Raw genomic sequence first — 288,358 nt, forward strand, 5'->3', positions numbered from 1 at the left:
GTCCGGGCTGAAGGCACGTGACTGTGTCATATTCAATTCAATTTTATTTATATAGCGCTTTTCACAATTGGTGATTGTTTCAAAGCAGCTTTACATTAATAGAAGCAGTGGAAAGCACAGAAAATCGACAGATAGCACAACATAATACACAATGCGTATTATGCTGCGGCTATGAATCAACATTATAAGCGTGCGTATTACTAATGTATTGGTGCTAAGTTAAGCCCAAGAAGGCTGGCTCTCCGGGTTGAAAAACCCCCTAGGAGAAAAAAAACCCCAGGCTTTTAGCCGGGGAAGTAAAAAAAGTCCTAGGAGGGAAAAACCCTTGGGAGATATATATATGTATACATTGAAACGGATTAGGAGATTAAGCGGAGGTTAAGCGGGTTCTGCCGGTGGTCGTTGGTCAGGCATCAGCTGGGAGTCTCCTATAAGGTCAGCCAGTAGATCAGATGTGTGCCGACTTTAAATGGTTTTAAAGTACCGCGAGAGTGTTTCGAGAGTAGCTGGCTAGCTCAGCCAGCGCAGCCTCTCCAGAGAGGCTGCACGGAGTTCTGATGACAACGCAGCTCTTCGTGATTGGTTGCCTCACTGATGACAATGAACACATGGTTTCATGTTTAATCCAATCTTCAGTTCAACGAATAAACATTAGAAATTCATGTTTTTATAACAGGAAAAAACACGCTAATATGCATAAATATGTTATATTGTGTTGTGTAATAAAATAAAAAGTAGCAAAATACCAAACTTTATTGATGTAGGCTTGTTTCCGTTATTTTTGGGCATACAGTATAAGCAGCAATTAAAATATTTGATATAAAATTTGCAACTTTTTATTAAAAGGTTTGTTTTATCCAATTCAGGTAATAATTTAGTATTAAGTAAAGGGGGTATATGCCGAACTTCACGTGACCAAACCGGAAAACTGGGTTGATCTCTTCAGGTTGCCATCATGTGTAATCGTAGCTTGTTATTGTTATTCGTAGTATTATTTTTTTGTTGAGAGCTGACGTATCATCGCGGTTGTAACTCCCAGAATTTGTACCAGATTTCACATGGTTTGGTTATATGCAAGTTACGTTAGTTATGATGGCATAATATTATAAATGGTTTTTAAAAATTGCGATATATCCCCTGTAACAACAGGTAATTTATTGGGAAGCGATCTAACTTTAAGCAGTCCAAATTTTATCATCATTTGGTATATTATTTCCTAATGTTATATTAATCAGATTTTCAGATAATCAGGACAGGAAATGAAGTGGTGTTGAATAAAATAAAGATGATTTATTGAATAATCTTCGTCTGAGTAGAAGCAGATTTAAGGGGACATCAAAACATTCTCATGACATTAATAAAAACCTTGAGATTAAGACCATTGGAAACTCAAATCAGCATTAAACGATAATACAGCGCCAACATAAGATTTAAACAATATTAAGAAAAATAAAGCAATATCACTCAAGAAGGAGTGTGATGTAGCTATAAGTGTATTTTACTCGTCCACACTATGAGACACAATTTCACAAAGGTTTACACATCAGTAGCTCTGATCTGAAGAGGGAATAGGACACAGGGATGATTCATTCATCCATGAATTTACGACCTAGGGAGTTAGGGAACTGATTAAGACATAAAAAAGTCTTTAAAACAGCGTTTGTACAACTGAATGTGTGACCATCCGCTCTGTTTGCAACTTTTTCCAGGCACAGATGTGTGAGTGAGGAAGATTTTATTAATGAAAATATAAAGGAATCAAGTATAATCTATATGAATAGAACCATCAAGTTATTTTACCATTATGTTTTGTGGAGACACATATCTGGTTTTGATAAAGGTCACGGATTGCGTGCGATGCAAGGCTTAATAACTGCTGATATGGTTCTGCAAAACTACCTTGGCTTTTATGTCTGACAATTAAGTCAATTCTGTTTGAAAATAAAACATTTTTCTTACAGAACCAAAAAGAAAACCACAACAATCAGTGACCATACGGCTGGACTGGTTCACACCTCCCACACTCAATCTAAAATCAACAGTGGCTGAATTAAAGGACTAATACTAATGGAATATCTCACGGCTATCAGCCAATCAGATTCAAGTACCAGAAAGAACTGTTGTATAATGTAGAATGAAATGAATATAATAGAAAAATAATAAAACATGAATGATAAAATTAATTAATGATGAATGAAATAAAGAAATCACAAATGTATGTTTCTACTCAGATCTATTAAATGAAATATTTGGTCTTTTTATTATATGTAGATATTGGGCAGATGCTTTTATTTATAGTGGCTTACATTGCATTTGAGGTATACATGTTATCAGTGTGTGTGTTCTTAGAAGCCAAAACCTTTGATCTCCCAACACGACGACTTCCATAAAGAAGACAGAAATATCATCAGAAATCACTTCACTTCAACACTAAACCACATGAAAACTCAATAAAACACTGGGTTTGACTGACTCTCAAACAGTCATTATGATGATTTCAGTGTAGTTTGTTCTTCAGTATGTTTCTTCTGATGATTGTGAAAACCTCCAAAATAAGCATATCTCTTTCCACAGATCGAGCAGACGTAAGGTTTCTCACCCGTATGAACTCTCTGGTGTGACAATAAATGGGCATGTCGACTGAAAGTCTTCCCACAAACATCACAGTGATGAGGTTTCTCTCCAGTGTGAACTCTCTGATGAACTCTGAAATGAGATGACTGAGTAAATTTCTTCCCACATTGAGAGCAGACGTAAGGTTTCTCTCCAGTGTGAACTCTCTGGTGGGTTTTTAAGTGAACTGACTGAGCAAACGTCTTCTCACACTGAGAGCATTTGTAAGGTTTTTCACCTGTATGATTTCTCTGGTGCTTTATTAAGTTACCCTGTTGCCTAAAACTCTTCCCACAAACACTACAGTGATGAGGTTTCTCTCCAGTATGAACTCTCTGATGAAGTCTAACATAACTTTGAGTAGAGAAGCTCTTACCACATTGAGGGCAGAAGTAAGGTTTCTCTCCTGTGTGAATTCTCTCATGGTCTATCAGCTGAGCTTTCTTACAGAAACGTTTATCACAGTGTGAACATTGAAAGAGTTTCTCTTCAGAGTGAATTTTCTGGTGTGATTTTAATGAACTTGCATGCCTAAAGGCTTTGTCACATTCACTGCACTGATACGGTCTCTCATTGGTGTGTATACGCACATGACTCTTTAGATAATGTTTGTGGCTGAATGTCTTCTCACAGTGAGGACACTCGTATGGTTTTTCTCCTGTGTGAATTCTCTGATGAGAATCAAGATGTCCTTTTGTGCTGAAGTAATGGCCACATTCAGTGCAGTAGAAAGACTTTTCATCACTGTGTGATTTAATGTGAACTTTCAGCTGAGATAAGACGACAAAATTCTTCCCACACTGCTGACAGTGAAACTGCCTCTTCTTCTTCTTCTTCTCTTTGTGATCTTCTGAATGAAGTTTCTTCTCTTGTAAGGTAGTAAAGCTGATCTCAGATCTCCTGCAGGTGAAGAGTTTCTGTTCTGTGTGTTTTCTCTCATGTCTCTCTAAATGTCTTTCTTTTGATGTGGAGGACAGTATTTCTCCATTCAAACATAATTCACTCTTCACATCTGAAAGAAAAATGAAATAATTCCATTATTTTATTTAATAATAATTATAATTTGTTACATTTATTTAGCGCTTTTCTGCAGCATGTGTTTGCATGTCGACGCGGACGACGACACAACAGTACAAATGAAAACCGACGCACTACTATAACGAGTTCTTAAGATCTAAGAGCGCGGGAACTCGCCTGAATAGGGATAACGGTGCTGTACTTCTCCCACAGCGTACACAGAATAAAAGCACATAAAATAACATTTATTTATAAAACACAAATTTTACTTGGCGGCTGCAATTTCATTTTTTTATGCAGGAAACGTCTGCTGTGTAATCAGATGATGTCTGCACTGTTTCACTTTGACTGTAACAAACTGCTATTAAAATCTTGATTCCCCGATTTAAATACAATTAAAATCGCGTCAAAACGTAAATTCAAATTAATTGAAAGAAAAAACAAAAAAGGGAAAATCACCCAGCCATATTACCAGCCCTGTTCGTACTAAAGCAAATACAAGCACTAAAAAAATAATTAACTTAGTGAAAGTGAAGAGTCAAGAGCCCAACTGAAACAAATACTGATCACCATAATAATGGTTTGTTGAAATTTTACATTTAATTACAAAATTTAATGGAGGGTGCAAACATGACATTGACAAAGTAACAGTTTTTAGCATTGATTCGTTGGTTTTGGTCTTGTCCTTTGCTATCTGGGAGGGCATTGCACATAAAAAAAGCACAATTTAGAAACGTACGTAGCAGCTAAAAGTATAATTTTTGTCAATATATATATATATATATATATATATATATATATATATATATATATATATATATATATATATATATATATATATACACATACCTGACGTAAGAAAATCGTCATCGTCCGTGTGATTTTCCTCTTCTGTCTTTATCTCGGTTTGGTTTCCACAGTCGATGAGTTTGACTGAACACATGTTGAGTTTGGTCTGCAGGATCTGCTGCTGTTCTCCAGCGTTACAGACAGATTCCAGAGACTCTGTGGAGGTTTGATCAGTAGATTCATCATCCTGTAAGTCCTGATCAGTTCCTGATTTACAGCACATCACATCCATCTCATCAAAAACACTAAAATACACAGCGACAAGATTCTGTTTACACTCAATAAAACACTCAAGAGAAAAAAACACTGAGGATACACATGACACGTGAGCTCTTTCTTTCTTTTCTTTCTTTAGTGGGTTTATTGGCGGACTAAAGAGCTGCAGAGCGCCTCCTGCTGTACTGGAGAGAAAAGACGCGAATCCCTTGCGTGTGTTTGAGCACAAGAAGCCTGCATAATGTTTGCTGTGACAGCGAATAAATTTGATATTTGGCATCTATGAACAATAATGTATTTATATACAGAATATAATTACGGTGTTGACATGCAGATTATTAGTTGCTTCAGTTTAATTCAGAGTATTCATTTGATTTGGTGTATGTTTAGTGTGTCAGTCCCTCTGTCTATTCGACCAATCAATCACAAATCATCACTTTATGCTTCTCTCTCAGTGGATGAGCTGAATCAAATCTGCTGTCATCTACAGTTAGATACATTTTACAGAGACCAGTCATTAGACTTTTAAGAACTTTTGGGATACTTTTATCAAGAGAAAAAGTACCAGGCAGATATAGAAGTTTGAACAAAAGGGTGAGTAGTAAGGAGTTGCGCACTGAGGTCGAAGTGCTGCAAAGTGCTCTTCCGCCATACCATATAGATCTCATTTTTTTTATCTGCTTAAAAAATCTTTTTATCTGCTTTATCTGTTTAATATCTCCAGAAGATGGCAGTCAAACCGCCACTAAAACCAACGAAGAGACACAAACATCAACCGCTGCGAGTTTACAAATTAACTTGTTATTACTCTGGTACATCAAATATCACAAAAAAAAACGATTATAAATAACAGCAGATAATAACAGGAGTTAAACAATCTCGTAAACGGTGTAACCGCAACAGTCGATCCTCACTGCTTTACGGACACAAACACCAGGTGCAAAGAACGTAATCCATAACAAAATAAAAGTCCCGCATTTATAAAAGAAATTGGACAGACTTTATACATCTTTAAAAAGTTATGAATATTAACATGTACATTTATACAAAACCCCCAAAAAAATTGTGTATCGTAGCTGCACATTATAAAGACAAATCTATAGAGCGACATTGCTTAAATCTTCCACTAGATGTCGAAAAATAGATGTTGAGAAATTTGGCTTTCCTTATGATGTCATAAGGATATCTAATTAGAATAATACAGCCCCCTTAAAGGGGACATATTATGAAAATCTGACTTTTTCCATGTTCAACTGCTATAATTGTGTTCCCAGTGCTTCTACCAACCTAGAAAATGTGAAAAAGATCAACCCAGTAACTTAGTTTTGGTAAACTATTCTCTGCAACTATGTGAAAAAATAGGTAATTGTAATTTGGCCCTTATTGTGATGTCAGAATATGGTAATACCGCCCCCTTTATATCTGCACTATCCAACCACAGCACAGCTATTTAGTACAGAGAGAAAGAGAGAGAGAGAATAATTCATAGCACAATAGAGTTTCAATTGCAACAAACCACCATCATTGTGATCTTTTGTTGCACTTCATCCGCCCATTTGCATTTTAAAGGACACACCCAAAACGACACAGTTTTGCTCAGACCCTAGATTTAGATTAAGTTTACATCTTAAAAAAATCTCAAAATATGTCCCCTTTAATGTACACTATCCAACCACAGCACTGCCATTTAGTGCAGAGAGAAAGAAAGAAAGAGAAAATAATTGACAGCACAATTGAGTTTGAATTGCATCAAACCACCATATTTGTGATCAGTGTTTGCACTCCATCAGCTCATTTGCATTTTAAAGGACACACCCAAAACGACTCATTTTTGCTCAAACCTACAAAGTGGCAATGCTAACATTTTCACGCAATGGCCCCTTTAAGAGACAGCTGTGAGTTCAGCACCACAGACAGCAGCAGTCAATCTGAACTCTTACTAATATTCACCACTAGATGGAGACAAAAGATTCAATCACACATAAACTCTGTGCATTTACTGTCTGTGCTGTACTGTCTATTCAAGATCCTACCTTAGATCCTCACGTGCAGAAAGCTTTTATTATTGTGTTTTTTAGTTATTTCCTAATCCTTTATTTACATAATCATCATAATCCTTTTATAATTATTAGTTATCCATATGATTGTTTATTTGATTATTTATTAGTATTTTCAATTTCATTATTTGATCATTTTTATCATTATATTATAATTATTGTTTATTAATTTATTCATTCATTATATTTTTTAATTTTATATGTCTTATTAATTTCATTGGAGTTCAATCTCATATTTGTGAAGTTTCATGAGCTATCCTGTCTGCGTAAGCAGAGATAGATAAGGGAAAGTTTATGCAAGCCCAAGGTGAAATGGGATGTTGCTGTTAAGCAGTATAACGGTGCATGAATTTATGCTCTGCAGATGACGTTTGAAAATTGAGACATTTGCAACTGAAATTGTTCAATAAAAACTCTGTTGCTATGTGCTCTTCTCTAGCTTTAATCAATCAACGTCTTGACTGACAGAAGTCTGTTTAACACCAATTTGGTATTTACGGCTCGGCTGAGTAATTTATATTTTCTGGCGGGATCTGGCATCCAGGGCTGGATCCTAAATATTTTGTCTGGCGCAGAGACCACTGGCCGGTTGCATAAACATAGCCGTGACTTTAAGACTGCATCTTAAGGATGATTCTGACTAACTAGCAATTAGTTAGGGCTAATTAGTCTTATTATTTGGACTTAAATTAGACCAATTTACCCTTCAATGTAACATACTTAAAAGAGTTTTGATCAGTCTTGAAGAAAAAAAAATCATACTTTTAAGACTAGTCTTTTTAAGACTAGTCTTAAAGGTTTATGCAACTGGCCACTGTGATCTAACAAGATTCAACACTAATTATTATAAGTACAAATCATAAATGAGACATCACAAATTTTAACTCAATGATAATCATGTAGATGCAGTCTGAAGCAGAAATGAATATGACCAGTAAGCAGCTCGTACGGAGTGAGATGAGGGTCCTAAAGCCTTTGTGCTTACTTTTGCTAAAGAAACCATTTCCTGTTTTTACTTCACACCTCCATCTGACTCACACCATTGTTTATCACAAGAAAACACAAAGTCACCTCTGGTTACTATAAACATCAAACAAAGTACAGCCACAAAATTGGTTCATCTCTCATTTTACTGTAATTATTTCCATTGGTTTGAAACAGACTGGAAAGTTGAATGGTCAGGTGCCATTTTTAAACCAGTACTTAATATAATGAATAATGATAAGATTTAAACGGCCAGCAGTAGTAGTAAAATTAAACAATTTCAGTTTTTAAAAACTCTTCGGTTAAGCACTTCTGAGTTTTTAATGTGATAAAAAATATACTGTGCCAATATTTACTTTAAGGGGTTTTATTTATTATATGAAATATAATGAAAACCTATAATTGTCACTTTGATCTTTTATACAAAAGTTAATTTTGTCTTGCGTGTCGACTGACAGTAGTGTAGTCGGTTAAAATCTCCTCCTTTTCTGAACGTGTCTGTAACTTCACTGACTGAATCTTCATACTTGTGGAAACTGACAGCAGCGTACAGAAGATCATCAGAGGGGATTGTGGGTTGTGCTGATCCAAGAACTGAAAATATATAATACAAAAATGTAAGAAATAACTAATATTTGTGTGTGTGTGTGTGTGTGTGTGTTTGTGTGTGTGTGTGTGTTATCACCTGGAGTCTTGTTGCATCTTAATTTATAAACAATCGGAGTGATTCCTCCAGTCAGCAGCAGAATCACACAAACACACACAATAATGATCATAGAGAAATCTGAAATTAAACAAACAAAACAGAAAAATATATTCACATGAGTGATATTTACACAAATATACACATGCACTGTACATATTAAACATGCATACACAATACAATCTAACATCTAATCGTTAGCATAACAATTTTCATTATAACATTTGTGGACTCATTTATATTTGTATGTTATTAAAACATGATCTGTTAACCTGTTAAAAACATTTTAATATGCAATTTCTACATACAAAAATGTTAACACTAAATTATAAGTTATAAGTACAGTGATATATTGTAAAACATTTAGCCTGATGCGTTCTGCAGACTGATCATAACCTTTGTTCTCATCTGGTATCATAGTTTGGTTTCCTGAATGTGTCTGTAAAATCTTCACAGCTAAATTTAGACCCTAAACCTTTAAAGTTTTTCCATGGTGAAAAAAAAAAACATTTGTTCATCACACACACAAAAAAACCACAGCGTTTCTGAGGCAACATTTATCATTTTTTATTATTACATATGTTTAACACTTCATGATTATAAATACTAAAAAACGGATTGTTGGTCAATTGTTGATATAAAACCATTTGCAATATTACATTTGTGTTGAGGTTTCACAGATCAGACAGATACAAATACATAAATTATCAACATAAAAATGTCTTCTAGTGTGTTCAACCTAAATAATGCTACACTACAAATGTTTACTCTCTTCAGATTAATTTACTGTGTAAAATATAGACCAAAATAATTTAAATTTATTTTAAATAAATTACAATAACCGTGAAAACAAAGCAGCTGTGTTCACTTCATCATTATTGTTTAATAGTAACTTTTTCTGCAGGACTGCGCCTCATAAACATCATGTCCTGTGGAAGTCACTGATGTTTTTGGTTTCAAAACCCATAACAAACTGTGCATCTTCACTAACCACTAACACAAAAAAACTTCACTAACCCCATGTTCATTTAGACTCATCAAATCTTTCTGCAATCACTAAAATATATATTTACTTTCATATCTGTAAGCTTTCGAATAAAGAAAAAAAATAATATAATCAATAAGACAGTGAATGAAATGACTGTTGTTTTATAAATGATGCAGACTGAATGCCTTCCAGATAGCAAGCAACCATTGAGTCAATGTTAGAAAGTGTTGATTTTTGGCTATGTTCATTGCATAAAATCATGTTTGCACCCTCCATTAATGTTGAAAAAAATAAACATCTATTATGGTGATCGGCGTTTGCTTTAGTTGGGCCCTTTGCGCTTGTGTTTTAATGTCACGTTTTCTTTGGCTGTTATAACAGTGTTTTAAAATACATCAAATAAGATCTTTGGAGATCTGGTCAATTTAATCACCGTAGGTTTGCCAAAAAAAAGAGTGCGTTGTGTTAGTAACGTGTCAAAAAATGTAACTACCAAATCAGTCTCTGACATCATTAATAAGTGTATGGAACTCAATAATGGTGACAGTCAACAAAAGTAAGCTTCATGCAGTTGATCCCAGCTGCAATGCAGTTGATTGTCACCATTGTTGAGGATAAATGAAGATATCTAAGCTTGTCAGCATTCTCTCTGCTTTGTCTCAATGTATTTGTAAAGCAGAACTTTTATAACAGCCAATAAACGAGAAACTAGGACAGCATAATGTTGTTTCATCATGAAAAGCAACCAACCACACATTACCCTTGAACAATATTTATTTTTAAACTGTGCAGATGAAGAAGAAAAAAATTAACTTGGTGAAAGTCAAGGGCCCAATTCAAGCAAACACACAGGATGCTGAAGTGATATTGAATATTAACATTGACAAATCAACAGTTTCTAACATTGATTCAAAAGTCTTGTTTTTTGCTATCTGTGTTAGCAGCTCTCTAACATTTCATACAGTAAAAATATTTTACATTTGCTAAGTGGGGTGACAAATATAATAGAAGGAAATAAAATTCTCTCACCTCTTGTGACGTTTAACTTGACTTTAGTGATGATGTGAGATCCACACCAGTATATCCCAGAATCCTCTTCTCTCAGATGGCTGATGTTTACAGTAAAGACTCCAGCAGATGTTTCATCATCTCTCATTGACTGTAATGAAAGTCCATCATTTATACACATTGAGGGTTCATGTGCCTTACAGAAGAGTTTCTGATATTCAGCATGATGTTTACACTGAATTGACATGTCGTCTCCTTCACGTTTATTCAAGATCATCTCTAAAAAACCATCAGTTTTAATATCAGCACAGAAGTTTCAGTCACATGTGATATTCATATTCAGTGAAAATGTTGCTCACCCTCGTTCATGATAATAATCAGATGGGTGTAAAGATAAATCACATCTGTTTCTAATCTCACTGTACAGCAGTATTTCCCAGCATCCTCTGCTGTCAATCCAGTGATGTTCACAGTAAACACACTTGCTGTCATGTCATCATTCACAGTCAATCTGTTCATCTTCATCTCATCTCTCACAGTCTCAATGAGAGGATTTCTATCTGTAGTGGAGCTCTTACACAGATACTTTGACTTTGATTTATAGATGGGATCATAAGGACAGATGATCAGAGCAGATCCTCCTTCATCTCCAAACACTGGAGGCACTGCAAACACAAACAGATACATGATTAAACTGTGACCATACATGTATATGATAAAACATATTGAGATTTTACTCACTGATCAGATTGAGTTGAACTTTAGTGGTCAGAGAGATGAAAGTTAAATCTCTCTCAGTGGTTTCTGCTCCACACCAGTAAACTCCAGCATCTCTCACAGTCACATTACTGATGGTCACAGTAAAAACACTTTTAGGAGATAAATCGTTCAGTTTAACTTTAGATGTGTTGATGTTTTGGCAGATGTGATTTTCATCCTCTTTACAGAAGAGTTTTGAGACGTGATGTTCCTCTGGGATCTGACAGCTAATATTGACTTCATCACCAACATAAACAGATTTATTCACCCACCAGTGTGTCAGCGCTGGAAACCAAATTACACACACATTGAAATCTTGTTTAAATTTATATGAATGAAATAAATGATGTCAAATTCATCCTCACCCTGTTTAATGTCCATCTGTATTTCAGTGAAGCTCTCAGTATATTGAGATAATTTCACTCCACACCTGTATGTACCAGCATCTCCAGCATTCAGATCTCTAAAATACACCATCAAGACTCCTGCTGTGGTGTCATCATATAGAGAAACATCTCCATTCTTCATCCATTGATCCTGAACTGATGGAGATTTTCTCTCAGAACATCCATCTGATTCTTTACACAGATATTTTGGGTTATTTTTGTATTGAGGGTGATGACACTTGAAGATGATTTGACCTGCTGAGTATCCGCTCACTTTGACCACACCCATTTTACCTGTCAATCACAAATATCACATCTGCATTTTATTACATCTGAATGAATCAAATATTACAGCAGCAAATTGACATGAGATGTTATTGAAAGTTTGTTTTACTCACTTATAATGTTGAGATGAACAGCAGTAATAATGAAGTAACTGTAAGAGTCTCTGTAACGCTGAACTCCACATAAATAAACTCCTGAATCTTCTGATCTCACATCAGTAATTGTTATGATTATTTGTCCTTTATCTGTGTAATCATTTACACTGAATCTTCCTTTATTTTTCCCCATATTGGTTTTAGTTTTGTAAATCATTTCAATGGAATTTTTGTTCTCTTTGAATACAGCCTTGACATCTCCAAAATGATTCTGTGAATATTCACATTTAATAACAGCAGTTCGTTTCATTTTTGCTTCCAACATGGACATGAAACAACAGGAATCTGTCATTCACAAAGAACATATACATTATAAAATGTGAGTTTGATGTATTTTGTTTTGTGGGGAAATAAGGATGTTGAGCTAAACAGCAGATTACCAGTACAATTACAAAAAACCCATCTGAATATAAATACATTTACATCAGACTTTGCTAAATATTCTGTATATACTGCATTTTTGTCACAATAACTCACCTTTATTCACATCCAGATTCATTTCAAAAACATCTGAGCCATCAACACCAATCCGGTATCTTCCAGAATCCTCTGTGTTCAGATCTTTGATGTAGATCATAAGTTTTCCGTTTTTGTTAGAATACAGAGTGAATTTTCCTTCATTAATCCACTGAACATGTTTTTTATAGTTTATTATGTTTCTGTGTGGATTTAGTTTAGTCACATATGTAAAACAGTCTCTACACCAAGGTTTCTGTGAATCCACTAGAACACTTCCTCCAGAATATCCAATCACATCAAAGCATCTAACGGCACCTGTCAATCAGATTCATACTGTGAGAAAGCTCATCTAGTCCTTTCATTTGTCTGTAGAGTTATATAAATGAGTCAGATGAAATAAGTGTATGATGACATTAGTAAGCAGATGACATAATGAGTGCTCAGGACAGAAAGAGAAAAGTTGTGACCTGAGATGATGAAGAAAGTGAAGATGAGGAGGATCTTCATTGTGAGTTGAGGATGTTGATCTTCTTGATGCTAAATGTTCTCTGTGTGTCTCTACACATCTGACTGCTCTTCAGTTTCTTCCTCTTTATTCAGATCTTATCAGTGTCAATCATCTTTACTGGCCCCGCCCACAATCAGTAGTGACTGAATGCTGCATTCATCACAGTCAAACAGCGCCTCTAGTGAACAACACTCTTACTGCACTACACTCAACTCAACTCAATGCTGTTTAATACACATTTACAAATTGTAAGAGCCATATGTCATAGTTTTATTTGTTAATTCAGTAAAAAACTGTGATTAATGAGCAAATGTGTAATTTGATATATTGGAACACTTTTATTTTGAAGCTCCAATAAGATAATTTGTCGGATTGACCTAGTTTTGAGAGAAAGAAAGATTGAAGCATCACAGTTTTTTGACCTGTAACATTAGTTATTTTTTCAGTATTTTTGTTAATAAATACATTTAAAGAGGCACTCCACAATGTGCTCATTTTCCAGCTCTCCTAGAGTTAAAAATTTGATTTTTACTGTTTTGAAATCCATTCAGCTGATCTCTGGGTCTTAAAACATTGGCACAGTGTTCAAAGTTAAAATAACAGTTTGATTTGTTGTCTGAGATGAAAGAACATTTTAATTTTTATTACATTAAAACTGTTTAACTGAGGAGTTATTGAAAACTGATTTTTTTAAAAAGCCAGATGGCATGAAATTCACCATTGTACACACATATAAATCACTAGAAATCTGAAATCGCTGTACACACACACACACACACACACACACACACACACACACACACACACACACACACACACACACACACACACACAAATTCCTGTTTAATTCTAAAAGCATTTTGTTCAGGAACAGACTCATGCACACTTTCTGTTAGCTGCCTTGACATGTCAAGATCACATATATCCCAGCACATAGAGCCTTTTTTAACAGAGTACCAACACATCTCGACTGTGTCTGTTCCTCGAACAAATAAATACAGAGCACCGTTTACCTCGTCTCGTACAAATCTTATTAACATAAAATTAGAACACAATACATTAACAGATGAAACTCAAATGTTAAAATTCGGCCTTCTTAACATCAGATCACTTACCAACAAAGAACCAATTATCAATGAAATAATTACTGACCAAAACTTAGATGCACTCTGTTTAACAGAAACCTGGCTTAAAGCAGACGATTACACCAGTTTAAACGAATCCACCCCACAAGACTATTATTATAAACATGTTCCTCGTCTAAAAGGGAGAGGGGGTGGTGTAGCTACAATATATAATAAAATATTCAAAGTAAACCATAAATCCAACCTAAAATTTAATTCGTTTGAAATAATACTGTTAAATATGGAAATAACTGATCGCAACAACAAACGTCTTTCGTTCATTTTAGCTACCATATATAGGCCTCTGGGCCACCACACAGATTTTCTTAAAGAAATAGCAGACTTCCTATCTGAGCTTACAGTCACTGTAGATAAAGCTCTTATCGTTGGTGATTTTAATATCCATGTGGATAATCCAAAAGATGCATTAGGACGTGCGTTTATGGATGTTCTAAATTCTCTCGGCATTAAACAAAACGTGTCAGGGCCCACGCATTCTCGTAATCACACACTAGACTTAATTCTGTCACTCGGACTCAATACTAATGACATGGAAATATCACCCCAGAGCGATGCCGTTTCAGACCATTGCCTTCTGTCATACACAATACTTCTAGATAGGACCGCTCAGTCTACAACATGCTACAGATTAGCCAGAACAATACTTTCCACCACTAAAGATAGCTTTATTAGCACTCTTCCAGACCTGTCTCAAATGAAACATGTAGCAGATAATCAGGAAGATCTAGATATTATAATAGAAAACCTGAAAAACGTCTGCTCTAGCACGTTGGATGCCGTTGCTCCCATACGAAAAAAGAGAATCAAAGAAAAACCGCCAGCTCCATGGTATGACCATCATACTGCAGCCCTAAAAAAAGTAGCTAGAAAAATGGAAAGAAACTACCGAAAGCACAAAGTTAGAGGTATGGCGTTCAGCATGGAAAGAGAGTGTTCAACACTACAGACAGGCTATTAAAACTGCCAGATCTACCTATCTCAGTACGCTTATTAAAGAAAATCATAACAACCCTCGTTTTCTATTTAGCACAGTTGCGAAACTGACTAGAAACAAAGAACAAACAGAAACCAATAGTAAACTCCAACACAATAGTGATGACTTCATGAACTTCTTTACTAACAAAATTATGTTTATTAGGGAAAACATAGAAACTACGCAAGCAGCCACCACTCTACCCAATAGTACATTTTCCACTAGATTACCAAACGAACATCTTGAGTCATTTAATCCTACTACAATAGAAAAGCTCTCTAAACTAATAACGTCATCCAAATCATCGTCCTGTATACTAGACCCCGTTCCCACAAAATTACTAAAAGAGGTATTTCATGTAGTGTCAGACACGGTACTTAATAACTTTAACTCATCTCTAGAATTAGGATACGTTCCAACAGCTTTCAAACTAGCAGTTATTAAACCGCTCATTAAAAAGCAAAACCTTGACCAGGGAGATCTTAATAACTTTAGACCAATCTCAAATCTACCTTTTCTTTCTAAAATATTAGAAAAAATAGTGGCAAGCCAGCTACACACATTCGTAGAAAATAATAATACATATGAAAAGTTCCAATCAGGATTCAGGCCCCACCATAGCACAGAGACAGCGCTGCTTAGAGTTACAAATGACCTCCTATTAACATCCGATCGTGGTGAAATCTCAATCCTTATATTACTAGACCTTAGTGCAGCCTTTGACACAATAGATCACACAATCTTACTCAATAGACTAGAAAACTATGTTGGCATCAGTGGTCAGGCGTTAGCCTGGTTCAGATCGTATCTAACCAATCGATATCACTTTGTTTATGTAAATGAGGAAGAGTCATATCACTCCCCCGTTAAATACGGCATACCTCAGGGATCAGTTCTAGGCCCTATCCTATTCTCGTTATATATGTTACCTCTAGGAGACATTATCAGGAAACATAACATAAGTTTTCACTGCTATGCGGATGATACCCAGCTTTACATCTCGTCGCATCCTAACGAAACCCACCAGTTTTCTAAGCTAACAGACTGCATTAGTGATATTAGGGACTGGATGGCACAAAACTTTCTTATGCTAAACTCCAATAAGACAGAGATACTTATTATTGAACCGAATCGCTACAAACCTAATATGTCAGATTACAAGTTCCCCATAGAAGGCTGCACGGTGGTGCCATCTTCCACGGTTAAGAATTTAGGCGTAATGTTCGACAGCAATCTATCTTTCGATATCGCCAACATCTGCCGCACAGCATTCTTCCATCTTAGAAATATCTCAAAATACGCCATATGCTGTCTGCATCAGACGCAGAAAAGCTTATCCATGCTTTTATGACCTCTAGAATAGACTATTGTAACTCGTTACTCGGGGGATGCCATGCAAATCAGGTAAACAAGCTACAGCTGGTTCAAAACGCCGCCGCAAGAGTGCTTACTCGATCTAAAAAGTATGACCACATCAGTCCAATTCTGGCATCTTTACACTGGCTACCAGTTCAATATCGCATACAATTTAAAATATTACTAATCACCTACAAAGCCTTAAATGGCCTGGCGCCCTCGTATATTAAAGAACTACTATCAGAATACAATCCATCACGTAAACTGCGCTCACAAAATTCTGGTCACTTAATTATCCCTAGAATATCAAAAGTGTCCAAAGGTGGTAGATCCTTTTCCTGCTTGGCCCCTGGGCTCTGGAGTGATTTGCCAGGTAGTGTTCGAGTGTCAGACACAGTCGATCAATTTAAATCTAAACTTAAGACATTCTTCTTTAACAAAGCATTCACATAAAATGTCCAGTAAATGTACTTTTCCCGCAGTAGTTAGTTTGTCTAAAACAAAGCACTCACATACCTCATATGGGTAATATACTATTGCCGCAATAGTTAGCCTGTCTGGAACCGAGCTGACTTGAACCACTATAATGTTTGACACTTGCAATGCATGCGAATGGCCCCTACGCTAATAGAATTCTGTTTATCTCTCCCTGTCTCGTCCTCGACCACGAGGACCATGAGACAAACAGACCCAGTTCCGGTTGCTGTGAAGATCATTGCATCACTGATCCACTGGCTGTCCTTCAACGTGATGACCAGCCGATGCCCGACCAACGACCACCGGCTAAACCAGTTTAATTCGCTTACCCGCCTCCTATCCCTACCGTTTCTATATATATATATAAATATATATTAATTCCTCCCAAGGGTTTTTGTCCTTCTAGGACTTTTTCCCATTGGGTTTTTTCCTAGAGGGTTTTTAGTCCCAGGGAGAGTCAGCCAACTTTGGCTTAACTTAGCACTTTACTATATACGTTACATTATTAATATGCTCGCTTGTACGGTTTAACCGCTTTCTCTACTTCTTAGATTATCTATTGATTTTCTGTGTTCTCCTCTACATCTTCTCATGTAAAGCTGCTTTGCAACAATTAACACTTGTGAAAAGCGCTATATAAATAAAATTGAATTGAATTGAATTGAACTTTACACATACAAACCTTTTAGGCCTTTACAATTGATTTTTATAAATGACTGGATTGCACATAGAACGCTTAACGTAACAGTGTGAGGTGAAGCGTTGCAGAGTTCGAGTGGCCATCTTGTTATCATGATCTAAATTCACCCGGTTTACAACGTATCAGTTAATTTTTAGGATATGTGTCCATAAATTATTATTTCTTCTGATGTTATTTGCAATGTTTATGTTAAAATCAGGCAGAATAAGAGATTTATAGAAAACGTGGGTGTCTGCTGCATTCTGTTGTAATGACACAGGTGTAAATAGAATTTTATGACATTGAAAGCCTGCAAGCAAGCCTATGATGGCCCTTTGCGTGCCCACTAACGGCTAGCCTTAGGGCCCTGCACAGGTTTGCTCATTGGCAAAATGTTGGCCCCGCATGGGCAACCCTCACTTAGCCCCCAGGAAGCCTTCACACAGAAAAATCCCAGGTGTTAAAGGGACAGTATGTAAGACATGTATATCAATAATCATAAAATGGCCCTGATATGTCACTAGACATTAAGAAATCATTTTCATTTCAAATACTTAAATCACTCACAACAGTGGTCTGGCCAGGATATTGCCATTTAAAAATTGGAGTTGCAGCCCTCAACTGAAGTTTATGTTGTCATTTTGTCTATTGGCCACCAGTTGTGTGATTGCAGTACCAGTTTTGGGCACAATCCTACATACTGTTCCTTTAAATGAACACTGTTGGATGTATATATTGTCCCAGTCTTACAGCGTGTTAAAAAGTAACACTGAAGCAGAATTAAAAGCTCTGTTATCCTCTCTTTTACCATCTCTGTCTGAAACCTAAAATTGCATTTTACATCTTTGTAGAGGCATTTTCTTAACTTAGGTTTAGACGTTGGCTTTTTCATTTAAAGTCACTATTATGGTGATCAGTCAACGACCTTAGTGGGTTGGACTCATGAGAGGTCAAAAGGACCTCTCCCCCGGCAGTTCACAGTTCGACACGCAGCCGCGGCACCCAGCCAAGCTCGCTGTGGGCCCTCTCCCCAGGGCCGCATTAATGCGTGGGCTTACCCGGGCTTAAGCCCAGGGCCTCGGGCTGGGAGGGGCCCCGAGATCCCGGAAAAAAAATAACAACCGCATTTTATAAAAAGTTGATACTCCCTTTAAAATTATGCTTAATCGCTTTGCTGTGAATGTCCGTACGTGAATGCAGTTCCTGTGCAAGAAAATCTCTCACTTACTGTAGGAATTATTGCATTTCTGAAGGCAAAACACAGACAGCTTTCTGATAAAGTGACCACAAGTGCCTTTCAAGTGATGAACAAAGACTACCCAGCTAGAAATAAAAAGTTCTACCAGAAAGACTTGAAGATAGGTTAAGAATTGATATGTTTTTATTTAACAGTAGTTATCAGCCAAGGCTGATATATAACACAGTATAGTTCTTTGGCGTAGGCCCCGACCATAGTTAGAATCGGGGGGTTCACGGATTCCTGCGGTTCCTGCCTGCAGATGGATGCAGGCCAGAATCTAATCCCCCCCGAGTATGGACAGGACCGACCTGGTGATGGTGGTAGGGAGGGTGGGTTGTAAAGCTGACATCAGTATCTTCGAACGCAAAGACAGGTGAGTGGGAGGCTTATATACTCTCAGTATTAGGAGTGATTGATTACACCTTGTGCAATGATTGACGTAACATTCGAGTTTCCTGGTAGAACTTACGCTACGCTTTGCTAAGCTACCATTTCTACCAGAAAGACTCGAAGATAGGTTAAGAATTGATATGTTTTTATTTAACAGTAGTTATCAGCCAAGGCTGATATATAACACAGTATAGTTCTTTGGCGTAGGCCCCGACCATAGTTAGAATCGGGGGGTTCACGGATTCCTGCGGTTCCTGCCTGCAGATGGATGCAGGCCAGAATCTAATCCCCCCCGAGTATGGACAGGACCGACCTGGTGATGGTGGTAGGGAGGGTGGGTTGTAAAGCTGACATCAGTATCTTCGAACGCAAAGACAGGTGAGTGGGAGGCTTATATACTCTCAGTATTAGGAGTGATTGATTACACCTTGTGCAATGATTGACGTAACATTCGAGTTTCCTGGTAGAACTTACGCTACGCTTTGCTAAGCTACCATTTCTACCAGAAAGACTCGAAGATAGGTTAAGAATTGATATGTTTTTATTTAACAGTAGTTATCAGCCAAGGCTGATATATAACACAGTATAGTTCTTTGGCGTAGGCCCCGACCATAGTTAGAATCGGGGGGTTCACGGATTCCTGCGGTTCCTGCCTGCAGATGGATGCAGGCCAGAATCTAATCCCCCCCGAGTATGGACAGGACCGACCTGGTGATGGTGGTAGGGAGGGTGGGTTGTAAAGCTGACATCAGTATCTGCGAACGCAAAGACAGGTGAGTGGGAGGCTTATATACTCTCAGTATTAGGAGTGATTGATTACACCTTGTGCAATGAATGACGTAACATTCGAGTTTCCTGGTAGAACTTACGCTACGCTTTGCTAAGCTACCATTTCTACCAGAAAGACTCGAAGATTGGTTAAGAATTGATATGTTTTTATTTAACAGTAGTTATCAGCCAAGGCTGATATATAACACAGTATAGTTCTTTGGCGTAGGCCCCGACCATAGTTAGAATTCGGGGGTCCACGGATTCCTGCGGTTCCTGCCTGCAGATGGATGCAGGCCAGAATCTAATCCCCAAAAATAGATAACAATGATCGGTTACCCACCAGTGTTTCTTAGAGGTTCCTGAAACAGATAAGAGAAGAATTATTATCGACATTTCTGTAATTATCGAATAACATGCCAAATGCCATAGAGGCTGTGTGATAAGCCGTTAGGCTATAGAAGGCAGGATTGCCAGTGAAAGAGATAGGCTGTGGAGATAGCTGAGAGCGAGGGGCCCGTGGGCCGTAGAAGCAATGATGAGCTCAGTAGGAAAAGGGCTGTGTAGGCTTTAGAAGGCAACGGTATGCTAGATAGAGATTGGCCGCGTAGGCCATGGAAGGCAACGATATGCCTAGTAGGAACAAGGCCGTGTGGCCTTTAGAAGGCAACGATATGCCAGAGAAATAGGCCGCGTAGGCCCTAGAAGGCAACGATATGCCAGAGAAATGGCCACGTAGGCCACAGAAGGCAATGATATGCCAGAGAAATGGCCGCGTAGGCCATAGAAGGCAACGATATGCCGAGTGGGAGAATAGCTGCAAAGCCATAGAAGGCAACGATATGCCAGATAGAGATAGGCCATGTAGGCCGTAGAAGGCAACGATATGCCGAGTGGGAAAGCTGCATAACCATAGAAGGCAACGATATGCCAGATAGAGATAGGCCACGTAAGCCGTAGAAGGCAAAGATATGCCAGGTTAAATAGACCATGTAGGCCGTAGAAGGCAACAATATGCCGAGCAGGAAAAGCCAAATAGCTATAGAATTCGAATATAAGCCACAGTGAGGGGAGCCGCGTATTGTACATATATGCAACTTAGATTGCAATAACATTCACCACCACCAGTATTTAACAAAAGGTACATACCTTATTAGACTTTAGAGAGGACACGCTGAGCGTTTAGGATGGTATTCGAGTCACTCCTTATATAGGTTTCGAACGCTGAAGATGACCATCTGCCCAGCATCTTGATGGAAGAGGAGGGAACTCCTTGTTCAGCTGCTGTCGTGGCAGCGCCGATACGGAAAGAGTGTCCAGTGTAGCGAGAGGGAGATAATCCGCAGATTTTTGCAACCGATGCTAGATGATTCCGAAACCAGTCTTTGGTTATGGGAAGACCATTAGGTAATATAAATAAAGGGGAATCTTTGGAGATCCTGGGACGGATTTTTAGGTATTGAATCATGGAGTAGAAGGGGCAAAATTGGTCATTGATTTTTTATATAGTTATGGTGACACCTGACCCTGTAGTGTCTGTCTTAGATCGTTTAATAAACATGGTAAAATGATTGGGTGAAAAACGTATGTCAGATAGAGTTACCTTGGGTAGGGTCGAAGCATCTGGAATCCGAGGTGAATTCTCCAGGCCGCATAAAGCCATAGAAAGCTGTGAGGAAAACAGCTTCTAGGAGAAAGTTTATGTATGTGTTAAAAGGGGCTTTCCTCAGACTAAGAACTAGCCTTTGTAGAATGGTAAAAGTTATAGGCAGCCGTTTGTCGGGGTCTTTGCAGGAGGATTTTTTCATACCTTTGAGAAGGAGGCGTATAGTTGGAGCTGAGAATAGGCTGGGAAAATTAGGATCATTATACCTAGCATAAAATTGTATGCCAGCGAGTAATTTACGAATCGTGTTGATTTTTAGATTCCTTGATTCGAAGTGATGCACTAGAAATGAACAAACAGTAGTTATGAGGATAGGAAATAGGTTAATCTGAAAAGAACAACAAAACCTAGTAAATGACAACCAAGCAGAGTCATAGGCTTTTAGCGTGGAGGTCGCTACGCCTTTGGTGATGTAATGTCTGGCTGTATTAAATAGGTTGTGAAGGGAACCGGTTAATCGAGAATTATTTCTGGTAGGGGCGGGCAAGGAGTTGGATCCGCGTTGGCCGCTGGGCAGAGACGTCGGAATTCCTGTAGACGAAGACGAGAGAGTGAATCGGCCATTGCATTAAAATTACCGGGTATATGTACTGCTTTGATCAAGAAGTTATGATTAACGAACTGCCAGATTAGACGTCTCAGTATAGACATAATCGCCGATAAAAAGACGATCGTCCTTTGTTAATGATAGCAACCACTGCTTCATTATCACAGAACATGATTATGCGTTTGCGTGACCAATGTGGCCCCCAAAGGACGCTGGCTACTGCAATGGGATAGATTTCGTGTAGCGCAGATGAATTTGAACCTGCGGCTAAGGCACGAAACTCTTTTGTCCATTTTTCGGCGAACCACTGCCCTTGAAAGAAACCCCCAAAACCTACGGAAGGAGCGGCGTCCGTGTAAAGTTCCAGCGCAGCGGACGATTCTGTACTGTCATTATAAAAAAAAGAGATGCCATTCCAACTTTTAAGTAATTTAGACCAGAACATAAGGTCTGAAACACATCCTTCGTCCAGATCAACAGTGTCGGTTAGGTTAACAATGGAGTGCGCTAGGGTTAACAGCCGGGAAATAAAAGTCCTACCTTGGGGAATGATACTCATTGCGAAATTAAGGTGACCTAGCAGAGAGAGCATGTCGCGTTTAGAAACGGCTCGAGAGGAGCTTACCGAGTCCAAAAAGGACGTGATCCTAATTAGTTTCTCATTAGGTAGGGAAGCTTGCATTTTAACAGAGTCCAGTAAAATACCGAGGAACTCGAGGGAAGTAGACGGACCTACAGTTTTTTCCTTAGACAAAGGAACACCAACATCGTTGAACACTTGTTTAAGTGTGTCAAGAATGAAGGTTTGAGAAGACGGAAAGTCAACAAGCAGGAAATCATCGAGCAAATGTAAAACAAATGGAATTTTGCAAACGTTCAGCAGGATGCAACACAATGCTTCTGATAAACAATTGAAAATGTGGGGACTGCTCTTACACCCAAATGTAAGTCTTACTGCGAAATAGAATTTGGATTTCCATTTAGCGCCGAAAAGTGCCCATTCGGACGGGTGAATTGGAATTATTTTGAAGGCGTCAGTAATATCAGCTTTAGCAAGCCATGCTCCGTGCCCAGTCAACTTAATTAGCTGAATAGCGTTGTCAACCGACGCGTAGTGGAGAGAAAACGGTTCTGAGGGAATACACTCATTAACACTGGCTACAGTATCAGAATGAGAAGACATGTCAAAAACCAATCGCTTTTTGCCGGAATATTTCCGGGTGGCGATGCCAAGAGAATTAACTCTGAAGGGGGAAAAGGGGGGAGAGCTGAATGGGCCAATAAGGTACCCTTTATTAAGTTCTTTGTCAAGTAGTGCGGACGTGACATCAGATTCGTTTAAAGCTGACTGTAAATTTTTAGCTACATATGTGGACATTAAAGGGGAGAGAACTCCAACTCGAAAACCTTGTGAAAGCCCTGTGATTAAATATTCAAAGAAACATGGGTCAGGGTGGGCCGCTAAATAGCGAGATAGTACTGAAACATTGACAGGGGTAGAAGGGTATCTGTTCAGAATTTCTTCGTAGTGTGAGCCTTTTTCTTTGTTGAGGGTCTGAATCGGCGTGGGCAGACGAATTTCGGGTGAGGCTCCTTGCAGGAACTACAAACATGGGCAAATTTACATTTTAAAAAATAACAGACAGATTCATTAAAATTGTTACACAGAGGAATACCATTAAAATCAGAAATAGGACGGCCTTTTACATCATATTGAGTGCTTGAGTTTACAGGACCATGGCTAGCACCCTTAATGCCGTGACCGGCGTCTGCGCTGTCTCTGGTATGTGTGTCACAGGTCGGGGTGGACCCAGATGTTAATAAGGTCACGCCCCTTCTTCCACCTCAAGGAGGTTCCCAAAGCCACCCCAATGACCAGACACACAAGGTAAGAATAATATTAAAATACACTTTATTTAATTTATTTAAAAAAATAAATAGGGGAGGGAGAAAGGGGAACTTAAAATATCTGCCTCTTCAGATTCACTTTCTTTTCCTCTCTCTGCAGGCATGCTGGCTGGGACACACAAGGTCAGTTAGATGCACAACTGGGGTTTTTCCTCTCACCTCTCCAGCGTGAGACGTCATACAGTAAGTAGGGTATAGGTAAGGTTTCATTTTCTCTTCCTCTCTTCGCAGGCTGCTGGCTGGGACACACAAGGTCAGTTAGATGCACAACTGGGGTTTTTCTCTCACCTCTCCAGCGTGAGACGTCATACAGTAAGTATGGTATAGGTATGGTTTCACTTTCTCTTCCTCTCTTCCTCCACACAGGCTGCTGGCTGGGACACACAGAATTGTTAAGCACACAGCCACGCCAGCTTCAGCCTGAGAGGAAAAACAGCACACAACAAGCGCGACAAAACAGCGCTAAAAACGACCTCTTCGGGGTGCTCCTTTTTATGATCCACTGCATGCCTTTCTTTCGCCTCCTGTGGCTCTGTCCTCTTTCCGCCCGCTTCCAGCGATGCCCGGATCAACAGAGCCTTCGGGCTCTTCAAAAGGTGCGTGTCTGTGATCTGCCCTAGGCAAAGGAGCTTTCCCCGTGTCGATCGCCCTCTCGTGTCAATCGCTTTTTATACGTCTCATCCTTACCCAGCCTCCAATCCCAATTCGCTTCTTAATGTTTTACACATGTGGCTCGTAAAGCCCTGATTGCGTTGCCCTGGAAACCAGGAAGTGAGAGAGTGTGGCGTCGAATGCGGCCTGGGCGGAAACCATCTTCGGGCGGAACCAAGTTTCGCCAATTTCGGTTCCGCCCTATAAAAGTCACCCTGTGACATGTGCTTTCGGGCAGAATGGGGCAGAGTGCCCATGTGAACTACAGACTGTACACGCCAGAATTTTCTGTCCTCCGAAATGTCAAACAAGGAGATCAGTATCCGTGATAGACCAGTCTATAAGTGTATTGTGTAGCGTTATAAAAGAGGCAGATTTGGCTGATAGTGACTTATGGTACTCGTAGAAGAGTGTACCCCCGTACCGTTGGTTAAAGTCTGCCAACATAGCCAGGTATAGATCTAATTCTTCCCTCCTATCAGGAAAAGCTTGGCATAAAATGTCTCGATAAATTCCGAATGCGATGACAAATTCCGAAAACGACAGGTTGCGTTGCAGTCTGGGATCTGAGGTTTTCAGAAATACTGTTACGTCACCGCATTCTACCATTTGTCGATCTGCTGCCAGCGTGGGTAGCAATAGTGAGGTTAAATTAATATCCTTACCTTGGCAAATATTCAATCTTAACTTTGGGGAAACAGTAGCGGCGGAGGATGAAACAAATCGCCTACCGAAGGCTTGTGCTGGTACAGCGGTGGAGAGATTGTATGGTGATGTCGTTGTCAGAGCCGATGCGTCTTGCATTTGGGTTAAATCCGTAGGACGGGTAGATGATGCTGGACGAGCCGATGAAGATGAAGTAGAGGGCAGAGTGTGGCTAAAACCGGAGATCGAATTGAAAGCCGGGCAGGGAAGCTGAGAAAGTACTGGCATGCGTAGTCCCGGAGCTGCGGTTGGAGTACATATTTTCCATGACTCCTAGTCTGGATTCAAGTATTTTTACAGTCTTTGAGAGGCCTTGAACCGCTTGGAGAAGCAGAGCGTTAGTATCCGTAGATGAGTGACAAGAAGGAGAAAGCGGCGGCTGTGTTGAAGCTTTGGGTTGTTTAGCTGGCCTAGGAGAGGATGATTTATTTGTCCGTTTTTTACCTGCTTGTTTAGTTGGAGCAGGTGGGTCGAGTTTGTCTGGATTAACATCCGCGGATGTAGGACGGGGGCTGCCCAGTGAACTGTGAGCGAGTTGGAGCAAATCGTCCTTCGACAGCTCTGTATTGACTGGAATGCCTGCCTCTTCGAGTGTTGTGATTATGAGCTCCGGAGGCCAGTGATACCATGGATTCTCTCGACCTAATAAACGAGAACTACGTCGCACTGCCTGTGGAGAAGGTGGTGCGGGTCCGTCGTCCGATTCGGTAGAATCACTATCGACAATAGCTTTCCGAGACATGATTTGGGTTTGCGACTGAAGCACGCTTGTGAAGCTGACATCAGTATCTGCGAACGCAAAGACAGTTGAGTGGGAGGCTTATATACTCTCAGTATTAGGAGTGATTGATTACACCTTGTGCAATGAATGACGTAACATTCGAGTTTCCTGGTAGAACTTACGCTACGCTTTGCTAAGCTACCATTTCCAAGAACGTTCCCTGAAAGTTCCCAATGCTCCCAAAAACATTCTGCCAACGTTAAAAGTGTCCAGTTTTTTTTAAGTTCTAGGAACGTTTCTGTTGTCTGAACGTTAGAGGAATGTTACATTTTACCATTTTTAAACGTTATGACAATGTCATGTTTTAATGTTCACACAATGTTTAAAACAACAACTGTTTATTATATTGACTTGTTTAATTGTTAGGTAAATGATAGAGAAACATTGCATTTTATTATTTTATAAAACATTATTTCTGAATGTTCAGTAAATATATTGCTGTAGAAAACACAATTCACTTATTAGGTTTAGATGTTGATGTTTTGAGTCATTTAAAGTCACCATTATTCTGATTAGTGTTTGTTTTAGTTTGACTCTTGACACTTGACTTTTTGCTCGCTAGTTTTTTCCCTGGTTGTGTTAACCTTGTGGTAATGCACCACATTTGTTATGAAAAGTTAATAGTGTAGTTCTGTGGCGCCTGGCACACAATGGTAAAGATCATCACCTAATTCATTTACTAATCGAAAGTTTATTTTCTGCCAATAATGTATATTAGATTGAAGGATTTTGTGTATATTTCTTTCATGTGTAATCAATGTCTGATGCGTAACATTGAAACTGTGCCCCGATGTAATCAACATGTCTGCAGTGAAGGTGTGAACCAAATGGCCTATAGAAACTAATCAGTGTGAATAACAAAGAATCACCATTCCTCAGTGTAGACTGCTTGATAGACCAATCTCCTGTAGGAGGTCCTAACAGGTTTCTATTGTTTGTAGGCCTTTTGTTATCATGTATAAGTTCTGTCCCACAGACAGAACTTTGGGTTAAGAATGTAGAAGGTAGACACGACAACATCGCTCCTGAAGAACTATGCTACATAAGAGCCTTCATTAAATCTCTTTTCCCCACATGCACTTGGTCCTGCTTATTATTTTACGTATTAGATACATTCTAATACGTTGGCGAGCCATGAAAGACTGAGCAGCCAAATTCAAGAAAATCTAACAAGATCCAGTGCTTTCACAGCAGTTTGTCATTAAGGAGTTTTAGAAACTTTGGACAAAAAATATCTGCTGTATAATTGGGATGCACAAACATCAAGAATCAGACTATGAATCTCAACCATAGTGACAAATAAAATTGTTAAAAAAATCCTTATTTATCCATGCTGCAGTGCATGCTGGGAGTCCTGAATGAGATTTGTAATTTGTTAATACCCAGCATGCATTGCAGCATGAAGTTTTTCATCTGTGGACCCTGTACCGGGTCCAGAATTAGCTTATTTTGACTTAATATAAAATATTCCTTTAATTTTTAATGGTCTGTCATGGACCCAGTACCACATATGAGATACTGTTTGAAAGCTTAGAGTCTCTACTTTCTGCAGATATGCGTCACTTTGAGATATCTTTTACTGTAAGAAAGTTATTTACACTTAATTTACACTATCACCCCCCCGACAATTTTTTATATGATTTAATATTCACATATTTCATATTTTTCAAGTATGACAAACATGGGCAAGTCTTATATCAAATGAAAGCTCTCACTCTCAGGATTAAGGCTACATTGTTATTTTGTTCTATTTTCATCACATATCCAACAATCGTTGAATGAATAATAATGTAAAAAATGGTCTTTTGTAAATTTATGGGAAACTTGAGTGTGAACTGCCTCAGATAGCACAGATAGCCACAAATGATACACCATATTTTATCTGAGGTCCTAATCTAAACAATGAGTCCATTCACAGCATTTTCTTTGGTTGTGTGTATAATTAATCCCTTGCTATTTATTATATGTGCAAAACAAAAAAATTATATTTATATGAAAAATGTATTTTCCTTCAGTAAAATGAGAATAACTTTTGAATGCGACATGCTAAAGAGTTCATTCTTTTTTTGGGTGTTTACTGTCTGCTGCTGTTAACAACCAGAACTGTTTGCAGTCTGCTAGAGCACACAGAACCAGAGTTATACACTTTCAAAGACAGTGTTTACAACATAAAAAAGACAATTTTGTGTTTTATCATATGAAAACAACATAAATAACAACATTTGTCACAAACAGCAGCTTTTATGTAACTTCAAAGGGTTTTCTGCAAAATGATATAAAGATATTGCATTTATTCCACTGTATGTGGTTATGGGAGCACTTCAAATATTTTTAGGCGGAAATTAAATACAAAAAGGGTATTATTCCTCCCATCAGTTGGAGTAGAATAACTTTTGCATTTATTATGATAGAGAAAAAATTCCTTTTTCCTCTGTAAGCTGGCAATTGCTGGAATCAAACAAAACTGTCTGCAGGTTTCGTTACCACTCAGGGCCAGAGTTATACACTTTTAAATACAGACTTTAGAAAAAAAACATCAAAAAGCGCCTATTTATTTTTGTGTTTATTAGAGGACTAACAACACATTCAACCATGTTGAGCACTTTTAACAGTGTTTTATGTAATGTCAAAGGGTTTCCTGTAAAATGATAGGCTACCAAACTTTTGTATGTAAACCTCTGCATGTGGGTATGGGAAGCTTTTGGAAATTGGGTAGGCCAAATCCAGGCGAAAATCCCCAAAATAGCCTCAGAGTGTAAGAGGTTAATTGTCACCATGATTGAGATTCATACTCTGATTCTTGATGTTTGTGTATCCCAATTATACAGCGGACATTTTTTGTCCAAAGTTTCTAAAACTCGTCAATGACAAACTGCTGTGAAAGCACTGGATCTCATTTACATTTTTGACAGAAAATAAACTTTTGATTAGTAAATTAATTAGGTGATGATCTTAACCATTATGTACCAAGCACCACAGAATTACACTATTAACACAAAGTTAACACAACCAGGAAAAAACAGCAAGCAAAAGGTCAAGTGTCAAGAGACCAACTACAACAAACACTAATCACAATAAGGGTGACTTAAAATGAAACAAAACATCAACATCTAAACCTAATAAGTGAATTGTGTTTTCTACAGCAATATATTTACTGAACATTCAGAAATAATGTTTTATAAAATAATAAAATGCAATGTTTCTCTATCATTTACATAACAATCAAACAAGTCAATATAAAAACAGTTGTTGTTTTAAACATTGTGTGAACATTAAAACATGACATTGTCATAACATTTAAACATGGTCAAATGTAACATTACTCTAACTTTCAGACAACAGAAACGTTCTTAGAACTTAAAAAAACGTGGACGCTTTTGGCGTTGGCAGAGTGTTTTTGGGAACATTGGGAACTTTCAGGGAACGAACTTTTTATTTCTAGCTGGGTTAACGTTGTTTAATGAAGTCTAGCTTTTTCTGGTATGGTTATGTGGAAACGCCAAATCTGTTTCAGAAACCTGAAAAACATCAACCCGGAGACTTTGGCATCCGACCTTCAGCATTATCTTTCTGTAAACTGTTTACCAGCTATGGCAGGAGTGGGGAGCCCTGGGTCCTGGAGGGCCGCTGTCCTGCAGAGTTTGGTTCCAACCCTTATCGAACACACCTGAATTTCATTTCCAAGTGATCGTGAAGACTTGAATTAGATTTTTCAGGTGTGTTTAATTAGGGTTGGAACAAAACTCTGCAGGACAATGGCCCTCCGGGACCAGGGTTCCCCACCCCTGAGCTATGGATTCAGTGGACTACTATAATAACACACTCAGAAGCATTTTGGACTTCCACGCCCCAGTCTAAACCAAAACTGTCACTTTCTCCCGATCAGCCCCCTGGTTAACTGGTGAGCTGCGTAAAATGAAGACAGCTGGGCGTGCCATTGAGAGGAGATACAAAGCCACAGGTCTCACTGTACACAAGCTCGCCTTTCGGGAACACCAAAAAGGCTATTCTTCTTCTTCTTCCTTTATTTCTTAACGCCATTCCAGCATCTACGGCTATATTCATGGCGAGAACCAGTTAATCCATACACAAGTTTATTCAGACAAGTTGATTTTATACACAAGTTGGGGGAGGGACAATTTGGTATCTCCAATTTGCATGTTTTTGGCCTGTGGGAGGAAATTGGAGTACCCAGAGTAAACCCACGCTGACACAGGGAGAACATGCAGAAACTCCACACAGAAAGGCCACCTGCCCTAGCCGGGGCTCGAACCGGGAACCTTCTTGCTGTGAGGCAACAGTGCTACCCACTGAGCCACTGTGCCGCCCGAAAGGCTATTCAAAGTCACTTACAGAGGCGCGATCACACTTCTACTCAAACAATATCAGAAACAATCCTGGAAACTCCAAAAAACTGTTCTCCACCATAAATCATCTTCTCAAACCACAAACCTCATCAAATCACAGAAACTACAGAAGAGCACTGTAATAACTTTCTCAATTTATTCTACTTTTCCTGGACCCACTACCCTGACTACCCACCCACAGCTTGCAATATCTGAGCCACTCCATCATTTCCCAGAAATATCACAAGTGGTTGAGATGTTAATAAAAAGGTCGAATCTCACCACCTGTGCCCTCGATCCCTTTCCTACAGCTCTAGTAAAAGCAAACCTCTCTGCAATAAGCCCTTTGATTACCAATGTAATAAACCACTCTCTTCAGTCTGGCAATGTTCCATCTGCCCTTTAAACTGCCATAATCAGACCACTTCTCAAAAAACCCACCCTTGATCCAGATGTTTTTGCAAATTACAGACCCATCTCAAATCTCCCATTTCTCTCCAAAGTATTGAAAAAAGTTATTGCTATCTACCTCCAGGAACATCTCAAACACAACAACCTTTTCGAAAAATTCCAGTTTGGTTTCCGTTCTGCTCATAACACGGAAACAGCCCTGTTGAGAGTCACAAATGACCTACGATGGCAGCTGATACTGGTTCACCATCCCTTCTTATACTCCTCGATCTGTCTGCGGCTTTCGACACTGTTGACCATGGAATACTTCTAAACCGGTTACACCAAACCATTGGACTCACTGACACTGCTCTAAACTGGTTTAAATCGTACCTCACTGGCAGAACAGAGTACATTTCACTTGGAAGTACAAGGTCCCGACAACATATAGTCACCTGCGGTGTCCCTCAGGGGTCAGTCCTTGGCCCCCTACTTTTCATCACTTACATCCTCCCCCTCGGCCATATCATCAGCCGCTATGGAGTCTCATTTCACTGCTATGCCGATGACATACAATTGTACATGAAATCAGGAACACACAACTCTGCAGCTTCATCTCTATCATCTCCGTCTTCTGCACTTACTGCCTGTCTGGAGGAGATAAAAGCGTGGATGAATCTCAACTTCCTCCAGTTAAATAGTTCCAAAACTGAGGCAATTCTTGTTGGCACCTCACACCAGACCAAGTCCTCCTCCATAACCGGTATAACTATCTCTGGTCATGTCATTCCCCTCGCCACAACTGTCACCAATCTTAGTGTAAGATTTGACCCACAACTCACCTTCGAAGCACACATCAAAAACCTCTGCAATATTTCCTTCTACCATCTCAGAAATATTGCAAATCTCTGTTCCACACTCACCTTAGCAGATGCTGAAAAGCTGGTCCATGCCTTTATCTCCTCCAGACTGGATTACTGTAATGCACTTCTCATCGGGATCTCTAATAAAAACCTGCAGAGACTGCAATATATCCAAAATAGCGCTGCAAGGATCCCGATGAAACATGTTTTTAACACATGCAATTATAACAGCCAAAAAAAGTTGAAAAGCTAAGACCAAGACTCAAGAGTCCAACTAAAACAACCACTGATCACAATAATGGTGACTTTAAATGAAACAGCCAACATCTAAAGCTAAGTTAAGAAAATAACTCTACAAGTAAGATGTAAAATGCAATTTTAGGTTTCAAACAGAGATGGTGATAGAGAGGATAAAGTCACAGATTGTAGCTTTTAACTCTCTCCGGTGTTACTTTTTTAACACTCTGGAGAGTGGACCTATATAAACACTGAGCAGTGTTAATTTAACTCCCGGGATTTTGCAGTGTAACTGAAATAACTAGTCACCATACAAACCACAACCCGATCTCTCCATTAAACAACTCACCGACTCCCCCCCCAGGACTAAAACATTTCGGTTCAGCAGAACCTATGAATTTTAATTAACCGTTTTAAACATTACAAAATATTTGTGCAGTGTTTATTGATGTTTTACCAGTTTTTTATGATATTTTTATGACATTTACTGTAGCACTTTGAGATTAGCCATACATGTTTACAAATAAAATCTATTATTATTATTATTATTATTATTATAAAATAAAGATGCTTTATTGAATAATGCACTGTCAATGCTCGGACCAACTTTGTCTGACTAGAAGCAGATTTAGGAGGTGTTATTATATCAGAAACAGAGAGTGGACACTTATTGTTTTACAACATTATCATGATTTTAATAAAAACTTTGCAATGTAGTCCATCGAAGGCTCAAATCAGCATTTAAAGACAATACAGTGGCAACATAAGATTTTAATAATATAAAAAAAAATAATGTAGAATAGAATAACTAGATAGAATAAAATGCATATAATATGTAAGGGATAATGTATAGGCAGCAGGTTGTTATGGCAGAAACCCCCGATACTCTGATCATGTATCACACTGAAGGGGTTCCTTGAAATAACGTGAACAAGCATTGTCTGCTATGGGGGATGCATTGATGCTATGGGGGAAACGCCTGTTCACTCCGCGATTGAAGCCCACTGGTCAACATCTGCAAAAACCACAGACAAATGGCGTTTGAGCCCGCGAAAGGGCCGGGGTCTACGCCCTTCACAAGTCCGGGTCGAACGCAGAAACTCACCACCATTCGACTGAAGTGCGCAGTCAAATAACTCTGGCTCTGTGACGTTTTAAGCATGGCCAGCTAAGCAATGCTCGTTCCTGTTATTTCAGGGAACCAGGGTTACGTGAGTAACCTTATCGTTCCCTTTCAATACGGTTCTCCTCCCACTGCATCAGTATACAGATAAACATAAATAGTGAGCATACAGGTGGTTTATCCGAGCACACCGTGAATGCATACATATGTAATCAGGCCAATAGAACCTGCGATTGCAAGGCCGGGACTTCTAAGTTGTTAAATCTGACAAATGTGGACGGCGAGGACCAGCCGGCTGCGTCCCAAATGTCTAAAATATAAATCCCTGTAGACCTTGCCCACCATGAAGCCATTCCACGCATAGAGTGAGCCTTAATGCAGAGCGGCGTGCCCACCCGTTTGACCAACGCCAACGCAAGGAGAAGGGTCTCGAAGGGAGGACTGCATAGCGCTTTCAGGACCGTGGATAAATCCCATAATGGAACAGTGCACGGTCGCGGTAGGTTAAGTCTACGCACACCTCTATTGGAAAGCATGATCTTGTCATTAAATTCCTTAGAGTGACCGGCTATAGAAGCGTGTTACGACCGCACTAAAACGTGATGTTGGAGTTTCGGTCGAAAATATCGTAGCGCTAGAATCACCGCCCACATCTGGAGGTGGTTGATGTGTAGCCGAGATAATCGGCTGTTCCACGCACCAAAGGCAGGCTCGCCGTCGCAGTGCACACCCCAGTCCGTCATAGACGCATCCGTCGTCACCACTTTTCTCCTGCACTGAGACCCAGCATTTTTTGAAATCATTTGAGGGGGAAGCGTGCGCCCGCTCTGAACGATATCGCTGCGCGTCTGACCGCAAGTGCCCGCTTCGGCATCAGCCACGCTTGCGCTCTGATAGAGGCGATTCTGAACCCTAAATTATCCAAATGCTGGAGTATAACGGATCTGTGCACAAGAATTTCCCTCTCTGACTGGGCTAAGATGAGCAAATCGTCAAGGTAATTCAATATGCGGATGCTGCACTGTCTCAGCAGAGCGAGAGCAGCATCCACACATTTGGTAAATGTGTGTGGTGCCAAAGATAATCCAAAAAACAGCACTTTGTATTGGTATGCTGTCCCGTCGAATGCGAATCTCAGGAGCGGTCTGTGGTGAGGGGCTATAAACCCCTTCAAGGTTTGTAAACATTGAATGACGATCAGGTGCGCGTGCAGCATGGGGTCAAACTGTTCATACCATTTAGGCTTTATAATTTAATCTAACATGGCTGAAAAATGATGATTTACCTCAAATGAAGTGAGCACAACAAACACAAGCCTCTTTGATATTTGCATTGTCCCAGTCTGCACGTTAATTGCTTGCAGACGTAGATGTTGTATTTTTTTGTTTTTGAGATTGTGCATGAATCGCGAAAACTTAACGGAAGACCTGATGCGATTTTCACAGCCCACAACGTAAGTAGGCATTTTTGACGATACCGGATAATACGCAACTCAATCTGCTGTAATGATTTTTCTGACCCCGACATGCGCAGTGGGAACCGCCTGTGACGTGAACCGTGAAGGGGTCTATTGGGATATGAAAATAAGCGTCTTTTAGATCCACTGATATAAACCAGTCGCCTGGCTGAATTAATGCCATAATTCGTTTGGTTGTTAACAATTTGAAAGGCCATCTGACGACAGCGCGGTTCAAAATGCGTAGGTCTAATATCAGTCTGAGGCTGCCGTCTTTCTTTGGAACAAGAACATAACGGCTGTAAAAGCCTGACTCGCTTTGCGCTGCCGGGACCATCTCTATAAGCGTCCTAATAGTAAAGAGCGCACCTCGTCTCTGAGGATCTGTATGCGATCGTCTGAGACTGTGGTGTGGGGAATGCCATGAAACCTGGGTAGTCTGCGAGCAAATTGAAGCGAGCAACCATTTTAAATTAGGTTTAGAATCCAGCCCGGCATACCGGGGATGGATTGCGAAACGTGAAGTTTTACGGCGAGCGTCGATGTGATTATGGCCGGTGAGCCATGTGTGTGTGCATGGAGGAGGAAATTTGTTCTTTTTGTGAAAAGGTAAAAAAATTTGTTTCGCTATTGCAGCGAGGGTGTGTCCAGCGCCCCAGGAGACTGAAGCATGCAGAACTTTCGAGGGTGGGCCGGCCAAAGCGCTTTACGTGTTCCGAGGATTCTGTGTTTTCTTTTGTTGTTTTTCCTTTTACTTTCTCCGCTATTTTCTCTCAGGGGGGTGCTGCTGGCTGTCTACCATCATTACAATGTACACCTGGATAAGCGTCACTACTATAAAGGTCGGACGTAGACCTGGAAGCTCGGGAGAGAGAGAAAGAGCTTTGTTTGCTTTCGTTTTGGGGTCACGCTGGGTTGTTGGCGTGCCTTGTCCGCTACTGATGAGTTGGAGCCTGAACACAGCCGGCGCCTCCTCAAGCTCGGAGGCGGATGCTGTGAGCTCCACCATGTTGTCAAATCCGCCGGACAAGACCATACCACTGGTGCGCGGCATGAGGCGCTGGTACTCGTGGGTTAACTTAACATGTTGACGGCGAGGAGAGTGAGCACGCTGAGCCGGCGTGAGCTCGTCATCCAGACATCTTTCAGGTTCACAGCTCCGCTGCTTTTTAGGCGGGGGAGCACGGGAAGCGGTGCCTCTAAAGGCTGTGACGCGAGCGCGCAGCACAGCGAGAGGGAAATGCTCGCAGTGGTACAGTCGGCCTTGATGACCGCTGTCTTAGCGTGGGTGGAACCCAGGCAGGTGATGCACTCAGAGTGGATCTACTCCATTGGCAAAGGAGCTCTGCAGGAGCCACAATGCCGAAGCGACATTATAACAACACGCTTCTGCTCTTTTAGAGGACATTTGCTCTAGGAAACTCAGCTCTTTTAGATCCGGAAAGTGGCAGGGGAAGACACCGGGGCATGGATCCGGGGCGAGATGTTCGCGCTGAAGGAGAAAAATGGTGAGTTTCTGCGTTCGACCTGGACTTATAAAGGGCACAAACCCCGCCACCCCCGCCGGCTCAAACGCCATTTGTCTGCAACTCCCTACAGACGCTAACCAAAAGGCCTCAATCGCCGAGCAAACAGGAGTTTCCCCCATAGCGTCAGCTACTGACGCAATGCGAAGTGAACCGTATTGAAAGGGAACATGTTTTTTCGTCGCAAATAACTGAGGTCAATGTACAAATCATTAATAATAAAAGCTATTGTTTTTATAGCATGTTATAACGTTGAACATTCATGCAGAAAAGGACCACACTGTCATTTTGGAAAGACTTTTAGATGCTATGATGATTTCAGTGTATTTGTTCATCAGTATGTTCCTTCTGATGACTTTGAAGACTTTTGGCATGAGTGAATTTCTTCTCACAGATCAAGCAGACGTAAGGTTTCTCTCCAGTGTGAACTCTCTGATGGGTTTTTAAGGAACCTGATTGAGCAAACGTCTTCTCACACCGAGCGCATTTGTAAGGTTTTTCACCTGTATGAATTATCTGGTGTGACACTAAATTGTCATGTCGACTGAAACTCTTTCCACAGACACTACAGTGATGAGGTTTAACTCCAGTATGAAGTTTTTGATGGGCTTTAAAGTGAGATGAATGAGCAAACGTCTTCTCACACTGAGAGCATTTGTAAGGTTTTTCACCTGTATGAGTTCTCTGGTGTCTCACTAAATGTTCACGTTGACTGAAACTCTTCTCACAGACTTCACAGTAATGAGGTTTCTCTCCAGTGTGAACTCTTTGATGGGCTGTAAGATTAGTTTTATGATTGAAACGTTTATCGCAGTGTAAACATTGAAAGAGTTTCTCTTCAGAGTGAATATTCTGGTGTGATTTTAAATGACCTGAATTCCTAAAGGTTTTTCCACATTCACTGCACTGATACGGTTTCTCATTGGTGTGATACGGTTTCTCATTGGTGTGTGTAAACACATGTGTCCTTAAATTAGATTTTTGGCTGAATCTCTTCTCACAGTGAGGACACTTGTATGGTTTTTCTCCTGTGTGAATTCTTTTATGAACATTAAGGGATCCTTTGGTTCTGAAGTAATGGCCACATTCAGTGCAGTAGAAAGGCTTTTCAGCATTGTGTGTCCTCATGTGAAGTCTCAAATGAGATAAGGAGCCAAAATCCTCCCCACACTGCTCACAGTCAAACCTCAGCTGCTTCTTCTCGCTGTGCCCTCCTGTATGAAGTCTCTGATGGGCTTTTAAGGAACATGACTGAGAAAACGTCTCCTCACACTGAGAGCATTTGTAAGGTTTCTCTCCAGTGTGAAGTCTCTGATGGGCTTTTAAGGAACCTGACTGAGTAAACGTCTTCTCACAATGAGAGCATTTGTAAGGTTTTTCACCTGTATGAATTCTCTGGTGTCTCACTAAATGTTGACGTTGACTGAAACTCTTCTCACAGACACTACAGTAATGAGGTTTCTCTCCAGTGTGAACTCTCTGATGGTCTGTAAGAGTAGTTTTATGATTGAAACGTTTATCGCAGTGTAAACATTGAAAGGGCTTCTCTTCAGAGTGAATATTCTGGTGTGATTTTAAATTACCTGAATTCCTAAAGGTTTTTCCACATTCACTGCACTGATACGGACTGTCACTGGTGTGTGTAAACACATGTTTCCTTAAATTCGATTTTTGGCTGAATCTCTTCTCACAGTGAGGACACTCGTATGGTTTTTCTCCTGTGTGAATTCTCTGATGAACATCAAGATTTCCTTTGGTGCTGAAGTAACAGCCACATTCAGTGCAGTAGAAAGGCCTTTTAGCATTGTGTGTCCTCATGTGAAGTCTCAGATGAGATAAGGAGCCAAAACCCTTCCCACACTGCTCACAGTGAAACTGCCTCTTCTCTCTGTGCTCTTGTGAATGAAGTTTCTTCTCTTGTAAGGTAGTAAAGCTGATCTCAGATCTGGTGTAGGTGAAGAGTTTCTCTTCTGTGTGTTTTCTCTTTAAATGTCTCTGTGAGCTCAATGTCTCTCCACCAGGGATGCAGGAAAGAGTCAAGGACGTTATTTCTTCATCCAAACATAATTCACTCTTTACATCTGAAAGAAACACGAAACAATTAAATGATTTTTTATTTACACAAAGAAAGATGAATTGAGATGCTGTATCTTTTTCTATATTCACACAGAGACAGAAGACAGCTCTGGGTCATTGCACATCAAATAAACCAAATTATGGTAACATACACAGCTAAAAAGATAACAATTTTGTAGTTGTACATCTTTCACAATCCGTATTGCATTAAATATGATATGAGGGGCCGTGCGGCTAAAAAAACATACTTCACTTATGAATACATATGTAAAAGCATGCATACACATATATAAACACTCGCATATACATGCATACTGTTGGATGTTTAAGCAAATACCTATGAAATACATGTGCATACTAATGTGAAATTCATACCAATACATCTTAAGTTAGTAATGCATACATATACACTTGTGAATAACTTGAATATACATGTAAACTTAATGCACGCATACACCTATAAAAACTGAAATATACATATAAACTCAATACACGCATACACATATAAACACTCGCATATAAATATAAACTTGATGCACGCATACACCTATTAAACACTCGCATATACATACAAACTTTCAGTATAAAAGGAAGTCATTTCAGTATAAAAGGAAGTCATTTCCGTGTAAAAGGAAGTCATTTCCGTGTAAAAGGAAGTCATTTCCGTGTAAAAGGAAGTCATTTCAGTGTAAAAGGAAGTCATTTCAGTGTAAAAGGAAGTCATTTCAGAATAAAAGTCTCGATGGAGAGCAGGAGCCAAGGTGACCGCAGCTACCATGAAGCAAGCGGGTGCACCGCTATATTTGATGTAACTTGCAGTAATTAACAAAAACCCGAGCCTTATTTGACAGCAGCACTAATTGAACTATTTGATCGGATGCATTTGATATACAGACCGTGACCGGAATGCACTCACAAATCGCGCTGTTATTAGAAATCTTTAACTGTTTCCAGACTGAGCATGGACACAAACAAGCAGAAGACGTTTATAAAAGCAGCTGCCTATCAGCGTGTACGGAATCGAATCAAAACTTGACTTTTAGACCCGCAGTCTGCTTGTGCCATTCCACCCGGTCTGCAAATTAAATGTTAATATTATTCTACCCATTACAATAAATATTAACAGCTCACTCCCTGGATACCCGTATCCACCCGCCAGCCCGCGTGCAGGACTCTGACATGGAGTATGCCTAAATAAAAAAATCCCTGCCACCCATCTAGCCGACTCTTGTAACTCTTGTAATAGACTTTTGTGAATCTAGAAGGACCTCGATCATAGTCTATCACATTACGTCCTGTAGGTTCGTTTGGAATGTGTCTGCCGCACAGCTCCAGTCAGGACAGATCAGCCACCAGCGAGATTAAAAGGTGGGCTTTGTTTAATAAAAAAAAATGTAATGCATTTCTTTATATTACAATAAATATGATGAACAAGTCACCCATTTATCAAGTATCGATTAATTATTTTTACTTAATCCCTTTTGCCTTTTACAAAAAAGTAGAATAGGCACGCATATTCTAAATGTAACCAAAATAATGGCTGTGGCGTTGAAGGAACTTTCCTGTTTTAGTGAAAAAGAAATAAGTTCTATTGCTGTTATTATGTAGCATATATTGGTGATTTTTTGATAACAAATATGACAGTTTTAAACAAACTAAGTAGCCTATTTATTTATTTATTTATTTATTGGCAAATACAGAACAAAGAGGAACAAGTAAAAAGGTAGGCGACACGCCTTTCTACCTTACGACAAAAAGATTAATCATAGCCAACTTAGGCTAAATGTAATTTAAAAATTTCTTTAATTGAATATTTTTTCAAACCGAAAGCCCATTGTTTATGCTTGTCAAATTTATGCTGACTCGGTCACAAAATTTCGTCACACAGTATTTGATATACAGTATTTGTTATATATTATTATTTTATATACAGTATACTAGCCCAAACAATTATGATTTTTGCCATAATCGTGCAGCCCTAGGTATTTTAATATTATTTAAGTAAACTTATTCAAAAATACTAAAAGGGAACAAATGTGTTTTCCCCTATATTTCTATAAAAAAAAATGGTAGGTCTTGTAAAAACATATTTGCAATAGTTTGGAACCCCCTGATATACAAAACACAAGTAAGATTTATCAAGTATGCAGGAGAAACAGATGGAAAAATAAAAATCCTTATATTATTTGTTTTACTTATATATATATATATATATATTGCCAAATAACGTAATGTATGCATACCTTGTGTCAAAAAAAGAACAAATATATAATGGACTTTCAAAATTTTGTTTTACTTGAGAAAACATCACCTTCATTCATATAAAACGTACTTTTTTCCAATAAACTGATGATTTTGGGATCAAATAGATTTTTGTTCATCTTGCAATAAAATATGAATAATGACTATTCATAGACGATAAAATACGGTTTGTAGATCATTTTCCTTTTAGAGGCCGCTCGTATCGCGCTTAAGTTCATTTTAAATCTAGACGCGCAGCCAGCGCACTCAAATATAGACGCGTGAGCGCACTGAAAACCAGAAGAAAGCGGCGCGTCCTGCGTTTTCCATTTGTTTTAGATGTTAATGGACCCTAATGCAAGAATTCTTCCAATAAGTGATCGGGACTCGGGACACAATCAACTTGGGCATAAAGCGGTGGGGACATCACCCGCAAATTGGGGGGCTGCTGTGAGTGCTGGCAGCCTAGGGACAGCAACCTTCAACCCGGTGGCATGACAACACCAGCCCTCGAGGCCAGGAATTCTCCCGGTCTTCCCTATGGCCACTCCGGGCCTGCTACAACGAGAGCAAATCGAGAAGACTGCTCCTTTTCTCTGGGATATGCGGACAACGCACCCAACGCAGTATTGCCCGAGCACGAGGGGGAAAAGTCCGCAGGAGAAACTCTATAGCTTTAATGTAAAAAACCTTATAGACGAGTCACAACAAACGGTCTAACGGAAGCCTTTAGTTGAGCAGGATAAAAAGGGGATTAGAAACGTGCCAAGGATACAATGTACAGTATACATGCAACATATGCAGTTATGTCATTCATAACTACTGGAAACTTTTAGAAAAACTTTTAAGTTATTGATTTTGTTCACTTTCAAAGTTTGATTGTGCATCATGACATACGTATTTGGAAAAAGGGATAATTCAACAAAAAATCATAATTTTATATCTTTCATTAATTTTATGAAATACATTAAACTATATTTCAATGGACATTTACAGGCCCTGAACAAGAACAACTCGCGAGGGGAGGACTAGAAATTAATGCTGCAAATTCAGGGTTTAGGGTGGTTTAGACTTTAGTGTTTTGTGAAACACTAGGAAAAACAATAAAAAATAAGAATTCTGTGTGCTTTTTGTTTAAAGTGCTTGTTTTTATTTTATGTATTTATTTATTTACTGGTGGTGGGGTTGGTGGGCACTGAAGGAGGGCAGTTAACATGTCACCTGCAGTCCAGGTTAGGGTGGATTGCAGACTGCGGGTCTAAAAGTCAAGACCGTTTTGACTCGATTTGAGTGTAGCTGGGTGTGCGGTTTTACCGACTTCATTTTTCTTATTTTACACTGTAAAAATTATTTTGTGGCTTAGTAAATTTAACAAAAAAAAGTAAATTCTATAAAAACATTCTTGTTTTGTAACCAAATTTGAGTAAAAAATAACACAGAAATGGTGAGTAATTCTAAATTAACACATTATTTAGTAAATTCAACTAAATATTTATCATGTAATATTTTTAAAAAGGAAATTAAATTAATTTATTTGAATAATTTTAGTAAATATATCACTAACTAGGCAGTGGACTTGTATACTGTTAAAAATAATTAGCTGGATAAGATTTACTTAAATTAAACACACAACTTTTCGGACCTTCAGCCTTTTTATCCTACCACAGTTCCCCATGTAAAGAATCTTGGGGTTATATTTGACACAAATCTATTCTTTGATAAACAGATCAGCTCTGTTGTTAGCTCTAGTTTTTTCCATCTCCGCTCACTTTCTAAAATTACACCATTCTTGTCTGAGCATTCCTTGGAGACTGCTATCCATGCCTTCGTGACATCGCGGCTGGATTATTGTAACTCTCTCTATTATGGCATTGCAAAATCCCAAATTTCCCGACTTCAACTAGTACAAAACGCAGCGGCTAAATTTCTGAAAGGTTACAAGAAATATGATCATGTTACACCCCTTCTTAGATCATTGCACTGGCTACCTGTGGAGTTTCGCATTGAGTTCAAAATTTTACTATTGGTGTATAAATCTCTAAATAATCACGCCCCCCCCCATATCTATCTATATTCTCTCGTTACAGCTCTAATAGGAGCCTTCGTTCCAATGATCAGTTCCTCTTGCAAGTTCCTAAATCTCGCTTAAAGACAAGAGGTCACCGTGCCTTAGCTGTAGCCGGTCCTACCCTTTGGAATAAGTTACCCTTGGCAATTAAAACGGCTTCTACAATATCAGAATTCAAAAAGAGGCTGAAAACTTTTCTTTTTAATTGTGCTTTTACTTGACACCGAAGGGTTTATTTTGATTTTATTTTTTATGTTTTTTTTATTGTATTATTTAACTAGCCATGGACATCCTGCCTGTTAATTTGTGTTGTCGTGTGTTTTAAGTTTTATGCCTTACTATTATGTTTTTACTGTATGCCTGATTATGTACAGCACTTTGGTATGGTTTCAACCTTTTTTAAAGCGCTTAACAAATAAAATGAACTTGAACTTGAACTTGAACTTAAATTGCATCATTTAAAGTAAGTTTTACATGTAACTTTAAGCAATTGCTTTAAAAAAATGTAAGCTTAAATTGCTTAAAATTCATGTAAAACTTACTTACATGGAAAGTAAATGCAAAAATAATGCACTAGGCCTATATTTAATTTTTTTTATTAATCCCAGTGTATAATTTTTTTCAAAGTACACTGAAAAAATAAAGGTTGGATTTACTTAAAAATATAGTGCATCATTTTTGCATCCGTTTTTTAAAGTAAATATTACATGGAATTTTAAGTATGAAATTGGTTAAAATTTCAAGTAAAAAAAAAATTTGTGGATGCAAAAATGATTAACTATATTTTTAAGTAAATCCAGCGTATTATTTTTTTACAGTGTAGTAAAAAATAAACAAGCTATTTTTATTAAGGAAAAAATTGTTTTTTATAACAAATGTAACAGTTTTAAACAAACTAAGTATTGATTTATTCATTAGCAAATGCAGAACAATGAGGAGAAAGTAAAGGTAGGATACACGCCTTTCTCCCTTTTATGATTTAAGGATTAAATGTCATTTTTAAAACGAGAGCGCATTGTTTATGATTGTCAAATTTATGCTGGCTAGATGAATGCAGAACCAACAATATCTTAAGGCATTTTGTCATGAAATATTAGATTTATTTATTCGTATTTATTGACAATATGTTCCTTTTTTATTCTCTCGTGTTAATTATCACGATTGTCTTTTTCGTGTCACTCAGCGCGAATTTCTATAGCCTATATTGTTTTCCATTAACACAAATAAATACTGTATATCAAATACTGCGTGATGAAATTTTGTGACCGAGTCAGCATAAATTTGACAAGCATAAACAATGGGCTTTCGGTTTACTTTTTTTTTTTAATTAACGAAATTTTAAAATTACATTTAGCCTAAGTTGGCTATGATTAATCTTTTTGTCGCAAGGTAGAAAGGCGTGTCGCCTACCTTTTTTCTACTTGTTCCTCGTTGTTCTGTATTTGCCAATAAATAAATAAATAAATAGGCTACTTAGTTTGTTTAAAACTGTCATATTTGTTATCAAAAAATCACCAATATATGCTATACATAATAACAGCAATAGAACTTATTTCTTTTTCACTAAAACAGGAAAGTTCCTTCAATGCCGCAGCCATTATTTTGGTTAAATTTAGAATATGCGTGCCTATTCTACTTTCTGTAAAAAGCAAAAAGGATTAAGTAAAAATAATTAATCGATAGGCCTACTTGATAAATGGGTGACTTGTTCATCATATTTATTGTAATATAAAGAAATGCATTACATTTTTTTTTATTAAACAAAGCCCACCTTTTAATCTGGCTGGTGGCTGATCTGTCCTGACTGGAGCTGTGCGGCAGACACATTCCAAACGAACCTACAGGACGTAATGTGATTGATCATAGTCTAAGTTCTTCTAGATTCACAAAAATCTATTACAAGAGTTACAAGAGTCGGCTAGATGGGTGGCAGGGATTTTTTTATTTAGGCATACTCCATGTCAGAGTCCTGCACGCGGGCTGGCGGGTGGATACGGGTATCCAGCGAGTGAGCTGTTAATATTTATTGTAATGGGTAGAATAATATTAACATTTAATTTGCAGTCCGGGTTAGGGTGGAATGGCACAGGCAGACTGCGGGTCTAAAAGTCAAGTTTTGATTCGATTCCGTACACGCTGATAGGCAGCTGCTTTTATAAACGTCTTCTGCTTGTTTGTGTCCATGCTCAGTCTGGAAACAGTTAAAGATTTCTAATAACAGCGCGATTTGTGAGTGCATTCCGGTCACGGTCTGTATATCAAATGCATCCGATCAAATAGTTCAATTAGTGCTGCTGTCAAATAAGGCTCATGTTTTTGTTAATTACTGCAAGTTACATCAAATATAGCGGTGCACCCGCTTGCTTCATGGTAGCTGCGGTCACCTTGGCTCCTGCTCTCCATCGAGACTTTTATTCTGAAATGACTTCCTTTTACACTGAAATGACTTCCTTTTACACTGAAATGACTTCCTTTTACACTGAAATGACTTCCTTTTACACTGAAATGACTTCCTTTTACACTGAAATGACTTCCTTTTACACTGAAATGACTTCCTTTTACACTGAAATGACTTCCTTTTACACTGAAATGACTTCCTTTTACACTGAAATGACTTCCTTTTACACTGAAATGACTTCCTTTTACACTGAAATGACTTCCTTTTACACTGAAATGACTTCCTTTTACACTGAAATGACTTCCTTTTACACTGAAATGACTTCCTTTTACACTGAAATGACTTCCTTTTACACTGAAATGACTTCCTTTTACACTGAAATGACTTCCTTTTACACTGAAATGACTTCCTTTTATACTGAAAGTTTGTATGTATATGCGAGTGTTTAATAGGTGTATGCGTGCATCAAGTTTATATGTATGTGCGAGTGTTTTTATATGTATGCATGCATCAAGTTCATAAGTACGTGCGAGTCAAGTTTATATGTACGTGCGAGTGTTTTTATGTGTATGCATGCATCAAGTTTATATGTATGTGCAAGTTTTTTTATATGTATGTGCCAGTATTTTTATGTTTATGCGTGCATCAAGTTTACATATATATGCAAGTGTTTAATGGTTGTATATGCATGGACAAAGTTTATATGTATGTGCGAATGTTTATATATGTTTGCGTGCATCAAGTTTATATTTATATGCGAGTGTTTATATGTGTATGCGTGTATTAAGTTTATATGTATATTTCAGTTTTTATAGGTGTATGCGTGCATTAAGTTTACATGTATATGCAAGTTATTCACAAGTGTATATGTATGCATTACTAACTTAAGATGTATTGGTATGAATTTCACATTAGTATGCACATGTATTTCATAGGTATTTGCTTAAACATCCAACAGTATGCATGTATATGCGAGTGTTTATATATGTGTATGCATGCTTTTACATATGTATTCATAAATGAAGTATGTTTTTTTAGCCGCACGGCCCCTCATAATATGATGCAATCTGGGAATAACCATTGGATGTCATGAAGAAGGATTTATATAAAGAAATCAAGTATAATCTATATGCATATAACCGGTTATGTGTATCAATTAGTTTACCATTATGTATTTAGGTTGTTCTTTTATCAATATGCATTGCAATCATGTGTTGGAGAAGTAAGGCATACATTGTGAAGGTCTACCGCATAGTTTAAGGGCCAATCTCATTTCTCTGTCTTACCCCTTCCCCTTTGTCTTCGTCTTCCCCTTGCCCCTCGAAACCGAGTACCCAGCTAGAAATAAAAAGTTCTAAGAACGTTCCCTGAAAGTTCCCAATGTTCCCAAAAACATTCTGCCAACGTTAAAAGTGTCCAGTTTTCTTTAAGTTCTAGGAACGTTTCTGTGTTGTCTGAACGTTAGAGTAATGTTATATTTACCATTTTTAAACGTTATGACAATGTCATGTTTTAATGTTCACATAATGTTTAAAACAACAACTGTTTATTATATTGACTTGTTTAATTGTTATGTAAATGATAGAGAAACATTGCATTTTATTATTTTATAAAACATTATTTCTGAATGTTCAGTAAATAAATTGCTGTAACACAATTCACTTATTAGGTTAAGATGTTGATGTTTTGTTTCATTTTAAGTCACCATTATTGTGATTAGTGTTTGATTTAGTTGGACTCTTGAGACTTGACTTTTTGCTTGCTATTTTTTTCCTGGTTGTGTTAACTTTGTGTCAATACACCACATTTGTTATGGAAAGTTAATAGTGTAATTCTGTGGTGCTTGGTACATAATGGTAAAGATCATCACCTAATTCATTTACTAATCAAAAGTTTATTTTCTGTCAAAAACGTAAATGAGATCCAGTGCTTTCACAGCAGTTTGTCATTAAGGAGTTTTAGAAACTTTGGACAAAAAATATCCACTGTATAATTGGGATGCACAAACATCAAGAATCAGACTATGAATCTCAGTCATGGTGACAAATAAAATTGTTTAAAAAATCCTTATTTATCCATGCTGCAGTGCATGCTGGGAGTCCTGAATGAGATTTGTAATTTGTTAATACCCAGCATGCATTGCAGCATGAAGTGTTTCAGTTAATTGTCACCATGGTTGAGATTCATGGTCTGATTCTTGATGTTTGTGCGTCCCAGTTATACAGCGGATATTTTTGTCCAAAGTTTCTAAAACTCCTTAATGACAAACTGCTGTGAAAGCACTGGATCTCGTTTACATTTTTGGCAGAAGATGAATTTTTGATTGGTGGATGAATTGGGTGATGATCTTTACCATTATGTACCAAGCACCACAGAATTACACTATTAACTTTAAATAACAAATGTGGTGCATTAACACAAAGTTAACACAACCAGGAAAAAAACTAGCAAGCAAAAAGTCAAGGGTCAAGAGTCCAACTAAAACAAATACTAATCACAATAATGGTGACTTTAAATTAAACAAAACATCAACACCTAAACCTAGTAAGTGAATTGTGTTTTCTACAGCAATGTATTTACTGAACATTCAGAAGTGGTGTTTTGTAAAATGGTAAAATGCAATGTTTCTCTATCATTTGCATGGCAGTTGAACGGGTCAATGTAGTGGACGGTTGTTGTTTTGAACATTGTGTGGGCATTGGAGCGTGACATTGTCGTGGCGTTTAAAAATGGTAAAATGTAACATTACTCTAACGTTCAGACAACAGAAACGTTCCTAGAACTTAAAAAAACTGGACGCTTTTGACGTTGGCAGAATGTTTTTGGGAACATTGGGAACTTTCAGGGAACGTTCTTAGAACTTTTTATTTCTAGCTGGGAAGATGCCGTACCAAGTATGACAATGCTACATTCAACTGCTTTTGAAATACGATGTTTTTTTCACTTCCTGAAAAGTAACCGCTTTGGACATACGTGAGTTTCATCGGGCAGCGACGACATGTATATTGTACATTAAAGGGCCCATGGCAAACAGAGGATAGAATTGCTACTTTGTAAGTTTGAGCAAAAATGTGTCGTTTTGGGTGTGTCATTTAAAATGCAAATGAGCGGATGAAGTGCAAACACTGATTGTTACAAAGGTATGGCTTTGGCGCCCTCTAGCTGTCTTTGACGGACCTGCCAGCACTGATTGTGCACGTGAGAAATCCGCATCTCATTAACTGAGGCACTCTGACAGGAAAGATCGTCGGAAAGTTGCTGTGCAGAGTTTGTGGTGGTTTTTACGAATTGTGTGCGTCCATTTGAGAAAAGTGAGTTTATTATTGTTCCGTTTATGTTTAATGTTGATGACATATGTGTATATCTAGGAACAAATAAGTATTTCATTAGGAAATTCATTTATAGGAAATGTGTATAATGTCATGCATAATCCTGTGGCATTAGTAGATGATTAACGGAATTGCTGACTTCTTATGCCTGCTATTTAGACATGGTTTTATTATTTAAACGGTTATTGGTTATTTGTTTTGTACATTTTGTACTTAAGAGCATTGTATTTACGAGTTATACTTTGTTTATTTGTATTGAGACAGACATAATGCTAAGTTTATATACCTTTATAAGGATCAGTGCTTAGTTAACCTGTAATCTTGTTTGTTGTTTTATAGTACAAGTAAACTGTTGTTTTGTTTATTGCAGCCACACACATTCACGCCTCTAAACTACTGAATGAAAACCTACATTATACTAAGCTGAGCTCCTATTACACTGTACAATTGGAAGTCTAATGTATGTCTGTGCTGTTGAAGGATTTCAGTAAATTAGTCAAATTGATAACTGCCTCCTGTCATGCGTTCTGACCGACGTCCCAGGGCGAGAACTATAGCCTCCTAAGCGCCTGCGGTTCTTTCTCCTAAACACTGATCACAATGATGGTGGTTTGTTGTAATTGAAATTCAATTGTGCTGTCAAGTCCTTCTTTTCTCTCTCTTTCTCTCTGCACTAAATGGCAGTGCTGTGGTTGGATAGTGCACATTAAGGGGGCGGTATTATTCTAATAAGAGCTCCTTATGACATCATAAAGAGGGCCAAATTTCAACGACCTATTTTTGCTCACACCTACAAAGTAGCAATGCTAACCTCTGTTTGCCATAGGCCCTTTAAGTTTATTAAACTAATTATCAGAAGTATGTGGTACATAGGGTTGGGTACCGAAACGCGGTGCCATTATGGCACCGAAGCCTATATGGGCGGTACCTACCGGACCGAATCAGAACACAGATTTCGGTGCCTCATTTCGGTGCCTCTTAATGCATGAACGGTTGACTGAAGTATTTTGCTCTCTGTAGCGCAAAAAGCATAATCACACAAGCACAGCACACTCGCTAGTTAAATTATACTGCACTCATATCTGGTGTAAATAATTTCCTCACTTACAAAATTCACGTGAATGGGAAAGTCGGAAAGATTTGATAATACAGAGGATTCAAGTTTGATTTCTTCGCTTATGTGAGTTTGTTCATATTTTACATTATTGTAGTTTTATATTGGTTTCCATTTTTTTATCAATCATTTGTTTTGAAAAATCTAAGGATCTTAGAAGTATTTATGTTATAGGGCGGATGAAATGTTTTCCGTCTATTCGTTTTTGTTAAACGTTTGGTTTAATATAAGCGAGTCATTTTACATTTTTATTGTTGTTCTGTTTTAATAAAAAAAAAGAACAAATAAGCATTCGTAGTAATGAAAATTATGTCAATTAAATCTTTCATTTATTTGTGTTTTAACGCAGATACCATCCCTCGAATTCGTTTTATTAATAAACAAGCAATATAAGCAAATTTGTCATTGGAGCTACTATTTTATTGGAGTTGAGTTTTTCGTTAAGAGTAATAATGAACAAACATTTTAAAAATTAATTTGATTAATAAATGGAAATATTAAATAATCTAATGTTAAAGATTAAATAGCCAACTTTTAAACTTCTTTGCCAAATATATTTTCATTTAAAATATGCGCTGTGTTTAATAAGTTTAAAATGTGAAAAAATCCTCATCTGCACATCCCTAATAAAACAAATCGAACAAATTTTGTATGAATATATGTCCAGGTTATTTTTATATTCTGACTTAAAAGAACAATTTGGAAAATGAGATCCTCAGAGGAGCGCGTGAATGCCGCAATTGATCTGACGGCAGCTTATTTTATATTTTATATGGTTTATAAAAAAAGGGAATATCCCGCACATTATTAACTTGCATAAAGCATAATTTTGCAACTTAATAGTGTGCGGGATATTCCCTTTTTTATAAATGTTTAGTGGACTTCATTGTCTCTTCATCCAACGCACCTAACCGGAACTAACAGGTGTTAGACATTGTTCTTCTATTAAATATTTTATATGGTAACATTCCTTCAGAGAATTTGCTAAAACGTATTACCTCACTTATGTTTTTATTAGTATGTTTTTTTTATTAGTATTACACGCATATAAGCTGATATTGGCCTGAGATGGCCCGCGGCAGTCACGAGTGTCAAGTTCATCGGAGACAAGCAGAAAGCGTCAAAACGTGAATGGTTTTACAAGCCGAAAAGAAAATATTTTGGGTGAATTCCAAATGCCGTTTTGCGCCATTGAAGGGCACTTCACGAAGAGGATTTCGCATGAGCAGTCAATCCAAATAAAGAGAAAAAGACGCTGTATTTTATTGCTCTATTTGCCAAGTGTGTTTAATTAGCCACACTATGAGACACACAATTGCGCAACTTTCTCTAGAGTTCTCTAGCAGCTGCGCAGGCCTTAACCAATCATTGAACAGATTATTAACAACCAATCTTAGAACATTTTTCTGAGCTCAAAGTGGAGTGTTGAGAAGATTTTATTTAATTCACAAATCAAAAATTTCATAAAAAAGAAATCAAGAATACAGGTCTTAAAAGATGATGGTGCTTTAGGCAAATCATTAATAAACAAATGACAAACAGAGAAGAATTTTCATTGTGTTTTATGCTGTACTTTCATCTACCATCTTTCTGTGACTCTTTTTTTAAAAGTACCGCTTTAGGCACCGTTTAGGCACCGGAACCGTTTTAAAAGTATCGATTTGGCACCGGTATCGAAAAAAACCCAAACAATACCCATCCCTAGTGGTACAACATGTGTTTAGTTTTTTTATTGATATTTCAGAGTTTTCATATGTGAGGTAATCTTACTGGGAGTGAAGGCAGTGCGTATGACCGCTTGATACGAGAGACACATTCTATTTTTAAAGGTGATGTATGCATGTTACTTTCAATCCTGGCATTAAAATAATAATATTTACTGAGCAGGTAATCTTCATATTGTTTTAAATGATATATTTCAGGGACTCTGCTTTAACAATGATTTAGGATAATGATTTGTTATAGTGTTTGTTATAAAGCATATACATGTATATTTTACATTAAGTTTATTAAACTAATTATGAAAAGAATGTGGTACAACATGTGTTTAGTTTTTTTTTATTGATATTTCAGAGTTTTCGTATGTGAGGTAATCTTACTTATGCTGGGAGTGAAGGGAGTGCGTATGACTGCTTGATAGGAAAGACACATCCTGTTTTAAAAGGTGATGTATGCATGTTACTTTCAATGCTGGCATTAAAATAATAGTTATTTACTGTTTAAACATTTTGGAGATTGTGTGTGTGATCTTGTGGCACATTTACTTGTGATAACAGAATTATTTTTGTCTATCTGTTGTAGGTGGATCATGAGTGAAGCTCTGCAGGTCTGCCATTGGCTTGATAACAGTGAATTGAGTGAATTCAAAATATAAATAAATCTTTTACCAAGCATTCACCCATTTACTGACAAAACGGGTATCTTGAGCAGTCTCATATTAAAACTTCTGTCAAATACAGTATGTAAGCAAATTCCAGGCTAATATTAACTTGTTTTGTCTCCATGTCTTATCCTTTCTCCCATCTCCAACAGATCCAAATCTTGTTCAGCCTGATGCTCAACCTTGTATGATGATGACCACTGCAAGGTGATGAAGATCTGTGTTAATCACAGCCTGCGTCTCAAGATCAACATGACAACGGCAGACCATCTCTTATATTACTCTTATCTGACTAAGGGGCGGTTTCCCGGACCAGAATTAGCTTAATCCAGGACTAGGCCTTAGTTTAATTAGGAAATATAACTAGTTTTAACAAACATGCCTTACTAAAAACATTACCTGTGTGCATTTTGAAGTAAAACAAAGGGCCCTGATGTATTTTAAGATGTGTAAGTGCAAGTTGTTTTCAGTTTGGAGAGCTCTTAAAAGTGTTTAAGTCTAGGACTAGTCTAATCCCTGTCCGGGAAACCGCCCCAATATGTTCAACTTCATTGCAACAAAACAAAGAACATTGGATGGAGTATTGGAGTATGCACAATGATCCAGCAAACAAAATAATATGGCCTTTTTTGGTGAGATTCTACAAACATTGACACAATCCTATTGACTTTTATTTTTACAGTTAATTCATTTGTATTCTATGTCATCGATCTGTTTGTGCTAAAATGTATACATCTGAATGTAATGTCAATAATATGTTAATATTCAGGATTTATTATCATTTGCATGTTTTGATGTTGCATGTCATGATTGTATTAATTTCATGTAATTGTTGTCTATTTAAAATGATTTTAATTGCCAAATTCTATTGTTAATTTATTTAATTTTGAAGCTGTTATTTAACATCCATATCTTATTTGTGTAGTGATTTGTTATATTTGCATAATAATTAATATATTTATTCTGATTGTGATTTTAATGCACATATTTATTATTGTATGACACCTCATGTAATGAAAAAGTGAAAATAAAAGTATGTTCTGATGTCTTGCAATTCTGTTTTTAAACTGTTAAACCTTATAAAGTGCTATAAATAAGAAAAAAACAAATAAAAAATAATCCTCCTGACTGCTGATAAATGAAACGGTTCACTGGGCACCACTGAGGTTCTATTTAGCACTTTTTCAAGGCAAGGTTCTATATAGAACCATCTAAAAAAGGGTTCTATATAGTACCAGAAAGGGTGCTGCTATTGTTACAAGCCGAAGAACCCTTATTTGGTACTATATAGAACCATTTTTCTTAAGAGTGAACCCTATATGAAGAGTTTGGTTCCAAAATGCAATAAACACCTTTTTTTTTTTACAAAAAATGAGTTACCACCAAAATCAGTATTGTATCAGGTCAGTAAATTCTTAATTTTACACAAAATCTAATATCCACCGTGTTATTCTGTTACATTTCTCCCTTTTTCCCAAAACGCAATAAATGCCAGTCCTCCTTCTCTGCAGTATGCAATAAAGCCGCTCCACCAATTACAGCGAACCATTCCACGCATTGTAAACAACAATGGCGGCGCTTTGAATACACACGGAATCCTACTGTAGATTTCCAATAAATGAAGCCCTAGCTTGACGCTTTATCCACTCCCTTCGTCCAAAATCCACATCCAATAATCCACAATACCACTCGTAGAAAAAACTATATCCTTTACTTGGTAAGGAACAAAAAACTTCAGCACAGGAATATTACAGTAAATAAAAAATGATTATTTAACGACCAAAGAGAGAGAAAGGTCAAAAACTATGCGGCTCCACTATCCGCTTGCCTGACTTAATTTCAGTAAAACTTCACAACTCTCGTTTATCAATCTCGCGAGAGTATTAGTCATCAAATATCCGTGCATTTCAAAGGTAAAGGTGCAATAACAAGTATTATTCTCAAAATATCCCCAAATAATATAAATGCACTATAAATTATCCACATACATTTTAGATAATTACACAATTAACTCATAACTTTTACACAATTTACATAACTGTAAATATTAACTGCATTAAACTGTAAATACTGTAAATATGCCCCTTCAATATCCTCCACATAAATGAATCATGAAAATTACTATTTAACGCATAAATTAAAATTATTTATCAACTAACTGCATTTAGGCTCCTACACCTACTTTGTACTTCGTGATCAACAAACAAACAAACAAAAATAAAATAGCACTTTTAATGGCTTTGATAATCCTGTGGTGGTTTTCTGTGGCGAGGAAGAAACTTAAGCCACTCTGACACTCGATCGGGCGACGGAGAAATTCTCACAGGACAGCATAGTTTCTGTCATGTTAACACATTGACCCCAGGGGATCTTATGAAAAACGTTACATTATTTTACGCGAAAATCGAGCACGCTAAAACTGATTGCTGTCAAAAAAGTTCAGCAATGACGGTCCAAGGATGACAGCAGCAATGACAGTGTTATTAATATGACAAAGTAAGTGTTTTGATTGATGCCATTAATGTTTATTTTTTTAATCAGTGTATACCACTATAGTCAACTAAATGAATATAACATGGCAAAGATGAAGGCACATTTAAATATTGATTCAATAAATTTATACCATTTTGAAAAAAAAAATCCTCATTGATTTATTGCATTTTGAGGGGGGGGGAAATCAGTTTTTCGTATAAATCTTTGAAAATCAAATTATGGATTTGAACTTTTATGTTTTTATAACCTAAAGATGCTATGTGAAAGTTTGTAACAGAAAATAGTGTTTTTTATCTTGTCACTTTCTTGGTATAGAAAACACGTTTTTACCGAAATTAGTCAAAATGGATTTATTGCGTTTTGGAACGAAACTATTCATATATACCAACCATAGTACAGAGAGAGGCAAGCTGATCTTGCAGGATCTTCTCGGGGCCTCAGTTGGTTCACCAGGAAGGACTCTGCTTTTTTGTCTGGATAATAAAAGTCTATCTTTTGAAAATTAAACTTCCTGCTTTAGTATTTTATTCTTAAAGAACCCAAAAAGAAAACCACAACAAGTGGCACCCCAGATGGGACTGGAAAAGACCACAACAATGTGTTACACTGGAACATTTTCAGGAAAAAATTAATTAAATATCATTTTGTTGTCAAAACTGAGTTTTCATTAAATGATAATAAAAGAACAAAATATCAAAGCAAAATTCACTGTTTAGTGCAGAAAAATTGTTATTTAAAGTGACAAGTTGGAAAGAGCGCATCTTTAAAAGATACCTCGAATATGAATACTTGTATACTTTTGAAGCAATATCGCTCTATATCATCACGACTATGACTAGGCCAGTGGCACAAGAATGCAGGCTTGATATGTAAGGGATAATGTAGAGGCAGCCGGTAGTTATTGGGAAATAAGCCCCGACAGTGTGATCAGGACCCGACGTGAAGCGGAGGGTCTTGTATCACACTGTCGGGGCTTATTTCGCGATAACTACCGGCTGCGTCTACATTATCCCACTTATTACACGGCTACTTGGCACATAAGGGAAAAAAATGGACATGAATATGAATTTGAAACATTTTAGTGGCATATTTGTTTTAAATTTACATTTTTATCCTTCCGCGAAACTTTGCACAAATGCATAAAATGATTGTAATACCTTATTAAGATCCTCTGCTTCTGCTACTTGTCTGTCCCCATTTTTTCTCTTTTAGCAATTTGAGAAGTTTTATTGCCATTCTGTATTTTTTTGTGTGTGTTGGCTTCGTAGCTGTCATGCTCTATTTAGTCAAGTTCAGTCTCAGTAAGCTCTCTGTGTCTTGTCTTTGTTTGTTCTTCGTAGTTCAATGTTCGTTTTTTCGTCTTAATTGGGGAACCATTTGAATCGTCCAAATCTATCCACTCTTTAAATGTTTTTTTTTTTCCGTACATGTTAAAATTAATGTCGAAATTTTCCATTGTTAATTGTGGTTGTCCAGTGTTTGTCACAAGATGGCGCCAAACGGTAATATTTGTTGTCGCGGAGGGATTTTAAGCATACAAGTAGTACCGGCTATGCGTTATTACTTTGGAGCGGATATTATTTGAAAAGAACGAACCTGCAAATGTCTCAACTGACCAATCAGAATCAAGCATTCCAGAGAGCCGTGTAATAAAGAGCAATATCACACGCTTACGATAACGATATTCAGGGGCGTCGGACTGGGGGTAAAACCAGTTCTGATTACCAGGGCCCCAAAGGAAGAGAGGGCCCTTGAAAAGTCTGGAATATATTATGGGGTTGGGACATGGGGGCCCCTCAGGACTGCCTATGTATAGGGCCCGAGATCTTGTGCAACGCCCCTGACGATATTGCTTTTATACAACAGTTTCACTGCACAAATTTGAAAAAGAAAACAACAGAATGTTTTTATAAGCCTCTTTGGTGAGGAACTACTGTCTATGGATTAAACAGAAGCTCCAGATAAAGAGAAAACAGTTTTCATTACCACATTTTACTATGGTAAATACTATAGTTAATTTTCCACACATTCTTACTTCTCTTATCACCTTCATTTTGATCTTTCATTAGCATGATTTCTGTAGTATTCTTCATGTATGTTACTCTCTGTGAAAGTATGCTCTCTGATGCGGTATTTTTTATGAAATTACCTCACTGTAGCGTTAATACAACAGGCTTTATTGCAACCTTTTGACGTCATGTATAGTGATGAAAAACAAAATGGCAGCCTCCGATTAAAAAAATTAGTAAAGTTTATTAAAACCATAGACTGTAAAAAAGATGGACGACGCCTGTTCGCTCTCTTCCATTGGTGAAAAGTGAAGCCGCCAGTGTTCCGATATGGCGCAGACATCTTGGGTCTTGAGTCTGCGCAATAGCGATTTCGGGATCAGTCATGCGCAGCAGTGAGCAGGAAGGGAAGGCGCGAAGTCAAAACCCCGCCCTCGCTCTCGCAGAATGTGCATATCACACGATATCACAGCTGTCAATCATGACATGACATCTCCGTTTTATATTATTAAATAAGTAACTAAAAACAAACTTATTTTAAAAACAAACACTTGAATTTACATCAGCGTGATAAAAACTACAGTTAATGACAGAAACCAGCTTCGGAAAAAAGATAATTGAAGTGTAATTAATTTTTTTAGTTGGTCTCAAGTCCTATTGAATAACATGGTGAGGCGGGCTTTATGACCTATACTGGGACCAGTCACTGGGGGGGCGATCGAAACGTTTTGGCTTGTGCGGCACGCTTGATTAAAACTATGACATTTGTATTTCTTTATTTTTCATATTGTTAATCCCTGTTTAAATCTATTAAACCATACATGTGTTTATAACCAGGGTGCTTTTAAACAATCGCTCACAGCTTTCCCACTATTAACCTACAATTGTTTAAATTTCCCAGATCGCATTAAATATGGTAACATTTCTAGAATGAGATAAACAACCTTTTGGGTCTTTTTTACAAGCCAACATGCCTCAAAAAGATGTCAATCTCTCCTTTAAGATTTTGACCTTCTTTTTTTGGTTTATGACTTTAAACTCCATTTTATCAAACAATGACAGAATAAAAATACAACTATAATTGAGGAGACATACCTGAGAGAATAGAATCATGACCATCATGATGTTTGTCTTCATATTTATCTGCTATGGCTTCTGTTTTAATCTGCATTTGGTTCCCACTGTCCATCTGTTTAACTGAACACATCTTGAGTTTGGTCTGCAGGATCTGCTGCTGTTCTCCAGCGTTACAGACAGAATCCAGAGACTCTGTGGAGGTTTGATCAGTAGATTCATCATCCTGTAAGTCCTGATCAGTTCCTGATTTACAGCACATCACATCCATCTTATCATCAACACTAAAATACACAAAGTTTGAGAGTCTGTTTACACTCAATAAAACATTCAAGAGAGAAAAACACTGAGGATACACAAACACATCACACGCTCGCTCGCTCGCTCTTTCTTTCTTTCTTTCTTCTTCTTCTTCTTCTTTCTTTTCTGGCGGACTGGTGAACTAAGCACATACCGCCACCTACTGTTTCGTACTTCCATTTCCTCATTTCATATACATTATGAAAAAAAAAAAAAGAATTCCGGCATAAGCTGACGCTGCGTCTCCAGCTCCTCCAGCCCATACACAAAACCCTGTCAAATCAAACTGCCCTTAAACAATTTTAAATCCTATAATTTAATCCTATACTATATATAAATTCCATTAGCACCCTATACCCTAAGCTATCTCTATTAAATTCCACACCTAAAATATACCCCAAATCTAAATCCTTTTGTCCATTATTATTAAGATACTCCATTAATTTTGTTCTCTCTCTCTCTTTCTTTCTTTCCTTTTTCTTTCTTTCTTAATTACTTCTTTCTTTCTTTCTTTCTTTCTTTCTTTCTTTCTTTAGTGGGTTTATCGGCGGACTAAAGAGCTGCAGTGCGCCCCCTGCTGTACTGGAGAGAGAAGACACTCAACACTTCATTAATCTCTCATTCATTACACAAGAAGATTGATGTTTCTTCCTGAAAAATAAATGATAAAAGAATGAAAGGGAGAATTAGAATAACACGAACTTCTGGTGTTTAATAAAAACGAGGCATATAAGAATTTTATCTGACTGCGTGCAGGAGTTAAAACATCCCCAGAAGATGGCAGTAGAGTCACACTGTGAATACAAACCGCCGTTAAAACCAAAGAAGAGACACAAACATCAACCGCTGTGAGTTTACTTGAGATTTATTTTAACGTACTTGTTTTTTTCTCCTAAGTGTTTTATTGGGTGTAAACAGAGTCTTGTCTCTGTGTATTTTAGTGTTGATGATGGATGTGATGTGCTGTAAATCAGTAGGAACTGATCTGTCCATGCTGGATATTGATGATTTCATCACAGAAATCTCTCAGCTGAAGAAAGAGGTGGCGTTACTGGAGACAAAGCTGAGGTTAAGAGGAGATGAAGGACTGAAGAGAGAGGTTTGTACAGCTTAAACATCCTTTACCTGAATCAGACAACATCAAATCATTTCTAATCTTACTCTGTGTGGTTTGTTGTGAATCTTCCACACAGGACTCCGAGCTCAGTCTGACTTTACTCTGTTATACTGAGTCAAAGCACACAGACGCTCAGGACACTACAGTGTGTGACAGTAATCAGGACTTACAGGATGAGGAATCTACTGATCAAACCTCCACAGAGTCTCTGGATTCTGTCTGTAACGCTGGAGAACAGCAGCAGATCCTGCAGAACAAACTCAACATGTGTTCAGTCAAACTCATCGACTGCAAGAACCTCATGATGAAGATCAAAACTGAACCCACAGAAATAAAAACTGAACCCACACCTGATGAATATGAAGAAGACAAACACAATGATGGTCATGATTTTATTCTGACAGGTTTGTTTCCTAAATCATTGTAGTATTTGTAAAATTTTTAACTGTCGTGTGAGTACCTGTTTTATAAAGGAGAGTTTAAGTCACAGACTCATTAACCAAATGACAAAAAAATAAGGACTAAAATCTAAGGATATTATGACCTCTTTTGGAACAATAGACATGTAGGCTTTAAAAAAAACCAGAAAATTATTATTTTTCTCATTCTATTTTTTCTCATTTTAGAAGGGTCACCATTTAATGCAGTAAAGATTGTGAAAGTCTTTGTACCAATAAGAAGTGTCCATTTGACTTCCTCCTACAAAATATTGGATAACTCACCCAGTAAATATTCATTACATTTAATGTTTTGTCTTTGATCACTTTTTTGCAGTGAGTGTTGCCAAAATGAGATTTTGTGTGTGTGTGTGCAATTCCAGCTATTATCCAGCCATAACACGCTTGACTGCTGTCTTCTGTCTCTGTGTGAATACAGAAAAAGATACAGAATCTCAATTCATCTTTCTTTGTGTAAATAAAAGTGAATTTAATTGTTTCATGTCTCTTTTTAGATGTTAGGAGTGAATTATGTGTGGATGGAGAATTAACGTCCTCGACTCTTTCCTGCATCACCGGTGGAGAGACATTGAGCTCAGAGAGACATTTAAAGAGAAAACACACAGAAGAGAAACTCTTTACCCGCAGCAGATCTGAGATCAGCTTTACTACCTTACAAGAGAAGAAACTTCATTCAGAAGAACACAGAAAGAAGAAGAAGAGGAAGAAGCTTCATTTTCACTGTCAGCAGTGTGGGAAGGATCTTTTTGCAACAACATTTAATATAAACGTCCACATGAGGCAACACAGTGAAGTAAAGCCTTTCTACTGCACTGAATGTGGCCATTACTTCAGCACCAAACAAAATCTTGATGTTCATCAGAGAATTCACACAGGAGAGAAACCATACGAGTGTCCTCACTGTGAGAAGAGATTTAGATACAAACCTCATCTGAAGAGACACATGCGTTTACACACCAATGAGAGACCGTATCAGTGCAGTCAATGTGGAAAAACCTTTACACGGTCAAGCTATTTAAAAGCACACCAAAAAGTACACAGAGAAACTCTGTCAATGTTCACACTGTGATCAACGTTTCAATCTGAAATCTCATCTGATAGTCCATGAGAGAGTTCATACTGGAGAGAAACATTATGTTTGCTGTCACTGTGGAAAGAGCTTCTCTGATCCAAGTTAAAGTTTGCTCAATGTGAGAAGACATTTGCTCGATCAGATGTCCCGAGGACTCATCAGAGAGTTAGCACTGGAGAGAAACCTCACCACTGCTTGATCTTTGAAGAGAGATTAACTTATTTTAACCGAGGTAATGTTAGACCACAGGTGTAAATTCACAGTATATGGCAGCCACCCCAGCTGCCAGTATTGTTTTGTTTTTTGATTTTACAGCACACTTTTTTTGTTGTGTACGACCTGCATCTGTCCTGTATATTATTTATAAATTCAATAAAATATATAAGAAACTGAAAATAAACAAAAATGTTTTGTATTTTGGTTGCTGTCATGCAGTAATACAACATTAAATAAAAACAACAAAGAGCTTAATAGTACAAACATGCGGATTAAACCCATTAACTATATTACTCTGGCACATCAAATATCTCAAAACACTGATTATAAATGACAGATAATAACAGGTGCTAAACATATCTCGTAAACATTTAAATAGCAAGTTACAATCACTCCTCCCTGCATTACTGACATCATCATATCTGCACAAGAACGTAACGAGTTACAAAATAAAAGTCACCCATTAAGTCAACAGAATCGGACAGACCTTATACATCTTTAAATAGTCATGAATCTTAACATGTATGTTAAAACAAATTATGGGATTGTTTGATTGCTTGATGCAATTGATTCTGAAATATAATGTGTATCGTAGCTGCACATTTTTATTTGAAACAAGGATTAAAGACAAATCTAGAGTGACATTAATTAAATTTTCCACTAGATGGTGATTGTAGATTGTAGATGAGGACCTCAGCAAATGGAAATGTGTCAATCAAGCTGGTTAAAATAAAGATAAAATAATACTTTTATATCAAGTTTTGTTTAGATTAATATTACACACAATAAACTATTAAAACATGATTCAATTTTTTTTAAATCTATAAACAAAACATTCATTTGTCTTGTTTTTCACGCTAAAGTTTAAAATAAAAATTAAAACAACTTGACGTCACCTGCACACCACTGAGTTTTGTAAGTTTATGTGAAAATAAATGTTTCTGAAACATAAATCTTTGTTTATTTGTGAGGTATGTGATGAGCAGCAGGATTGAGAATCACTTTAAAGGGGCCATTCCGTGAAAATGTTAGCATTGCCACTTTGTAGGTTTGAGCAAAAATGTGTTGTTTTGGGTGTGTCTTTTAAAATGCAAATGAGCTGATGGAGTGCAAACACCGATCACAATGATGGTGGTTTGATTCAATTCAAACTCAATTGTGCTGTGAATTATTTTCTTTTTCTTTCTCTCTGCACTAAATGGCAGTGCTGTGGTTGGATAGTGTACATTAAAGGGGACATACTTTGAGATTTTAGGATGTAAACTTAATCTAAATCTAGGGTCTGAGCAAAAGTGTGCCGTTTTGGGTGTGTCATATAAAATGCAAATGAGCGGATGAAGTGCAACCACTGATCACAATGATGGTGGTTTGTTGCAATTGAAACTCAATTGTGCTGTGAAATATTTTATCTCTCTCTTTCTCTCCCTACTAAATAGCTGTGATGTGGTTGGATAGTGCAGATAAAAGGGGCGGTATTACCTTATTCTGACATCACAATAAGGGCCAAATTACAATTACCTATTTTTTCACATAGTTGCAGAGAATAGTTTACCAAAACTAAGTTACTGGGTTGATCTTTTTCACATTTTCTAGGTTGGTAGAAGCACTGGGGACACAATTATAGCAGTTAAACATGGAAAAAGTCAGATTTTCATAATATGTCCCCTTTAAGGGGGCGGTATTATTCTAATTAGATATCCTTATGACATCATAAGGAAAGCCAAATTTCAAATGACCCATTTTTGCTCACACCTACAAAGTGGCAATGCTAACAATTTCACGGAATGGCCCCTTTAAGAGACAGCTGTGAGTTCAGCACCACAGACAGCAGCAGTCAATCTGAACTCTTACTAATATTCACCACTAGATGGAGACAAAAGATTCAATCACACATCAACTCTGTGTGTTTACTATCTGTGTTGTACTGTCTATTCAAGGTTTAATTATTATTCAATCATTACTAATTATTATGAGCACAAATCATAAATGAGAGATCACATATTTTAACTCAATGTAAATCATATAGATGCAGTCTGACACAGAAATGAATATGACCAGTAACCAGTAAGCAGCTTGTGCGGAGTGAGATGAGGGTCATGAAGCCTTTGTGCTTACTTTTGCTAAAGAAACCATTTCCTGTTTTAACTCACACCTTCATCTGATTCACACGATTGTTGATCACAAGAAAACACAAAGTCACGTCAGGTTTCTATAAGCAGCAGAAAGTAAAACCACAAAAGTTCATCTCTCACATTGCGTTTATTATTTCCATTGGTTTAAAGCAGACTGGAAAGGTTTTATTGTCAGGTGCCATTTTGAAACCAGTACTGTATTTAATATAATGAATAATTATAAGATTTAATCAGCAACGGTTAGTAAAATTAAAAGCATATAAAACTATTTTAGTTTTCAGTAACTCTTCAGTCAAGCAGATTTGAGATTTTAATGTGATAAAAAATAAATTCTTCTTCCATCTCAGGAAACAAATCAAGCTGTTATTTTATCTTTTAACACTGTGCCAATGTTGTAAGTCAATCTTAATAAGTCATTGTGAAGGTTTAATCATCTGTTTAAGAGCTGATATTTACTGTAAGAGGTTTTATTGATTATATGAAGGAAAGATACAGTGTCTCATCTAGAGTGAAATCTTAAAGTACATATCTTATTTGTCACTTTGATCTCTTTAATAGTTAATTTAGTCGTGTGTGTCGACTGACAGTAGTGTAGTCGGTTAAAATCTCCTCTTTACTGAACGTGTCTGTAACATCACTGACTGAATCTTCATATTTGTGGAAACTGACAGCAGCGTACAGCAGATCATCAGAGGGGATTGTGGGTTGTGCTGATCCAGGACCTGAGAACATATAATACAAAAAAATTAAATAAATAACTCACTTTATTGTTTGAGTGTGCGTGTGTGTTTAAATGTGTGCGTCTGTGTACCTGGTGTCTTCTTGTGTCTGAATTTACAAACAATAAGAGTGATTCCTCCAAACAGCAGCAGACAAACACAAACACACACAACAATGATCAGAGAGAAATCTGAAAATAAACAAAATATTAACAATAAAAACATGAATGTTATTTATAATCTTCAAATTCATTATATATATTTAACATGAATGTACAACACATGCTGTACAACTAAAGTCTACTTTATTAAATTTCATAGTGTTGCTCTGTTCATTATAACATTTGTGGAGTTTTCAATCAGTTTTTATAATGCTGAGTAAAGTTACAGAAACACACAGATGATCTGTTAAAACATTTTACCAATGTATTTTTTTTTCAAAACAAATGTGTCTTCAAACAGTTAATGAGGTTTTATAAAACAAATGTCTGTCTCCTGCAGACTTCATATAAACTGTGCTCTTTATTTGAGGTTTTAATCTTGGTTTCCTGAATGTGTTTGTTAAACCTTTACACTTAAAATAAAGTTAGACCCTGAACCTTCAACTGTTTTCTGTGGTCGGAAAAAACACGTCAGTTCATCAAACAGAAAATAACACCTTTAGCGTATATAAGGCACTCTGGGACAAAATAATATTACATTGTGTTAAATTATGCATTTATATGATTCTATCACAGCTAATCCTTAAATAATCAGATTATTGGTCTTTGTTATAACAAATTAGTGTTGAGAAAAGTGGAGGTTTCACAGGTCAGACAAAGAAAACATTACAGTAACACACACACACACACACACACACACACACACACACACACACACATATATATATATATATATATATATATATATATATATATATATATATAAATATAAACTGTAAATATATATATATATATATATATATATATATATATATATATTTACAGTGTTCAGGGGCGCTGCTAAGGATTTTGGGCCCCATGAAAAGAATCTTGACAGGGCCCCCAACACAGCTGAGACATTTTTCATATTAATTTACATAAAATCATGCGCTTTTATGGTATTTTGACTACCAATGGGGTGAGAAAATTTTACCTGAATTAAGTGTTTACCCCATTGGCAGATCATTTTGCTTGTTTTAAGGACAATTTCACTTAAATTGTATATTAATTTGTCTTAAAACTAGACTTATTTACTTAGGTCATTTTGCTCATCAAGAAAAAGCACCTTAATTTAAGAATTTTTGATATTTCTCCTGAAAACAAGACAAAAAAACTAAGTAAGAAAGTCATTTTTTGCAGTGTTGAACATTTAACTAAAACTGTGTATTGTTATTTTTTCCAGCGTTTTCTTGACCTAACATGGGGAGAAAATTGAGTTCCCTTATCATGCACTTTTAACACTAGAACGGCCACCAGCAGTCATTTTAACCGCAACATTTAAACTTACGCATTGCGAAAAATGATTTTCAAGAAACAAAATTCTTAGTATTTTTTTCTTGTTTTCAGTAAAAATATCTAAAAATTTTAAATGAAGACTTAAATATTACATTTAAGTGATTTTGTGCATAAAACAAGCAAAAAAATCTGCCAATGGGGTAAGCAAATTTTTCTTGAATTTTTCTTGAACATACTGTTTAAGTTTTTTTTTTTGCTTACCCCATTGGCAGATTTTTTTGCTTGTTTTATGCACAAAATCAATTAAGTTTGATATTTTTGGTCTAAAAACTAGACTTTTTTCTTGGGTCGTTTTGCTCATCAAGAAAAAGCATCTTTATTTAAGAAATTTTAGATATTTTTACTGAAAACAAGACAAAAATACAAAGATTTTTTCCTCTTGAAAATAATTTTTTGCAGTGTGGTAATTATCTTTAACACTAGAACGGACAAGGCGTCATTTTGACCCTTTTGAAATTTGCACAGTCAATAACTTTGTCTAAATAAATCATAAAGCCTTGCTGCTCCCCGACTTTTTGTAAAACTACACGAATTTTCATTAAAACTAGTTTAAATATATATTGTGTGAATAAAAACAGAAATATAATCATTTCTATCTATAACGTCCACAGGCAGTCATTTTGCGCTGTTTAAATTGAGTTTTGCCGATTCGGCACAAAGTTGCCTGGATTATACAATTTGGGAGGACCGAATCATTTTATGATAATTGAGAGGGGGGAAAGGGGCCCACGGACTTTTGTGTTTCCTAAACAAATACCATTTTTTAATACCAGGAAACAGCAAATAGAATAATTTAAAGTTAATAATTTTTACTATTAAATATTTTTTGGCACCACAATTTTGGGGGCTTCTCTGGGCCCCCTCTAACTCGTGGGCCCCGAGAATCGTCATTGTTTACCCCCCCTTTACAGCACCCCTGACAGTGTTTACCAGATCAAACATTATTTAATTAAAATCACAATAAACAACAACACTGTCTGACACTATCTGTTTACATTAATGTTACTGACACTCGTAATTTATTTACATGGTTAAATAAACTTTTAATAGATATTAAATTAAATATTTTAAACCATTAAATAGTTTTACTAATTAAGACAAGACAGCAGTGCATAAACATCACTGATATGATAAATCATATTTATGAAAATGAAAACAAAGCAAAAAAAATATGTCGAAAAAAATATAATGAAACTAAATGTTCTTACCCCTTCTGATGTTTAACTGCTCTGGATGCACTTCAAACACACAAAAGAACATGATCAATTTGTGAACATTTTTGATAAAAACAAACAAAAAAAAGATTTTACTCACTGATCAGATTGAGTTGAACTTTAGTGGTCAGAGAAATGAAAGTTAAATCTCTCTCAGTGGTTTCTGCTCCACACCAGTAAACTCCAGCATCTCTCACTGTCACATTACTGATGGTCACAGTAAAAACACTTTTAGGAGATAAATCATTCAGTTTAACTTTAGATGTGTTGATGTTGGTGTTTTGGCAGATGTGATTTTCATCCTCTTTACAGAAGAGTTTTGAGACTTGATGTTTCTCTGGGATCTGACAGCTAATATTGACTTCATCACCAAGATAAACAGATTTATTCACCCACCCGTGTGTCAGCGCTGGAAACCAAATTACACACATATTAAAATTGTGTTTAAATTTACATGAATGAAATAAATGATGAATCATCCTCACCCTGTTTAATGTCCATCTGTATTTCAGTGAAGCTCTCAGTATATTGAGATAATTTCACTCCACACCTGTATGTCCCAGCATCTCCAGCATTCAGATCTCTAAAATACACCATCAAGACTCCTGCTGTGGTGTCATCATATAGAGAAACATCTCCATTCTTCATCCATTGATCCTGAACTGATAGAGATTTCCTCTCAGAACATCCATCTGATTCTTTACACAGATATTTTGGGTTATTTTTGTATTGAGGGTGATGACACTTGAAGATGATTTGACCTGCTGAGTATCCGCTCACTTTGACCACACCCACTTTACCTGTCAATCACAAATATCACATCTGCATCTCATCACATCTGAATGAATCAAATATTACAGCAACAAATACAGACTGTGTGAATTGACATGAGATGTTATTGAGAGTTTGTTTTACTCACTCATAATGTTGAGATGAACAGCAGTAATAATGAAGTAACTGTAGGAGTCTCTGTGAAGCCAAACTCCACATAAATAAACTCCTGCATCTTCTGATCTCACATCAGTTATTCTCACATTGAAGAGGTTTTTATCTCTGTCATCAGAAATACTGAATCTCTCTTTCTTCTTCCATTTGCTGTAGATCATCACAATGGACACTTTTTCTTTCTTGAATACGACCTTGTCATCAGTCTTATAATCCTGTGAATATTGACATCTGAAGTTTGCAGTTTCTCCAGTATTCACCATCACTGTCTGTGACGCAGCACAACATGAATCTGTCAATCACATATAAAGACATTTATTTCACAATCATCTGTAGTTTTGACATGATCAGCATGATGTTTAAAATAACTCACCTTCTCCCACACTCAGGGTCATATCAACAGACCATTTGTTATCAACCCCAATCCGGTATCTTCCAGAATCTTCTGTTTTCATATCGCTAATCAAGAACATAAATTTTTCATTTTTATCACGAACCAGTGTGAATCTTCCTTTGTTAATCCATGCATTGTGTTTCTCGTTATATAATAAGGTATTCCATTCATCTTGTTGCTTCTTTCGTAGATATTGTTTATAGTCATTGTACCAAGATTTCGATAAATTAACAAGAACACTTCCTCCAGAATATCCAATCACATCAAAGCATCTCACTGCACCTGTGAATCAGATTTATACTGTGAGAAAGCTCATCTAGTCCTTTCATTTGTCTGTAGAGTTATATAAATGAGTCAGAGAGTAAGATGAAATAAGTGTATGATGACATTAGTAAGCAGATGACATGATGAGTGCTGCAGTACAAAAAGAGAAAAGTTGTGACCTGAGATGATGAAGAAAGTGAAGATGAGGAGGATCTTCATTGTGAGTTGAGGATGTTAATCTTCTTGTTGCTGAATGTTCTCTGTGTGTCTCTACACATCTGACGACTATTCAGTTTCTTCCTCTTTATTTAGCTCTTATCAGTGTTAATCATCTTTACTGGCCCCGCCCATTATCAGCAGTCACTGAACGCTGGATTCATCATCACAGTCAAACAGCGCCTCTAGTGGGCAGCACTCTTAATGCACTACACTCAACGTAATGCTGTTTATATACACGATTTACAAATATAGATTCTCACATATTATTGTAACTATAAAACAGAAAGTTTTAGAAAAAAACACATTTTGATAGGATTTATATCACACTGCAGAATTGATAGTTTTCAGTTATTCGTAGATTAATGAGTTCCTGCAGTAATACACAACATTAAATAAACATACCCAGCTAGCAGAAAAAAGTTCTAAGAACGTTCCCTGAAAGTTCCCAAGGTTCCCCAAAACATTCTGCCAGCGTAAAAAGTGTCCAGTTTTCTTTAAGTTCTAAGAACGTTTCTGTGTTGTCTGAATGTTAGAGGAATGTTACATTTTACCATTTTTATACGTTATGGCAATGTTCACACAATGTTTAAAACAACAAATGTTTATTATATTGACTTTTTGTTATGTAAATGATAGAGAAACATTGCATTTTATTATTTTATAAAACATTATTTTTGAATGTTCAGTTAATATATTGCTGTAGAAAACACAATTCACTTAATAGGTTTAGATGTTGATGTTGTTTCATTTATAGTTACCATTATTGTGATTAGTGTTTGTTTTAGTTGGACTCTTGACACTTGACTTTTTGCTTGCTAGTTTTTTTCTCTGGTTGTGTTAACTTTGTTTTAATGCACCACATTTGTTATGAACGTGTAAAGTTAATAGTGTAATTATGTGGTTGTTGGTACATAATGGTAAAGATCATCACCTAATTAATTTATTAATCAAAAGTGTATTTTCCGTCAACAATGCAAATGAGATCCAGCTCTCTGAGATTTGTAATTTGTTAATACCCAGCATGCACTGCAGCATGAAGTTTTTCATTTATTTGTCACCATGATTGAGATTCATAGTCTGATTCTTGATGTTTGTGCATCCCAATTATACAGCAGATATTTTTTGTCCAAAGTTTCTTAAACTCCTTAATGACAAACTGCTGTGAAAGCGCTGGATCTCTTTTACATTTTTGACAGAGAATGGACTTTTGATTGGTGGGTGAGTTGGGTGATGGTCTTTGCCATTGTGTACCAACGGCCACAGAGTTACACTATTGTCTTTTCGTAGGAGATGTGGTGCATTAACACAAAGTTAACACAACCAGGAAAAAAATAGCAAGCAAAACGTCAAGGGTCAAGAGTCCAACTAAAACAAACATTAATCACAATAATTGTGACTATAAATGAAACAAAACATCAACATCTAAACCTAATAAGTGAATTGTGTTTTTTACAGCAATATATTTAGTGAACATTCAGAAATAATGTTTTATAAAATAATAAAATGCAAGCAATGTTTCTCTATCATTTACATAACAATTAAACAAGTCAATATAATAAACAGTTGTTGTTTTAAACATTGTGTGAACATTAAAACATGACATTGTCATAACGTTTAAAAATGGTAAAATGTAACATTTCTCTAACGTTCAGACAACAGAAACGTTCCTAGAACTTAAAGAAAACTGGACACTTTTTACGTTGGCAGAATGTTTTTGGGAACCTTGGGAACTTTCAGGGAACGTTCTTAGAACTTTTTCTTCTAGCTGGGAATACACTGAATAGAAGTTTCAGTAATTATAGTAAATTTAGTAATTATAATAAAGACAAAAGAATAACCTGTCTGTCTGTGCCACAAAAGAATAGACAATACGCTATACAATAAAACCTCGAAATGTCAGCTTTCAAATAAGAACTTCATAAAGACTTCATAAAGTTTATCGATTTAACAGCCCAGTTTCAGAGCGCCCCCTGCTGTATTGGAGGGAAAAGACGCGATTCCCTTGCATGTGCGTGTTTGTGAACACAACAAGCCTGCGTAATGGTTGCTTTACAGGGAGTAAATTTGATATTTGGCATCTATAAACAATAATATATTTATATACAGAATTATATAGTCTCCCCATCAGTGAATCACTCAATCTGTACTCAAATATCAAGAGTTAAAGGGGTCATAGCGTGAAAATCTGACTTTTTCCATATTTAAGTGTTATATTTGGGTCCCCAGTGCTTCTATCAACCTACAAAACGTGAAAATTATCAACCCAGTAATTTTGTTTGGGTAAGCCATTTTCTGCAAGCATGTGAAAATTAGGTCGTTCAGATTACGCCTGTTTTGTGAGGTAGGTAGCAAGGCGAATTACAATAATACCGCCCCCTTTATCTGCACTATCCAACCACAGCACTGCCATTTAGTGCAGAGAGAAAGAGAGAGAAAAGAAGGACTTGACAGCACAATTGATTTTAAATTACAACAAACTACCATCATTGTGATCAGTGTTTGCGTTTCATCGGCTCATTTGCGTTTTGAGGGACACGCCCAAAAGCGGCACAGTTTTGCTCAGACCTTCCATATTGCGATTTTAACATGCTATAATAAATTAACTGTGGAGTATCTGTGAGCTAAAAATTCACATACACACTCTGTGGACATCAAAGATTTATTTTACATCTTAAAAATAAATCATAATATGACCCCTTTAATACTTCAAATCAACCATGAAGCAGATATAGAGATAAAGAGAAAAACAACAGGCAGCAGATGAAGTAATGTTGAATAAAAAAAGATGATTTATTAAATAATCTTAGTTGCGTTCTCAAAGATTGTCGGATTAACTTCATCTCAGTAGAAGCAAATTTAGCAGGTGTTATTATACCAAGCATAGAGTGTGTACATTTACTGTTTCACAACATTCTCAGGACATCAATTAAATCCTTGAAATGGAGACCATTGGAGAATTAAAAGGCAATACAGCACCAACATGAGACTTATTAAGAAGAATAATGTAGAATAGAATAACTAAACTTAATTAAATTAATATTATTAAAATAATAACAAATATAATAATAAATCCTATCAAATGAAACATTTAGGTTTTTTAATTATATTTAAGCAGATGCTTTTATCCATAGCGATCTCATTGGTCGACCCGGGTGAAAGAGGGGAAAATCAACACAGTAGTCGAAAAATTACTTAACAAGTTCAATGTGAAGTCATTCATAAAAATCAATTGTTTTTGTTCTAGCAAGTTATCGCGTTGAGAATTCACGCTGAATTGGCGGTCAGTGTGTAAACACTTTAAGAGACTATGATGATATCAGTGTAGTTTGTGTCAGTATGTTTCTTCTGATGATTCTGAAGACTTCCACAAAAAGCGAACCTCTCTCCACAGATGGAGCACTGGTAAGGTTTCTCTCCAGTGTGAACTCTCTGATGAGTCCTCAGGCCATCTAATCGAGCAAACGTCTTCTCACACTGAAAGCATTTGTAAGGTCTTTCCCCTGAATGAGTTCTCTGGTGTTTCAATAAACTGTAATGTTGACTGAAACCCTTCCCACAAACATTACAGTGATGAGGTTTCTCACTAAGGTGAACTCTCTCATGAACTATTAGCTGATATTTCTGACAGTAACTTTTATCACATTGTGAACATTGATAGTGTTTTTCTTCAGAGTGAATATTCTGGTGTGATCTTAATGAACATGAATCCCTAAAGGCTTTTCCACATTGACTGCATTGATACGGTCTCTCATTGATGTGTATAGACAAATGTTTCTTTAGATTGGCTTTAGATCTGAATCTCTTCTCACAGTGAGGACACTCGTACGGTTTTTCTCCTGTGTGAATTCTCTGATGAACATCAAGATTTTGTTTGGTTCTGAAATATTTGGCACATTCAGTGCAGTAGAAAGAATTTTCATCAGTGTGTGTCCTCATGTGTCGGTTTATATTAGATTTGGTTGTAAAAAAATCCTTCCCACACTGCTGACAGTGAAACTGCCTCTTCTTCTTCTTCTTCTTCTTCTTCTTTCTGTGTTCTTCTGAATGAAGTTTCTTCTCTTGTAAGGTAGTAAAGCTGATCTCAGATCTGGTGCGGGTGAAGAGTTTCTCTTCTGTGTGTTTTCTCTCTAAATGTCTCTGTGAGCTCAATGTCTCTCCACTGGTGATGCAGGAAAGAGTCGAGGACGTTATTTCTCCATCCAAACATAATTCACTCTTCACATCTGAAAGAAACATGAAACAGTTAAATTTATTTTTATTTCACGCAGAAGGATGAATTGAGATTCTGTATCTTTTTTTTAATCACACAAAGACAGATGACAGCGGTCAGTCCTGTTATTATAGCTGCTTGGCTCATTATATATCAAATACTGTATATAGAATATTGAAATCATATGCAGGAGTTTTTGTTTTATATTTTTTGTTATAGAGACAATAACTAGTGAATAAAGACAAAATATTAAATGCAATGTCAAACTCTGAGATATTGAGCATCAAAGTTTTATCTCACCTGTAGATATCAAGGTTAAATTTTCTTTATATTATATAGGTTTATTTTGTGTAGAAAACAGTAAATTACAAAAAAATGACTATAGCTGCTTTTACAATAGGGGTGGGCGCTATAACTAAAATCTTCTATCACGATAGGATTCATTTTATACTATGATAACGATATGCATCACGGTAGGGGTTTTATGTTTTAATAAGGTTTATCTGTTATTAAAAATTTTAATACCATTGAAATGTTCATAATTCACACAAAAAACTTATACAAGCATAAAAAGAAGATAAAAAGATAAAAACAAAACAAAACGCAAGCTCTCTGAAGATAAACAGTCAACGATAAATGAATGATAATAAATAATTATGTATGTATGTATGTATGTATGTATGTATGTATATATATATATATATATATATATATATATATATACACATTTAAGGAAGAAAAGTGATTTAGTCAAGAGCATTGAGAGACGTTTCATAAACACGAGTGAGAAACAGAAGCGAAATTAGGTAACTTCCCCTTTAAGACGAAAGTCGTGAGTTTTCTCTTTTATGCTGCGTTCCAGGCGGGCTTTTAAACTCGTGAGTTACGACTTCAAAACCACGACTCACGACCTTATGCGTTCCAGGCAGCCTGTAACTCGTGTTTTTACAACCTTCTACCGGTGAAAGTGCACTGGAACGGCAGTCAAACCCGTGACTTCCCACCCGTGAACTCGTACTAGATCGATGTACTCCCAGTTCAGAGTCGTGAGTCGTGGTTTTGAACTCGTGAGTTACGGGTTACCGGTTGCCTGGAACGCAGCATTAGTTGTTCACTTTCTCTTAATCCCTAAATGGTCGTGTTTATGAGGATAGGCCTACTTTTGACGCATACATTTCTACCGGTTAATCATGTCTACCGGTTTATCGCCCAGCACACCCCTAGTTTAAAGGCAGGGTCACGTTTTTGGTCTTTTGGTTATTGGCTTAAAAAAACACTCATTGATAAAACAGGAACTCACATGATAGTTAAAAATGCTTAAAAACACTATACAAGGAAACATACCTGACAGAATAAAATCCTCATCTTCACGAGTGTGATATTACGGAGCCCTTCTGGTCACCCCCTGGAAAAAAGAAAACAATCCGTGATCACGGTTTTGTAATTCGTCCCCTCAGTTTATAAACTGTACTCACGGATTATTAAACTGTTCCCTCAGCTTTACAAACCGTGCGCTCGGATTAATAAACCGTACGCACGAGTTGACGGTCCGTGCTCTTGGATTTGTAAACCGTGCCCTCGGTTTTTGCAGTCCGTACCCACGAATTTGTGGACCGTGCGCACGCTTTTGCGGTCTGTTCTCGCAGTTTTGCTGGCTGGATTTGTAGCCCCTCCATCATTTTGGAGGTCGCTGTTCGTTCTTGTTCATTCTTTCCAGGTTTCCTGTTAATGTTTGATATTTTCAGAAATTAATAAAGTTTAAACCGTGTTAAGCTGTTTTATACGTTCCTAACTGGAAACGTGCTTTAATATTTACGAAATATTTTAATCGGATGCTGCAGTGAACAGGTGTCTTTGTGTGGAATTGACATGTTATTTGGATTTGTTCATCAAGTGGAATGGGTATTTAACTAACAGATGGTTTCTACATGTCCTATATATTTTAATCAATAGGCTTGCTATATATTTTCGTTTTTGGTTGCTCATTTCAGGTTCATGTTTTGTGTATTTGACATCAACTTGTTAGGTGGAATTAGAAGATTGTTAAGAGCTGCACAATTATAAACATATAAGTTTTATATACCTATAATTCTTAATTATTGTAAATCAATATTATTTGCATTTAACATCAACTTCATGCCAAACTTTTATTATGATTTACTTAATTTTTTGGTGAAACATTTTTACATTATGTTTATTATCTGAGCTAATGTAAGCAAAAAGTAGTTAGAAATTAAGTAGATCACATGTTAATTTAAGGATCAATGAGAAAATAATCATCAAAGGAAACTTCTGGGATGACAAACATGAGAGAAACTCTTTAAAAAACCCAGATAAGTTTGGAGTTTATTAATATTTAAACTTAAAATTTGTACTTTGTTAATTAAATATTGTCTTTGTCCTTGCGTAAAGTTTTTTTATCTGAATACTTGAAGTTATACTGTTATATTAACTGGGTAACAGCTTTCTGTGCAAATACTGCTAGAATAATCGTGACTATTTGTATTGTACGTATTTATTTAGGTCACAAAGTGTTAAAATAGCTGTGCTCTTTGAAATGTGTGTAAAAGAATCAATTTCTGGTCATATTTTTAATGCACAATGAGTGGGTATATGAGCCACACTCTGTAAAACATTTACTATGATTTATTCAATTTTTGGTAAAACATTTTATACTTACAAATACTGAGTAAATTTGAAAGCTTTAAATCTGGTATTAACAATAATTAAATTGATTTCCTATTAAAAATAAAATTGAGTAAAAATAAGTAATTGCAAATGTTAAGTATATGTAGCTGTTTTTTATGAATTTTATTTAAATAAAAAATGAGTTGAATTTACTTAATGTAAAGTGAATTTATTTCATACCATCCTTTATGAACGATGAACAAAGCAATTGTACACAATTATTTTATTGAACATTTATTTACACATGACATAACTCTACAGTCATCATGAAACTCCAAAAATGCCAAACAGTACATGTTACAAATACAATGAGCTGAATAAACTCTGAGAGGTTGCAGAATCACTTCTTAATTCCAGACAGGTGGATCAGCAGAATCCTGCACCTATATTGTAAATGTAATTACTCATACTCCACACTTACCAGGATTTTTGAGGAGATTCGGAGATGTTTATTGTCTGCAAAAGACGCAATTTCATCTGCTGCTGAATAAAACCCGTGTGCTTTGTTGATTTTTAAATTAACACCTTATCTACTTTGTTTGCCTATATTTACTCAAATAATAGGCTACAATGTAAAAATGTTTGATTGTCGATGTTATGTTGATGTTAAATACATAAAATATTAATTTTAAATGAGCAATTATTATTATAAGTTTTAAAACGTGTAAATATTTAAGTGTGAAATTCTCAAATATATTGATAATCAGATATAATAATATTGATTTACAATAATTAAGAATTATATGTATATAAAACTTATATGTATATAATTGTGCAGCTCTTAATAATCTTTTAATCTTACCTAATAAGCTGATGTTAAATACATAAAATATGAATTTGAAATGAGCAATTAAAAACGAAAATATATAGCAAGCCTAAGTGTGGCATTCTCAAATATATTGATTAAAATATTAAGGATATGTAGAAATCATTTGTTAGTTAAATATTTATTTTATTTGATGAATAAATCTAAATAACATGTTAATTTTACACAAAGATATCTGTTTACTGTAGCATCCGATTAAAATATTTCGTAAATATTAAAGCACGTTTCCAGTTAGGAACGTATAAAACAGCTTAACACGGTTTAAACTTTATTAATTTCCGAAAATATCAAACATTAATAGCAAACTTGGAAAGAATGAATAAGAATGAATAGCGATTTCTAAAATGAGGGAGGGGCTACAAATCCAGTTAGCAAAACTGTGAGAACAGATTTCAAAAGCGTGCGCACGGTTTATAAATTCGTGGGTACGGATTGCAAAAACTGAGGGTACGGTTTACAAATCTAAGAGCACGGATTGTTAACTCGTGCGTACGGATTATTAATCCGAGCGCACGGTTTGTAAAACTGAGGGAACAGTTTAATAATCCGTGAGTACGGTTTATAAACTGAGGGGACGAATTACAAAACCGTGATCACGGATTGTTTTCTTTTTTCCAGGGGGTGACCAGAAGGGCGCCGTACTTTACACTCAATAAAACACTCAAGAGAGAAAAACACTGACGATACACAAACACATCACACGCGAGCTCTTTCTTCTTCTTTTGTGGGTTTACTGGCTGGTTGCAAACCAACTGTAAAGGTGCATACCGCCACCTACTGTCATACTCAAGTTTGACAGAAGACAATTTTTCAAGAAGTCCTCGCTGCAGCTTGCAGCGCAATGACGTGGTGGATTAATCCAGTACGTAGTGGATGTTCAAACACGCATGCGCAGTGAATATAAATCCAAATCCAGTGCTCGGTTGTGTATTTAAACACAAACATTAACACGCTTGCCGTCAAATGCCGATAAACGTGCTGTTGTCCTAGATTAGTTAATAAATTTACGTGGATACCCACGTGCAAAATAAAACCATTTTCGCGTGTTCAGTGCAGTTATTTTCACATAATTTATCCATAAAAGCTGATCGTATTGAATGAGTAGGCTAACGTTACCCCTTACGAAAATTAACCATGGTTTTACTACAGTTAAAAAAAAAAAAAAAAAACATGGTACTGTAGTAAAACCACGGTAATTACAAAATAACAATAGTTTTGATAACCGTGGTTTTCAAAAACAATAGTTGGTGTAGTAAAACCATGGTTTTGCTGATAATCACACCAAAAACCATGGTTACTACACTTTTACCACAATAAAACCATGGTTAATTTTCGTAAGGGACTGTAAACTCATTTTACATTTTTAGCATTGTGTAATGTATTATCTTAACATGTGGTAATGTTAAGATGTATTAAACAATCATCTTTAAACAACAAGATAAGGTATATTAGCAATGATACATGTAACGTTTTAATCAATCATTTATTTGAGTGTTGTATTGAAGTTATTTAAAAAATATTCTATTATATATATATATCTATTCAAGTTACTGTTAAATGGAAACAAAAATAACTTGTCATTTATTTAAGTTGTTTGTTTATTTAACTTTTACCCCACAGCTTGTTCAATTCACTGATGATCAGTGACTGCAAATATTAAAACATTTTAACAATAAACATTAGGCCTAAACATGAACTTAGTGAAAACTCAGCTAGTCATCTTTCTGTGATTTACTGTTTTCTACATTAACTCATTCTACATAATGTAAACAACATTCTGTAAAAAAAACATTGATATCTTTAATATTGAATCAGAATCAGCTTTATTGCCAAGTATGTTTTTGTCACATACAAGGAATTTGTCTTGGTGACATGTTACGGACATAAATAGAATGACTAAGTTAAATTAAAGACAATAACACACTAGTAATATAAAAACAAAAATAATTTAAATAAGCAGCATGGTACAGTAAGTATATATAAGTATATGTATATATATATTCTCCTTTTTTACAATTGTGTGTAGTGATGCCTGTATGGATGTTCAGATGCTGTTGTTGTACAGATAGATAATAGGTGATATTTACAGTAGCATAGTTTAGAATGGTAGTTTCAGATGTACAGTATGTGGTGAATATACAGTTATGACAGGTGTGGAAGTTATGGGTGCTTTAATTGTTTAGGTATATAACCTGAGGAACAAACTGTTGTTTATAGTGTTCAGTGCTTTGTAGCGCCGGCCAAAGGGCAAAAGTTCAAAGAAAAAGTTGGCTGGGTGTGTGGGGTTGACTGAGTAAAATCATGTCAAATGTCAAAATCAATGTGAAAGTAATGAAAATAACACTTTGATGCTCATTATATCATAATTACATTTCAAGACTTATCCTGTTTTTTCACAGGCAGGGTCACATATAACTGACTGCAGTCAGCACAGGTAAAGCTTTTGTCACAGTTTGATCTTAAATAGTTTAAAGTCAGTGCCACGCCACCATTGCTTTACTGATGCAGAATAGATGAACAATTCATCCCTGGGACACCCTTCCTCCAACTCGACCTGGTGGACAGTTTGTAAATAAATCTCTACACCCCGGAGAATGTGTTCCAGTTGACAACACCTATTTTAAGAAAGAGAAGTAAATATTAAAAATTAACAAATGTATAGTCTAAATCTAGGGATACTTTATATGAAATTAGAATAAAAACACTGTTACTATAAGCACACACACACACACACACACACACACACACACACACACACACACACACACACACACACACACACACACACACACACACACACACACACACTTACATTTACACGTTTGGCAGATGCTTTTATCCAAAGTGACTTACAGTGACATGTTTTAATTAGTATGTGTGTTACCTGATGATATTTGCTAATAATGTAATGCTCTAATTGAGCTATGGAATTTTTTTTTAATTAAATAACTTCCTGTCAAGCCAGACTACATGAGCCTTTTCTCTGAAAGATGCTTTACTAACAACATAGTGAAAAAGCTGGCATGTCAACAGTCTGATAAAAGCCACATCTCCATCTTCTTTAATGAGCAAGGGCATCTTGCCAAATCCAGTCAAATCTACAAAAAAACAGTCAAATCTCAGTAAGTTGAACTTTTCAAATAAAAATGCAAAGGATTGTTAACATACAAGTACTAAGTCTCTTTTATAAAAAAATCCAATCCAGATGTATTAATTTAAGATTAAGTGGCACTGGTTACAGTATGTGCACCTATTACTGGGCAACTGTCCTTTAAAAAAACATTCATCTAGAACAATGCAATAGCATTAGTTAGCCTAAAAAAAGCATTAGTTAGCCTAGCAAAATCAGGTTAGTTTTACATTAGACCTACAGTCTGTCCACGCGTGACATTATGTTCTGAAGTAACGTTATGATTAAAATGAGAATCGCTGTTAGCATATTAAGTCACCTTTATACCGCTTCGGACACATAACACTAACGTTACACAAGACTATACATGTTGAAACAACAAATCAGTAAATAAAGATTAATTACCTACCTTTATACAATCACTGTTGTTAAATAATCCTTCGTTTTTCGGCAGATTCTTCTTGAAATACCAAAGCACGTGCGATTGTTCATCAACAACAACATAGCACCGCGCATGCGCGTAATATGATATTCACTGCGCATGCGTGTTTGAACATCCACTACGTATTGGATTAATCCACTACGTTATCGCGCTGCACGCTGCAGCGAGGGGTGTCTCCAATTTTTACCTCATTATTCATTCGACGACTGTTGGATATCTGATGATACTGAAACATCAACTGAAGATCAAACTACACTGAAATCATCATAGTGTCATGAAGTCTTTACACACTGATCATGTATATTCGGTGCAAATGTTTGACGCGATAACACACTAGAACAAAAACAATTGATTTCTATGAATGACTTTACATTGACATCAGTGTAGTTCTCATTGCCAGAAAACATTTTTAAACTCTATCATTGTTTACTATTAAGGGTTTTTGTAGGATTGATCATTTTATTTGCTTGAATTGCTTTGAATTATTTCCTATTATTGTAATTTCTGCTGATTGATTTATGTGTAGTTAAATTGATTTTTGAATTATCATGTCCCACCCAGCACAAAACATGATTTAAGCTGTGTTTTTTGGGCTAAATCAAGTCAGCCCGTCATGGCCTTCATTTAGCACAAAAATAAACATTGAATATTGGTCTTTGTTTTCTCCATCTGGTTTAGTCCAAATTTAGCCTAAAATCGGAGGTCAGTTTCAGACCACATAATGAAACCATAATTCATGTTAATAATGAAACCATAATTAATGTTATTAATGAAACCATAATTAATGTTAATAATGAAACCATAATTAATGTTAATAATGAAACCATGATTAATGTTAATAATGAAACCATGATTAATGTTAATAATGAAACCATGATTAATGTTAATAATGAAACCATAATTAATGTTCATAATGAAACCATAATTAATGTTAATGATGAAACCATAATTAATGTTAATAATGAAACCATAATTAATGTTAATAATGAAACCATAATTAATGTTAATGATGAAACCATAATTCATGTTAATAATGAAACCATAATTCATGTTAATAATGAAACCATAATTAATGTTAATAATGAAACCATAATTCATGTTAATAATGTGACCATAATTCATGTTAATAATGAAACCATAATTCATGTTCAATTAATAACCCATAACCCAGCGGGCAATTGATGTCAAATAGACATCAAATTGACGTCAAACATTGACATCAAAGAATTGGTCAAAAATGCAAATCAAATTGATGTCAAAACTTTGACATTAAATTGACGTCAAGTTTTGACGTTCATTTGATTAGCATTTTTTTGTAAATTTTTTAACACATTGATGTTCTATTCTAGACCACAAGAATAAAGACATAACAGTATTAAATGTAAGCCGTGTTTTATTTTACGGCTACAATTCAAGATTTTAAAAATCTAAGTCAAATATACATTTTAATTGATGCACCTTTTTTATATATGAATGTAATGCAACCAATGTTCAAGTTAAAAAAAAACTAAAGAGCTAAAGATACAAAAACCTGCATTTCATATTTCATCATGTGAGATCATATCACACATGAACAGAAACATTGTAGATGAACAAATAAACAAACATGTAAATCAAACAATAGGTTAAAGGCTATCAGAATCTGAACACACATCAACTGCCGTTTTCCCCTTTTGTCGTCCCATACCCCCACATCTATCAGGAGCAGACCGTAGATAACTCCCCATGTATTTTTATTTCAGCCTCTGACCCTGAAGGTTTGGACCACTGTACAGCACCTAAATGAATATGAAGCCACAATTAGCACTCATTTTAACACATTAAAATACAGCATACATTTTTCAGCAAACATCAATTGTACATGGAAATCCACAAAGTAATTCAAACTTTTTAAATAAACATGGATAACCATCGAGTGGCTCAGTGATCCCCCTGACCATTCTTTTTAACTGAGCTGCAACAGCAGGAAAACAGAAAAACTGAATCCAATTATTGTCCAACTTTTAATTTTTCAGATGAAAAATTAAACTGATGATAAGTGCTACCCATCTTAAAGGTCCCGTCTTTGTGTTTGTTGAAACTTTAAATGTGTTTACAGAGCGCAATATCACACGTGTCCATGTTTCACGTGTAAAAAACGCAGTATTTTTCACACAATTAAATTATCTGTATAGCGCTGTTTTCACTGTCCTCAAAACAGGCTGATGTCTTCCTTGTTCTATGAAGTCCCTCCTTCAGATATACGTATCGAGTTCTGATTGTGTAGTTTGTTTAGTGTGTTGTGATTCAATAGCAGCTAAGCTTGCCTTTAGCTTAGCCGACGACTGACATATTCCTGTGGGCGGAGTTTAGTCAAACAAGACAAACTGGGCATAATAATTGTACAATTAATTACACCCCTACAGTATAGCCACTGTGCATTTGTGATGGATAAAAGTTTGCCGCACAATGGGTAACACTGAATAGAAACAACAGTACATCATCTAATCATACAAAAAAAGTGTAGTACCTATTATAACACGACATAGCCGTGTTTTTCAAAGGCCTTCTTCACCCCTGAATCATACATGTTCATTGTTGCCATCAATCTGTTTGTAAGAACTCTGATAAAAGAAAAAAGACAACCAATTATACATGATCACAGTAATCGTATTTATGTGTTTGGTGAGGGGAAAGATGTGGAACTAGGGCTGTCGTGGTGAAGAAATTTCCTTGCGGTGATTTTGCGTGGTTTTACCGCCTTCATTTACTAAAATAAAATTATTATTTAAATCGAGAACAATGAGGTGCACCGATGTAGAAGCAGGTAGGCTACATGTCTTTCCCTTATGAGAAAAAGATTAACAAGCTATACTATTATATAAATATATTTTTTGAAAAAACAAAATAAATTGAAGAACAATTTCTTAACAAGAAGTTTTTTAAGTGCAAATTTACAGAGCATCGGTAAAAACAAAACAAAGCAGTGCCTTAAAAATAAATTAAAATTAGACCGTATTTATGCACCTGTAAATGTACAAAATGAAGGCAATACAGAAGGCAATGAATATTTATTTATTATATTTATTTAGTAGATAAATTAACCTGTATATTAAGTATGAAAACGAGTAAATCATTATTTTGGGTAAATTAATCTGGATAGATAATTTTTAGTCAGACTGATTTGTCATCATTTCAGATCAAGCTTAAATGCTATCTATAACAACTTACATTATATCCTGAGTGTTACTTGGTCGAAAATATGTAGAAATACAGCCTATGCAAGAACAAATTACAGAACAAAAATGTTTAGCTCACGCGGACTGAACGAAAAGCCGTTAATTAAGCAAACTCTTTGTAAAATAGAGGACGTGCAGAAACAATCGAGTCGGCAGATGATCATCAATGTTTATAATGTTTCACACAGATACTGGTGATTCAAACTTTCATATCTAAATGTCCAGGTAAGAGAGTCAAGTGTTCTGTAGGGATGGGCACCGAACTCGGTACTTTTATAGGCACCGACCGAATTGCGTCGGTACTACCAAGTATAACTAGAGACTTCACACTGGAGAGAACTGTGCTAATTAGCACATCCAGGTGATTGGAACAAAATAATGTGTTTTAAGGTACGAAAATTTGTACCTTTTGCCTATTCTTTCTATTCAGGGTAGGCAAGGACAGTCAAATCTAACAATTACTTTACTAAGTATACCAATCACACATTACCTTAAATAAGGTAGAATTCGACAGATTAGATTATACTCACATAATTGTCAAAAGACTTCCCCGTGGTTAAGTTCACGCAAGCACACTTCTTCTTGTCTTTTATAAAATTTATTAATACAATTTAGCTAGTTGCGATTACAAGTTTTGCCGAATTTAAAAAGAAAAAGAAAAGAAATAAAAATACCAAGTTAACTAAAGGTAGTAATACAAAAATACAAAGTCTAAAAAGTACTAAGTCTAGAGCACACAAGATTTCAGGCTGTCAGACAATGGAGATGCTGGATGGTGCGCGGTGTCCAGATCCGCCTAAGTTCTGCACCAGCATCAATTTATAGGCACGGTCTCAGGTCCGAATTCCAGGAATCATATTCAGGGCCTCATGGCACGCCTTTGATCCTTACGTCTACTGGGAAAGTCCCCTAATATCTTAAATATACGACGAAGTCTCTTTGTCGTTCTTCTCCGAACTCCTCTGCGCTGTCTCCCACGAAGACAGGTCTTTAAATCATGCTTTAAACTGTAATGTATTCCTTAAGTTTTGTTCTATCTAATACATGCATCAATCTCTCTATTCTTAATAAACTAGTAAATACAAAACCATATATGTGTCACTTTGTTAAACATGCAATTTAAGAGCTGTCATGCATATATTCCTATCTCAATGATTATAATACTTTACATCAAAGCAACCCTAGGTGTATTAAGTAACATAAAGAGTTTAACATAGTAAAATGAGTATAAAATAACAAACCACAGGTTTTCATTGCTCAGAAGAAATATATATAAAATTTGGTGTATTATTTGGTTTATAAAGGTTGGATAATTTGCATCTTACACAACAACTGGAGAGGACTTTTACTCATGGCACATGGATTGTCCGCCTCTGCTGGTTTGGTGCTGGTGGCACCAGTATACCAGCACCAAAACACAACATATGCTGGTCTTGCTGTTATGGCAAGCATGGGATGCTGGTGCTGGTATGCTGAAAAAAATGTATAAAAAATTTGAACAAAAGGTTTCTCAGCTGTTCGTTGTTGTTTAAGCATCCTTAATAACATACTAAAAGTTTACACAAGTTTGACTACTAGAAAGGTGTAATATTTAAGATGGCTTTGCTTGCCTTTTTGAAATGTTGTTGGCAGCACAATGTATTCCATTTTGCTCAAATAAAATACATCCTTATACTTAAACCACACCCCCGCCACCCAGACTTGGGATGGAAACTGGTGGACAACCGGTTCCTGACCAGGATGACGCTTTTCCATTCCATAGTACCCCACGGGTCAGATCAGCTCACTTTTCAGAGCTTTTTCACTGGGAACAGTATGTAGAACACAATACTTTTTTAGTACCACCTCGGTTGAGATTTCAAGCAAGCTGAGCTGATGCTAAAAATGTGATATGAAACACTGTAGATCATTGATCTGAGAGAATCTTCACTAAATGCAGGTTAGTTTTACCTTTGTGCGTGTGGGGTCTCGAGTAAACCTTTTGTCATCTGTGCTTTGTTGTAAATTCCCAAACTCTCTTTTAGTAGTAAAAACATCCACAGGATGAGAATCAGAAACTTCCCAGCTAACAGAAAAAAGTTCTAAGAACATTCCCTGAAAGTTCCCAACGTTTCCAAAAATGTTCTGCCAACGTAAAAAGTGTCCAGTTTTCTTGACGTTCTAGGAATGTTTTTGTGTTGTCTCAATGTTAGAGTAATGTTACATTTTACCATTTTTAAACGTTATGACAATGTCATGTTTTAATGTTGACACAATGTTTAAAACAACAACTGTTTTTTATATTGACTTGTTTGATTGTTATGTAATTGATAGAGAAACATTCCATTTTATTATTTTATAAAGCATTTCTGAATGTTCAGTAAATATATTGCTGTAGAAAACACAATTCACTTATTAGGTTTAGATGTTGATGTTTTGTTTAATTTAAAGTCACCCTTATTGTGATTAGTGTTTGTTTTAGTTGGACTCTTGACCCTTGACTCTTTGTTTGCTACTTTTCTCCTGGTTGTGTTAACTTTGTGTTAATGCACCACATTTGTTATGATAAGTTAATAGTGTAATTCTGTGGTGCTTGGTACATAATGGTAAAGATCATCACCTAATTAATTTACTAATCAAAAGTTTATTTTCTGTCAAAAATGTAAATGAGATACAGCACTTTCACAGCAGTTTGTCATTAAGGAGTTTAAGAAACTTTGGACAAAAAATATCCGTTGTATAATTGGGATGTACAAACATCAAGAATCAGACTATGAATCTCAACCATGGTGACAATTAAATGAAAAACTTCATGCTGCAATGCATGCTGGGTATTAACAAATTACAAATCTCATTCAGGACTCCCAGCATGCACTGCAGCATGGATAAATAAGGATTTTTTACAATTTTATTTGTCACCATGGTTGAGATTCATACTCTGATTCTTGATGTTTGTGCATCCCAATTACACAGCGGATATTTTTGTCAAAAGTTTCTAAAACTTTCACTGCTGTGAAAGAGGTGGATCTAATAAACATTATTGACAGAAAATAAACTTTTGATTAGTAAATTAATTAGGTGATGATCTTTACAATTTACCAACTATCACAGAAGTACACTATTAACTTTAAATACTCATAACAAATGTTGTGTATTAACACAAAGTTAACACAACCAGGGAAAAAACTAGCAAGAAAAAGTCAAGGGGTCAAGAGCCCAACTAAAACAAACACGGATCACAATAATTGTGACTTTAAATGAAACAAAACATCAACATCTTAACCTAATAAGTGAATCAAAAACGTTCTTAGAATACGTCAAGAAAACTGGACACTTTTTACGTTGGCAGAACGTTTTTGGGAACGTTGGGAACTTTAAGGGAACGTTCTTAGAACTTTTTTCTGTTAGCTGGGTATCTGGCAACTTTATTTTTGGCCATCTGCTAACGTCTTCTATCCACTCCACTATAGTACACGGATCTGGTAGCTGTGTTAAAAATGTTGATAAAGTTAATTTTTTAAAATAACTTACTGTTTGTGTTGCTTCACTGCTGATTCTTATGATACTTCTATTGCCTAAATGCGCGCGCATACGCACAACCGGCGCAACATCATAGAATGTCTCTGAACAGGTTCATGCCCACTTTTGGGGGAATTCCGACTAGACCTTCCATTGACTTCCATTCAAAATAGCGGAACAAAGCAACGTTTGTACACAGCCGGCAGCAGTAATTAACTTATGAAATCACTCAGATTAAACATGTTGAGTAATTATCTGTCCACCCTGCCAGCCATAGAGCGCGAAAGATACATTAACATACTTAATTTGGTCATAATAAAAACATGTCCCTTGCCCTTTGTCTGTTTTTTATCCCCAAAAAAGGGGCGGTGACGAAATTTACAGTAAAGTTCCCGGATATGCCGGTAGTGCGTATACGCTGCCACGTCATCATTGTGTACAAACAGTAAAAGGGTCTATTGGCGGACTAAAGAGCTGCAGAGCGCCTCCTGTTGTACTGGAGAGAGAAGACACTCAACACTTCATTCATCTGTCATTCATTACACAAGAAAGTTGATGTTCTTTATGGTGTGGTAATGGCTGTCATAATGCTGCTTTTAATCAAATGTAAAGATCCACGGTCAGGGAATACCTGGGCTGGTCTTTACCTCATATGTCATCATAAGGATTTGAAAATAAGATGGGTATACCTTATATAATTTTTTTAATTCTCTTTTACTGATGAAGTACTAATAAGGTGTCACAATGGTAACTTAAAGACTGTTGCTCTTTAGACACCAAACAATTTTACTTATACGTTTTTAAATGCTCTTGTAAATAAAATCTCTTAAACAGATACATTTCACTTATTTTACATCTTTAAAAATATCATAAGATGACCTCTTTAAACAAACACAAACGCACAACTCTGCTTGATACAACTAGTTAAGAGTTTATCAAACCTCATAATTAAAGCCAGTTGATGCACCAAATGCTTAACCCTGTAGTCAAAATAAAGTTGTTTGGCAGACCAAATAAATATAATAAAGAAGGGCAGACAATACACCTACTGGAGTCGTGGAGTTGCGGTAACAAAGGATACATTGAATTATTTATTATTACAAGTAAATTTAGATTAATGCAGAATAAATCCAAGCATAACATAATTTATTAGCCAGGCAAGCAACATGATAATTAAAAAAATAATTTCAACTAATTGAACACATTAATGAATCATAAGAAATGTCTACACAGCAATCATGCGGAAAATCAGTCTACGGATTCCTAGAATTCTCTGCCACCTTCCTCTAAATACCCGTAGCTTTACAGAATGGTGTTTGTTTATTTATTTATTACTTAAAGGAATGAGACCCTTTTACCAGACATACTGAGACCATCACAACGATACCAAATATGTATGGTTTTACACTTGAGAGAGAGAGATTGTGAGGAGATTTAAAACAAGATGAGTAATGTGAGGGGGAGAGAGAGAGATTGTAAGGAGAGAAACACAATAATCAACAATGAACAACTGTGAAAAGCCCTATACAAATAACTCAAATTGACTTGTTTCAATGATGTGTTTACATGTGCTGCACAGTAAAATCCCCAGTGTTAAATTAACACTGCTCGGTGTTTATATAATCCACACCAAGATTGGTGTTAAAAAAACACTAAATCAGTGTTAAAGTTAATAAGATAATGAAGTGATTGAGTCATTAATAGTGAACACCTGCTGGTCATTCCGTGTCAAATCAACTCAATTTTGGAATTGTTCCTGTCTTAAAATGTTTATTTTGTTGACTCTTTTTCTGGAGAAAGTAATACTAAAATGAGGAAGAAAGCCAAATTATTAAATGCAATAGATCAAATCACTATAGTTAAATGAACACTATCATCATCTCTGTTTGAAAACTAAAATTACAACTTGCATCCAGAGTTACATGGATGATAGGTTGAACTTCTAAAGAACTGCTGTAAATCTGGTTAATAAAGTTAGTCACCATTGCTCCGATTAGTGTTTCCTTTAGTTGGGTACTTGGGTCTTGAAGTTTGATGTTAGTTTTCTTCTGCTAATTGTGGCAGTGTGTTTATAAAACACATCTGTTAAAGCAGAGGAAGATGAGAGAAATGAAGTCTATAACTCATACTATGTTAATTAGTATGAAAGTATAAGTCTTGGGATTCAATGATATCATAAAAAAGTAATCACTAAATATAAGTGTTTAATTTATGTTCTGCCAACCCTGTGAGGCTCCCATGAAATCCAACAGTGCTGTGAAAGTCCACATAACCGGAAGAGTTAAATAATGTTTACCCAAATCTAATCTGTGGTGTAAGTCAGACACACTGATACATCAACAATCAGCCTATAAAACACAATCATGGTGACAATCAACAACAAAGCTTCATGCCGCAATGCATGCTGGGTACCAGGATTGTAGAAAACTCATTCATAAATCCCATCATGCATTGCAACATGACAAAAATTTAGCAACTTTCTTACCATTAACTGTCACCATTGTTGAGATTTGTATCAGAAATCATGAAGTCTCTCTTAAGCAAAACAACAACAACAACAACAACAACAACAACAAAAAACACTGAAGCACTACAGCAGTCTCATTCAATACAATGTCATTTGCATGGAGCTTTTCTATATGCCTGTTTCTTCATAATCAATTTGTGATCAAATGTTTCAATGATTTGTAGAGTAGAATATAATAAAAATAAACTGAGTAGGTCTGGAAGGTTTTCCCTCTACATGAAGCAATGAACAAGTGGTTTTACTAAAACATTGTTGCTATTGCTAAAAGAGGAGAGTTTGATCAGTAAAGGTCAAGGGACAAATGCCTAACTAAAAGAAACACTAATCACAGTAATGGTGACTTCAAATGAACTCATAACAAACACAAACTTAAGATTTAATGTGCTACATTTTGTGATAAATGTCTATTTGACTTGTGAGACATCACGTCAGAAAGAAGATTTGTCTACTAAATCACGCGTGTGGATACTGGAATAGTTGAGCACTTGTATTTTGTTCTGACAGCTGTTTAGAAGTTAAACTTATCCAATTAGAAAATAACTCAGCAAGTTAACTTTTTATTTTCAAACAGAGATGCTGATAGAGAGGCAAACGTGAAAGCTTTTGGAGGCATACACCCAACAGTATTCATTTATTGCATTTAATAATTTGGCTTTCTTTATTATTTTAGTATTCTCTCCAGAAAACGAGCCATCAAAACAAAAATTTAGAGACAGGAAAATGTCCAAAATGTAATTGATTTGAATGACCAGCAGGTGTTCACCATTAATGTCTTAATCATCACTTCATTATCTCACTAACTTTAACACTGATTCAGAGTTATATTTTTAACACCAGTCTTTTTTAACACCGATCTTGGTGTGGATTATATAAACACCAAATAGTATTGATTTAACACTGATAGAGTTAATTTAACACTGGAGATTTTCCTGTGTGTCAATAGACCCTTTTTACTGTTTATATACAACGATGACGTGTCAACATATGCGCATACATTTTGGCAATGGAAGTATGGCAAGAATCAGCAGTGAAGCAACACAGACAGAGAAAAGTATTTTAAAAAATTAACTTTATCAACTTTTTCAACACAGCTACCAGAGCCGTGTACTAAAGAGGAGTGGATAGAAGAAGCTAGCAGATGCCCAAATATATAGTGGCCAGACACATATATATGTATATTAGTATATTATATCAGTGCAACCAAAAGCAAGAACCAGACATTTTGATGCTGGAAAACAGTTTTCATAAACTTTCTGAGTTGCTAACATGTTAGAACCAATGAGGAATAACACCACTTCTGTTGCAAAAATGCATGTGAAGGCTATTTGGTCACGTGGGCTGTAAAAGAGTCTATACAGTTTTGTGTGCTGTCTCTTCTTTTTGAGTAATAGCAGCGGCTCCGGGAATGTGACGTAATGTTCAGATCTCATTGGTCGACCTGTTTATTTGTCGGGCAAAATAGTAAAAATTCAATACAGTGGTAAAAACAACCTTTGATTTTTCATTATTTATAGAAATCAATTGTTTTTGTTATAGCACGTTATCGCGTCAAATATTCACACCGAATATACACGATCAGTGTGTAAAGAATTTAAGACACTATGATAATTTTAGTTTAGTTTGTTCTTCAGTATGTTTTTTCTTCTGATGATTGTGAAGACCTCTAGAATAAACAAATCTATTTCCACAGATCGAGCAGATATGAGGTTTCTCTCCAGTGTGAACTCTCTCATGGATTCTAAATTGAGATGGATCAGTGAAGCTCTTTCCACACTGAGAGCAGACGTAAGATTTCTCTTCACTATGAACTCTCTCATGGATTTTTAAGTAACCTGGCTTAGCAAACGACCTCCCACACTGAGAGCATTTGTAAGGTTTGTCACCTGTATGAGTTCTCTGATGTGACACTAAATGTTGATGTTGATGAAAACTCTTCCCACAAACATTGCAGTGAGGAAGTTTCTCTCCAGTATGAATTCTCTCATGGATTGTAAGATAAGATTTATACCCAAAACTGTCATTACAGTGTGAACACTTATAGGGTTTCTCTTCAGAGTGAATATTCTGGTGTTTTTTCAATGAATCAGAATCGCTGAAGGTTTTTCCACATTCACTGCCCTGATATGGTCTCTCATTGGTGTGTTTCATCAAATGATGTTCATGTTCTGTGTGTTTTCTCTCTAAATGTCTCTGTGAGCTCAATGTCTCTCCATCGGTGATGCAGGAAAGAGTCGAGGACGTCATTTCTCCATCCGAACATAATTCACTCTTCACATCTAAAAAAAAACATGAAACAATTAAATTCACTTTTATTTACACAAAGTAGGATAAATTGAGATTCTGTATCTTCTATATTCAGTCCTGTAGTTGGGTCACTGCACATCAAATACATCAAATTTTGAAAACTTACTGATATCTGCCTCCTTTTACTTGTAGGCTTTTAAATGATTTTGAATATTAATCAGACACTAATCAATATTAATCATCCCATAAATTTATGTAATTTGAGTAACTTCTTCATGCTTAAGAAATAAGCTTGTTTCTTAGTGTTAAAATCATAACTAAAACATTTACTTCTTGTTATAGTCCTTAACTCTTTCACCGCCATTGACGAGATATCTCGTCAATTAAGAGAAAACGCTTCCCCGCCAATGACAAGATTTTCAGTCTTTCCGCAATACCGCTATTATCCACCAGGTGGCGCCCTTCTGCAACTTTTTAAACCCGGAAGTATTGCCCTATGGCAAGCTGCTGCATGTCCGTGTCTGTTTTAAAGATCGCTCTGAATGGGATCTCTATGAAAAGTCCGTCACAAAAATGGAATTATCTCTGCTTTTTGCTCAAAATGTGGTGTTTTTGCAGAAACCTACCCATATTCAAAAGCTGATTACAAAAGAACCACTAAAGGTAGGATGAAACGTTTTTTTTTTTGTTTGAAAGCAGAGGGTCTGTTCTTTCATTTGGTATATTGTATGTTTATATATTTAAAGAAGAACATTTTCTGTAAGGCATTCAACTTTGGTTAAAATCATGAAAAACGCTGGCGCTGGCTGGCAACTTTTAAAAAAAAACGCTGGCGGTGAAAGAGTTAAATATAATTGTGCTGTATGTGAGAAAGTACTTTTTATCATAATGTTTTTATTACACTTTACAAACCAGCAGTGCTCTGAGGAAGGTTGGTCTAAAGATCGTATGATCTGTGGCCTTCAAAGGTCATTCTGTGCCTAAACTCAGACTGCTTGCTGTTCCTCAAACTAGATGTGCTCTGAACTGGACGTCCATGTGTGGAAGTTTATCTATAGCTTAACCAGACAGATTCACGAAGTTTGACATGATGTTGTTTAATTATCTCTGTTAGAGTGCAAATCTCTCTGTATTGTAATGTATGAGCAGAGCGGCTGTTGCGGCTGACTTCTGCTGAGTGAACTGCAAAGAATTAACTTCAGTAAAATTTCTTCTGTTAATTTCATCTCTGATCAACGGGTCTCGACTGTAATTCCACAACAGTATGCAGCAAAAAATTAATATTATTTTTATTAATATTTTATTAGAATAAAGGTAAACATGAATAACAATAGAGACAGAGCGCAGCGCGTCATAACCTGAAAACCACGCCCACCGGAGGGGGGGGGGGGGACAATCCAAACTTCTCCATTGACTTTGTATTGCGAGAGGCCGCCTCTTTGTCATTTCTGGCTTATAACAAAAAACAGAATAATGCCTAAAAGCTGATGCGTGACAAGATGTACCGCTAACAAGCCAAAGAACCCAGAAATAAGTTTTTATAAGCTGTCGATCTAAAAAAAATGAGCGTTTAAAGACACAAAAGTGGAAAACAGGCAACTTTTCATAGTACTCCTATTAGTAAAACTGCATCCACTAGGGGGAAATGTAGTCGGCGATCCACTTTTTCCTCTTTAAAGGTTGGGTTTTACTGCTCGACAGCTTATAAAAACTTATTTCTGGGTTTTTTCGCTTGTTAGCTGTATATATTGTCACACAGCAGCTTTTAAGCATTATTCTGTTTTTGTTATAAGCCAGAAATGACAAGGAGGCAGCCTCTCACAATACAAAGTCAATGGAGAAGGTTGGATTCCCCCCCCCCCCCCCCCGGTGGGCGTGTTTTTCAAATTTGCATAACTGCGCTCTATCTCTATTGTCTAGCGTTGTGCTGATATGACGATAGTCAGACATAGGGTTGGAAATCAAATTTCATTTTAAATTCTGGAATCAGATCCATAAGTAAGAAATGGGATCCTTGTTAAAAAATTACAATTTCGATTGACCCGTGTGATCAGATTCGACCAATTGTCTTACTTCTGATATTGTCTGACTATCCAGGGCCCAGGTCTGGAAACAGACAGATCGGCTTACCCATCCGTCTGTTAGCTGCATTGACATGTCAAGATCACATATATCCCAGCACATAGAGCCTTTTATACCAGAACACCAACACATCTCAACTGTGTCTGTTCCTCGAACAAATAAATACAGAACACCGTTTACCTCATCTTGTACAAATCTTATTAACATAAAATTAGACCACAATACATTAACAGATGAAACTCAAATGTTAAAATTCGGCCTTCTTAACATTAGATTGCTTACCAATAAAGAGCCTATTATCAATGAAATAATTACTGACCAAAACTTAGATGCACTCTGTTTAACAGAGACCTGGCTTAAAGCAGACGATTACATCAGTTTAACGAATCCACCCAACAAGACTACCCAGCTAGAAATAAAAAGTTCTAAGAACGTTCCCTGAAAGTTCCCAATGTTCCCAAAAACATTCTGCCAACGTTAAAAGTGACTAGTTTTTTTTAAGTTCTAAGAACGTTTCTGTTGTCTGAACGTTAGAGGAATGTTACATTTTACCATTTTTAAACGTTATGACAATGTCATGTTTTAATGTTCACACAATGTTTAAAACAACAACTGTTTATTATATTGACTGGTTTGACTGTTATGTAAATGATAGAGAAACACTGCATTTTATTATTTTATAAAACATCATTTCTGAATGCTCAGCAAATACACTGCTGTAGAAAACACAATTCACTTGTTGGGTTTGGATGTTGATGTTTTGTTTAATTTGGAGTCGCCCTTGTTGTGATTGGTGTTTGTTTTGGTTGGTCTCTTGACATTTGACTTTTTGCTTGTATTTTCCTGGTTGTGTTGACTTTGTGTTGATGCGCCACATTTGCTATGAAAAGTTAATAGTGTAATTCTGTGGTGTTTGGTACATAATGGTAAAGATAATCACATAATTCATTTACTAATCAAAAGTTTATTTTCTGTCAAAAATGTAAATGAGATCCAGATCTTTCACAGGAGTTTGTCATTAAGGAGTTTTAGAAACTTTGGACAAAAATATCCGCTGTACAATTGGGACGCACAAACATCAAGAATCAGAGTATGAATTAGTGATGGGTCGTTCGCGAACGAGCGGCTCTAAGAGCTGATTCTTTGTAGCGAACGAGCAGAGCCGAATCTTCAGACGCATGCAGGGGAGCCGGCTCTTCTAAGGGAGCCGAGCCAGAAGAGCCGAATCTATGAAAAGAGCCGGACTGCCATCACTAAAATGTAGAGCCAGCGCTTGAGCCGAAAGAGCCGAATCAATGGAAAGAGCCGGACTGCCCATCACTAGTATGAATCTCAACTATTTAAAAGCAAATGAGCGGATGAAGTGCAAACACTGATCACAATGATGGTGGTTTGTTGCAGTTGAAACTCAATTGTGCTGTGAATTATTTTCTCTCTCTCTCTTTCTCTTCGTACTAAATGGTTGTGCTTTGGTTGGATAGTGCAGATAAAGGGGGCGGTATTACCTTATTCTGACATCACAATAAGGGCCAAATTACAATGACCTATTTTTTCACATGCTTGCAGAAAATGTTTTATTAAAACTAAGTTACTGGGTTAATCTTTTTCACATTTTCTATGTTGATAGAAGCACTGGGGACACAATTATAGTCATTAAAGTCAGATTTTCATAATATGTCCCCTTTGAGTTAAATCAACTTTTTATTTTTTACAGTGAGTGAACTAGGGGTGTGTGACGGATCAAAAAACTCACAGTTCGGATCACATTACAGTTTTTCAGGCACAGATCAAATTATTTTTCGGATCTAATAAACAATAAAGAAATTGCAAACATTTATAAAAAAGAACAAAGTTGTACATTAATGAGGTCTGAAATTTGCATTAGGTACAGAAATCAAATTAATTAAATGAATCATAACACAATAAATTAAATATATTATTATTTTTAGAGCTATTTGTCATGGGTTGTTTGATTAACATTAATGAAACAGACTTAAGTAGGTTAATCTGACTGTAATCTATACATACACTTTAGACAAAAACATATGTTTTTATTAGAAAAAGAATACTGTGGAGATAATTTTGTTTATATGTGCCCTATCAATAACAGCGAGATTTTATGTTTGCTTGTTTCTTTTTTAACGCGTCTCTCTCGTATGTGCACTATTAAAGGGCACTTAAACGCGCGAGCACACATAAGGAGGGTGATCTTTGCAGACGCATACAAACGGCTCGACAGTGAGTGAATCCTGCTTGAGCACGAAGGGGAGGGGTGGGTGACGACTGATCACTGTGAGTGAAACCCAAGCGCTAGCGCACAGAGGGGAGGGGCGCGGTTGACATTCATTTTCGGTTGACATTTTCGGCTGGATTTTTTATTTCGGCCCGAAACCGATAATGCCATTTTTGGCCGAAATTTTCGGCGATCGAAATTTCGGTGCACCCCTAGTGTAGCTACAATATACAACAAAATATTTAAAGTAAACCATAAATCCGAACTAAAATTTAATTCATTTGAAATAATACCGTTAAATATGGAAATAAATGATCGTAACAACAAACAGTGTTTGTTCATTTTAGCTACCATATATAGGCCTCTGGGCCACCACACAGATTTTCTTAAAGAAATAGCTGATTTCCTATCTGAACTTACAGTAACTGTAGATAAAGCTCTTATCATTGTGACTTATTTGCTCTACAGCTCTGCCAGTTCTTGTTCACACAAATTAATGTTTATTATATACCATTTTACTAATGTATTTTAAGTGTTTATACATGTAAGAAATACATTTGAAAATGTCTAATTTCTAAATGTTGATTTGCACTATCGTTCAGTTGCACTACAGTCATTGTGACTTTTCTGGATTTGACCAACATTTCTGAATCCTGTTTTATTTGATTTTACTGTCATGTCTCTGATTGTTATTGCAAACTGCAGTTCATTCACAAAAATAAATGTTTGATTAAAAAAACTAATTGTAAATAGCGTGACAGTTTGGCACTATGCATATATTTGTACATCAGTATTGTTGACCTATTATTGTAAACTACATACCTAATTATTGCATCATTATATTTATAGGCAACACTTACCAATTTGCAGAAGTATTAACATTTTTGGGCACCACAAAAATTGTGGTTCCTTGTTCTACCCACCCACCCTCTATAAAACGAGTATATTGGTTAAAATGAGAACTTAAATCTTTAGCCAAATCACAAAATACAATACATTTGGCAGGAAATTTGAGAAAATTGTTAAAGCTATGGTCTACGATTTCAAAGATTGTTCATTATTAATAACCTTGTTTAGATTCTGGTTATGGTTCTACACTAACATCCTAACAATATGAAGAGAAAAAAGAATTTAAAAAATCCATTCAGGCAGACTTTTTGTTGAACAGTTATACATTTATTTATACTTTTATTGTGTGAGGTGTTACATAAATATCTTTTTATGAGTCTGACAACATGCTGTCAGTCGGCATCGGAATGTTAGCCATTTAGCATCGCGTATCAAGGGTCAAAGTAATTATATTTACAAAGATTGTGTGAGGTGTTACATAAATATAGTATTATCAATCTGACAGCATGCTCATGCTGCCGGTCGGCATTGGAATGTTAGTCGTTTAGCATCGCGTATCACGGGTCAAACTAATTATATTTATGAAGTCATTTCTTGAAGCTCAGGAGGGGAAATGTATGCCAAACGTTGTTGTGAAAGTAAATAACGTCAATTACAATCATAATTGTAATTGTTCATTCCTTCAAGGCTTTATGTGTTTACTGCTCGGTAAATCTCTGTTCTGATGTTTACTACCAGTGATCACAGCTTGAATATATGACGTTGTTCAGCTTGTTTCCCGGTGGGAGGGCTCAGGTAGCACAGAGGGGCGGGATGAGTTTTTTAAAACTTACTAACCGTCTCAGGCTTTCTCGACCGATTTTCAACATCGTAGACTACAGCTTTAACAGAGAAAGTGCTTGTAAAAGATTTGTTAAAAGTACACACATCGGATCACCCATTACCTTATATTTTGTGAAATAGTTTTCATTTTGATATAACGTGTTCTATCATAAATAGATAATTTTATGTGGAGAATCTGATATCAACTAATGATAAAAGAATCGAATCAAATAGATTTCATTTAAAAATGTATTCAAGTTCACGGAGATATTGTTTGTACAAAGATTATATATATATATTTAAGAGCCATGTTAGTTTGTTTGCCCGTTAACCAAACATTGTATATGAATGGTTATGACTACACGCGAGTGTAAATACCGGCTCTCTTCTTCTGTGTGACAAGTGAGTGTCAGAACAGATGCATAACGTCTCGCAGCGCCACCCTGTGTACCGGCATATATCTCCTTTGTATTAGGCGCCATCTAATGTCAAGGGAGTGAAATTGCACCTCACTCGGCTCAGAGCCAGTAAAAATCATTTGGATGTGAAAGCAGAAAAACGTGACGTTAAACGTCGACAATAAACGCGCACGAAAAACGTCCCGGTGTGTAAAGACCTTTACTTGATCTAAAAAGTATGACCACATAAGTCCAATTCTGGCATCTTTACACTGGCTACCAGTTAAATATCGCATACAATAAAAAATATTACTAATCACCTACAAAGCCTTAAATGGCCTGGCGCCCTTGTATATTCAGGAATTACTGTCACATGGAACTACACTAACCTTTTTCACTGGTGGAACTTGTGAACTTTCAGTTACTGGCGCAAAACATGATTTGGTCGCACAAATTAGTTATATTATGGATAATAACAAACAATAATGAAACTGTATTGCATACAGATGTGATTTTAATTTTACTTGCCATCTTTTAAACCACATGCCACCTTGTTTTTTTTTAACGTCGCAGTGTTTACCACAGATCTGAAATTTACTTGTGCTGGTAGCTGGTGAAAAGGGCATTCATTACCCACCGACAAAAAAATGGTCTACTATACATGTGACAAAGAACTAATAATGTGTGACACAACACAATACTTTGATTTATTGAAGATTTAATATTAATTTCACATTATAGTTTGTAAATCTAACCACCCCAAACTTTCTTTGTACAAAGCTGACACTGTTTCTCAAAGCACCACAAAAACACTACTGTTTTTGCACTGATATATCAAGCAGTTAGATGACCTCTTTATAATTAAACTCAATACAATACGATGTATACCTATATTAATAGACAGTGCAGGTCTATAGATTATAAATGTGACTGATGTTATAATGGTTATAATTTCTATTAGATAGAGCAGAAGCAGTAAAAGTGGTCAACTTTCTATTTTTCTCTTGCTGATTAAAAAAGCTTAATCCACTCATTATTTCAGATTTAAAAGTCTACTTGCTGTCACGGTGACGATTGACTTTACATTACAGATTTGCGCTTTTATATTCTGAGTTAGCTTGAGCTTTGCTCGTTCAGTGCAATGCTTGACATTAGCAATTGCTTTTTTCTACCATATCTGTGCAAACTTTTTAGAAAAGATATGGTTTATTAATAATAAGATTATAAAAATGGTAGAAAGAAAATGCAGCGCGTGGTAACAAGAGCCAGTTGTGATCGCCTAAGAAACCGGAGGCACGCTGAAACTCGCGCCCGTTCTCCGATCGACTCGGGTTTCACACAAAATATTAATCAGACTTTAGACCCTAAGTAACTAAACTAGGGCCGACCCCGACGTGACTGACCATTTAAAATATATAATCAGTGATACATTTGCGACCCATTAAAAATTAGGGTCGCAATGGCATTTCAAAAGGTCGCATATGCGACCAAAATGTGTAGTTCCCTTTGTCAGAATACAATCCATCACGTACACTGCAATCACACAATTCTGGACACTTAATATCCCTAGAATATCAAAAGTGTCTAAAGGTGGTAGATTCTTCTCATACTTAGCCCCTAAGCTCTGGAATGAATTACCAAATAATGTTCAAGTACAGGGCTCCAGACTAACTTTTTTCATGACCGAAAGGTTACTAAGCACTTTGTTACTAAGCACTTTTTTTATTCTGAATGTATGGTATTTTGTTTACTATTTGTACTGTCATGGCAGTGATGGTGCTGTCAGTTTACCTTGTTGTTGCATCTTCAAAAGTGCAGAATAAAATGTGACACTGAATTTAAAACATCACATTTATAATTTCTGCATCTATTATTAAAGAATTTATTAGTAATACAGTGGAAATTAGTAGATTTGGTTGGCATGTTGGTTTACGTTGTGCGCCCCTAAATTTTCTGGTTGTGCCCCTAAAATTTTCAGTTGGGGGCCACTGTGCTCCTGCACTGCAAAATCCCGGGAGTTAAATTAACACTGCTCAGTGTTTATATAGGTCCACTCTCCAGAGTGTTAAAAAAGTAACACCGGAGAGAGTTAAAAGCTACAATCTGTGACTTTATTCTCTCTATCACCATCTCTGTTTGAAAACTGAAATTGCATTTTAGATCTTACTTGTAGAGTTATTTTCTTAATTTAGGATTAGATGTTGGCTGTTTCATTTAAAGTCACCATTATTGTGATTAGTGGTTGTTTTAATTGGACTCTTGAGTCTTGGTCTTAGCTTTTCAGCTTTATTTGGCTGTTATAATTGCATGTGTTTAAAACATGTTTTTTTGTGGCCAAAGATGAGACATTAGTGCATTTCTATGTTTATAATGGTTGTTAGGATATACTTTCAAATAACACTCTAAAAAAATAATTAATTTCATGACTTCTTACTAGAAGTGTTTATTTCTGTCAATAATATGATACTGTAGTATGAGATCCAGCCATCTCATAGCAGTTTTGATTCTGAACCATTTTTAAACACTGACATTTACAGAGTAACTGCAGTATAACGTAGACACTTAAACATCAAGAATCAGAGTATGAATCACAATGATGGTGACAATAAAATGAAAAGCTTCATGCTGCAATGCATGCTGGGTATTAACAAATTACAAACCTCATCCAGAACTCCCAGAATGCACTGCGGCATGAATAAATAAAGAACTTTTTTACCATATTCTTTGTCACCATTGTTGAGATTCATACTCCGATTCTTGATGTCTTTGTATCTAAATTGTTCAGCGGTTAATGTTTTTGTGCACACTATCAAAATCCTTCAGAATGTCAAACTGCTATGAGAGTTCTGGACCTTGAACTGTAGTAATTTATTATTGTTAGAAAATGATGCTTCTGGTGAGGGGGGAAAACTATATTAATAAATCTGTTCATTAAATGAGTATATATTTGACATTTTGTTTTAATCATCCATATTCAATCACACAATAACCTTTTCTTTGCTATAACTAAGATAGAAAAAACTAACAGGCTAATAGTCAAGAGTCAAGTCCTACTAAAACAACCACTGATCACAATAATGGTGACTTTAAATGAAGCAGCCAACATCTAAACCTAAGTTAAGAAAATAACTCTACAAGTAAGATGTAAAATGCAATTTTAGGTTTCAAACAGAGATGGTGATAGAGAGAATAAAGTCACAGATTGCTGCTTTTAACTCTCTCCGGTGTTACTTTTTTAACACTCTGGAGAGTGGACCTATATAAACACTGAGCAGTGTTAATTTAACTCCCGGGATTTTGCAGTGCACAGCTACAAACAATACTTAAATGTATGTAACTCTGCATCATCATCCGACGGTGACACTGTAGACCAGGCGTCTCCAACCTTTTTTCATTGAAGAGCTACTTTCTAAAAAATAAAAGTGGTCGAGAGCTACTTGTGTCACGTAATACCTAAATCTCTTAGATAATGTATCATACCTCTCAAATTCAGTTTGAGTTTTTGTGTACACGTGTATCAGAAGAATTTATATTAATAGAAAACACTTTGCATATTATCTTTACACATATTAATGAAATGAACAGTGTAACAGTATTTAAATAAGTAGGTTCATTATACCTGCAACTTTAACAACAAGTTAAAATATTTAAATGGGTGACTGAGTTTAACTGGAAAGATTTGAATGCATGTTTGTTTTTTTGTAAACAAAGAACTGTAATACTCAACTTCATAACTATCAAAATATTAAATAGCTACATTTGGGATTTTTAAAATGAATATAACATCCAAATGCGTTAAATGTCATGTCATTTCATTCAAGTGACATTAACAACCAAGTTAAATGGTATTTCAGTTTGTTTTAAATAAGGAGCCAGGCTTGTAAGCATTGTTGGGCGTGTGTGTGTAAAGTTTTAACGCATCATCCGTTTTGGGAGACGCGGATGTGAAGTCTTGCGATGCGGACTTGCGGAGACAGGCGTGAGTATTTAATAAGCATAGAGACACAGGCTGCGCGTGTGCGTCAAGTTTAAACACCTGTCTGTTGAAGACGCGCGCGCAAAGTCTTGCAATGCAGAAACGGGCGCGAGTATTTAACAAGCACTGAGAGAGACAGGCTGCGCGCATGCTTTAAATTGAAACCCCTCGTCAGTTTAGGAGAAGCACTGTTTTTGAATCATACATGTTAAATTACTGATGTCATACGCCAGTCTACACAGCTCAACGCGACGTCAAACACGCACCAAGTCTTTACTACCACAGGCGCTTGTAACACTAACCAGACATCCAAATGCCACCATAACCACAGAAAATAAATAAATAAACCCACGAGCGAGTTCCCTGCAATTAACTTATCGGTAGATCGCGAGCGACGTGTTGGAGCCTCCTGCTGTGTGGGTATTTGCATTCGTTCGCGTCTCATTGATTATTTCATTGCTCATTTCATTGATCATTGACGTGCCCTTCCACGTTTAATGTATAAAAAAATACGGAGGGTGGGGGAGGCAAATTTACTGGTCGCACATGTGCGACTGGATGTAAAATTCAGTCGCACACTCTCAAATTTTGGTCGCAGTCTGGAGCCCTGAAGTATCAGAAACAGTCGATCAATTTAAATCTGATCTTAAGACATTCTACTTTAACAAAACATTCACATAAAATGTCCAGTAAATGTACTTATCCCGCAATAGTTCGTTTGTCTAGAACAAAGCACTCACATAACTCATCAGGGTAATACTGTACTTATGCCGCAATAGTTAGCCTGTCTGAACCGAGTTGACTTTGACCACAATACTGTATGACACTTGCATTACATGTGAACGGTCCCTACGCTAATAGGATTCTGTTTCTCTCTCCCTGTCTTGTCCTCGACCCTGATGACAATGAGACAAACAGACCCAGTTCCTGCATCTGTGAAGGTCAGCACACCACTGATCTACTGACCGTCCTTCAAAGAGATGCCCAGATGATGCCTGACCGGTGACCACCGGCGGAAACAGTTTAATTCGCTTACCGTTTACATACCCCGATAGTATTTATATATATAAATAAATATATATGTCTCTCTCCCAGGAGTTTTTCTCCTCCTAGGAGTTTTCCCTCTGGACAAGCCAGGAGGGTTTTTCTCCTAGGGTTTTTTTTCATCCCCTGGAGAGTCCGCCACCTTTGGCTTAACTTACTACTTTACTGTATACGTTACATTAGTATGTGTTATTACTCGCTTTTCTATGCTTTTCCTACATCTATTAATGTAAAGCTGCTTTGAAACAATTAACAATTGTGAAAAGCGCTTTATAAATAAAATTGAATTGAATTAAACTCCTTCGGGGTCTTAAAAAAACTTACATTCAGAAAGTTAAATTTCTAAGTTAAAAGTCCTAGGATGAAGATCTGGGCGTTTTTAGGGCTTAAATTTAACGTTCTGAAGGTTAGTTTTTAACACCCCGCAAGAACCCTGATAAGTGCAAAAATAGAATTTATCACATGTTTTGCAAAATCCATATGATGGCGTGACACAATACCGGTAATTACTATCATACCGGTTTATCACCCACCCCTAGTATGCAGCTCATCTCGATATGAGTGTATTATGAAGTATATCTAATATATCATTTTGTTGATTGCTATGCAGTTACACAAAGAGCACTAATATTAGTTTTTGCAGATATGGAACCTAATCAATTTAATACTGTGACTTAAAAATAAAAATAAATCAAAACAGAAACAAATTTTTGGTGGCAAAGATGTAGGCTAAAATACTTGAAAGCACTGTTTATATTTTTAAGTATTATTATATGTTAAATAAGGTTCAATAATTTAATTTTATTACATATACTAGAAATGTTGTGTTTTTAAGTTAAAATAGCTCTGCAGCCCTCCGACAAGGTACCCATCTCAGCACAGACCCCTGTCTTAGGTGATATAGTCGTTATTGGATAGGTATTGGCCGATACTGAATCCCAGGTATCAGATGCAAAAAGGTGGATCGGAGCATCCGAGCTGTGTTGCAATTAATCCCGTTAATATTTGATAATGAGGAGACATAACTTACCTGAAGGAATAAAATCATGACCATCCTGATTGTCTTCATATTCTTCTTCTGTAGGTTCAGTTTTTATTTCTGTAGGTTCAGTTTTTATTTCTGTAGGTTCAGTTTTAATCTTCATCGTGAGGTTCGTGCAGTCGACGGGTTTGACTGAACACATCTTGAGTTTGGTCTGCAGGATCTGCTGCTGTTCTCCAGCGTTACAGACAGAATCCAGAGACTCTGTGGAGGTTTGATCAGTAGATTTACAGGACATCTCATCTCTCATCATCAACACTAAAAAAATAAAGAGAAGACTCTGTTTACAATCAAGAGAGAAAACACGGAGGATACACAAACACATCACACGCGAGCTCTTTCTTTCTTTCTTTAGTGGGTTTATCGGCGGACTAAAGCGCTTCAGAGCGCCTCCTGCTGTACTGGAGAGAGAATCCTGCTGAAAAACAATACAATCCATTTCAAAAATTCTAAGGTTCCAATTAAAATACATAAGGAATACAAATAGTTAAATAAAGGTGATTTGCAAACTTATTATTTTGCAAAGAAGTCTATCAGGGTTAGCCAAATTATTTTGACCACATAGTAAAGTGTTTACATTATTTTGTCCAGTGCCTGTATAAAGCGAATTAAACAAAAACATTACTGGTGCATCTTGACACAAAACAATGACACAGATATATTTTAAGATGTCAGTTCAAGGTGTTTTGGGCTAAGGTGTGACCCGTGACCCAGCTAACAATTTTTGGTTCTCAAAACATTCCCCCAACGTTAGTTTTTTGTTCTCAAAACGTTCCCCTAACGTTAGTTTTTTTGGTTCCCATAACGTTATTTTCCAAGGTTTGTTTTTGGTTAGCCAGCAAAGTTTTCTTTACAGAAATAGAAAGTTATTTTTAGGTTATTTTAACGTTTTCCAAACGTTATTCTAACGTGATTCTAACGTTAGGAAAACGCTAGTCTAAGGACCGTTATGTTGTAATTTTAAGTTTCAAACAGAGATGATGATAGAGAGGCAAAAGTTAAAGATGGCAGCTTTTTACTCTGCTTTAGTGTAACCTTTTAAAACTCTGTAAGATAGAATCATATCCGTTTCATATATCTATTGCATTTATTATTTTGACCTTTTTCATCATTTTAGTATTACTTTTTCCAGAAAAAGAAAATAAAAACTTAGAGACAGGAACAATTCTAAAATTAAGTTGATTTGACATGAAATGCCCAGCAGGTGTTTACCATTAATGTCTTAATCATCACTTTATTATCTCATTAACTTTAACACTGCTACAGTGTAAATTTAACACTCTGTAGAGTGGGACCATATATGCTCCCAGCAGTGTTAATTTAACACTGGGAGTTTTACTGTGTTGTAACAATACAAAGTGGGTTGGAAATCTGTAAACTTTCTCTATCATCAAAATTGTCTGTTTAACTGAGCATGACTTGAAACATATGCCTTGAATTATCTTAGAGCTATATGATTGCTATATTAACATCACTTCGTTACTTAATGAGATTAATGCGTATCCCTAGTTTCACAGACAACCCAGCTAACAGAAAAAAGTTCTAAGAACGTTCCCTGAAAGTTCTCAAAAACGTTCTGCCAATGTAAAAAGTACTTTTCTTGACGTTCTAAGAACGTTTTTGTGTTGTCTGAACGTTAGAGGAATGTTACAATTTACCATTTTTAAACGTTATGACAAAGTCATGTTTTAATGTTCACACAATGTTTAAAACAACAACTGTTTATTATATTGACTTGTTTGATGGTTATGTAAATGATAGAGAAATATTGCATTTTATTATTTTATAAAACATTATTTCTGAATCTTCAGTAAATTTATTGCTGTAGAAAACACAATTCACTTATTAGGTTTAGATGTTGGTGTTTGTTTCATTTTAAATCACCATTATCGTGATTAGTGTTTGTTTTAGTTGGACTCTTGACACTTTACATTTTGCTTGCTAGTTTTTTTCCTGGTTGTGTTAACTTTGTGTTAATACACCATGTTTGTTATGAACATGTAAAGTCAACAGTGCAATTCTGTGGTTCTTGATACACAATGGTAAAGTTCATCACGTTATTAATTCACTAATCAAAAGTTTGTTTTCTGTCAATAAAGTTTGAGATCACTTTCACAGCAGTTTGTCATTAAGGAGTTTTAGAAACTTTGGACAAAAAATATCTGCTGTATAACTGGGACGCACAAACATCAAGAATCAGAGCATCAATCTCAACCATGGTGACAATCAAATGAAAAACTTCATGCTGCATTGCATGCTGGGTATCAACGAATTACAAATTCCATTCAGGACTCCCAGCATGCACTGCAGCACGGATAAATAATGATTTTTTTTATTTTTATTTTATTTGTCACCATGGTTGAGATTCATAGTCTGATTCTTGATGTTTGTGCGTCCCAATTTTTCAGCTGATATTTTTTTCCAAAGTTTCTAAAACTCCTTAATGACAAACCGCTGTGAAAGTGCTGGATCCCATTTACATCACTGACAGAAAATAAACTTTTGATTAGTAAATTAACCAGTTGATCTTCTTTACCAATATGTACCAACCACCACAGAACTACACTATTAACTTTAAACATTCATAACAAATCTGGTGTATCAACACAAAGCCAACACAATCAGAGAAAAAACTACCAAATAAAAAGCCAAGAGTCAAGAGTCCAACCAAAACAAACACGAATCACAACAATGGTGACCCAAAATGAAACAAAACATCAACATCCAAACCTAATAAGTGAATTGTGTTTTCTGCAGCAGTTTGTTTACTGAACATTCAGAAATAATGTTTTCTAACAGTTTTAAAATAATAAAATGCAATGTTTCTCTATCATTTGCATGGTAGTCGGGCAGGTCAATATAGTGGACAGTTGTTGTTTTGAGCATTGTGTGGACGTTGAAGCATGACATTGTCATAACGTTTAAAAATTGTAAAATATAACATTCCTCTAACGTTCAGACAACAGAAGCGTTCCTAGAACTTAAAGAAAACTGGACACTTTTTACTTTGGCAGAATGTTTTTTCTTCTATGGGAATACATTGAATAGAAGTTTTAGTAATTATAGTAAATTTAGTAATTATAATAAATTACTAAAGTAATTTCAGAGCGCCCCCTGCTGTACTGGAGAGAGAAGACGCGATTCCCTTGCATGTGCGTGTTTGTGAACACAACAAGCCTGCGTAATGGTTGCTTTACAGGGAGTAAATTTGATATTTGGCATCTATAAACAATAATATATTTATATACAGAATATAATTATATGGTCTCCCCATCAGTGAATCACTCAATCTGTACTCAAATATCAAGAGTTAATACTTCAAATCAACCATGAAGCAGATATAGAGATAAAGAGAAAAACAATAGGCAGCAGATGAAGTTAAGTTTGAATAAAAAAAGATGATTTATTAAATAATTTTAGTTGCGTTCTCAAAGATTTTCGGATTACCGGTAACTTCATCTCACAAGAAGCAGATTTGGGAGGTGTTATTATACCAAACACAGACAGTGGACATTTACTGTTTCACAACATTCTCAGGACATCAATTAAATCCTTGAAATGGAGACCATTGGAGAATTAAAAGGCAATACAGCACCAACATGAGACTTATTAAGAAGAATAATGTAGAATAGAATAACTAAACTTAATTAAATGAATATTATTAAAATAATAACAAATATAAGAATAAACCCTATCAAATGAAACATTCAGTTTTTTAAATTATATTTAAGCAGATGCTTTTATCCATAGCGATCTCATTGGTCGACGCGGGTGAAAGAGGGGAAAATCAACACAGTAGTCTAAAAATTACTTAACAAGTTCAATGTGAAGTCATTCATAAAAATCAATTGTTTTTGTTCTAGCAAGTTATCGCGTTGAGAATTCACGCTGAATCTGCGGTCAGTGTGTAAACACTTTAAGAGACTATGATGATATCAGTGTAGTTTGTGTCAGTATGTTTCTTCTGATGATTCTGAAGACTTCCACAAAAAGTGAATCTCTCTCCACAGATCGAGCACTGGTAAGGTTTCTCTCCAGTGTGAACTCTCTGATGAGTCCTCAGGCCATCTAATCGAGCAAACGTCTTCTCACAATGAGAGCATTTGTGAGGTTTTTCACCTGTATGAGTTCTCTGGTGTTTCAATAAACTGTAATGTTGACTAAAACTCTTCCCACAAACATTACAGTGATGAGGTTTCTCACTAAGGTGAACTCTCTCATGAACTATCAGCTGATATTTCTGACAGTAACTTTTATCACATTGTGAACATTGATAGTGTTTTTCTTCAGAGTGAATATTCTGGTGTGATCTTAATGAACATGAATCCCTAAAGGCTTTTCCACATTGACTGCATTGATACGGTCTCTCATTGATGTGTATAGACAAATGTTTCTTTAGATTGGCTTTAGATCTGAATCTCTTCTCACAGTGAGGACACTCGTATGGTTTTTCTCCTGTGTGAATTCTCTGATGAACATCAAGATTTTGTTTGGTTCTGAAATATTTGGCACATTCAGTGCAGTAGAAAGACTTTTCATCAGTGTGTGTCCTCATGTGTCGGTTTATATGAGATTTGGATGTAAAAAAATCCTTCCCACACTGCTGACAGTGAAACTGCCTCTTCTTCTTCTTCTTCTTCTTCTTTCTGTGTTCTTCTGAATGAAGTTTCTTCTCTTGTAAGGTAGTAAAGCTGATCTCAGATCTGGTGCGGGTGAAGAGTTTCTGTTCTGTGTGTTTTCTCTTTAAATGTCTCTGTGAGCTCAATGTCTCTCCACCGGTGATGCAGGAAAGAGTCGAGGATGTTATTTCTTCATCCAAACATAATTCACTCTTCACATCTGAAAGAAACATGAAACAATTAAATGTATTTATATTTACACACAGAAGGATGAATTGAGATTCTGTATCTTTTTTTTAATCACACAAAGACAGATGACAGCGGTCAGTCCTGTTATTATAGCTGCTCATTATATATCAAATACTGTATAAAGAATTTTGAAATCATAGGCAGGAATTTTTGTTTTATATTTTTTGTTATAGAGACAATAACTAGTGAATAAAGACAAACTAGTGATCAAAGACAAAATATTAAATGCAAAGTCAAACTCTGAGATATTGAGCATCAAAGTTATATCTCACCTGTAGATATCAAGGTTAAATTTTCTTTATATTATATAGGTTTATTTTGTGTAGAAAACAGTAAATTACAAAAAATGACTTTAGCTGGTTTTACAATAGGGGTGGGCGCTATAACTAAAATCTATCACGATAGGATTCATTTTATATCATGATAACGATATGCATCACGGTAGAGTTTTTATGTTTTAATAAGGTTTATCTGTTGTTAAAATTTTTAATACCATAGAAATGTTCATAATCCTCACAAAAACCTTATACAAGCATAAAAAGAAAATAAAAAGATCAAAACAAAACAAAACGCAAGCTCTCTGAAGATAAACAGTCAACGATGAATAATAATAAATAATTATGTATGTATGTATGTGTATATATATATTTATTTAAGGTAGAAAAGTGATTTAGTCAAGAGCAGTGAGAGATGTTTCATAAACACGAGTGAGAGACAGAAGCGAAATTAGGTAACTATTTATAACTATTACTCTTTAAGACGAAAGTCGTGAGTTTTCTCTTTTAGTTGTTCAGTTTCTCTTAATCCCTAAATGGTCGTGTTTATGAGGATAGGCCTACTTTTGACACATATTTTGATAAAACAGGAACTCACATGATAGTTAAAAATGCTAAAAAAAATACTAGACAAGGAAACATACCTGACAGAATAAAATCCTCATCTTCACGAGTGTGATCTTCCTCTGCTGTATGTTCAGTTTTTACTTCTGTGGGTTCAGTTTTTATTTCTATAAGTTCAGTTTTTATTTCTATAGGTTCAATTTTTATTTTTGTAGGTTCAGTTTTGATCTTCATCATGAGGTTCCTGAAGTCGATGAGTTTGACTGAACACATCTTGAGTTTGGTCTGCAGGATCTGCTGCTGTTCTCCAGCGTTACAGACAGAATCCAGAGACTCTGTGGAGGTTTGATCAGTAGATTCATCATCCTGTAAGTCCTGATCAGTTCCTGATTTACAGCACATCACATCCATCTCATCATCAACACTAAAATACACAGAGACAAGACTCTGTTTACACTCAATAAAACACTCAAGAGAGAAAAACACTGAGGATACACAAACACATCACACGCAAGCTCTTTCTTCTTCTTCTTTTGTGGGTTTACTGGCGGATTTCAAACCCACTGTAAAGATGCATACCGCCACCTACTGTCATACTCAATTTGACAGAAGACAATTTTTACCTCATTATTCATTCGACGATTGTTGGATATCTGATGATAATAGAACAAAAATAATTTTGTAACATCATTCCGGGGAGAAAAAAATCTGTTTATCTGCTTTATCTGTTTTCCTTTAACCCCTTAGGTAGTGCAAATACCTTTAGAGTGGGGGGGGGGGGGTGAAATTGTGATATACATCTTCAAATTAATATAACTCTGGTCTAGAAGCCTAATCTTGGTCTTGTTTTAAAGAAGACACTTTGGGGGTTTTCACAGAGGTGAAAGCATGTGAACATATTAAATAATTAAATTGTTATAGCAGTTTACATTTATTTTAATAAATAAAAATAATTCCATAACATATTATTTTTATAAATAAAATTATAAAAATGTAAATGTTTCACAAAAGTAATAATGCAAACATGAAGCCATAAGTCTCAAGTAGTTCTGAACCAAATTTCAAGTTAAAATCACAAAAAATAAGGTGTGTGTCACACTTTTAGTGGTTTTGCCAAACAAAGGCCACTAGGTGTCAACGGTTTGCAGCATACATTTGTCACAAATTATTCAATTACTATCACTGCATTATTATTACTACAAAAATGTTTTGAAATATGAAAACTACATTCTGAGAGCTTTCCAGTGATATATAGTTTGTCATGATTTTTTAGGTTTAGAGTAGGGTTGTAGTGTTATAAATATATAAAAACAAATTAGGCCTACCTATGGCCCCGTGACATTTTAGAACTGACTCTCATTACGTCATAATTCTCCCAATATGGCAATGAAATATGAAAACTACACACCTAGAGCTTTCCAACAATATATAGTTTGTCAAGATTGTTTAGGTTTAGAACAGGGTATTAGTGCTATACATATGCAAAAACAAATTGAGTCCAACTGTGGCAGTGTGACATTTTAGAAACTGACTCTCACTACATCATTATTTTCCCAAAATGGTGATGCAATATGAAAACTACACTCTTAGAGCTTTCCAGTGATATATAGTTTGTCATGATTGTTTAGGTTTGGAACAGGATATTAGTGTTACAAATATAAAACAACAACGTGGGCCCACCTTTATACTTGTGGCATTTTAGAAAATAGCTCTCACTATGTCATTCTTTTACCAAAATAGTGATAATAAATGAAATCTACACTCTTAGAGCTTTCAAATGATATATAGTTTGTCATGATTGGATAAGAATTCACATGCAAAACACTGAAGTAAATGTTGGCGTCCCTCTGGCGGGACAGTGACATTTAGCAGGATATAAATGTTTTGAGGCGCACTCTCTTTAAAATTGAATCAATTTCTCTCCCTACATAATTTATTTTATAAAACACTGTTGATATATGTATTCTAGAGGCTTAGACCTTTCCAACAATATATAGTTTGTTGTGATATACATAAAAGTTATATGGAAAATATTGACCTATACTTAGGTGTCCCGTGACCTGGTTTGATCTGTTTCACATTTTCTAGGTTGATAGAAGCACTGGGGGCACAATTATAGCACTTAAACATGGAAAAAGTCTGATTTTCACGCTATGACCCCTTTCAATTACAACAAACCACCATCATTGTGATCAGTGTTTGCAGTTCATCCGCTCATTTGCATTTTAAATGTCACACCCAAAAACGGCACACTTTTGCTCAGGCCTACAAATTAGCGATTTTAATATGCTGTAATTAATTATCTGTGGAGTATCTGTGAGCTAAAACTTCACATACACACTCTGGGGACATCAAAGAATTATTTTACAACTTAAAAATATATCATAATATGACCCCTTTAAAAGCCCATGAGAGAATTCACACTGGAGAGAAACCTTACAAATGCTCTCATTGTGAGAAGATGTTTGCCCAGTTAAGTCACTTAAAAGTCCATAAGAGAGTTCATACTGGAGAGAAACCTTATATCTGTTCGATCTGTGGAGAGAGATTTGCTCGTTCTGGAAGTCTTCAGCATCATCAGAAGAAACATACTGAAGATCAAACTACACTGAAATCATCATAGTGTCATGAAGTCTTTACACACTGATCATGTATATTCGGTGCAAATGTTTGACGCGATAACACACTGGAACAAAAACAATTGATTTCTGCTAAGAGGTTAACCTCGTGTAGTGAATGAATGAATGACAGTGTTGAGTGTCTTCTCTCTCCAGTACAGCAGGAGGCGCTCTGCAGCTCTTTAGTCCACATATAAACCCACTAAAGAAAGAAAGAAAGAGCTCGCCTGTGATGTGTTTGTGTATCCTCAGTGTTTTTCTCTCTTGAGTGTTTTATTGAGTGTAAACAGAGTCTTGTCTCTGTGTATTTTAGTGTTGATGATGGATGTGATGTGCTGTAAATCAGGAACTGATCAGGACTTACAGGATGAGGAATCTACTGATCAAACCTCCACAGAGTCTCTGGATTCTGTCTGTAACGCTGGAGAACAGCAGCAGATCCTGCAGACCAAACTCAAGAAGTGTTCAGTCAAACTCATCGACTTCAGGAACCTCATGATGAAGATCAAAACTGAAACTACAGAAATAAAAACTGAACCCAAAGAAATAAAAACTGAACCGACAGCAGATGAATATGAAGACAAGCATAATGATGAACATGATTTTATTCTGTCAGGTATGTCTCATCAATTATTGTTGTATTTTTACAACTTTATTTGAAAAGTTTTTTTATGTGTGTTTCAATGCCATTTTGGACCTCTGGTAAGATTTCAGCTTTAAAGCTGTGCCAGAGATTGACCCAAAATATTTTAAAAAGAGCATCTGAACTTTATCTGACACCCTATATGCATTATGCAATGAGTTCTGCTTTGCTTTGTGTTTTTATTCGGGAGGTTTTGCTGTTGTTGAAGGAAGCCAGTGCATAGTAACATTTAAAGTATTGGATGCATTAAAGGGGTCATATGATGAAAATGTTAGCATTGCCACTTTGTAGGTTTGAGCAAAAATGTGTCGTTTTGGGTGTGTTTTTTAAAATGCAAATGAGCGGATGAAGTGCAAACACTGATCACAATGATGGTGGTTTGTTGTAATTCAAACTCAATTGTGCTGTCAAGTCCTTCTTTTCTCTCTCTTTCAGAGTTCAGATTAAGGAGGCGGTATTATTCTAATAAGATATCCTTATGACATCATAATGAAAGCCAAATTTCAATGACCTGTTTTTGCTCACACCTACAAAGTGGCAATGCTAACATTTTCATCATATGACCCCTTTAACAAATAAGACATTTAATTAAAGGGGCCTTGACATGAAAGTCTGGCTTTTTCCATGTTCAAGTGCTATAATTGGGTTCCTAGTGCTCAGGGTGTAGTTTGTTGGGCGGAGGTAACCCCCCAATATTCAAATCTGTCAGTTACAACCCCCCAAAATAACTGTAATATGGAGTCATATACACACGGCAGTGTTCATTTATCTATTGCATTTAATATTGTGACTTTCTTTATCATTTTATTATTACTTTTTCCAGATAAAGAGACATATAAGTCTCTATAAGAAATTAGAGACACAAACATTTTTACCAAAGTAAAAATAATGATTTGGTCTCCATGAAAAACTATATTTTAACTTTGTTTCAATGTTATTTTTCATCTTGGGCTGAAGAAGTATTTTGATTAATATTAAATAAAAATTTTAAGTTTCAAATCAAAAATATAGTTTGAAAAAACGAATAAATTATTTAGCTGTAACAAATAACAGCATTTTTTTTAAGTTGATCCAAAGTATAATTTTTTCAGTGTAATTCATTGAGATGCATAGCAAGCATCATTGGATGATTTATCGGTCCATCCCTTACAGAATCTCAATTCATCCTTCTTTATATAAATAAAAATTAATTTAATTGTTTCATGTTTCTTTCAGATGTAAAGACTGAATCATGTTTAAATGGAGAAATAACGTCCTCAACATCAGAAGAGCGACTGACTGCACAAACGGTTTCCTGCATCACCGGTGGAGAGACATTGAGCTCACAGAGACATTTAGAGAGAAAACACACAGAACAGAAACATCATCTGAAGAAACACACCAATGAGAGACCGTATCAGTGCAGTGAATGTGGAACAACCTTTAGGGATTCATTCTCTCTAACTTCACACCAAACCCTACACACTGAAGAGAAACCCTTTCAATGTTCACACTGTGATGAACGTTTCAGTCATAAATCTCATCTGATAGTTCATGAGAGAGTTCATACTGGAGAGAAACTTTATCACTGTGATGTTTGTGAGAAGAGTTTTATTCAACATGAGAATCTAGTGAGACATCAGAGAACTCATACAGATGAAAAACATTACAAATGCTCTCATTGTGGGAAGACATTTGCTTATTCAGGGTCCTTAAAAGTCCATGAGAGAATTCACACTGGAGAGAAACCTTACGTCTGCTCGATCTGTGGAAGGAGTTTCTCACATCACAATGCCTTTAGAATCCATAAGAGAATTCACACTGGAGAGAAACACTATCACTGTGATGTTTGTGGGACGAGTTTTTATCAACATCAAGATTTAGTGACTCACCAGAGAATTCATACAGGAGAAAGACCTTACAAATGCTCTCAGTGTGAGAAGATGTTTACTCAGTTACAACACTTACAAATCCATGAAAGAGTTCACACTGGAGAGAAACCTTACGTCTGCTCTCATTGTGGAAAGAGCTTCTCTGATCCATCTTATTTTAGAGTTCATGAGAGAATTCACACTGGAGAGAAACCTCATCACTGTAATATTTGTGGGAAGAGTTTTAATCTACGTGATTATTTAGTGAAACATCAGAGAATTCATACAGGTGAAAGACCTTACAAATGCTCTCAGTGTGAGAAGACGTTTGCTCAGTCAGTTCACTTAAAAACCCACCAGAGAGTTCATACTGGAGAGAAACCTTACGTCTGCTCGATCTGTGGAGAGAGATTTGCTCGTTCTGGAAGTCTTCAGAATCATCAGAAGAAACATACCAACACAAACTACATCAAAGTGTCTTAAAGTTTTTACTGCTGTGTCGAATATTACCTCTTCACCAGACAAATAAACAAGTCAACCAATAAGATCTGAGTATTATGTCACGTTCCTGAATCAAAAATGTGAGACGGTGGCGCCACAGCACACAAAACTATATTGACAGAGTGTTTAAACACACCATTGAAACATATCAAATTGATTTCATTTATATAGTGCTTTTCCAACACAGCTCTATATTAATTATTATAAACAAAATAAAAAGAGCTGCAAGTGCACAAAGAAACATTCAGCTATTGTTGGGCAATCATCAATATGGCAGCATGAGGATGTGCATCACATCAAACTGGAAATAAACCTGTCTGTCTCAGATGCCCCCAGAGAGCTAAAGACCGACACCAAATGACTGAACCCACTGAGAACTATTTTCTAGAAGACGCTGAATTCTGATGACAACATCTGAAAACTTTCTCAAAGAGTTCACATCTACCTCAAAGACAACCAGCCCACTTTACAGCCACAGAAGAGTCACCTCACCAAGATTATTGTGTTTCTCTCCTCACAATCTCTCTCTCTCCCCCTCCTCACATGCTGGACTAGAGATGATCAACGCTCACTTAAAGGTTACCTACTACAATCCATACATATTTGGTATCATTGTGATGGTCTCAGTGCATCTGGTAAAAGGGTCTCATTCCTTTAAATTTGGGAAATTCCATCATTGAGATAGAAATTGAGTTAGAAACTGGAGATTAATCATTTAAAGGCCCATCATCAATTATTCCTTATGAATTAAATGTTGAATTAATTTGTCGTTTACTCTCTCCTTTTGTATGATTGATCAAAAAATTGTCATGATCCTGTCAGCCTTGTTTTTTTTACTTGTTTGTTTTGACAGGATCATTGTAGCCCTTATTGTTGTCTTGTTTTTGTGTGGAGAGTCACGTGGCCTGTGTTTTGTGTGCCTCATGCTCTCCTGTGTTTAGTCTTGACCCCTCCCCTTGTTTCCTTGTTAATTATTCATTAATAGTTAACGCCCTAAACCTCATTCCCTAGTTTAGTTTTTCCCTATTTAATGGCCTTGTGTCTGCTGTCTTGTGCTGGATCATTGTTCATCTTCCAATGATATGTGTGTTCCTGTCTCGTCTCAGCCCCACTTAGTTTCACTTCACATTATGTTATATTATTTGGATTTTTGTCATTGTTTGCTCTGTCGAGGGTGTTTTCGTTAATAATAAGTCTTTTTTTAAGAGCTGTCTGCAATTGTGTTCTATCCATTCCTACACAATAGAAAAATTCTTCTAAATTACATTTACATTAAATTTTTTTAATTGTTCAATCACAATAATAAACTATTACTAGCTACATTTTCCAGCTACATTCAATGTTATTTCGACATTGCATAATTAATTTACAACAACAGTTTATTGCTGTACTAACATAGCATCTGCAAAGTTATGTGCATGTTTCCCAGACTAAAGCTGCAAAATAAGTTTGCAAATGACCTCTTATTTAACCCTTTATAGTCTCTAAGCTTTGAATTAGTGCAGTTTAAGTTGTATTTAGCAGGCTCTTGGCTTCTACTACCACTGCTATGCTGATGACACCCAAATCTTCTCATTTCACCCAGATGATACCACTATAGCAGCACGCATTACAGCCAGCTTAGCCGACATCTCGGCTTGATGAAGAAACGCCATCTTCAGATGAACCTTGTGAAGACTAAGCTGCTTGTATTTCCTGAAAACCCAAGATAAAGCACGCTCTATCCATTCAACTGGGCAACACAACAGCTCCTTCCAAAACTGCCAGAACACATAACTGTCCTGCATTCCTACACCCCATCCAGAACCTTACGTTCAGCAAAGGAGCGGCAGGTTGTCTTACAATCACATACGGGCACTAAATCACATTCCTGCTCATTTTCCTTAAATACTCCCTGCTGGTGGAATGATCTTCCTATAGGAGTCAAAAACATTCAAAAACAACTAAAAATACTTAACAAATTCAAATTGATACTGACTGCAGACACACCTTTTCTATCATAAAAATAACTTTTAACTCTCAACGAGTATTGTTTCAGAATTGTGAAAACTTGTAACTTGGTATAAGCACCCTTTTGTATTATTGTCTCCTTATGATAAATCGTTTGATTGCTTTCATATCTTTGTAAGTCGCTTTGGATAAAAGCATCTGGTAAATGCCTAAATGTAAAATGAGTCTGTACGTGTGGTGTCAGTGAAATGTATCTGTTTAAGGGATTCTGTTTCAAGAGCATCTATAAACATAAAAGCAAAATTGTAAAGAGCAACAGTCTTAAGTTGCCATTGTGATACGTGAAAACTCATTAAGATTTAATCAGTGAAACAATTATACAAGGTTTACCCATCATTGTGACAGCCATTACACCATGAAGAAACATCAACTTTCTTGTGTATTGAATGAGACGAATGAAGTTTTGAGCGTCTTCTCTCTCCAGTACAGCAGGAGGCGCTCTGCAGCGCTTTAGTCCACAAATAAACCCACTAAAGAAAGAAAGAAAGAGCTCGCGTGTGATGTGTTTGTGTATCCTCAGTGTTTTTCTCTCTTGAGTGTTTTTAACAGAGTCTTGTCTCTGTGTATTTTAGTGTTGATGATGAGATGGATGTGATGTGCTGTAAATCAGGAACTGATCAGGACTTACAGGATGATGAATCTACTGATCAAACCTCCACAGAGTCTCTGGATTCTGTCTGTAACGCTGGAGAACAGCAGCAGATCCTGCAGACCAAACACAAGATGTGTTCAGTCAAACCCGTCGACTTCATGATGATGAAGATCAAAACTGAACCTACAGAAATACAAATTGATCCTACAGAAATAAAAACTGAACCTACAGAAATAAAAACTGAACCCACAGCAGATGAATATGAAGACAAACACAGTGATGGTCATGATTTTATTCTGTCAGGTATGTCTCCTCAATTATTGTTGTATAATTTAAACAAAGTTTAAACTTTGTCAATTCAACCTCCTATTTAAAGTTTTGGCTTGTTGAAAGTTTACCTAACTTATAAAATCAAGTTGAAGTGGTTTAAGTTAAATATTTAGGGTAAAGTCGTCATTATTGTTATCAGTGTTTGTTTTAGTTGGATCTGACTCTTGACTCTTCGTTTTTATCTAACTGCTATAACTTTGTGTGTTTAAATCATGTTTGTTATAGCAAATAATATACAATAGTAAGTTTTATAGTGGTGGCTAAAACATGAAGTCTAAACATCATTATCTAGAAATTTGATGTATTATGTTTGCCCACTTATCACTGGAAGTGTAATTTTGTGATATTATAGTATTTGATCCAGCTTTATCATAGCAATTTGTCATTCCGAACAAGTTTGAAACTTTGACACTTAAAAATAACCACTGTATAATGTAGACACACAAACATCAAGAATCAGAATATTATTATTCACAATGATGGTGACAATAAAATAAAAAGCTTCATGCTGCAATGCATGCTGGGTATCAACAAGTTACCAATATCATCCAGAACTGCCAGAATGCACTGCAGTATGAATAAATAATGAACTTTCTTACCATTTTCTTTGTCACTATTGTTGCGATTCATACTCCAATTCTTGATGATTGTGTGTACAATTTGCAAAACAGTTTTTTATGTGCAAAGTCTATCTAAATCCTTTAGAATGATAAAAATGCTATGAGTTCTAGACATTATACTGTAGTATCACATGATTTTTTTTGACATTAGTTAATGTATTAACCATTACCATTGATCTACACCAGTGTTTCTCAAAACTTTTTCAGCCCAAGGACCACTTTATCTTCCAATTTTTTTCTGAGGACCACCTAACAGATTCCCACTTTAACACGCCCCCAAAAAACAACAAAATAGTAAGGATAAGCTAAATTTAAGTTTAATATGCAACTAATTTTTAAACACAAATGCAATGCTATGTTCAGAAATTACTATATGAATTTTATTTCATTTGAACAAGTAAATGTGAAATGAGTTGCAGCTTAATATGAACAACAAACTGCACATATGAAAAAACTGCAATTAAACATACTATAACAGCCTAGGTCCCACGTAATCTCATTCCAAAGAGCCCTTAGTTTAAAACTGAGGTGGTGGGTATATGAAGTCTATGGTTGCAACTATGGTAACAATAAAATGTTGAAAAAAAATGTTCCCCTTAATCTCCAAACTCACTGAAATTACAGGGATTTTACACATGAAACAAAAACTAGTACATTACAAAACTAACAGATCTGTGGATTTTAGCTGCTTTCAGTTGACACTTGATCTTTTCTTTTGACTCCTCTTTGGTTTAGCCACCGATACATTTTTACGTTATTAAAACAGAATGGCAAGAACTGATGTCACAGTTTTGCATAAGTGACGATTGTATAAACACTTGCCTAGTTTAGGTCATCTTTTGGCAGACCACTGGGGGGGGTTTGGCGGACACTTTGAGAATTACTGATCTACACGATTGTCTTTTCTTAGCCATAACAAACATGTCTTAAACACAGTTAATTACAGCAGCAAGAAAGGAGCAACAAGCTAAAGCTCAAGAGTCTAGTCCAACTAAAACAAACACTGATAAAAATAATGGTGACTTTAAATTAAACAAAACCAACTTCCAAACCTAAGTTAAAAAAAATATTCTACAGTTTAGCTTCCCGGACAGGGATTAGCTTAAGCCAGGACTAGGCCTTAGTTTAATTAGAAAATATAACTAGTTTTAACAAACATGTCTTACTAAAAACATTACTGGTGTTTATTTAGAGGCAAAACAAAGAGCACTGATGTATTTTAAGATATGTCAGTGTAAGTTTGTTTGGACAGTTCCTACATTAATTTTAGTCTAGGACTAGTCTAACCACTGTCCGGGAAATCTGCCCCTACTAGTAAGATGTAAAATGCAATTTTAGATTTCAAACAGAGATAGAGAGAATAATATTACTGATTGCAGCTTTTAACTCAACTTCAGTGTTACTTTTTAACTCTCTGTAAGATTGGGACAATATGTACACCCAGCTTGATTTAACTCTGGGGGTTTGGTGTGTTACTAGAAACACAACAAGCTAAATTTTATGTTAAGCCTTTTCCATAGTAAACTATTATAAGGAAGATGTGGTTTTATGTATAAACTCAGTAAACAGCGCTGACAGCTGTCCTTTGTTTCTGTGTGAATATAGAAAAAGATACAGAATCTCACTTTATCTTTTGAAAAGTGAATTTAATTGTTTGATGTTTCTTTCAGATGTAAAGACTGAATCATGTTTGAATGGAGAAATAATGTCCTCAACATCAGAAGAGCGGCTGACTGCACAAAAAGTTTCCTGCATCAACGCTGGAGAGACATTGAGCTCACAGAGACATTTAGAGAGAAAACACTCAGATCAGAAACATCATCTGAAGAAACACACGAGTGAGAGGCTGTATCAGTGCAGTGAATGTGGAAAAACCTTCAGGAATTCATGGTTATTAAAATCACACCAGAATATTCACTCTGATGAGAAACCTTTTCAATGTTCACACTGTGATAAACGTTTCCGTCATAAATCTCAGCTGGTAGTCCATGAGAGAATTCACACTGGAGAGAAACCTCATTACTGTAATTTTTGTGAAAAGAGTTTTAATCGACATGACAGTTTAGTGTCACATCAGAGAATTCATACTGGAGAGAAACCTCATCACTGTAATGTTTGTGGGAAGAGTTTTCATCAACTTGTTAATTTAGTTTCACATCAGAGAACTCATACAGGTGAAAAACCTTACAAATGCTCTCAATGTGAGAAGACGTTTACTCAGTCAAGTAACTTAAAAGCCCACCAGAGACTTCATACTGGAGAAAAACCTTACGTCTGCTCGATCTGTGGAGAGAGATTTGCTCATTCTGGAAGTCTTCAGCATCATCAGAAGAAACATACTAAATAACAAACTACATTAAAATCATCATAGTGTCATGTATGGTCATGTATTTTCTGTGAGAATGTTTGATGTGATAACGTGCTAAAACAAAAACAATTGATTTCTATAAATATAAATTCTATAAATTACGTCATGTTCTCAAAAAAGGTGAGACAGTGGCGCTACATCACACAAAACTGTATTGAAAGAACATGTAAACACACAATTAAAACAAATCAAATTGATTTCATTGTATATAACACTTTTCCAAAGCAGCTCTACATTCATTATTAAAGTGCACAGAGAAAGTATTTAAAGGGACATATCATGAAAATCGGACTTTTTCTATGTTTAAGTGCTATAATTGTGTCCCCAGTGCTTCTATCAACCTAGAAAAAGATCAACCAAGTAACTTAGTTTTGGTAAACCATTCTCTGCAAGCATGTGAAAAAATAAGCCATTGTAATTTGGCTCCTATTGTGATGTCCGAATAGGATAATACCGCCCTCTTTATCTGCACTGTCCAACCACAAACACTGCCATTTAGTACAGAGAGAAAGAGAGAGAAAGAAAATAATTCACAGCAACTGAGTTTCAATTGCAACAAACCACCATCATTGTAATCAGTGTTTACACTTCATCCGTTCATTTGCATTTTAAAGGACACACCCCAATATGCCACACTTTTGCTCAGGCCTACAAAGTGGTAATTTTAACATGCTGTAATTAATTATCTGTGGGGTATTTTGAGCTAGAACTTCAATTACGCACTTTGGGGACACCAAAGATTTAGGTAACCCCTTTAAGAATTCTGATAAAACTCAAAACTTGAAAACTGTCTCAAAAAGACTTCACATCTCAAGACAACCACCCCACTTTACAGAGACAGAAGAGTCACCTCACCAAGATTATTGTGTTTCTCTCGTCAGATACTCAAAGCTCACTTGAAGGTTACCTACTTTAATCAAAGTGTACAAGTGTGTAACCATATTTGGTATCGTTGTGATGGTCTCAGTGCATCTGGTAAAATCCACCATTCACATAGAAATTGGGTTAGAAACTGAAGATAAACTCCACCCAGGTCTCCCACACAAATTATCTTCTGTATTTACATGAAATTAATCTTCACATAAAAAGCCACAGCAAACTTACAACCCCCCAAAATGTAATAATAAATAAATAAACACCATTCAGTAAAACAACATATTACCCACACGATCGCTGTGTGTAGTTCTCATGGCCAGGTAACATTTCTAAACTCTTTCGGTTTTGTGTGATTGATCAATGCATTATATTGCTTAAATTGGGCTTTGGATTGTTTCGTATTATTGAATTTCTTATGATTGATTAATGTGTTATATTAGTTGAATTAAATTTTGAATTATCATGTTGCTTACCTAGCTAATAAATTGTTACGCTTGGATTTATTACTTTGAATTATTGAATAAAGTAAATTTAATGTATCCTTTGTTACCACAACTCCATGACCAGGATTAAGTAGACGTATCTTCTGGCTTTTTTCATTGTATTTATTTAATATGACGAACCACTTAATTTAACGTTTCAGGGTGGTTATTTTTTGGTTATTTTTTGGAACCATAAAATAACGTTCTCATAACGTTGCAGGGTGGTTGTTTTTAAATAACCTAAAAATAACTTATACATAACGTTATTTTTCGGTTATTTTCTGGAACCATAAAATAACCTAAAACTAACTTATACAGAAAGTTCTCTAATGGTTATTTTTTTGTTGTTTTTTTTTAGGAAATAAAGTGAAAGCATAATTAAACCCATTATTCCTTTAGTGTGCACGTCTAATTATGAGTGTGCATCTGCACAAGCTTACCCCGCCTTCTTCACGAGTATCCGCTTTCTCTTGTGCTCAGGAAAAATCGTTGGTTTAAAAAATAACGGTCCTTAGACTAACGTTAGAATAACGTTAGGAAAACGTTAAAATAACCTAAAAATAACGTTCTATTTCTGTAAAGAAAACTTTGCTGGCTAACCAAAAACAAACCTTGGAAAATAACGTTATGGGAACCAAAAACTAACGTTAGGGGAACGTTTTGGGAACCAAAAATTGTTAGCTGGGTCACGGGTCACACCTAAAGCTGCGTCTTAGCCCAAAACACCTTGAACTGACTTAAAATATATCTGTGTCATTGTTTTGTGTCAAGATGCACCAGTAATGTTTTTGTAAGGTATGTTTGTGAAATTATTTAAATGCCCTAAGGCCTAATGCTGAGTTTTAATTTGCTTTATACAGGCACTGGACAGAATAATGTAAACACTTTACTATGTGGTCAAAATAATTTGGCTAACCCTGATAGACTACTTTGCAAAATAATAAGTTTGCAAATCACCTTTATTTAACTATTTGTATTCCTTATGTATTTTAATTGGAACCTTAGAATTTTTTAAAAGGATTGTATTGTTTTTCAGCAGGATTCTCTCTCCAGTACAGCAGGAGGCGCTCTGCAGCTCTTTAGTCCGCCGATAAACCCACTAAAGAAAGAAAGAAAGAAAGAGCTCGCGTGTGATGTGTTTGTGTATCCTCCGTGTTTTTCTCTCTTGAGTGTTTTAAACAGAGTCTTGTCTCTGTGTATTTTAGTGTTGATGATGGATGTGATGTGCTGTAAATCAGGAACTGATCAGGGCTTACAGGATGATGAATCTACTGATCAAACCTCCACAGAGTCTCTGGATTCTGTCTGTAACGCTGGAGAACAGCAGCAGATCCTGCAGACCAAACTCAAGATGTGTTCAGTCAAACTCATCGACTGCACGAACCTCATGATGAAGATCAAAACTGAACCTACAGAAGAAAAAACTGAACCTACAGAAATAAAAACTGAATCTACAGAAATAAAAACTGAACCTACAGAAGAAGAATATGAAGACAATCAGGATGGTCATGATTTTATTCCTTCAGGTAAGTTATGTCTCCTCATTATCAAATACTAACGGGATTAATTGTAACACAGCTCGGATGCTCCGATCCACTTTTTTGCATCCGATACCTGGGATTCAGTATCGGCCAATACCTATATCACCTAAGACAGGGGTCTGGGCTGAGATGTGTACCTTGTCGGAGGGCTGCAGAGCTATTTTAACTTAAAAACACAACATTTCTAGTATATGTAATAAAATTAAATTATTGAACCTTATTTAACATATAATAATACTTAAAAATATAAACAGTGCTTTCAAGTATTTTAGCCTAAATTTTTGCCACCAAAAAATGTGTTTCTGTTTTTATTTTATTTTTTAAGTCACAGTATTAAATTGATTAGGTTTCATATCTGCAAAAACTAATATTAGTGCTCTTTGTGTAACTGCATAGCAATCAACAAAATGATATATTAGATATACTTTATTATACACTTATATCAAGATGAGTGAGTTGCATACTAGGGGTGGGTGATAAACCGGTATGATAGTAATTACCGGTATTGTGTCACGCCATCATATGGATTTTGCAAAACATGTGATCAATTCTATTTTTGCACTTATCAGGGTTCCCATGGGGTGTTAAAAACTAACCTTCAGAACGTTATATATAAGTCCTAAAAATGCCCAGATCTTCATCCTAGGACTTAAATTTAACTTTCTGAATGTTAGTTTTTTTAAGACCCCGCAGGAGTTTAATTCAATTCAATTTTATTTATAAAGCGCTTTTCACAATTGTTAATCGTTTCAAAGCAGCTTTACATTAATAGATGTAGGAAAAGCATAGAAAAGCGAGTAATAACACACAATAATGTAACGTATACAGTAAAGTAGTTAGTTAAGCCAAAGGTGGCGGACTCTCTAGTGGATGAAAAAACCCTAGGAGAAAAACCCTCCTGACTTGTCCAGAGGGAAAACTCCTAGGAGGAGAAAAACTATAAAAATATATGTTTCCGCCGGTGGTCAGCGGTCAGGCATCATCTGGGCATCTCTTTGAAGGACGGTCAGTAGATCAGTGGTGTGCTGACCTTCACAGCTGCAGGAACTGGGTCTGTTTTTCTCATTGTCCTCAGGGTCGAGAACAAGACAGGGAGAGAGAAACAGAATCCTATTAGCGTAGGGGTCGTTCACATGTAATGCAAGTGTCATACAGTATTGTGGTCTAAGGCAACTCGGTTCCAGACAGTCTAACTATTGCGGCATAAGTATATTACCCAGATGAGTTATGTGGATGCTTTGTTCTAGACAAACTAACTATTGCAGGATAAGTACATATACTGGACATTTTATGTGAATGCTTTGTTAAAGAAGAATGTCTTAAGTTCAGATTTAAATTGATCGACTGTTTCTGATGCTTGAACATTATTTTGTAAATCATTCCAGAGCTTAGGGGCAAAGTATGAGAAGAATCTACCACCTTTCGACACTTTTGATATTATAGGGATATTAAGTGTCCAGAATTTTGTGATTGCAGTGTACGTGATGGATTGTATTCTGACACAGGGAACTACACTGCGACCATTTTGGTCTCATATGCGGCCTTTTGAAATGTCATTGCGACCCTAATTTTTAATGGGTCGCAAATGTATCACTGATTATATATTTTAAATGGTCAGTCATGTCGGGTCGGCCCTAGTTTAGTTACTTTGGGTCTGTTGAGAAACAGTGTCAGCTTTGTACAAAGAAAATTTGGGGTGGTTAGATTAACAAACTATAATGTGAAATTAATATTAAGTGTTCAATAAATCAAAGTATTGTGTTGTGTCACACATTATTAGTTCTTTGTCACATGTATAGTAGACCATTTTTTGTCGGTGGGTAATGAATGCCCTTTTCACCAGCTACCAGCACAAGTAAATTTCAGATCTGTGGTAAACACTGCGATGTTAAAAAATCTGACATATTATGTTTGGAGCGATTTGGTTCAATAATAAGTATCTCTGTCATATTGGAGTTTAGCATATGAAAGTTATGTGCCATCCAGTCCCTAATATCGCTAATGGAGTCTGTTAGCTTAGAGAACTGGTGTGTTTCGCTAGGATGTGACGAGATGTAAAACTGGGTATCATCCGCATAGCAGTGAAAACGTATGTTTTGTTTCCTGATAATGTCTTCTAGAGGTAACATATATAACGAGAATAGGATAGGGCCTAAAACTGATCCCTGTGGTATGCCGTATTTAACGGGGGAGTGATATGACTCTTCCTCATTTACATAAACAAAGTGATATCAATTGCTTAAATACGATCTAAACCAGGCTAACGCCTGACCACTGATGCCAACATAGTTTTCTATTCTATTGAGTAAGATTCTGTGATTTATTGTGTCAAAGGCTGCACTAAGTAATATAAGGATTGAGATTTCACCACGATCGGATGTTAAAAGGAGGTCATTTGTAACTCAAAGCAGCGCTGTCTCTGTGCTATGGTGGGACCTGAATCCTGGTTGGAACTTTTCATATATACTATTATTCACTAAGAATGTGCGTAGCTGGCTTGCCACTACTTTTTCTAATATTTTAGAAAGAAAAGGTAGATTTGAGATTGGTCTAAAGTTATTAAGATCTCCCTGGTCAAGGTTTGGTTTTTTAATGAGCGGTCTTAAAACTGCTAGTTTGAAAGCTGTTGGAACGTATCCTAATTCTAGCGATGAGTTAAAGATATTTAGTACTGGGTCTGTCACTACAGGAAATACCTCTTTAGCTAATTTTTTGGGAACGGGGTCTAATATACAGGACGATGATTTGGATGATGTTAGTAATTTAGAGAGCTCTTCTATTGTAGTAGGTTTAAATGACTCAAGATGTTCATATGGTAATCCAGTGTTGAATGTACTATTGGGTAGAGTGGTGGCTGCTTGCGTAGCTTTTATGTTTTCCCTAATAAACATAATTTTGTTAGTAAAGAAGTTCATGAAGTCATCACTATTGTGTTGGAGTTTACTATTGGTTTCTGTTTGTTCTTTGGTTCTAGTCAGTTTCGCAACTGTGCTAAAGAGGAAACGAGGGTTGTTATTGTTTTCTTTAATAAGCGTAATGAGATAGGTAGATATGGCGGTTTTGCGGTTTTTATAGCCGGTCTGTAGTGTTGAACATTAAACACAACTTAGTTAGGGTTAAATAATTAGTCTATCCGTGTAACCCGAGGAAATGGTTGAAGCAACTGCCCCATGCAAGCGTGCCCTTCATTATTATTATAAAATACTTACGCAACCCCAGCCAACTATATACAACTTAATACAGAACTCAGAAACTATAATTATAGTAGAGATACTGATCAGAGGTTCTGACTTATCATCTGATAGCCCACATATAGTAAAGTTATGGCTTTACATCTTAGCTCATCGGTATAGACTATTAGCATGAATTTATAACCCGGTCGTAGATTTATGTTGATAAAGGATCTCGTAATACTTATAGTAACTTAGAATAGTTAATGATACAGAGAAGATATAATGAATAATACAAATGTAACAATTTATTTACCAGGTAGGAAAAACATAATTCAGAAGCCAATTTACATTCCAATTCAAAGCGAAAATCAAACGAAAAACCATTGCATACCTGGTAATGGGTTGAAGGTCTGGTTACAGATTCCTCAACATAAAATAAAAATACATGATGCTATGCCAGGACAGCATCATGGGGGTGCATTTCTAGATATAGAAAATCCCACCTGAATCTTCTACACATCTCCTTAAATAACCAGAGAACAAAGCATATAGGAATTTGGTACTGGTTGGTTGTTGTAAAACTAAGGGCTGTCCTTAATTTGTATACAGTGGGTGATTGGTTTATGCTTAGAATGGGAGGTGTCTATCAACATTGAATGAAGTTTCACATATACTTTAACATTGAATTCAATAGAAAACAAATAAGATCAGTTTTAGATTAGAATGTGGCATTTCATATACAGTTTGCTTTGAGAGAATGAGAATACAAATGTATGACGCCCTAAGGTGTGATCTTTGAAAACCAAATGGTCTCTCAGTAGGAAGTCCACTGTGAATCTTGGTGAGTTGCTTTCCCGAGCTCACATGGTGAACTCAAAAAAAAAAAAAAAAAACGAAAACTTTAATAAATGGTAATATTATTGATATTATGAACTAATTCAAATCTTTAATCTTTCTAAATAAATTATAAACGTAAAGTGATGAAAACGCTATAAGAAACACATAGAGGGATCAGACTTCGACAGAACACGGGATATCTTCTCTAATTATTTTCTATTCAAATTATTAAAAGATTTTCAGATGATTTCATCACTCCAGTCTGTCCGGTTGAGGGCTGTTATTGCAACCAAAAACACCTACGTTTATCTTCAAATGGTGTCTTCGACGACGGTATACTATAAAAATGAAGGTCATCTATTTTGGCATTCCTATTCTGACACTCAACAGCACAACAAAAATTTTTTTAGTGAGTTATATTGTTCGTTTCACTCGTGTCTCATTCATTTCCACTGTTTTTCTGCCACCACATATGCGTGTGACGTAACTGTGACGTCGACTCGCAAAAGGTCTAAATGGTGTCGTCATTGGAACCTGTGACTTGACGTGAACTATCCCCGCACCTCCTTCTCGGACTTCTGAGTGACAGCTCTGAGCAAACACTCTAAAGTCCCGAATAGATTAACTGATCGCATGGTGACAATGATATGATTTGACGCGAGGTAAAGATGAGCGATTTAAATACGCATTCCATTTGCTCCTCGTGCGGAGATCGCGGCTCATGGTTGCTTAACTACAAAAGACGCCACGCGTTTTATAGGGAAGTTGCGCCTTGACCCGCGTTTAACATGGGTTTTTACATGTGACACATGAACGGCCACGGGACGGCGTAATGTATATCAAAATATCGGAAATGCATTTAGAAACCTTATCACCGTTATTGAAAAATATTATACGGCGAGATATATTGATATTGAATTATTTTCCAGCCCTAGTTGGTATTCTGGTATAAAAGGCTCTATGTGCTGGGATATATGTGATCTTGACATGTCAAGGCAGCTAACAGACGGATGGGTAAGGTTTCCAGACCTGGGCCCTGGATAGTCAGACAATATCAAAAGTAAGACAATTGGTCAGATCTGATCACACGGGTCAATCGAAATTGTAATTTTTTAACAAGGATCCCATTTCTTACTTATGTATCTGATTCCAGAATTTAAAATGAAATTTGATTTCCAACCCTATGTCTGACTATCGTCATATCAGCACTAGGGTTGTGCCGATAGACGATAGTATCGTGTATCGACGATCTTCAGACATATCGCCAATGGCAGGCTTTCATGGCGATAGTCATGACGATAGTTGGCGAATGGTTATTAATATTATTATTATTATTATTATTATCATCATCATCATCATAGTTTTACATTAACATACACAATGCATGCTTTTTCTTGCATGAGACTTTGTGGGCTTCACTTTACGCGGAGAGCTTGTAAAGAGAGAATTCCTTCTTGCACGTACCTGCACTTAATGCGCGCGTCTTGGACTCCTTCTAGCACTAAATCCAGCTGCGCTTCTCTCTGTCTCACGTGCACACGCGCTCTCGCGTCTGTCCAAAGTCTAAACATAAACTGAAGTAGTAATCCTTATGTATTTGTTCAGTTTAATGCGTTTCATGCGAGCTGAGGCAAACTTTACTTTTTGTTTAAAATATGACCCGCTGCATATTAGCGCATCTCTCTCTCACTCCCGCGAACGTGCAGAGAGCTGCGCTCTGTCCGAAGTCAGATCACTACGTATTAATCCTGTTTATGATATGCTTTTTAATGAGTTGTAGCAACACGTCCCTCGTGTTTAATATATGATTGTGTTTAAAATATGGTCGCGTTCCGCTGGACCGATGCGTTTAAAAAGGCACCTCATGTGAGCACCACTGCTTGACGTGTAGCCCTCTCTAACAGCACTAAACAGATGCATTGAATTGTTTGTATGTGCGCGCGCGCGTGTGTGTGTTTGCATGCCTGTGTGCGTGCGCGCGCAGAAGGATGTTTTTACAGTTATTAATCATTGTTAGGGTTTTAATGACGCGGCCGCATTAATGGCATCAGTTTTAAGAAGGTTGCGGTCATGACGGTGTTGCTCTTGTTCTTTTTTGTCCACCTATCAAGTGACTTGTTATAATGAGTAAAAAAAAAAACAAATAAAAAAATGAGCAAATTACTGCCCCGCCCCCCGATACTATCGTGTATCGCCGATCTCACAGGCTGACGATAGGACGATCTCAAAATAGGGCATATCGGCCAACACTAATCAGCACAACGCTAGACAATAGAGACAGAGCGCAGTTATGCAAATTTGAAAAACACGCCCACCGGGGGGGAAACAATCCAACCGTCTCCATTGACTTTGTATTGTGAGAGGCTGCCTCCTTGTCATTTCTGGCTTATAACAAAAACAGAATAATGCCTAAAAGCTGCTGTGTGACAATATATACAGCTAACAAGCCAAAAAAAACAGAAATAAGTTTTTATAGGCTGTCGAGCAGTAGAGCCCAACCTTTGAGGAGGAAAAAGTGGATCGCCGACTACATTTCCCCCTAGTGGATGCAGTTCTACTAATAGGAGTACTATGAAGGGTTGCCTGTTTTCCACTTTTGTGTCTTTAAACGCTCGGTTTTTGAGGTCGACAGCTTATAAAAACTTATTTCTGGGTTCTTTGGCTTGTTGGCTGTACATCTTGTCACAGCAGCTTTTAGGCATTATTCTGTTTTTTGTTATAAGCCAGAAATGACAAAGAGGCGGCCTCTCGCAATACAAAGTCAATGGAGACGGTTGGATTGTCCCCCCCCCCCCGGTGGGCGTGGTTTTCAGGTTATGACGCGCTGCGCTCTGTCTCTATTGTTATTCATGTTGGTTCACTGTGCATTAAGAAATGTTAACAGCTACAACGCTTGATTTTATAAATGTGTTAGTAAAAGTTCAAATTATTATGAACCAAGATTAATAAATGCTGTAGAAGTAGCTATTCATTGTTAGTTTGTGATAGCTAATGCATTAACAAATTGTTTACAATAGGGTATATGCGCAACTTGCTTCCGCATCCCTTTTGAACATAGTACATCGCTGCCGGTTCTGTATGACCTACGCTGACATGGTGCTGTTTTTATACATGAAGCCTTCAGGAGCTATCAAAGACAAGAATTACCAATGTCCAGTGAATATACTCGTTAACATATTAAATCTAAGTAATAGAAAACCTTTTTATACTTTATAGCTTTTGACAAAGGAATTTTCTTCTCACATACATTGAGATATTAGAATAAAAAAGAACATAACACAATAAATAATACTACAAATAACAATAACAAGCTGCGATAGCACATGCCAGCCACCGGAAGGGATCAACACAGTTTTCCGGTTTGGTCACGTGACGTTCGACAACCATATTGTAAAGTGTTACCTTTTTTGTCTTTTATCACTAGTTTACCTTTATTCTAATAAAATATTAATAAAAATAATATAAATCTTTTGCTGCATACTGTTGTGGAATTACAGTCAAGACCCGTTAATCAGAGATGAAATTAACAAAAGAAATTTTACTGAAGTTAATTCTTTGCAGTTCACTCAGCAGAAGTCAGCCGCAACAGCCGCTCTGCTCATACATTACAATACAGAGAGATTTGCACTCTAACAGAGATAATTAAACAACATCATGTCAAACTTCGTGAATCTGACTGGTTAAGCTATAGATAAACTTCCACACATGTACGTCCAGTTCAGAGCACATCTAGTTTGAGGAACAGTATGACAGCAAGCAGTCTGAGTTTAGGAACAGAATGACATTTGAAGGTCACAGATCATACGATCTTTAGTCCAACCTTCCTCAGAGCACTGCTGGTTTGGAAAGTGTAATAAAAACATTATGATAAAAAGTACTTTCTCACAGACAGCACAATTATATTTAAGGACTATAACAAGAAGTAACTGTTTTAGTTATGATTTTAACACTAAGAAACAAGCTTATTTCTTAAGCATGAAGAATTTACTCAAATTACATAAATTTATGGGATGATTAATATTGATTAGTGTCTGATTAATATTCAAAATCATTTAAAAGCCTACAAGTAAAAGGAGGCAGATATCAGGAATCCACTCCTTCAGTAAGTTTTCAAAATTTGATGTATTTGATGTGCAGTGACCCAACTACAGGACTGAATATAGAAGATACAGAATCTCAATTTATCCTACTTTGTGTAAATAAAAGTGAATTTAATTGTTTCGTGTTTTTTTTTTTTAGATGTGAAGAGTGAATTATGTTTGGATGGAGAAATAACGTCCTCGACTCTTTCCTGCATCACTGGTGTGGAGACATTGAGCTCACAGAGACATTTAGAGAGAAAACACACAGAACATGAACCTCATCTGATGAAACACACCAGTGAAGAGAAACGCTTTAAGTGTTCACACTGTAATGACAGTTTTGGTCATAAATCTGGTCTTATAATCCATGAGAGAATTCATACTGGAGAGAAACTTCCTCACTGCAATGTTTGTGGGAAGAGTTTTCATCAACATCAACATTTAGTGTCACATCAGAGAACTCATACAGGTGAAAAACCTTACAAATGCTCTCAGTGTGGGAAGTTGTTTGCTCAGCCAGGTTACTTAAAAATCCATCAGAGGGTTCATACTGAAGAGAAACCTTACTTCTGCTCTCAGTGTGGAAAGAGCTTTTCTGATCCATCTCAATTCCGAATTCATCAGAGAGTTCATACTGGAGAGAAACCTCATATCTGCTCGATCTGTGGAAAGAGATTTGTTTATTTTAGAAGTCTTCACAATCATCAGAGGAAAAAACATTTCTATAAATGATGAAAAATCAAAGGTTGTTTTTACCACTGTATTGAATTTTCACTATTTTGCCAGACAAATAAACAGGTCAACCAATGAGATCTGAACATTACGTCACATTCCCGGATGGCTGATTCTTGCCATACTTCCATTGCCAAAATGTACGCGCATATGTTGCCACGTCATCGTTGTATATAAACAGTAAAAAGGGTCTATTGACAGCACATGTAAACACATCATTGAAACAAGTCAATTTGAGTTATTTGTATAGGGCTTTTCACAATTGTTCATTGTTGATTATTGTGTTTCTCTCCTTACAATCTCTCTCTCTCCCCCTCACATTACTCATCTTGTTTTAAATCTCCTCACAATCTCTCTCTCTCAAGTGTGAAACCATACATATTTGGTATCGTTGTGATGGTCTCAGTGTGTCTGGTAAAAGGGTCTCATTCCTTTAAGTAATAAATAAATAAACACCATTCTGTAAAGCTACGGGTATTTAGAGGAAGGTGGCAGAGAATTCTAGGAATCTGTAGACTGATTTTCTGCATGATTGCTGTGTAGACATTTCTTATGATTCATTAATGTGTTCAATTAGTTGAATTTTTATTTTAATTATCATGTTGCTTGCCTGGCTAATAAATTATGTTATGCTTGGATTTATTCTGCATTACTCTGAATTATTTATTATTACAAGTAAATTTAATGTATCCTTTGTTACCGCAACTCCACGACTCCAGTAAGTGTATTGTCTGCCCTTCTTTATGATATTTATTTGGTCTGCCAAACAACTTAATTTTGACTACAGGGTTAAGCATTTGGTGCATCAACTGCCTTTAATTATGATGTTTGATAAACTCTTAACTAGTTGTATCAAGCAGAGTTGTGCGTTTGTGTTTGTTTAAAGGGGTCATATTATGATATTTTTAAAGATGTAAAATAAGTGAAATGTATCTGTTTAAGAGATTCTGCTTTCAAGAGCGTTTAAAAACGTATAAGTAAAATTGTTTGGTGTCTAAGAGCAACAGTCTTGAAGTTACCATTGTGACACCTTATTAGTACTTCATCAGTAAAAGATAATTAAAAAAATTATATAAGGTATACCCTTCTTATTTTCAAATCCTTATGATGACATATGAGGTAAAGACCAGCCCAGGTATTCCCTGGCCGTGGATCTTTACATTTGATTAAAAGCAGCATTATGACAGCCATTACCACACCATAAAGAAAAAATCAACCTCCTTGTGTAATGAATGACAGATGAATGAAGTGTTGAGCGTCTTCTCTCTCCAGTACAGCAGGAGGCGCTCTGCAGCTCTTTAGTCCGCCAATAGACCCTTTTACTGTTTGTACACAATGATGACGTGGCAGCAGTAACACCCTGGCTGTTTCTCAATATGCGTTCTTCAGCGATCTTGCGTCCTCGTGTCCTCGCTCTACGTCATCATTAACGGTCGAAGTTCATTCCAATTCTCAAGAACGCAAGGACAGAGGACGCATGAAAATACCCGGATGTGTTCTTGATATCGAGGATGCATCGAGTGCAGACTTGCTGAAATCGCTTTACGCCCCAGAAGTCATTGCGGCAAAACTTCCGAGTTCGTTCTTCCAAGGTCGCCTGGCAAGACCGATCTCCACGAGGACGCAAGTCCGTTCTTTGCGTTCTTGGAATTGAGAAACAGCCCCTCCCTCTCCCATTATGAGAGTGAGAAGGGGAGCGGACTTTTCAGGCTATTCGAAGTACTCCCAAAAGTGCTATAACGCCATAAAATATAGTTCCTCTTTTAAATCCACTTAGAAAAGCGCTACATTTTATTTTGTACCACCAAACTTGCTCGTATAACTACTCGTCTTAAGTAGGAAAAACGTTGATGTGTTTGGTCACTTCTAACTTTATCCCTAAATGGTGCCATTGAATGAATGGGGCTAAGCTAAATGCTATTGAAGCGTCGCAGCGTGCTCCATCGCTTACGTGCACGCACACAGATGATAGAGGGATGTATCAACAATTCTTAGTTAAGGTAATAACATATTTTAATATTGAAAATGAGTAGACTATTCCTTTAACAGATTTAATTTGGTCAATATAAAAACATGTCCCTTTCATTCTCACAGCGTCAAATTTGTGTAACAACGCCATCCAGTGATTGCTGGAAATATCGCTAAGCCAGTTAGTTGTATGACTCAACGAAAAAGTGCACTCATTACTCTAAATATAAAGACATAATACCCACATAGCAATGTTGTTCCGGCCCACACAACCAGTTTTCCTCGGCCCACATACAACGAAGAATGACAGCCCTACAATGGCCCAATTCTGGATTACAGACAACAGCATATAACTGGCCCAGACCTGGGCCAGAACAGGCCCTACAAACAAGCCTACGATGGCCCTTGCATGGGCAGCCCTCACTTAGCCCCCAGGAAGTCCTTATGCAGCAAAATCCCCAGAGTTAAATGAACACTGCTGGATGTATATATTGTCCCAATCTTACAGAGTGTTAGAAAGTAACACTGAAGCAGAATTAAAAGCTCTGTTATCCTCTCTCTCACCATCTCTGTCTGAAACCTAAAACTGCATTTTACATCTTACTTGTAGAGTCATTTTCTTACTTTAGGTTTAGATTTTGTTTCATTTAAAGTCACCCTTATTGTGATCAGTGATTGTTTTAGTTGAACTTGTCTCTTGACTCTTACCTTGCATGCTGGATATCAACAAATTACAAATCTCATCCAGGACTCCCATCACGTACTGCAGCATGGATAAATAATGAACTTCTTACTATTTTCTTTGTCACTATGGTTGAGATTCATACACAGGAAAATCCATAGTGTTAAATTAACTCTACCAGTGTTAAATCAACACTATTTGGTGTTTATATAATCCACACCAAGATCGGTGTTAAAAAAGACTGGTGTTAAAAATATAACTCTGAATCAGTGTTGAAGTTAATGAGATAATGAAGTGATGATTAATACATTAATGGTGAACACCTGCTGGTCATTCAAATCAATTACATTTTGGACATTTTCCTGTCTCTAAATGTTTTATTTTTTTATTTTTTCGTTTTCTGAAAAAAAAATACTAAAATAATAAAGAAAGACAAATTATTAAATGCAATAAATTAATACTGTTGGGTGTATGCCTCCAAAAGCTGCAATCTTTCACGTTTGCCTCTCTATCAGCATCTCTGTTTGAAAAATAAAATGATTACTTGCAGAGTTATTTTCTAAATGGATAAGTTTAACTTCTAAACAGCTGTCAGAACAAAATACAAGTGCTCAACTATTCCAGCATCCACACACGTGATTTAGTAGACAAATCTTCTTTCTGACGTGATTTCTCACAAGCCAAATAGACATTTATCACAAAATGTATCACATTAAATCTTAAGTTTGTGTTTGTTATGAGTTCATTTGAAGTCACCATTATTGTGATTAGTGTTTCCTTTAGTTAGGCATTTGTCCCTTGACCTTCACTGATCTAACTGTCCTCTTTTAGCAATAGTCAGGGGCGTTGCACAAGATCTGGGGCCCTATGCCCCACCCCCATAATATATTTCAGACTTTCAATGGCCCTCTCTTCCTTCGGGGCCCTGGTAATCAGTACTGGTTTTACCCCCAGTCCGACGCCCCTGGCAATAGCAACAATGTTTTAGTAAAACCACTTGTTCATTGCTTCATGTAGAGCAAAGCCCTTCCAGACCTTCTCAGTTTATTTTTATTGTATTCTACTCTACAAATCATTGAAACATTTGATCACAAATTAAATATGAAGAAACAGGCATATAAAAAGCTCTATGTAAATGACATTGTATTGAACAACACTGCCATCATCCTTTAGTGTTTTTGTTGTTGTTTTTTTTGCTTAAGAGAGACTTCATGATTTCTGATACAAATCTCAACAATGGTGACAGTTAATGGTAAGAAAGTTGCAAAATTTTGTAATGTTGCAATGCATGATGGGATTTATGAATGAGTTTTCTACAATCCTGGTACCCAGCATGCATTGCGGCATGACGTTTTGTCATCCATAGATTTTATTAAGGCATCTTTCAGGGCATGCTAATGTTTGGGGAAAAGATTTACAGGTGTCTGTGTTTAACCCATATTGTGTTTAACTACTGCAGGTATGAGAAGCTTTCAGAGTCAAACTAGGATAGAAAATTACTTCTATGTCTTTTTTAAATAAATCTTGTTCAATCACAATAAACTATTGGTAGCTACATTTCCCAGCTACGTTCAATGTTATTTCTACATCACACAATTTACAACAACAGTTTATTACTGTACTAACACAGCATCAGCAAAGGTATTGCTTTAAAATAAAGCAATTTTCATGTGCACGCTTCCTATAGCCCAAAACACCTTGAACTGACATCTTAAAGGGGACATATTATGAAAATCAGACTTTTTCCATGTTTTAGTGCTATAATTGTGTCCCCAGTGCTTCTATCAACCTAGAAAATGTTAAAAAGATCAACCCAATAACTTAGTTTTGGTAAACCATTTTCTGCAAGCATGTGAAAAATAGGTCATTGTAATTTGGCCCTTATTGTGATGTCAGAATAAGGTAATACCGCCCCCTTTATCTGCACTATCCAACCACAGCACAACCATTTAGTAGGGACAGAAAGAGAGAGATAACAAATTTCACAGCACAATAGAGTTTCAATTGCAACAAACCACCATCATTGTGATCAGTGGTTGCACTTCATCCGCTCATTTGCATTTTAAATGACACACCCAAAAGGCACAATTTTGCTCAGACCTATTTTAGACTTAGTTTTCATCTTAAAAAAAATCTCATAATATGTCCCCTTTAAAATATATCTGTGGCATTGTTTTGTGTCGAGATGCACACCAGTAATGTTTTTGTAAGGTGTGTTTGTAAAACTATTTAAATGCCCTAAAGGCTAATGCTGATTTTTAATTTGCTTTAAACAGCCACTGGACAAATAATGTAAACACTTTACTATTGGGTCGAAATAATTTGGCTAACCCCGATAAACTACTTTGCCAAATAATAAGTTTGCAAATTACCTCTTATTTAACTCTTTGAGTTCCTTAAGCTTTGTATTATAGCAGTTTAAGTTGTATTCGGTCAGTACATGGCATGCAAGTTAAATATATCTGTTTAAGGGATTCTGTTTCAAGAGCATTTATAAATATATAAGCAAAATAGTTTGGTGTCTAAAGAGCAACAGTCTTAAGTTACCATTACCCACTCATCAGTGAAAGAAAATACGAAAAATTATACAAGGTGCACCCATCTTATTTTCAAATCCCAATGTTGACATATGAGGTAAAGACTGTATTCCCTGATGCTGGATCTTTACATTTGATTTAATTATCACAGCCATTACCACACCATAAAGAACATCAACTTTCTTGTGTAATGAATGAGAGATGAATAAAGTGTTGAACGTCTTCACTCTCCAGTACAGCAGGAGGCGCTCTGCAGCTCTTTAGTCCGCCAATAAACCAACTAAAGAAAGAAAGAAAGAGCTCGCGTTTGATGTGTTTGTGTATTCTTAGTGTTTTTCTCTCTTGAGTGTAAACAGAGTCTTGTCTTTATTTTTTAGTGTTGATGATGAGAGATGAGATGTCCTGTAAATCTACTGATCAAACCTCCACAGAGTCTCTGGATTCTGTCTGTAACGCTGGAGAACAGCAGCAGATCCTGCAGACCAAACTCAAGATGTGTTCAGTCAAACTCATCGACTGCACGAACCTCATGATGAAGATCAAAACTGAACCTACAGAAGTAAAAACTGAACCTATAGAAATAAAAACTGAACCTACAGAAGAAGAATATGAAGACAATCAGGATGGTCATGATTTTATTCCTTCAGGTAAGTTATGTCTCCTCATTATCAAATATTAACGGGATTAATTGTAACACAGCTCGGATGCTCCGATCCACTTTTTTGCATCCGATACCTGGGATTCAGTATCGGCCAATACCTATATCACCTAAGACAGGGGTCTGGGCTGAGATGGGTACCTTGTCGGAGGGCTGCAGAGCTATTTTAACTTACAAACACAACATTTCTAGTATATGTAATAAAATTAAGTTATTGAACCTTATTGTGTCAAGCAATTAAGTTTTTAAATTCCTCTCCTCAGTGGAAGTTGATAAATAGTCCCCAGACTACATGCTATAATTAGGTTTTTACTATTTATTATTATTCTTTATTTTTTATATATGTGTATGTGTGTGTATACATATATATATGTACATACGTATGCCAATGTGAAAATTGTCAAATGTCTGAGTGAGTGTTTCGCTGCAACTCAAATTTCCCTACGGGGATAAAATAAATACTGAACCTTATTTAATATATAATATACTAAAAAAAATTTAAACAGTGCTTTCAAGTGTTTTAGCCTACATTCCCAGCTAGAAATTAAAAGGTCTAAGAACGTTCTCTGAAAGTTCCCAAGGTTCCCAAAAACATTCTGCCAACGTTAAAAGTGACTAGTTTTTTTTAAGTTCTAAGAACATTTCTGTGTTGTCTGAACGTAAGAGGAATGTTACATTTTACCATTTTTAAACGTTATGACAATGTCATGTTTTAATGTTCACACAATGTTTAAAACAACAACTGTTTATTATATTGACTTGTTTGACTGTTATGTAAATGATAGAGAAACATTGCATTTTATTATTTTAGAAAACATTATTTCTGAATGTTCAGTAAATATATTGCTGTAGAAAACACAATTCACTTATTAGTTTAAATGTTGATGTTTTGTTTCATTTTAAGTCACCCTTATTGTGATTAGTGTTTGTTTTAGTTGGACTCTTGACACTTGACTTTTTGCTTGCTAATTTTTTCCCTGGTTGTGTTAACTTTGTGTTGATGCACCACATTTGTTATGAGTGTAGTTCTGTGGTGCTTGGTGCATAGTGGTGGAGATCATCGCCTGATTCATTTGCAAATCAAGGGTTTATTTTATGCCAATAATGAATATAGATCCAGCTCTTTCACAGCCGTTTGTCGTTAAGGAGTTTTGGAAACTTTGGACAAAGGGTATCCGCTGTGGAGTTGGGATGCACAGACATCAAGAGTCAGACTGTGAATCTCAACCATGGTGACAAATAAAATTGTTAAAAAAATCCTTATTTATCCATGCTGCAGTGCATGCTGGGAGTCCTGAATGAGATTTGTAATTTGTTAATACTCAGCATGCATTGCAGCATGAAGTTTTTCATTTAATTGTAACCATGGTTGAGATTCATACTCTGATTCTTGATGTTTGTGCATCCCAATTATACAGCAGATATTTTTTGTCCAAAGTTTCTAAAACTCCTTAATGACAAACGGCTGTGAAAGAGCTGGATCTCATTTAAATTTTTGACAGAAAATACACTTTTGATTTGTAAATGAATTAGGTGATGATGTTTACCATTATGTACCAACAACCACATAATTACACTATAAACTTTGAATGTTCATAACAAATGTGGTGCATTAACACAAAGTTAACACAACCAGGGAAAAAATTAGCAAGCAAAAAGTCAAGTGTCAAGAGTCCAACTAAAACAAACACTAATCACAATAAGGGTGACTTAAAATGAAACAAAACATCAACATTTAAACTAATAAGTGAATTGTGTTTTCTACAGCAATATATTTACTGAACATTCAGAAATAATGTTTTCTAAAATAATAAAATGCAATGTTTCTCTATCATTTACATAACAGTCAAACAAGTCAATATAATAAACAGTTGTTGTTTTAAACATTGTGTGAACATTAAAACATGACATTGTCATAACGTTTAAAAATGGTAAAATGTAACATTCCTCTAACGTTCAGACAACACAGAAACGTTCTTAGAACTTTAAAAAAACTAGTCACGTTTAACGTTGGCAGAATGTTTTTGGGAACATTGGGAACTTTCAGAGAACGTTCTTAGAACTTTTAATTTCTAGCTGGGTTTTAGCCACCAAAAAATTTGTTTCAGTTTTGATTTATTTTTAAGTCACAGTATTAAATTGATTAGGTTCCATATCTGCAAAAACTAATATTAGTGCTCTTTGTGTAACTGCATAGCAATCAACAAAATGATGATATATTAGATATAGTTCATTATACAATTATATCGAGATGAGTGAGCTGCATACTAGGGGTGGGTGATAAACCGGTATGATAGTAATTACCGGTATTGTGTCACGGCATCATATGGATTTTGCAAAACAGTTGATACCGACATTACAAAATTATAAATTCTATTTTTGCACTTATCAGGGTTCCCGCGGGGTGTTAAAAACTAACCAGAACGTTATATTTAAGTCCTAAAAACGCCCAGATCTTCATCCTAGGACTTAAATGTAACTTTCTGAATGTTAGTTTTTTTTAAGACCCCGCAGGAGTTTAATTCAATTCAATTTTATTTATAAAGCGCTTCTCACAATTGTTAATCGTTTCAAAGCAGCTTTACATTAATAGATGTAGGAAAAGCATAGAAAAGCAAGTAATAACACATAATAATGTAACGTATACAGTAAAGTAGTAAGTTAAAGGGGACATATTATGAAAATCTGACTTTTTCCATGTTTAAGTGCTATAATTGTGTCCCCAGTGCTTCTATCAACCTAGAAAATGTTAAAAAGATCAACCCAATAACTTAGTTTTGGTAAACCATTTTCTGCAAGCATGTGAAAAATAGGTCATTGTAATTTGGCCCTTATTGTGATGTCAGAATAAGGTAATACCGCCCCCTTTATCTGCACTATCCAACCACAGCACAACCATTTGGTATGGAGAGAAAGAGAGAGATAAAATATTTCACAGCACAATTGAGTTTCAATTGCAACAAACCACCATCATTGTGATCAGTGGTTGCACTTCATCCGCTCATTTGCATTTTAAATGACACACCCAAAACAGCACACTTTTGCTCAGACCTATTTCAGACTTAGTTTACATCTTTAAAAAAATCTCATAATATGTCCCCTTTAAGCATGAAGAATTTACTCAAATTACATAAATTTATAGGATGATTAATATTGATTAGTGTCTGATTAATATTCAAAATCATTTAAAAGGCTACAAGTAAAAGGAGGCAGATATCAGGATTCCACTCCTTTGTGTAAATAAAAGTGAATTTAATTGTTTCATGTTTTTTTTTAGATGTGAAGAGTGAATTATGTTTGGATGAAGAAATAACGTCCTCGACTCTTTCCTGCATCAGCGCTGGAGAGACATTGAGCTCACAGAGACATTTAGAGAGAAAACACACAGAACATGAACATCATTTGATGAAACACATCAGTGAAGAGAAAAGCTATAAGTGTTCACACTGTAATGACAGTTTTGGGTATAAATCTCATCTGGTAGTCCATGAGAGAATTCATACTAGAGAGAAACTTCCTCACTGCCTTGTTTCTGGGAAGAGTTTTAATCAACATTACAGTTTAGTGTCACATCAGAGAACTCATACAGGTGAAAACCCTTACAAATGCTCTCAGTGTGAGAAGACGTTTGCTCAGTCAGATTACTTAAAAATCCATCAGAGATTTCACACCGGAGAGAAACCTTATCACTGTAGTGTTTGTGGGAAAAGTTTTTATCAACATCAACATTTAGTGTCACATCAGAGAACTCATACAGGTGAAAAACCTTACAAATGCTCTCAGTGTGGGAAGTCGTTTGGTCAGGCAGGTCACTTAAAAATCCACGAGAGAGTTCACAGTGAAGAGAAACCTTACGTCTGCTCTCAGTGTGGAAAGAGCTTCAATGATACATATCAATTCAGAGTCCATCAGAGAGTTCATACTGGAGAGAAACCTCATATCTGCTCGATCTGTGGAAAGAGATTTGTTTATTATGGAAGTCTTCACAATCATCAGAAGAAACATACTGAAGAACAAACTAAACTGAAATCATCATAGTCTAAATTCTTTACACACTGATCATGTATATTCGGTGTGAATGTTTGACGTGATAACGTGCTATAACAAAAACAATTGATTTCTATAAATGATGAAAAATAAAAGGTTGTTTTTACCACTGTAATGAATTTTCACTATTTTGCCCGACAAATAAACAGGTCGATCAATGAGATCTGAACATTACGTCACATTCCCGGAGCCGCTGCTATTACTCAAAAAGAAGAGACAGCACACAAAACTGTATAGACTCTTTTACAGCCCACGTGACCAAATAGCCTTCACGTGCATTTTGGCAACAGAAGTGGTGTTATTCCCCATTGGTTCTAAAGTGTTATCAACTCAGAAAGTTTATGAAAACTGTTTCCCAGCATCACAATGTCTGGTGCTTGCGTTTGGTTGCACTGATATAATATACTAATATACATATATATGTGTCTGGCCACTTTATATTTGGGCATCTGCTAGCTTCTTCTATCCGCTCCTCTATAGTACACGGATCTGGTCCCAGCTAGAAATAAAAAGTTCTAAGAACGTTCCCTGAAAGTTCCCAAATGTTCCCAAAACATTCTGCCAATGTTAAAAGTGTCCAGTTTTTTTAAGTTCTAAGAACGTTTCTGTTGTCTGAACGTTAGAGTAATGTTACATTTTACCATTTTTAAACGTTATGACAATGTCATGTTTTAATGTTCACACAATGTTTAAAACAACAGCTGTTTATTATATTGACTTTTTTAATTGTTATGTAAATGATAGAGAAACATTGCATTTTATTATTTTAGAAAGCATTGTTTCTGAATGTTCAGTGGATGTGTTGCTGTAGAAAGCACAGTTCACTTGTTGGGTTTGGATGTTGATGTTTTGTTTCATTTTGAGTCGCGGTTGTTGTGGTTGGTGTTTGTTTTGGTTGCGCTCTTTTTGCTTGCTATTTTTTTCCTGGTTGTGTTAACTTTGTGTTAATGCACCACATTTGTAATTAAAAAGTTAAAGTTAATAGTGTAATTCTGTGGTTGTTGGTACATAATGGTAAAGATCATCACCTAATTCATTTACTAATCAAAAGTTTATTTTCTGTCAATAATGTATATGAGATCCAACTCTTTCACAGCAGTTTGTCATTATGGAGTTTTAGAAACTTTGGACAAAAATATCCACTGTATAATTGGGATGCACAAACATCAAGAATCAGAGTATGAATCTCAATCATGGTGACAAATGATAAACTTCATGCTGCAATGCATGCTGGGTATTAACAAATTACAAATCTCATTCAGGATTCCCAACATGCACTGCAGCATGGATAAATAAGGATTTTTTAAACAATTTTGTTTGTCGGCATGGTTGAGATTCGTGGTCTGATTCTTGACGTTTGTGCGTCCCAATTATACAACAGAATTTTTTCCGGCATTTAGCTTAGCACCATTCATTCAATGGTACCATTTAGAGATAAAGCGGATTTAAAAGAGGAACTATATTTTATGGCGTAATAGCACTTTTGGGAGTACTTCGACTCGCCTGAAAAGTCCGCTCCCCTTCTCACTCTCATAATGGGAGAGGGAGAGTGTTACTGCGCTTAGTTGAAGTACTCCCAAAAGTGCTATTACGCCATAAAATATCATTCCTCTTTTAAATCCGCTTAGAAAAGTGCTATGTTTTATTTTGTACCACCAAACTTGCTCGTATAACTACTCGTCTTAAATAGGAAAAACGTTGATGTGTTTGGTCACTTCTAACTTTGTCTCTAAATGGTACCATTGAATGAATGGGGCTAAGCTAAATGCTATCGAAGCGTCGCAGCGCGCTCCAGCGCTTACGTGCACACACACAGATGATAGAGGGATGTATCAACAATTCTTAGTTAAGGTAATAACATATTTTAATATTGAAAATTAGTAGACTATTCCTTTAAACTCCTTGATGACGGGCTGTTGGGGGGGAGCTGGATCTCATATGCGTTGGTGACAGAGAGTAAACTTTTGATTGGTGAATGGGTTGGGTGATGATCTTTGCCATTGTGTGCCGGCAACCACAGAATTACACTATTAACTTTACATTTTCATTGCAGATGTGGTGCATTAACACAAAGTTAACACAACCAGGAAAAAATAGCAAGCAAAAAGAGTGCAACTAAAACAAACACTAATCACAATAACTGTGACTTAAAATGAAACAAAACATCAACATCTAAACCTAATAAGTGAATTGTGTTTTCTACAGCAGTGTATTTGCTGAGCATTCAGAGATAATGTTTTTATAAAATAATAAAATGCAATGTTTCTCTATCATTTACATAACAATTAAACAAGTCAATATAATAAACAGCTGTTGTTTTAAACATTGTGTGAACATTAAAACATGACATTGTCATAACGTTTAAAAATGGTAAAATGTAACATTCCTTTAACGTTCAGACAACACAGAAACATTCTTAGAACTTAAAGAAAACTAGTCACTTTTAACGCTGGCAGAATGGTTTTGGGAACCTTGGGAACTTTCAGGGAACGTTCTTAGAACGTTTTTCTGCTAGCTGGGTAAGAGCTGAAGTTAACTACAATCATTCATATTTAACCCATGAACTATGTTACTCTGGTACATCACATAACACAAAACACTGATTGTAAATGACAGATAATAACAGGTGCTAAACAATCTACTAAACTATTTCAAAGTCAGAAACTCCAAAAATCTGACGAACAAAAAATGACAATAAAAGACAGAAGACATTCAGAAGACACGTGGTATTTCACAATAGATGTACCAATTACATTTTTTACAACTTTAAAAGAGCACTGCTTGTGTAATGAATGACAGATGATTGAAGTCTCTCCAGTAGGCGGCGCTCTGCAGCTCTTAACTTTAGTCCACAGATAAACCCGCTAAAGAAAGAAAGAGCTCGCATGTGATGTGTTTGTGTATCCTCAGTGTTTTTCTCTCTTGAGTGTTTTATTGAGTGCAAACAGAGTCTTTTCTCTGTGTTTTTCGTGTTGATGATGAGAGATATGGATTTTATGTGCTGTAAATCAGGAACTGATCAGGGCTTACAAGATAAGGAATCTACGGATCAAACCTCCACAGAGTCTCTGGATTCTGTCTGTAACGCTGGAGAACAGCAGCAGATCCTGCAGACCAAACTCAACATGTGTTCAGTCAAACTCATAGACTGCAGGAACATCATGATGAAGATCAAAACTGAACCCACAGAAGATAAGGACAGTCATGACGATAATGATTTTATTTCTTCAGGTATGATTCTTTTGTTGTCTTTTCACAATAATTCACTTTCATATACTGGTGGTGTAGCAGCCGATTCCCTTCCCCTCAGAATGTCTGTTCTCCTTCTCGCTTTCTGTAAACACAGTTGTTGTTTCTTATTATTTATTTTATAGTTTTAATTGTTGTGAGGTGCATTAGTTTGTACAAACTCTGTACATATGCTATACCATACTAAAAATAAATTAAAAACACCCAGCTATTTTAAGGTGCCTGTCAGCAGAAACGCTGCTATTGACTGCAACAGGTGTTCAGACATTCCAAGGGGAACATGATCGACTGCCAAGCAGGTGCACCTGTTAACACAGAACAATCCCCTAACGTTTTGGGGATTAGCCTACTGTGTTTTTATGCTTTATTTTTTAACGTTCTCGAGAACTTTGTAGAGTCTTTTTGAATAACCTATAAAAAACTACAGACATTTTATTCCTAGAACCATAAAACGCTCTCTATTTTATCATTAATGTTCATTCATCATGTCATTATTTAAGTGTCACTTTTTAACTCTGTAAAATGGACTCATGTAGACACTGAGCGATTTAATAACTTACCCTGATGTTGTTTTGTATTTGTTTGTATGATACAATCTTTGTGTATGTCCAAAGTCTCTTTTTAAGTTGTTGGCAAATAATTTGAAAACAATCTGTAGTAATTTCACAACAACCTTTGTTTCTTTGTGCAGCTGTCTATTCCATCACCTGGATTATAGTGGTTTTCTGCATATATAAAAATATGAATAAAATAATATTAATTAATGAAATACAAAAGTTGTTTACATGTTCATGTATTTTTAAGGCGGTTTTCTGGCAATCACATCTGCATTTTATCATTAAAAAATAAGAGTTTCTAAACAGTTAATAAATCAAAGAAATTCTGTATACAGGTAAGATTTGTAAAATTTACAAAAGTTGGCTGTAATGCATACAACTGTGGTGTTGTTGTTTTTACGGTTTTAAGTTGTATTTTTTACAGAATTGTTCTGGCAACCACAGCTGCCCGTATTTCACCGTAAAAACTACGGATTTTTTTACAGTGTATTTGATGTGCAATGACCCAGATGTAATAATAACAGAACTCATAGCTGTCTTCTGTGTCCGTGTGATAGAAAAAGATACAAAAGCTCAATTCATCCTTCTTTATTAAAGCCCTATTCGGACAGTAATTGTTTTTCATAGGACGTCTGTAAAAATAGATTTGCTCATGCGTTCAGATGAAGATAAATTTGCAGTGGGCATGTTTATAATTCTAAACCCCTGGAAATGCACTTTTCATGTGAATAATCATTCACATGACCTTGTTACTTGTTTTATGAATATGTACAATTAAATATATTTTAAAATTGTATTTATTACCTGTTGTTATGATAATGGGCCATTGGAAATGTTTAATAATTTTCTCGTTTTTAATGATATCGGTTTCACACTTTATATTGGAGTGATGATGAAAATTTGTTCCCATATATACTTTTCATCATTTTAGTTATGAATGTGTCAATGTTTAAAATCCATGCATAGAAAGCTACTTTACCGATGCTGAGTAATGCAAAGTGCGTGACTATAAGGTACTTCTCAGTGGTCTAAAACCATGTACAGAATGACCACAAAACCTTGGTGTTTTTCAAAAATCAGTAGGTAATTTGGCTGGAAAATTTTAACAGGTGGTTGGAGAAAAACGCAGACATTCTAAATTTGGACGGCAACAAAATCACAGACTACCCGCTGTAAATGTTGAAAAAATACCTTGCGTTCCCACTAGAAACAATTACCGTCTAAATAGGGCTTAAGAGTAAAATTTTTGTTTCATATTTCTTTCAGATGTGAGGAGTGAATTATGTTTGGATGGAGAAATAACGTCCTCGACTCTTTCCTGCATCACCGGTGGAAAGACATTGAGATCACAGAGACATTTAGAGAGAAAACACACAGAACAGAAACTCTTCGCTTGTACCAGATCTGAGAACAGCTTTACTACCTTACAAGAGAAAAAACGTCATTCAGAAGAGCACAGAGACGAGAAGTTTCACTGTCAGCAGTGTGGGAAGGATTTTGACTTCATATCTCAGCTAAAACGTCACATGAGGACCCACAATGGTGAAAAACCTTTCTACTGCACTGAATGTGGCTATTACTTCAGAACCAAAGGAACTCTTAATGCTCATAAGAAAATTCACACAGGAGAAAAACCATACGAGTGTCCTCACTGTGAGATGAAATTTAGCCTCAAACATCAATGGAAGAGACACGTGCGTATACACACCAATGAGAGACCGTATAAGTGCCCTGAATGTGGAATAACCTTTAGGCATTCAGATTCATTAAAATCACACCTGAATATTCACTCTGGGGAGAAACGCTATCAATGTTCACACTGTGATAAACGTTTCAGTCTTAAAACTACCCTTATAGTCCATGAGAGAGTTCACACTGGAGAGAAACCTCATTACTGTATTGTTTGTGGGAAGAGTTTCAGTCGACATGAACGTTTAGTAAATCACCAGAGAATTCATACAGGTGAAAGACCTTACAAATGCTCTCAGTGTGAGAAGACGTTTATGGAGTCAGGTCACTTAAAAGCCCATCTGAGAGTTCACACTGGAGAGAAACCTTACAAATGCTTTCAGTGTGGGAAGACGTTTACTCTGTCAGGTAACTTAAAGGTCCATCAGAGACTTCATACTGGGGAGGGGCCTTATCGCTGTGGTGTCTGTGGAAAGAGTTTCAATCAACATGGCAGTTTACTGAAACACCAGAAAACTCATACAGGTAAAAAACCTTAAAAACCTCTCAGTGTGACAAGCGTTTACATGATCAGGTCACTTAAAATCCCATGAGAGATCTCATACTGGAGAAAACGCGTACGTCTGCTCGATCTGTGGAGAGATATTTGCTCTCTCTAGAATTCTTCAGCATCATCAGAAGAAATTGAAGAACAAACTACACTGAAAACATCATAGTGCCTTAAAGTCTTTACACGCTGACTGCGTATATTCAGCGTGAGTGTTTGAGGCAATACCACGCTAGAATAAAAACAACTGATTTTTATCAATGACTTTACATTGAAGTTATTTGCTGTACGAAAAAACTAACTTTTTTTCTGACCACTGTTTAGAATTTCCACCGTACACAACATTCGGACACGACTGTGGGAGTTCACCCCTAGTGCCAGTCATCATGAAATCTCAGTTTAATCGTAAACCCGTGCCAACATGGGAGAGAAGCTCCTTCTAGCGCAAGAGCCCTCAATCTACAAATATTCACTATAGTGGAATATATAAATGAATACAAATGAGTGAAACACTAAACAGCCATACATATATGACAAAGACCAGCATGATTTTTGGAGAAAACAAATTAAATTTTAAAAATAATATTACATTAAATTAATTTATTACTAATCAGTAATGAATCATTTTGAACACGTTACTGAAATCGTTACTGAAATATATCGCTTCTGGTCGGCATATCGCATGCGGTGTAGTCGCAGAAGTTACAATCTTCTGGGTTATCAGTCGTGGTTTGTTGTGTACAGTGGAAGGGCAAGCTTTAAAGGAACACGCCAACTTTTTTGGACTTTAGCTTTAGGGACTTTATTCACCGTATCCCAGAGATTTAGATAAGTCCATGCATACCTTTTTCATCTCTCTGCGTTCCGTAAAGCCCAGAATACACTGCAGGATTTTTGCCCTCTTATAAGATCATTAACTTATCACACTGTGCGACATGGATTGTTTAAACTCTGGTACGACAGGCATGTAGACTGTACAATGATGACACGGAAGCTCCAAACGCTGCGTCACACGTTGCGCAACGTCAACAGCATGCGCTCGTGGTAAATAAATACCAGTACGCAGGTCGTAGCAGCAAACACACTGTGCAGTGATCATGCCGAATTTCTGACACTGTCAGAAAACTATCGTAGGCTATCTTTGGACGCAAGACCGGAAAAACTGTACGACATAGGATCACCGACGAAGAGCCACGATAACAAAAATCGCTGCAATTGTTTCACGATGGCAATCTTTCATCTGGGACAGCGAATAATCGTGCAGTGTATCCCGGGCTTAACTCTGTCCCGGCTGGAAATGGAGGGTTCTAGGAGCGTTCCCTGAGGGTTCCCGAGTGTTCCCGGGGACATTCTGCCAGCGTTGGAAGCGGCCAGTTTTTTTTAGGTTCTGGGGGCGTTTCTGTTGTCTGAGCGTTGGAGTAATGTTGCATTTTGCCATTTTTGGACGTTGTGGCAATGTCATGTTTTAATGTTCACACAATGTTTAAAACAACAGCTGTTTATTATATTGACTTGTTTAATTATTATGTAAATGATAGAGAAACATTGCTTTTTATTATTTTAGAAAACATTATTTCTGTATGCAGTAAATATATTGATGTAGAAAACTCAGTTCACTTACTAGGTTTAGATGTTGATGTTTGTTTCATTTTTAGTCACCCTTATTGTGATTAGTGTTTGTTTTAGTTGGTCTCTTGATACTTGACTTTTTGCTTGCTAGTTTTTTCCTGGTTGTGTTAACTTTATGTTAATGCACCACATTTGTTATGAAAAGTTATTAGTGTATTTCTGTGGTTGTTGGTAGAGTCAAGAGACCAACTAAAACAAACACAAATCACAATAAGGGTGACTTAAAATGAAACAAAACATCAACATCTAAACCTAGTAAGTGAATTGAGTTTTCTACAGCAATATATTTACTGAACATTCAGAAATAATGTTTTCTAAAATAATAAAATGCAATGTTTCTCTATCATTTACATAACAATTAAACAAGTCAATATAATAAACAGCTGTTGTTTTGAACATTGTGTGAACGTTGAAGCATGACATTGTCATAACGTTTGGAGGTGGTGGAGTGTAACATTCCTCTGGCGTTCGGACAACAGAGACGTTCCTGGAGCTTTGAAAGGACTGGCCGCTTTTGGCGTTGGCGGAATGTTTTTGGGAACGTTGGGAGCTTTCAGGGAACGTTCTGGGAGCTTTTTATTTCTAGCTGGGGTCTCTGTCTGACGCACTCACCGCTAGCCTACCACAAATACTGGAAGTAAATGGCTCCAGCTAGCATACTGCTCCCAATATGTAACAAAATAACGCCAACATTTTCCGCTTTATATGTTGTGATTTGTGTAGTCATAGCGTGTACAACTAACAAGGTCATCTGTACACATATAAATAAGAAAACGCTGGTGTTATAAACCCCTAAAACTCTTGGCAATTACAATAAGGTTACATCACTTTGTGCTTGATCCCCTAATAAAGCAGCAATAATAATGCTTATAAAAATGAATTTATCCCAAGCCATGGAAATCTCATGCCCCACCAGTGTTAGAATCAATCAAATGATATGATAAAACATTTTTTTTGCTTCTTAAACATTATTTAATATAAGCAACCCAGAAAAATATTTCCAAAAAGGGCTACTGAGATTACCACGGGACACATAAAGTTACATAGATGATGCATGTGTCTATTATATTTTTAACTCTACCAATTACAAATTTTATAATTAGTATTTTCATCAGTTTCATAAAATGAGTTTTTACAGCTTTTTACTGAATGATTCACCAATTACATTGTCATAAAAAACTGGTCCACTGGAGTGAACATAAATGATGTGAGACTCTGGCTCTGACCAATCAGAAGACCAATAAGACAGGAGGTTAAACAATCAACTTTGAGTTTGTTTATGAAGAGACATTGTAAAGCAATACAACCTTGGTTGGTGTTGTTAATCTGATTTGACCCTCAGGTGGGGCTGCTAACACACATTTAAACCTCGTTGATCTCTTCACTGCAAATTCTTTCACCCTAAACCTTCCTCCCAGCCTTCAGGCTCACATGATTGAGTATCTGCTGAATATATATGATCTTATGTATAAATGTTGTTTTGACTGAGAGTGCAATTTTATATTCATGTGTGGTGTCATTTTAAAGGCCATGTTGTGATGGGTAAAAATGTCTAATTTCTATATAAGTCTAAAAGAAACTGTACCAAAGTTCAGAATTTATAGCATAAACTGCACTCCTGCGGGAGGTGTGTCCTCCTCCTGAGGAGATCTAGTTTACAGATGGCTAACAATCCCATTTGGTGCCCCTTCAGGTCACGAGAACCTGACCAACCAAATTTGGGACTTTTATGATTCTCTATCTCATGACTCAGTGAGGATTCTGAAATTTGTAAACAACTGTGTGTGTATTAAATCATAATGGATGTACTCTGTAGCCAGTCTCTGCCTGGTATGACTTTGTAACGTTTGCAACTGTTGATACTTTTTAAATATAGAATTTAATCATATTCTGTGTTGTATTCTTTAATTGATGCTTGAAGTTGAAACCTGCCTGGCACAAAAAAATTGTTATTATTGATTCATTTTAATTTTTCAGAAATTGTTATTTCCAGTAGATTAGAATGAGTCTGGTATTGCCGCAAAATAATAATGTCAGGATATAAAGGAAGTTTTAAAGGTGATTGGAGCTTGGGGCACATTCACCAGGGCTCCCTGATTTATGTCTATCACCTTACTTAGCAAGTTGCATGATCATGACTAAAGTAACTATTTTTATGATCTAAACAAAGGTCTAAACAAAGTATTAGTTTTACCCGACAACCTCTGACTAGCTCAGACTGACAATTTTGTGTCCATAATAAGATATGGCCGACGTATGATATCGGGTCCCCAATGGACGAATAACTACGATTACGAGAATTTATAAATAATAACATATCTAAATTATGATCAACAGACAATTGTAATTATTTACTAAATTAATTCATTTAGAGTCATATTGGAACATTCACAGTTCAAAGATATACATTTAAACTAATAAATTGAATGGTTCTTTTAGAAGCGTTAAGGAAGGACAGAACACATAATCCCTTCACCACACCATTTCAAGTCATTTCATTTAGGTTTCGTAAAGGTAGAAAAGTTAACCCATTTTTATCAGTTTATTTTGACTTTACAATAAACATCGAAGTGTCAGCTTTCAAATGAGAACTTTCAAATGAAAAGCATTCATGAACTGTTCTGTCTCTCTTTCTCTTACTAAATCTGTACTGTAACATCAACTCTGAGCTAATACTTAAAATCAATCACAAGATACAGATGCAGAGATGAAAAACTTAACAGCTAACAGTGATGTTGAATAAAATAAAGATCCTTCATTGAATAATCTTATTTGTGTTCTTAATGATTGTCAGATAAACTTCTGACTAGAAGCAGATTTAGGTGTTATTGTACCAAACACAGGGTACATTTACTGTTTTACAACATTCTCATGACGTTAATAAAAACCTTGAGATGGAAACCATTGGAGACTCAAATCAGCATTAAAGGACAATACAGCACCAACATAAGATTTAAATATCAAGAAACGTAATGTAGTATAGAATAACTAGATTGAATAAAATAACTGCAATATAAAAAGAATAATAAAAATAAGTGATAAAATGATTAAAAAATGAGTAATATAACTAACGATAAATGAAATAATGTAATAAAACGCAAATGTATGTTTCCGCTCAGATCTATCATATTTATTTATTGGGCAGACACTTTTATCCATAGTAACTTACATTGCATTTAAAGGGGTCATAGCGTGAAGATTTTTTCCATGTTTAAGTGCTATAATTGGGTCCCCAGTGCTTCTATTAACCTAGAAAATGTAATAAAGATCAACCCGGTAACTTTGGGTAAGCCATTTTCTGCAAGCATGTGAAAAATTAGGTCGTTCAGATTTTGCCTGTTTTGTGAGGTAAGTAGCAAAGTGAATTACCCCACTGAGCAAAGCGTCTTAAAAAGACGTCATTTCGACGTCCCATGAGGAGCCAGAATGAAAGTTTTTATGACGTCTTTTTATGACCTGTTCTGAACATCCAAGATTGATGTCAAGGGGACCTCCACACAAAGTAAAACTATTTAAAATGTGGCCTATTTAGACATTATATGTGTATATATATAATCTTTATATATGAATAAATGTTAAAAAAATTTGCTTATAGATAATTCCCAAATATACCAGTTCCACCTTAACTGTCTGCATCTGCAATCTTGCTCTCTCTCTCTCTCTCTTGTGCTCTCTCTATTTCTTACTCTCTCTCTCTCTCTCTCTCTCTCTCTCTCTCTCTCTATCGTTCAATAATTGAAGTGAAGTGAACAATGTCATCACCATTACAAAGTTGTTTTAACAAAGCATTGTTTTGAAGTAGGACCATACTGACTAAACAAACCAAATTCACTCTATTTTTTGTCATTTCTACATGCTCTTTTGAGAATTTACAAGATTCTGATGTTTTATTGAACATGTTTTGTCACCATCATGGTGATCAGTGTTTCCTTTAGTTGGGTAGTTTGACTCTTTGTTTTTATATTGTAGTGTGTGTGCTTTATGATGGGTTTTTTTAAAAACACATTATTATTGCACCAAGTGTTGGTTACCAATGCAACTTACTTGTGGCTTCACATTAATTACATTGATGGTCAGAAGTGATGATATAATATAACATAACTGAACTAACAACACAGCTAAGGCATCATAAATTTAGTTTAGAAGTAAACCTCTATCTCAGTTTTGTTTGGAGCTGCAATGAACATACTTCGGTGCATACTGCTGCCTACTATAACTGAAAATGAAACCTCGTGGCTGTAATCAAAAATCTAAAGTCTAGACTTTTTGACACAGATGCAGACATCAAGAATCAGCCCATGAATCACAACGATGGTGAGTTTTCTAAATGTTGCAATGCATTGCACCAGCGTATTATAAAACTCATGAGTCCAGAGAGTGTCACCACCGTTGTGATTCATGGGCCGATTCCCGATGTCTGCACATGCGACAACGAAATCCGGACTTCTAATTGTATATAAGTGCTTCCCAGTGGTGGTATGAACCTAAATAATAAGTTGGATGTGACACCTCAAATCAACTGAGAAATTGAGACAATACTACATGGTTTACAAAATGAATTTACAGACTTTACATATGTGGTATTACTCTTGGTAAACTTTGAATGAAGTTGTAAGACCCACATGTGAGTTTTGTTTATAATAAATTTTCTTTCCAGCAAATAACATGCTTTAGCAAACACTCTTACAAAGATCAAACACTACTATAAAGTCAAAGAGTCAAACTAGCCAACTAAAGGAATCACTGATCGTCATTATGGTGACGAAACATTTTCAATAAAACGTCAGCATATACATCTCTGTTAATTAGAGAGAGAGAGAGAGAGAGAGAGAGAGAGAGAGAGAGAGAGAGAGATTTTGATTTTTACAACACTTTATTAACAATTTCTAGGGTTACAGCACTACATTACCATAATTCAATTTAAAATCACATGATGCGCATTCTTACTCCAGAAAAGTAAAAAACAATTCATTATCAACAACAGAGAGAGAGAGAGAGAGAGAGAGAGAGAGAGAGAGAGAGAGAGAGAGAGAGAGAGAGAGAGAGAGAGAGAGAGAGAGAGAGAGAGAGAGAGAGAGCATTTAAGGTGGAACTTTATCTATGAGCAGTGCTATGTTTTTGAACACTCATTCATATATAAAGATTACATTATTTTATCAGCTTAACAAATTTTTTCTACAAAAATACAAGTGATGTTTATGTTTTTTGACTCAGAACTCATAGACCACATTTGTATAAAATGTTTTTGTATTGATTTTCCGAACCCCTTTTGGATGTCTACCTGACGTCTAAGAGGGGTCATAGTCAGACGTCCAGATACTGTACCAGATCTGCACGTTGTATAGACATACAGATAAGGGCCTGGACCAACCGACCTAATATAGACATGATCTGCACGTCGGGGAGACGTCTCATGTTTGGTGGGACAATAATACTGCCCCCTTTATCTGCACTATTCAACGACAACATTGCCATTTAGTGCAGAGAAAAAGAGACAAACAACCTTCATCATTGTGATCAGCGTTTGCATTTCATCACCGCTCATTTGCATTTTAAACAAATTAAAGCAATAGGCCCCGCAAAGCAGTGGGTTACCAGTGCATTTTATAACAGCTAAGGGGCATTGTTAGGCAAGATGCACTGTAACCCCACTGCTTTGCGGGGCCTATTGCTTTTAACGTTTCCTTCATATGCATAGCAGGATTTTATAAAATAAAACACAAATAAGTTGTAATTATATTAGTACAAATATTACTCTTCCACCAAACAAAGAAGTTCCTCAGAATCTAGTGTGGCTGCAACAGAGCGCAGTTCCCAATCAACACAGACGCAGCAAAGACACAATGAAAATATGATTTAAGACTGTGGTGTTTATTTTATAAATCATCTAATTTATACATTAACATTTATATCGTGCAACTGTTTAAGTGATGATCAAATATGATTGGAAGCATGCTTAACTCTTTCCCCGTCAGCGTTTTTTAGTTTAATGCCTTCCAGGACAATTATCTTCTTTAAATAAACATAAAATATATCAAATGAAAGAACAGACCCTCTGCTTTCAAAAAAAAAGTTTTATCCTACCTTCATTTGTTCTCTTATCACCTCTCAATTTTTCAGCTAAAAGCTGAGATAATTACATTTTTGTGAAGAACTTTTGTTAGAGATCAGATTCAGAACTTACGCAGAATTTTTAGTGTTAAGTGAATGTGTCAGTGTTCAAGTTGGGCAAGATCGCCACCTAGTGGATAAAAGCAGAGATATGAATTTGAGGTTGAAACTCCTCAGGGAACTTTTCTCTTTATTGACGAGATGACTCAACATTTATCTGGATGTCGCCATTAATTTTGCAATTGTAGAAAAAATAAAAATATGATTAAAGACTGTTGTGTTTATTTTCATAAATCAGTATGTAGCAACAATGGCGCAATGATACTTATGTAATGCGGACTGAACCGTGGGGTTACCGGGGTATTTTATCACGGCTTTAACCAATCAGAATGAAGAACCAGAACGGGCTGTTTTATAACAGCAATTTTTTAACATGCTATATTAAATTAGCTGTGGAGTATTTTGAGCTAAAACTTTACATACACACTCTGGGGACACCAAAGATTTATTATACATCTTAAATGTAAAATCTCATAATATGACCCCTTTAAGGTCTAGGGGTGAGGCGCGGCATAAACTAATGCGAAGTTAATTGTAACATGGCAACTTTACATATTTATACAGGGTAGAACAATCTGTGCTTTTGGTCTTTTTCCTCTTACTGTTAAAGTTTCTATGTTTTGTCAGTGACTCCTGTCACTTTCGGTGTAATTGTACGTTAACGGTATGTCCCACAAACAAACCTTAAGTCTTCATTTGTAGTAGAGATGTGTGTGTTCATTGTGTAAAAAAATTATTAATCCAACTTAAATATTTTTTGAATGATAGAGCCAAAGCCAAACAGCAACAGTTTGTGCACCACTCTGTGTTTTTAGGAAATCAAAGCCAAATCCTTTGATCTCTTAACACAAAGGCTTCAATAAAAGAATCATCATACATCACTGGCTTCACTCCAACACTAAACCACATGACAACTCAATGTGATGTTGACCTCTAAAGCATTCTGGGTTTGACTCCCAAACATTGAGACACTATGATGATTTCAGTGTAGTTTGTTCTTCAGTATGTTTCTTCTGATGTTTCCGAAAACTTCCAGAATAAGCAAATTTCTCTCCACAGATCGAGCAGACGTAAGGTTTTTCACCTGTATGAGTTTTCTGGTGATTCACTAAATGTTCACGTTGATTAAAACTCCTCCCACAAACACCACATTGATAAGGTTTCTCTCCAGTGTGAAGTCTCTCGTGGACTTTTAAGGAACCTGATCGAGTAAACGTCTTTCCACACTGAGAGCATTTGTAAGGTTTTTCACCGATATGAGTTTTGTGGTGTGACATTAAAATGTAGTTGTGACTGAAACTCTTCCCACAAACATTACAGTGATGAGGTTTCTCTCCAGTGTGAGTTACCTCATGGACTATCAGCTGATATTTATTTCTAAAACCTTTATCACACTGTGAACATTGATAAGGGTTTTCTTCAGAGTGAATTTTCTGGTGTAATTTTAAGGAACATGAATACCTAAAGGTTTTTCCACATTCACTGCACTGATACGGTCTCTCATTGGTGTGTATAAACACATGTTTGTTCAAATCAGGTTTGTGGCTGAATCTCTTCTCACAGTGAGGACACTCGTATGGTTTCTCTTCTGTGTGAATTCTCTGATGAACATCAAGACTGTGTTTGGTTCTGAAATATTTGCCACATTCAGTACAGTGAAAAGGCTTTTTATCACTGTGTGTCTTCATGTGTCTGTTTATATTAGATGTTGTTGTAAAAAAATTCTTCCCACACTGCTGACAGTGAAACTGCCTCTTCTCGTGCCGCTGCTTCCTCTCTCTGTGCTCTTCTGAATGAAGTTTCTTCTCTTGTAAGGTAGTAAAGCTGATCTCAGATCTGGTGCAGGTGAAGAGTTTCTGTTCTGTGTGTTGTCTCTCTAAATGTCTCTGTGAGCTCAATGTCTCTCCACCGGTGATGCAGGAAAGAGTCGAGGACGTTATTTCTTCATCCACACATAAATCACTCTTCACATCTGAAAGAAACATGAAATAATTAAATTCTCTTTTAACTTTTATTTACACAAAAAAGGATGACTTGAGATTCTGTTTATTTTTCTACATATTCATACAGAGACAAAAGACAGTCAGTCCTGTTATTATACAGGTAGCTGCCTGTGTTATAACATATCAAATACTTAAGGTTGCAAAGGGTGGACAGTTTCCGATAAATTTCAGATACGTTCCATGAGAACTTTATCTGGGGAATTTTAAGAATATTCCAAATTGGAAGAATTTACAAAAAATATTTGGAAATTTAGGAAAATGTATATAACTCTATCATAAACAGTGTTAGGGAAAGTTACTTTTAAAAAGTAATGCATAAGAATATTAAGTTACTCCCAAAAAAGTAACTAATTGCGTTACTTAGGTACTTTGTTACTCATGGAAAGTAATGCTTAAATTACTTTTAAGTTACTTTTTTTTACTTGGCTGAGGCTTGAGCTCTTTCAGGCTTTGCCGGTGTTTTTTATGACAGAAAAGTTCTGCACTTGAGAAATTGCATATTTTCGTCGCAAAAATCTCTGGCCTGCCATCTCCGTTTCTGATTTAAACTGTTTCCACTCAGCCGCGACACATAGAGTGCGCAATTCTACGTTAATATATGTAAGACATGATTGACGACGGGCCGTTCAATTATAAGAACTCAAATATTAATGTGTACATTTATAAAGTAATGCGTTACTTTACTCGTTACTTCAGAAAAATATTATTACGTAATGCAAGTTACTTGTAATGCATTACCGCCAACATTGATTATATACAACATTTAGTTTGGTCAAAGGCAGACATGCATACAAGGTAATTTGAAATTTCCTGATACTTTTGCTTATCAAGCTGTGGATTTGTGTGATTTCATTCTAATATGAATGATTTCTGAAGGATTTTTGATCAAATAAATGCAGGCTTGATGAGCATAAGATACTCTTTTAAAAAACATTAAACATAGTAATGTCATGTGTCGAAAGTTTAACTTTTGGGTGGTACAGTAATTTTGTATGATAACTGAAAACAGAATGCAGAAGAAAGAGCATCACAGCTCGGCTACTGCTAGCTTTATGATAGCTAGCCTCATATATTTAAAATGAAATAGTGCTTAGTATTAGTATTTAGATATCTGATTTATTGGCATCAAGAAATTTTCTGTGCATGTTATGGAAGAATGCAAGTACATGCAGGCGGTGTGGCCTCAATGACCCCGAGAAATGTGCAATATAGAAATGAATCTGAAATTGCATTAAATCTTGTTGTTTTGAAAAAATAAATTTAAGTTTGAAAAATACATTTAAGTTTCCTGGTATAGGCAACTCTCCAATTTTTTTCAAATTCAGTTTATTCTCAATAATTCCCATATATTCCTGTGAATTCCCACGGAAAGTTTCCAGCCTTGACAATTCCCGGAATTTTGCAACCCTACAAATAGGGTATAAAACATTTTGGAATCCAGCATTTTTTGTTTTCATAATTTCTGTTAATATTTTATTAGAATAAATATAAACTAATGATTAAAAACAAAATATTAAATTATATGCACGAATATTTACTAAGTGAGTAATCCACTATTTGTCAGTCATCCTGCCTGCCAGTGAAAACCAAGCTAAAGTCTAAGATATTGAACATCAAAGTTTATTTCACCTGACCTGAAGATATCAATGTTACATTTTCACATGTTGGTTTTACATGTTGGTTTATTTCATGTAGAAAACAGAAAATTAGGTGGGTTTACAGGCAGAATCACATTTAGAGAGAGGGACAGTTTTATTTGTACAAAGACTTCACAATCCTTGTTGCATTATATGGCGACACTTCTTCTGAAATAAGAAAAACATGTGTGTGTCCTTTTATAAAGACTACATGTCTGTTGCTCAATAAGTATTAAAGATATCTTAAACAAACTCCTTTTGATTTTAGTCCTTACATTTTTTGGTCTATTGGTTAGTGGCTTAAAAAACACCTTTAATAAAACTCACGTGATAGTTAAAAATGGTACAAAAAATACTACAATGTTTGAGGAAACATACCTGACGAAATAGAATCCTCATTGTGATCTTCCTCTGCTATAGGTTCCGTTTTTATCTCCGTTGGTTCGGTTTTTATTTCCGTTGGTTGGGTTTTTATTTCTGTAGGTTCAGTTTTTATTTCTGTAGGTTCAGTTTTTATTTCTGTAGGTTCAGTTTTTACTTCTGTAGGTTCAGTTATCATTTCTGTAGGTTCAGTTTTGATCTTCATCATGATGTTTGTGCAGTCGATGGGTTTGTCTGAACATACAGGATACACAAACACATCACACGCGAGCTCTTTTCTTCTTCTTCGTCGGTTTTATTGGCGGTTGGCAAACCAACTTAAAGGTGCATTACCGCCACCTACTGGACTGGAGTGTGAGCAGCAGATTAAAAAAAACTAAAAAAAAAACCTTATAGTTTGTCAATTAATCCAGTAGTTTTAAGTAATGTTATTACGCAGTCTACACACTTATAAGTTGATTTCCCCAATAAATACTCCATTGTCATGCACGCGATCTCTTTCTTTCTTTCTTTAGTGAGTTTATGGGCAGAGTAAAGAGCTGCAGAGCGCCTCCTGCTGTACTGGAGAGAGAAGACACTCAACACTTCATTCATCTCATTCATTACACAAGAGGTTCATGTTTCTTCATGGTGTGGTAGTAACAAAAATATAAATAAAAATGAAGGATTCTAGGCGTCCAGTCTTTTTCGGTGCTTATTGATGACGTTTTGTCATATGTAATTTAGGTATAATTATCTGACTCCACAAGATAAAATTAATACAAATCAGGTTGATCATTACTTTTAACGATTACAGAATTTGGGTGGATGTTTGTTTATTCTGATTTCGCCCTACTAAGTTGGGATTACATCCCTTCATTCGGCTACACGTGTCGCTTTGGACTCAAACAGCGGCCATTTAGTAATATTTAATAATCATGCGGGCCCACGATCACAATCGAACCAGGCTTGGCCGCTGCTAGAGTTTGGACCATATGCTCAGAAGGTCGCCCTATTCTTGCTCATCTCTGAACATATTTTATTAGTCTCCTTAGAGGTGCAACTTAATTATTACATAGTTATTTCTATCCAGAATAAATCCAAACACAATTTAATAGCCAGGTAGGAAGATTATAATTCAAAGTCAATTCACAATTCAATTTAAACAGGAAGAAACAAATGAGAATATTGCATATTTCCTGCATCACCGCTGGTGGAGAGACATTGAGCTCACAGAGCCATTTAGAAAGAAAACACACAGAACAGAAACCCTTCACCTGCGGGGGATGTAAGATCAGCTTTACTACCTTACAAGAAAAGAAACTTCAATTGGATTAAAAGCCTTCATGTAAACACCTTAATCAATCAAAAAAAAATATGCGGGTTAAAGATGAAAGGATTTTTTTAAATTAGTAATTGGGTTTGTGAACAGTCATTGGGATGCTTTTGGGCTCGTTTTAAATGTCCATTGGGATGGTTTTGATAAGCAAATTTGGCAACCCTGAGTGTGTGCTTGCGCAGATGTTTGGTTCGGTTTGGAATGTACATGTAAACAAACATTTTAACCGCAATGTGAATGTAAACTGCATTGTCTTACCTTCAATCCGATTAAATTTGGCCAGTGTGAGAAGACGTAACTTAAAAACCCATCAGAGTCTTCATACTTTTTGCATGCCGAAAAAGTTTGAGAACCACTTCTATAGAGGTCAACATCACATTGAGTTTTAATGTGATTTTGTGATTTCTGATGATATTTCTGTTTTCTTTTATTAAGCCTTTGTGTTAAAAGATCAAAGTTTTAGGCGTGCGCGTGTGTGCGAGTGTGTGTGTGTGAGATGGAAAGTTTGTTCCAATTTTATTTATGCTCCAGGACCAGACCTTGGTTTATATGTAGACATTTTCAGATATATAATGGATTTACTTTTATTTTTTTGACAAACAAAATGAACAAAAGTTTTTTTTTCATTTTCCCATTCATTTTCAATGTGAGTCATTTTGACCCCAAACACCTTAAACGGTAATTTCTTTACACACCTTTAGAACAACCAAATCAAGCCTGTTTTTTGTGCATGTTTAGATAGATTATTTGGGAAAAGTCACAGAGTTTCGTGCCCCTGATATGAAGGTATCACATTTAAAAAATGAAGGAAAAGTCCAGTGGGGTCCCAGCTAGAAATAAAAAGTTCTAAGAACGTTCCCTGAAAGTTCCCGAATGTTCCCAAAAACATTCTGCCAACGTTAAAAGCGGATAGTTTTTTTTTAAGTTCTAGGAACGTTTCTGTTGTCTGAACGTTAGAGTAATGTTACATTTTACCATTTTTAAACGTTATGACAATGTCATGTTTCAATGTTCACACAATGTTCAAAACAACAGCTGTTATTATATTAGACTTGTTTAATTGTTATGTAAATGATAGAGAATGATTGCATTTTATTATTTTATAAAACATTATTTCTGAATGTTCAGTAAATATATTGCTGAAGAAAACTCAATTCACTTACTAGGTTTAGATGTTGATGTTTCATTTTAAGTCACCCTTATTGTGATTCGTGTTTGTTTTAGTTGGTCTATTGACACTTGACTTTTTGCCTACTAGTTTTTTCCTGGTTGTGTTAACTTTGTGGTAATGCACCACATTTGTCATGAAAAGTTACTAGTGTATTTCTGTGGCCGTTGGTACATAATGGTAAAGATCATCACCTAATTCATTTACTAATCAAAAGTTTATTTTCTGCCAATATTGTATATTAGATCCAACTTTTTCACAGCAGTTTGTCATTAAGGAGTTTTAGAAACTTTGGACAAAAATATCCGCTGTATAGTTGGGATGCACAAACATCAAGAATCAGACTATGAATCTCAACCATGGTGACAATTAAAATTGTTAAAAAAATCCTTATTTATCCATGCCGCAGTGCATGCTGGGAGTCCTGAATGAGGTTTGTAATTTGTTAATACCCAGCATGCATTGCAGCATGAAGTTTTTCATTTAATTGTCACCATGATTGAGATTCATAGTCTGATTCTTGATGTTTGTGCATCCCAGTTATACAGCAGATATTTTTTGTCCAAAGTTTCTAAAACTCCTTAATGACAAAATGCTGTGAAAGAGCTGGATCTCATTTACATTTTTGACAGAAATTAAAGTTTGGATTAGTAAATGAATTAGGTGATGATCTTTACCATTATGTACCAACAATCACAGAATAACACTATTAACTTGGCATGTTCATAACAAATGTGGTGCATTAACACAAAGTTAACACAACCAGGAAAAAACTAGCAAGCAAAAAGTCAAGTGTCAAGAGACCAACTGAAGCAAACGCTAATCACAATAAGGGTGACTTAAAATGAAACAAACATCGGCATCTGGACCTGGTGAGTGAGTTGAGTTTTCTACAGCAATGTATTTACTGCATACAGAAATAATGTTTTATAAAATAGTGGAATGCAATGTTTCTCTATCCTTTGCATAGCAATTGAACAAGTCAATGTAGTAGACAGTTGTTGTTTTGGACATTGTTTGAACATTAAAACATGACATTGTCATAACGTTTAAAATGGTAAAATGTAACATTACTCTAACGTTCAGACAACAGAAACGTTCCTAGAACTTAAAAAAAACTAGCCGCTTTTAACGTTGGCAGAATGTTTTTGGGAACATTCGGGAACTTTCAGGGAACGTTCTTAGAACTTTTTATTTCTAGCTGGGGTACCCTAGGACCCCAAACACTGATTAAGGGTAAATAAAGGTTTATCTGTCTTTTAAAAGATGATATTTTAAAAAGATTAAATAATACATATGTATAAAGTATGTATTAAATGATGCAGTGTCTGTTTGTGTTTGCAGTTGAAACTTTTAGTGTATTTTATAAGAGTCATTCAAAGGTTTGTTCCTCTTTCATTCACACCATCAGTTAAATTTAAACTCTTCACACATTAAATGTGACACTTGCTGTTTTATAAACATGAAAGAAGATCAGAGTAAAAATGCTTTTTTAAAAAGTTTTTCAGCACTGCTAAACATCTGTATGATCTTTACCAAACTACAGTAAAGAAACACTTTTAAACAGTAAAGAATTATGTATTATACAGTTTTGATCTTCTGTATATGAATCAGTCGAGTCTTGTGTGTCGACTGACAGTGGTGTAGTCGGTTAAAATCTCCTCTTTACTGAAGGTGTCTGTAACATCACTGACTGAATCTTCATACTTGTAGAAACTGACAGCAGCGTACAGCAGATCATCAGAGGGGATTGTGGGTAATTATGCAGTAGAGTAAAGTGGAGCTAAATGAGGATCTGAGAGCGAATGATGTCTACTGTCTGCACAGAACGACTGAAAATAAACACAGAAACATACAGAGACAAACTATTAAAAACAAACTTCAGAAACTCTTGTGTGTATAACAGCAAAAACACAGTTACTCACCAATCTGTTTTCATCTCTCTGTGTGTCGTCTGATCTTGAGCTGTTTCCTATTTAACACAAAACAAGCCAGATGAAGAAGAAATAACTTAAATTAATTTAACTTTATTTATTAAGTTACGGCAACTAGTCAAGATAAAAAATAACAAGTTGAAATTAATTCTAAATTCAAGTTGATTACAATTAAAATTTCAAATGTGTGTGTATGTGTGTGTGTGTGTGTGTGTGTGTGTGTGTGTGTGTGTGTGTGTGTGTGTGTGTGTGTGTGTGTGTGTGTGTGTGTGTGTGTGTGTGTGTGTGTGTGTGTGTGTGTGTGTATGGATTACCAGGGGCCCGTACCATGAAAATGGTTAAACAAACTCAGGGTTACAGGATTAGTTTCAGGTTGACAAAACCAAGCCAATGTTCAGGCCTTGTTGGTACAAGCTATTTTCATGGTACCCAAAACCCAGGATTTGCACAAACTAATCCTAAACAAAGCTGGCTAACCAACTAAACCGACTTCATGGTATAGGCCCCTGGTGTCTTCTTATGATAAAATTTACAAACAATCAGAGTGATTCCTCCAATCAGCAGCAGAATCAAACAAACACACACAATAATGATCATGGAGAAAGCTAGAAAACATACACAAAAATGCATGCTTACAGAAAAAAAACTCATTTGTAAATACTAAACAATAATACAAAATCTTTCAAATCAATCTCCCGACTACAAACCATCTTCTCTCTCCACCTCTCTGTCGTTGTCTCTCTTCAGTGCTTTAAAAGAATGATAAATAAAAACATTAGTAGAAATAGGTTTTGTAGACATGATGATGATTCAACCCTGATGAATTCGTACAGCTGAGCTTTCTCTTTTCTCTGTCATTTATAATTGATGTAAACAGCCACTATCTTCTATCAACTTCTATTGACTCATAAAACATGAAAAATATATTTAGACATTTAATAAAATGATAATATCTCCGATTACATCATGCTGTAGTTAGACGATTTCTCTAATTATAAAAAAGTAAATTAAATTGAATTCTCTTAGAAAGAAAAGTACATATAGATGAATGTATTAGAACAGCATGTGTTTACTTACTGATCAGATTGAGTTGAACTTTAGTGGTCAGAGAGATGAAAGTTAAATCTCTCTCAGTGGTTTCTGCTCCACACCAGTAAACTCCAGCATCTCTCACTGTCACATTACTGATGGTCACAGTAAAAACACTTTTAGGAGATAAATCATTCAGTTTAACTTTAGGGGCTCTATCTTACACCCGGCGCAATGCAGCGCAATGCGCGACGCAAGTGTCTTTCGCTAGTTTCCACCCTAATCTTCACGTTTAGCGCCGCGTTGTTTAAATAGCAAATGCATTTGCGCCCCCTTTTGCGCCCATGGGCGTTCTGGTCTGAAAATGAGGTGTGTTCAGGCGCATTGTTGGCGCGTTGCTATTTTGAGGCAACTAAAATAGACTACGCCATTGACCAACAAAAACCTGGTCTAAAGTCTAAAGTCAATGGCGCAATGTGTTTTATGTTATTTAAAGAGCGCATTAGTAAAATGCGCCTATAAACGGGAGGATAACGCGGGTTTGCTTATGACAAAGTACATGAATGCCCAGCAGCACAAAAATGCTTTTAAATATGAAAGATTAAAGGATTGAATGTAAAATATCATTATTGAGTCTCTTGGACATAATTGAGGACTTATTATGAGACGTTAAGGCGCAAAGAGCAGCTTCACCTGCAGCCTGGTAAGTAAATAAAAGCTTTGCTTTAAACAAATGCATCTGTTTTTAAATGTTTTTTTAATGCTACCTCACGGATTTATTGTATATGATGTACCTGTGGATATGGTGAGATGAAAAACATTTTAAGTAATGCTTAAAAAAAACTCTTTGCTAAAAAAACGCTGTCCAAAGTGCTGAAACGTGCGGAGAGCCGTTTGTAAATTCTTTATCTCCTGTTTGTTACAAATAAAGTATTTTTAGAGTACAAACCTTATCTTAGATACTTGTAAATTATGTTTTGATGATATTGGATAACCATACATTTAAAGCAATTACAAGCCTGCTTTTTACTTCCATGACTAAAAGAAAACGGGTTTTAAAGGTTTTAATAAAAAAAAAAATAACAATTTCAATACAAGTGAAAAACAACACAATTATTTAACATTATTCTTAAACTGGTGATCTTCTTCCTCCGCTTAGTTTTTCAATTTACAAAGTCCGTCATCTAAATAGGGATTAGACATAGCGCCAGCGCAACTTGCTTTTAAAGGGGATGAGAGCTGAGTCTCTCATTGGTTTACTGCACGTTACGCCCAAAATACTCCCATTACAATAGGACCTACCCTTTTCGACCATGCGTTCGGCGCAAAACCCATTTTTCCCGTCGTTAAATTAGCAAAAGTGGATTCGGACACGCCCATTTAGACGTTGCGTTGTGCGCTTTAGACAATGCGCTTAGATCGTTAAAATAGGGCCCTAGATGTGTTGATGTTTTGACAGATGTGATTTTCATCCTCTTTGCAGAAGAGTTTTGGACTGACTTGATGTTCCTCTGGGATCTGACAGCTAATATTGACTTCATCACCAACATAAACAGATTTATTCACCCACCAGTGTGTCAGCGCTGGAAACCAAATTACAAACACATTAAAATCTTGTTTAAATTTATATGAATGAAATAAATGATGTCAAGTTCCTCACCCTGTTTAATGTCCATCTGTATTTCAGTGAAGCTCTCAGTATATTGAGATACATTCACTCCACACCTGTATGTACCAGAATCTCCAGCATTCAGATCTTTAAAATACACCATCAAGACTCCTGCTGTGGTGTCATCATACAGAGAAACATCTCCATTCTTCATCCATTGATCCTGAATTGATGGAGATTTCCTCTCAGAACATCCATCTGATTCTTTACACAGATATTTTGGGTTATTTTTGTATTGAGGGTGATGACACTTGAAGATGATTTGACCCGCTGAGTATCCGTTCACTTTGACCACACCCACTTGACCTGTCAATCACAAATATCACATCTTCATTTCATCTGAATGAATCAAATATTACAGCAGTAAACACAGACAGACTGTGTGAATTGACATGAGATGTTATTGAGAGCTTGTTCTACTCACCCATAATGTTGAGATGAACAGCAGTAATAATGGAATAAGTGTAGGAGTCTCTGCGAAGCCAAACTCCACATAAATAAACTCCTGCATCTTCTGATCTCACATCAGTTATTGTCACACTGAAGAGGTTTTTATTTCTGTCATCAGAAATACTGAATCTCTCTTTCTTCCTCCATGTGCTGAAGATCATCACAATGGAGACTTTGTCTTTCTTGAATATGACCTTGTCATTAGTCTTATAATCTTGTGAATATTGACATCTGAAGTCTGCATATTCTCTATTATTCACCATCACTGTCTGTGACGCTGCACAACATGAATCTGTCAATCACATATGTAGACATTTATTTCACCATAATTTTGACATGATTAGCAGATACTTCACTGATGTTTAAGATAACTCACCTTCTCTCACTCTCAGAGTCATATCAGTGTACCATTGGTCATCAACGCCAATCCGGTAACTTACAGAATCCTCTGTATTCAGATCTTTGATGTAGATCATCAGTTTTCCATCATTGTTAAATACAGAGTGAATCTTCCTTCATTAATCCACTTATCGTGTTTCTTATAGTTTATTATGTTTCTTTGTGGGTTTTGTTTAGTCATATATTTAAAACAGTCGCTACACCAAGGTGTCCATGAATTAACAAGAACACTTCCTCCAGAATATCCAATCACATCGAAGCATCTTACTGCACCTGTCAATCAGATTCATACTGTAAGAAAGCTAATTTGTCCTTTCATTTGTCTGTACAGTTATATAAATGAGTCAGATGAAATAAGTGTATGATGTGTAAGGGATCTCAGGTTTCGGAAGGAGAACAAAACTGCAATCGTTCCAGGGTTTCGGACAAAATATGTCTGAGAGCGTTGCTAGAGTACGAATATATTGTATTGCAATATGGAGCGTTTAAGTATTAACACTAAATTAAAACTAAACAACAGATTTGTAAATGAAAAGGTTTAATAACAGTACTGACTTAAAGTTACAATTGAAATGGTTACACTATATATGAATGAAATTTGTAAAAAATACAAACAATTGACTGTTTCCAATGTATGTGAGATTTTACCTGATAAGCTAGAAAACAGAAAAAGAAAGAAAGTTTAGAAGAAAGAGAACTGGAACCTAGGACTAATGGCCTGAACCCCAGTGAAGAAGAAAAGGAAAGGGAAAAGGCCAATGCAAAAGCCATGAGCTCATAAAAATAATGACCTTTATCCTCTATCTCTTGACCATGTGACCAAGCCTAAATTGATACATTCAAATTGACCAATCAGAAGATCACCTTTAACCCCCACTGTACTTGACCAAACCCAACATAATACATTCAAACTGACCAATCAGAAGATCACCTTTAACCCCCACTGTATTGGATAAACAGCTGTGAAAATAGTCTTTGATCACTATGAGCACAGAGGTTTGTGACAAGGTGTGACCAAGTATTAAATTCCTATATTTTTAATCTTACAGATGACATTAGTAAGCAGATGACATGATGAGTGCTGCAGGACAGAAAGAGAAAAGTTGTGACCTGAGATGATGAAGAAAGTGAAGATGAGGAGGATCTTCATTGTGAGTTGAGGATGTTGATCTTCTTGATGTTGAATGTTCTCTGTGTGTCTCTACACATCTGACTGCTCTTCAGTTTCTTCCTCTTTATTCATCTCTTATCAGTTTCAATCATCTTTACTGGCCCCGCCCACTATCAGCAGTGACTGAACGCTGCATTCATCACAGTCAAACAGCGCCTCTAGTGGACAGCACTCTTACTGCACTACACTCAACTTAATGCTGTTTAATCTGCATGTGTGTAGTTTATTATTCAGCTCTTTCTAAAGTTTTCTGTAGTTAAACTGACACTTTAGTCAATGTGTGATGTACAATAAACCACTTAAAATCATGGGGAAAGGTATAGGCCACTATAATAGTTAATATCAGAACATGCCGTGGTGGTTTCCCGGACAGGGATTAGTTTAAGACAGGACTAGGCCTTAGTTTAATTAGGAAATATAACTAGTTTTAACAAACATGCCTTGCTAAAAACATTACTTGTGTGCATTTTGAGGCAAAACAAGCTCTTACTCAGCTAACAGAAAAAAGTTCTAAGAACATTCCCTGAAAGTTCCCAAAGATCCCAAAAGCGTTCTGTCAACGTTAAAAGTGTCCAGGGGCCTCATTTATCAACATTGCGTAGAAAATGTTCTATATTTGTACCTACGAATGAAATTTAGAATGTGCCTAAGTACAAAAAAATTGGGATTTATCAAACGTGCGCACGTGGTTCGTACGCACATCAGTAAGTAATCCTTGATGATAAATCCCACTTGTTCTTAAGCACCATGCTCGTGCACGTTCATAGTCATTTGCATTCCGAAACGCCTCGAATAAACCATATATGGTGACAACACCTCCCGTTATATGTCACGTGGTTGTGCTTTTTCACTCATCGCAATAATGACAAAGAGAGCGTAAAAGAGGAATTTTACAGACACAGAAATTGAGTTACTGGTGGATGAGGTTAAATCCTAATAACACATCCTGTTTGGTTTACTTAGTGCGGGAGGAATGACTAACAAAAAACAAATCTACATGGGAACATGTTACCAGTGAGTTTAATTCCGTTGAATATGAGGAGAGAACACTTCCAGAAATAAAAAAGTGGTTGACATTAAATTATCAGCAAAAAAACGCGTCACAGCACACCGACGTGAAACGAGTGCAACTGGAGGAGGACAGACAACTTTCCACCTTGGACAGCAGCATATAACCAGCATCATTGGCGCGATTTTTTAAAACGCGCTACCGGCGGAATGGATTATTTGCCAAGTCTTCCAATAACGCAAGATAAGCCATTGCACTGTGTCAAGCATTTGTCGGAGACTTCATTTATACAAGTCACATGTAGAGCTTTCACAGTTACAGATACATATCACAAATAAATCATTATAATTATTTGCTGTTACCATACTGACATTAATCATTTTTAACACCTGTGGATAAAAAATAGACACTTCTTTACTCACTGGAACAGGGTCCTATATGTAGTATCGCTATTCTACCACTAGATGCTCTGCGTACGCATACTCAGAGGTGTGCGTATATTTACACACATTTCTACGTATAAGTGCAATTTGATAAATTCCACACTTTGCGTAAAACTGTTCCTACGCACACTTTACGCACACTTCTGTGCGTACGCACGTTTGATAAATGAGGCCCCAGGTTTTCTTTAAGTTCTAAGAACGTTTTTGTGTTGTCTGAACGTTAGAGGAATGTTACATTTTACCATTTTTAAACGTTATGACAATGTCATGTTTTAATGTTCACACAATGTTTAAAACAACAACTGTTTATTATATTGACTTGTTTGACTGTTATGTAAATGATAGAGAAACATTGCATTTTATTATTTTAGAAAACATTATTTCTGAATGTTCAGTAAATATATTGCTGTAGAAAACACAATTCACTTACTAGGTTTAGATGTTGATGTTTGTTTCATTTTAAGTCACCATTATTGTGATTAGTGTTTGTTTTAGTTGGACTCTTGACACTTGACTTTTTGCTGCTAGTTTTTTCCCTGGTTGTGTTAACTTTGTGTTAATGCACCACATTTGTTATGAACATGCTAAGTTAATGGTGTAATTCTGGTTGGTACATAATGGTAAAGATCATCACCTAATTAATTTTCTAATCAAATGCTTATTTTTTGTCAGTAATGTATTTGAGATCCAGCACTTTCACAGCATTACTTTTTTCTGTTGGCTGGGTACCTATGCATCTCTGCCATGAACTAGAAAAACTAGAAAACTTTTGAACAGAAAAAGGTGTCAAAACCACCTGTTTGTCATTGATGTTTTTTAGATTTTCTTGATGAGAAATCTGTCTACAAAATCAACTTCACATTTAGTTATGTTCAAAACAATAGCAGTGTACTAATAAAAGTTAATAAACTGCAAAAATGTTATATAGTTTTTCTTATTTCAAATGTATTGAAAAAGCATTACAGGTGCAATTCCAAATCAAAGCAAAACAAAATTTATCAAGTCTGTCTTGTTCTTTTAAGGGAAGCAAAGAAAACTAATATTAAGCTGTTTAAAAAAATAGCAGTGTCAACATTTTTTTGTAGACACTTAAAACTGAAGAAATTTCTTAAGATTTAACTTCACTTTAAACTATTGAATTACTAATATTTAGTTGCATAACCATTGTTGTTGATAATCTGTGTCAAATCAAGTCAACATACTTTTGGCATGCACCTAGAAACAGATATTTCAGCCACAGTTGTCAATTTTTAGGTTTTGCTTTAGAAACTTCATTTTTAATGTACCCCACAAGTTTTCAATGGGGTAAAGATCAGAGGATTAAGTTGGCCGCTTTATAACCTCAATCCTTTTTGTCTGGAACCAATATTTCCCCTCTTGCTTGTGTGTTTGGGGTTGTTGTTCTGTTGTAACACCAATTTTATGGGCATTTCCTCTTCTGCAAAGTGCAACATAATCTCTTCAACTATTCTGATATATTCAAACTGATCCTTCTTCCATTGTATACAATAAATAGACCCAATATGGTAGTATGTAAAACATCCCAATACCATGATTTTTGCACCACCATGTTTAACTGTCTTTACAGGTTCTGTTGATAACCACTAGACCTGATCAGAACAATTTTACTCTCATCTGGCCACAAAATGTCACGTCATTTATCTTTGGGCCAGTTGATGTGAATCTGCTCATGCCTTTTTTTAACAATTCTGCTTTACAGGGGCTTCTTGCAAACAGCTTAGCTTCAATCAGACGTCTTCTGACTGTCACAGTACTTACACATTATTTTAGATAATCTTTGATCTTTCTAGAGGTGATGAAAGGCTGAATCTTTGCCACCCAGACTATTCTTCCATCTGTATTAACTGTAGTTGCTTGTTTTCTTCCATGTGCTTTGGGTTTTGTTGCTGTTTTAAAGCATCTGAGCTCATTTTAATTGAGCAACCCAAGCTTTGCTGAATTACTTTATATGTTCTCCCCTCTCAAATCAACTTTTAAATCAAATTGTGTTGTTCCTCTGAGCGATGATGGAATGGTCCAATTCAGCAACAGATATATTTTATACCAATGGGCGAAACATTTGCTTCCCCTCTTTCTTAATAAATGACTTGGAGCTTGTTTGTTCACAGAATCAACAAATTTTCTAATTAAACTTTGCACTGCTTTTATTTTGATCACACCACTTGTAATAAATGAGTCCATAACTCGTATCATTACCAATGGGTTTATTGTTTTTCTAGTAAATCATTTGCAATGCAAAAATATTACTACTACTAATAATAGTGGTTTATCAGGTTACTGATGTTTTTTAACACAACTGTACATCACACACATATATGTGTTGCCCTATACTATTCGATTTTTCATATATTGATACAATAAGCAGTTAGTGAATGGTTTATAAATGACTGTAAAGATGTTCAAAATTGTTTATATATCATTACAACAGACACAATAGTTGTGTGTTAAGCTCTGTGTATTGCAAGAAACATGAGAGCTTGTGTGCTATTAAACATTTGAATAAATGTAGCATCTGAAAGGATTGTGGGTAATTGAAGTATTATCTTCTGTGTCTTTATCCCTAAGAATATAAAGAGAAAATACAGCTTTAGAGATCTTCTATTTAAAAAAAACATTTAGGTCGGAAAGTATTTTTTCAATAAAATCATTATTGATAAAACAAACACATGAATTGTACTAACCTTATTATTTGTTTGCCTATCACAACATTTTTTGACTGTCAAAAAATAATCAATGCAATTTCACAGTTGTGCTCATCATATCACATATTAATGTATATTGTATTATTCACTGTTATATGTAAAGTTTTGATATTAGACATTTATATTTATAAATGCAGCAGAAAAATTACACAAAAATAAAAACTGTGTGTTTTAGCTGTGGTAACATTTTGTCTAAAGCAAAGGCATGAGGCTTTACCAGAATCCTGAAATTTATTACAGAGAATCATCAACAGCACCAGCAGCGCAGCAACAACCAGCAACACAGCCAAAACTGTGATGTATGGAAAGCCTGAAATAACCAGACATTTAAAATTATAGCAAAAAAAGTAACACAGAATAATTACCAAATCTCAAAGTTACATACTATTTTGCTTTAAAAAGTAAGATGCTGTAGAAAAATACATTGCAAAATTCCATGAGTAATAATAATTATTATTAACTAATATTTTTTTTGAGAAAGTAGCTTACAGCAATATAACATGCATTTACATGATATAATGAAACCAGATTTATTAAACAGATGCTGTTGTTGATGTACAGTATTAAACAGTAAATAAAACATAGATGCTATGCTGCATGTTGCTTTATTTCAAAGAGGTATCTGTGAATTGATGAGCTGCATGATGTTTTTAATTATTGCACGTCAAGAGTTTGAGATGTGTTTGCAGAGTAATTTTAATCTTTCTCCAAATAGCTTTTATAGCTTAAGTTCACACTACTATAAACTTGAATTGTTCGAGTCAGCTTCAGTTGTTTTATTAGTTAATCTGATCTCTGTGAACAGACAGAACTAAATGTTAAATTTCAAACAACAGTACGAGTGTACCTGATCTTGTTACAGGAGGTTCTGATGTTACCGGCCCTAAATAATCTGGAATTGGTCCGAAACGATGTGGTCCTGGTCTGAAGCGATCTGGTACCGGTTTATCTAATGGGTGTAATGGTGGCATGAATGTTGGAAATGATGGCAGTGACTCTTTAGGTTTAGCTCTTTCTAAAACGAAGAAAGCAGAGGGATGGTGAGATTTGGGAGTTTTCTCACACTTCTTATGTTAAACATTTCAAAGCTGCTGATGTCTCACACGTTATTAACACATTGGGTTGGATTCCTCCGAAACAAAACCACAAATTGCTGCTTCCCAGAAAGCTAAAACTTTCTTACAGTCTTTTAAATAAGAGAAAAACACTGTGTAATATTGTAAATCATATTTCATGAAAATCTTGCGTAGTGCAAACTATTACACTGTTGTTATGTTAAATATTTAAGAATGTAAATCAATAATGCATAAATAAATATACTGTAATACTAACTGAAGTGTTTGTCTCAAATTGTTTTATGTTGCAATGGACTACTTTTTATGCAAAGCTCACAGATAATCTACATATGAGGTAAAACAAAAAACTTCAATGTTTCACATTTATCCATTTACTTGTTAAGCATACATTTAAGAGCATCTGCGTTACTCACCTTTTGTAACAGTCAGCCTCACTTCTGTGTAAGAATCCTCAAAGATAAAATGATGAACTCCACACTGATATATTCCTGAATCGTATGTATACAAATTAGTGATGGTAACAATAAAGACTGATGCTTCTGTGTCATCATACAGAGAGAATCTTCCATCCTGACTCCATCTCCCTTTAATATCAGTCCTGATACAATCAATACACTGCCCAGACCACATAGAAGGCTTCGGACCTTTACAAAAATACTTTTGATTTGTTGTGTATTTTTGGTCATATTCACATGTGATGGTGACTTTGCCCCCTGGATGTCCCATCACACTAAGGCTCAGAGCACCTGACAGCAGAAAATATTGAATAAGAGAGATTTATTTTTAAAATGTTAATAACACACAAAGTCTATTGAAAGATCTTAAAATAAAGATGTTTGATGAGTATTTGACTGTTGGATGAGAAGATGAACAGATTCTTACCAGGAATCATCAGCAGTGTGAAAGTCAAGATGATCTTCATCCTTCTCTTGTATTCAATCATCTTCTATGTTATTTGTAGATTTTGTTCTTCTTTATCTTTCTTAAAAACCTTCTGTAGCTTTTAATAAGCATCTGTGTGTTTCTGGCAGGTATAACTGCTAAATGTGACAAGCACACTTAGTTCCTCTGTGAGGGAGAGAAATATGGAAGTGAAATTTCACATGAGCTGTAATTGCACACTTAGCACTCACACATACAACACAGTGTAGATACATTCACATAAAGCATTACTCACCAAACCCTTATTAGACATAATTTACATTTATTAATAATAGGGCACATAAAATTCTCATCTTTGAGCTCTTTTGTCTACGACCACTAAAACTAATGGTAGTGTTGTGGTTTTCTTTTTTGGGTTCTTTAAGAATAAAATACTCAAGCCGTAGGTTTCATTTTCAAAAGATAGACTTTTATTAACCAGACAAAATCTTTTCACTGTACCACAGTATTTAAGCCTGTCTTCGCACGCAATCCTATTCCCAAGGGTTTGTAACATGAAGAAACATATGGTTCATATCATATAGAAAAACATGGTGATCTCATTCGCGGGACTGTAGGTCTTTTGTTCCTACCCCTGCAATGCATGCTGGTAATTTTCCATATAGAAAAACATAAAAACATAATTGTAAAGTAACTGGTTATATCCATATAGAAAAACATAAAACCAATAAAAACAAAATGGTAAATATAAACATAATGGTAAAGTATTTGATACCCATATTCGGATTAAAACAAACTTCTTCAGTAGTCGTACTGCGAGGGACACAGATGTACAGTTTGGACTGGTTTTTTAATGTTTATTATGGAATCCAGTAAGACTGGCATAATTTGTGCAGTTACCCAGCTAGAAATAAAAAGTTCTAAGAACGTTCCCTGAAAGTTCCCGAATGTTCCCAAAAACATTCTGCCAACGTTAAAAGCGGCTAGTTTTTTTTAAGTTCTAGGAACGTTTCTGTTGTCTGAACGTTAGAGTAATGTTACATTTTACCATTTTTAAACGTTATGACAATGTCATGTTTTAATGTTCACACAATGTTTAAAACAACAGCTGTTTACTATATTGACTTGTTTGATTGTTATGTAAATGATAGAGAAACATTGCATTTTATTATTTTATAAAACATTATTTCTGAATGTTCGGTAAATATATTGCTGTAGAAAACTCAATTCACTTACTAGGTTTAGATGTTGATGTTTCATTTTAAGTCACCCTTATTGTGATTCGTGTTTGTTTTAGTTGGTCTCTTGACACTTGACTTTTTGCTTGCTAGTTTTTTCCTGGTTGTGTTAACTTTGTGTTAATGCCAACATTTTCATGACATGGGCCGTTTAAAGTTCATACACTTATTTATTTATGATCTATTTATAATTTGATTTATGAATTAATTTATATATGTTAGCGGCTGTTTGTATTTGTGGTGGTGAAGCCTATTCTAAATTCTAAAATCTAGGCCTGTTTTTACTCCCAGTCGGTCACAATTTTTCCAAAGACCAGTTGGATGCTTCTCTAATGATGTGTGCTATTAACTTTGTTGTATTTTTAAATCTGGTCATATATTATACCAAACATTGTATAATATTGTATACACAGACGCCCATTGTATATCCACTCAGTGTCTTAAGTTCTTTTTAAATAAAATCCCACTGAATTTGTCATTCTTTAATAATTATTTTCTATACAATGCGCTACATTTATGACACCAAAAGCTTGATGTTTTAGTCTTCATTTTTTAGAACTTGTTTGACTATTTGTGCAAATCTTACATCGCTTTCGCAGAGATACTGTAATCCCTGACACCGATGTGACAACCCTTACAACACCACGAAGAAACATCAACCTTCTTGTGTAATGAATGAGATGAATGAAGTGTTGAGTGTCTTCTCTCTCCAGTACAGCAGGAGGCGCTCTGCAGCTCTTTAGTCCGCCGATAAACCCACTAAAGAAAGAAAGAAAGAGCTCGCTTCCATTACACATATGCGCAAGTTATACAGTAGGTGGCAGTAATACTCCCAAGGAGTGAGCAGCTATTAAACGAAAAGAAGAAGAAGAAGAAGAAGGAGCTCGCTTGTTATGTGTTTGTGTATCCTCAGTGTTTTTCTCTTTTGAGTGTAAACAGAGTCTTGTGCCTGTGTTTTTTAGTGTTGATGATAAGATGGATATGATGTGCTGTAAATCAGTAGGAACTGATCAGGGCATAAAGGATGAGGAATCTACTGATCAAACCTCCACAGAGTCTCTGGATTCTGTCTGTAACGCTGGAGAACAGCAGCAGATCATGCAGACCAAACTCAAGATGTGTTCAGTCAAACTCATCGACTGCACGAACCTCATGATGGAGATCAAAACGGAACCCACGGAAATAAAAACTGAACCTCCAGAAATAAAAACGGAACCTACGGAAATAAAAATAGAAACTGCACTAGATGCTCATGATTTTATTCTGTCAGGTATGTCTCCTTGGTTATTTTGTATTTGTACCATTTTTTAATCATAGCTTTTGCGGGTGCACACGTGGGGCCAAATTTTTACGTTACTATTAAACTGATTAGTTGGTGTGTGACATTAAATGCTCACGCACGATCATCGGACACGGCGAACACGCGTCTGCTTCATACTACGCGAACTGCACGTTTATTATGGTGCGTTCACACCAGACGCGACCAAGGCTTCTCGCCGCGATACTTTCACCCTAGTTCGGTTTCCATGGGTTAATGTTTTTTGGGGGGTTAGAGATGGAAGGATTTGGTTGTTGGTATTTGGGTTATAAATATAGTCATTGGGATGCTTTTTGACTAATTTTATGGCCATTGGGCTGTTTTTTATGCGAATATGGCAACCCTGACAGGAAGCAAAATCACAAAAGTACTCTGTAAAGCTCCTATAACACAAGCTGCTTCTGAATACCGGCATCTGATGTTAATTTGTTTTACATATAGATGGTTTCATCAGACGCATGTGCGCTGTTGCGGTAACGCGTCTGGTCAGAACTTTACTTCCGGTTTCTGTTTGTTTAATGGTCTGACTAGTGGCTAAAATTAACTCTGGAACAAATACCTCGTCAAAAATAACACATGTTTTGGTTTCCTAAAGACAATGGGAGATGGCAATCATCACAAATCACCACTAGGTGAAGAGAGGTTTTGCAGCCGGTTTGTAGTTAACATATTATATAGTACACATTTTACACAGCAACATTCGCTCTGTGTTGTTTAATTTCACTGTATTATAAGTGAGTTTGTATTTGTTTAGATGATGCTTGGTTTTTATAAAAACAGTATTGAACCACAAACTAAGCAAACTAAATAACGGGTGGTTATTTTAAGACATTTGACAGGTTAGGGTTGTCTGTCTTATAGAAAAATAATCAACACCCATGGAACATTTACGTTTGTGTCAGCTGACTGAGGCAGTTCATGCCTGCTGACATTAATGTGTGCGAGCTGGTTGTCAGGCGTTTGTGGATGCGGGCATTCTGAGCTGCAAAAGCTATGCTTGATTTTAAAATGTATTACTAAAGATTAACATGAACTAAGATTAATGCTGTAGAAATATTTATTCATTGTTAGTTTGTGATAGCTAATGCATTAACTAATTGTTAACAAATACAACCTTATTGTAAAATGTACCGTGATACAGAATCTCAATTCACCCTTCTTTGTTTAAATTAAAGTGAATTTAATTATTTCATGTTTCTTTCAGATGTGAAGAGTGAATTATGTTTGGATGGAGAAATAACGTCCTCGACTCTTTCCTGCATCACCGGTGGAGAGACATTGAGCTCACAGAGACATTTAGAGAGACAACACACAGAACAGAAACTCTTCACATGCACCAGATCTGAGATCAGCTTTACTACCTTACAAGAGAAGAAACTTCATTCAGAAGAGCACACAGAGAAGAAGAAGAAGTTTCACTGTCAGCACTGTGGGGTTGTTTGTGTTTCTTTATCTAGTCTGATCATTCATATGAGGACACACAGTGGTGAAAAGCCTTTCCACTGCACTGAATGTGGCAAACATTTCAGCAGAAAACAAACTCTTCGTGTTCATAAGAGAATTCACACAGGAGTAAAACCATACAAGTGTCCTCAATGTGAGAAGAGATTTAACCAAAGATCCCATCTGAACAAACATGTGCTTTTACACACCAATGAGAGACCGTATCAGTGCGTTCAATGTGACAAAACCTTTAGGGATTCATGGTCATTAAAATCACACCAGAATATTCACTCTAAAGAGAAACCTTTTCAATGTTCAGACTGTAATAAACGTTTTAGTCATAAAGCTAATCTGGTAGTCCATGAGAGACTTCACACTGGAGAGAAACCTTACCACTGCAGTGTTTGTGGGAAGAGTTTTAATGAAAGTGAAAGTTTAGTGAAACACCTGAGAACTCATACAGGTGAAAGACCTTACAAATGCTCTCATTGTGAGAAGACGTTTACTCAGTCATCTTCCTTAAATGCCCATCAGAGGAGGCTTCATACAAGAGAAAAATCTCATCAGTGAGTGTTTGTGGGCAGCATGAACATTTAATGAATCACCAGAGAACTCATACAGGTGAAAAACCTTACAAATGCTCTCAGTGTAAGAAGAAGTTTGCTTATTCAACTTTCTTTAAAGCCCATCTCAGACGCCCTACAGCAGAGAAACCTTATCACTGCTTGATCTGTGAAAGAGCTTCATTAATCCATTTAAATGTATTGTCCATCAGACAGTTCATACTGGAGGGAAACCTTATGTCGGCTTAATCTGTGGAAAGAGATTCACTTTTTCTAGAAGTCTTCAGCATCATCAGAAACATACTGAAGAACAAACTACACTCAAATCATCATTGGGGCAGTTTCCCAGATAGGGATTAGACTAGTTCTTAACTAAAATAATGTAAGAGCTGTCCAAACTGAAAACAACCTGCACTGACATATCATAAAATACAACAGTGCTCTTTCTTTTGCCTCAAAATGCATACAAGTAATGTTTTAAGTAAGGCATGTTTGTTAAAACTAGTTATATTTCCTAATTAAACTAACGCCTAGTCCTGTTTTAAGATAATCCCTGTCTGGGAAACCACCCCATTGTGTCTTAAAGTCTTTACACACAAGTTGTGTTTCTGGTTTCATGTGTTAAAGTAGTGATCAATCTAAAGTTTTTTTTAGTGCTGTAACAGATTTTGAATTTTGTCGAGTTTTTCCAGTATAAAAGTAAATCAGGTTTAAATGTCAGGAGTTCACACTTGGTACTTTTCTCCTGGTGTTAATACTTTTGCTGTGTTGAAAATTTGTATTGTACTCATTAAATTGAATAAAATGTACATATTGTTGAAAAAAAATTCAAGTTTTCACTATCAAGTTGCTTTAGAAATATTTGATACAGAAATAAAGGACAAAATATGTTTGCAGTTACGTACTGATGGACTCATTATAGTTGTACTTCTGTCCTAAGACGTAGGCCATGTGTCGGTTTTTATATATACTTCTGCGTCGTCAGACTCGTCCGTGTCGACATGCAAACACACGTGCAGACAGCTGGTATGCATCAATGCATGTAACGACAGTAGCAGCTCAACCGCCAAAGAACAGTCCTTCCAGAAAATCGCAGAGTTTTTTTGTGATTGTTGCGGGCAAAAATCCTCGATTTTGCGGCACGTTTTCTTAAAAAATTTGATGGACTAAGCGGGATATTTATGCAATGGAATTCCGGGAATTTGCCAAAATTGCGAAACTTGCAAAAGCTGCAATGATGTTCACGTCACATAATCACGTCACTTCATAACGTTCCCATGGCAATAGAGGACACGGCTGCGCTTTTGGGAAGTAAATGCAAAATTTTTCAACTTTCTGCTAATATATGTGATTTTTTGCTACAAAAATGCTGAGATTATGAAATCATGCAAGCCCGCAAATTTTGCGCGCGGAAATGTGTAATTAATGCGGCGAAAGTGCGTCATATTTGGAAAAAATGCAGCCCCGCATAAATATGCGGACTTTGGCTGATTATGCAATATATCGCACGATCGCACAATCACGTTTTTCTGGAGGGACCGAAAGAAGAAGCAGATTAGCCAGAAAACCAAAGAAGCAACTTGTTTTGTATATTTTGAGAAGACCATTAGTGATGGAAGTAATTAGCCAGCAACTTTTGTTGCAGTTTTAGTTAAAGGTATTGCGGAGGATTTTCTATTTCTGGGTGGATCATCAAGACTATTGGTCCTCCTAGTTGTCAATCAAGAGTATTGTGCAATTGCATTTTTTTAAAAAGTGGAGAAGGCGGTTCTTTTCTAAAATTTGAGAAAATCCTCCGCTATACCTTTAAATCACTCCTCAACTTGGCCCATCTTTGTCCTCAACGTCACAAAAGGAAATACCTATGAAGCAGTTTTTAGCAAGGTTTTTATTAACATACTGAGAATGTTGTGAAACAGTAAATGTCCACTGTCTGTGTTATAATAACACCACCTAAATCGGCTTTTAGTCAGACGAAGTTAATCTGACAATCATTGAGAACGCAACTAAGATTATTCAATAAGATTATTCCATAAAGCATCTCCAGCCTAATGTTTGTCTCTTCATCTCTGTATCTTCCTCATGGTTTATTTGAAGTATTAGTCGCCATGAAACGGAAGTAGCGATCGCCTTATTTTCCCCTTGGTGACGTATATCCGAATGGAACTTTGAAGTTGGGTCGTGTTGCTAATTGCTGCGATCTTCTCCCGGACCCCGCCCACCTGCCATACCATATCACCGGAAGTGAAGAGAGATCGTTTTGAGGAGGGGAGGAGATTTGCATTTTTGATTAAAGATTATGAGCTCACACAATTTTTTTTAAAATAATGAAGCTCACAGATAAGTCATTTGTTAATACCACAATATTAAATATATATATATATAGTTTTTCATTTCAATTTCATTGCGACTTTAACTCTCACAACAGAGTTGATATGCGAGGACAGATTTAGTGATGGAGAGAGAGAGATCTAATGAATCTGGACTCTCAAATAGATAAAGTCCACGAAGGCTTAGCACTAAAAGCATAAGTTTGGTCTCATTTGAAAGCTGACACTTTGAAGTGTATTGTAGTCACAATTAACTGATGTAATAATGAAAACAGTTCCAAACGTATATGTTTTAATGTTTTCTCATTGTTTTAAACAACTGCTTTATGAGGGGTGTAATCTCTTACACAAGCTATTAAGAAGGACTCTTTCCCTTATGGGAATCCCAAAGCCTCGATCGAAGAGTCGATTCTTTTTGGAGTCGATTCCCAGCCTTGGTTAAATGGCTTCTCTCTCCAGTCCAGCAGGAGGCGCTCTGCAGCTCTTTACTCCGCCGATAAACCCACTAAAGAAAGAAAGAAGCGCGGTGTGATGTGTTTGTGTATCTTCGGTGGTTTTGTCTCTTGAGTGTTTTATTGAGTGTAAACAGAGTCTTGTCTCTGTGTATTTTAGTGTTGATGATGAGATGGATGTGATGTGCTGTAAATCAGAAACTGATCAGGACTTAAAGGATGAGGAATCTACTGATCAAACCTCCACAGAGTCTCTGGATTCTGTCTGTAACGCTGGAGAACAGCAGCAGATCCTGCAGACCAAACTCAACATGTCTTCAGACAAACACATCGACTGCAGGAATTTCACGATGAAGATCAAAACTGAACCTACAGAAATTAAAACCGAACCCACAGCTGCTGAATATGAATACAATCATGATGGTCATGATTTTATTCTGACAGGTATGTTTCCTAACTCATTGTAGTATTTTTAAAGTTCATGTAAGTATCTGTTTTATAAACAGGGTTTTTGAATCACAAGCTCACTGCCAAAAGGCAAGAAAAGCAGTAAAATCTAAGGAGATTTATAGTTTTTGTGTGTCACCATATAATGCAGTAGTGCTGTGTGTTATCTTATGAACTACTTTGGGTTATTTTATACATTTTAAGGAGATTAGGTTAGAAATTGTTCATGATTTGTCAGGGAATGGTACATTTGTCTGCTTCTTTAATTCAATGTTTTGTTGTTCACTGGTGATGTCCACCATATGTGGCTTCATCATAACATCATCAGCTGGACCAATATATTTTCTTATAGTTTTATCAGCCCTCTTTCAGCTGAAAGGATAAAATCATGGATATTATAAAGCTACTACCCTGAAATGCCACTGAATAGTAGGAGTGACCCGTTTTTTCTTTAATCACTTTTCCTATAAAATATAAACCAAAAATGATTAACTCTTTAGCTTTGCAACTTTACAAAATTTTAATTTGCAATGACCCAGCTATAATAACAGGACTGTCAGCTGTCTTTTGTCTCTGTTTTATATATTTTAAAAAGATACAAAATCTCATTTCATCCTACTGTGTGTAAATAAAAGTGAAAAGAGAATTTAATTGTTTCATGTTTCTCTCAGATGTGAAGAGTGAATTATGTTTGGATGGAGAAATAACGTCCTCGATTCTTTCCTGCATCACCGGTGGAGAGACATTGAGCTCACAAAGACAGAAACTCTTAACCGGCACCAGATCTAAGGTCAGCTTTACTACCATACAGAAGAAGAAACGTCATTCAGAAGAGCACAGAAAGGAGAAGAAGAAGAAGAGGAAATTTGATTGTGAGCAATGTGGGAAGGATTTTGGCTTCTTAACTCAGCTAAAAGTTCACATGAAGACACACAGTGAAGTAAAGTCTTTCCACTGCACTGAATGTGGCAAATATCTCAGCAGCAAACAAAGTCTTATTAATCATCAGAGAATTCACACAGGAGAAAAACCATACGAGTGTCCTCAGTGTGAGAAGAGATTCAGATATAAACCCACTCTGAAAAAACATTTGTTTATACACATCAATGAGAGACTGTATCAGTGCGACAAATGTGAACAAACCTTTAAGGATTCAGATTTATTAAAATCACACCAGAAAGTTCACTCTAAAGATACCCGCTATAAATGTTCACACTGCGATAAATGTTTCAGTTTTAAATATCAGCTTACAATCCATCAGAGAGTTCATACTGAAGAGAAACCTCATCACTGTGATGTTTGTAAGAAGAGGTTTAGGCATCATGACAATTTAGTGAATCACCAGAGAATTCATACTGATGAAAGACCTTACAAATGCTCTCAGTGTGAAAAGATGTTTGTATGTGCGGGTTACTTAAAAATCCATGAAAGAAATCACACTGGAAAGAAAGCTCATGACTGCAATGTTTGTGGGATGAGTTTCAGTCAAATTGTCGGTTTAGTGACGCACCAGAGAACTCATACAGGTGAAAAACCTTACAAATGCTCTCAGTGTGGGAAGAGGTTTCCAAGATCAGGTCACTTAAAATCCCATGAGAGAGTTCATAAAAAAGAGAAACCTTACGTCTGCTCGATCTGTGGAGAGAGATTTCCTTATTCTGGAAGTCTTCAGCATCATCAGATGAAGAAACATCCTGCCACAAACTACATCGAAAGAGAAATCATTGTAGTGTCTTAAAGTCTTTACACACTGACTGTGTTAAATTGGTGTTAATGTTCGATGCTATTGCACACTAGAAAAAAAACTATTTATTAGTACATTGATCTTGGTTATTTGCGTCGCAATAAAGCAAATGTTTTTTTTTTCAAGAACTTTGCTGAATTTTTCCTCTTTTGCCCAATGAATTAACAGGTCGGTCGTTGAGATCTGAGCATTTTGTCAGGTTTACGGAGGCGCTGCTTTAACTCAAAAGGGTGTGATTTTGGTGCTAAACTGTATTGAAACATGCCATTGAATTATCAGTTGTTTATTGTTTTTAAAGCAGCTGTAGGCCTACATGAAATTGAAATATAGAAAACTATTGTTATTGAATTAGTATTTTTTAGGAAAAACAAATACAAGGAAATTTAATGGGTACCTTCAACTGTGTGCATACAATCATTTATCACAATACTTCCATAATATTTGTTTCTCTTATTATGAAGGTCAGGTTACAATCAGCTGTGTGCTTACAATCATTTATAAAGTTGTTATCTTTTGTTTTCATCAAAAATAAATAATACAGATTTGGAACTACATTAGGATGAGTAAATGATGACAGAATTTTCATTTTAAAGTTAACTATTCCTTTAAAGGGGTCATATTATGAGATATTTTTAAGATGTAAATTAAGTCTTTGGAATCCCCAAAGTGTATATGTGAGCTTTAAGCTAAAATCCCACAGATAATTTATTATATAATGTTAAAATTGACACTTTGTTATTGTGTTTCTTAAAATGCAAATGAGCTAATAAAATGCAAATACTGATCACCATGATGGTGGTTAATTGAAACTCAATTATGCTGTCAATTATCTTCTCTCTTTCTGTCTGAACTAAATGGCTGTGCCGTGGTTGGATAGTGCCGATTGAGGGGCGGTATTATTGTAATTAGACTCTCTACCTGTCACAAAACAGGTGAAATCTGATTGAACCTATTGTTTCACAAGCTTGCAGGGAATTGTTTACCAAAACAAAGTTAATGCGTTGATCTTTTTCACATTTTCTAGGTTGATAGAAGCACTAGGGACCCAATTTTAGCTTTTAAACATGAAGTCCAGTTTTCATGCTATTAACCATCTGCATCTGTCCCAGTTAAATCTATAATTTAACTACTGATATTATGTGATGATACCACTCTTTTGTCTGCAAGATGAAACCCAAATTCCATTAGCTCTAGTCTAGAATATATTCAGCATTTCTATGAAGCCTTGGGCTTAGTCTTATCAAAATATGAATTGATGTAAATTAAAAATTAAAGTAATTATTTAGGAATTTGTATTATTCAAACTAGAGATCATGTTTCATATTTAGTTTTTTTTATAACAAAAATTTATTAGAAAGATGTCCCATGAATTTTATTTCACTAAAAATACAAATAAAAACTTTGTATGTGGCACCAGAGACCCCTAGTTAAAGAGCAAAATCTTGTTGGCAAAAGCAGAAGGTCTGTCAAGGTTCTCATACAGTATGCTGCTCTTTCTTTGAATGTTGACACTGCCATTCTAAAATAAAACATGATAAAATGCTCCTGGACCTTGTTTGGAAAAATAAAACACATTTTCTTAAAAATAATGTCCTTATAAATACATTCAAAAAGGGGGGATTAAACCTTCTTGATTTTACCACTTTAAACTATTTTTTTTTTAATTGGATAAGAACATACCACAGACAAATACATTTGGAGTTGTTTTAGTAAATGTCCTTGCTTTTCCAAGTTTATAACAGTAGTAAAAAGGCATCATGAAACAACTTCAACCTCCCAAAAAATGCATCTATATTTCACAGGCTTAATCCATAGATGTTAATAAAGGTATTTTGTGGGTAAGCGATGCGATTTTGTAAGTAAAATAATCATATTTTAAACTTTATTAACTGTAATAAATCGCTGTGAAAAGGGCCTATAGTAATGAATGCTTACTATGCTAAAACGGTCTTGTGAATGTATAGGAGTTCAAGATGGCATTGTTAGTGAAAGCTAGTTATTTTTGTATGTAAAGTGATTAAGGTTAAACAATTAACACACAGCTCTCAGTTTAGGTGTGTTTTGACTTCACATGAGAAAAACAGCAGACAGGTGACAAAGTGATGTTAAATAAAATTAAAAATTATTTTTATTTAGCATTGCCTGACTATAGGTTCAATAGGTAAGGGATAATCAAAGGCTTGCCGTGCATTAAAGGATTTTAAATGGCAAAGAACCACCCGGTGAGAAGCAGAAACTTATCAGAATACTTTCTAATGATAACACTGAAATGTGTTTTCTGAGGAGCTCTTAAGTTGTAACATTGCTATTTAGAAAATAAGGTCTAATGCCAAATATATTCTTAAAGAGATGTAGAACATCAAGGAAACAGATTTAAGTTTATTTAATAAAAAGCTGCCAATTTCTTTAAGATTTAAAAAAGAAACTGATAATACAGTTTACTTCAGTGGTATACATATCAAAGTACATTAACATCTCTCTAAATATGCACTGGCATTGATGATCGATCACGAAACAATTATCATTTGGGTTTATTTGTTTTGTGGTTGGCAGCATTTGGAGGTCTGTTTAGTGTTACACACACTGATGATACCTTTGATTGCCACACCCCCAAGTAATCAAGTACTCATTTTTCAGAAAAATTACAAACATTCACATCCCTAATAACAAGTGAAGATGTCTAAGTTTGTCAGCATTTACAAAGCAGAGAATGTCACAAAAGGATCAACACCTAAAACAGCATAATGTTATTCCAACTTGACACCTATTATAAAAAACAACCATCCACAAATTAACTTTGAAAAACTGCTTTCTTCATCAGTGCACATGTGTTCTTACATAAACACCCATAAGCACTGAGAAATAGTTAACTTAAAGGTGCTCTAAGCGAATTCACACGTTTTAGACCATAAAACATTTTTTGTTACATACAGGAAACATCTCCTCACTATCTGCTTGCTGCCTGTTCGCTGATCAAAGTGTAAAAAAAATGCGATCTCTGTAGACAGCCCAGGCTCCACAAACTGCAATAAAAACACAGTGGCCAAACCTAGCACCACGAAACAAAACAAAGTGTTCCAGCCAATAACCAACAAGAATGATTTGGGGGTGGTGGTTGGGCACGTTCATGAAAGCACGGTAGGGAGGGGGAGGAGTTAGCTACGCTCTGTTTGTTTGGAAACAGTTCAAACATCAACAAAAAGTGAAATCTCACAGATTTGCTTAGAGCGCCTTTAACAAATGTCATCAGTTAAGAGCTCAACTAAAGCAAACACTGATCACCATAATAGTGGTTTGTTGAAATGTAAATATTTTTCAATATTAATGGAGAATGCAAACGTGATATTGATTAGATATAATGAACATTGACAAATGAATCATATTGAATATTGATTTAATGGTTTCTGTCCAATTTCAGCAGAAATTACTGGATGTAAACAAACACCTACACTAATCCACATGAAACATTAATGTGATGTTGACCTCTAAAGCACTCCGGGTTTGACTTTCACAAATTGAGATGCTATGATGATTTCAGAGTAATTTGTTCTCAGTATGTTTTATGAATGGGCTTTTCTCTGATGGGCTTTTACGTGACATGACTGAGTAAATGTCTTATCACACTAAGAGCATTTTACCTATACGAGTTCTCTGGTGTGACATTAAATTGTCATATCGACTGAAACTCTTCAAACAAACACTACAGTGATTAGGGCTGGGTATCGATTCAGATGTTCCAGATCGATTCGATTTCGATTCACAAGCTATCAAATCGATTCGATTTTGATTCTCGACTCGATTTTTATACTCGATTCTCGATTCAACTCAATAAATATATATTATATAGAATTTTATATTATATTATCATATATTAGAATATAGACTGAATGAATATATGACAGGCTCGCCTCTCGCTCCTTGGTAACATTGTGCAAGGCAAAAAAGGGTGACATCTAGTGGAAAAGATTAGATTAACGTTAATCTTACGTTCAATGTTTGCGGAAACAAAATGGGAAAAAAATTGATTTGTGGCCTTTGAGAATCGATTTTGAATCAACCACAGAAAAAAAACAATTAATCGAAAAATAAATTTTTTTGCCCAGCCCTAACAGTGAACTCTCTCATGGATTTTTAAGTGTTTTGACTGAGCAAACGTCTTTTTACACTGAGAGCATTTGTAAGGGCTTTTACCTGTATGAATTCTCTGGTGTGAAACTAAATGTCTTACCACAAACATTACAGTGATAACTTTTTTTCCACTGCGAATTCTCTAATAAACACTGAAACAAGATGGGTCAGAGAAGCTCTGTCCACAGTGAGAGCAGAAGTAAGGTCTCTCTCCAGTGTGAACTCTCTCATGGAGTTTTAATTGGTCTGCTTGAGTAAACGTCTTCTCACACTGAGAGCATTTGTAAGGTTTATCATCTGTATGAGTTCTCTGGTGTGACACTATAGTCCCGAGGCGATCAAATCTCTTCCCACAAACATTACAGTGAAGTTTTGCTCCAGTCCAGTGTGATTCTCTTATGAATACGTAAGCGAGATGAATCGGAGAAGCTCCAATCACACTAAGAGCAGACGTAAGATTTCTCTCCAGTGTGAACTTTCTCATGGGTCCTCAGGCCATCTGATCGAGCAAACGTCTTCTCGCACTGGAAGCATTTGTAAGGTTTTTCACCTGTATGAATTCTCATGTGTGTCACTAAAGTGCTGCGGTGATTAAAACTCTTCCCACAAACATTACAGTGACAAAGTTTTGCTCCAGTGTGAACTCTCTTATGAACACTGAAACGAGATGGATCAGAGAAGCTCTTTCCACATTGAGAGCAGACGTAAGGTCTCTCTCCAGTGTGAACTCTCTCGTGGACTTTTAATTGGCCTGCTTGAGTAAACGTCTTCTCACACTGAGAGCATTTGTAAGGTTTTTCACCTGTATGAATTCTCTGGTGCTTAACTAAAGTGCTGCGACAGTTATAACTCTTCCCACAAACACTACAGTGATATGGTTTTTCTCCAGTATGAATTCTCTTATGAATACTTAAATGAGATGAATCAGAGAACCTCCAACCACATTGAGAGCAGACGTAAGGTTTCTCTCCAGTGTGAATTCTCTCATGGGTCCTCAGGACATCTGATCGAGCAAACGTCTTCTCGCACTGAAAGCATTTGTAAGGTCTTTCACCTGTATGAGTTCTCTGGTGTGACACTAAATTGCTCCAAGAATTAAACCTCTTCCCACAAACAATACAGTGATGAGGTTTTTCTCCAGTGTGAACTCTCTTATGACCATCAAGAGCGTTTTTGGTGCTTAAATATTTGCCACACTCACTGCAGTAGAACGATTTTTCATTATTGTGTGTCTTCATGTGAAGCTTTTTCTCTTGTAAGGTGGTAAAGTAAATCTTACATTTTCTGCATGTGAATAGTTTCGGATCTGTGTGTTCTCTCTCTAAGTGGCTCTGTGAGCTCAATGTCTCTACACCGGGGATGCAGAAAAGGTTCAAAGACGTTATTTCTTCATCCAAACATAATTCACTCTTCACATCTGAAAGAAAAACAACAGCATTTAATATCTTGACAGTTGACAGTCCAATTATAGCTTTATGTGACAACTATATGTGAGAGTTTGTTAATTGGTGTCAACAGTAGATATGCAAAGATTTGCTTAGTAGGACTTGGTGTTACAGTCCCAATAGTCAGCACTGCTTAATAGGACATCCATGTTTTAAGAGTGACGACGGGAGCAGTCAGAATGATGCTGCGACACATCATCACTTGTGCACCTCAGCTTCATTGGGTGTTTCGGATTTGTATCACAAGACACCCTCAGCCAAGGGAGGCCCACCACAGGCTGATCAAACCTGTGTCGCATTGTTACAAAAAGTATTTGTCAGCCCATACTGTGTTCCTCCCCAATGTTGACCAGTTCTTAAATCATAATCACTGCTGTGATGGATCGCAGTTGACCACCAGTGCTGTGGGTCGGGACTTTAAAATGACAAAATCTAATGATGTTATATATCTCCATAGCCCCATGTTATTAATGAGCCCAAAGATTTAATCACGAATTATAATAACTGTAATCATATCAAATTAAACATATCAACATTAACTTATATTACATAACTGAATAAGAAAACATACCTGAATTAATAAAATAATCATCATCATCATCATCAGTGTGATCTTCATCTTCTGTAGGTTCTGTTTTCACCTCCATCTTGAGTTTGGTCTGCAGGATCTGCTGCTGTTCTCCAGCGTTACAGACAGAATCCAGAGACTCTGTGGAGGTTTGATCAGTAGATTCCTCATCCTGTAAGTCCTGATCAGTTCCTGATTTACAGCACATCACATCCATCTTATCATCAACACTAAAATACACAGAGACAAGACTCTGTTTACACTCAATAAAACATTTAAGAGAGAAAAACACTGAGGATACACAAACACATCACAGGCGAGCTCTTTCTTTCTTTCTTTAGTGGGTTCGGCGGACTAAAGAGTTGTAGAGCGCCTCCTGCTGTACTGGAGAGAAAAGACGCTCAACACTTCGTATTATACATTTTTTTGTATTTGTATGCTCTTTTTATGTATATTTAAAGTCTTAAAGTTTATTTAATAATACAATTATCTATTTCTAGCCAATTTAAAGGAGCGGCTTATAATAATTAATTATATTAATTATTAATATTTTAAACCTTCTCCACCATCCCAATTAAGGGAAACAAACATATTTGAATCAAATTAATGTCTTGGGTGTCTGGCCAACACGCGTCCAGCAAATGTTTAGTCAGAAACTTGGCACACTTGCCCCCTTGGCTAGGAAGAAAAGTACGCTGAAAAAATAGTTTTGCATCCTCATCCTTTAAGAGGGGTCCTGAAAGGGCTTATGAGTATTTTTTTAAGGCTGATGGTAAGACATAAATCTTTCAGGTGTCTCCAGAGATGACGTAAGTGACAGTTTTAAAAAAGCTCAAAATTCTACACAGATAATTAATTATGAAGCATGAGGTGTGTGATCAATTGTCACTTTCAGTAGGCCTGAGCAAAAGTGTGCCATTTGGGTGTGTCATTTCCAACATATTATTTGCAAATGAGTGGATGAATTCACAATTGGATGTTGAGGTGGAAGTTTGTTGTAAAGAGTTTGATAACTCAATTAATGTGCTGTCAAGTATTTGTTCATATTCTCATCTGCACGAAATCAAAAATGGCAGTGCTAGTGGTTGGGTAGTGCAGATTGAGAGGTGGTATTATTATCACAAACACTAAGGCGAAATCTGAATGACCTATCGATTATAAATATTTGCATTAAGACATTTACCCATTATACAAAGTTACTGGGTTGAATACATGCATGAGTAAATTCACATTTTCTAGGTTGCTCATAAAAGCACTGGGAACCACAAGAGATCTTATACTGCACTTAAACATGGAAAAGTCTGATTTTCACGCTAGTGACCCCTTTACAGAGCAGGTAGCGATCACTTCGATAGCCTGCGTGCTTGTTGGGTGAGGGTCTGCAGATATATTTATAAAATATAAGTAAATATTATGTGTCTGATCTTGCTCAGTCGTTACACTATTTATGATCTATTTATAATTTAAACTATTTATTTATTTATTAATGTTATTTGCAAAAAATGCGATGACCTGCTGTAACATTGTTGTAATGTTAGCAGCTGTTCGTATTTGTGATGGTGGGGCCTATTTGGGAGGAAAATCCAGGCCCGTTTTTACTCACAGTCCATCGCTTACAATGTTCACAAAGACCTGTTGGATGCTTTTATATAATGTGATGTGTGCTATTTAATTTACTTTATACTACGTGCCTGTTGAATGCTTTATTCTGATTGGTTGTTCCATGGGTGTTGATTATTATTTTTCTGTTAACCGCACAACTAACCGTTTAAATGTCTTAAAAATAGGCACCGGAGTGGTAAGCATGGTATAAGCAGAATGATTGTCTCCGATCCTTTTAATTATTTAAAAATAATGCAGTCTGCCTCGAGTCATTCCGCATTACCACCTTGGGTGTTCATTATTTTCTTATAATTCAACAGCCCATCGTCAATTGTTCCTCTGTATGTTTAATCTGGTCATAATATTTCTTAATCCTATCTCAACTCTTCACAGTGTCCCCCGTTAAATTATAAAATTCCAATAATGTTAACAACTTGGCATTCATTAATAGTTATGTTACAATGTCCTATACTTTATGACTTGATCAAATGATGCCTTTATCTTTATTTTCTTTCTGTAGCACTATTTTATCCACAACCCATTTCTCATTATGCAAATCTCAGATCGCTATAGATAGAATAGATCTTTACCTTTGTTTTAAAATCATCATCGTGACAGCCTTTAACTAGGACATCATGAAGAAACATCAATCTTCTTGTGTAATAAATGAGAGATGAATGAAGTGTTGAGCGTCTTCTCTCTCCAGTACAGCAGGAGGCGCTCTGCAGCTCTTTAGTCCGCATATAAACCCACTAAAGAAAGAGCTCGCGTGTGATGTGTTTGTGTATCCTCAGTGTTTTTCTTTCTTGAGTGTTTTATTGAGTGTAAACAGAGTTTTGTATCTGTGTATTTTAGTGTTTATGATGGATGTGATGTGCTGTAAATCAGTAGGAACTGATCTGTCCATGTTGGATATTGATGATTTTATCACAGAAATCTCTCAGCTGAAGAAAGAGGTGGCGTTACTGGAGACAAAGCTGAGGTTAAGAGGAGATGAAGGACTGAAGAGAGAGGTTTGTACAGCTTAAACATCCTTTACCTGAATCAGACAACATCAAATCATTTCTAATCTTACTCTGTGTGTGTTTGTTGTGAATCTTCCACACAGGACTCCGAGCTCAGTCTGACTTTACTCTGTTATACTGAGTCAAAGCACACAGACGCTCAGGACACTACAGTGTGTGACAGTAATCAGGACTTACAGGATGATGAATCTACTGATCAAACCTCCACAGAGTCTCTGGATTCTGTCTGTAACGCTGGAGAACAGCAGCAGATCCTGCAGACCAAACTCAAGATGTGTTCAGTCAAACTCACCGACTGCAGGAACCTCATGATGAAGATCAAAACAAAACCTAAAACAAATGAACATGAAGGCGATCATCATGGTCATGATTTTATTTCGTCAGGTATGTATCATCCGTAATTTATTTTGTATTAAGTAAGTTTTTGTTTTATCCGATTAGTCGATTAACTTGCATTTGAGTAGCTGTGTTATAAAAAAAAAGGTTAGTCATAAACTTAAAGACCCAGTAAAATGCAAATTTGAAGCATCCTATCACTGTTTATAATTCCTGGACAACCGTCTTAAATGCATGCAAGGTCAAAAAACACTAATTTTTTTTTAAATATAAATTTAAAACTACCCCATATCTCAGAGATCCCCAAATGATTCTTGTGAAGCCGTTCAACGACACAGTCTGCCAAAACCCCACCATTCAGTAGCCTACTTTGCTCTGATTGGTCAACAGACAGAGTCTCTGCACAGACCAACAATAGTGCAACATGTATTGTCCAAGGGCTAACATGATTTACTGAGATCAATACACATCATTAATCCGACGACAGAAACATTTTTACACTAATTTAAGCATTTCATGTAAGCTAACCGGGTCATAGCAAAACCCTAAGTGCAACATGCGTTAGCTGCTTGCTACGTGACTCCCTGACAGAATATTAAGAGTTTAAACACTGACATTAATAGACATCATTCATCATCAGTCCAAGCAATAAAAACAACGACAGACACTTACATTTTACACTCATTTAAGCATGTATGTAAGCTAACTGGCCATAGCAAAAATGTAAACACTAAGTTAGTGCACATGCTTTAGCCGCTTGCTAACGTGACTCCCCGACAGTATATTCAGATTTTAAACACTGACATCAATACACATCATTCATCATTAGTCCAAGTTATAAAAACGATGACAGACATTACAATTTTTACACTTATTTAAGCAAGTATGCAGCTAACCGGGCCATAGTCAAAATGCAAACACAAGTGCACATGTGTTAGCCGCTTGCTAACATGACTCCCTGAGAGTATATTAAGAGTTTCAGGGCTCCAGACTGCCCCTAAATGGTGGCATTTTGCCACCAAATTTTGAGAGTGTGCCTCTGAATTTTACATCCATTCGTACATGTGCGACCAGTAAATTTGACTTTTTTTTGTGATGTTACACTAAATTTTAAACAGCACATTGTACTTTCTGCATCTATCATCAAAGTATTTATTAGTAATACAGTGTATTACTTAGTAGAAATTTGAATATATGGTTAGCATGTTGATTTACGGTGTGTGCCCCTAAATTTTCTGGTTGCCCCCCTAAAATTTTCAGTTGGGGGCCACTGTGCTCCTAGTGAAAAAAGTTAGTCTGGAGTCCTGAGTTTAAACACCAACATCAATACATCATTCATTATTAGTCCAAGTTATAAAAACGACAACAGACATTAACATTTTACACTCATTTAAGCAAGTGTAACTTAAGCTAATCGGGACACAGTTTAACTGCAACATGCGTTGCTAGCGCAGCTTACTGATAAGACATTACAGTAAACTAGACATTTTAGAACACTCGGGGGGAATATAAACACAATGTAATAATCATACTTAAAGATTGTGGTTAGGAGACGCATGTTGTTCCAAATAAAGTGGGTACTGAACCATCTTTCATTGCCAAACGTTTAGTAATCCCTCCGTGAAAAAGTCATTTTAATTCTTTACAGCCAAACGTCTAGTAAATCCCTCCGTGATAAAGTAATTTTAACCACTGATTCTTTATATCTTCATCCTTTGGTAGTGAAAACAACACAAACTGAAAACACAGTGTGATATGAGGTTTACACACTAACTAACTAAAGTGTCTGTGGGCAGGTCATAGTTTTCGTTTTTTCCGGGCAAGGCTGTAGGCGGAGATTATTATGCAAAGTGTTGGTATTACATGGAAGACAGGCAGGAGATTCAATCCATATGACGACTCGTTTCAGCGATTCAGAGTCGACTTCCTACTTTAGAATTCAATAACTTTATTAATTATGCACTTTTTGGTTCAACTACTTTGTTTACATTGATGGACACCTACATGACACTCTGCAATACAGGCAATTTTGGATTTTGGATCTGTGTGCCTCTTTAAGCAAAAGACCAAAACATTTTGAGGAATAAAATCTTTAAGGAGATTATGATATGTTTTTGAGCAACAGGCATGTAAAGACACACAAAAAGTTATTCACCATATACACAACAAGCAACACTTTACAATAAGGTTGTATTAAACATTAGTAGATGCATTACCTAACATGAAAAACAATGAACAATATATTTTAATAGCATGTATTAATTTTTTTTTATGTTGATTAATTAGTTCACTGTGTATTAATTAATGTTAACAGCTACAACGCTTGGTTGGATTAACTAAATATAAATGAAACAAGATTAATAAATGCTGTTGAAGTATTCATTCATTGTTAGTTAGTGATAGCTAATGCATTAATTAATTGTTAATAAATACAACCTTAATGTAAATGTTTTGTATTTTATCACTAGTTTGCCTTTATTCTAATAAAATATGAACCCAGGACTGACAGCTGTCTTCTGTCTCTGTGTAAATATAGAAAAAGATACAGAATCTCAATTCATCATTCTCTGTGTATCATGTTTCTTTCAGATGTGAGGAGTGAATTATGTTTGGATGGAGAAATAACATCTTCGACTCTTTCCTGCATCACCGGTGAAGAGACATTGAGCTCACGGAGACATTTAGACAGACATGAGAGAAAACGCACAAAACAGAAACTCTTCACCTGCACCAAATGTAAGATGAGCTTTACTACCTTACAAGAAAAGAGACGTCATTATTCAAAAGTGCACAAAGAGAAGAAGAAGCAGTTTCACTGTCAGCAGTGTAGGAAGGTTTTTGTCTTCTTATCTCAGCTAAAACGTCACATGAGGACCCACAATGGTGAAAAGCCTTTCCACTGCACTGAATGTGGCAATTACTTCACCACCAAACGAGGTCTTGATGGTCATAAGAGAATTCACACAGGAGAAAAACCACACAAGTGTCCTCACTGTGAGATGAGATTCTCACAAAATGCCTGTTTGAAGAAACATGTGTTTATACACACAAATGAGAGACCATATCAGTGCAGCAAATGTGACAAAGCCTTTAGGGATTCAGGTTGTCTAAAGTCACACCAAAAAACACACACTGAAGAGAAACGCTTTCGCTGTTCACACTGTGATAAACGTTTCAGTCTAAAATGTAATCTGAGAGTCCATGAAAGAATTCACACCGGAGAGAAACCTTACTTCTGCTCGATCTGTGACAAGAGCTTCACTACTCTAAGTGCTATTATTGTTCATCAGAGAATTCACACTGGAGAGAAACCTCATTACTGTAATCTTTGTGGGAAGAGTTTCACACGACATGACAATTTTGTGAAACACACGAGAATTCATACAGGAGAAAACCCTTACAAATGTTCTCAGTGTGAGATGACGTTTACTGAGTTAGGTCACTTAATAACCCATGAGAGACATCACACTGGAGAAAAACCTTACTATTGCTCAATCTGTAGAAAGAGCTTCCCTGATCCATCTCATGTGAAAGTTCATCAGAAAGTTCCTACTGGAGAAAAACTTCATCACTGTAATGTTTGTAGAAAGAGTTTCAATCGACATGACAGTTTGGTGAATCACCAGAGAACTCATACAGGTGAAAAACCTTACAAATGCTCTCATTGTGAGAAGACGTTTGCTCTTTTAAAGTCCTTAAAAGTTCATGAGAGAATTCACACCGGAGAGAAACCTTACGTCTGCTCGATCTGTGGAAAGAGCTTCTCAAGTCCATCTAATTTCAGACTTCATAAGAGAGTTCACACTGGAGAGAAACCTCATCAGTGTAGTGTTTGTGGGAAGAGTTTTAGTCAACCTCAACATTTAGTGTCACATCAGAGAATTCATACAGGTGAAAAACCTTACAAATGCTCTCAGTGTGAGAAGACGTTTGTGCGATCAAATGACCTGAGAACCCATCTAAGAGTTCACACAGGTGAAAAACCTTACAAATGCTCTCAGTGTAATAAGACATTTGCTTATTCATCATCCTTAAAATCCCATGAAATACTCCACACAGGAGAGAAACCTCATCAGTGTAGTGTTTGTAGGAAGAGTTTTAGTCAACCTCAAAGTTTAGCGTCACACCAGAGAATTCATACAGGTAAAAAACCTTACAAATGCTCTCAGTGTGAGAAGAGGTTTGCGCGATCAAATGATCTGAGAATCCATCTAAGAGTTCACACAGGAGAGAAACCTTACCAGTGCTCGATCTGTGGACAGAAATTCACTTATTCTGGAAGTTTTCGTGCCCATCAGAAGAAACATACCGAAGAACAAACTACACTGAAAACATAGTGAATCTATACACGCCAGTCAAACCTACAGTGCTTTAGAGAAGTGGTTCTCAAACTGGGGCTGTGAGATTGTACCATGGGGGCCCGAGTTTTATGAAATGTTAAAAATACATGAATGTATCATAAATTCTGTATAATAAAAAAATCAGAAAAGTAAGGCAATACGTTGTATCATTTAATAGGTTTTGTTTAATTACAATATTAAGTTTTAGAATTTTTTTAGTTCATACATTTTCCTTGGGGGGGGGCTAGTAATTTCTGATGATAAATCCAATGTCCTTAAGTCCATTTTATAGTCTTGTGTAAGTATGCCGTAGATTATCTGTAGTCTCTTTTTTTATCCGTGGCCAATCACATGCCTGTTATTTAAACATGCAGTTTGCATATTTGAGGTATTTGAGTGCATGCAAAAAATGCAGCAAAATACATTACACAACAAGACAACAACTCTAAGAACTGCGGGGTATTTTCAAGGGCCCATGGCATGAACATGTTAGCATTGCCACTTTGTAGGTGTGAGCAAAAATTAGCTCATTGAAATTTGGATGTCATAAGGAGTTCTTAATATAATAATACCGCCCCTTAATCTGCACTATCCAACTACAGCACTGCCATTTATTTTGGAAGGAGGGTGATTAGTTGAATCAAGTGTTTTCAATTAGGAAACATTTAAAACTTTTGGGGAAGCACTGCTCTTTACTATCAGGTAATATCTCATACATATTGGAAACAGTTAATTGTATTCTTATTTACCATTTCATGCATTTATAATGTAACCATTTCAATTGTAACTTTAGGTCAGTACTTTTGTTAAACTTTTTTGTTGACATAAATGATGACATCATGTAGTGCAGACCTTGGGGGTCCTTGACGCATCAGAACTTTTATCTTTTTATCCATCTTAGTTTCAAACGCGGAAGTTAAAGATGTGACATATTTTCTTTTTTTGTGTAAAACATCTGTTTTAATAGCCAGCAGGTAGAAAACAGTGTTGTGGGAGGTAGCATAAAACACGCGAGTCCACAAGGGCGCAGCGGAGTCGTATTTTGGGACAGACTCAGGTGCCATGCCAGAAATAGGAAGAGAGTGGGGGGGGGGGGGGATAGGGGATCCACTGAATTGTGGAAAAATTGAATAAGTGGGCTAAAATCAGTCACACCTCGACTTTCTTCCAAATATTGCACATTTTATTCATAATAACATAAATACAAGCGTATAGTTTCTGCACATTTTTGTTGAATTTCTGAATGGCTAATAAAAAAAATACAACGATTATGTGCTCACCAAGGTGAGTTGGTTTAGTCTTGACTGCTGGTCATGAGTGACCATGTTGGGGGATGGGAAATCTGTTTATTACAGAGTTAAATAAACATAGAGATGGACAGGAAATGGTCAGAACCATCAGGTGCCCAATTTAGAAGGAAAAGAAGTAGAGGAGAAATGAGCAAAAGATGTTCCCTCTGTATGCCCAGATAGCAAGCAACCAATAAAATGATGTTAAACATTTTAATTTGTCAATGTCAATCCCATTAAATCAATATCAGGTTTGCACCCTCCATTAAGATTGAAAAATATAGACATTTCAACAAACCAACATTATGGTGATCAGTGTTTGCTTTAGTTAAGCCCTTTACGCTTTCACTTTCACCAAGTTAAATCTTTCATTGTTTTTCCGTGTTTGTATGTGTTTAGTTCATGCTGTTTGTTGTATTTAACGTTAGGTGTTATTTAAGCGAATAACATTTATTAATTAACTTATAAAGCCCACATTTAACATTACAGTAAAAAACCGTGTTGGTTTGAAAATTTATAGTTATTTACATATTCAATCTTCCCTCAAAGCTCAGACAGTCCACTCAGAGACATTGTCAATCACAAATGTCAATCAAGCATGCCCCGTTTATATAGCATCAAATTACTAGTTAAAATTAAACGTCTTACAAAAATGAACACCTGCACATATATCAGTGTGATAGCAACTAACTTAAAGGACCAAAAACATCTTTTGAAAAAATTTCATTGGAACTGTAATTACTTTTTTAATTTGGTTTGTTTGTTTGTATGTATATGGAGAGAGCAGGGTTTATGACTTGTACTGCATCCAGCCACCAGTGGGCAATCAAAAGCCAGCAGCTTTACTTTTCAGGACATATGAGGCACACCAGTATACAATATATTCATACTCTAGCAATGCTCTCCCACATACTGAAACCCGGGAACAATTGCAGTTTTGTTTCTCTTTTTCTGAAAACTGAGAAGCCTTTTAAATGGCAAAGGACCATCTGACACTAAACAGACATTCATCAAAATACTTCCTATTGATAACATTGAAATGTGTTTTCTGAAGAGCCCTTAATCTGTTACATTGAAAACCAGGTATACTGTAAAATATAATATTTAAGGGATCTAGAACATCTAGGAAATTAACTTTTTTTTCCCAAAATAGCAGTCATAAACACTATAACTCAACTCAAAAGATTTTTAAAAGGCATGATAAATATAGTTTACCCCAGTGGTAAACATACCAAAATACATCAACATCTCTCTGAATATGCAAACATTAGACATAGTGTGCATTCTTTTAAAATGCTGACATGAGTCACATGACAGCTTGCATGTCTGAATGTAATTATTTCTTTAAAACACATATGAAAGATATTGATTGTTGATGTGTACTGGCATTTCTAACAAAACACACTGAACTAATATTGCACCATCCACTGCATGGGTACCCAGATCACAAGCAATAACCTCTAATCAATGTAAAAAGCTATTGATTCGCAAAATGTGTTGCATTGAATCAATATAACTTTCGCACACTCCATTAATATATTTAAAAATATTGAAATTTCAACAAACCACCATTATGGTGATCAGTGCTTGCTTTAGTTGGGCTCTTCACTCTTGGGTTTTAACATTTAGTTTTCGTTGGCTGTTGTAACAGTGTTTTAAAATGCATTTGTTGTTGCAAAGAAAGCCAAGATCTTACGGGATCAGTCAATTTAATGTGTATAAATAGTGTTTTGTGTTAATGATGTGTAAATGTTGTGTGATGCTACAGTGTTAGATGGCAGCAGTTTTATGGCTGTAATATTCTTATGAATGATAAAATTCAGTGTATGGAACTCAACAATGGTGCGACAGTCAGAAGTAAGCTTCATGCTGCAATGCATGCTGGGTAACAAAATAGTACTAAACTCGTCCATTACTCCCAGCTTTGTTGAGGTCTGTATCACAAGTAATGATGTCAGCATTTGCAAAGCAGAAGATTTATAATGTCACAAAAGAATTAACACCAAAAACAGCATAATGTAATTCCAATTTAACACCCGTTATAAAAACAACCACCAACAAATTAACGTTAAAAAATTGCCCTTTTTGATCAGTGCACATGTGTTCTTATATAAACAAACACAAGCACTGAAAAAGAATAAACTAGGCAAATGTCAAAAGCCCAGATAAAGCAAATACTGATCACCATAATTGTTCTTTCTTTTTTTTCCCAATACTTTCAACATTAATGTAGTGTGCAAATGTGACATTGATTCATACAATGAATTTTTTTTTAAAAAATTTTTAACATTGATTCAATGTTTTCTCCCGATTTCAGCAGAAATCACTGGCTCAGGGCTGGAGTGGGACTCATTTTCAGCCCTGGAGTTTCATGCCTTAGACCGACCCACTTTAGTTCACAAATGACTATATTAAAATAATATTGTTAAATCCTCAGTAGTGTACATAACTTTGCAATAGTGCACTGTTCTCTGCAGCCGTTCAATTGATTGTATTTTTTACAAAATATAATTTCCAATTCAGTGCAAGTACGGTAGCCTAAAGCAATTATTTTACCCATAATCATGCAGCCCTACCATAAGGTGTTCAAAAATTATTCAAGTAAACCTATGTAAAACTACTGAAAGGAACAATATTTTTAATTTTGAAAAAATGGTGGATCTTGAGATTTAAAAAGTTTGGAAACCCTTTATATAGAATATACAAGCAAGATTTATTTAGTATACAAGGGAAACAGATAGAAAAATAAAAATCCCTATCTTAATTTTTTAGTACTTGATCATGTATATTTCCAAATTATGTAAGGTAGGCCTACCTTGTGTCAAAAAAAGAACAAATAACGGACTTTTAACATTTTGTTTTACTTGAGCCATATGAAACTTACTTTTTTCCAATAATCTGTTTTGCATCAAATAGAATTTTGTTACTCTTGCAATAGACTGTGAATGACTCATAGACGATTCTTTGTTACATCTATGACTTAGATTTTTAAAACAATTTGCAGATAATTTTCCTTTTAGAGTTCAACTCGTGTCAAGTCGAGTTCAAGTTTATTTTTTAAATCTAGACAAACGGCAAGCACGCTTAAATATAGACACGTCTGATACAAAACACATGCTCACAGCTCGAGGGCTTTGAAAAGAAGAAGAAAGCAGTTTGTCCTGCGTTTTCCATTCGTTTTAGATGTTAATAGACCCTATGCAAGAATTCTTCCAGTAAGTGGTCAGGACTCAGGACACAATCAACTTGAGAATAAATTTTGCAAGTGGTGCTGGATAAGAACTGGCAGCCTAGGGACAGCAACCTTCTCTCATGACACGGAAGGAGAGTGAGGACACAAACGCAGAGTTTGGAAAAAATAAATAACATTTAATGATAACACTGGAAATCAAAACACGAGGAGTAACAGGTAAGCAAACACAGGAACATCCAAACGTGACACAGGAAACAGACAGGGTTGTAATGACAATCTTCCGGCGACAAGTGTGACACAGACAGCAGTATAAATACACAAAGACTAAACAAGGAACAGGTGAGATGAGCAATCAGTCCACGAAAGGTGACGTAATCGGAGACACACACGACACGGACTAGCCGTGACACCTTCAACTCGGTGGCATGACAACACCGGCCCTCGTGGCAAAAAAACAGACCAGACCACCGGAATTCTCCCGGTCTTTCCTATGGAAAGGAAATGTGAGATTGACCTCTAAAGCACTCCGGGTTTGACTTTCACAGATTGAAATGCTATGATGATTTCAGAGTAATATGTTTTATGAATGTGCTTTACTCTGATGGGCTTTTAAGTGACATGCCTGAGTAAACGTCTTCTCACACTGAGAGCATTTGTAAGGTCTTTCCCCTGAATGAGTTCTCTGGTGCTTTGCTAAACTGTAATGTCGACTGAAACTCTTCCCACAAACACTACAGTGATAAGGTTTCTCTCCAGTGTGAATTCTCTGATGAACCCTGAAACGAGATAGATCAGTGAAGCTTTTTCCACATTGAGAGCAGACGTAAGGTTTCTCTCCAGTGTGAATTCTCTCATGGACCTTCAGGATGTCGGATCGAGTAAACGTCTTCTCACACTGAGAGCATTTGTAAGGTTTTTCACCTGTATGAATTCTCTGGTGCTTTACTAAAGTGCTGCGACAATTAAAACTCTTCCCACAAACATTACAGTGATGAGGTTTCTCTCCAGTGTGAACTCTCTTATGACCATCAAGAGAGTGTTTGCTGCTTAAATATTTGCCACATTCACTGCAGTAGAAAGACTTTTCATTATTGTGCATCCTCATGTGAAGTTTCTTCTCTTGTAAGGTAGTAAAGCTGATTTCAGATCTTATGCAGGTGAAGAGTTTCTGTTCTGTGTGTTGTCTCTCTAAATGTCTCTGTGAGCTCAATGTCTCTCCACCGGTGATGCAGGAAAGAGTCGAGGACGTTATTTCTCCATCCAAACATAATTCACTCTTTACATCTGAAAGAAAAACAACAGTATTCAATAACGTTCAGTCTTTTTCTATATTCACACAGAACCACTAAACAGTTGTCAGTCCTGTTATAGCTTCATGTGACAGTTGAAACAAATATATGTGAGAGTTTGTTCATTGGTGTCAATAGAACGTCATTTGAGATCACCACCAGTGCTATGGGCTGGGACTTTAAAATGACAAAATCTAATGATAGGAATGATGTTATACCTCCATTATAACCCCATGTTATTAATGCTCCAAAAAGTTTAATCACCAATAATTATAACTTATAATTCATCAAACTGAAATAAACTCACAAGAATTAAACATTTCAACATTTACTTAAATTACAAAATATGGAGAAAACATACCTGAAGGAATAAAATCATCATTATCATCATCAGTGTGATCTTCCTCTTCTACAGGTTCAGTTTTTACCTCCATCTTGAGTTTGGTCTGCAGGATCTGCTGCTGTTCTCCAGCGTTACAGACAGAATCCAGAGACTCTGTGGAGGTTTGATCAGTAGATTCCTCATCCTGTAAGTCCTGATTACTGTCACACACTGTAGTGTCCTGAGCGTCTGTGTGCTTTGACTCAGTATAACAGAGTAAAGTCAGACTGAGCTCGGAGTCCTGTGTGGAAGATTCACAACAAACACACACAGAGTAAGATTAGAAATGATTTCATGTTGTCTGATTCAGGTAAAGGATGTTAAAGCTGTACAAACCTCTCTCTTCAGTCCTTCATCTCCTCTTAACCTCAGCTTTGTCTCCAGTAACGCCACCTCTTTCTTCAGCTGAGAGATTTCTGTGATGAAATCATCAATATCCAGCATGGACAGATCAGTTCCTACTGATTTACAGCACATCTCATTTCTCATCATTAACACTAAAATACACAGAGACAAGACTCTGTTTACACTCAATAAAACACTCAAGAGAGAAAAACACTGAGGATACACAAACACATCACACGCGAGCTTTCTTTCTTTAGTGGGTTTATCGGCGGACTAAAGAGCTGCAGAGCGCCTCCTGCTGTACTGGAGAGAGAAGACGTTCAACACTTTATTCATCTCTCATTACACAAGAAAGTTGAGAAAGATAAAATAAAAACAAAAATATCAAGCCTTTAAAGTCATAAAGATAGGACATTGTATAGAAAATAATTAAATAATTATTAATTAATGGCAAGGTCGAGATTGATAGAGACGTTTATGACCAGATTAAAAATACACCACAGTAAATTAAATAGCACACATCATATTATATAAAAGCATTCAACTGATCTTTGTGATCATTGTAAGCAGCGATGGACTGGGAGTAAAAACGGGCCTGGATTTTCTTCCCAAAATGCCCACCATCAAAAATCCAAACAGCTGCTAACACAACAAGTTTACAGCATATCATCACATTTTTGGCAAAAAACATATAGAAAAAAATAATTAATTAAATTATAAATAATCATAAATAAAAAACTGTCTTTTTTAACTTAAAAATCTACATAAGAAGAGCAGAACGCAAAAATGCATGACGTTTTGAGCGTCTTCTCTCTCCAGTACAGCAGGAGGCGCTCTGCAGCTCTTTACTCCACCGATAAACCCACTAAAGAAAGAAAGAACGAGCTCGCGTGTGATGTGTTTGTGTATCTTCAGTCTTTTTCTCTCTTGAGTGTTTTATTGATTGTAAACAGAGTCTTGTCTATGTGTATTTTAGTGTCGATTATGGATTTTATGTGCTGTAAATCAGGAACTGATCAGGGCTTACAGGATGAGGAATCTACTGATCAAACCTCCACAGAGTCTCTGGATTCTGTCTGTAACGCTGGAGAACAGCAGCAGATCCTGCAGACCAAACTCAACATGTGTTCAGTCAAACTCATCGACTGCAGGAACCTCATGATGAAGATCAAAACTGAAACTACAGAAATAAAAACTGAACCCACCGAAATAAAAACTGAACCCACCGAAATAAAAACTGAACCTACAGAAATAAAAACTGAACCTACAGAAATAAAAACTGAACCTACAGATGAATTTGAAGACAATCATAATGATGGACATGAATTTATTATTTCAGGTATGTCTCCTCAATCATAGTAAGTTACAGTAGTTTTTACAGTATAACTGTCGTGTGAGTATCTTTTTTATAAAATAGGGTTTTGAAGTCATAAGCTCACTAACCCAAAAAATAAGGACTAAAATCTTAAAAGATTATGACATCTTTTTGAGCAACTTTTTGTGTTTCACCATAATGCATAGTAATTTCGTATTAACGAATTTGTGTTTATTTATTTTATACATTTTTAGAAGACTTGGTTAGACATTGTTTATAACTTGTCAGGAAATGGCAGATATGACTGCTTCTTTAATAAAAAAAAAAATGTGTTGTTCATTGGTGATGTCCAGCACATGTGGCCCTAAGATACAGAATCTCAATTCATCATTTGTGTAAATAAAAGTGAATTTAATTGTTTCATGTTTCTTTCAGATGTGAGGAGTGAATTATGTGTGGATGGAGAAATAACGTCCTCGACTCTTTCCTGCATCACCGGTGAAGAGACATTGAGCTCACAGAGACATTTAGAGAGAAAACACACAGAAGAGAAACTCTTCAGCTGCACCAGATCTGAGATCAGCTTTAATACTTTTCAAGAGAAGATAATTCTTTCAGAAGATCACAGAGAGAAGAAGAAGCAGTTTCACTGTCAGCACTGTAGGAAGGATTTTGACTTTTTATCTCAGCTAAAAGTTCACATGAGGACACACAGTGAAGTAAAGCCTTTCTACTGCACTGAATGTGGCAAATATTTCAGCACCAAACTAAATCTTGATGTTCATAAGAGAATTCACACAGGAGAGAAACCATACGAGTGTCCTCAGTGTGAGATGATATTCAGCCACGGACCTAATTTGAAGGCACATATGCTTTTACACACCAATGAGGGACCGTATCAGTGCAGTGAATGTGGAAAAACCTTTAAGGATTCAGGTTCATTAAAATCGCATCAGAAAATTCACTCGGAGGAAAAACTCTTTCAGTGTTCACAATGTGATCAAAGTTTCAGTCACAAATCTAATCTGATAGTCCATGAGAGGATTCACACTGGAGAGAAACCTCATCACTGCAGTGTTTGTGGAAGGAGTTTTCAGGAACTTGGAACTTTATTGTCACACCAGAAACTTCATACAGTTGAAAGACCTTACAGATGCTCTCAGTGTAAGAAGACGTTTACTTATTCAGCTTCTTTAAATGCCCACGAGAGACTTCACACTGGAGAAGAACCTCATCACTGCTTGATCTGTGGAGAGAGCTTCACTACTCGATATGAAGTCATAGTTCATGAGAGACTTCACGCTGGAGAGAAACCTTATCACTGTAATGTTTGTGGGAAGAGTTTCAGTCGACGTGGCTTTTTAGTGTCACACCAGAGATTTCATACAGGTGAAAGACCTTATAAATGCTCTCAGTGTGAGAAGACGTTTGCTCGATCAAGTGGTCTGAGGACCCATATGAGAATTCACTCTGGAGAGAAACCTCATCACTGCAGCGTTTGTGGAAAGAGTTTTAATCAAAGTGAACATTTAGCGAGACACCTGAGAACTCATACAGGTGAAAAACCTTACAAATGCTCTCAGTGTGGGAAGTCGTTTGCTCATTTATCTACCTTAAAAGCACATCAGAGACTTCACACTGGAGAGAGACCTTATGTCTGCTCCATCTGTGGAAAAGACTTCACTACTTCATCTAAAGTCAGAGCTCATGAGAAAGTTCACACTGTAGAGAAACCTCATCACTGTAATGTCTGTGAGAGGAGTTTCAAGCAACATGACAAATTAGTGAAACACCAGAAAATTCATGCACGTGAAAAATCTTACAAATGTGCTCAGTAAGCTTCCTTAAAGGGGTCATAATGTGAAATCTGACTTTTTCCATGTTTAAGTGCTATAATTCCCCAATGCTTCTTTCAATTTAGAAAATGTGAAAAAGATCAACCCAGTAACTTTGTTTCTGTAATCTGTTCTCTGCAAGCATCTGAAAAATAATGTCATTCAGATTTCCTTGTTTTGTGATGTAGGTAGCGAGTCTTATTACAATAATACCGCCACTTTATCTGCACTATCCAAGTATTGATGAGCTGCTCCCCGCCCACTCCCCAGAGCAACATCTGACAAATACTTGCATGCTCAAAGTCTAGTGTGATCGCGGCTTTAGTTTAGTACTATGTTGATACCTGGCATGCATTGCAGCGTGAAACTTTCTTTTGTTGACCATCACCATTGATTAGTTTCATAATGTCCGTATTTGACTCAGTAGGTTAAACTTTTTTAATGTTTTTTATAGTTCTGAAAATAGTAGATGTCACACAGCTTCTATCTAGCATTGTAATATCACCCAATTTTTATTCATTATAAACCCAGCACACACACAAGAACTAGTGATGGCCAAATAAAGCGTTTCAAAGCATTATTGCATTCAGATACAGTTGTATCAAAATATTTTTTAATCAAAGCTTCATTCAAAGAGAAAATGCACAGCACCATCTGCTAGCAAAAGGAAATATAAAGCAACGAAGCTGACAACCATTAAATCCAATAATGTTACCGTCCTATTTAGGCACCAGGCGGTCAAAGATTTGACACCGTGTTCAAACCCATTCATGTAAATTTCACAGATTCTTATGTATTCACCTTGATAATAAAATATTGAGTCTGAGATGTGTGTGTGAATATTTATATCAATATTTAATATTTATAAAAGGGTGCTGTGTAACTGGATGTACTTGTATAATGTGGCAGGGGGCAACTGGAAAGGGCTTGGACAATTTGGCGGAGGGTATTCATTAAATGTTGTAGTTTTTATTGAGGAACATAATTTCATAATAATTATAATATATGATTTTTTTAATATAATAATATTATTCTTTTATTATAATTTAATATATTTTTTGTGAACAATTTCACCAGCTTTGGAGAATATTCCCTCGCATGGAACAAATGATGCTGGAGTACACAAAATGGTTTAGAAACTTCTCAATGGTTTGTCTTAACTTGTATGAAAAATTAATCTGCCAAGTTTCAAACCAGTCAACGGCATATTGGGCTATCAAAGCATTCATGTCGTTCACTACAGGAGTGAACCAGTGTGTGACTAGTGACACAAGCTCTGAAACAATGGTTTATTGCAGGGAATTTACAAGTTTAAAGCAAGCATCAGAGCATAGATGTGTCAGACATAACTATTATTTAGGTAAACCTACAGCAATTGAAGTACCTAAGCTCCTTAAAGTTTAGTTTTGTTTTACAATGAACATTATGGCGATCAGTGTTTGTTTTTTTTCGGCTCATTTGCATTTAAGAGGGCACACCCAAAAAAATTTTGCAATTAAAGTGGCAATTAAAAAACCTCCCTCGAAGAATGTTAAAAGACACCTGATCTATGGGGTATTTTGAGCTTAAACTTCACATGTGTACTCTGGGGACACCAAACATTTATTTTACATCTTAAAAGTCTTGTGACATGGCCACTTTAAAATTAGATTTTTTTCGGTCCCCTCAACAGCTGCGTATTAACCACACACCATAAAGAAACATCAACTTTCTTGTGTAATGAATGAGAGATGAATGAAGTTTTGAGCGTCTTCTCTCTCCAGTACAGCAGGAGGCGCTCTGCAGCTCTTTAGTCCGCCAATAAACCCACTAAAGAAAGAAAGAAAGAAAGAGCTCGCGTGTGATGTGTTTGTGTATCCTCAGTGTTTTTCTCTCTTGAGTGTTTTAAACAGAGTCTTGTCTCTGTGTATTTTAGTGTTGATGATGGATGTGATGTGCTGTAAATCAGTAGGAACTGATCTGTCCATGCTGGATATTGATGATTTCATCACAGAAATCTCTCAGCTGAAGAAAGAGGTGGCGTTACTGGAGACAAAGCTGAGGTTAAGAGGAGATGAAGGACTGAAGAGAGAGGTTTGTACAGCTTAAACATCCTTTACCTGAATCAGACAACATCAAATCATTTCTAATCTTACTCTGTGTGTGTTTGTTGTGAATCTTCCACACAGGACTCCGAGCTCAGTCTGACTTTACTCTGTTATACTGAGTCAAAGCACACAGACGCTCAGGACACTACAGTGTGTGACAGTAATCAGGACTTACAGGATGATGAATCTACTGATCAAACCTCCACAGAGTCTCTGGATTCTGTCTGTAACGCTGGAGAACAGCAGCAGATCCTGCAGACCAAACTCAACATGTGTTCAGTCAAACCGATCGACTGCAGGAACCTCATGATGAAGATAAATACTGAACCCACAGAAATAAAAACAGAACCTACTGAAATAAAAACTGAATCCACAGCAGATGAATATGAAGACAAACACAATGATGGTCATCATTTTATTCTTTCAGGTATGTCTCTTCAATCATAGTAGGTTTTTATAATATTTAACTGTCATGTGAGTATCTGTTTTATAAAATGGGGTTTTGGAGTCATAAGCTCACTAACCCAAAAAATGAGGTCTAAAATATTTTTGAGCAACAGGTACTTTTTGTGTGTCACCATATAATGCAGTATAGTAATGATGTATGTTTAATTTTATTAACGATTTTGTGTTTATTTATTTTATACATTTTTAGAAGATTTTGTTAGACATTGTTCATGATTTCTCAGGGAATGGCACATTTGACTGCTGCTTTAATTCAATGTTTTGTTGTTCATTGGTGATGTCCACCATATGTGGCCTCAAGATACAGAATCTCAATTCATCATTTGTGTAAATAAAAGTGAAAAGTGAATTTAATTGTTTCATGTTTCTTTCAGATGTTAGGAGTGAATTATGTTTGAATGGAGAAATAACGTCCTCGACTCTTTCCTGCATCACCGGTGGAGAGACATTGAGCTCACAGAGACATTTAAAGAGAAAACACCCAGAACAGAAACTCTTCACCCGCAGCAGATCTAAGATCAGCTTTACTACCTTAAAAGAGAAGAAACTTCATTCACAAGTGCACAGAGAGAAGAAGAAAAAGTTTCACTGTCAGCAATGTGGGAAGAATTTTGTCTTCTTATCTCAGCTAAAAGTTCACATGTGGACACACAAGCCTTTCCACTGCACTGAATGTGGCAAATATTTCAGCACCAAACAAAATCTTGTTGCTCATAAGAGAATTCACACAAGAGAAAAACCATACAAGTGTACTCACTGTGACATGAGATTTATCTGCAAACATAATCTGAAGGCACATGTGCTTTTACACATCAATGAGAGACCGTATCAGTGCAGTCAATGTGAAAAAACCTTTAAGAATTCAGGTTCATTAAAATCCCATCAGAATATTCACTCTGAGAAAAAACTCTTTCAATGTTCACAATGTGATAAATGTTTCTGTTATAAATCTAATCTGATAGTCCATGAGAGGATTCACACTAGAGAAAAACATCATCACTGTAATGTTTGTGGGAAGAGTTTTCATCAACGTGGCACTTTAGTGTCACACCAGAGAATTCATACAGGTGAAAAACCTTACAAATGCTCTCAATGTAATAAGACGTTTGCTCATTCAGCTTCTTTTAAAGCCCATCAGAGAGTTCACCCTGAAGAGAAACCTTATCACTGCTTGATCTGTAGAGAGAGCTTCACTACTCGATCTGAAGTCATAGTTCATGAGAGAGTTCACACTGGAGAGAAACCTTATCACTGTAATGTTTGTGGGAGGAGTTTCAGTCGACGTGGCGGTTTAGTGTCACACCAGAGAACTCATACAGGTGAAAGACCTTACAAATGCTCTCAGTGTGAGAAGACGTTTGCTCAATTAGGTGGTCTGAGGACCCATCAGAGACTTCATACGGGAGAGAAACCTTACCTCTGCAGTGTTTGTGGGAAGACTTTTAATGAAAGTGAAAGTTTAGTGAGACACCAGAGAACTCATACAGGTGAAAAACCTTTCAAATGCTCTCAGTGTGAGAAGTCATTTGCTCATTCAACTTCTTTAAAAGCCCATCAGAGACTTCACACTGGAGAGAGACCTTACGTCTGCTCCATCTGTGGAAAAGGCTTCGTTACTTCATCTCAAGTCAGAGTTCATGAGAAAGTTCATACTGGAGAGAAACCTCATCACTGTAATGTCTGTGGGAAGAGTTTCAGTCGACATGACAATTTAGTGCAACACCAGAAAATTCATGCACGTGAAAAATCTTACAAATGTGCTCAGTCAGCTTCCTTAAAGGGGTCATAGTTTGAAAAAAGACTTTTCCATGTTTAAGTGTTATAATTCCCCAGTGCTTCTTTCAACCTATTAACTTTGTTTCTGTAATCTGTTCTCTGCAAGCATCTGAAAAATAATGTCATTCAGATTTCCTTGTTTTGTGATGTAGGTAGCGAGTCTTATTACAATAATACCGCCACTTATTCTGCACTATCCAACTATTGATGAGCTGCTCCCTGCCCACTCCCCACAGCAACGTCTGACAAATACTTGCATGCTCAAAGTGAAGTGTGACCGCGGTGTATTCACCTTGATAATCAATTTTTTTTGTCTGTGTGTGTCTGTGAATATTTAGCTGTACTCTGCAACTTATTATATGTATTTGGTGGGCTGGACATTTCTGTATTTATAAAAGGGTGTGTTGGTAACTGGATGTACTTGAATAATGTTGCAGAGGGCAACTGGAAAAGGCTTGGACAATTTGTAGGAGGGTATTAAAAAATGTAGCTTTTATTGAGGAATATAATTTTATAATAATTATATATAATATTTTTATATAATAATAATATTATTTTATTATAATTTCTCTGATAGATTTTTATATTTGATTCAACTCAATGAATATAGATTTAATACAAATACTACATTAAAAAATGAACAGTGAACATAAGTTTTCAAGGGTAATTAATAAAAAGAAATTAAGAGCCACAAACCTGTATATTAAACTCTTGTATTTTAGGCACGCTTGGGTACTTTAAACTGGAACCCATCTCTAATTTTCAAATGCATACAATTATGTTAAATACAATACAATTTTGATGCAAGATGAAAAATGTATGCTGAAAAAAGTCAGAACAGTCGAGTGGAGAAGACTAGTAATTAGATTAACGTTAATCTTACGTTCAATGTTTGCGGAAATACATATGGAAAAAAGTTGATTTGTGGCCTTTGAGAATCGATTTTGAATCGACCACGTAAACAACGATTAATCGAGAAATCTATTTTTTTGCCCACCTCTATTCACTACAGGAGTGAACCAGTGTGTGACTAGAGACACAAGCTCTGAAACAATGGTTCATTGCAAGGAATTTACAAGTTTAAAGCAAGCATCAGAGCATAGATGTGTCAGACATAACATTACTAAAACTAACTATTATTTAGGTAAACCTACAGCAATTAAAGTACGAGATCAGTGTTTGCATTTCATTGGCTCATTTGCATTTAAAGGGACACATCAAAAAACATTTTTGCAATTAAAGTGGCAATTAAAAAAATCTCCCTCGAAAAACGTTAAAAGACCCGTGATCTATGGGGTATTTTGAGCTAAAACATCACTCTGGGCACACAGAAGACTTATTTTACACCTTAAAGGGGACATTTCACTTGACATTTCTAAGATTTAAAGTACCAAAGTTAAACGTGGAAACAGAAATATATAAGTTGTGTTTAGGAGCTGAATTAGGTGAATGCTTGTTTAAAGAAATGAGTTTAAGTTTAAAGGGGCCATGTCATGAAAATCAGACTTCAGTTTAAGTGCTATAATTGGTTTCCCAGTGCTTCTATCAACCTAGAAAATGTGAAAAAGACTTAATTTTGGTAAACCATTCTCTTGGACACACCCCAAACTACACAATTTTGCTCACACCTACAAAGTGTCAATTTTAACATGTTATAATAAATTATCTTAATAGTATTTTGAGCTAAAACATTACATATGAACTCTGGGGACACCAGAAAATGTATATTTTACATCTTAAAAGTCTCGTGACATAATCCCTTTAAATTTATATTTTTTCCATCCACTCAACGGCTGCGTATTAACCACACACTATGAAGAAACATCAAGTTTCTTGTGTAATGACTGACAAATGAATGAAGTGAGCTTCTTCTCTCTCCAGTACAGCAGGAGGCGCTCTGCAGCTCTTTAGTCCGCCAATAAACCCACTAAAGAAAGAGCTCGCGAGTGATGTGTTTGTGTATCTTCAGTGTTTTTCTCTCTTGAATGTTTTATTGAGTGTAAACAGAGTCTTGTCTCTGTGTATTTTAGTGTTAATGATGAGAGATGAGATGTGCTGTAAATCAGTAGGAACTGATCTGTCCATGCTGGATATTGATGATTTCATCACAGAAATCTCTCAGCTGAAGAAAGAGGTGGCGTTACTGGAGACAAAGCTGAGGTTAAGAGGAGATGAAGGACTGAAGAGAGAGGTTTGTACAGCTTAAACATCCTTTACCTGAATCAGACAACATCAAATCATTTCTAATCTTACTCTGTGTGTGTTTGTTGTGAATCTTCCACACAGGACTCCGAGCTCAGTCTGACTTTACTCTGTTATACTGAGTCAAAGCACACAGACGCTCAGGACACTACAGTGTGTGACAGTAATCAGGACTTACAGGATGATGAATCTACTGATCAAACCTCCACAGAGTCTCTGGATTCTGTCTGTAACGCTGGAGAACAGCAGCAGATCCTGCAGACCAAACTCAACATGTGTTCAGTTAAACTCATAGACTGCACGAACATGATGAATATCAAAACTGAACCCACAGCAGATGAATATGAAGACAATCATAATGATGGTCATGATTTAATTCTTTCAGGTATGTCTCCTCAATCATTGCAGATTTTTGTACAATATTTAACTGTCATGTGAGTATCTGTTTTATAAAATGGTGTTCTGAGTCACAAGCTCACTAACCAAAAGCCAAAAAAGGAGATTATGACATCTTTTTTAAGCAACAGGTTCTTTTTGTGTGTCACCATATCATTTTTGTATTTATTTGATACTTTCCTAGAAGATTAGATTAGACATTGTTCATGATTTGTCAGGGAATGGCACATTTGTCTGCTTCTTTCATTAAATGTTTTGTTTTTCACTGGTGATGTTCACCATATATGGCCTATATAACATGTGAAAAATCTGGTAAAATCATTACTTCATAGTATCCTGACTGAGCTTGACCAATAATTTTTCTTATGGTTTTATAAGCCAAATTTTTATAATTAAATGAATCGGTTAAATGGAAGTTGTAACTTTTTTTAAAGTTACTACCATGAAATGGCACAGCGTAGTATAAATTACCCATTTTTTGATCACTAGTTATGTTCATCTTTATTCTAATCAAAAATTAACAAAAAATGATACAGACTTATGTCTCTGGGTAAATATACAATTCATGTTTCATGTTTCTTTCAGATGTGAAGAGTGAATTATGTTTGGATGAAGAAATAACGTCCTCGACTCTTTCCTGCATCACCGGTGGAGAGACATTGAGCTCACAGAGACATTTAGAGAGACAACACACAGAACAGAAACTCTTCACATGCACCAGATCTGAGATCAGCTTTACTACCTTACAAGAGAATAGACGTCATTATTCGAAAGCGCACAGAGAGAAGAAGAAGTTTGATTGTGAGCAGTGTGGGAAGGATTTTTTCTTATCTCAGCTAAAGGTTCATATGAGGACACACAGTGGTGAAAAATCTTTCTACTGCACTGAATGTGGCTATTCCTTCAGCACCAAAGGAACTCTTGATGTTCATCAGAGAATTCACACAGGAGAAAAACCATACGAGTGTCCTCACTGTGAGAAGAGATTCAGCCACAAACCTTATCTGAAAAAACATGTGCTTTTACACACCACTAAGAGACCGTATCAGTGCAGTGAATGTGACAAAGCCTTTAGGGATTCAGATTCATTAAAATTGCACCAGAATATTCACTCTGGAGAGAAACGCTATCAATGTTCACACTGTAATAAAAGTTTTGGTCACAAATCTTATCTGAAACGCCACAAGAGAATTCACACTGGAGAGAAACCTTACTTCTGCTCTCACTGTGGAAAGTGCTTCTCTGATCCAAGTACTTTTAAAGTCCATCAGAGAGTTCACACTGGAGAGAAACCTCATCACTGTAGTGTTTGTAAGAAGAGTTTTAATCAACGTCACCATTTAGTGGCACACCAGAGAATTCATACAGGTGAAAAACCTTTCAAATGCTCTCAGTGTGAGAAGACGTTTACTCGATTAGATGGCCTGAGGACCCATCAGAGAGTTCACACAGGAGATAAACCTCATCACTGTAGTGTTTGTAAGAAGAGTTTTAATCAACATCACCATTTAGTGAATCATCTGAGAACTCATACAGGTGAAAAACCTTTCAAATGCTTTCAGTGTGAGAAGTCATTTGCTCATTTAACTTCCTTAAAAGCCCACCAGAGATTTCACACTGGAGAGAAACCTTACGTCTGCTCGATCTGTGGAAAGAGCTTCACTACTTCATCTCAAGTTACAGTACATAAGAGAGTTCACACTGGAGAGAAACCTCATCACTGTAATGTTTGTGGGAAGAGTTTTAATCAACATTACACTTTAGTGTCACACCAGAGAACTCATACAGGTGAAAAATCTTACAAATGTGCTCAGTCAGCTTTCTTAAAGGGGTCATAGCATGAAAATGTGACTTGTTGTTGTTTGATGTTTTAGTGTTATAATTGGGTCCCTTTGCTTTTTCAGCCTAGAAAATGCAAAACAGAACAATGCGGTTATTAAAGAACAACACTGGTATTTAGTCACACTAGACTTTATGTCACTGCATCATTAATACTGCTAAAAAATATGAAAACTACATTCCTGGAGCTTTTCAATAATATATAGTTAGTAGGGCTGTCAAAATAAACGCGTTTATAACGCGTTAACGCAAATTCATTTTAACGGCACTAATTTTATGAACGCGCGATTAACGCAACACGCAATTTCTGTTTGACCCACAGCTGGATGAATTGAGATGCAGCAAGTGACCAGCGCTGTCTAGATGAGTCTGAGCTTTTCATAAAAATAAGAACATTAACCTCTCGTCTAGCGAATCCAATGTGAATACTTGTGAATACTTATTAATCAGACACTAATCATTATTTATCATCCCAAATATTGAAGTAATTGCAGTAAATTCTTCAGTCTTAAGAAATAAGCTTGTTTCTCAATGTTAAAATCACCAGTGAAACAATTACTTCCTGCCACATAAATATAATTGTGCTTTCTGTGAGAAAGCACTATTTATAATGTTTTTATTACACTTCCCAAACAACCAGTCCTTGGAGAAAGGTTGGACTAAAGATGGTATGACCTATGGCCTTTACAGGTCATTCTGTGCCTAAACTCAGCCTTATAGCCGTCATACTATCACTCAAACTGGATGTCCATGTGTGGAAGTTCTACATTTATCTATAGCAGTGGTTCCCAATTCCAGTCCTCAGGCCCTCCTCCCAGAATGTTTTATATGTCTCTTTATATAAAACATGGCTGGTCTGCGCAGCTCCATATGTAGTCTATGTAACGTTATTGTAACGTTGTTTTGTGCATGCGATGCAGTTCAGGACCACAAACCGTTCACACAGCTGTCTGATTTTAGCCACGCAATGGGAACAGTAAAACAAAAAATTGGATCTGAGCATCAGACTCATTTTGGATATAAAGTTTATTGTTAAACACACCTGTCTATATTACATATCTTCACATCATTTTAAAACACTCTGGGGTCCAAAAATCCCGCGCTGCGGTTTGACGTATTTTCTTGTCATCAAAGCAGAATCCACTTAAAATACTCCTCCATTAATAGTTATACACGTACGTGTTATACATAATTTGAAAGACCCTGTAAAGGGTCTTCTTTAATTTGTTTATATTCACAATAACAACAAATCTTTGTTTTTTTGTTAAATAAAGAAAATAAAGAGGGTGCGCATTCAGACATCTCTGTCTCCGCCAGCTGTCGTTACAAAAATCAATTGAAACTCCGCGAATACTCGTCACACAAACATGATATACATATCCAAAGAAAGCCTGAAATGCCTACTTTTAAACAAGCTAATTATAATATTGCCCGTTTGTATAATCTCTATTGAAGTAAAGAGAGTACAGTTTTTCCTGGCTGACCTCATTATCTGTAATGAGGTCATGCCCACAGGTGGTACCCTCTATTTACTTGGAAATGACTAGGCGAACAGTTCAAACAGTGACAAACAAAGCATAAAGTTTTATCAGATTTAAAGACTTTACTGCGTGTTTGGATAATAAACTTTATACACCCTTCTAAAAAATCCAGCTAAGATCAGCATAAGCTGGTGAGCTGGTTTTAGCTGGTATTGTTGGTGTAGCAAGCTGCTCTAGCTGTGTTTTCGTCATTTTTTTATGCTGGTCTAGCTGCGTTTTGGTCACTTTTTAAGCTGGTCTAGGTGGACTTAGCTTATCAGGCTGGAAGACCAGCTGACCCACCAGCTTTGCCAGGCTGCGAGAACCAGCTTAGACCAGCTACTCCCACCTTAAACCAGCTTCCAGTGTATGCTGGTCTTTGCTGGATGTTAAAACAGAAGCTATAAACAATCAATCTGGGCATCAAAAAATAGCTTTTTATATAACTTAGCACTGCAGATGTTTATCTCAAGTTCTGAATGTAGTTTATGTACATTATAGTTTATCTAAATTTAGTGCTATCAGTGATATTTACCCATCAGTTATGTATGTAAGCTTATGTGGTAGTTAGTTCTGTGGACAATATATGCCAACAGCTGCAACTTTCTTACAGGTCTGTATCACTCTCCTCAGTACAAAACAATGAAGTGGAAAAACATATTCGCACTTTTTGGACTTAAGTTATATGGTAACATAAACCTCATGAAGTTTATGTAACGGCTCATAGCAAAGCTCTGTTGTGTATCACTCAAAGTTCCAGTTTCTTAGCATTGCTTGGATAAAGGCTTTGGAATTGCCAGTCATGTGATGTTCACTTGTATCTTCAGAAACTGTTTTCCAAACTGACAGAAAGTTGTCTGCTAAAATGTATGTGTACTACAAAATGTACATTTGACACTTATTATTTAGATTTGATTGTACACTTTTTTGTTATTAAACTACAAGCAAAATAATTCTGTTTAAGTCTCCTTTAATTTTTTTTTCTTGCACAACTCATTGAGGCATTAAGGGGTGGGGTCTTTATCTCCAGGTGTGAATCACATCAATATTCATGACGTTGACCCTCCCTTGCATATTGCCTTTACACAACAAAAAGTGTCTTACAAAAGTTAAATCAATATATCATTTCATGTGAACAAGTGGGTAAAATGGTTTTTTACATCTTTTTGTAGCAAATTCCCAACTCTTGCATGGCGATTTCCTGGACAGGGATTAGACTAGTCCTAGACTAAAACATTTTTAAGAACTGTCCAAACTGAAAACAATCTGCACCGACATATCTTACAATACATCAGTGCCTTTTGTTTTGCCTCAAAATACACATGAGTACTGTTTTAAGTAAGGCATGTTTGTTAAAACTAGTTATATTTCCTAATTAAACTACGGCTTAGTCCTGGTTTAAGATAATCCCTGTCTGGGAAAACCACCCCTACAAGATTCAGTACTTTTTTTGTTGTTGAAGAAATGTTTACTGTGTGGTTTTTTAACCTTATTTCAGCCTTTATTTTAAAGCTATCAAGCAAAAAACCAAGGGTCAAGAGTCCAACTAAAACAAACACCGATCACCATAATGTTGACTTTAACTGAAACAAATCATCAACATCTAAACCTAATAACTGAATTGTGTTTTCTACAGCAATATTTTTACTGAACATTCAGAAATAATGTTTTATACCAGTTTTAAAATAATAAAATGCAATGTTTCTCTATCATTTACAAAACAAGCAAACAAGTCAATATAATAAACTGTTGTTGTTTTAAACATTGAGTGAACATTAAAACATGACATTGTCATAATGTTTGAAAATGGTAGAATGTAAAATTCCTCTAACGTTCAGACAACACAAAAACGTCTTTAGAATGTCAAGAAAACTGGACACTTTTTATGTTGGCATTTTTGGGAACGTTTGTAACTTTCAAGGAACGTTTTAGAACTTTTTTCTGTTTGTTGGGTTGTTCTTCGGTATGTTTCCTCTGATGAGCATGGAAATGTCCAGAATATGCGAATTTCTGTCCACAGATCGAGCAGACATAAGGTTTCTCTCCAGTGTGAACTCTCTGATGGGTCTTCAGGCCATCTGATCGAGCAAACGTCTTCTCACACTGAGAGCATTTGTAAGGTTTTTCACCTGTATGAATTCTCTGGTGTTTCACTAAAATTTGAGGTTGATTAAAACTCTTCCCACAAACATTACAGTGATGAGGTTTCTCTCCAGTGTGAACTCTCTTATGAAGTCTGAAATTAGATGGACTTGAGAAGCTCTTTCCACAGATCGAGCAGACGTAAGGTTTCTCTCCAGTGTGAATTCTCTCATGGACTCTTAGGGTCTTTGAAAGAGCAAATGTCTGCTCACAATGAGAGCATTTGTAAGGTTTTTCACCTGTATGAGTTCTCTGGTGATTCACCAAACTGTCATGTCGACTGAAACTCTTTCCACAAACACTACAGTGATGAGGTTTTTCTCCAGTAGGAACTTTCTGATGAACTTTCACATGAGATGGATCAGGGAAGCTCTTTCTACAGATTGAGCAGAAGTAAGGTTTTTCTCCTGTGTGATCTCTCTCATGGGTTTTTAAGTGACCTAACTCAGTAAACGTCATCTCACACTGAGAACATTTGTAAGGGTTTTCACCTGTATGAATTCTCGTGTGTTTCACAAAATTGTCATGTCGAGTGAAACTCTTCCCACAGAGATTACAGTAATGAGGTTTCTCTCCAGTGTGAATTCTCGCATGAACAATAATAGCACTCAGAGCAGTGAAGCTCTTTTTACAGATCGAGCAGAAGTAAGGTTTCTCTCCGGTGTGAATTCTTTCATGGACATTCAGATTAGATTTTAGACTGAAACGTTTGTCACAGTGTGAACATCGATAGCGTTTCTCTTCAGAGTGTGTTTTTTTGTGTGACTTTAGACAACCTGAATCCCTAAAGGCTTTGTCACATTGACTGCACTTATATGGTCTCTCGTTGGTGTGTATACGCACATGACTCTTCAAACAGCTGTTTTCTGAGAATCTCATCTCACAGTGAGGACACTTGTATGGTTTCTCTCCTGTGTGAATTCTCTTATGACCATCAAGACTTCGTTTGGTGGTGAAGTAATTGCCACATTCAGTGCAGTGGAAAGGCTTTTCACCACTGTGTGTCCTCATGTGAGCCTTTAGATTAGAGGAAGAGCCACACACCTTCCCACAGTGCTGACAGTGAAACTGCTTCTTCTGCTGCTGCTGCTTCTTCTTCTCTGTGTCCTCTTCTGAATTAAGTTTCTTCTCTTGTAAGGTAGTAAAGTTGATCTCAGATCTGGTGCAGGTGAAGAGTTTCTGTTCTGTGTGTTTTCTCTCTGAATGTCTCTGTGAGCTCAATGTCTCTTCATTGGCAATGCAGGAAGTCGGGGACGCCATTTCTTCATCCACACATAATTCACTCTTTACATCTGAAAGAAACATGAAACAATTAAATTCACTTTTCACTTTTATTTACACAAAGAAGAATATTTTTCTATATTCACACAGAGACAGGAGAAGAAAGGATACAGCTTTTAGTCCTGTTATTATAGCTGGGTCATTGCACATCAGATAAATAAATTTTTAAAAAATATTTTATATAGAATAAAGGCAAACTAGTGATAAATAACAAAACCTTTACAATCAGGTTGTTTTTGTTAACAATTAGTTAATGCATTAGCTATTACGAACTAACAATGAACATATACTTCTACAGCATTTCATTTTAATTTCAACCTTTACTTACTCATTTATAAAATCATGCGTTGTAGCCGTTTACATTAATTAATGTACAGTGAACTAACATGAATAACTTTATTAACATTAACTAACAGTAACAAGAATTAGTCATGTTGATAAACTATATTGTTCATTGTTTTTCATGTTAGTTGATGGATCTACTAATGTTTGTAATACAACCGTATTGTAAAGCTTTTTGTTATATATATGGTCAGAATGACTTTTTGTGTCTTATTAAAGCCTACACGCCTGTTAAGTTAATGTAGCCTATTCATCCTCCCAGGAATGTTCTGTATGCTTTTGTGTTAGCTGAATAACCGTTAATGTTACATTAAAATGGACATTAGGGGTGTAACGATTAACCGTGCAAATGCGCGTTTTCTCAATGAATGAATTTGAATGAATTACGGTAGTGATGCACCGATGTATCGGCCGCCGATATTTATCGGCCGATTTTTGATGGGTTTGAAACCATCGGCATATCGGCAATAGCACGAGAAAGGCCGATACCGATTGTTTATTAATTAACTGCATAAAGAAATCCATTATATGTAAAAAATTAGTTAATGTTATTAATAAAATAAATGCTGAATAGCAAAAACCACCTTTGAAGGTTGTTATGCTGTCTTATTATATTTGTTTTAGCTTAATTTGTGCCTCTCTTATTATGTTGGTCAGTTGAATGTTAATTAGATCCAATCCATGTTTAGTAAAAAATAATTTGATGCAGAAATAAGCTAGCTAATAGACCAACTGTATAGTATTGTATACATGTGTTTAATATCGGCATCGGCCATAAGTTGTCTGTTTAAATCGGTATCGGCCCAAAAAAATCCTATCGGTGCATCCCTAAATTACGGTGAAATCCAGGCACATCCGAACTCCAGGGGGCGCTTCCGTGCAGAAACTCCCTTTGTGCCACAGAAGAAGTAATTCCAGGAAAATGTCTACAGGAATATTTATATAACTGTTCTTTAAATTGTTTCAGGTATTTTCATGATAATAAAGAATATTTTAAATTATTTGGTTTAACGAGTGTTGCTTTTTTAAATGCACGTTATAAACGACTCAAACTCGTTATGATTTTAGATTGATAAGGACTTCCTACTGACCAAACGTGTTAGTATACGTACAAGCTGTGCATTAAACAAAGAATCGCAGCCTTGCGATTCAGAATCGATTTCAGACAGGCATTTTTAATGGGACACACGGTTGAATCGTTACATCCCAAATGGACATCTATTTAGCCAGTGTTCTGTGTGCTATTGTTTGAATAACTTGCCTGTCCAGATTAAATGTCTCTTCTTGGGCTTGGATTTTGTGAAATCATTTTCTAAATAAATGTGACTTATAGTCCAGTGCGACTTATATATGTTTTTCCTCTTCATGACACATTTTTTGACTGATAATAATTATACTCCAGAGCGATTTATAGTTGGAAAATATGGTACTCAAATGACTGTTAATCGACTAATCAGATAAAACAAATGTTTACTTAGCTAGATTTTCCACTTATTATATTATAGCTATAAGGCACTAAGTTAGCGTATTCAGTTGTAAAAGTGTACTTTTAAAAGTTTAAAAGCCACACACTACTACACAGTTTATAATCTATAAGTGGATAACTATGTTTTATGGCGAAGAGCACTGAATTTGCAGCACTGATGATGTTACTGCGCGCAGAGGTCGAAGTGCTGAAAACTAAGTGCTCTTCCACCATACAATATAGTTCTCATTTTTTATCTGCTTAGAAAATGGCCACGTTTTATTTTCTGGCACCACACTTATTTACTACTCATGAAATAGTCTTTAAATAGGGAAAACATGGAAGAGTTTGGTGACTTCTAAATTCATCCCTGTTTGGATCCTAAGGAATGAATGGGGCTAGGCTAAATGCTAACACATTCACAACGCGCTGTGCAAAGATGAAGTGCACGCATTGAAAAAAAATAGGTTTGTATTAATTTGTCTAAGTTGAGGTAAGAACATAGCAAAATAATGAAAAAACTGCGGTGTTTTCCTTTAACAATTTGGGCCCGCAAAAGTTACTGGATTAAAAATTTTACAAATACAAAATAAATAACGGACGAGACATGCCTGACGGAATAAACTCATGAACATTATGATTGTCTTCATATTCATCTGGTGTGGGTTTTGTTTTAATCTCCATCGTGAGGTTCTTGCAGTCGATGAGTTTGACTGAACACATGTTGAGTTTGGTCTGCAGGATCTGCTGCTGTTCTCCAGCGTTACAGACAGAATCCAGAGACTCTGTGGAGGTTTGATCAGTAGATTCATCATCCTGTAAGTCCTGATTACTGTCACACACTGTAGTGTCCTGAGCGTCTGTGTGCTTTGACTCAGTATAACAGAGTAAAGTCAGACTGAGCTCGGAGTCCTGTGTGGAAGATTCACAACAAACACACACAGAGTAAGATTAGAAATGATTTGATGTTGTCTGATTCAGGTAAAGGATGTTTAAGCTGTACAAACCTCTCTCTTCAGTCCTTCATCTCCTCTTAACCTCAGCTTTGTCTCCAGTAACGCCACCTCTTTCTTCAGCTGAGAGATTTCTGTCATGAAATCATCAATATCCAGCATGGACAGATCAGTTCCTACTGATTTACAGCACATCACATCCATCATCATCAACACTAAAATACACAGAGACAAGACTCTGTTTAAAACACTCAATAAAACACTCAAGAGAGAAAACACTGAGCATACACAAACACATCACACGCGAGCTCTTTCTTTCTTTAGTGACTTTATCGGCGGACTAAATAGCTGCAGAGCGCCTCCTGCTGTACTGGAGAGAGAAGACACTCAACACTTCATTCATCCCATTCATTTCACAAGAAGGTTGATGTTTCTTCATGATGTCCTAGTTAAAGGCTGTCAAGATGATGATTTTAAACAAAGGTAAAGATCTATTCTATCTATAGCGATTTGAGATTTGCATTTAAGAAAAGGGTTGTGGATAAAATAGTGCTAAAGAAAGAAAATAAAGATAAAAGCAGCAAGCATTTGGTGAAGTCATAAAGATGGGACATTGTATAGAAAATAACTATTAATAAATGACAAGTAGTTAAAATTATTGGAATAATTATTGAAATAAGGTGTTGAGTGTCTTCTCTATCCAGTACAGCAGGAGGCGCTCTGCATCTCTTTAGTCCGCCGATAAACCCACTAAAGAAAGAAAGAAAGAGCTCGCGTGTGATGTGTTTGTGTATCCTCAGTGTTTTTTTCTCTTGAGTGTTTTATTAATTGCAAACAGAGTCTTGTCTCTGTGTATTTTAGTGTTGATGATGGATGTGATGTGCTGTAAATCAGTAGGAACTGATCTGTCCATGCTGGATATTGATGATTTCATGACAGAAATCTCTCAGCTGAAGAAAGAGGTGGCGTTACTGGAGACAAAGCTGAGATTAAGAGGAGATGAAGGACTGAAGAGAGAGGTTTGTACAGCTTAAACATCCTTTACCTGAATCAGACAACATCAAATCATTTCTAATCTTACTCTGTGTGTGTTTGTTGTGAATCTTCCACACAGGACTCCGAGCTCAGTCTGACTTTACTCTGTTATACTGAGTCAAAGCACACAGACGCTCAGGACACTACAGTGTGTGACAGTAATCAGGACTTACAGGATGATGAATCTACTGATCAAACCTCCACAGAGTCTCTGGATTCTGTCTGTAACGCTGGAGAACAGCAGCAGATCCTGCAGACCAAACCCAAGATGTCTTCAGACAAACACATCGACTGTAGGAACCTCACGATGGATATAAAATCTGAACCCACAGCAATAAAAACTGAACCCACAGCAGATGAATATGAAGACAATCACAATGATTATCAGGATTTAATTCTGTCAAGTATGTCTCCTCAATTATTGTTGTATTTTTAACATTTTTAACTGTCATGTGAGTACCTGTTTTATAAAAGGATGGTTTAAGTCACAAACTCACTAACCAAAAGTCCAAAAAATATAAGGACTAACATTTATTTTTAGGACAACAACTAAAAAATTAGCTGCGTATGTTTCCAAATTTTGATTTATTTGATGTGCAATGACCCAGCTATAAAAACGGGACTGACAGCTGTCTTCAGTCTCTGTGTGATAGAGAAAGGTACAGAATCTCAATTCATCCTTCTTTGTGTAAATAAAAGTGAAAAGAGAACTTCATTGTTTCATGTTTCTTTCAGATGTGAAGAGTGATTTATGTTTGGATGGAGAAATAACGTCCTCGACTCTTTCCTGCATCACCGGTGGAGAGACATTGAGCTCACAGAGACATTTAGAGAAACATGAGAGAAAACACACAAAAGATGAACTCTTCACCTGCAAGAGATGTAAGATCAGCTTTACTACCTTACAAGAGAAGGAACTTCATTTACAAGAGCACAAAGAGAAGAAGATAAAGTTTCACTGTCAGCAGTGTGGGAAGGATTTTGGCTTCTTCTCTCATCTGAAACGTCACATAAGGAAACACAGTGGTGAAAAGCCTTTCCACTGCACTGATTGTGGCAAAAATTTCCGCAGCAAAAGAAATCTTGTTATTCATAAGAGAATTCACACAGGAGAAAAACCATACGAGTGTCCTCACTGTGAGAAGAGATTCAACCACAAACCTCATCTGAAGAGTCATGTGCGTATACACACCAATGAGAGACCGTATCCGTGCAGTCAATGTGACAAAGCCTTTAGGGAATCATGGTCATTAAAAGCACACCAGACTATTCACTCTGAAGAAAAACACTATCAATGTTCACACTGTGATAAACGTTTCTGTCAGAAATTGTATCTGATACGCCATGAGAGAGTTCACACTCGACAGAAACCTTGTATATGCTCGATCTGTGGAAAGAGATTTGTTTATTCTGGAAGTCTTCAGAATCATCAGAAGAAACATACTGAAGTCATCGTAGTGTCTTAAAGTCTTTACACGCTGGCCGTGTATATTTGGTGTGAATGTTCGATGCTATAGCGGGCTAGAACAAAAACAATTTATTATTGAAAAGAAAGCGTTCAGTTGTCTCTGACGGTCATCAATATGGTAGAATGAGGATGGGCATCACACCAAACTGGAATTGAACCTGTCTGTCTCAGATGTCCTCAGAGAGCCGAGGGTGAGAAAGGGAAAAAGAAACAAGATGCTATTAGTGTAGAGGCCGCTCACATGTAATGTTAAAGTGATCCAGTCATACAGTAGATATGTGCTCGATTCTGTTGAATTAGGTGAATGTTTGATTAAATTACGAGTTTATTTAAGCAGACTTTCAAAGTGACCGACGGACATCCTGATATGAATACGATCATGACATCCTGTTCTTCTCATTGCTGAAGATTTGGGTGTAACCAAAACACTAAAAATCAGCTCATCCTCAATGCTAGATTAAATGCAATGTAAAATGCATCTGCTGAATACATAAACACAATAAAGAGACTAAATGTTTCATTTGATAGATCTGAGTAGAAACATACATTTGTGTTTTTTATATATCGCTAATTCAATTATATAATTCATGTATTTGATCATTTTATCATTCACTTCATTATTTTTACCTAAGATTATTCAATAAAGCATCTTTATTGAATCTAGCATCACTTAGTTTTCTTTTCTTGCTGTTTTCTTATTCTCTGATTGATTTGAAGTATTAACTCTCACAACAGAGCTAATATTTCAGTACAGAGAGAGATCTAATGAAAATGGACTAATTACAGGAATAGTTTATCCAAAAATGAAAATTCTGTCATCATTTTCTCATCCTCATGTTGTTCTAACCTGTATGAGTTTCTTTATTCTGATGAACACAAAAGAAGGTATTTTGATAAATGACAGTAAGTACACAGCTGATTGTAACCATTGATGTAACAATTGACTTCCATAGTAGGAAAAACAAATACAATGGACGTCAACTGTGTGCTTACCATCTTTTATCAAAATATATTCATCATTTATTACAATACTATTTGTTTTCCTACTATGGAAGTGAATGGTTACAATCAGCTGTGTGCTTACCATAATTTATCAAAATATCTTAATTTTGTGTTCATTAAAATAAAATAAAAAACTAGATCAGGTTTCATATTTAGGTTTTTTATAACAAAAATAAATTAGATGGCCCATTTATTTTAATCCACTAACTGAAAACTAAAGGGCAAAATCTTGTTAGTAAAAGCAGAAGATCTTTCAAGGTTAACATATGCTGCACGTTCGGTGAATGTTGACACTGCCATTCTAAAAAACATGATAAATGCTCCTGCTCATGATAAACAATAAAATAAAACTTGTTTTCTTAGAAAATTTGTGTTTATGAACACTTTATGAAATTGTGCTAATTAGCAAATCCAGGTGACTGGAACAAAATACTGGAGAGGACTTTTACTCATGGCACATTTTACAACTCTGTCCGCAACAACCCCGATAAACAGACCAGAAACGGCTTTGGCCTGATGTGCGTTTGGAATCAGGATCGTTTTGCGGTTGCGGTCCTGTTCCGTTACAGCATCCAGTGGCTATCTGGGCTGTTGCCTACAACAGTTCTCAAACTTTTTCAGCGTGCGGCCCCCTTTGTGTACGGTGCATTCCTTCGCGGCCCCCACAAAGAAAATGTATGACAAAAAACAGTTCTAAAACTTCACATTTTAATTAAACAAAACATTACATTATACAAAGTAGTGCTTTTGGTTAGTAGCCTTATTTTTTAAGGTTTAATTTCACAGAATTCATAATAAATTAAAGCAACACTATGTAGTTTTTCAACCTTTAAATAATGTCTCTAAAATTATTTCAGTGATAGAACAACTCTTAACTGGACAAATTGTACTGCTGCTGCAACCTGTGCAACCTCATAGCTGCTACAAGCACACTCTGAAAGTCGAGGTGGAGGGTAGAGCACACAGCCCCTCCCCTCCCTCTGCCTGCAGAAGAGTGTTTGACACCAGGCACTGTTGCACTTTTCAACCACATGGGGAAGCCGTGAGTCAATTTTACATCGAAACTACATAGTGTTGCTTTAATGTATTTTATAAAATGTCATAAAACTGGGGCCCCCCTGGCACCATCTCGCAGCCCCCAGTTTGAGAACCACTGGCCTACAATCCATGTATTTGTTGTAGTTAAAAAGAGATTTACGTTGGAGACAACTCACTTCATCGTTTACTTGGGGGTTGTACCTTTTGCATATCGTTAACATGTACTAATACACACTTACACACCAAAGGAAATGTAAAGCTGGGAATCGGACCTTAGGTGCCCATAAATGTCACGAGTTTGTGGAGAAAGCACACACTGGTAAAGAGCGGACACAAAAGAAGTGCGTGCAGAGGAATGTGCCCATATCAGATGTGCGCACTAAAGTAATTATGGGTTTAATTACTTTTTCACTTAATTTCCACCAAAGTAACCCTCACGCAAAGTTCTGGGAATGTTATTTTATGGTTAAAAATAATAAACATAAAATAATCGTCGGTTTTATTTGGTTCTCAAAACATAACCCAAAACGGGGTTGGTTCTGCATTTGCTGGGTCCTCCCCTTAAAAACTGACAACTACTGAGATGCTAGTGCCTTAAACAACAGCTTTTAAAGGTCCTGATCCCATTTTTCAAACTTTGGTTAGTGTGTAATGTTGCTGTAAGAGCATAATTAATACCCGCAAAAAGATAAAGCTCAAAGTTCACTGCCAGGCGATATATTTTCTTTAACAGAAATCCCCTTTCAAAGCAGTGACGTCCACAGCAAAGACTTTCAAGTCTGCAGTAACAAACCTCATATTTTTCACACAAAATAGATGGTAACATCGTAAAACATGAAACTGTAACTCAATATTACTTTTTCACATAACACAATATGTGATAAATCATAACTGGTAACAAGGAAAACATCAACTAAATACCACTATTTAACATCCTTATTAAATTAAACACAAAAGCAACATACCTTTGATAGAAAAATGAAATATAAATCAAAACAGGCTGGTGACCTGAGTACTGCACACATTCATAACAGCTAGAAGATAGAGTTCACATTCACTCAAAATAGTCATATTATAATAACTATTTTAACATAACAAATCTATTAAGCATATGTTCACATACATGTGTGTGATCAATCACATCTAGGATGTTCACATAAATTTCCACAATTATTTCATTATGAGTTGGAGCTCTGAACACCACACCTCCTAGCAGTAAAGACTCTCAAGTCTGCTACGGTAGGGGCACAGAGGAACAAAATAAAATATGTGCAGTACTGTGACTGGCCACAGGAGGGGAGCCTTAGAGCACACAAACCATTATAATGCCTTATTTTATGGAATTCACACATCTAAACTCTTTAACTTAAATGCTCTTTTCACACCGTTACACATACATCAAAAATCTTTATCAATATACATTAAATATATATACATGCTTATATTAATTAAAACAATCATTTAAAATAATTTACCATAAGAGCTAACTGATATTTCACACTTTGTCAGTAAATGTCCAGAGAGGTTTGAGTTGTCAGGAGAGTTTATGGGTAAGTGCAGACTGTAGACTACTGTTGTTGTGATGTCTGTGTTTACCGAGCCTTAAAACAGAAACATACAAACAAACAAACAAACAAACAAACAAACAGAGATTATTAAATGAATCACAGCAGAATATTGAGTGTGTAACCTCCACACTGAAAAAAATGAAACTTTGGATCAACTTAAAAAAAATTGCTGTAATTTGTTACAGCTAAATTTATTAGTTTTTCTCAAACTATATTTTTGATTTGGTTGAAACTTAAAAATGTTAATTTAATATCAATCAAGATAGTTCTTCAGCCCAAGATAAAAAAATTGCATTGGGGAAAGGTTGAAGTGTTGTTTTTCATGGAGACCAAAATCATCATTTTTACTTTTTTTCTAAAATTATAACTTGCTTGCAGAGTTCTTTTCTAAACATGGATGATGTTTAACTTCTAAACAACTGTTGTCAGAACAAGATACAAGTGTCCAGCATCCACACATGTGATTTAGTAAACAAATCTTCTCTCTGACGTGATGTAATCACATGTCAAATGGATATTTACCACAAAATTATTACATTAAATCTCCAGTTTGCATTTGTTTTAGATTCATTTGAAGTCACCATTATTGTGATTAGTGTTTCCTTTAGTTAGGCTTTTGTCCTTTGACTTTCATTGAACTAACTCTCCTCTTTTTTAGCAGTGTTTTATTAACCCTAGTTGTTCATTGTTTGATGTAAAGGGAAAATATATCATGACATATAAGGCTGCCTAAAATTAAAACGTGAAATGGTAAAAGAACATTAAAGAGATAAAATATAAAAAAACCATGGTTCCGTGGTAATGACACAGTTTTGAAAAAGACTGTTGCAACGCTTTAGTTTATTTTTTTGCTTCCGCGCCGAACGCCTCTTCCGCGCCGCGGGACCTCCTGACACGCGTCAATGCGTCTGCACATTGACTTAACATTGAAATCACTCGCGCTTCACGCCTCTACCGCGGTTGGTGTAAACGCACCATTATGCAGGGTTTACACCAAACGCGTTTTGGGCGTGAAAATCGCGTCTACCGCGCCTAGTTTGCCGCTTGAACACTTTGAATGCATTCCCGCGTGTAGAGCGGAGTAGACGCGCGGAAAAGCAAGCATTTGACGCGTGTCCGAAGCAAAATCCGCTTCTTGTGGGAGGGGCAACTGCTGTGCGAGTGTCTGTTTGCAAGATGACTGATGTTGATTGTGCATTTATCAAGAGAGTTACCAGTTTGTATTGGGTAACCTTACTATAGGGGGAAAATAAACGCCGCAGGTCGATAAACGTCACGTGACTCAAAAGTGAAGTGTGTATTACAACTTACCAGGTTGCCCAAAGTCCTTACTGACACTCTTCCAAGCGAGATCCTTTTTATTCCTGTCTCCTAATAGAAATAACAACTTGTGTCATATAGCTCCGAGTGACTCCTTGAGTGAGTGACTCCGGGCGGGGCTGCCACCACAGCAGCAGGCAGGCTCCTGATTGGTTAACACGGCGCGAAATTCCACCAAAGTTCAAAATTTTCAACTCGGGCGTCAGCCGCAAATTCGCGTGAACCGCAAAATGCACAATAGCACCATTCGCGCGTACCGCGCACAACGCTCAATTCGCGCCTTTCGCGCGAGCTTCACGCGCGAATGAGGCGGAAACGCGTCTTCCGCTCCGCGCCGAACGCCTCTTCCGCGCCGCGGGACCTCCTGATGCGCGTCAACGCGTCTGCACATTGACTTAACATTGAAATCACTCGCGCTTCACGCCTCTACCGCGGTTGGTGTAAACGCACCAAAAGTGTTCAAGCGGCAAACTAGGCGCGGTAGACGCGATTTTGACGCCCAATACGCATTTGGTGTAAACCCTGCATAAGATGGAGTCATATATACAGACATTGTTCATTTATCTATTGCATTTAATATTATGACTTTCTTCATGATTTTATTATTACTTTTTCCAGAAAAAGAAACAGTCTATAAGAAATAAGAGACTGGAACATTTTTACAAAAGTAAAAATAATGATTTGGTCTCCATGAAAAACAATATTTTAACTTTGTTTCAATGTAATTTTTTATCTTGGGCTGAATAACTATTTTGATTGATATTAAATAAAAAAAATTAAGTTTCAAGCAAATCAAAATCATAGTTTGGGAAAAACTAATAAATTTAGCTGTAACAAATTACAGCAATTTTTTTAAGTTGATCCATAGTATACAGCATTTTTTTAACCAAAGTTTCATTTTTTTCAGTGCATTTGTCACACATGCATGTTTACTGAAGGCCAGCAGAGGGCGACAAAGCTCTTTTGCATGCATTTTATCTCTATTTAAAGTCATGAAAAGAATAAATTACAGTGAGTCTGTCTGATGGCCATTATAAGTAGTGAAACTCCAATCAGAAGCAAAACTAAAGTCTAAGACAGTGTGTTTCTCAATCCTGGTCCTTAAGGACCATCTCCCAGAACGTTTTGTGTGTCTCCTTATTTAAAACACGTGAACCAACTCATCAGCCTCCTTCCAGAATGTTTCCCTAACAAGCTTATGAGTTAAATCAGGTGTGTTAATTAAGAAGACATCTAAAACTTTCTGGAAGGGGGTCCTCGAGGACCAGGTGTAGCATCTGACTAGACTGCCAGAACTGGATCATATCTGATACTTGGATTGCAGAATAGCTGAGTAAATACGATATTATGTGTTAACCCCCATTGCCCAGGCTAGTTTCTGGATTCCTACATCAAAGTCTCCCCAACCGTCTCAGTGGGACATTTTATGGCACCTTTTGAAGCTCAACAGAGAGCCAATAAGGAAGTGTGAATTGCCTTAAAGATATGGCTTAAAGAATGTCTTTGAGACGATATGACAAACTCTTTTAGATCTTGTCTATAAATACATTTATGCATGTGTGATGTATGTTTGTTCCCTCTTTTATAAACTACTTTTTAAATAACTTGTATTCTCATTTACAATTGTGTTTCTATAACTTAGTCTAGATTACCTCTGACAATAGAGATGTTTAGTTTGTTATTCATACATCGGAATGAATCACAACGTAATGCTTGTTCCCACCATTCAAATTTGGTATGAAACTGAGCACCTTTCACTTTCCTCTTCATTGATAAATATTGTATGATTGTAAAACAATTCATTCTATTAAATGAATGATCCGGACTGATATTTTGCAAAAGGAACATGGGGGCCAATAAAAGATGCAAAGTTACAGTTAAGACGGACAAACAACTCTCCCCTGCTCAGCTCTGATTGGTCGATTCAAACTTAGATGGGCATGTCCTCCTCAAAGGATAAATACTGGCAAAAAACTTTATCTCGCGAGTTAGTCAAGTAGTTTTCGCCTCATCTCTTCTACAAGTGAGCTCTTCCAGCAACCCCCCCTCCCCAGGGCAATTGCCTTCAACTCTAGGGACACCAAAGATTTAGTTTACATCTTTAAAAAAATCTCATAATATGTCCCCTTTAACGTGCTATAATAAATTATCTGTGGGGTATTTTGAGCTAAAACTTGACATACACACTCTGGGGACACCAAATATTTATTTTACATCTTAAAAAAATCTCATACTATGACCCCTTTAAATTGTGAGACCTGGAGCAAGGCAGATAAACGACCCAGGCAGTTTTACAGCCCTGCTGTTCAGATGCATCCAGTAGGGGAGAAACATATACATATGTACATACGGCAAAACAACACCATTCGATTGCACCATATGACGTCATTTTCTGTCATGCTAATTATTGCAATATTTTGAATTGTTTGTAAAACCTACTTTTTCGAATTCGTCCTAGAGCTTTGTGTAGCATCTAGAGACACTCATGGCAAAAAGTTATGGAATTCGTGTCGATTCGCCAATCCGTTTCCGTATACCGCATCAACAAATTTTACGTAGAGTGCAAACAAACAGATTTGAGGCTGTATTTTCGCCAAAGTTTAGCGTATTCACACGACACTTGGTAGTTTTGATGGCAGTCATGACCTGAGGGTGAATGCACAGTTTTGGCACAGCGCCACCTAGTGTGAGCATGCTGATGAGCATGCCGAAATGGATTTGAGGCTATATCTTCGCAAAAGTTTTGCACATTGGCAGTAATTAAGTGGTTACATGGTTCAGTGGTTAGTGTAGGTTGTCTACAAATCTGAAGGTTGGTGTTTCAAACCTCAGTTCCACATGACCAAGTGTTGAGGTGTCCATGAGTAAGACACCTAAACCCCAGCTGTTATATGTCATAACAGTCATGAACTGAGGGTGACTATTTTTGCTTATAACTACTGCAAAATTGAGTCTAAAATCATGAAAGTGCTATTGTTAGATTCCTTCAGGCATGCCGAGTCAAACGATACCAAAACGTTTTTCGGTCGGCCATTTTCAATAACAAAGCATACCAACTTTTTCAAACTCCTCCTACAGCGTTCGTTTGATTGGCTCGGATTTGGTACACACAATCAAGACTCTAGACAAAAAGTTATAAAAAGATGTTGATAGACCAATCAGTTATTGCATAGCGCATCAACAAATATGATGGCGAGTACGCCGACATGGATTTGAGGCTATATCTTCAAAAACGTTTTCCATGTTGACGTGTGTATTGCCAGTGGTTCAATGTTTAGTGTAGGTTGTCTACAAATCGGAAGGTTGGTGCGTCAAACCCCAGTTCCACCTGACCAAGTTGAGGTGTCCATGAGCAAGACATCTACACCGCACCTGCTCTCGATGAGCTGGATGGCTCTTGCATGGCTGACACTGTATAAATAGGTGAATATTTCACAACTTGTAATTGTCATGAACTGAGGGTGCATGGAATGTTTTGTTACAGCACCACCTAGTTCATCAGAGACATTTTTTGAAAGCCCTTTTAAACTTTTCAGTGCCCCCTAGTGGTTAAGAGTTTTGAGGCTTTATCTCCAGATCGCTTTATCGTATGTACACCAAATTTGGTGGGTGTCATTACAATCATGACCTGAGGCACCATCTATTGTTTCGGTGCAGTGCCCCCTAGTGGTCAAGTCATTTGAGGCTATATCTCCACATCGCTTTGTCATATTTGCACCGAATTTGGTGGGTGTCATCACAAACATGACTTGAGGCAAAATCCATTGTTTCTGCACAGCGCCACCTAGTGGTCTCAAGATTTGAAAAATGGCTATTTTTGGCTTAATCTACTGAAAACTTAGATCTAAAATAATGTCAGTCATCAATGATACTTCATTCTGTGCCCTTTTTGGCTTGACCCCGGCATCGCTGCTTTGCAGCTATATTCTATTGAAATTGACTTATTGAGCGTTCAAGTGAATTTAAACATAAACAAATTACATTCACGTATAAGACAGTATAATGATCTGATTTGTGTCGGATCTGATGATGCAAACTCACTGTACACCCTAGTGGATGCATCAGGAACAACAGGGGCGTAAAACTGCCTGGGCCATAAATCTGCTTGAGGCCATAAATCTGCCTTGCTCCAGATCTGTAGCCTCCCCCTATCGAATGGAAAGACAGATGGATGAATGGATGAACAGATGAATGGATAGACAGTTGGATGGATAGACAGATATATTGATGAGTAGATAGATGGACAAACGTATGGATAGACGAACAGATGAATGAATAGACAGATAGAAAGATGGATGGACAGACAGATAAACAGACATATGAATAGATAGATATACAGATGGATGGTTAGACAGACAGACAGATAATAAAACGGATGGATAGAACACAAAGTTTACTAACCAAATATATTTATTTAAAGGGGACATTTCACAAGACTTTTTTAAGATGTAAAATAAATATTTAGTGTCCCCATAGTATGTATGTGAAGTTCTAGCTCAAAATACCATCTAGATAATTTATCATAACATGTTAAAATTGCCACTTTTGGGTGTGTCCTTTAAAATGCAAATGAGCTGATCTCAGCAATAAATGGCAGTTCTGTGGTTGGATAGTGCAGATCAAGGGCGGCACTATTACAATAAAATCCCCCTCTGACATCACAAGGGGTGCCAAATTTCAACTATCTATTTTTTCACATGGTTGCAGAGAATGCTCTACCAAACCAAGTCACTGGGTTGATCTTTTTCACATTTTCTAGGTTGAAAGAAGCACCGGAGACCCAATTATAGCACGTAAACATGGAAAAAGTCAGATTTTCATGATATGTCCCCTTTAAGGTTTACTGTATATTCTACACAAATAAAATGTTTTCATTCACTAAAAAATGTTTTTATTCAATTTAGGGTAATGGTTCACATCTATAACTTAAGTCAATGAAAAATAAACAACTTGCAATATGTAACATTAATAACACTTAAATACTTATTTTCAAACACAGTAACTGTAAACAGGAGGATACTGTACTGTACATAATAATGAACGGTTATAATAATACACCAGCATTATGTTTTTTTTATTATTTTTTTTTTCAAATCCAGTTACTTCTATACACATTCTTACTGACACATCACTCACTGTCTGTTATCCAAAATAATTATATTAAACAACTGTTATCATATGTGGTTTCTCAGAATATGCAGAATAATGATAATAGTCGGTTAGGATCAGAACCATCAGGTTTATTCATAAAGATCACCACAGCATAATTCAGATCCTCTAATGTGAAGCAGTGTTAATTGTCACATGTGGGTTTTTTTAACTTCAGCATAAACAGTGTTAGAAGCACCAGAGGGGATTGTGGGTAATTGTGCTGCAGCATAAATACTGTTAGGAGCATCATATATGCTTGTGGGTAATTCTGCAGTACTGTAGATATCATCTCCTATGATGTCTTTGATCTCTGTGTAATCACAAGATGGTCGAGAAACCTAAAAATATACAGAGAAAATTCAGCTCTAGTGATCTTTTGTTTCTAAAAAAAAAAATTAAGTGTTTGAAATGTTTATAATTTATCATGATAGACAAAAACTAAACACAGTGATTAAACTAACCTGGTTATAGTTTTCTGGTCTGCTGTCTTGGTCTGTTGATCCTTTGATTGCAGAATCTGAAACTGTGAACAAAACACAAAGCGTCTTAAAGGTCCCATAGCATGAAAATCTGACTTTTTCCATGTTTAAGTGCTATAATTGGGTCCCCGGTGCTTCTATCAACCTAGAAAATGTGAAAAAGATCAACCCAGTAACTTAGTTTTGGTAAACCCTTCTCTGCAAGCATTAGGTCATTGAAATTTGGCTCCCCTTATGATGTCAGAAGGGGCTCTTATTATTATAATACAGCCCTTAATCTGAACTATCCAACCACAGCACTGCCATTTAGTGCAGAGAGAGTGTGTGAGAGAGAGAGAAAATAATTGACATCACAATTAAGTTTCAATTTCAACAAATCACCATCATTGTGATCAGTGTTTGAATTTCATCTGCTCATTTGCATTTTAAAGGACACACTCAAAACGGCACATTTTTGCTCACATTATTGCATTATTGACCAAAAAAAACAACAACAGTATAAAAGCATTACAAACAAGTGCACACACAGTCAGATCTCATTCAAACATAAACCGGAACATCAGAACATGATCGTCACTACAGCCAAAAACGCTTTACAATCTTAGCTAACATGATGATGCAATTGGTCATGAGACAAATGAGAGCCAATGATATTTCACAATCAAAGATGACGTATCATTAGGTGTGTTCGAGTTCATGCGGTGCTGTGCAGACCGATCGGTGAGGTTTGCCGCTTGCAGTCGAGGGAGGAGTTGTAGACAGATACCTGATGCTTGCCGTAGTGACGTGTGCAACATATTTCTTTTTCTTAATCGCGAATGAAGTTAATTGGATGGTGAATTTTTCAAAAAACAAATCTTTTGATAAAAATTGCAACCAGAAACCCTTCATATTGAATATTTTAGAAGCTGTTTATACAGTATGCCCGAAAATAACAGGAAAGATAAAATTAAGATAAAATACCAATAGTTTTGTCTTTTCACTTCTTTTCATTTTTGTTACATGGCACAATATAATATATTAAAGCAACACTAAAGAGTTTTTGCTCTTTGCTCCCCCTACAGGTTAGAAGCGTAATTGTTCATTACCACTTTCATAAATACTGCAGCATAGCTGGCTCTGATTGGATTGTAGGTCTGCCGTAAAGCAAGTTTTTGTAGTTTTCACACGAACTACAGGACCGCGACCCGACGGTTGGAAACTTCTTTAGTGCGGTTTTGGCCGATAGAGGGCTGCAAAGCGAATGTGAAAGTGCCATTCACCCTGTTTTGAGTGGATGAACCACTGAAACTTTTTTGGAAACGTTATTTTAAGGTAAAAAAAACTCTTTGGTGTTGCTTTAAGGTTTTTAATGTTCATAAGTAACACGAAAAAGAGCACAACGCCAGCTCAAGTCGGACAAAACGTCTAACCGGCATGCACTGCTTCAAGCCAGCCGCAGATCGTCTGTGCAGCGCTGCATGAAGTCAAATACGCATATAGTTTCATCTGGAGGCAGTTTTTGAAAGAGGGCACATCGGATCTGACATCTACAGTGGATTGTGATCACTTCTGCTAATTTTATCATTTTCAGTTTGATCTTGGTACACTTGGAATATTTTAAGCACTTTTTGAAAAAAGTTGTGACTGCTTTGTATGCTGTGTTTTATATCACCTAGTACGTCATTTCCCCTAAATGCCTGAATAGTGTCATGTGTATTATAAATACAATTAATCCTGACAGTTTAAACTGAAAATCATATCCCAATGGATGTCATCAAAACAGAAATATACACAAAAATATAATTTCATATCCTAATATATTAAAGGGGCCATGGTATGATAATCAGACTTTTTCCATGTTTAAGTGCTATAATTGGGTTCCCAGTGCTTCTATCAACCTAGAAAATGTGAAAAAGAACAACCCACTAACTTAGTTTTGGTAAACCATTCTCTGCAAGCACGTGAAAAATGATTGTATTATTGTAATTGGCCTTGCTGCCTATGTCACAAAACAGGCGAAATCTGATCGACCAAATTTTTCACATGCTTGCAGAGAATGGTTTACCAAAACAAAGTTAGTATGTTGATCTTTTCGTTTTTTTTTAGGTTGATAGATGCACTGGGGACCCAATTATAGCACTTAAACATGGAAAAACTCAGATCTTCATGCCATGACCTATTTAACTTAACCAAGGACTAGGCCTGTCTTTAGTTAAGCCTTGTCTGTGAAACCAGGCCTGTATGTTTTAACCAAGTAAAAGCAGACTCTTTACCTGATCTCTTATGTCTCTTACACAGAATCAGCATCAGCAGCAGAAGTCCAATGATCAGAACCAGAACCACAGACAAACTGATGAATAAAGTGTCTGAAAACAATAATAATAGAAACTGACATACAGAACAACTAAGTGTTTCTGAACAAAACTGAATGTCAAATAACAAAGATTGTACTTAAGTGTACCTGATGATATCAAAGGAGATGTATGTGTCAGTGATGGTGTTACCAGTGAAGATGATATGTAGGCAGAAGATGAGAATGATAAGGATGAGGAGGATGATTGTGATGATAGTGATGGTGGTGGTGTTGATGTTTTGTATTTACTTGCTCCTAAAAGAAAGGAAGCACACTGATGGTGAAAGGAGTTTTTGAACACATGAGAACTTCTCTTTTCTCACACTGTAAAATATGGAGCCTTTTGGTCAAATCAACATTTTTATGCTACTTTAACTTAAAAATAAAGTTGATCAATTTCAGCTTGATTTTATAAGTTATGTCAACTTATCACAAGCCCAAACTTAAAAAAGTAGCTTGAATTGACTTGCAAAACCAAGTTGCTTTAACTTTATGCTACTTTTTAACAGTGCATTACAGAGCTGCTGATGGTTTTCACACATTATTAATACACCAGGCTGGTTTCCTCATACGGGACGCACTGAGCCAGAAACAAACCACAAACCGTTGCTTCTCAGAAAGCTCAAACTCTCTTACAGACTTCTACAAAGAGAAACCACTAAATATATTTACTAGTGAATATTTAGCATGACTCATCTGTCCTCACCATTAACTATGAGCTGGACTCGTGTAATGAAGATCTTCACATCAGTCTGACTCTGAACTCCACACCAGTATTCAGCTGATCCGTGATCAGTCACATTAGTGATGGTGACATAGAGAAGATTCTGATCTCTATCATCATACAGGAGAAACTCTCTGTCTGTTGTCCATCTTTTGCTCTCTTTCACAGATGTCTCATGAGCACATATATCAGCTTCAGATCTCCTGCAGAAAAACTTCATATCATTCCTGTGAGATTGTGGATATTTACAGCTGATGTTCACAGATTCACCTGAAGTAACTGACAGACGGATGATCTTCTCACAACAACGGTCTGTATAAATGAAAACAGAGATTATAAAGTAATATAAGAGAGATTTGATCTATTGAATAAACAAATAAATATAAAGCTGTTTTTTTACAATGATGTAAAACACTTGATTCTGATTGGTCAGTTGTGGAATTTAACAGTTTGTAATAATGGCAAAAGAACTTAAAACAGAGACTTTTTACACTGTAACTATAATTATATTGAGGAACTTTCAATGCAAATCAATGCTATTTTAAAATATTGTAAAAACATTTGAAGCATTTATTTTAATGGACTATTTTATTAGCAGAAGCTTTTATTACAGATACTATAAGTGAGAGAAAACTCACATTAAAGTTTCACATTCATTTATTTGATATTCAGTCCAGTAATAACCAATAATAACCAATAACCAGCTGGTCATTATCATATCAAAATAAACACACATTCAATGGTCTTACTTTTAATTCTGTTGCTCTTACTGTTACACCTTTACAATGTATCACTTTCTTTAAACTACCAGACAGAAAGAGTGTATTTAACAGTATTTATAAGATTATTGGTTATTAATTTTCTGAAGTCTTTCAGGTTCTGTTTATGTTACAGTATCTACAGTCATTACAGTCTGTGTTTGTTTTAATAAGTTTAAGGGCTTCTGAGTTACTCACCTTTTTTAACAGTCAACTTCACTTCTGTGTAAATATCTGTATCAAGATATATATCAACTGCACACCAGTATGTGCCTGAATCGTGTTTAGTCAGATCAGTGATGGTGACAGTGAAGACTGATGCTGTTGTGTTGTCATACAGAGAGAATCTTCCATTCTGAAACCATTTATCTTTAATATCAGTCCTGATGAGATCAGAGCATATCTGCTCTTCTTTACAAAAATACTTTGTGTTTGTTGTGTATTCTTTATCATAATTGCATGTGATGGTGACTCCACTTCCTGAATATCCCGTCACACTGAAGCTCAGAGCACCTGACAGCACAAACCATTGAATAAAAGAGATTTAGATTTATTATTCATTTATGAATCAGACTGAAATTTCTCTGAAGATAGTGTCAGTATATGAGCTGAAGTTAAAGATGTTTTTTGACTATTTGACTGTTGGACCAGAAGATAAACAGATTCTTACCAGGAATCATCAGCAGTGTGAAAGTCAAGATGATCTTCATTCTTCTCTTGTATTCAATCATCTTCTCTGTTATTTGTAGATTCAGTTCTTCTTTATCTCTCTTAAAACCTTCTGAAGCATCTCTGTGTTTTAATGCTTCATGATACACGCCCACTTCCTATTTAGAGAGAGAGAGAGAGAGAGAGAGAGAGAGAGAGAGAGAGAGAGAGAGAGAGAGAGAGAGAGAGAGAGAGAGAGAGAGAGAGAGAGAGAGAGAGTGAGAGTGAAGCATCACACATACACACACATTTGCAAATACGGCATTAATATGTTGACTGCAATATCTGTGTTTAGGCTTTCTGCATGTTAATGCTTTAAACGTTAATATTGTTTCTCATCAGTTTTTCTGTACGTGTTAATATGCACACAGTGTTTTTTGTTACAGTCATTCTAATGCATGTTATATTTTAAAACATTTTATTATTTAATATTCGGCTAAATAAAGTCACGAGACTGGCATCTGGTGGACACAAGAACAAACAGCAGCCATTTCTATAACTGTTGGGTAACATTACCTTTAAGTTAAATTTTTTGGCCATTTTTGCCTTTATTATTAACAGTAAATGAGGAGAGGACAGGAAAGTACATGAGAGAGGGGTATGGGATCAGCAAATTCCCACAAGCTGGGAATCGAACTCAGATCGCTGCAAAGTATGAAAGCACCACATGTTGGAGCGCTGCCCACTACTCCATCGGCTTCTACAACATTATCAATTTTTTGTGAGGTCTTATTTAGACTTGGTGATAATCATTATAGTGATTTTTTTTATATACATTAAAGGCGGAGTGCACAATATTTGAAAGCCAATGTTGATATTAGAAATCACCTAAACAAACACGCCCCTACCCCAATAGAATCTGGACCTTTTTTTAAAAGACCCACCCCAAACATACGCAACCCGGCAAGGATGTCGGTTAGTAGACACGCTCCTTACTGCTGATTGGCTATAAGTGTGTTTTGGTAGTCGGCCCGTCTCCTTTTCCAAAGCGTTTTTCAAACATTGTGCACTTCGTCTTTAAATTTGAAAGAATAAAAGAACTGTACTTAAATATGACTTTGGCCTTGCATTTCTAATCAATTTAACCTCACTTTAATAAAGCAAGCAAATCAATTGCCTTTACAAAAGTAATAACACGGTCTCACACCCATGGCGTCAACACTTGACGACACCCGACCATGCGTCAACATGCTGACGCGGAGGGTATACCTTTCGCGTCATTTTTTGACGAACTGGGGACTTCAATACTATTAGGTACGCGAAATTAAACAGTTGTCGCCTGGCATTGGGGTTAGGGAAAGGTTTGGGTAGGGATGTCATTATGTAAATCTAACCCTAAACCGACGCGAAAATGGTAGAAAATGGTAAGAAAATAGGAAAGAGAATGCAACGGACTTAACAGTATTGAAGTCCCCAGTTCGTCAAAAAATGGTATACCCTCCGCGTCAACATATTGACGCATGGTCAAGTGTCGTCAAATATTGACGCCATGGGGTGAGACTGGGTTGAAAGTAAAGTGAAATTGTATGCTAGACTAAAATTAATTAATATTTAAGGTAACACATTTACACAAAAGTTCAACTTACTAAAAACTCTATACTTATAATTTACTTTATATGAACTCTTATAATATACCTAATAAAAAATATTTGTAAATTGTTGATTTGGTTGATTATCTTCGAATGAGTTTAGTATATGTCATCATAAAGTATCGAGTTTATGGAAATCAGACTTTAAATTTCTGAACTAAATGGACATTAACAGCAGAAAAGCTTCATGCTGCATGCTGTACAAAACACATCCTGTTTTAACAAACTCTTTAAAGCATAACTTATTATAACAAGTATAATTTTCTTAAACACATACATATTTACAACATTTTCAAAATGCATGACTTTCCATGACATCATTCAAACATAATATAAATATGAAGACAAATAATTAGACCTAACTTACATAAGTAGGATTTAAATTTGATACAACTTTGACCCCAATATTTTAGTAGCTTTCCAGCACAGGAAAATCCCCAGTGTTAAATTAACTCTATCAGTGTTAAATCAACACTATTTGGTGTTTATATAATCCACACCAAGATCGGTGTTAAAAAAGACTGGTGTTAAAAATATAACTCTGAATCAGTGTTAAAGTTAATGAGATAATGAAGTGATGATTAAGACATTAATGGTGAACACCTGCTGGTCATTCAAATCAATTACATTTTGGACATTTTCCTGTCTCTAAATTTTTATTTTGATGACTCGTTTTCTGGAGAAAATACTAAAATAATAAAGAAAGACAAATTATTAAATGCAATAGATGAATACTGTTGGGTGTATGCCTCCAAAAGCTTTCACGTTTGCCTCTCTGTCAGCATCTCTGTTTGAAAATAAAAAGTTAACTTGCTGAGTTATTTTCTAAATGGATAAGTTAAACTTCTAAACAGCTGTCAGAACAAAATACAAGTGCTCAACTATTCCAGCATCCACACGCGTGATTTAGTAGAGAAATCTTCTTTCTGACGTGATGTCTCACAAGTCATATAGACATTTATCACAAAATGTATAACATTAAATCTTAAGTTTGTGTTTGTTATGAGTTCATTTGAAGTCACCATTACTGTGATTAGTGTTTCCTTTAGTTAGGCATTTGTCCCTTGGTCTTCTCTGCTCTAACTCTCCTCTTTTAGCAATAGCAACAATGTTTTAGTAAAACCACTTGTTTATTGCTTCATGTAAGGGGAAAACCTTCCAGACCTTCTCAGTTTATTTTTCTTATATTCTACTCTACAAATCATTGAAACATTTGATCACAAATTAATTATAAAGAAACAGGCATATAGAAAAGCTCTATGCAAATGACATTGTATTGAATGAGACTGCTGTAATGCTTCAGTGTTTTTTTGTTGTTGTTGTTGTTGTTGTTTTGCTTAAGAGAGCAGGGGCGTCACTAGGCTCATTTTAGGGGGGCTTCAGCCTCCCTAAAATTCTGTCCAGCCCCCCTAAAAAAATATTTGATTCATTAATTTGTGATCGCTTCAGTCCCCTATAAAAACTCTTTAGAAAAGGCGGCATGCCGCGTCAAGTTTCGGCTCCTCCCCTGATCTGAGTCAGCATGGATTTAGCGCGTTTTTCAATCCGCAGGGGGGCCGAGCAGAGCGAACATCAGTAGTACAGGCCAGGCGGACTGGCCATCTTGACCTGGCGGCTGTTCTAACCTGCCGTGCAGTCAGCTCAGGTTGACATGTGAAATAATATGATATGAATGAATGACGGACCTCTTAAAATCTACGAGTCAGTCAGTCGCGGTGAGAAAATGCCACCACATGACCAAACGGCGGCAACCCACTGCTTTTTGGCTTTATCTAACAAATATGCAGCGCAAAGGAGACGCAGAGAGAGACAGACGCAGCGAGATGCTGCAAAATCAATCACAGAAATATTCGCCAAGAAGGGAGCAGGTCAGTCAAGTTACCAGTAAAAGCACGCATCTATATTGCTTATTGATGTTACAGGTTTTAAGTCAGGTGCTGGCGTGATGCATTGCTTTACAGTTGTTGTACTGAACGCATCAGGCAGATCATTTCATGCAGCGAAATACCAGGTTATTGTGAAGTGTATCCTTTTATAAAACTAGTTTTTTTTGTGTGGAAAAACTGGATCAAACGTGCAAATCGAGCTTTTAATGGGCAATTCACCTTATATTTGCAGTAAAAAAAAATTTTTAAATCTAACAATATAAGTACATTATAGCTTATTAAATATGTTTGTTTCATTTCATTTAAAATATTAATATTTCAACATTTGAACTCCTTCCTTTTAAAAAGTGTAAGGCACCTGTGTATTTGTCTTTGGCATTGTGTATTCCTAGTAAGTTTTTGAGGGTTCAATGTGGTATTTTTAATATTAGCTTGGCTTGCTTTACCTATCTTAACATTTTAAACAATACTAAAACGTATCAACAAGTAAAAGAAAAAAAGTTTTGATTAAACTATATCAGAAAGTAGTAAGTACCCATCCAGATAGTTTTATCCATTGTGGTAGCCCTTGCTTATAAAAAGGTTGGAGACCCCTGACCTACAGTATAGACATAGGGGCTGTTTCCCAAACAGGGCTTAAGTCTAGTTCAAGACTAAAATGCCTGTTTGAGTTTTAGTTCTTAACTAAAAGTATCTTGCACTAACATATCTTAAAATACATCAGTCACATTGTTTTGTCTCAAGATGCACACCTGTAATATTTTTGTAAGGTATGCTTGTAAAAACTACATAAACATCCTAATATAACTAAGGCCTTGTCCTTGTTTAATCTAAACCCTGTCCTGAAAACATCTTGACAACTCAGTATTAAGGTAGATCACTTGTTGGTCATTCCCCTTTTTCTATATTTTAGATCTGTATAATTCCCAGATTAACACAGTGGCTATCAACTAATAATATTAACCTATAAGATTAGCAAATCCGGTTTATGTTTACATGTATGTTAACACACACATTTATCTTATTTTCTGATTAAAAGTTTATTTTGTCAAAAAAATCCTTGGCTAAGGTTTCTATGTGAGCATAGAAATGCAAACAGTAAAATAATGTGTTTGTACTGGAAATGTGTATGTGTATTTGCACAGTGAATAATGAATCAGGAAGTCTTCATTGTAAAAAAATCTCCATTCCCAAATGAAAATTTTCTAGTCCCATATATGACACACAGGGAATACAATGGAATAGTGGATGGCAATAAGGTTAGAAGTATACAACCTAATAGTTAAATAATATTTTTTAATCATACCCTTACTGGGGGCTGAGCCCCCCTAAAAAGAAAATCCTAGAATCGCCCCTGTAAGAGAGACTTCATGATTTCTGATACAAATCTCAACAATGGTGACAGTTAATGGTTAGAAAGTTGCTAAATTTTTGTCATGTTGCAATGCATGATGGGATTTATGAATGAGTTTTCTACAATCCTGGTACCCAGCATGCATTGCGGCATGAAGCTTTGTTGTTGATTGTCACCATGATTGTGTTTTATAGGCTGATTGTTGATGTCTCATTGTGTCTGACTTACACCACAGATTAGATTTGGGTAAACAATATTTAACTCTTCAGGGTATGTGGACTTTCACAGCACTGTTGGATTTCATGGGAGCCTCACAGGGTTAGCAGAACATAAATTACACTTATATTCAGTGATTACTTTTTTATGATATCTTTGAATCCCAAGACTTATACTTTCATACTAATTAACATAGTATGAGTTATAGACTTCATCTCTCACATCTTCCTCTGCTTTAACAGATGTGTTTTATAAACACACTGCCACAATTAGCAGAAGAAAACTAACATCAAACTTCAAGACCCAAGTACCCAACTAAAGGAAACACTAATCGGAGCAATGGTGACTTACTTTATTAACCAGATTTACAGCAGTTCTTTAGAAGTTCAACCTATCATCCATGTGACTCTGGATGCAAGTTGTAATTTTAGTTTTCAAACAGAGATGATGATAGTGTTCATTTAACTATGGTGATTTCATCTATTGCATTTAATAATTTGGCTTTCTTCCTCATTTTAGTATTACTTTCTCCAGAAAAAGAGTCAACAAAATAAACATTTTAAAGGGGACATATTATGAGATTTTTTTAAAGATGTAAACTAAGTCTAAAATAGGTCTGAGCAAAAGTGTGCCGTTTTGGGTGTGTCATTTAAAATGCAAATGAGCGGATGAAGTGCAACCACTGATCACAATGATGGTGGTTTGTTGCAATTGAAACTCAATTGTGCTGTGAAATATTTTATCTCTCTCTTTCTCTCCATACTAAATGGTTGTGCTGTGGTTGGATAGTGCAGATAAAGGGGGCGGTATTACCTTATTCTGACATCACAATAAGGGCCAAATTACAATGACCTATTTTTTCACATGCTTGCAGAAAATGGTTTACCAAAACTAAGTTATTGGGTTGATCTTTTTAACATTTTCTAGGTTGATAGAAGCACTGGGGACACAATTATAGCACTTAAACATGGAAAAAGTCAGATTTTCATAATATGTCCCCTTTAAGACAGGAACAATTCCAAAATTGAGTTGATTTGACACGGAATGACCAGCAGGTGTTCACTATTAATGACTCAATCACTTCATTATTTTATTAACTTTAACACTGATTTAGTGTTTTTTTAACACCAATCTTGGTGTGGATTATATAAACACCGAGCAGTGTTAATTTAACACTGGGGATTTTACTGTGAGGTATACAAATATATAAATAGGTATACAGTTATATAAATATTAACATGTTTGTGTGGAACAGAAATTATAGGCTCTAAAATAACTACATTTACTGTAACTCAGGTTGTTCTCAAGCATGTTTGACCAATCTGAGTATGATATCATTGCATCACGAGAGCAAATTGAAAACAGTTGCTATCTTGAGAATTTGATGTCATACACTGCTTGATCTGTGCAGCATGAAATTTGTTATAGAGTCTAGCTTGCCACTCTGCTGGCTTACATTACAGTATGACTTAATGGTCTTTATTTCATTACATTATCCAAATAAGCAGGATTTCCCTTCTTCACCCATTAGTCTACAAATAACCTTCTAAATGACAGTCTATCAACTGTATTTCCCTAAAGCTAATCTGAGAAATGATATAAACAGAGGTGTCAAATCCATGTGCCAGGAGTAAAAGTCCTCTCCAGTATTTTGTTCCAATCACCTGGATTTAAAGGGGTCATATGATGAAAATGTTAGCATTGCCACTTTTTAGGTTTGAGCAAAAATGTGTCGTTTTGGGTGTGTTTTTTAAAATGCAAATGAGCGGATAAAGTGCAAACACTGATCACAATGATGGTGGTTTGTTGTAATTCAAACTCAATTGTGCTGTCAAGTCCTTCTTTTCTCTCTCTTTCAGAGTTCAGATTAAGAAGGCGGTATTATTCTAATAAGATATCCTTATGACATCATAATGAAAGCCAAATTTCAATGACCTGTTTTTGCTCACACCTACAAAGTGGCAATGCTAACATTTTCATCATATGACCCCTTTAATTAGCAGTTTTTCAGCAGGAGCTGACCTCCTGACTCGTTGATGTTTTAAGCCCTCAACGAAGCCTTCAAGGCAGCGCTGCCTGGAAGGCACTCCCTGTGCCCCGAGCGTTTTAGCCAATCACAGCACTGGTGCTAGATATTGAGCCTTCCGCCAGCTTCTGGCAGTATGAGCTCACCGTTGGTCAGGTGAGTAGCGCAGATATGCTAAGATAGGAATGTGACTGTGTTTGAATCCAGCTCGAAATGTTTCGAGCGTTTAAGTGACGTGTTTCTGCGTTGTCTCATGTCTATGGCACAAGTTTTTTTGTGGCAGTTTCACGTATTGGTTGCTAAATTCTTTTTCCTATTTGTTTGCCATTGTTGCTTGTGATTGGGGTTAGAACAACTTTCTGATACATAAAATGACATCCTCACCTTAACCCCAACTCCTGGGTTATTCTGTTAAATAAACATATAAACCAATGCTTAAAATGACATCTGCATTTATGCCAAACGCTACTTTTTCGCATGAAAACATTCTAAAAATTAGACGAAAGCCACAAATCTAAGCCCCAAGCACCAATGGTAAAAAAATAGGATAAACAATTGCGCAACCAATACATGAAACTGGCACAAAAAAAATTGTGCGATGGACATGTGAAAACGCAGTAACACATCCCTTGAACGCTCGGGACATTTCGAGCTGAACTCAAATACAGTCACATTCCTATCTTACCATATCTGCACTACTCACCTGACCAACGGCGAGCCCAAACCGCCAGAAGCTGACGGAAGGCCCAACATCCAGCACCAGCGCTGTGACTGGCCGAAACGCTCGAGGCACAGGGAGTGCCTTCCAGGCAGCGCTGCCTTGAAGGGATCGGTGAGGGCTTAAAACACCAACGAGTCAGGAGGTCAGCTCCTGCTGAAAAACTGCTAATTAAATCCAGGTGATTGGAACAAAATACTGGAGAGGACTTTTACTCCTGGCACATGGATTTGACACCTCTGATTATACTTAATTCATTTATATTCAGATTAAAACAAACTTCATCACTCACAACACGAACGAAATGTGCATTTTAAAAGCTTAGATTTATCATCACACATATAGACATCAAAAGCCAGACCATGAATCACAACAAAGGTGACTTTCTTTAACAATAATGCAGTATCACTTCCTGTAAACTACCAGATAGAAACAATGTATTTAACGGTATTTTTAGGATCATAGGTTATTGATTTTCTGAAGACTTTCAGGTTCTGTTTATCTACAGTCATTACAGTCTGTGTTTGTTTTATGAGTTTAAGGGCATCTGAGTTACTCACCTTCTCTAACAGTCAGCTTCACTTCTGTGTAAATATCATTCTTCTTCCCAGATCTATCAACTACACACCAGTATGTGTCTGAATCGTGTTTATTCAGATCAGTGATGGTAACAGTGAAGACTGATGCTGTTGTGTTGTCATACAGAGAAAATCTTTCATGCTGATATTTATCTTTAATATCAGTCTTGATGAGATCAGAGCATCCTATCCACCCTTCTTTACAGAAATACTTTTCATTTTTTGTGTATTTTTTGTCATATTTGCATGTGATGGTGACTTTACCCCCTGAATATCCCATCACATTGAAGCCCAGAGCACCTGACAACAGAAAATATAGAATACAAGAGATTAAGATTTATGTTCATTTATGAATCAGACCAAAAGTTTATCTGAGAAGATGAACAGATTCCTACCAGGAATCATCAGCAGTGTAAAAGTCAAGATGATCTTCATTCTTCTCTTGTATTTAATCATCTTCTGTGTTATTTGGATAGAGACACTTAGAACTGAATACGTTTCAGTGTTATCTGGCACATCTGCTAAATTGTCAAACACAACTTGTTTTTCCTTTGTTTTCTGCTTCTCTTTTTGTCAAAGAGAGACAAAGAGACATAACAAGGAATTGCCAAATGATCACAAGTGTTTATTATTAAAACTACATTAAAAGTGGTCTCATTTGTTGCATCCCAGCTAGAAATAAAAAGTTCTAAGAACGTTCCCTGAAAGTTCCCAAATGTTCCCAAAAACATTCTGCTAACGTTAAAAGTGTCCAGTTTTTTTTAAGTTCTAGGAACGTTTCTGTTGTCTGAACGTTGGAGTAATGTTGCATTTTACCATTTTTGGACGTTGTGACAATGTCATGTTTTGATGTTCACACAATGTTTAGGACAACAACTGTTTATTATATTGACTTGTTTAATTGTTATGTAAATGATAGAGAAACATTGCATTTTATTATTTTATAAAACATAATGGGCCCTATTTTAACGATCTGAAACGCAAGTCCGAAGCGCAAAGCGCAAGTGACTTTGTGGGCGGATCTTGGGTGCTGTTGCTATTTTCCCGGCGGGAGAAATAAGTCTTGCGCCGGGCGCAAATCAATAAGGGGTTGGTCTGAAGTAGGTTCATTATTCATAGGTGTGGTTTGGGCGTAACGTCAAATAAACCAATCAGAACGCTATCCAACATTCCCTTTAAACGCAAGGGCGCAAGTTCCATGGCGGGTTGCTATTATTATGACGGATTTGACAGGCGCACGCCAGGAGCGGTTCACAGCCGAGGAGACCGACATTCTTGTAAGAGCAGTCAAAGACAGAGAAGTTGTTTTGTATGGGGATGGGAGAAACCCACCCAAATCAGCGTCGGTTAAACAGGCGTGAGAGGAAATAGCCGCAATTGTCTCATCAGCTGCGCCAAGCAATACAATGATGTCAGGAGACGGGGGGATCAATCGGGCACGCCGGGCACACAGGAGGACCACGCTCACCGCTGAAAGGGTTTGGGGGCTTTGAAATCGGACACAAGAAACGCAAGCAAGGTTCAACCCCAAAGTACACTTACAAATCAAGTTCACATACATGAAGGTTTCTTATGAAAACATTTTAATTATTATTTAGATAAAATAAACCTAATACAGCCACACAACAAACTTATGAAAATATTTTAATCGTTATTTGCATGATAATTGTTTAACGCTTCCACACAAAATAAATAAAAACTATCACCACAATGCTCACCACAATGATTTCCCTTATCTCATGTATTAATATTTTTTATTGTAACAATTTATGATTTAATGATTTCCCTTATCTTATATTTTTTATTGTAACAATTTATGATTTGCAAAAATAACTGTTGCATCTGTGTAGATTAGTTAAGCAATGCGCGTTGTGCACGCTATACATTATGGTCAAGCATGCGCCCTTAAAATAGCATAATGAACCACGCGCAACGCGCCACTGACTTTAGACTAGTTTTTTTTGGTTAGTAGCGCAATTGTTTTTTGAAACGGCAAAATAGCATAAGAGATGGTTTGCGCCGGAGCACGCCTCCTTTTTTGCGCTGAACCGCCCAGGGAGCGCAAGTTCATTCCCTAGTTTGCCGACGTGCGTCTGTGGAGGGAAAAACCCGCTGTGCGCCAGTGCAAAATACGAAATGATACATGCGTCACTGACAAAGTCACTTGCGCTGGGTGCAAGATAGGGCCCTATATCTGAATGTTCAGTAAATATATTGCTGTAGAAAACACAATTCACTTATTGGGCCCTATTTTAACGATCTGAAACGCAACTCCGAAGCGCAAAGCGCAAGTGACTTTGTGGGCGGATCTTGGGCGCTGTTGCTATTTTCCCGGCGGGAGAAATAAGTCTTGCGCCGGGCGCAAATCAATAAGGGGTTGGTCTGAAGTAGGTTCATTATTCATAGGTGTGGTTTGGGCGTAACGTCAAATAAACCAATCAGAAGGCTATCCAACATTCCCTTTAAACGCTAGGGTGCAAGTTCCATGGCGGGTTGCTATTATTATGACGGATTTGACAGGCGCACGCCAGGAGCGGTTCACAGCCGAGGAGACCGACGTTGTTGTAAGAACAGTCAAAGACAGAGAAGTTGTTTTGTATGGGGATGGGAGAAACCCGCCCAAATCAGCGTCGGTTAAACAGGCGTGAGAGGAATAGCCGCAATTGTCTCATTAGTTGCGCCAAGCACTACAATGTCAGGAGACGGGGGAATCCCAAGCTTGCCAGCATAAATCGGGCACGCCGGGCACACAGGAGGACATCGCTGCGTCCACCCTCACCGCTGAAAGGGTTTGGGGACTTTGAAATCGGACACAAGAAACGCAAGCAAGGTCCAAACCCAAAGTAGACTTACAAATCAAGTTCACATACATGAAGGTTTCTTATGAAAACATTTTAATTATTATTTAGATAAAATAAACGTAATACAGCCACACAACAAACGTATGAAAATATTTTAATCGTTATTTGCATGATAATTGTTTAACGCTGCCACACAAAATAAATAAAAACTATCACCACAATGTTCACCACAATGATTTCCCTTATCTCATGTATCAATATTTTTTATTGTAACAATTTATGATTTAATGATTTCCCTTATCTTGTATTTTTTAACAATTTATGATTTGCAAAAATAACTGTTGCATCTGTGTAGATTAGGTAAGCAATGCGCGTTATGCACGCTATACATTATGGTCAAGCATGCGCCCTTAAAATAGCATAATGAACCACGCGCAACGCGCCACTGACTTTAGACTAGTTTTTTTTGGTTAGTAGCGCAATTGTTTTTTGAAACTGCAAAATAGCATAAGAGATGGTTTGCGCCGGAGCACGCCTCCTTTTTTGCGCTGAACCGCCCAGGGAGCGCAAGTTCATTCCCTATTTTGCCGACGTGCGTCTGTGGAGGGAAAAACCCGCTGTGCGCCAGTGCGATGTCACAGGTGACGGTTTGTGAGGGCGGAACCAAAAGTGTGGAAGACGGGTTCCGCCCGATGATGGTTCCGCCCGGACGCTTCACTCTGAACACCGGAATTTCCGGGGTTTCCCCGAAGCCGAAATTAAGCCTGATTACGCTCAGGTGGGGATAATTTACACAGCGGTTGCTAATAGGCTGACAAGGAGAAGAGTCAGAGCATAAAAAGACCTTTGAAGACATCAAACGGGGTGCTTGTTGTGTACTTTGTATACGCTGTGTTGCTGCTTTGCAGACGGACTGCGCTGGTTGGATCGTTCCCCTGGGGAAGAGAGAAAGGGACAGTCAGCCGGCGAAGGAATATTGAGAGGTTTCACTAGAGAGAGAGCGGACACAGAGCCATCAAGAGTGCAGATATTAGAAATCGTTGACAACGAAGAGTAAGTAACAGCTGTAGTACTTATCTGTGCAATACTTGTAAGAAGAGTTGCTTGGTGTGTTCCTTTGTGTTTTTGAGGTCCCTGGCCCCACTGGAGAGGAAAGCGTGGGCGAGCCGCGGGTTGACCGGAAGCACGGAAGAAGCCTTTGGTAGGAAGTGTCGCACACCAGTAGAGCAGTGGCCCTGTGGGAAAAGGAAGCGCAGGTGAGCCAGAGGAGTGAGAAACAACACACCGGGCCTGTGGATAGCCTACAACTCACGCTCATTGTTGGCCCAGCTATCGCCCAACTAACCTCTCGAGGGAGTTGAAGCAAGGTGGCGAGGGCGACTTAAAACCACGTGAAGTGTGTATAAGAGTGCTGTGGGTGAGTTTTACTGATTGATGGTGTTCACGCTATGCTTGCTGTGTGTGTGCTGTGCTATTAACGTACAAACTGCCTAGCCTCGGACGAGTCGCGAGACGACGACATCTGTTGTGGCCTGGGTCCTAAGGAGAGCGAGAAAATTAAGCCCTGTGCCCTGGGTGTGTCAACGAGAGCTTCGTTCTGCCATAGAGCAGACAGTGGTGAAACCCAGTGAGTATTATAAAAAGTGTACCGTGCGGATTGAGGGTTATAGCTGTGTGTGTACTGACCTTTCCAACAGAAGCTCGTGGTGAGCGGAGCCCCGACGAAAGTTCGCCCCAACTCGGGACCCCGACCGTGGAAGTAGGAGGGGGAGTTCAGGAAGCGTTCGGCTCCGTGTCACTGGACCCACCAGTCCCTACGACGCCCGGACAGCTTGAGTGGATGGGCGAAGGAATACGGTGCACCAACGCTGTAGCGAAAATCCACTGTCTGCAAGTGAACGAAGACCTCCAGTGCTGAGGGTAACGTAACTGGTGAGCTGAAATTAATCTGTGCTTATAGCAATTGTTTACCTGGGTCCACACGAAGCTCTGTATGAACGAAGACCCCCAGTGCTGTGATTAACGTAACCTGTGAAGTGAAGTCAATCTGTGTTTATAGCAAATGCTTATCTGTGTCCCAACGAAGGCTCCGTGTGAGCGAAGATCCCCAGTGCTGTGAGTAACGTAACCTGTGAAGTGAAAGTGTTCTGTGCTTATAGCAATTACTTACCTGTGTTCCAACGAAGCTCTGTGTGAACGAAGATCCCCAGTACTGTGAGTAACGTAACCTGTGAAGTGAAGTTAATCTGTGCTTACTGCAATTGCTTGTCTGTGTTCCAACGAAGGCTCCGTGTGAGCGAAGATCCCCAGTGCCGTGAGTAACGTAACCTGTGAAGTGAAATTGTTTTGTGCTTATAGCAATTACTTACCTGTATTCAAATGAAGCTCTGTGTGAACGAAGATCCCCAGTGCTGTGAGTAACGTAACCTGTGGAGTGAACTTGATCTGTGCTTACAACTATCACTTACCTGTGTTCCAACGAAGGCTCCGTGTGAACGAAGATCCCCAGTGCTGTGAGTAACGTAACCTGTGAAGTGAACTTGATCTGTGCTTATAACAATTACTTACCTATGTTCCAACGAAGGCTCCGTGTGAACGAAGATCCCCAGTGCTGTGAGTAACGTAACCTGTGAAGTGAAATTGTTCTGTGCTTATAGGAATTACTTACCTGTGCTCAGATGAAGCTCTGTGTGAACGAAGATCCCCAGTGCTGTGAGTAACGTAACCTGTGAAGTGAAGTTAATCTGTGCTTACAGCAATTACTTATCTGTGTTCCAACGAAGGCTCCGTGTGAGCGAAGATCCCCAGTGCCGTGAGTAACGCAACCTGTGAAGTGAAATTGTTTTGTGCTTATAGCAATTACTTACCTGTATTCAAATGAAGCTCTGTGTGAACGAAGATCCCCAGTGCTGTGAGTAACGTAACCTGTGGAGTGAACTTGATCTGTGCTTACAACTATCACTTACCTGTGTTCCAACGAAGGCTCCGTGTGAACGAAGATCCCCAGTGCTGTGAGTAACGTAACCTGTAAAGTGAAATTGTTCTGTGCTTACAGCAATTACTTACCTGTGTTCCAACGAAGGCTCCGTGTGAACGAAGATCCCCAGTGCTGTGAGTAACGTAACCGGTGAAGTGAACCTAATCTGTGCTGGTATCCATTACTTACCTGTGTTCTAACGAAGGCTCCGTGTGAACGAAGATCCCCAGTGCTGTGAGTAACGTATTCTGTGAAGTGGAAATTAACCTGTGCTTATAGCGATTACTTACCAGTGTTTGAAGACTCTTGGCGAGTGAGGAACCCCAGTGTTGGTCTGAAGAGCCACGCGACTAAGACACGGGAGAAAGAGAGAGAGAGGAAGAAGGGTGAGAAGAGTAGCGATCTGCAACAAAGTACCATACCATCGACTAACTTTTATTTGATTCTGCCTCCAGGAGAAGCGGAGCGCGCCACGGATTTTCGGACCAGAGCCCCAAAAGAGCCCCTGTCCCCAGTCCTTATCCCAAGTGGCCCTGGAGGCGAGAAGAAGACCCATTAGTTTTAAATTACCCCTTCCCCTCTCCCCCCTTCCTTTTAAATATTTAATAAAGTTTATTTTAACTGTAGTTTACTCGTCTGTCTGGTCATTGGGGTGGTCTTGGGAAACTCCTCGAGGTGGAAGAGTTGAGAGGGGTGTGACCCTTAGTATAGTCGGGTCCGCCCCCGTGGTGTGACAGCAAAATACGAAATTATACATGCGTCACTGACAAAGTCAATTGCGCTGGGTGCAAGATAGGGCCCATTAGGTTTAGATGTTGATGTTTTGTTTCATTTTAAGTCAACCTTATTGTGATTAGTGTTTGTTTTAGTTGGTCTCTTGACACTTCACTTTTTGCTTGCTAGTTTTTCTAGTGTTAACTTTGTGTTTATGCACCACATTTGTTATGAAAAGTTAATAGTGTAATACTGTGGTTGTTGGTACATAATGGTAAAGATCATCACCTAATTAATTTACTAATCAAAAGTTTTTTTTCTGCCAATAATGTATATTAGATCCAGCTCACAGCAGTTTGTCATTAAGGAGTTTTAGAAACTTTGGACAAAAAATTTCCACTATATAATTGGGATGCACAAACATCAAGAATCAGACTATGAATCTCAACCATGGTGACAATTAAAATTGTTTAAAAAATCCTTATTTATCCATGCTGCAGTGCATTGCAGCATGAAGTTTTTCATTTAATTGTCACCATGATTGAGATTCATACTATGATTCTTGATGTTTGTGCATCCCAATTAGCCTTTCGCTGAGCCCCGCCCCCCTTAGTTACTGTTGCTACTTCTGACAAACAAATGACCAGCGCGACAGATTGCCATGACGGAAAGCGATATACCCGTGCGTGTCAGTGACATTTTTTGGAGCAATACCCAGATCGATGCAAAAGGGGTTACAGTATGCAGTGGAGGGATATATTCAAAATATAATAATACGCAATGAAGGGGACATGACTACCATCGAGGCTAATGCTTACCGGTCTCACGCAAAAAAAGAGAAACCACATGACCTGTAACTCAATGCAACCAGCACAGCCTTGTGGACCAGTCATGCTCTTGCACTGCCGAGTAAGTTCTCTTTGGATTTGGATTTTCAGGTGTGTCTCATTATGGTTGCAACCAAACTTTGTAAGACACTGGCCCTCCAGGACCAGGGATGCCCACCTCTGCTTTAGATTTTTAAATCATCTGGTTCTGTTGTGGAGTTGATCATTGAATCTGCTGGCGATTCTGCTGTGGAGTAGATTGTTGAATCAGTTGGCGGTTTTGCTTTGGAGTTGATCGCGGTTCTGCTGTGGAGTAGATTGTTGAATCAGTTGGCGGTTCTGCTGTGAAGTAGATCAATGAATCAGCTGGTGTTTCTACTGTGGAGTAGATCATTGAATCAGCTGGTGGTTCTGCTTTATAGTTGATTATTAAACCAGCTGGCGGTTCTGCTGTGGAGTAGATTGTTGAATCAGTTGGCGGTTCTGCTGTGGAGTAGATCAATGAATCAGCTGGTGGTTCTGCTGTAGAGTAGATCATTGAATCAGCTGGTGGTTCTGCTTTATAGTTGATTAATAAATCAGCTGGCGGTTCTGCTGTGGAGTAGATTGTTGAATCAGTTGGCAGTTCTGCTGTGGAGTAGATCAATGAATCAGCTGGTGGTTCTGCTGTGAAGTAGATCAATGAATCAGCTGGTGGTTCTGCTGTGGAGTAGATTGTTGAATCAGTTGGCGGTTTTGCTTTGGAGTTGATCATTAAATCATCTGGTGGTTCTGCTGTGGAGTAGATCATTGAATCAGCTGGTGGTTCTGCTGTGAAGTAGATCAATGAATCAGCTGGTGGTTCTGCTGTGGAGTAGATTGTTGAATCAGTTGGCGGTTTTGCTTTGGAGTTGATAATTAAATCATCTGGTGGTTCTGCTGTGGAGTAGATCAATGAATCAGCTGGTGGTTCTGCTGTGAAGTAGATCAATGAATCAGCTGGTGGTTCTGCTGTGGAGTAGATTGTTGAATCAGTTGGCAGTTCTGCTGTGGAGTAGATCAATGAATCAGTTGGCGGTGTTGCTGTGGAGTAGATCATTGAATTAGCTGGTGGTTTTGATGTGGAGTAGATCATTGAATCAGCTGGTGGTTCTGCTGTGAAGTAGATCATTGAATCAGCTGGTGGTTCTGCTGTAAAGTAGATCAATGAATCAGCTGGTGGTTCTGGTGTGAAGAAGATCAATGAATCAGCTGGTGGTTCTGCTGTGAAGTAGATCAATGAATCAGCTGGTGGTTCTGCTGTGGAGTAGATCATTGAATCAGCTGGTGGTTCTGCTTTATAGTTGATTAATAAATCAGCTGGCGGTTCTGCTGTGGAGTAGATTGTTAAATCAGTTGGCGGTTCTGCTTTGGAGTTGATCATTGAATTGGCTGGTGGTGTGCTATGAAGTAGATTGTTGAATCAGTTGGCAGTTCTGCTGTGGAGTAGATCAATGAATCAGCTGGCGGTTCTGCTGTGTAGATTGTTGAATCAGTTGGTGGTTATGCTGTGGAGTTGTTCATTGAATCAGTTGGCGGTTCTGCTGTGGAGTAGATTGTTGGATCATCTGGTGGTTCTGCTGTGGAGTAGATTGTTGGATCATCTGGTGGTTCTGCTGTGGAGTAGATCATTGAATCAGCTGGTGGTTCTGCTTTATAGTTGATTATTAAATCAGCTGGTGGTTCTGCTGTGGAGTAGATTGTTGAATCATCTGGCAGTTCTGCTGTGGAGTAGATTGTTGAATCATCTGGCAGTTCTGCTGTGGAGTAGATTGTTGAATCAGCTGGCGATTCTGCTGTGGAGTAGACCGTTGAATCAGTTAGCGGTTCTGCTGTGGAGTCGATTGTTGAATCAGCTGGCGATTCTGCTGTAGAGTAGATCAATGAATCAGTTGGCGGTTCTGCTGTGGAGTAGACAGTTGAATCAGTTGGCGGTTCTGCTGTGGAGTAGATCAATGAATCAGTTGGCGGTGTTGCTGTGGAGTAGATCATTGAATTAGCTGGTGGTTTTGATGTGGAGTAGATTGTTGAATCAGCTGATGGTTCTGCTGTGGAGTAGATCATTGAATCAGTTGGCGGTTTTGCTGTGGAGTAGATCATTGAATAAGCTGGTGGTTTTGATGTGGAGTAGATTGTTGAATCATCTGGCAGTTCTACTGTGGAGTAGATTGTTGAATCAGCTGGCGATTCTGGTGTAGAGTAGATCAATGAATCAGTTGGCGGTTCTGCTGTGGAGTAGACCGTTGAATCAGTTGGCGGTTCTGCTGTGGAGTAGATTAATGAATCAGTTGGCGGTTTTGCTGTGGAGTAGATCAATGAATCAGTTGGTGGTTTTGCTGTGGAGTAGATCATTGAATTAGCTGGTGGTTCTGCTGTGAAGTAGATCAATGAATCAGCTGGTGGTTCTGCTGTGGAGTAGATCATTGAATCAGCTGGTGGTTCTGCTTTATAGTTGATTAATAAATCAGTTGGCAGTTCTGCTGTGGAGTAGATTGTTAAATCAGTTGGCGGTTCTGCTTTGGAGTTGATAATTGAATTGGCTGGTGGTGTGCTGTGGAGTAGATTGTTGAATCAGTTGGCAGTTCTGCTGTGTAGATTGTTGAATCAGTTGGTGGTTATGCTGTGGAGTTGTTCATTGAATCAGTTGGCGGTTCTGCTGTGGAGTAGATTGTTGGATCATCTGGTGGTTCTGCTGTGGAGTAGATAATTGAATCAGCTGGTGGTTCTGCTTTATAGTTGATTATTAAATCATCTGGTGGTTCTGCTGTGGAGTAGATTGTTGAATCATCTGGCAGTTCTGCTGTGGAGTAGATTGTTGAATCATCTGGCAGTTCTGCTGTGGAGTAGATTGTTGAATCATCTGGCAGTTCTGCTGTGGAGTAGATTGTTGAATCATCTGGCAGTTCTGCTGTGGAGTAGATTGTTGAATCAGCTGGCGATTCTGCTGTGGAGTAGACCAATGAAACAGTTAGCGGTTCTGCTGTGGAGTCGATTGTTGAATCAGCTGGCGGTTCTGCTGTGTAGATTGTTGAATCAGTTGGTGGTTATGGTGTGGAGTTGTTCATTGAATCAGTTGGCGGTTCTGCTGTGGAGTAGATTGTTGGATCATCTGGTGGTTCTGCTGTGGAGTAGATCATTGAATCAGCTGGTGGTTCTGCTTTATAGTTGATTATTAAATCATCTGGCGGTTCTGCTGTGGAGTAGATTGTTGAATCATCTGGCAGTTCTGCTGTGGAGTAGATTGTTGAATCATCTGGCAGTTCTGCTGTGGAGTAGATTGTTGAATCAGCTGGCGATTCTGCTGTGGAGTAGACCGTTGAATCAGTTAGCGGTTCTGCTGTGGAGTCGATTGTTGAATCAGCTGGCACAGCAAAATCCCCGGTGTTAAATTAACACCGGTTCGGTGTTTATATGGGTACCACCAGCAGGGTGTTAAAAGTAACACCAAAGCAGTGTTAGAGTTAATGAGATAATAAAGCAATCATTTGAGTGATTATTTGATTATTGAAGACACCTGGTGATAATGAGTCGAACTACAACTACAACTTCCAGTCACTGCCTTAGATAAAATCAACTGAAAAGACATCTCTCTTATTACAAACCAGACTGACTTTTGTCTACTTTGAAATTGTTTGGTCACCATTATGGTGATCAGTGGTTCCTTTAGTTGGGTGGGTTGACTCTTGTTTCTGCCTTTGAGGTCTTTGCAACAGTGTTTATTAAACACATTATTTTTTGCAAAGGTTAAGCCGGTGTTAATTTGACACCCGGGATTTTGCTGTGGGCGATTCTGCTGTAGATTAGATCAATGAATCAGTTGGCGGTTCTGCTGTGGAGTAGACCGTTGAGTCAGTTGGCGGTTCCGCTGTGGAGTAGATCAATGAATCAGTTGGTGGTTTTGCTGTGGAGTAGATCATTGAATTAGCTGGTGGTTTTGATGTGGAGTAGATTGTTGAATCAGCTGATGGTTCTGCTGTGGAGTGCATGGTAATAGTAGTGTGCATGTTCTTGGGCCACAGTGCTCTGAATTTCTGATATTTATGGTCAACTTTATAGTAAACTTCTTGCAAGAGAATGTACTGTATGAAAGCACTTACACAAAAGTTAAACAGACTTAAAATACTACACTCAAAAAAATATTTAGGCCTAATTCATAAGATTTATGTATTTTGATTACATGTAACATTTCCATCCATTGGGATTAAATACTTCTAATCAAAAAAAAACAAATAAGCTTTATATGATAGATATTTTTTAGATATATGTAAATGAAACCAATAAAATTTATGTAATAGTTTTACTTAATCCAATGTGTTTTAAATGCATTAAAAAATGGATTATGTATTCTTTATTAATAAACCCAATTCACTTAAAATGCATTACATTTAGATATCTTACTAATAAACCATTTATACATTTATATATTCCTCCCCCATTCACCCTCCTAAATCACAATATGCTATAACAAAAAAACCACAAAAAATAAAAGAAGAGCCAGACCACTTGGTTTTACATTTTATCAATTTATTTAATACTTCAAGGCATTACTCATAAGGCAGCAAAAAAGAGCAGCTAACAACTAGCATGACAGCCATGGCTTATACACCTCGTATTGTGTGCAAAAATAAATAAATAAGTGTGTTTCAGACATTTCAGCCACAATCAACCTCAATCCACAAATAAGTGCAAACATTTTGAGCAAACAGACTGCAGAAATACAAAAAACCCTGTAAAACTCGAGGTAGACATAAATCAGGGACAACAATATTACTTTAACATTTTCAGAAATCTGTAACATGATGTAATAATAATAATTTAGAATGATTGGGTGGTAAGAAAAAAAAAATGGCACATTGCTTAGTGTTTTGAGTGGCTGTGTGCCATTAACAATTTTCATGCATCTCTAATTACATGTTAGATATACATCAATTACATTTTTCAAAAACTTTTCAACTTTTAAAATTGTTAAAGCAATATTTCAATTTAATAAAACAAAAATCCCGATAATTTTCTAACCCCATATGTTTATGTTTTACTTTGTTCAGTCAAGAAGAAATAAAGTTTGAGTTAAAGATTCCAGGATTTTTCTCAATTTAAGACTATTTGACCTCAAGTTTACAGTTTCAATGCAGATCTAAAAGGGCTCCAAATTATACCGAATAAGGCATAAGGGTCTTATCTAGCTAAATGATTGTCATTTTCAAAAATAAAAATAAAAGAGGACTTTTAACTCACAACAAATTTTCACTAGCTGTGTGACACACTAGCATGACATAATTGAAACTACCGCTCCAGCGTTTACAAGCGAGGAGAAAGAGGAGCGTTCAGATGTTGTTGTATGCGAAATGATACTACTTAATGTCTTTGGGTCGGTTTATTATTTAAAATGGTCCACAAATGTGCGTTTCACATTTGTGATGTGTAAACTTCAACGTTATTACGTAGTACACAATGTCGCACTGTGTATCACATGGATAATGCAAGACAAGTTGTTGTGTTTTAAAAGTTCTCTTGCCAAAAATGATAATCTTTTGAATAGATAAAACCCTTATGCCTCGATTGGGATCGTTTAGAGCCCTTTAAAGCTGCTTTGAAACTTAACTGTTGAGGTCCAATAAGGTCTATTAAATTAAGAAAAATCCCGGAATGTTTTTCTCAAAAAACAATTTCTTCTCGACTGAACAAAAAAAGACAAACATCTTGGATGACAGACAGTAAATTATCAGGATTTTTGTTTAATGAAAGTGCAATATTCCTTTAATGTTAAAAAGTTCACTTGTAAATGTACAAAAATGTACCCACTTTGAGGGGGATGCATCAGCGTGTCTGTCAGGTATTCACTGAAGCATCTTTCAGTGATTGCTTGGTTGTATCAAGTCCAGTTCCATTAGGATTTTTTGAAAGGTCAAAGGTGCACCTGATGTTCTTCTGGTAGTTCAGTTTAAGTGCATAAATGAGTCCAAAAAGTAATTTCACACCCATGTGTGACACCAAGTAGGTTTTGCAAAACTTCCACTGTCTGTGCAATCCCCAACTCACCAATTTCACAATTCTGGAGAAGAACAACAACAAAAATCAGTCCCAATAGCAGTCAAAGTGAAATTTTGAAAAATGTGCAGGCAAATTGTTTTACAAACTCTGATATTTAAAATATGTAGACTGATTCAAATGTGTAAAATAATAGAACATTAGTCACAAAACCATCAAAAGACCTGAAAACAGATAATCACCTTGTTTAAACATCTAGTTATCCATAAGATATTTATATACACACACGTGCACATACAAACATATATATAAATAAATAGATATAAAAATAGAGTAGGTTGACATACACTTACCACATATTCTTTAATCTGTCTCTCCATGCCTTCTTTGAGGTAGATACAGATGTCTTCAACTAGAACAAGACAAAAAACCCACATTATTTAATGATTTTCTTTAACAATATTTTATGTAGATAATAGTTTTTATAGAGACAGATAAAGATTTTGTGAGACGAAGAGTATGTATTTTTCTGTTTCAGAAATATTGTGTCCCAGCATGTGTGTACACTACCGGTGAAATGTTTGGAAAAAAGCCTCTTATGCTTATCATGACTGCATTTATTGAAAAAAAAACCCCACCTGTTTCCAATATTGACAATAAATCATCATATTAAAATGATTTCTAAATGATCATTTGACACTGGAATGATGAAAATCCAGCTTTGCATCAGAAATCAATATCTTTGTAGCATAACTTACATACCCTGTCTAGCAGGTTGTCCCACCATATAGACGATGAAATGATGCTGTATCTGTAAAAAAAAAAAGTTTTAGTTACGTTAGACACACAATGCACTCAACAACATAGTATAATTGTAACATTCTTTTGTTAATAAAGTCACAGAGATTATGATTATTTTATTCTGATAAGCCTACAGTAGCCTATGACTTTATTTATTTCTTAGGTTTCAAACATTAAACCACAAAAATTAACCAATAAAAGCAACAGACATTGCAGGGTAAGTTAACTTCCAACAGACCGTCTGTGTAGTGAGGTGTATTTTACTCTGAAACATGCAACGCGTCACACATGTAATTAAACAACAGACAATTATATTTAAGATAATCACATCAAACTTGTTAACTTTACTCACCTACAATTTGGCGATTGTAGACTAGTGAGATGACGATCCAGTCCAATGCAAAATGGCGAAGTCCATGTGCTGTAGCGTCTATTTTTGATTTTGGCGCCACCTCCTGACTGGAGTGTGAATAGACGTCATTTCCGCTTCTACTAAAGTCAGTTTCCTGAAATTTGTACGTAAACCAATCTCATAGAATTTATCCGGTTTGTTTCACGGCTAGATTTATTTAATTCATATTCATACATTTTAACTGATTAAATCTAATACTTTTTAAATACAGATTTATATATATTCTAATAAATCGGATTACATATATTTTAAAAAACGAGTATTTAAATAAAATCTAAATGATCCAAATACTTAAAAGCTAATATTGCCAGGAATCGTTTTTTTGAGTGTAGGAATCATGGGTGCAGCATATGTTGTGTTTTGGTTGCTGGTGTGCTAGCCTATCACAGAACTTAAAGTGGACTTTTTTTAAGATGTAAAATAAATCTTTGGTGTCCCCAGACTGTGCATGTAAAGTTTTTGCTAAAAAACATAGATAATTTATTATATTATGTTAAAATTGCCACTTTGTAGGTGTGAGCAAAAATGTGCAAACAATGTTCCTTTAACTCTTTCACCGCCAGCGTTTTTAAAAAAAAGTTGCCAGCCAGCACCAGCGTTTTTCATGATTTTCACAAAAGTTTAATGCCTTCCAGAAAATGTTCTTCTTCAAATATATAAACATACAATATACCAAATGAAAGAACAGACCCTCTGCTTTCAAAAAAAAAAAAAAAAAAAACGTTTCATCCTACCTTCAGCAGTTCTTTTGTAATCAGCTTTTGAATATGGGTAGGTTTCTGCAAAAACACCACATTTTGAGCAAAAAGCAGAGATAATTCCATTTTTATATTATGTTAAAATTGCCACTTTGTAGGTGTGAGCAAAAATGTGCAAACAATGTTCCTTTAACTCTTTCACCGCCAGCGTTTTTTAAAAAAGTTGCCAGCCATCACCAGCGTTTTTCATGATTTTCACAAAAGTTTAATGCCTTCCAGAAAATGTTCTTCTTCAAATATATAAACATACAATATACCAAATGAAAGAACAGACCCTCTGCTTTCAAAAAAAAAAAACATTTCATCCTACCTTCAGCAGTTTTTAATCAGCTTTTGAATATGGGTAGGTTTCTGCAAAAACACCACATTTTGAGCAAAAAGCAGAGATAATTCCATTTTTGTGACGGACTTTTCATAGAGATCCTATTCAGAGCGATCTTTAAAACAGACACGGACATGCAGCAGCTTGCCATAGGGCAATACTTCCGGGTTTAAAAAGTTGCGGAAGAGCGGTATTGCGGAAAGACGGAAATACTCGTCATTGGCGGGGAAGCGTTTTCTCTTGATTGAGGAGATATCTCGTCAATGGCGGGGAAGGAGTTAAATGCAAATGAGCAGATGAAATGCAAACACTGATTATTTTCTCCTCTCTCTTTGCATGAAATGACAGTGCTGTGGTTGGATAGGTCCGCTTTGCATTGTGGGGCATTACCCTTGGCTGTACGTTATTTTCAAATAATTCAAACGCTCGTTGTAAATTATTTTGCTTATACCATGGTTACCACAAACATTGCTCTGGTGCTTATTTTAAGACATTTGACAGGTCAGGCCAACACCTATAAATAAAGCATGCAACAGCCCCGTGGTATAAGGCAGAATTAAGAGACGTATTATTATAATAAGATCCCCTTTCTACCTCACATGCGAGCGAAATCTGAATGACCTATTTTTTACATGCTTGCAGAGAATGGTTTGCAAAACTAATTTACTGGGTTGTTCTGAATCATGTTATCACTGGGGACCCAATTATACCACTTAAACATGGAAAAAGTCAGATTTTCATGATATGTCCTCTTTAACTATACTGACCAGCAAGCTTTCAGCAATTTAGAGAGATCATATGATTGACCAGCACAACTCGCAGCAAATAAGCCTCTACTAGTAGTAACATCGACTGTAGATCTGATCACAAATACAGGCTCATATCTTTACATCTGCAGTGCTGTCTTAAGATACTCAAAACTAAGACTGTATAAAAAAACAGAAGAATTGTAGTCATGCTCAAACCACAAACATTAGGAGATGAAATTTGTGTTTAGTTTTTAGGAAATGTGTATTTAAATGATGACCATGATGTGAAGGTCCTGATTGGGTAAACACACAAACGTCAGGAATCAGAGTATGAATCCCAATGATGGTGACAAAGAAAATAGTAAAAAGTTCATTATTTATCCATGCTGCAGTGCATGATGGGAGTACTGGATGAGGTTTGTAATTTGTTGATACCCAGCATGCATTGCAGCATGAAGTTTTTCATTTTATTGTCACCATCATTGTGATTCGTGCTCTGATTCTTGATGTTTGTGTGTCTACATAACAAACCGGTTAATTTTAAGTGTCAGTGTTTCAAAATTCCCCAGAATAACAAACTGCTATGAAATCTCATACTGTAGTATCACTTTATTGCCAGAGAAAGACGCTTCTGATAAGTGTTCAAACATTAAATTAATACATACGTTTTCTAGATGATGATGTTTAGTCTTTATTAACAGTGCTAACCACCATCAAAGAATCGCTCGATTGTCTTTTTCCTGCTGTAAAAAACATGTCTTAAAACACAGAGTTAAAGCAGTTAAAAAACTAAGGGAGGGAAGAGTCAAGAGTCAAGTTGAACTAAAACAGACACTAATCACAATAAGGGTGACTTTAAATGAAACAAAATCTAAACCTAAAGTATGAAAATGACTCTACAAGTAAGATGTAAAATTTAATTTTAGGTTTCAGACAGAGAAGGTGAGAGAGAGGATAACAAAGCGTTTAATTCTGCTTCAGTGTTACTTTTTAACACTGTAAGATTGGGACAATATATACATCCAGCAGTGTTTATTTAACTCTGGGGATTTTGCTGCATGAGGACTTCCAGGGCGCTAAGTGAGGCCTGCCCATGCAAAGGCCATCGTAGGCTTGTTTGTAGGGCCTGTTCTGGCCCAGGTCTGGGCCAGTTATGTGCTATTGTCTGTAATCCAGAACTGGGCCATTGAAGGGCCGTCATTCTATGTTGTATGTGGGCCGAGGAAAACGGGTTGTGTGGGCCGGAGCTGGGCCGGAACAACATTGCTATGTGGGAATAACACTTGATATCAGCAGTCTCTCCGCTGTGTCCTTTTAATAGAACCGGAGCACAACACCTTAATAAAAAATATTATTTTAATGAGATATTTGTAAATTATATATTATCAGGTTGTGATATAAAAGATACAAGTCAAAAGTAGGCTACATATGAGCACTAAGACTCAAACTCACCTATAATGATGAAGAAATGCAGGACCAAACCTTTCATGCTTTAACTTCACAGGAAAATCCCCAGTGTTAAATTAACTCTATCAGTGTTAAATCAACACTATTTGGTGTTTATATAATCCACACCAAGATCGGTGTTAAAAAAGACTGGTGTTAAAAATATAACTCTGAATCAGTGTTGGAGTTAATGAGATAATGAAGTGATGATTGAGACATTGGTGATGAACACCTGCTGGTCATTCAAATCAATTACATTTTGGACATTTTCCTGTTTCTAAATTTTTGTTTTGATGACTCGTTTTCTGAAGAAAATACTAAAATAATAAAGAAAGACAAATTATTAAATGCAATAAATGAATACTGTTGGGTGTATGCCTCCAAAAGCTTTCACGTTTGCCTATATCAGCATCTCTGTTTGAAAATAAAAAGATAACTTGCTGAGTTATTTTCTAATTGGATAAGTTTAACTTCTAAACAGCTGTCAGAACAAAATACAAGTGCTCAACTATTCCAGCATCCACACGCGTGATTTAGTAGACAAATCTTCTTTCTGACGCGATGTCTCACAAGTCAAATAGACATTTATCACAAAATGTAACACATTAAATCTTAAGTTTGTGTTTGTTATGAGTTCATTTGAAGTCACCATTACTGCACGCTTCCATACTCTAGCACAATTCAGATGAAAGGTACTACTAATAGTTATCCTTCTCCAAATATTCGATCGATGATGGCGGTGCTCATGGGTAGCAAGGCAGGTGCTACCTCTGCTGGCTCCCTGTCGAGTAATATGTTCGGTTTTGGTTTTAAAACTAACTTTGCACAGAGGGCAATGATCACAGACTTGATTCAGGCATTCTTAATAGTTGGCTACGTTGTTACCCTTCTGGTTTTATCGGTGCGTTGCTGTAGGGCAACAGCGTACCTACCACAGCATAATGAAAGCAACGTTTTTACCTGTGATACACGGAGTATGTTCATCTCCTACTCCGCTATACTGAATGATGGAAAGGCGACTGCTCCTGCACAGCAACAACGATCCACAGAGAGAGAAAGGCCATTCAAACGCCTAAGGAGATCAGTTAAAGGGGTCATGTGATGAAGATGTTGGCATTGCCACTTTGTAGGTTTGAGCAAAAATGTGTCGTTTTGGGTGTGTTTTTTAAAATGCAAATGAGCGGATGAAGTGCAAACACTGATCACAATGATGGTGGTTTGTTGTAATTGAAACTCTATTGTGCTGTCAAGTCCAAAAATGTGTCGTTTTGGGTGTGTTTTTTAAAATGCAAATGAGCGGATAAAGTGCAAACACTGATCACAATGATGGTGGTTTGTTGTAATTCAACTCAATTGTGCTGTCAAGTCCTTCTTTTCTCTCTCTTTCTCTCTGCACTAAACGGCAGTGCAGTGGTTGGAGAGTTCAGATTAAGGAGGCGGTATTATTCTAATAAGATATCCTTATGACATCATAATGAAAGCCAAATTTCAATGACCTATTTTTGCTCACACCTACAAAGTGGCAATGCCAACATTTTCATCACATGACCCCCTTAACTACCTTGTTATCATGCTCTTGCTGGCTGGAGACGTTCACCAAAACCCAGGGCCCAGCTCCAGCTGTAGCGGAGCTGGTGATGTCCATCAAATCCCAGGGCCCAGTTCCAGCTGTAGCGTGAATGATAATCCATGGCGCGCTGCGTCCATCAAACAAGGTACAGTTGATCCGATTAATTTTGAGTTGCCGCGAAGTGACAATAATCCATCTTTCTCGAAATCTGTCGCATTGACAAATGTGACTGGAGAGCTCCCGGTGTGTAGACCTAGTAAAATCCCTAATTATAAACATCATAACTCTCTGTTTTTTCAAACAACCAACCACGCGAAAGTTTTATGGGATCCGCGCGCAAAGCCCAAGGGTCTACTTGGGGGGCATTTAAACATCCGAAGTGTCGCTGCTAAAACGGAGCAACTTGAAAAACTGCTTATGGACTCAAATTTAGATTTTCTTTGTCTGTCCGAATCATGGCTTACGGATTCGTCACCTGACACAGCATACATTGTACCTGGTTATAATGTTTTTAGAAAAGACAGAAAGACTGGTAGAGGAGGTGGGCTACTGATGTACGTCAAAAACCACATTAATTGCAAAGAAATTGACCTGAACTGTATTGATATGGAATGTATAGCAGTACGAATGGTCCTATCTGCTAATATGTCCTTTACTGTTATTTGTATATACAGACCACCTTCAACAAACTGTAAACTTTATGAATACTTGAGAAATATTTTGAAAGAATTTGATAGAAACAAAGAACTAATTTTACTTGGTGATTTTAATATAAATTGGATGGAGAAAACAAAAAGGAAGAAACTCAAAGATACTACAAACCAATTTGATTTAACACAATTAGTCCAAGGCCCCACTAGAATCACTTCATTGTCCCAAACACAGATTGATTTAATTTTTAGTAATAAGGCTGAAAGAATAATTAAAACTTTTAATTTTCTGACTGGGCTATCAGATCACAATTTGACACTGATTGTTAGAAAGTTAAATAAGCAAAGGTTTAAGTATCGACAGGAAAGTAAAAAGGTCCTTAACATCATACCAAAACAGCTTATCAGTGTTTTTGAAAGCCAATTCGCACAACTTTGTTGGAGTGAGCTGCTTGACACAGATAATGTTGATGACGCTTCTGAGAGCTTAATGAAAATCATTAACAAAGTAAAAAGTGAATTCAGTAAAAATATTACCTACTCAAGGAAAAAACAAAACTTGCCCTGGCTCAGTGAACAAGTATGGGCTTTAATGAGGCAGAGGGACTATGCATTAAAAATTGCAGTTAGGTCTAAGTTAGCCCACGATAGGAGAACCTTCCAACAATTGCGTAACAAAGTTGTAAAAGAATTGAGAAAATCAAAAGCAAATTTTTTTATCAATATCATTAAGGACTCTGAAGGAAATAGCAGGCAAACTTGGAAAAACATTAATATGGTCCTTAAAAAAGATCGTAATAGTAACAGAGATAAGGGACTTGAACTACAAGTACAGGGCACCTTAACACAAGATAAAGTCAAAATCTGTTCTGAGTTTAATACTTACTTTATTAACTCTGTGCAAGACTTAGCAAAAGGATTTGGACCCAGAGACAAGTGTATTACACCACCAAATGAAAAATTTCCACTTTTTAATATATCTGAGGTCGAAGAATCCTCCATAGTTAGAACCATAGGCAATCTTAAGAACTCAAAGGCTAAAGATGTTTTTGACTGTGATTGTGTGTTTATGAAGAAGTATAAACATACTCTTTCTATTCCAATTACACATTTGGTCAATCTGTCTTTTAAACATAGTTTTTTTCCTATGGTTTGGAAGACAGCAGCAATAACTCCTGTTTACAAGGCTGGTGATGTAACTGATGTTACCAACTACAGACCTATCAGTATACTTCCTGTCATCTCTAAAGTGAGTGAAAGGTTAGTATGCGACCAGTTGATGGACCATTTAAATCAGGGCCATTTTCCACTGCACCCTATGCAATTTGGGTTTAGAAAGAACCACTCAACTGAGACCGCAAACTGTTACTTTATTGAACAAATCAAATCTAGCCTTGATGATGGGGGTGTTGTTGGTGCTGTTTTCCTTGATTTCAAAAAAGCATTTGACACTGTAAATCATAATGTTCTGCTGTCAAAGTTATCCAAGTTTAATTTTTCCACTAAAGCTCTGACATGGATGGAGTCTTATCTGGATTCAAGGAAGCAGTGCACTAGAATCAATGATGTATGTTCTTCCTTTGCCAATAGTACCGTTGGAGTCCCACAGGGATCAATTTTGGGACCAATTTTATTTAGTTTATATATTAATGACCTGCCTCTGGTTTGCCCAGACGTCAATATCCAAATGTACGCAGACGATGCAGTGATTTATACGCATGCCAAAAATAGAGAACAGGCTGCTTTAAAACTTACTGCAGCCCTAAATAAAGTGTCGGATTGGCTAACTATAAACTGTTTGACTCTTAATGTAAGTAAAACTGTTGTTATGTATTTCTCCAAAAATAGAAATGCACAGCAACAACCTGACGTCTTGGTCAAAGGAGAGGTGATTAAAATTGTTGACAATTTTAAATATTTGGGCCTAATCATTGATTCTAATTTAAGTTTTAAAAAGCACATTAAGAAGATATCTAAAAATGCTAGAGCGAGTTTGAGTACTTTTAGAAATATTAGACATCAATTACCCTTACATGCTGCTAAATTGTTTGTGCACTCAATGATTTTCTGCCATTTGTCTTATTGTGCTACAAGTTGGTCTCAGGCAGGGGTGACCATTTTGAAACCCCTGTCTCTATACAAACAGACTGTGAAAGTGCTTGATAAAAAACCAAGACATTATCATCACTGTAATATTATAAAAAAACATTGCCTGTTAACATTTGACAGTTTTATTTTGTTCTCTGACATGTGTCTCATGTACAAATTAACCCATGATCTTGCACCTCCACCACTTAAGCAATGTGTGTCATTCTGTAGAGACAATGTAAGGTTATCTAGGGCTTCAACGAGAGGTGATTGTTACTCCACATTTAAAAAGACCACTTTTGGTCAATCAGCATTTTCATATCAAGCAATTAGAAAATGGAATGTAATCCCACTCCATATCAGAGACTCTTTGAGTTTTAAAAGTTTTAAAAAGTCTCTGAAGATATGGCTGAAAATTAATCAAGTTTGTGATCATTAATTGATTTTTTGTTTTTCTTTTATTTGATTTTTTTTTTTTTTTAGTATTTTTATTATAATTGTAATTTTAATTTTGTTGGTTTTTTATCCTGTTTGTGTTTTTAATTGTGCATGAACATCTTGCCCAGGCAGGGACGGATTATGGCAATGATGTGCCCTGGGCACAGATGTCTCAAAGGCCCCCTTTACCAATTTTTGGGCAACAGCGTTGCACCTGTATGCACAGGGCTCAAGTGTTGGTTCGCCTCTGCCTGTATGCCCCATCATACAGGATTAACAATGGCACTAATACGCGGGGAGAGAATGCACACAATATTCTGCACTTTCACACCACAAATTGGTTTATTTATATCTCACCAATATCTGTCAACATACTGTACAACATACTCCAAAAAGACGAGCGGAGCTTTTCACTCAAAGTTGAATATTTTTGAACTCTCGACGTTCAGCGCTGAGCGCGAATAAAACCCTGAGCGCCGGTTTTCAGCGCGGAAAAAACCCGCTAGCTGCTTGCTTATTTGAAAAACGCAGAGTTTCCATTGGAATCAATTGAAAACATGCGCCGGCCACGGGCGTAAAAGCTTTGGTGTGTCCAGCCCCTAGCTAAGAACAAAAAAGTTGGTTTAAATTTACCTCAGAGAAAACGCTTCCACCACATCATCAAAATCCAGTTCCCTCACAAGATCGCATTCAATGGCCATTAAAGACGTCCTTGACACATTTTGCTTCTTAGTTCGTTTTTTACTCTTGCCATTAGAGAAAATGAACGTTCTCCTTCACAGTTGCTGACTGGCATGGTGAGGAAAAGCTGTCCTTTTGTGCTTTCTTTTCATTGATCCACTTGGTTGTGGTTTTAAACTCATTTTTGTTTTGGTTTTTGAGTAACCGTCTTCTACGCGTGACTTTTATATTACGCACTGCTTTTCACTCGCCACTAGATGTCCCATTCAACAGCGCAGCAATACAATAAAATTATATATTTGATTTATTTACTAGTTAGTACTTTGCAACTGCAAAAAAAATCACATTATTCCTCAATATTTAATTTTTTTTTACTGAAAATAAAATTAAAATATTTACTTGAAAAGAATAGACACAGTAAATTTGACAGGGCCCCCTGCTGACCCAGTGCCCTGGGCAAGTGCCCAGTAGGCCCGTGCGTTAATCCATGCCTGTGCCCAGGGACTACAGGTGCAAATTAGCTATTTAGCTAACCCTGGTATAGAAGCTATTTTATGCATGGTCCCTGTCAAACAAAACCAATAAACTAAACTAAACTAAACTGTGATTAGTGTTTCCTTTAGTTAGGCATTTGTCCCTTGATCTTCTCTGATCTAACTCTCCTCTTCTAGCAATAGCAACAATGTTTTAGTAAAACCACTTGTTTCATGTAAGGGGAAAATCTTCCAGACATTCTCAGTTTATTTTTATTATGTTCTACTCTACAAATCGTTGAAACATTTGATCACAAATTAATTACAAAGAAACAGGCATATAGAAAAGCTCTATGCAAATGACATTGTATTGAATGAGACTGCTGTAGTGCTTTAGTGTTTTGTTGTTGTTGTTGTTTGCTTAAGAGAGACTTCATAATTTCTGATACAAATCTCAACAATGGTGACAGTTAATGGTAAGAAAGTTGCTAAATTTTTGTCATGTTGCAATGCATGATGGGATTTATGAATGAGTTTTCTACAATCCTGGTACCCAGCATGCATTGCGGCATGAAGTTTTGTTGTTGATTGTCACCATGATTGTGTTTTATAGGCTGATTGTTGATGTCTCAGTGTGTCTGACTTACACCACAGATTGGATTTGGGTAAACATTATTTAACTCTTCAGGGTATGTGGACTTTCACAGCACTGTTGGATTTCATGGGAGCTTCACAAGGTTGGCAGAATATAAATTAAACACTTATATTTAGTGATTACTTTTTTATTATGTCATTGAATCCCAAGACTTATACTTTCATACTAATTAACATAGTATGAGTTAAAGACTTCATTTCTCTCATCTTCCTCTGCTTTAACAGACGTGTTTTATAAACACACTGCCACAATTAGCAGAAGAAAACTAACACTAAACTTCAAGACCCAAGTACCCAACTAAAGGAAACACTAATCGGAGCAATGGTGACTTACTTTATTAACCAGCTTTACAGCAGTTCTTTAGAAGTTCAACCTATCATCCATGTGACTCTGCAAGCAAGTTGTAATTTTAGTTTTCAAACAGAGATGATGATAGTGTTTATTTAACTATGGTGATTTCATCTATTGCATTTAATAATTTGGCTTTCTTCCTCATTTTAGTATTACTTTCTACAGAAAAAGAGTCAACAAAATAAACATTTTAAGACAGGAACAATTCCAAAATTGAGTTGATTTGACACAGAATGACCAGCAGGTGTTCACTATTAATGACTCAATCACTTCATTATCTTATTAACTTTAACACTGATTTAGTGTTTTTTTAACACCAATCTTGGTGTGGATTATATAAACACAGAGCAGTGTTAATTTAACACTGGGGATTTTACTGTGTTCTGAAAGACCAGAAACTATGTCAAACTATATTTCTATACTGAATCCAAGTGTTTATCATTTCCTTCCTTTTTATATCTAACTAACCACATCCACATGCACACAGCAGATTTCTCCGAGATATTGAGCTTCATTTCTTCTGACTGATAACATTTGCTGTGTATTACTAATTTATTGAACTTCTGAATAGGTGTCAAAGAACGATAACTTTTGTGTTAATCCCAGAATATGTTGAATTGTTGTTATTACTGATGCTTCACTGTAATTTACTTACATTAGTTTATATTATAATATCCAGTGTCGGGCGGCACATTGGCTCAGTGGGAAACACTGTTGCCTCACAAAAAGACCCTTGGTTGGGTCGAGGTTTCCCAAATTGGTGTGTGTAAATTTTAGCGGCACTCTAGTGGTAAGATTGCGAATTGCAACCAACAGAACAGCAGCCAAAGAACAACTGTTCTGTGAATGTGTCATCTGAGACAACGCTCAGTAGAACAGTTTGTCCGGTTAAGAATAAAACTAATACTTTATGTAGATAACACAATTAAAAAAATAACAATTTGTTTATTTCACTCTTTGATATTTTGTTTCTCAAAGAATACACATTGACATGAAAACCAGAAGTGGCCTGCAGCAAAATAAAACAAATTAACTTATATTATAAATTAAATTGTAATTTGTAAACACAGTGAAGTGGATCATTTGGTTTGGATGATTTCATTTGACTGAACAGATGAATAAAGTGTTGCGGCTCGTTCATTTGGGTCTGCTGAAAACTTGTTCCTAAGAGGATCTTTGATAAAGAAAACAGTAGAGTAGATCAGACTGTCTGATCGAGCAGTGAAGTTCACTGTGGCATAACTGAGAAGATCAGGATGAAGAGCTGATGATGATGATGATGTGATGGTGGAGGAAATCTTCTGCTTATACTTGTGTTTGATAAATACGAAGAGGACGAGAATAAAAATCAACACAAAAGTGCCAAGACCAAAACCGACATAAACCCAAAGATCTGAGGATACAAACAAATACATTAATGAAACATATTTACTGATATTGTATTCGACTGTGAATAATTCATTATGAATGATGTGTAAGTGATCTTTTACCAGACACCGCTGCTCTGTTTGTGGCCACTGATTTAACTGTAACTGTAATCGACTCTTCAACCTGAGATGTTTCCTTAATCACTAAAATAAAGTTTATAATAATTCTTTGTCAACTAGCCATGGTATAATTTTATATATGTTATAAAGGAATATATTAAAATATAGTGAGTCAGAATGAACATTAATTTTGCAGTGCTACAGAAACACTACATGAAAGCAGAAAATGATCTTGTCATTGACATGCTGTTGATTTTGTTCGGTGATCTGGTATGTGATGTAAACCAGACATAAGATTATTTCAGATCCCTTATTCACCTGTTTTTTTACTAGTAGTTTTTGTAGGTTGTCTGCTTGTAGTTGTCGAAACGGATGCTAATGTAGACACTTTGGATAAAAAGAAAAACACAAACTGGCTTTTATTTCCACACAACAAAGAAGTACAGCCAACCACGACAACCAAGAGTGAGTAAAACTACTGAACCAAAGCTTAGCATTAATTCATAGCTAGATATTATTTCTGTCATCATTTACTCACTTGCACAATGTTCGGTAAACTTTTGACTTTTTTATCTTTTTTAAAAACATATAAAGCATATTGTCAGTAACTGCAAACACTGATCACCATAATGGTTACTTTTTTCAACATTAATGGAGGCAGGGACTGTGATATTGATTCAATGTGTTTAACATTGACAAATCAACATTTTTAACATTGTTTCAATGGTTGCTTGCTATCTCATTACAAAACTTTACTGATGAAAAACTATTTTATTGAATTTGAAAGAACTTAACATTGAGAAAATTATGAATTTTCATTTGTAGGTGAAGGTAAGCAATATAAGAAAATGTTTATCAAGTAATTCCTGAATAACTTGAATGAATAACTTACCCTCAAACACATGGAGATTCACAGATCTGTAAGTGTCTATTATTAATCTGTCTACTGCACAGATGTAAGTGCCAGTGTCTGATAAGAGTAGGTCAGTGATGGTTACTGTAAAGTCTGATCCTTTATCATACAATGAATATCTTTCTCTGTGAGTGGGGTTTGTATCTCTCTTAGATGTAATGAGAATATTTTCTTCAGCACATGTCTCCCGGCAGAAATATTTGATGTTGTTATAAGCCAGGTAATGCGAACAATATATGGTGACATTTTTTCCCACTGGAGCAGTTACGGTATTCAAAGATCCGACTGGAAATGATGGAAATCACACAGCACATTGGTAAAATATAAATCATTCAAATCAGTCTGAATATCAGTGTTTGTTAAATATACAGTGCAAAATGGGCAGAATATGGGACAAATTTTCTGTTAAAAACTGCTAGCAATAACAAAACATTTATGAAACACTTGAAAATTACAAATTCGATTTCTTTGATATGTCAATAAGACACCAATGAGATTTAAAAAAAGCAAATGAAACTTTTCTTTAGGTCTCCTGTGTCCCAGATATTCTGATATTATGAAATCTCACAACTACATTAATACAGCTCCATACTAATGCTTTTAAACAACTGTCTCATTTGTTTCTGATTTTATTTATCTTAATTAATTTGATACATAAATGAAACCCATTAGATTTCCTGTGCTATGAAAAAGCCACAACTGAGCAATAAAGATTTTCTCTAGAGACATGTTAACAAATAGTTGAAATACTTTGATTTCAAGAGTTTGACAAATGTAAATACCTGTAAAGATGCAGGACAGGACAGCTAAAAATGTCCACATGTCAAAACATTTGGCAGGACTTTTAATAAAAGGTTCAAAGTGTGTGAAATCCAGCGCACACACTGACTTCTGAATCTTCTGTTCAAGTATCCAATTATCTTCTCTTCATTCTTCTCTAACATTAGCAGTTACATTATATAATGTGATCTGTAGCCACACTAAACTCTCTCTCACACACATACACATGCTTGCTCTATGTGTGCAGGTGTGAATACTGCTAAAATAGAAATAGTTATTATAAGAAATGGCTCTGAGGTGGTCACACACCTGCTTAAAGGATTAGAGAACTAAACATTAATCTTCACACATGGTTTGCTATATTGATAGTTTTCACATTCACTGCCTGTGTTTATGAAATGGATATCAAGAAAGTCAAAAAGTACTTTAATTAGTTTAATAAATTTATTCAGGACTACAATGAATATTTTTTTCAGATACATAAAGTCATTGTAAATATTTCTAGTATAGAATAATTAAGTTTGCCCTATAAGTTTTCATTATGATTATAATATGTCATCTCCTTTTGTTGTTCACTTCTCGGTACTATTGTTACTGGTAAACAAATCTCTCTGTGTGCTATGCTTATTGTTTGCTCTCAAGGCAAAATTGCGAAATGCTTTGGATAGATAAGTACATTTATGTAAAATTAAAATAACGATTTGCTTTGGTTGTTATTAAAGATTCAGTGGTCAGTCAGAAGTCTGATCAATTATCTGATAGACTGAATCTGGAAAAGTATCACCATCCATTTCTGTGTAGATCTGATCTAGATCCAGACTTTCGGTTAGTGCGGTGGCAGCATCTATGTAATGTGGATCTATGTCAGGGGCTGCTTCTGTGTTTGTGGATCGGTCCAATTCAATTACAGCAAAACATTCAACGCCATGAGATGTGGGTGAATTTTGTAAGACGATTGAGCTCATTTCCACATATTCATCCTGTAAGGAGAAGCAGACAATGGATCTCAATAAGAAAATATTATTTTTAAAATTCACAATATGAATAAGTACTGAACATGTGATATGATCCACAAACTTACCACAACCTGGTCTGAGACCTTTCTAGTATGATAAGATACTAAAGCTGAAGAACAAAACTCATTACTTTCAATGCAAGAGTGAATTTTGAAATGTCTTAGTAGAAGAAGAAGTCTCCAGGACTCACCTGACATCTTCCCGGTGGTGACTCGTTTCAAAACTTCCAATACAGCGAAAAGACACCCACACAAAACTGCGCACACACACACCAAACTCAGTACTGCCACAAACCTAAGGTATGATTCTGGGAAAAAGAGAAACAAAACGTAAAGCACCTGCTAAAAACAAGAGTCATAAATGTGACAGAAAGAAACAGAGAGAGGAAGAGTGAATGACAGAGAACGAAACAACACATCTGCACATCTGATATGTGTTTAAACAGCAGAAGTTAAGACTCAAGAGAGAGAGAAATAGAGAGCTGTGATAGTCACATAACTGATAACATCAGAATTAATAATAAACATTAAAAAATGACATTTGGAGACTGAGAGTTAAACACGTATTTTTTAATGAAAAATATGCTATAACAAAAATTGATACAACATGTGACAAACAGACAAATTCACCCTGATTTTTGTTAGGAGCCTGATTCCATGTGGTGATATTTGTAGGACTGTGCAAACTGCTGATTACCACTAAAAGCAAGACATTGAAAAAGAAAACAATCATTAGTGTAATACAAATATTGTACAGAATTACTCCGAATTAATATTATCTTCAAATTTGATATTTTCTGGTACCTCTTGGTGGTGTTGTGGGTCTCTGGGTTTCACCTGTGCAAAAACAAGGTTCACTTAAACACAAAGATTTTTGCATTCAATAGGGTCATCCGTTGTGTTTCTAAAAGTCTCACCTTTCCTTACTGTTATTTGTATTTCAGAAACAGGATCAGTCTGTAGTTTAATATCCGCACCACATAAGTACAATCCAGAGTCTTCCATCATCAGTCCAGTAATAAGAACAGTAAACCTGTGAGCAGTGGTGTTGTCAAACAGAGCGAATCGTCCGTGTCTGACCCATCTGTTTGCATGAGAAGTCTGAATCAGTTTTTTGGAGAAGAACCCATCTGACCTTCCAAAGTATTTGTCATGTTTCTCAAAGTTTGCCAAGTAGCTGATTTGGAAAGAAATGTTTGTTCCTTTATATCCAATCACTTCTGTGAGTTTGGCAGCAAAGCTGATATTCAACAGACAAGCTATAATATAAAAAGAGTCCATTGTGATTTCTGTAATGCACAGCAATTATAAAAGCATATCACCAGCAGTCAATGATAGGGAAGCATGCACATCTTGACATTATTTCTTATTAAAGCAAGAAATATTTGATAGTCTATAGTCCGATGAATAAGCATCTGCTGACCTGATGGGCAGTGACAGTACCTACATAAGTAGCAACTACTAACATTTCCTTTGAGTAGTTTGAAAATGAACACTATTTTAAGGTTGACATCAAGATGCTAAATGTGAACTCACCTGTATTTATGCAGAAACAAATTTCTCTCCACATGCTGAATAATTTTTAATCTCGTTTGGATGTGAAGTGTGAAAGTTTTTGTCTCTCACCTTTCTGGTGACTTCCTTGTTTAGGGCAAATAACTCTGTGCCTATGAATTTAATCTGTATCTCACTGTCCCCCTCGGTGGAAGTTTATCATTAAAGGGGTCATTGTGTAAAAAAATCTGATTTTTTCATGTTTAAATTGGGTCCCCATTTACACACATCTGTCATAATCACACAATATCACACAATTTCACACAGTATCACATATCCCTTCATAGCCTATTATTACTCTTCTTTCTTACTTATATCACAACCACTCATAATATTTGCTAAAATAAACCTACCTATACTTTCAGAAAATGTTTTAAAGGGGTCATATTATTAATTTTTTTTAAGTTTTAGTCTTTGGTGTCCCCAGAGTACATATGTGAAGATTTAGCTTAAAATACCCCACAGATAATTCATTATAACAGTTAAAATTGCCACTTTGTAGGTTTGAGCAAAAAAGTGCAGTTTTTGGGTGTGTCCTATAAAATTCAAATGAGCGGATGAAGTGCAAACACTGATCACCTTAAAGGAATAGTCTACTCATTTTCAATATTAAAATATGTTATTACCTTAACTAAGAATTGTTGATACATCCCTCTATCATCTGTGTGCGTGCACGTAAGCGCTGGAGCGCGCTGCGACGCTTCGATAGCATTTAGCTTAGCCCCATTCATTCAATGCTACCATTTAGAGATAAAGTTAGAAGTGACCAAACACATCAACGTTTTTCCTATTTAAGACGAGTAGTTATACGAGCAAGTTTGGTAATACAAAATAAAACGTAGTGCTTTTCTAAGCGGATTTAAAAGAGCAACTATATTTTATGGCGCAACAGCACTCTTGGGAGCACTTGGACTCGCCTGAAAAGTCCGCTCCCCTTCTCACTCTCATAATGGGAGAGGGAGGGTGTTACTGCGCCGAGTCGAAGTACTCCCAAAAGTGCCACCACGCCATAAAATATAGTTACTCTTTTAAATCTGCTTAGAAAAGCGCTATGTTTTATTTTGTACCACCAAACTTGCTCGTATAACTACTCGTCTTAAATAGGAAAAACGTTTATCTCTAAATGGTACCATTGAATGAATGGGGCTAAGCTAAATGCTATCGAAGCGTCGCAGCGCGCTCCAGCGCTTACGTGCACGCACACAGATGATAGAGGGATGTATCAACAATTCTTAGTTAAGGTAATAACATATTTTAATATTGAAAATGAGTAGACTATTCCTTTAATGGTGGTTTGTTGAAATTTAAAGGGGACATATTATGAAATTTTTTTAAAGATGTAAACTAAGTCTTAATCATGTCTGAGCAAAAGTGTGCCGGTGTGGCGTGTGTCATTTAAAATGCAAATGAGCGGATGAAGTGCAAACACTGATCACAATGATGGTGGGTTGTTGTAATTGAAACTCAATTGTGCTATGTATTATTTTCTCTCTCTCTCTTTCTCTCCGTACTAAATAGCTGTGCTGTGGTTGGATAGTGCAGATAAAGGGGGCGGTATTAGCTTATTCTGAAATCACAATAAGGGCCAAATTACAATGACCTATTTTTTCACATGCTTGCAGAGAATGGTTTACCAAAACTAAGTTATTGGGTTGATCTTTTTCACATTTTCTAGGTTGATAGAAGCACTGGGGACACAGATTTCATAATATGTCCCCTTTAAACTCAATTGTGCTGTCAATTATTTTTTCTCTATCTCTCTTTCCATCTGCACTTAATGCAGGGGCGTCATGCACCAATTTTTTTAAGGGGGCATAGTGTCAACAGCTCACAGAAATGTGTGCATACACAGACATCAAACAAAATATTATAGAGCTTTCAGTCTTTTCCATGGCACTTACATTTCTAACAATCTAAACACCCCTGCTTTCATGCAAAAACCTCCAAAATAAAAGTGATGACTAACTTTAATATCAAATACTATTCAATCGGAATAATGACACATTTGCATCATATTTACATCTGAAACGGCATGTTTTATTTATTTAAGTCTTAATGGCTTGTTTAATTGTGTCATTAATGCATTTTGCACAACAACTGCATTATCATATAAAATTAATGTAATTTTAAATACATAAAGTATATAAACAACGAAAATGACATAAGCTATAGCCACGTGATTGATTTTAATGTTCAATAGTGATTTTAAAAAAGATGTTTAGATAAAATTATTAGAGGAACGGATTTTTGCATTAAATTTTACCTCATATGTAAGCATGTGAGATTCTGCGCCCGCGTGAACTCTGGCGAACTTTGGCGTTGTGCCAAGAAGATGAATCTCTACTAATATAACGTAGAGACGGTCACATTTTAAACCATACATTTTCTACACAGAGGAGGTTAACTGCACATTACCGTACTGGGGTTTGGAAATGTTGTGAGCGTTTCTAAAACGTTTTAATTCCTCAGATGCAGCAGCAAGCCAGCAACAGGAGAGAGCTCGTGAGCGCGCCCAGACGCTGAGGATGACGTCTGCGACTGCGGTGACTGCAGCACCAGCTGCCGCCAGAATAAAAGTAATGTAACATGATCAAAACACTATAAAAACGGTGAAATTCTCCAAAAAGTGACAAGGATGCAGCACAGAATGTATAATAGTGTGCATATTAAATAGATTAAAAGTCAAATAACAGATTAATGGACGCTTATTTGATTTTGAGGTTGGATGCAAAATCCATTGGCTCAAAAAACCAAGGGGGCACGTGCCCCCTTAGTTTGAATAGGCATGACGCCTCTGACTTAATGGCAGTGCTGTAATTGGATAGTGCATATTAAGGGGCGGTATTATTGTAATTGTGTAATTGGACTTACTACTTGCGTCACAAAACAGGTGAAATCTGAATGACCTGATTTAACACATGCTTGCAGAGAATTACCAAAACAAAGTTACTGGGTTGATAGAAGCACAGGGTACCCAATTATAACAATTAAACGGTCAGATTTTCACGATATGACCCATTTAAAATGTGATCCCAATAATTTTATCTCATCAGACATACCTGCCAGAAGAAATGTCCTTGGTTTTTGCATATTATATTCCCATTGGTTCATTTCCTTTTCCGTTTGTTTTTTACTTTCCATTTGTTTTATTTTCTCTTCTTTGATTTTACTTTGAGCTTTCTTATACATCTCATTGGTGTAATGCTTTCTTCCATTCTCCTGCATCAGTCTGTCTTTCTTTTTTAAGAGTTCTTTAACCTGTGTTTGATTATCTTTATCTTTGTTATTTAAAGTGTGATACCCAGCCTTGCATTCAATAACCAGCTGTTTTTGATGTTCATGTTTTTTATGTATTGCTCTATTGGCTGATCTAACTGATCTTCATTTGTGAACCGAATAATTGTGTACTTCTTGGCCTTCTCTCCAAAGTTCTCCTGAATCGATTTCACTGTCATCTTCTCCTCCTCTGTTAATCTTACATTCAGTCTGACCACCAGACATGAGGACCAGGAGCAGACATGTAGATACACCTCTATATTTCAGACTGCAGCTCCTCTTCAGTCAAGATGTATCAAACAGCCCTGAAGTGTCAACAAGTAAAATGACTTTGTCTCCACTACTGCTTTTTAATTCTACAAAATGTAGACTTTGCAGTGACAGACTTCCCAGCTAGCAGAAAAAAGTTCTAAGAATGTTCCCTGAAAGTTCCCAAGGTTCCCAAAAACATTCTGCAATGTTAAAAGTGTCCAGTTTTCTTTAAGTTCTAAGAACGTTTCTGTGTTGTCTAAACGTTAGAGGAATGTTACATTTTACCATTTTTATACGTTATGATAATGTCATGTTTTAATGTTCACACAATGTTTAAAACAACAACTGTTTAATTGTTATGTAAATGATAGAGAAACATTGCATTTTATTATTTTATAAAACATTATTTCTGAATGTTCAGTAAATATATTGCTGTAGAAAACAATAAAATGTAGGCTGGACTCACCAATCTCAACAAAAACCACGAGAGAAAATTATTTTATGTAACATTTATCACATCATATCACTGTGAGGTCAGGTGATCTTGTCAAAATTGTAATTTATTGAATGCTCTTGTTTTTAACAATAAGAGGTAAAACAGCTGAAGGGTGAAAGACAATAAAGTTGCACTAGAGTGATATTTTATTGTTAACAGCACTACACAAATAAATTTAAAACATTTTCCCCACATTTCTTCAGACAATTATTTTAACAGTTTGCTTCAGTTCAATCACCATATGAAACCCAATATTTTCATTTTACAAACAACATGTCATCATATTATAACATCATTTATTTTCTCATAAAATAATTGGTATTAAATATAGAGCTGTCTTTAGATGTTATGATCTCTCACATAGACATAATAATATTTGGGGGGCTTTGGAATAAAAGGTATAAAACCATTTTTTTAATTATTCAGAAGAAAAAAAATCAAACCATCTAAAATATATTGGACTTAGTATTTTTAACTTAGAGGATTGTATAAAAAAAACAAGAATCAGTTTGAAACAAAGAAAGATAAATTTACTGATAATTTACTCTGTTTTGAACATGGAAAAAACATAAACAAAATGGGAGCAGATAATAAATGCAACTGGAAATAAAAACATAGGTTATAAACAAATAAAAGTGATTCTGCAAGTTCTAGTGACAGTGTGTTTCAATATTTATCTATTTATTTATTCTTAACGCCATTACAACATCTCTGGCTATATTCATGGCAAGAACCGGTTAATCCACGGTTGATCTACACAATTTGATTTATACTTTAAACACAATGGGGGAAGGGCAATTTGGCATCTTCAGTTCACCTAACCAAAATGCTTTTGGATTGTGGAAGGGAAACCAGAGTACCTGGAGTAAACCCACAGCTGATTGAGGGAGAACATACAAACTCCACACATAAAGACCTCCCTTGCCCACTGAGTCACTGTGCTGCCCCTGTGTTTTAATAAAAATACAAATCTACAATACAAATGTCTCATACTTACTGATATGCTGCTTTTGCTGCCTTCACTACTCCTACTGCTGCTACTGCTGCTCCTCCTACCACTTTTGCTCCTCCTAGTGCTCCCCCTGCTGCTGCTCCTGCTGCTGCCACTACTACGTCTACTGCTACTGTAAACGCTGTTGTTTTAAAATTATCCCATTTAATCTTTTTCTGGGCTTCTTCATACATCTGATTAGTGAAATATTTTCCTCCATGATTCTTAACCATTTTATCAATCATGTTTAACAGCTGTGTGACCTGATCTCGATTATCTCTGTTGTCATTGTTGAATGAGTGATATCTGCCACCATACTGCCTAAGAAATGCCTTAATATCATTACTTTTTTTAACATGCTCATGTAAAGATTTACCCTTCAGTGCATCATCATGAGTGAACAGAATGATGGTGTAGTTTACAGCATCTTCACCAAAGTTCTTTTGAATCCATTCTACTGATTTCTTCTCTTCATCTGTAAATCTCACATCCAGTCTGACGACCAGCAGAAACACATGAGGACCAGGAGCAGAAAAGATGACACACTTCTGTATTTCAGACTCTGGGTTCTCTTTAGTTATTGATGTGTCAAACAGTCCTGGAGTGTCAATTACTGAGATGTTCCTTCCACCAACATTAGTTTTGTTTTCCTGACAAGAACTGGTAACTGGATCCATTGAGTCATCAGTTTTAAAATGGTATCCACTTAGTATTGTGTTTCCAGTTGCACTCTTTCCTGATCCAGTTTTACCCACTAACACAATCCTCAAATCTAAAAGAGTATAGAAACATATGTTTTTTTTGAGTAAATATTCAATTATTGTATTAAATTAATAAAGACATATATTTACTCATATAGCAACTAGACATGTTGTGAGGTGGATAATATACATTGCAGCCAGCCTAGTTGTTATCACAAATAAATCCCTTCAGGGTGATACAAGACACTTCCGCTTCATGCCGGGGTCCTGATCACCCTGTTGGGAGTTATTCTGCGATAACAATTGTTTGGCTGTACATTATCCCTTTCACATTCTATACAGGAAACAAAAACGAATACTTCACACATTTTTTTCATGTAAAATAACTTGGTAAATTGTAAAATAATTAAACATAAAAATTAAATAAATAAATAGTTAGTTCCTTTGTGAATTTGTATGGTATTATTATAAGAAATTTTACACCGCTTTTCCCATTAAGTTTTGAGAAATTTCCACTTCCCCATTTTGTAAACAAGTTACAGTGGAAAATGTTTTTATTAATTTACTAATAACAAAATAATGCAGAATACTTTTTATGTTATGTCATTTAATTATTAAAAGGGGACATTTCACAAAACTTTTTTAAGATGTAAAATAAATCTTTGGTTGTCCCAGAATGCATATGTGAAGTTTTAGCTCAAAATACCATATAGATAAATTATTATAGCATGTTAAAATTATATCTATAATATATATATATCAGAACTCATAGACCATATTTGTATAACAAGTTTTTATATCGTTTTCCGAACCCATTTGATGTGTCAGGCATGTTTGCTGGGATACATACCGGTAAGGGGATTTAAGTTGCCTTTACGTCCTGAAGTTGAACAATTTCAAGAGACATTCAAAATGAAGGAAAAAGAAAGAAAAATTTATGAGCACAATAAAAGTGAAACAGTGATGTACCAGTCTAATGATTTACACACATTTGTGTACACAGTACAAAATATTTCTTAATATTGGACCATTTCCATTGTACATGGAAAAGGCATGTCTAGTTTTATATGACACCTGTGATCAGAGCCGACTTCTGGGGGTCCTAAGCAACTTTGTGAGGGTGCCCTCCCAGCTAACAGAGAAAAGTTCTAAAAACGTTCCCTGAAAGTTCCCAATGTTCCCAAAAACGTTCTGCCAACATAAAAAGTGTCCAGTTTTCTTGACGTTCTAACAACGTTTCTGGGTTGTCTGAGAATTTTTTACCATTTTCAAACGTTATGACAATGTCAGGTTTTAATGTTCACACAATGTTTAAACAACTGTTTTCTTTAGTTACTGTTTTGCTTGTTATGTAAATGATAGAGAAAATTAGCATTTTATTATTTTAAAACTGTTGTAAAACATTATTGCTGAATGTTCGCTAAAATTATTGCTGTAGAAAAAAACAATTTACTTATTAGGCTAAGATGATATTTTCCTTCATTTAAAGTCACCATTATGGTGATCAGTGTTTGATTCAAGGAAAATTCTTAAAACGGTTCTCTGTAAGTTGATATGTTTGAGACAAGGAACTTTACTTTGTACATTTTTTAAACCAGAAAATACAGAAAATACACATATATTTTTATTTGATTACAAATTTAAATCTATGAAGTACCAAAAGCAAAAAGATTTGTCCCACACATTATTAAGAGCACTGTTGAGAAAATGAGTTTATCTTTTCAAATTAAAAGGTTGAATACCACACTACAGGCAATTTTAGAGAGACAACAGTACATATAGTTTGAGTAAAGGAGCTAAAGTGAATTTAGATTATTACTATTATTTATAACAGTGAGATGTGATGGTCACTGACAGAGCAAGTTGGGTTTCTTCACATTTTACTTTTTCCTGATTATAAATGATCTATCATGCAAAAATAAGCCTTCCTGCTGCACTAATGTGTCATTGTCTACCCATGCAATTTT

The 288,358-nt window shown here is 36.4% G+C and overlaps 20 protein-coding genes and 5 long non-coding RNA genes across 35 annotated transcripts in view; 10 read left to right on the plus strand and 15 right to left on the minus strand.

The window, feature by feature from the left end:
• Nucleotides 1-2,234: 2,234 nt before the first annotated feature.
• Nucleotides 2,235-4,855, minus strand: LOC129445352 (uncharacterized). Its single transcript, XM_073866425.1, has 2 exons — nucleotides 4,480-4,855; nucleotides 2,235-3,625 (listed from the first exon to the last, which is right to left on the minus strand). Exons 1-2 carry the CDS (start codon nucleotides 4,709-4,711, stop codon nucleotides 2,487-2,489), a joined length of 1,371 nt encoding a protein of 456 aa, XP_073722526.1. The 5' UTR covers nucleotides 4,712-4,855; the 3' UTR covers nucleotides 2,235-2,486.
• A 2,969-nt stretch (nucleotides 4,856-7,824) lies between these two features.
• On the minus strand, nucleotides 7,825-11,869 carry LOC129445317 (polymeric immunoglobulin receptor). The gene is made up of 6 exons (XM_073866445.1): nucleotides 11,560-11,869; nucleotides 11,177-11,479; nucleotides 10,795-11,100; nucleotides 10,457-10,714; nucleotides 8,422-8,520; nucleotides 7,825-8,330 (listed from the first exon to the last, which is right to left on the minus strand). The coding sequence occupies exons 1-6, from the start codon at nucleotides 11,867-11,869 to the stop codon at nucleotides 8,155-8,157; spliced, it is 1,452 nt and encodes a 483-aa protein (XP_073722546.1). The 3' UTR covers nucleotides 7,825-8,154.
• A 1,946-nt stretch (nucleotides 11,870-13,815) lies between these two features.
• Nucleotides 13,816-15,231, plus strand: LOC141363567 (uncharacterized). The gene has a single exon (XM_073866455.1). The coding sequence runs from the start codon at nucleotides 13,894-13,896 to the stop codon at nucleotides 15,088-15,090; it is 1,197 nt and encodes a 398-aa protein (XP_073722556.1). The 5' UTR covers nucleotides 13,816-13,893; the 3' UTR covers nucleotides 15,091-15,231.
• An 8,612-nt stretch (nucleotides 15,232-23,843) lies between these two features.
• LOC141363575 (uncharacterized) lies at nucleotides 23,844-24,828 on the plus strand. Its single transcript, XR_012369087.1, has 3 exons — nucleotides 23,844-24,116; nucleotides 24,237-24,259; nucleotides 24,368-24,828. It is a non-coding gene; the product is annotated as an uncharacterized lncRNA (long non-coding RNA).
• Nucleotides 24,829-32,776: 7,948 nt separating this feature from the next.
• Nucleotides 32,777-57,797, minus strand: LOC129445304 (uncharacterized). Its single transcript, XM_055206484.2, has 2 exons — nucleotides 57,418-57,797; nucleotides 32,777-38,295 (listed from the first exon to the last, which is right to left on the minus strand). Exons 1-2 carry the CDS (start codon nucleotides 57,665-57,667, stop codon nucleotides 36,533-36,535), a joined length of 2,013 nt encoding a protein of 670 aa, XP_055062459.2. The 5' UTR covers nucleotides 57,668-57,797; the 3' UTR covers nucleotides 32,777-36,532.
• Nucleotides 57,798-58,263: 466 nt separating this feature from the next.
• LOC129445385 (uncharacterized) lies at nucleotides 58,264-60,749 on the plus strand. 3 transcript variants are annotated; one of them, XM_073866459.1, is made up of 4 exons: nucleotides 58,264-58,544; nucleotides 58,638-58,795; nucleotides 58,890-59,217; nucleotides 59,766-60,749. In XM_073866459.1, the coding sequence occupies exons 2-4, from the start codon at nucleotides 58,643-58,645 to the stop codon at nucleotides 60,338-60,340; spliced, it is 1,056 nt and encodes a 351-aa protein (XP_073722560.1). In that variant the 5' UTR covers nucleotides 58,264-58,544; nucleotides 58,638-58,642; the 3' UTR covers nucleotides 60,341-60,749. The 3 variants fall into 3 exon arrangements, with proteins under 3 accessions (XP_073722560.1, XP_073722561.1, XP_073722559.1); XM_073866460.1 differs by having other exon boundaries at nucleotides 58,265-58,544; nucleotides 58,671-58,795; XM_073866458.1 differs by lacking the exon at nucleotides 58,264-58,544 and having other exon boundaries at nucleotides 58,554-58,795.
• Nucleotides 60,750-64,011: 3,262 nt separating this feature from the next.
• Nucleotides 64,012-67,353, minus strand: LOC141354792 (polymeric immunoglobulin receptor-like). The gene is made up of 5 exons (XM_073860058.1): nucleotides 67,040-67,353; nucleotides 66,606-66,920; nucleotides 66,221-66,529; nucleotides 66,115-66,144; nucleotides 64,012-64,022 (listed from the first exon to the last, which is right to left on the minus strand). Exons 1-5 carry the CDS (start codon nucleotides 67,326-67,328, stop codon nucleotides 64,012-64,014), a joined length of 954 nt encoding a protein of 317 aa, XP_073716159.1. The 5' UTR covers nucleotides 67,329-67,353.
• A 3,334-nt stretch (nucleotides 67,354-70,687) lies between these two features.
• Nucleotides 70,688-109,432, minus strand: LOC129445359 (uncharacterized). Of its 3 annotated transcripts, none has more exons than XM_073866447.1 (2): nucleotides 103,160-103,532; nucleotides 70,688-72,165 (listed from the first exon to the last, which is right to left on the minus strand). In XM_073866447.1, exons 1-2 carry the CDS (start codon nucleotides 103,494-103,496, stop codon nucleotides 71,240-71,242), a joined length of 1,263 nt encoding a protein of 420 aa, XP_073722548.1. In that variant the 5' UTR covers nucleotides 103,497-103,532; the 3' UTR covers nucleotides 70,688-71,239. The 3 variants fall into 3 exon arrangements, with proteins under 3 accessions (XP_073722548.1, XP_073722549.1, XP_055062545.2); XM_073866448.1 differs by lacking the exon at nucleotides 103,160-103,532 and adding an exon at nucleotides 108,959-109,432 and having other exon boundaries at nucleotides 70,692-72,165; XM_055206570.2 differs by lacking the exons at nucleotides 70,688-72,165; nucleotides 103,160-103,532 and adding exons at nucleotides 106,550-108,010; nucleotides 108,959-109,420.
• LOC129433187 (uncharacterized) lies at nucleotides 77,466-79,323 on the minus strand. The gene is made up of 2 exons (XR_012369076.1): nucleotides 79,206-79,323; nucleotides 77,466-78,764 (listed from the first exon to the last, which is right to left on the minus strand). It is a non-coding gene; the product is annotated as an uncharacterized lncRNA (long non-coding RNA).
• Nucleotides 109,433-111,682: 2,250 nt separating the features above from the next.
• Nucleotides 111,683-142,721, plus strand: LOC129445378 (uncharacterized). Its single transcript, XM_073860059.1, has 8 exons — nucleotides 111,683-112,112; nucleotides 113,355-114,469; nucleotides 117,047-117,395; nucleotides 119,713-120,386; nucleotides 122,838-123,294; nucleotides 131,559-132,130; nucleotides 137,673-137,967; nucleotides 141,256-142,721. The coding sequence occupies exons 1-8, from the start codon at nucleotides 111,815-111,817 to the stop codon at nucleotides 142,014-142,016; spliced, it is 4,521 nt and encodes a 1,506-aa protein (XP_073716160.1). The 5' UTR covers nucleotides 111,683-111,814; the 3' UTR covers nucleotides 142,017-142,721.
• Nucleotides 142,722-144,474: 1,753 nt separating this feature from the next.
• LOC141349198 (uncharacterized) lies at nucleotides 144,475-182,899 on the plus strand. 3 transcript variants are annotated; one of them, XM_073866452.1, is made up of 2 exons: nucleotides 144,475-145,256; nucleotides 147,098-149,420. In XM_073866452.1, exons 1-2 carry the CDS (start codon nucleotides 145,001-145,003, stop codon nucleotides 148,057-148,059), a joined length of 1,218 nt encoding a protein of 405 aa, XP_073722553.1. In that variant the 5' UTR covers nucleotides 144,475-145,000; the 3' UTR covers nucleotides 148,060-149,420. The 3 variants fall into 3 exon arrangements, with proteins under 3 accessions (XP_073722553.1, XP_073722555.1, XP_073722554.1); XM_073866454.1 differs by lacking the exon at nucleotides 147,098-149,420 and adding an exon at nucleotides 178,920-182,899 and having other exon boundaries at nucleotides 144,488-145,256; XM_073866453.1 differs by lacking the exons at nucleotides 144,475-145,256; nucleotides 147,098-149,420 and adding exons at nucleotides 177,219-177,667; nucleotides 178,920-182,899.
• On the minus strand, nucleotides 154,683-160,166 carry LOC129445361 (uncharacterized). Its single transcript, XM_055206572.2, has 2 exons — nucleotides 159,886-160,166; nucleotides 154,683-157,839 (listed from the first exon to the last, which is right to left on the minus strand). Exons 1-2 carry the CDS (start codon nucleotides 160,094-160,096, stop codon nucleotides 156,839-156,841), a joined length of 1,212 nt encoding a protein of 403 aa, XP_055062547.2. The 5' UTR covers nucleotides 160,097-160,166; the 3' UTR covers nucleotides 154,683-156,838.
• LOC129445383 (uncharacterized) lies at nucleotides 163,583-175,296 on the minus strand. The gene is given in 9 exon segments (XM_073860011.1): nucleotides 163,583-164,206; nucleotides 164,300-164,346; nucleotides 167,431-167,748; nucleotides 173,056-173,059; nucleotides 173,181-173,215; nucleotides 173,419-173,511; nucleotides 174,049-174,216; nucleotides 174,691-175,023; nucleotides 175,160-175,296. Coding segments are annotated over 9 exon segments (1,281 nt in total). The 5' UTR covers nucleotides 175,221-175,296; the 3' UTR covers nucleotides 163,583-163,984.
• LOC141348991 (uncharacterized) lies at nucleotides 182,677-185,508 on the plus strand. The gene is made up of 2 exons (XM_055206530.2): nucleotides 182,677-182,947; nucleotides 183,622-185,508. Exons 1-2 carry the CDS (start codon nucleotides 182,677-182,679, stop codon nucleotides 184,686-184,688), a joined length of 1,338 nt encoding a protein of 445 aa, XP_055062505.2. The 3' UTR covers nucleotides 184,689-185,508.
• A 1,605-nt stretch (nucleotides 185,509-187,113) lies between these two features.
• Nucleotides 187,114-191,198, minus strand: LOC129445362 (uncharacterized). The gene is made up of 2 exons (XM_055206573.2): nucleotides 190,839-191,198; nucleotides 187,114-190,239 (listed from the first exon to the last, which is right to left on the minus strand). The coding sequence occupies exons 1-2, from the start codon at nucleotides 191,050-191,052 to the stop codon at nucleotides 189,263-189,265; spliced, it is 1,191 nt and encodes a 396-aa protein (XP_055062548.2). The 5' UTR covers nucleotides 191,053-191,198; the 3' UTR covers nucleotides 187,114-189,262.
• Nucleotides 191,199-193,244: 2,046 nt separating this feature from the next.
• LOC129445306 (uncharacterized) lies at nucleotides 193,245-198,291 on the plus strand. Of its 3 annotated transcripts, none has more exons than XM_073866398.1 (4): nucleotides 193,245-193,450; nucleotides 193,546-193,846; nucleotides 196,388-197,773; nucleotides 198,026-198,291. In XM_073866398.1, exons 1-4 carry the CDS (start codon nucleotides 193,298-193,300, stop codon nucleotides 198,133-198,135), a joined length of 1,950 nt encoding a protein of 649 aa, XP_073722499.1. In that variant the 5' UTR covers nucleotides 193,245-193,297; the 3' UTR covers nucleotides 198,136-198,291. The 3 variants fall into 3 exon arrangements, with proteins under 3 accessions (XP_073722499.1, XP_073722498.1, XP_073722497.1); XM_073866397.1 differs by having other exon boundaries at nucleotides 193,246-193,450; nucleotides 196,388-197,689; nucleotides 197,774-198,291; XM_073866396.1 differs by having other exon boundaries at nucleotides 193,247-193,450; nucleotides 196,388-198,291.
• A 4,484-nt stretch (nucleotides 198,292-202,775) lies between these two features.
• Nucleotides 202,776-224,528, minus strand: LOC129445369 (uncharacterized). The gene is made up of 6 exons (XM_073860012.1): nucleotides 224,309-224,528; nucleotides 223,913-224,213; nucleotides 219,941-221,505; nucleotides 204,628-204,891; nucleotides 204,271-204,532; nucleotides 202,776-203,904 (listed from the first exon to the last, which is right to left on the minus strand). The coding sequence occupies exons 1-6, from the start codon at nucleotides 224,462-224,464 to the stop codon at nucleotides 203,201-203,203; spliced, it is 3,252 nt and encodes a 1,083-aa protein (XP_073716113.1). The 5' UTR covers nucleotides 224,465-224,528; the 3' UTR covers nucleotides 202,776-203,200.
• Nucleotides 205,543-207,835, plus strand: LOC141363558 (uncharacterized). The gene is made up of 2 exons (XM_073866413.1): nucleotides 205,543-205,975; nucleotides 206,387-207,835. The coding sequence occupies exons 1-2, from the start codon at nucleotides 205,600-205,602 to the stop codon at nucleotides 207,787-207,789; spliced, it is 1,779 nt and encodes a 592-aa protein (XP_073722514.1). The 5' UTR covers nucleotides 205,543-205,599; the 3' UTR covers nucleotides 207,790-207,835.
• On the plus strand, nucleotides 209,545-219,918 carry LOC129445327 (uncharacterized). 3 transcript variants are annotated; one of them, XM_073866400.1, is made up of 4 exons: nucleotides 214,035-214,305; nucleotides 214,401-214,701; nucleotides 215,298-216,500; nucleotides 218,685-219,918. In XM_073866400.1, exons 1-4 carry the CDS (start codon nucleotides 214,150-214,152, stop codon nucleotides 218,786-218,788), a joined length of 1,764 nt encoding a protein of 587 aa, XP_073722501.1. In that variant the 5' UTR covers nucleotides 214,035-214,149; the 3' UTR covers nucleotides 218,789-219,918. The 3 variants fall into 3 exon arrangements, with proteins under 3 accessions (XP_073722502.1, XP_073722500.1, XP_073722501.1); XM_073866401.1 differs by lacking the exons at nucleotides 214,035-214,305; nucleotides 214,401-214,701; nucleotides 218,685-219,918 and adding exons at nucleotides 209,545-209,859; nucleotides 209,955-210,300 and having other exon boundaries at nucleotides 215,298-216,682; XM_073866399.1 differs by lacking the exons at nucleotides 214,035-214,305; nucleotides 214,401-214,701; nucleotides 215,298-216,500; nucleotides 218,685-219,918 and adding exons at nucleotides 209,560-209,859; nucleotides 209,955-210,300; nucleotides 210,713-212,525.
• Nucleotides 224,529-225,013: 485 nt separating the features above from the next.
• Nucleotides 225,014-227,421, plus strand: LOC129443828 (uncharacterized). The gene is made up of 4 exons (XM_055204065.2): nucleotides 225,014-225,273; nucleotides 225,369-225,693; nucleotides 225,898-225,948; nucleotides 226,025-227,421. Exons 1-4 carry the CDS (start codon nucleotides 225,121-225,123, stop codon nucleotides 226,753-226,755), a joined length of 1,260 nt encoding a protein of 419 aa, XP_055060040.2. The 5' UTR covers nucleotides 225,014-225,120; the 3' UTR covers nucleotides 226,756-227,421.
• Nucleotides 227,422-236,567: 9,146 nt separating this feature from the next.
• On the minus strand, nucleotides 236,568-240,703 carry LOC129443830 (uncharacterized). The gene is made up of 4 exons (XR_012369079.1): nucleotides 240,357-240,703; nucleotides 239,571-239,905; nucleotides 237,298-237,359; nucleotides 236,568-237,174 (listed from the first exon to the last, which is right to left on the minus strand). It is a non-coding gene; the product is annotated as an uncharacterized lncRNA (long non-coding RNA).
• A 21,138-nt stretch (nucleotides 240,704-261,841) lies between these two features.
• LOC129438474 (uncharacterized) lies at nucleotides 261,842-264,868 on the minus strand. Its single transcript, XR_012369072.1, has 4 exons — nucleotides 264,686-264,868; nucleotides 264,295-264,343; nucleotides 263,886-263,944; nucleotides 261,842-263,596 (listed from the first exon to the last, which is right to left on the minus strand). It is a non-coding gene; the product is annotated as an uncharacterized lncRNA (long non-coding RNA).
• A 13,026-nt stretch (nucleotides 264,869-277,894) lies between these two features.
• On the minus strand, nucleotides 277,895-280,415 carry LOC129445429 (uncharacterized). The gene is made up of 6 exons (XM_073866462.1): nucleotides 280,039-280,415; nucleotides 279,926-279,958; nucleotides 279,752-279,820; nucleotides 279,313-279,429; nucleotides 279,188-279,231; nucleotides 277,895-279,086 (listed from the first exon to the last, which is right to left on the minus strand). Exons 1-6 carry the CDS (start codon nucleotides 280,400-280,402, stop codon nucleotides 278,838-278,840), a joined length of 876 nt encoding a protein of 291 aa, XP_073722563.1. The 5' UTR covers nucleotides 280,403-280,415; the 3' UTR covers nucleotides 277,895-278,837.
• A 5,250-nt stretch (nucleotides 280,416-285,665) lies between these two features.
• On the minus strand, nucleotides 285,666-286,466 carry LOC141354169 (GTPase IMAP family member 9-like; the record flags this gene model as incomplete). The annotated part of the gene is made up of 1 exon (XM_073860014.1): nucleotides 285,666-286,466. A coding segment is annotated over one exon (774 nt), but the record flags the coding sequence as incomplete, so codon positions are not given.
• A 770-nt stretch (nucleotides 286,467-287,236) lies between these two features.
• The window catches only part of LOC141363571 (uncharacterized), a 7,191-nt gene continuing 6,069 nt past the window's right edge, over nucleotides 287,237-288,358 (minus strand). Inside the window, exon 3 of the long non-coding RNA XR_012369082.1 lies at nucleotides 287,237-287,271. This is a non-coding gene — a long non-coding RNA (uncharacterized lncRNA). The remainder of the gene's footprint in view (nucleotides 287,272-288,358) is intronic.

The sequence above is a fragment of the Misgurnus anguillicaudatus genome, chromosome 3 (assembly GCF_027580225.2).
Source record: "Misgurnus anguillicaudatus chromosome 3, ASM2758022v2, whole genome shotgun sequence".
NCBI lineage: Eukaryota > Metazoa > Chordata > Actinopteri > Cypriniformes > Cobitidae > Misgurnus > Misgurnus anguillicaudatus.

What these genes read in the sequence shown, in the direction of transcription:
- LOC129445385 (XM_073866459.1), top strand. Translation starts at nt 58,643, where the DNA reads ATGATGGATGTGATGTGCTGTAAATCAGTAGGAACTGATCTGTCCATG. An exon ending in ATGAAGGACTGAAGAGAGAG is followed by an intron (nt 58,796 to 58,889) that starts GTTTGTACAGCT and finishes TCTTCCACACAG; the next exon opens with GACTCCGAGCTCAGTCTGAC. An exon ending in TCATGATTTTATTCTGACAG is followed by an intron (nt 59,218 to 59,765) that starts GTTTGTTTCCTA and finishes GTCTCTTTTTAG; the next exon opens with ATGTTAGGAGTGAATTATGT.
- LOC129445361 (XM_055206572.2), bottom strand. Translation starts at nt 160,096, where the DNA reads ATGATGAAGATCAAAACTGAACCTACAGAAATGATAACTGAACCTACA. An exon ending in TGAGGATTCTATTTCGTCAG is followed by an intron (nt 157,840 to 159,885) that starts GTATGTTTCCTC and finishes TGTTTCTTTCAG; the next exon opens with ATGTGAAGAGTGATTTATGT.
- LOC129445362 (XM_055206573.2), bottom strand. Translation starts at nt 191,052, where the DNA reads ATGGATGTGATGTGCTGTAAATCAGGAACTGATCAGGACTTACAGGAT. An exon ending in TGATTATTTTATTAATTCAG is followed by an intron (nt 190,240 to 190,838) that starts GTATGTTTTCTT and finishes TTTTTCTTTCAG; the next exon opens with ATGTGAAGAGTGAATTATGT.
- LOC141354792 (XM_073860058.1), bottom strand. Translation starts at nt 67,328, where the DNA reads ATGGTGAATACTGGAGAAACTGCAAACTTCAGATGTCAATATTCACAG. An exon ending in TGTTCATCTCAACATTATGA is followed by an intron (nt 66,921 to 67,039) that starts GTGAGTAAAACA and finishes TGTGATTGACAG; the next exon opens with GTAAAGTGGGTGTGGTCAAA. An exon ending in ACAGATGGACATTAAACAGG is followed by an intron (nt 66,530 to 66,605) that starts GTGAGGATGATT and finishes TTTGGTTTCCAG; the next exon opens with CGCTGACACACGGGTGGGTG.
- LOC141363558 (XM_073866413.1), top strand. Translation starts at nt 205,600, where the DNA reads ATGTGTATTTTAGTGTCGATTATGGATTTTATGTGCTGTAAATCAGGA. An exon ending in ACATGAATTTATTATTTCAG is followed by an intron (nt 205,976 to 206,386) that starts GTATGTCTCCTC and finishes TGTTTCTTTCAG; the next exon opens with ATGTGAGGAGTGAATTATGT.
- LOC129445352 (XM_073866425.1), bottom strand. Translation starts at nt 4,711, where the DNA reads ATGGATGTGATGTGCTGTAAATCAGGAACTGATCAGGACTTACAGGAT. An exon ending in TGACGATTTTCTTACGTCAG is followed by an intron (nt 3,626 to 4,479) that starts GTATGTGTATAT and finishes TTTTTCTTTCAG; the next exon opens with ATGTGAAGAGTGAATTATGT.
- LOC141349198 (XM_073866452.1), top strand. Translation starts at nt 145,001, where the DNA reads ATGATGAGAGATATGGATTTTATGTGCTGTAAATCAGGAACTGATCAG. An exon ending in TAATGATTTTATTTCTTCAG is followed by an intron (nt 145,257 to 147,097) that starts GTATGATTCTTT and finishes TATTTCTTTCAG; the next exon opens with ATGTGAGGAGTGAATTATGT.
- LOC129445369 (XM_073860012.1), bottom strand. Translation starts at nt 224,464, where the DNA reads ATGATGATGGATGTGATGTGCTGTAAATCAGTAGGAACTGATCTGTCC. An exon ending in ACATAAAAAGTGTCCAGTTT is followed by an intron (nt 204,892 to 219,940) that starts TCTTGACATTCT and finishes GATAAACCCACT; the next exon opens with AAAGAAAGAAAGCTCGCGTG. An exon ending in TGATGATTTTATTCCTTCAG is followed by an intron (nt 203,905 to 204,270) that starts GTATGTTTTCTC and finishes TTTTTCTTTCAG; the next exon opens with ATGTAAAGAGTGAATTATGT.
- LOC129445317 (XM_073866445.1), bottom strand. Translation starts at nt 11,869, where the DNA reads ATGGGTGTGGTCAAAGTGAGCGGATACTCAGCAGGTCAAATCATCTTC. An exon ending in AGTTCAACTCAATCTGATCA is followed by an intron (nt 11,101 to 11,176) that starts GTGAGTAAAATC and finishes TTGTGTTTGCAG; the next exon opens with TGCCTCCAGTGTTTGGAGAT. An exon ending in AAGATGCAACAAGACTCCAG is followed by an intron (nt 8,331 to 8,421) that starts GTGATAACACAC and finishes ATATATTTTCAG; the next exon opens with TTCTTGGATCAGCACAACCC.
- LOC141363567 (XM_073866455.1), top strand. Translation starts at nt 13,894, where the DNA reads ATGTCAAGATCACATATATCCCAGCACATAGAGCCTTTTTTAACAGAG.
- LOC129445306 (XM_073866396.1), top strand. Translation starts at nt 193,298, where the DNA reads ATGATGGATGTGATGTGCTGTAAATCAGTAGGAACTGATCTGTCCATG. An exon ending in ATGAAGGACTGAAGAGAGAG is followed by an intron (nt 193,451 to 193,545) that starts GTTTGTACAGCT and finishes TCTTCCACACAG; the next exon opens with GACTCCGAGCTCAGTCTGAC. An exon ending in TCATGATTTTATTTCGTCAG is followed by an intron (nt 193,847 to 196,387) that starts GTATGTATCATC and finishes TGTTTCTTTCAG; the next exon opens with ATGTGAGGAGTGAATTATGT.
- LOC129445378 (XM_073860059.1), top strand. Translation starts at nt 111,815, where the DNA reads ATGATGGATGTGATGTGCTGTAAATCAGGAACTGATCAGGACTTACAG. An exon ending in CAAACTACATCAAAGTGTCT is followed by an intron (nt 114,470 to 117,046) that starts TAAAGTTTTTAC and finishes GAGTGTTTTTAA; the next exon opens with CAGAGTCTTGTCTCTGTGTA. An exon ending in ATCAGAAGAAACATACTAAA is followed by an intron (nt 120,387 to 122,837) that starts TAACAAACTACA and finishes GCAGGAGGCGCT; the next exon opens with CTGCAGCTCTTTAGTCCGCC.
- LOC129445327 (XM_073866399.1), top strand. Translation starts at nt 209,707, where the DNA reads ATGATGGATGTGATGTGCTGTAAATCAGTAGGAACTGATCTGTCCATG. An exon ending in ATGAAGGACTGAAGAGAGAG is followed by an intron (nt 209,860 to 209,954) that starts GTTTGTACAGCT and finishes TCTTCCACACAG; the next exon opens with GACTCCGAGCTCAGTCTGAC. An exon ending in TCATCATTTTATTCTTTCAG is followed by an intron (nt 210,301 to 210,712) that starts GTATGTCTCTTC and finishes TGTTTCTTTCAG; the next exon opens with ATGTTAGGAGTGAATTATGT.
- LOC129443828 (XM_055204065.2), top strand. Translation starts at nt 225,121, where the DNA reads ATGATGGATGTGATGTGCTGTAAATCAGTAGGAACTGATCTGTCCATG. An exon ending in ATGAAGGACTGAAGAGAGAG is followed by an intron (nt 225,274 to 225,368) that starts GTTTGTACAGCT and finishes TCTTCCACACAG; the next exon opens with GACTCCGAGCTCAGTCTGAC. An exon ending in TCTCTGTGTGATAGAGAAAG is followed by an intron (nt 225,949 to 226,024) that starts GTACAGAATCTC and finishes TGTTTCTTTCAG; the next exon opens with ATGTGAAGAGTGATTTATGT.
- LOC129445359 (XM_073866447.1), bottom strand. Translation starts at nt 103,496, where the DNA reads ATGTGTTTGTGTATCCTCCGTGTTTTCTCTCTTGATTGTAAACAGAGT. An exon ending in TCATGATTTTATTCCTTCAG is followed by an intron (nt 72,166 to 103,159) that starts GTAAGTTATGTC and finishes TGTTTCTTTCAG; the next exon opens with ATGTGAAGAGTGAATTATGT.
- LOC129445429 (XM_073866462.1), bottom strand. Translation starts at nt 280,402, where the DNA reads ATGGACTCTTTTTATATTATAGCTTGTCTGTTGAATATCAGCTTTGCT. An exon ending in ACAAATAACAGTAAGGAAAG is followed by an intron (nt 279,959 to 280,038) that starts GTGAGACTTTTA and finishes GTTTTTGCACAG; the next exon opens with GTGAAACCCAGAGACCCACA. An exon ending in CACCACCGGGAAGATGTCAG is followed by an intron (nt 279,232 to 279,312) that starts GTGAGTCCTGGA and finishes TTTGTTCTTCAG; the next exon opens with CTTTAGTATCTTATCATACT.
- LOC129445304 (XM_055206484.2), bottom strand. Translation starts at nt 57,667, where the DNA reads ATGGATGTGATGTGCTGTAAATCAGGAACTGATCAGGACTTACAGGAT. An exon ending in TCATGATTCTATTCTCTCAG is followed by an intron (nt 38,296 to 57,417) that starts GTATGTCTCCTC and finishes TGTTTCTTTCAG; the next exon opens with ATGTAAAGAGTGAATTATGT.
- LOC141348991 (XM_055206530.2), top strand. Translation starts at nt 182,677, where the DNA reads ATGGATGTGATGTGCTGTAAATCAGAAACTGATCAGGACTTAAAGGAT. An exon ending in TCATGATTTTATTCTGACAG is followed by an intron (nt 182,948 to 183,621) that starts GTATGTTTCCTA and finishes TGTTTCTCTCAG; the next exon opens with ATGTGAAGAGTGAATTATGT.